The following is a 288358-nucleotide window of genomic DNA, read 5'->3' as shown; positions in this document are numbered from 1 at the left end:
AACCGGCATGCCCTAAAAAACTCCTAACTCCTCTAACATTGGTGGGATGTGGAAGTTTAGCAATTACATCTACTTTAGCTCTATCCACTTCAATTCCTTCTTTTGAAATTTTATGTCCAAGAACGATGCCTTCTTTAACCATGAAATGGCATTTCTCCCAATTAAGTACTAGATTTGATTTTTCGCATCTAATTAGCATTCGTTCCAGATTAACTAGACATGATTTAAATGTATCACCGAAGACTGAAAAGTCATCCATGAATACTTCCATGCATTCTTCTATCATGTCGTGAAAAATCGCCATCATACACCTTTGAAAGGTTGCAGGGGCGTTACAGAGTCCAAATGGCATGCGTTTGTAAGCAAAAGTACCATAAGGGCACGTGAATGTGGTTTTCTCTTGATCTTCGGGTGCTATTGGAATTTGAAAATATCCGGAAAATCCATCTAGAAAACAATAGTAACTATTTCCGGCTAATCTTTCCAACATTTGATCTATGAAAGGTAAGGGAAAGTGATCTTTTCTGGTGGCGTCATTTAATTTTCTATAATCAATACATACACGCCATCCTGTTATAGTCCTAGTAGGAATAAGCTCATTTTTCTCATTTGTAATGACAGTCATGCCACCCTTCTTAGGTACGCATTGAACTGGGCTTACCCATGGACTATCAGAGATTGGATATATCAAACCTGCATCTAGCAGTTTAATAATCTCCTTCTTAACTACATCTTGCATATTAGGATTTAGTCTTCGTTGGCGTTGCACATACGTTTTATGACCTTCTTCCATAAGGATTTTATGTGTGCAATACGAAGGACTTATTCCTTTAATATCATGAATCTTCCATGCAATGGCTGGTTTATGAGCTTTCAACACAGAAATGAGTTGTGATTTCTCATTTTCAGTAAGAGAAGACGATATTATTACAGGTAATTCAGATTCACCATGTAAATAAGCGTATTCCAAATGGTTTGGAAGTGGCTTTAACTCTAAATTCGGAGGTTCTTCTATCGATGATTTATATCGATATCTGTCTTCTTCTTTTAGCATTTGAATTTCTTCTGTTGTTGGTTCATATCCATTATCCATAAGTGTAGCTAACATTTCAGCTTCATCAATTGGTTCATTACCTTCTCCTAAAGAACATTCTCCTGTTCCTTGTAATTCTGGAAATTCTTCTAATAATTCTGCATGTGCATCTATAGTTTGAATATAATAACATGTATCATCTGCAGATTGTGGTTGTTGCATTGCTCTATCAACTGAAAAGGTAACACTCTCATCCTCTATACTTAGGGTCAATTTCTTACCGAACACGTCTATCATTGCTTTAGCCGTGTTTAAGAATGGTCTTCCTAATATGAGAGGAACTTGAGAATCTTCTTCCATGTCCAAAACAACAAAATCTACTGGAAATACTAAAGTACCAACTTTAACTAGCATGTTCTCCATTATCCCTCTAGGATATTTTATTGATCTATCGGCTAGTTGTATGCTTATTCTGGTTGGTTTCAATTCTCCAAGGTCTAGTTTAGCGTATAGTGAATACGGCATTAGATTTATACTAGCACCTAAGTCTGCCAATGCTTCTATTGAACTAAGACTACCCAGAAAACATGGAATTGTGAAACTTCCTGGATCAGATAATTTTTCTGGTATCTTATTCAACAGCACTGCTGAACAATTAGCATTCATAGTAACAGCCGAGAGTTCTTCCATTTTCTTTCTGTTTGAGATTAGATCTTTCAAGAATTTAGCATATCTTGGCATTCCTGAAATCACATCAATGAAAGGAAGATTTACATTTATCTGTTTAAACATATCCAAGAATTTGGATTGCTCGGCTTCAAGTTTCTCTTTCTTCATTTTACTCGGGTAAGGAAGTGGTGGTTGGTATGGTTTAACATAAGGTTTATCCTTAACTGTGTTATCTTCATTAACCTTTTCAACTACCAGTTCTTTTTCCTTATCTTGATCAGGTTGTGGTTCTTGTGGAGTAGGAATAGTTTCATCAGAAGTTACAGGTATTTCAGGTGGTTTAAGTGTTGTACCACTTCTTGTGGTTATAGCTTTAGCTGTTTCATTCCTGGGGTTAGCATTTGTATCACTAGGTAGACTTCCCGGTTTTCTTTCACCTATTAACCTTGCTAGGTTACTTACTTCTTGTTTCAGATTTTGAATAGAAGCTTGTTGATTTCTAAATGCTTGAGCATTTTGTTCATTGGTTTGTTTCTGAGATGTGAAAAACTGTGTTTGAGTTTCAACTAGTTTCATCATCATATCTTCTAAATTTGGTTTTTTTTTATCGGTTTGTTGTGGTGGTTTGTTTTGAAAATTCGGTCTTTGCTGATTGTAAGTATTATTGGATACTTGTTGATTGCTAGGACCTTGTTGGTTGTTGTATGGAATATTTCGGTTATAATTCTGGTTTTGATTGTAAATCGGTCTTGGCGGTTGATAATTATTCTGATAATTATTTCCAGGCCTTTGGTTTATGTATGAAATATTCTCTCTTTGTTCCATTGTTAATTCAATACTGAGACAATCTTTTGTCAAATGTGGTCCTCCACACTGCTCACAACTAATTCGTATTGAGTGAATATCTTTAGTCATCTTTTCCATTCGTCTCTCCACAGCATCTATCTTTGCGGAAATGGAATCTAAGTCATGACTAGAATCGGCTCTAGCTGCTTTAGATGATCTAATGATATCTTTTTCTTGGTGCCACTCATGTGAGTGGGAAGCAGTATTATCAATAATTTTGTAAGCATCAGTTTCGGTTTTCTTCATAATAGAACCACCAGCTGCTATATCTATGTCTTTTCTTGTAGTGATGTCGCATCCTTGGTAGAATATTTGTACTATTTGACAGGTGTCTAAACCATGTTGCGGACATCCTCTTAATAACTTTCCATATCTTGTCCACGCCTCATATAGAGTTTCATTTGGTTTCTGTGTGAACGTAACAATTTCTGCTTGAAGTCTTACGGCTTTAGATGCAGGAAAGAATTGTTTAAGAAATTTGTCAACTAAAACGTCCCATGTATCGATCGCCCTTCAGGTAACGATTCCAACCAATCTTTGGCTTCTCCCTTTAAAGTCCAGGGAAATAACATGAGATATATCTGTTCATCCTCCACTTCTCGGATTTTAAATAGTGTGCAGATCCTATTAAAGGTACGTAGATGTTCATTTGGATCTTCCTTCGGCGCACCACTAAATTGGCATTGATTAGTCACCATGTGTAGAATTTGTCCTTTGATTTCATAATCTGGCGCATTAATGTCTGGATGAGTAATTGCGTGACCTTGGCCAGTGCGTTTAGCTCTCATTCGGTCTTCCATACTTAAAGGTTCCAGATTCTCCATAATTGAATTTGTTGAATCGGTATCACTAGATGATTCTGATTTAATGGTTCGTTCCTCAACAATCTCTGTTTGAATGATTGGTGGTTCCGGAGGAAAGTTTAATGGTTCAGGATCTACGAACCGTTCCTGAATATTCTCTGGATTCTCAATTGTGAGGTTGGGTTCAAAAAATGGATTATCGGAAATTTGAACTGAAGTACTTGGTTGACTGGATGACGATTCTAAAGAAAAATCAACGGCGGTTATATTTGCTAAATGTCTTGATCTAGTTACAGGTGGTGAACGTACAAAAGGTGGTGAACGTCTTGCTCGGTGCATTCACTGAATATCCTATTAGTTTTTAAAAGGAAAGAAAAATTATAATAATTTATCCAATTAATAGACTTTTCTGATTTTGCCCACGTTTTGAATAGCCAAAAGATGCAGCAGAGGGGCAGGATTCGTTTGGTCTCAATATAATTGAGGACTGTTTGGCTCCAATAACCCGGTCCACGTACAAATCCAACTATTACTACGAACCAGAAAATTTTGATGTCTATCAATTTAACCACTCAAAATAAATTTTCGTAATTTTAAGAAATTTAGATAAGAAGTAGAAAAAATTCTAAGTCCTAAAAACTAGAATAGCGAGAAATAAGAGAGAAAAAGAGTTCGTCGCAAAAGGTCGAAAAAGAAAAAATGGTTGAAAAATAAAAGGTGACGGAAAAATAAAAGAAACTTATCAAAACTTAAAAATAGTTGACTAACCTAACCTTATTATTACAACTAACTTAAAATTATAATCGCAAATTGATATTACTAATTGGAATGATAATTGATACATAGTAAAAGGTGTCTAAAAATATTAAAGCTTACAGGAAAAACTAAATCCCAAATGGAAATAACTTAAAAAGAAACTAAAACTTAAAAAGGCGTCGCAAAATTCTAAAGCACCTAAATCTTAGTCTAAAGAAAAAAGCACTAAAGGAATTCTACGGCAAAGCCTAAAAATCTAGGAGTAAAAATGACTATAGCAAAAACTAAGTTTAAAATTAAATATGAGCTAAAAATACAAATATTATGCTACAACGATTAAAAAGGGACAAAATATAAAAATATATAAAAAGTTGTAAAAAGTACAATTTTTATAAAAATATTATTTTTATATTATTTATTTAATAAAACTACTAATTTTACAATTTAATTAAACTAATTAATACTAAATACAAATTAATTAAAAAGTAAAAGTTAAAATAAAACTAATAATAATAATAATAATTATTAGGGTTTAATAATAATAATTAATAAATACTCCGTAATTAATACAGATTTAGGGTTCTGTTGGTGGTGTCAGAGTCACTCCGCGACTTGCGGTAATTAATGCTTCAAACCCCGCGACTCGCGGGGTTCAGAAATTCAGTTGACAGATTTAAATTCGACGCGTTTTCTTTATTTATTTTTTTCTTTTTTTTTCTGTTTTTAATTTTTTTCTATAAATAAAAGATAGTTAATAAAACTTATATTTTTATAAACTAAAATAAAAATAAAGAAACTTATAAAACTTAAATATTTAACAAAATCTTAGAAATGCTTATATTTTTGTTTTTTCTTTTTATAATTTTTTTTATTTAAAACGTATTTTTACAAAAGCGAATTTTTAATAGAAGTAAGCTAAAAATCTTTTTTTTTTATTATTAGCGTTGCGCTTCCGGCGTTTAAGAGTGTTCCCCGGCAGCGGCGCCAAAAATTTGATGTGGTAGCGTGGGGGTACGAAATAGTATTATATTTTTGATACGAAAAGCGATACAGATTACACAAGTTTTTATTTATTTATAGAATGGATATACTTAAACCTTGCTACAACACTTATAGGCAGTGTACCTAATCGTACAGTAGTGTAGTTTTTAGTAAGTCCGGTTCGTTCCACAGGGAAATCTTTAAACAAAGCTCAACGCTATATTAGTTTACTTTTATAAAAATACAAATATATATATAAGTAATATTATTATTATAAAGGGGGGTTTTTACCGTTTAATGACCGGTTTGTCGATTTTAAGACTTTAGTCGCAGTTAAAACCTAATGTAAAATATAAAATAAATACAAGACTTAAATTAAAGCGTAAAGTAAATAACGATAATGAAATTGCGAATAATAAAAGTGCGATAAAATAAAATTGCGATAATTAAAAAGTACGATAATTAAAAGTGCGATTAAATAACAATAAATAAAAGTGCGATAATTAGAAGTGCAATTAAATATAAAATAAAGGAAATTAAATATGAAATAAAAGAATTATGCTTATTTAAACTTCCGTAATCATGATGTTCGACGTGTTGATTTTAGTTTTATGCCCATGGGTTAATTGTCCTTTGTCCTGGATTATTTAATATGTCCGTCTGGTTTTTGTCCATAACAGTCCATCAGTCATAAATATAAAGTGCGAGTGTCCTCATCAAATTATTCTTATACCCGAAGTTAAATATTCCAACTAATTGGGGATTCGAATTGTAACAAGGTTTTAATACTTTGTTTAATGAATACACCAGGTTATCGACTGCGTGTAAACCAAGGTTTTACTACTTTGTTAACAATTACACCAATTACCCTTGAATGTAATTTCACCCCTGTTTTAATTATTCTAGTGGCTATTAATCCATTCCCGTGTCCGGTTAAATGAACGATTATTCGTACATATAAATACCCCGCCCATCGTGTCCGATTGAGTGTATATGGTAATTTATAAGGACGCCCAATTGTAAATCTTTATATTAACATTAACAAACTTTCCTTTAGTTAAACAAATATAAAGCCCATTAACAGCCCATAGTCTAATTTCCACAAGTGTCGTTCTTTTGTCCAAACCCCAATTATGGTACAAAGCCCAATTACCCAATTTTAGTAATTAGCCCAACATCATGATTACTTCGTTTTAAATAAGCATAATAATAACTTAGCTACGAGACATTAATGTAAAAAGGTTGAACATAACTTACAATGATTAAAAATAGCGTAGCGTTACACGGACAGAATTTCGACTTACACCCTTACAATATTCGCTAACATACCCTTATTATTAGAATTATAATTAAAATTAAAATATAAATTATATATATATATATAAATTTTACGTATGATAAGAGAAGAAAAAGATGATTGAATTTTTGATCAGAATTCGGTTTGCTTTATAGGCAGAGTTGATTTTTGGGGCTCCGCGACTCGCGGTGAATTTTGCCTTCAAACTCCGCAAGTCGCGGAGTTTGAAATTCCAGCTCATATCTTGGAGTCTTTCTCTGCGGACGGTTTTTATTTATAAATATAATATATATATAATTAATATAATTAATTATATATTATATTATATTTATATACCTAGTTAACTTGTAATTTTTAGTCCGTTGCGTCGAGCGTTAAGAGTTGACTCTAGTCCCGGTTCCGGATTTTCGAACGTCCTTGCGTACAATTTTATATTTTGTACTTTGCGTTTTGAATCTTGTACTCTTGTAATTTCGAGACGTTTCTTATCAATAATTGGAACCTTTTTTATTGTCTTTTGTACTTTTGAGCTTTTTGGTCATTTGCGTCTTCAATTCGTCGAATCTGTCTTTTGTCTTCACCTTTTATTATTTAAACGAATATCACTTGTAAATAGAACAATTGCAACTAAAAGCTTGTCTTTCTTGAGGAATAATGCTATGAAATATATGTTCGTTTTTAGCATTATCAATTACATAAAAGTATCACAATATTATATGTTTTAAACATAAGTAAATAACAATAATAAAAGATAAAAATCACCAACGGGAACTGTATCAATCTGGATAGCGGTTCCAGTTCATGTAGTCGGTCGGGTTCCATGGTTGGTTATAGGTGTGCTGATAGGCTTGGTTGGGGTCGTAGAGATTAAATGGTGGTCGCATATCGGGTTGGTGTGGCGGATAGTAAGCAGTTCGGGTCGGTACGTAGTTATTTGGTACCTGAGATGATAGCTGGCTCATGATCTGATACTGATGATAATGCCATCTATCATGCTGTCATTGCCTGGAATGCTCATACACATTCTCAGCGTGCCACTGCTCGTACTGACTATGTCTAGCCTCGTTTGTCATTTCTTCCTCATCTATACGCTGGTAAATGTTAGTAACAGCCTCCCTAATGACACCCCTAATGTCATCCGCTTCCTCCATTTCCTCATCTGAACCTCTCTCTACCTGTGGATGAGGGCCCTGATATGGTACTGCCTGATTGCGTCTGCTCTTTAATACCTTTGCACCTTTATAGACCCGCAATCCTAAAGTCTCATCTTGTTCCCTACACACCATCAGTGGACCCCCTTGATCCCTATCTACACCCAAATACTCTCCAATGAGAGTAACAAAAATACCTCCTCCTATTATTCCCCCGTCCTATATACCTTCCACCATTTTAGACAGATAAAAACCAACACAGTAGGGGATATTAACAAAGCTTCTAGTGTTTCGAATGCACTTAAGGTAAAATAAATCGTTTAGAGTCATTTTCTCCTTATTGTTACCTCTTTGTGTAATCGAATTTGCTAAGAATCTATGTATTTTATGAAGCTCGGCTTTATTAATATCTAAATAAGAGTGTCTTCCTCCCCGCGTAAACACATTAAAAATTGACATACGCCTCCAGACGACGTCAGCGTCAAAATTTCTATCAACCCTCTCACCATGATAAATCAAATTTGTACAATCAGGTAGTAGTAATTCAGCGGGAGTGTAAATCTGTAGAGCCCTGGCCATGTCCAGCATGGACATCCTGTACATCCTACGGCCAAGTAAAAATCTAAGAAAACTCTTATCATCTAACCTATCTACATCCTTATTGAAAGCTATAGTACTCATTAGCTCAACACACCACTCTTTATATATAGGCCTATGAGTGGTAAATAAACGTTCTCAATTGGAAAAAGAAGAGCTACCATACCTTTGGATTAGTAGCAGTCTAATTGGGTTAGCTAGTTGGACCCTTTCTAAAGGATCCCAATCGATTACCCTCGGTACTTCCACATTTTTCGTTACCAGTTTATATTTGTTACTTTGGTACATTGGGTAATCTCTCCAATTTCTATCAATCCTTAAATTGGGATGCAACTGTTCTTCATGAATTGTTGGGTGTTCTACTATATGGTGAGCGGGAAATACTACGTAGGCAATAAAAAATTGTGGGTCTGGTTCATAGTATGGTACGTGTTGATCATTATGATATTGTTGTTCTTGTTGTTCTTGTTGTTGTTCCTCTTCAGGTTCTGGTTCATATTGTGGCTCATATTGCATTTCTGGCTGTGGTTCGTTTTCAGGTTGTCTGGATGATGATGCACCGCCAGATTTGGTATATTTCTGCAAAACACATTAAACACAAAATTTGTGCATCCAAATATGCATCAGTGTTAGCAAAATAACAACTTGAAACAATTACAATGACATGTTTAATCCATATTAAACTCATGCTCATTTTCATATTTTTTATCAATTTTACACTTTTTCAAATAAGCATATATGAAAATGTTTACAAAGTTTATAAGCATTCTACTCAAATAACATGTCAAAATAATCATTACTAGCAATTAAACAAGTTTCAAATGGCATTTACATCGATTTAATCAAGTTCATGAATTTTAGACTTAAAAAGTCCACTTTAATTCTCAAAAATCATGTTTAGGATCAAAGTTTCGATCATTTAGCTACCTAAACATGTTACACTACTTAATTTAGCAATAATTCATGACAAAAATCGGCCATAACTTGTTTATATCAAAAAGCCCCAAATTGCTCAAGAACACAAACCCTAGATTTCTAAAATTTTTGAAGTTTTTGACTTCAAATCATGTTAAATAGCATCAATCTAGGTTATACATGCATAATATACTAACAATTTAACTCTAATTACACTAGAAATTAACAAAATCAAATTAGGACAAATATTTGTAATTATCACAAAAATTAGGAATTTTATGAGTTTAGGGGTAAAATTTTTACCTTTTTGCTTCCCCATCTGAGAAAAGGCATGATTATAGCTAATTGTAGAACGAAATTTGGTTGAATTTGGTGAAAAATTGACGATTTTAGGGGTGATTTTGGGAGATTATTCGTGTGTTTATGTGTGTGTAGAGTGAGGAGCAGAGTGCAGTTCGTGGCCTTTATGTTTCTATCCAGTTATCTGCCCTCATGCGATCGCATGAGGTTACAGGGTAAATCCCATGCGATCGCATGAGTCCCTGATTTTTTTTATATAAAAACCTTATACTTATTAAAACAAATAATAAAATTTTAAAAATATGTTTTCTTTTAGAATGAGGGCGTTTCGGATAGTTGTCCTAGTTCGTCTCTCGACAAAATTTTAAAATTTTTCATTTTTAAGCTTTGTTTTAAAAGCAAAGATTTTTGGGTTTTTTAAATGTTTTTGGCATACTTTAAATCAATAAGATTAAAAATAATGATAACAAAATTTCTCGTCCCGCCCTCGGGTAAAGCAATTTCGATTCAACGACCTAGTCTTCAACTCACGACGAATTTTAGAAATCATATTTTTAATTTAATGAAATAAAGTAAATTTTGTTTTTAAATTCACACCAAACTTAATTTTAAAATGCATAATAAAATTTCACACAAATATCATTAATATTTAATTTTACAAACTTATATTAAAAATATTAATTTTTAAAATATTTAAAAACTTAAATATATTGGTTTTAAAAATTTACAATAATAATTTAATATTAATTTAAAAACAAGGTAAAAATTAAAATTAAAAATCTTTTTGGTCTTTTATCTCACTTTAATCAATCAAATATTATCAAAAATATACGTCCCTCTTTTGGGTAAAGTAATTTCGGCTATTTTACCTAGTTTTACTCCTGACGAATTTTTAAAATATTTTTGGATTGATTGATTAAAGATATTTATACCTTAAGAATAAACGGTAAATTTCGCAGTGATGTATTAAATTTTTGTATGATATCAATAATTTCGGTTTCGCATACCTAATTTTATTGAATATCAATTTAATACTTTATAGCGAACGATTCAGCGTTTATTATCAATAGGTTAAAAGCAATAAAATAAAATAAAAACTGTACATACTTACCTATGAGAAAGAATTCTTAGAGACATGCTTTAGCTGACTCATAGGAGAGTCGTGTGATTTGGTTTTCCATAGCTACATAAGCGTAACCTTGATTCTTCAATAACTTTTCTTCTAAACATATGAACGGTCCTTCTCTGCATAGAGTAACAAATTCGGTATTTGAATATGTTTGATTGTTTGAACATTTACCTTCGTGTGACCATTTTTCGCATTTATGACATTTTTCAAGGTGTCGTGCTCTTCTTTTTGTTGCGGATTTTGATTTTCCTTTACCAAAATGTGTCTTATGATGATCTTTCCTGAGTTCTTTCCTTACTTCGTCCATTTTTCCTCTTATGAATTATACCAGTTCACTCGGGAAGATGTTATTATTATGCTTAGTAATCATAGCGTGTAGTAGTAGACCATGGTTCAGATCAAAGGAATTCTTCATCTCGTAAAACCTAAAAGAAATAAAAATTCAGAATGGAGAGAGAAGACTAGTTCTTTAGGGTCTGCTAGGGAAAGACCATTCGGATTCCATTCTCGAGAACTACACGAAAACAGAAAATCTAACTCTAACAGAAATATATATTATCCTTAAAAAGACTTGATTCTCCCCACACTTAGTTAGCTGTGGTGTCGAAATTGTGATTAACTTCGTTTTCAATTGGACTATCAACAACTTGTATATCTCTGACTTTTGCTTCAAACCAATTGTTGATTTCCTCTGTAACTTTCACAAATTCAACTAACATTGACTTTTCTTTAGGCGACAAATTGGATACTAATCGGTTACATAACTTAAAGTTCCCCTTAATCCTAGCATCTTGAATCCGTTTATAAAGTTTCTTCGTTGAACTGTTGAAAACGGGTTCATCTAATTTCGTATCAATAACGGGGTTCTTTGTTATCGGGTTATCATTAGGTGTTTCTTCATCTTCCCCACACATAGGCATTTTTATGGGTTCAACAGTTTTGGTTGGTGGAGATCTAAACTTTCAGTTCACAAAGGTAATCGATTTGTCACCATCCCTTAGTGTCATTCTACCTTCTCTTACATCAATGAACGCCTCAGTGGTTGCTAAAAATGGGCGACCTAAAATTAGAGGAATATCAAGGTCTTCCTCCATATTAATAACTATGAAGTTTGCAACAAAGGTCAAACTTCCCACTTTAATAAGTAAATTGTTTGCTATTCTAACCGGGTGTTTAATGGTTTGATCAAATAATTGAACACCTATTCTGGTTGGTCTTAATTTACCCACACCTAATCTTTTGTATAAGGAAAGAGGCATAACATTTGCACTTGCTCCTAAATCAGCGAGTCCATTATACATAGCACCATCGTTAAGCAAGCAAGAAATGATAAATTCACCTGGGTCTCCTACTTTAGTAAGTAGAGTTGGTTTGTTAACCTTTTCCAAGTGATCTTTTCTTAGTTCTTTCACTTCTACTTGAACTTCTTGTTCACATTTTTCTTCGTTTCTTGGAATGGGAGATTTGTATATGAATTCTTCTTCATCACTCCAATTTGAAGCTTCCCCTTCTTCCAATTTTGGTTTTTCATATGTTGTTGATAACATATTTATGTTTTCATTCTGAGGGTTTTCTTTAGTGGTGAAATTATTATTGACTTCATTGTCAACTTCCATTAGACCATGTATGTAATGTTTAACTCTGTGACCATTAACTTTAAATTCAATCCCATTTGAATTTGTTAACTCTATTGTTCCATATGGGAAAACTCTTTTGACTATGAATGGTCCAGACCATCTTGATTTCAATTTTTCAGGAAATAACTTGAATCGTGAATTGAAAAGAAGAACTCTGTCCCCTTCTTTAAATTCTTTTGAACTTCTGATTCTTTTATCATACCATTTCTTCGTTCTTTCTTTATAGATTAACGAATTTTCGTATGCTTCATGTCTCAATTCTTCTAATTCGTTTAGTTGACTTAACCGTAGACTTCCGGCTTTATGTAAATCAAGATTACATGTCTTCAAAGCCCAAAATGCTTTATGCTCAATTTCTACTAGAAGGTGACATGCTTTTCCGTAAACGAGTTTAAAAGGTGTGGTGCCAATTGGAGTTTTGTAGGCTGTTCTAAAAGCCCAGAGTGCATCCTCCAATTTCATGGACCATTCCTTCGGATTTGATCCTACGATTTTCTCTAGAATACGTTTTAATGCTCGGTTGGTATTTTCAACTTGTCCACTTGTTTGTGGATGATAAGCGGTTGAGATTTTATGAATTACTCCATATCCTTTGAGAACTTTCTCAAGTTGATTATTACAAAAATGAGTACCCCGATCACTTATTAAAGCTTTCGGTGTTCCGAACCTAGCAAAAAGACGTTTTAAGAAGTTGACTACAACTCGTGCATCGTTAGTCAGGAGAGCTTGTGCTTCCGCTCATTTAGATACATAATCAATAGCAACGAGAATGTAGAGATTATTATGAGATTTTGGAAATGGACCCATAAAATCAATACCCCACACGTCAAATACTTCACATACTTGAATGACATTTTGTGGCATTTCATCACGTTGACATATTTTTCCGGCCCTTTAACAAGCATCACATGATTTACAAAGAAGGTGTGCGTCTTTGAAAATTGTAGGCCAATAGAATCCAGCGTCGTAAACTTTTCTTGCTGTGAGTTGAGGCCCATAATGCCCTCCTGTTGGTCCTGTGTGACAATGGTTTAAGATTTGACTAGCTTCATCCCCGAATACACATCGGTGTATTATTCCATCGGGACAACTTTTAAACAAATGTGGATCTTCCCAGAAATAGTGTTTTATATCACTAAAGAATTTCTTTCGTTTTTGATACGACAACCCTTTTTCAAGGAATCCACATACTAAGTAGTTTGCATAGTCTACAAATCATGGAATTTCACTATAATCTATTTTCAATAGATATTCATCAGGAAAGTTGTCTTGTATAGCCGATTCATTTAGAACTTCTAATTCGGGATTTTCAAGACGAGAAAGATGATCAACGGCGAGATTTTCTGCTCCCTTTTTGTCCCGGATTTCAATATCGAACTCTTGTAAGAGTAAGATCCAACGGATTAATCGTGGTTTAGCATCTTGTTTTGAAAATAGGTATCTAAGAGTAGAATGGTCGGTATAGACCACCGTTTTAGCTAGAACGAGATAAGAACAAAATTTGACAAATGCAAAGACAATAGCAAGGAGTTCTTTTTTAGTAGTTATGTAATTCGTTTGTGCTCCTTGTAATGTCTTACTAGCGTAATAAATAGGTTGAAATCGTTTTTCAATCCTTTGTCCTAAAACGGCTCCCATTGCAAAATCACTTGCATCGCACACGAGTTCAAACAGTAGATTCCAATTTGGAGTTATCATGATCGGCGCATTAGTGAGTTTTTCTTTAAGATTATTAAAAGATTTGATGCATTCATCTGAAAAGATGAATGGAGCATCCTTTTCTAGGAGTTTATTCATAGGAGTGGCAATTTGAGAAAAGTCTTTTATGAAACGTCGGTAAAAACCGGCATGCCCTAGAAAACTCCTAACTCCTCTAACATTGGTGGGATGTGGAAGTTTAGCAATTACATCTACTTTAGCTCTATCCACTTCAATTCCTTCCTTTGAAATTTTATGACCAAGAACGATGCCTTCTCTAACCATGAAATGGCATTTTTCCCAATTAAGAACTAGATTTGATTGTTCGCATCTAATAAGCATTCGTTCAAGATTAACTAGACATGTTTCAAAAGTATCACCGAAGACTGAGAAGTTATCCATGAAAACTACCATGCATTCTTCTATCATGTCGTGAAAAATCGCCATCATGCACCTTTGAAAGGTTGCAGGGGCGTTGCAAAGTCCAAATGGCATGCGTTTGTAAGCAAAAGTACCATAAGGGCACGTGAAGGTATTTTTCTCTTGATCCTCGGGTGCTATTGGAATTTGAAAGTATCCGGAGAAACCGTCAAGAAAACAATAGTAACTATTTCCGGCTAATCTTTCCAACATTTGATCAATGAAAGGTAAGGGAAAGTGATCTTTTCTGGTGGCGTCATTTAATTTTCTATAATCAATACAAACACGCCATCCTGTTACAGTCCTAGTAGGAATAAGCTCATTTTTTTCATTTGTGATGACAGTCATGCCACCCTTCTTAGGTACGCATTGAACTGGACTTACCCATGGACTATCAGAGATTGGATAAATTAAACCTGCATCTAGCAGTTTAATAATTTCTTTCTTAACAACATTTTTCATATTGGGATTTAGTCTTCGTTGGCGTTGCACATACGTTTTATGACCTTCTTCCATAAGGATTTTATGTGTGCAATACGAAGGACTTATGCCTTTAATATCATGAATCTTCCATGCAATAGCTGGTTTATGAGCTTTTAGCACAGAAATGAGTTGAGATTTTTTATTTTCCGTAAGAGAAGACGATATTATTACAGGTAATTCTGATTCACCATATAAATAAGCGTATTCCAAATGGTTTGGAAGTAGCTTTAACTCTAATGTCGGTGGTGCTTCTATCGATGATTTGTATCGATATCTGTCTTCTTCTTTTAACATTTGAAGTTCTTCTGTTGTTAGTTCGTATTCATTAGCCATGAGTGCGGCTAACATTTCAGCTTCATCAATTGGTTCAGTTCCTTCTCCTAAAGAACATTCTCCTATTCTTTGTAATTCTGGAAATTCGTCTAACAATTCTGCATGTGAATCTATAGTTTGAATATAATAACATGTATCATCTGCAGATTGAGGTTGTTGTATGGCTCTATCAACAGAAAATGTAACACTCTCGTCCTCTATACTTAGGGTCAGTTTCTTACCGAACACGTCTATTATTGCTTTAGCCGTGTTTAAGAATGGTCTTCCTAATATAAGAGGAACTCGAGAATCTTCTTCCATGTCCAAAATAACAAAGTCTACTGAAAATACTAAAGTACCAACTTTAACTAGCATGTTCTCCATTATCCCTCTAGGATATTTTACTGATCGATCGGCTAGTTGTATACTTATTCGTGTTGGTTTCAATTCTCCAAGGTCTAGTTTAGTATTATTGAATACGGCATTAAATTTATACTAGAACCTAAGTCTGCCAATGCTTCTATTGAACTAAGACTACCCAGAAAATATGGAATTGTGAAACTTCCTGGATCAGAGAGTTTTTCTGGTATCTTATTCAACAACACTGCAGAACAATTAGCATTCATAGTAACAGCCAAGAGTTCTTCCATTTTCTTTCTATTTGTGATTAGATCTTTCAGGAATTTAGCATATCTTGGCATTCATGAAATTACATCAATGAAAGGAAGATTGACATTTATCTGTTTACACATATCCAAGAATTTGGATTGCTCGGCTTCAAGTCTTTCTTTTCTCATTTTACTCGGATAAGGAAGTGGTGGTTGGTATGGTTTAACATAAGGTTTAGCATTAACTGTATTCTCTTCATTAACCTTTTCAACTACTGGTTCTGTTTCCTTATCTTGTTCAGGTTGTGGTGCCTGTGGAGTGGGATTAGAGTCATCAGAAATTACAGGTATTTCAGGTGGTTTAAGTGTAACACCACTTCTTGTGGTAATGGCTTTAGCTGTTTCATTCTGGGGGTTAGCATTTGTATCGCTAGGTAGACTCCCTGGTTTTCTTTCACCTATCAATCTTGCTAGGTTGCTTACTTCTTGTTCCAGATTTTGGATAGAATCTTGTTGATTTCTAAATGCTTGAGCATTTTGTTCATTCATTTGTTTCTGAGATGTGAAAAATTGAGTTTGAGATTCAACTAGCTTCGACATCATATCTTCTAAATTTGGCTTTTTATCATAGGTCTTTGCTGATTGTAAGTATTGTTGGATACTTGTTGATTGCTAGGACCTTGTTGGTTGTTGTATGGATCATTTCGGTTATAATTATGGTTTTGATTGTAGTTTGGTCTTGGCGGTTGATAATTATTTTGATAATTATTTCCAGGCCTTTAGTTGATGTATGAAACATTCTCTCTTTGTTCCATTGTTTGTTCAATACTGAGACAATCTTTTGTCAAATGTGGTCCTCCACACTGCTCACAACTAATTCGTATTGAGTGAATATCTTTAGTCATCTTTTCCATTCGTCTCTCGAAAGCATCTATCTTTGCGGACATGGAATCAAAGTCATGGCTAGAATCGGATCTAGCTGCTTTAGATGATCTAACGATATCTTTTTCTTGGTTCCACTCATGTGAGTGGGAAGCAGTGTTATCAATAATTTTGTAAGCTTCAGTTGCGGTTTTCTTCATAATGGAACCACCAGCTGCTATTCAATGTCTTTTCGTGTAGTGATATCGCATTCTTGATAGAATATTTGCACTATTTGATAAGTCTCTAAACCATGTTGCGGACATCCTCTTAACAATTTTCCAAATCTTGTCCATGCCTCATATAGAGTTTCATTTGGCTTTTGTGTGAACGTAATAATTTCTCCTTGAAGTCTCACGGCTTTAGATGTCGGAAAGAATTGTTTAAGAAATTTTTCAACTAAAACATCCCATGTATCAATCGCCCCTTCAGGTAACGATTCTAACCAATCTTTGGCTTCTCCCTTTAAAGTCCAGGGAAATAACATGAGATAGATCTGTTCATCCTCAACTTCTCGGATTTTGAATAGTGTACAAATCCTATTAAACGTTCGAAGATGTTCGTTTGGATCTTCCTTCGGCGCACCACTAAATTGGCATTGATTTGTTACCATGTGTAGGATTTGTCCTTTGATTTCATAATCTAGCACATTAATGTCTGGTTGAGTAATTGCGTGACCTTGGCCAGTGCGTTTAGCTCGCATTCGGTCTTCCATACTTAAAGGTTCCAGATTTTCCATTATTGAATTTGTTGAATCTGAATCACTAGAAGATTTTGATTTAATGGTTTGTTCCTCGACAATCTCTGTTTGAGTGATTTGTGGTTCAGGAGGAATGATTATTGGTTCAGGATCTCTGAATTGTCCCTGAATATCCTCCAGATTCTCAATTGTAAGGTCGGGTTCAATAAATGGATTATCAGAAATTTGAATTGGAGTACTTGGTTGACTGGATGACGATTATAAAGAAAAATCAACGGCGACAATATTGGCTAGATGTCTTGATCGAGTTATAGAGTCCAGGGAAATAACATGAGATATATCTATTCATCCTCCACTTCTCGAATTTTAAATACAGTACAAATCCTATTAAAGGTACGAAGATGTTCGTTTGGATCTTCCTTCGGCGCACCACTAAATTGGCATTGATTAGTTACCATGTGTAGGATTTATCCTTTGATTTCATAATCTGGTGCATTAATGTCTGGTTGAGTAATTGCATGACCTTGGCCAGTGCGTTTAGCCCTCATTCGGTCTTCCATACTTAGAGGTTCCAGATTTTCCATGATTGAATTTGTTGAATCTGAATCACTAGAGGATTCTGATTTAATGGTTTCTTCCTCGATAATTTCTGGATGAGTGATTTGTGGTTCAGGAGGAATGATTAGTGGTTCAGGATCTCTGAATTGTCCCTGAATATCCTCCAGGTTCTCAATTGTGAGGTCGGATTCAAAAAATGGATTATCGGAAATTTGAATTGGAATACTTGGTCGACTAGATGACGATTCTAAAAAAAAATCAACGGTGACAATATTGGCTAAATGTCTTGATCGAGTTACAGGTGGTGAACGTATGAAAGGTGGTGAACGTTTTGCTCGGTGCATTCACTGAATATCCTATTAGTTATAAAAATAAAAATTATATAAGTTATCAAATTAATAGACTTTTCTGATTTTGCCCACGTTTCAAATAGCCAATAGATGCAGCAGGTAGCCAGGACCCTTTAAATCGGAAGCCCACAACTCGCCACTAACAAATCCAACTATTACTATGAACCAGAAAATTTTGGATGTCTATCAATTTGACGGCTTAAAATAATTTTTTCGTCGAAATTTTAAAGAAAATAAAGAAAATTCTATGTCCTAAAAACTAGAGCGTCGAGAAATTAGAAAGAAAAAGAGCGCGTCGAAAAACGTCGAAAAATAAGCGTCGAAAAATAATAAAATGCAGCGTCGAAACTTAAAAGCCTAAAAACTAAGAATTAAAAATTGCGTCTAAAGGGATTAAAACTTAAAGGAATTCTATATCCAAAACGGCAATAACTTAATTAGGCACTAAAATCTATTAAATACTAAAGCGATAAGCGACGTCGTAAAATTCTAAAGCACCTAAATCTTAATCTAAAGAAAAAGCACTTAAGGGATTTTACGGCAAAGCCTAAAAATCTAGAAATAAAAATAACTACGACAAATACTAAATTTAAAACTAAGTACGAACGATAAATATACAAATTATAAATTAAACGATTAAAAAGATACAAAATTTAAAAATAAAACTAAAGTTATAAAAATACAATTTTTTATAAAAATATTATTTTTATATTACTATTTTATAAAAGTATTAATTTTTATATATTAATAAAACTAATTAACACTTAAATTACAAATTAATTAAAAACTAAAACTAACTATTATTAAATTAAACCCTAATCTTAATTAATTAATAATAATAATAATTAAACTCTAACCCTAATTGACAGTCAAAGGTTTCAGACCTGTCACCTCACTCCATGCGATCGCATGGAGCGCAGGTTATATTATCATGCGATCGTATGACTCTGGCAACCAGGCCTGTTTAGATGGGCTGCTACAGTGTCGGTCCGAATTCTATTATATATTTTTTTTTTCTGTTTTTAACTTATAAAATATTTATATAAAATAAATAAAAACTTATACTTTAAAAACTAAAATAAAAAAAAATAGAAATACTTTATAATTTTATATATTTTAAACAAACTCTTAAAAATATTTATATTTTGTTTTTCTTTTTATATTTTTGTATTTTTAACAAAATATTTTTACAAAATGAGAAATATTATATTTTTACAAAAATATCTTAAAAACTAATATTTTTTTTATATATATAGCGTTTCGCTTCGGCGTTGTTGATTTTCCCCGGCAGCGGCGCCAAAAATACTTGATGTGTGCAGCAGCGTATACGAAATAGTTATATTTTTATTGCGAAATACTATTAAATACGATACAATTTTATACAAGTTATTTATTTATTATTAGAGTGGATATACCTAAACCTTGCTACAACACTATAGGCAGTGTACCTAATCGTACAGTAGTGTAGTTTTTAGTAACTCCGGTTCATTTCACAGGGAGCTAGCCAAGTTTAACGTTATAATTATTTTATCCTATAATTATATATATATATATATATATATATATATATATATATATATATATATATATATATATATATATATATATATATATATATATATATATATATATATATATATATATATATAAGTAGTAATAATTATTATAAAAGGGGGGTTTTACCGTTTAATGACCGGTTTGTCGATTTTATGTCTTATGTCGCAGTTAAAACCTAATGTAAAGTATTAAAAATAACTATAACTTAATTTAAAGCGTAAAGTAAATAACGATAATTAAAGTGCGATAATTTAAAGTGCAATAAATAAAATGACGATAAATAAAATTGCGATGAAATATGAAATAAAAGAATTATGCTTATTTAAACTTCCGTAATTATGATGTTCGACGTGTTAATTTTAGTTTATTACCATGAGTTAATTGTCCTTTGTCCTGGATTATTCGATATGTCCATATGGTTTTGTCCATAATAGTCCATCAGTCATAAATATAAAGTGCGAGAGTCTTCGTCAAATTATCCTTATACCCAAAGTCAAATATTCCAACTAATTGGGGATTCGAACTGTAACAAGGTCTTAATACTTTGTTTAATGAATACACCAGGTTATCGACTGCATGTAATCCAAGGTTTTACTACTTTGTTAACAATTACACCAATTACCCTTGAATGTAATCCACCCCTGTTTTAATGAGTCCATTAACTATTAATCCATCCCCGTGTCCGATAAAATGAACGATAATTTGTATTTATAGATATTCCGCCCACCGTACCCGATTAAGCGTATGTGGTTATATATAGATACGTCAAATTGTAACCTTTATATTAAATTAACGAGGTATCGTTTAGTTAATATAAAGCCCATTAATAGCCCATAGTCTAATTTCCACAAGTGTCGTTCTTTTGTCCAAACCCCAATTATGGTCCAAAACCCAATTACCCCGTCTTTAATATTTAGCCCAACATCACGATTATTTCGGCTTAAATAAGCATAATAATAACTTAGCTATGAGACATTAATTTAAAACGGTTGAACATAACTTACAATGAGTATTAATAGCGTAGCGTTACACGGACAGAATTTCGACTTACACACTAACAACATTCGCTAACATAACCTTATTATTATTAATCTTAAAATTAAAATGAAAATTATAATCAAAATATAAATATAAATATAAATTAAGAGTGTGAGATTGATTAGAAAAAGATGTATATTTTCGGCCAGAAAACGTTTCATTTATAGAACCTCAGCTGCTACAGTACTCCATGCGACCGCATGGAGTTTGTGCTTCCTGGCCATGCGGTCGCATGCCAGCCTTTCACTGGACACATATCCTTCCAAAAACGTGAGCTGCTCGATTAATATATTAATTATAATATATTATATATAATTTTAAATAATTATATATATATTATATTATATTCTTGTGCATAGTTGACTCGTAATTTTAGGTCCGTTGCGTCGCGCGTTGATAGTTGGCTCAGGTCCCGGTTTCGAATTTTCAAACGTCCTTTCATACTATTTAATATCTTGTACTTTGCGTTTTGCGGCTCGTACTCTTGTAATTTTTAGACGTTTCTCATCAATAATTTGAACCACTTTGATTGTACTTTGTACTTTTTAGCTTTTTGGTCGTTTGCGTCTTCAAATCATCGAATCTGTCTTTTGTCTTCACCTTTTATTATTTAAACGAATATCACTTGTAAATAGAACAATTGCAACCAAAAGCTTGTCTTTCTTGAAGGATAATGCTATGAAATATATGTTCGTTTTTAGCATTATCAAATATTCCCACACTTGAGCGTTGCTTGTCCTCAAGCAATCTTATCATACGAGCATAAAAATACAATTATCCAAAGTGTCTTTACATCACTTTTGGTCGGCCAATAAAGGGAAGTAGAAGCACTTTAGGAATAATAACCTTACTTTCACTTTGCTACAATATATATGGAGTAATCAACTAAGTTGTGTTTACCCCAAAAGACAACAAAACTTTTATATAAGTCTTGGTTGAGTGGATTTCAAATATTAGAAAATAGAAATCGTATAGCAGTCGTAGTGAAGGTTTTTATAGCAACACACAATCTGGTAGCAATTAGTTTGGAAGGTGAGGACGGCGTTTTTGTGGTGGTGGTGAACGTGACAATGATGATTTCTTGTGCCTATCGTGAGAAAGAAAAGAAAAGAAAAAGAAAAACAAGTATGCGAAGGTGACTTTAAGTGAAGGTGATGGAGATTAATGGTGGTCTCTGTGTTTTGGTTCGTCAATAGAAATAAGCCTGCAACCATAGCAGTATAATACAAAAGGAGATGGGTTGTTCGATGATCACCTGAGATGATGAAGGTGATATGTTAGTGGCGGCCGTTGGGTTTGGTGGAACAAGGAACCGAAGCTAAACAGTAGCAATAGCAGGTTATGGTGATCTTTCTCGTTCGTGACAGAAGGTAGGAACAAGGGTCGATTGTGGTGGTGATTGAACTCGAATAAGTAAAGGAACAAAATACAAGCAATTTGTGTGATTGGTGGTAATGGGTTTTAATGGTGGTTATCGAATTATTCGGAAAGCAGAAGATGATAACAACAAAGGACTAAGGTAACGAATATTGGTGATTGGTGTTTGATTGTTGGTTTGTCGAGTTGAAGCAATTATCAAAGGTGGTGGATATGGGTTGAGTGATTGATCAAGTGTAAGTAATATATGTATATGTATGTGTATCTTAATATTTCTCTCCTCTTTTGACACTTGCAGTAGTGGATATATATATATATATATATATATATATATATATATATATATATATATATATATATATATATATATATATATATATATATATATTGCATTTAAATGGTTTTCCTCGAACTCAAAGGTACGATCGATCGTTTTATATTCAAGAAGGTGTCGATATGATATTCCAGCAGAAGAAGTCAGGAAAGAAAAACAAAACAGATAGTGACATGTAACAAATTCGTACACTTATTTGAGATTTATTTCTGACAGATTTTGTTATATAACTTGGGAGCATTCGACCAGAAGAATCAATCAAGAAGAAAAGAATAGAAAGTAGAAAGTGATGGCTAATAGATTCGTACTCACAATTTTGTATCTGTTTATTTTGTAGTGTTTAATTGAGATCGACGAAGAATCTTGAACAGGAGAAGAAAATAAGAAAAACAGAAATAGATAGAGACCTGCAACGGATTCGTACGCTTTAACTGTTATTGACAGCTAAAAATCTTTGATCATGGTTCTTTTGCAGCGAAGAAGTGGTAGACAGAATTAATTTGTGTCAGAAGAAACAGAAGATCAAAACAAAAGAAGAAGAATAAAATAGATACAGATGGTTTAATTTCAATTAATTTGTACGATTTAAATGAATGTAATAAAGGATTTGATCAAACAGGAAATGTAATTCACTAAAGTTTGATTGTGAAAGGAAACAGATTTTAATTCTGTATAATTGAAGCTAATATTGTAATCTTGATTGATTAATCTAATTTAATAATTATATTGTTACTATAATGATACTGATTCATATAATATATCTGTATATATCAGTATATATATATATATATATATATATATATATATATATATATATATAGCTATTTCTATATCTCTGTATATATATCTGTATTTATATATCTGCATTACTACTAGTTTATAAATAAAATACTGTTAATAATTTAGTAATAATAATAATAGAAATAATAATATTAATATTTTAATATTAATGATAATAATAATATCAAAATAATGATAGTAGTGTGTATCTTAATAACAATTAATAATAACTTTAATAATTTTTATATAAACAATAATTTTATTATTAATGGTAATGATAAAAATAAAACAATAATAATAATGCTAATACTTAATAATAATAATTTTTAACATAACAAGATTATATTACCACATAACTATTTATATGGGATATAATATTATAAATTTATATATATATATATATATATATATATATATATATATATATATATATATATATATATATATATATATATATATATTATTTATATATTACTTATATTACAATATTTACATATGTATATAATTATGTATAGAACTTATATATTACATATATTATCCTACAATTTTTTTTATATAAGTAAATTTGTTATTAACTTCGTTAAGAACATTAAATGATTATTTCTAAATAGTGTATTCAAAGTTATCATGTTATAATATATATATGCACCTATATTCATATACACATATTTATTTATTTGTTCATGAATCGTCGGACACGGTCGAAGGTTAAATGAATATATGAAACAATTCAAAATTTTTGAGACTCGACCTAATAGACTTTTCTTATCGTGTCAAAAATATTAAATCGTATTGAGAGTTTGGTTTAAAATTAGTTAAAAATTTCCAGGTCATTACAATAGACTCACTGATTTGCGTTTTGATGAAAAATTTATTTGGAAACTTGAGAGTTTCAAAAATAGGTTTTTTTGAAAATTCAACAAATTAGTGTATGACTAAAAAAGCTTAATCCCACACTTAAAGTATTGACTGCCTTTAATTTTAAGACTTTTGAAATAATGTAGCAATTAATTCACTTAAACCCAAGACAAGTAGGAGAAGTGAATTCATCCTAAGAAACGTTGAAAATTTTATTTTAAGTTTTACTTTTCACTTATTCAATTAACCTAATTATCCTAATCTAACTACTACTAAAGCTATAGAAAAAATAAACACACGAGTTGCCTCCCGAGAAGCGCTTGTTTTTGTTCGAGTCACGAGCCTGACTCTAGCCTTATTTCTTAGGAAATCTAGGCAGCTCCTTTGCATCCATAAGTAGACACAAGAGGTAATATTGGAACATAACGATGAGATTGAAGCGGACATAGAATAAGGTTTGTCCAATGAGAGGAGAAGGTGGGGTGAAGTGAATGCTTTGTTTAACTTGACGTATCGCAAAGCTATCAACTTCTTCTACCTCCTTGATTTGTGTGGGTTGGTCAAACGGGTCCTCATCACTCCATTATGTGTATGTCATTATGTATTGGAGTAATGGTTTATAGGGTAGACCTGACACAAAACCCGTCTTTCTTCTTTGTGACTTCAGGTTGGTCGTAATGTTCTACTCTAGGCATGGAGGTGGGACGATGTCCATTGACGTCTCCAATATGGTAGCAACATTAATGTAACACCGTACCTTTTACATACACGTTTTTTTTTTTTTTTTAAAGATACTCATAGCGGAAGACTTATTAATTTACATATCATATATAAGTACATACTTATATGATTACATAAAATCGCAGGTGTTACGTTATTAATGTAAGCCATTTAACCATATTGTTTATTACAAAACACATCAGAGTGACACTGTGTCAAACATTTTTGTTGTCCTGTAAAACCCACCAAAAGCTGCTAATACACACCTGCAGGGCCAAAACTGTGGGGGAATTAGCATAATGCTAAGTGAATGGTAATATCTAGGTGGACATCACTACAAGCATCAAGCACAGCTTATAGGCACTGGTCACTAATCACTTAAAGCCATACACAAGAGGACCGGCAACCCATAGCTGATCAAGCTCAAATATAACGAAAGTCCACACTACTGAGTCACTGGTGTTAGAACCCTGAGAAAGGAGTAATTCGAGTTTCCCTAGCTTATGGAGGATCCTTTATACAAGGCTATATAAAGGATCCAAGGCTCCCTAGATTAGCTAAGCTTAGCCACTGTTATGTAGAGATTTTCAAGAGAGCCGTGGAAAGTCAATCTTGACTGACTGACTTTCTCTCTCAATCTTAATGGTTAATCTTCACATTCATGGTATTCATGAGATCTAGGATCCTACAACTGGTATAGTCTTCCAGACGTGACACACTCGTCATTCATACTATACCACTAATCAGTAACACTTGGACCCAATACTATTACCCTAAATACACAAGGTAAATAGCATTGACCTCTTACATTACACAAAACACCTCGACGTTCACTGGGTGCACACATAATCACATTAGTCACTACACTGGTCACAGACTCATTACATAGTCTAATTAAGCATTGCACGGATCACTATACTTGTCACTGTATAATCACATCCATAAGATAATCCCACTCACCTGGAAGCACAAGTACCCAGTTGTCTTATATCACTGAGCCTTCACCTTTCCGTTTATCACTTGAGAATATCAGTTCTCTAGTTAGTACACTTTTCAATCAAATTACTCATTAGCATAAATATCACAGCAACACAGTAAATGAGTCAGAATTGCACTTGACCCAAACATACAAACACTCTCACTCACACGGATGAGGTGTCACTCGTGCAACTGACTATGCTCACTCGCAAGACTAACCTGAAATGTCCCGTTCTTATTGATTAAAAACGTTCCATATTAATTGATTTCGTTGCGAGGTTTTGACCTCTAGATGAGACGTTTTTCAAAGACTGCATTCATTTTAAAACAAACCATAACCTTTATTTCATCAATAAAGGTTTAAAAAGCTTTACGTAGATTATCAAATAATGATAATCTAAAATATCCTGTTTACACACGACCATTACATAATGGTTTACAATACAAATATGTTACAACAAAATAAGTTTCTTGAATGCAGTTTTTACACAATATCATACAAGCATGGACTCCAAATCTCGTCCTTATTTAAGTATGCGACAGCGGAAGCTCTTAATAATCACCTGAGAATAAACATGCTTAAAACGTCAACAAAAATGTTGGTGAGTTATAGGTTTAACCTATATATATCAAATCATAATAATAGACCACAAGATTTCATATTTCAATACACATCCCATACATAGAGATAAAAATCATTCATATGGTGAACACCTGGTAACCGACATTAACAAGATGCATATATAAGAATATCCCCATCATTCCGGGACACCCTTCGGATATGATATAAATTTCGAAGTACTAAAGCATCCGGTACTTTGGATGGGGTTTGTTAGGCCCAATAGATCTATCTTTAGGATTCGCGTCAATTAGGGTGTCTGTTCCCTAATTCATAGATTACCAGACTTAATAAAAAGGGGCATATTCGATTTCGATAATTCAACCATAGAATGTAGTTTCACGTACTTGTGTCTATTTTGTAAATCATTTATAAAACCTGCATGTATTCTCATCCCAAAAATATTAGATTTTAAAAGTGGGACTATAACTCACTTTCACAGATTTTTACTTCGTCGGGAAGTAAGACTTGGCCACTGGTTGATTCACGAACCTATAACAATATATACATATATATCAAAGTATGTTCAAAATATATTTACAACACTTTTAATATATTTTGATGTTTTAAGTTTATTAAGTCAGCTGTCCTCGTTAGTAACCTACAACTAGTTGTCCACAGTTAGATGTACAGAAATAAATCGATAAATATTATCTTGAATCAATCCACGACCCAGTGTATACGTATCTCAGTATTGATCACAACTCAAACTATATATATTTTGGAATCAACCTCAACCCTGTATAGCTAACTCCAACATTCACATATAGAGTGTCTATGGTTGTTCCGAAATATATATAGATGTGTCGACATGATAGGTCGAAACATTGTATACGTGTCTATGGTATCTCAAGATTACATAATATACAATACAAGTTGATTAAGTTATGGTTGGAATAGATTTGTTACCAATTTTCACGTAGCTAAAATGAGAAAAATTATCCAATCTTGTTTTACCCATAACTTCTTCACTTTAAATCCGTTTTGAGTGAATCAAATTGTTATGGTTTCATATTGAACTCTATTTTATGAATCTAAACAGAAAAGTATAGGTTTATAGTCGGAAAAATAAGTTACAAGTCGTTTTTGTAAAGTTAGTCATTTCAGTCGAAAGAACGACGTCTAGATGACCATTTTAGAAAACATACTTCCACTTTGAGTTTAACCATAATTTTTGGATATAGTTTCATGTTCATAATAAAAATCATTTTCCCAGAATAACAACTTTTAAATCAAAGTTTATCATAGTTTTTAATTAACTAACCCAAAACAGCCCGCGGTGTTACTACGACGGCGTAAATCCGGTTTTACGGTGTTTTTCGTGTTTCCAGGTTTTAAATCATTAAGTTAGCATATCATATAGATATAGAACATGTGTTTAGTTGATTTTAAAAGTCAAGTTAGAAGGATTAACTTTTATTTGCGAACAAGTTTAGAATTAACTAAACTATGTTCTAGTGATTACAAGTTTAAACCTTCGAATAAGATAGCTTTATATGTATGAATCGAATGATGTTATGAACATCATTACTACCTTAAGTTCCTTGGATAAACCTACTGGAAAAGAGAAAAGTGGATCTAGCTTCAATGGATCCTTGGATGGCTCGAAGTTCTTGAAGCAGAATCATGACACGAAAACAAGTTCAAGTAAGATCATCACTTGAAATAAGATTGTTATAGTTATAGAAATTGAACCAAAGTTTGAATATGATTATTACCTTGTATTAGAATGATAACCTACTGTAAGAAACAAAGATTTCTTGAGGTTGGATGATCACCTTACAAGATTGGAAGTGAGCTAGCAAACTTGAAAGTATTCTTGATTTTATGAAACTAGAACTTTTGGAATTTATGAAGAACACTTAGAACTTGAAGATAGAACTTGAGAGAGATCAATTAGATGAAGAAAATTGGAGAATGAAAGTGTTTGTAGGTGTTTTTGGTCGTTGGTGTATGGATTAGATATAAAGGATATGTAATTTTGTTTTCATGTAAATAAGTCATGAATGATTACTCATATTTTTGTAATTTTATGAGATATTTCATGCTAGTTGCCAAATGATGGTTCCCACATGTGTTAGGTGACTCACATGGGCTACTAAGAGCTGATCATTGGAGTGTATATACCAATAGTACATACATCTAAAAGCTGTGTATTGTACGAGTACGAATACGGGTGCATACGAGTAGAATTGTTGATGAAACTGAACGAGGATGTAATTGTAAGCATTTTTGTTAAGTAGAAGTATTTTGATAAGTGTCTTGAAGTCTTTCAAAAGTGTATGAATACATATTAAAACACTACATGTATATACATTTTAACTGAGTCGTTAAGTCATCGTTAGTCGTTACATGTAAATATTGTTTTGAAACCTTTAGGTTAACGATCTTGTTGAATGTTGTTAACCCATTGTTTATTATAACAAATGAGATATTAAATTGTTATATTATCATGATATTATGATATATAATATATCTCAGTATGATGTATATACAGTTAAATGTCGTTACAACGATAATCGTTACATATATGTCTCGTTTCGAAATCATTAAGTTAGTAGTCTTATTTTTACATATGTATTTCATTGTTAATACACTTAATAATATATTTACTTATCATTTAACATAATTAACCAAGTGTATCAATATCTTAATATGATTCATATGTACCTAGTAAGACGTTGTTATAACGATAATCGTTATATATATCGTTTTCGAGTTTCTTAAATTAATAGTCTCATTTTTATGTATATAACTCATTGTTAAAATACCTAATGAGATACATACTTATAATAAAAACATGTTAACTATATATATAACCATATATATGTCATCGTATAGTTTTTACAAGTTTTAACGTTCGTGAATCACCGGTCAACTTGGGTGGTCAATTGTCTATATGAAACATATTTCAATTAATCAAGTCTTAAAAAGTTTGATTGCTTAACATGTTGGAAACATTTAATCATGTAAATATCAATCTCAATTAATATATATAAACATGGAAAAGTTCGGGTCACTACAGTACCTACCCGTTAAATAAATTTCGTCCCGAAATTTTTAAGCTGTTGAAGGTGTTGACGAATCTTCTGGAAATAGATGCGGGTATTTATTCTTCATCTGATCTTCACGCTCCCAGGTGAACTCGGGTCCTCTACGAGCATTCCATCGAACCTTAACAATTGGTATCTTGTTTTGCTTAAGTCTTTTAACCTCACGATCCATTATTTCGACGGGTTCTTCGATGAATTGAAGTTTTTCGTTGATTTGGATTTCATCTAACGGAATAGTGAGATCTTCTTTAGCAAAACATTTCTTCAAATTCGAGACGTGGAAAGTGTTATGTACAGCCGCGAGTTGTTGAGGTAACTCAAGTCGGTAAGCTACTGGTCCGACACGATCAATAATCTTGAATGGTCCAATATACCTTGGATTTAATTTCCCTCGTTTACCAAATCGAACAACGCCTTTCCAAGGTGCAACTTTAAGCATGACCATCTCTCCAATTTCAAATTCTATATCTTTTCTTTTAATGTCAGCGTAGCTCTTTTGTCGACTTTGGGCGGTTTTCAACCGTTGTTGAATTTGGATGATCTTCTCGGTAGTTTCTTGTATAATCTCCGGACCCGTAATCTGTCTATCCCCCACTTCACTCCAACAAATCGGAGACCTGCACTTTCTGCCATAAAGTGCTTCAAATGGCGGCATCTCAATGCTTGAATGGTAGCTGTTGTTGTAGGAAAATTCTGCTAATGGTAGATGTCGATCCCAACTGTTTCCGAAATCAATAACACATGCTCGTAGCATGTATTCAAGCGTTTGTATCGTCCTTTCACTCTGCCCATCAGTTTGTGGATGATAGGCAGTACTCATGTCTAGACGAGTTCCTAATGCTTGCTGTAATGTCTGCCAGAATCTTGAAATAAATCTGCCATCCCTATCAGAGATAATAGAGATTGGTATTCCATGTCTGGAGATGACTTCCTTCAAATACAGTCGTACTAACTTCTCCATCTTGTCATCTTCTCTTATTGGCAGGAAGTGTGCTGATTTGGTGAGACGATCAACTATTACTCAAATAGTATCAAAACCACTTGCAGTCCTTGGCAATTTAGTGATGAAATCCATGGTAATGTTTTCCCATTTCCATTCCGGGATTTCGGGTTGTTGAAGTAGACCTGATGGTTTCTGATGCTCAGCTTTGACCTTAGAACACGTCAAACATTCTCCTACGTATTTAGCAACATCGGCTTTCATACCCGGCCACCAAAAATGTTTCTTGAGATCCTTGTACATCTTCCCCGTTCCAGGATGTATTGAGTATCTGGTTTTATGAGCTTCTCTAAGTACCATTTCTCTCATATCTCCAAATTTTGGTACCCAAATCCTTTCAGCCCTATACCGGGTTCCGTCTTCCAGAATATTAAGATGCTTCTCCGATCCTTTGGGTATTTCATCCTTTAAATTTCCCTCTTTTAAAACTCCTTGTTGCGCCTCCTTTATTTGAGTAGTAAGGTTATTATGAATCATTATATTCATAGATTTTACTCGAATGGGTTCTCTGTCCTTCCTGCTCAAGGCATCGGCTACCACATTTGCCTTCCCCGGGTGGTAACGAATCTCAAAGTCGTAATCATTCAATAATTCAATCCACCTACGCTGCCTCATATTCAGTTGTTTCTGATTAAATATGTGTTGAAGACTTTTGTGGTCGGTATATATAATACTTTTGACCCCATATAAGTAGTGCCTCCAAGTCTTTAATGCAAAAACAACCGCGCCTAATTCCAAATCATGCGTCGTATAATTTTGTTCGTGAATCTTCAATTGTCTAGACGCATAAGCAATCACCTTCGTTCGTTGCATTAATACACAACCGAGACCTTGCTTTGATGCATCACAATAAATCACAAAATCATCATTCCCTTCAGGCAATGACAATATAGGTGCCGTAGTTAGCTTTTTCTTCAATAACTGAAACGCTTTCTCTTGTTCATCATTCCATTCAAATTTCTTCCCTTTATGCGTTAATGCAGTCAAGGGTTTTGCTATTCTGGAAAAGTCTTGGATGAACCTTCTGTAGTAACCAGCTAGTCCTAAAAACTGGCGTATGTGTTTCGGAGTTTTCGGGGTTTCCCACTTTTCAACAGTTTCTATCTTTGCCGGATCCACCTTAATACCTTCTTTGTTCACTATGTGACCGAGGAATTGAACTTCTTCCAACCAAAATGCACACTTTGAAAACTTAGCGTACAATTCTTCCTTCCTCAATACTTCTAACACCTTTCTCAAATGTTCACCGTGTTCTTGGTCATTCTTTGAGTAAATAAGTATGTCATCAATGAAAACAATGACAAACTTGTCAAGGTATGGTCCACACACTCGGTTCATAAGGTCCATGAACACAGCTGGTGCATTAGTTAAACCAAACGGCATGACCATAAACTCGTAATGACCGTAACGTGTTCTGAAAGCAGTCTTTGGAATATCATCTTCTTTCACCCGCATTTGATGATACCCGGAACGTAAGTCAATCTTTGAATAAACAGACGAGCCTTGTAGTTGATCAAATAAGTCATCGATTCTCGGTAGTGGGTAGCGGTTCTTGATGGTAAGTTTGTTCAACTCTCGGTAGTCGATACACAACCTGAATGTACCATCTTTCTTCTTGACAAACAAAACAGGAGCTCCCCACGGTGATGTGCTTGGTCGAATGAAACCACGCTCTAAAAGTTCTTGTAATTGGCTTTGCAGTTCTTTCATCTCGCTGGGTGCGAGTCTGTAAGGAGCACGAGCTATTGGTGCAGCTCCTGGTACAAGATCTATTTGAAATTCAACGGATCGATGTGGGGGTAATCCCGGTAATTCTTTCGGAAATACATCGGGAAATTCTTTTGCGACGGGAACATCATTGATGCTCTTTTCTTCAGTTTGTACTTTCTCGACGTGTGCTAGAACAGCATAGCAACCTTTTCTTATTAGTTTTTGTGCTTTCAAATTACTAATAAGATGTAGCTTCGTGTTGCCCTTTTCTCCGTACACCATTAAGGGTTTTCCTTTTTCTCGTATAATGCGAATTGCATTTTTGTAACAAACGATCTCCGCTTTCACTTCTTTCAACCAGTCCATACCGATTATCACATCAAAACTCCCTAACTCTACTGGTATCAAATCAATCTTAAATGTTTCGCTAACCAGTTTAATTTCTCGATTCCGACATATATTATCTGCTGAAATTAATTTACCATTTGCTAATTCGAGTAAAAATTTACTATCCAAAGGCGTCAATGGACAACTTAATTTAGCACAAAAATCTCTACTCATATAGCTTCTATCCGCACCCGAATCAAATAAAACATAAGCAGATTTATTGTCAATAAGAAACGTACCCGTAACAAGCTCCGGGTCTTCCTGTGCCTCTGCCGCATTAATATTGAAAACTCTTCCGCGGCCTTGTCCATTCGTGTTCTCCTGGTTCGGGCAATTTCTAATAATGTGGCCCAGTTTTCCACATTTATAACAAACTACATTGGCATAGCTTGCTCCGACACTACTTGCTCCGCCATTACTCGTTCCGACACCATTTGTTCCTTTCGTTTTATTAACCCCTGGTCCGTAGACCTCACACTTCGCCGCGCTATGACCATTTCTTTTACACTTGTTGCAAAATTTGGTGCAGAACCCCGAGTGATTCTTTTCACACCTTTGGCATAGCTGCTTCTGATTGTTGTTGTTGTTGCGGTTATTATTGTTGTTGGGATGATTGTTGTAGTTGCTGTTGTTGTTGTTGTTGTTGTTGTTGGGCCGTTTGTTGTAGTTGCGATTGATGTTGCGATTGTTGGGATAATTGTTGTGATTATTGTTGTAATTGCTGTTGCTGTTGTATTGGTGATTCTTATCACCGTTTTCCTCCCACTTTCTTTTGACTTGCTTCACATTGGCCTCTTCAGCAGTCTGTTCTTTAATTCTTTCTTCAATTTGGTTCACGAGTTTGTGAGCCATTCTACATGCCTGTTGTATGGAGGCGGGCTCGTGTGAACTTATATCTTCTTGGATTCTTTCCGGTAATCCTTTCACAAACGCGTCGATCTTCTCTTCCTCATCTTCGAATGCTCCCGGACACAATAGGCACAATTCTGTGAATCGTCTTTCGTACGTGGTAATATCAAATCCTTGGGTTCGTAACCCTCTAAGTTCTGTCTTGAGCTTATTGACCTCGGTTCTGGGACGGTACTTCTCGTTCATCAAGTGCTTGAATGCTGACCACGGTAGTGCGTACGCATCGTCTTGTCCCACTTGCTCTAGATAGGTATTCCACCATGTTAACGCAGAACCTGTGAAGGTATGCGTAGCGTACTTTACTTTGTCCTCTTCAGTACACTTACTTATGGCAAACACCGATTCGACCTTCTCGGTCCACCGTTTCAATCCGATCGGTCCTTCGGTTCCATCAAATTCCAAAGGTTTGCAGGCAGTGAATTCTTTGTAGGTGCATCCTACACGATTTCCTGTACTGCTAGATCCAAGGTTATTGTTGGTATGTAGCGCAGCCTGTACTGCGGCTATGTTTGAAGCTAGAAAAGTACGGAATTCCTCTTCATTCATATTCACGGTGTGTCGAGTAGTCGGTGCCATTTCCTTCAAAATAGTTAAATGGAACAAGTTAATCATACAGAATATTAAGAGTAGTTAATAGTATTTCGTAGCATAATATGAACTCATTTATAAAAGCTTTTTCTTCATATTAGCGTTTTATAAGTTTAAATTCGGGTAGTACCTACCCGTTAAGTTCATACTTAGTAGCTAATATACAATTCAACTACTACAATTCTATATGAAAAACTGATTATAATAATATTTCGCGTTCAAACTTTTATACAATATTTTACAAACTTACAATACCGCTTATTTTACATAAAGTATGAAATATAGCACACAATAACTTTGATACAAGATAGTTGTGAAGATAATTCTAGCTAGTACACAAGTCGTTCAGCAAAGGCAATAAAGACACGTAATTCATACGTCCAGAAACAAGTCATGCATTCTGGTTTTACTAGGACTACTTCCCATCCTTGGTCTTGTGCAACATAACCGTTATGGCCGTTGATAAGACAGCGTGTTGTAACGTCGTCAAAGGGACGAGGGTTACGTAATGTCCAACAGTCCCGTAATAATCTAAAAACCTCATTTCTTACCCCAATTACCGACTCCGTCACTTGTGGAAACGTTTTGTTTAATAGTTGTAGCCCGATGTTCTTGTTCTCACTTTGGTGAGAAGCGAACATTACTAATCCGTAAGCATAACATGCTTCTTTATGTTGCATGTTAGCCGCTTTTTCTAAATCACGAAGTCCAATATTCGGATATATTGAGTCAAAATAATTTCTTAACCCGTTGCGTAAAATAGCATTTGGGTTCCCCGCAATATATGCGTCAAAGTAAACACATCGTAACTTATGGGTTTCCCAATGTGATATCCCCCATCTTTCAAACGAAAGTCTCTTATAAACCAAGACATTCTTGGAACGTTCTTCGAATGTCTTACAAACTGATCTCGCCTTAAATAGTTGTGCCGAGGAATTCTGGCCGACTCTAGACAAGATTTCATCAATCATGTCTCCGGGTAGGTCTCTTAAAATATTGGGTTGTCTATCCATTTTGTGTTTTTAAACTGTAAAAATAGACAAGAGTTAGATTCATTAAAAAAAATACTTATTAATACAAGCAATTTTTACATATATCATAAAGCATACGAACACTATATTACATATATTACACCACACGAATACAACTATCTTATTCCGACTCGCTCGTTTCTTCTTCTTCGGTTTTGGTTCGTTTTGCCAAGTTTCTAGGGATATATGATGTTCCCCTAATACGAGCCGTCGTGATCCACATTGGTTTAGAAAAACCTGGTGGTTTAGAGGTTCCCGGGTCATTGTTACAACTTAAGGACTTCGGGGGTTGACGATACATATAAAGTTCATCGGGGTTGGAATTAGATTTCTCTATTTTTATGCCCTTTCCCTTATTATTTTCTTTTGCCTTTTTAAATTCAGTTGGGGTAATTTCTATAACATCATCGGAATTCTCATCGGAATCCGATTCATCGGAGAATTGGTAATCCTCCCAATATTTTGCTTCCTTGGCGGAAACACCATTGACCATAATTAACCTTGGTCGGTTGGTTGAGGATTTTCTTTTACTTAACCGTTTTATTATTTCCCCCACCGGTTCTATTTCTTCATCCGGTTCCGATTCTTCTTCCGGTTCCGATTCTTCTTCCGGTTCCGACTCTTCTTCCGGTTCCTCTTCGGGAACTTGTGAATCAGTCCACAAATCATTCCAATTTACATTTGACTCTTCATTATTATTAGGTGAGTCAATGGGACTTGTTCTAGAGGTAGACATCTATCACATAATATCAAACGCGTTAAGAGATTAATATATCACATAATATTCACATGTTAAAAATATATAGTTTCCAACAAAATTTGTTAAGCAATCATTTTTCAAGTAAACACGGTCGAAGTCCAGACTCACTAATGCATCCTAACAAACTCGATAAGACACACTAATGCAAAATTCTGGTTCTCTAAGACCAACGCTCGGATACCAACTGAAATGTCCCGTTCTTATTGATTAAAAACGTTCCATATTAATTGATTTCGTTGCGAGGTTTTGACCTCTAGATGAGACGTTTTTCAAAGACTGCATTCATTTTAAAACAAACCATAACCTTTATTTCATCAATAAAGGTTTAAAAAGCTTTACGTAGATTATCAAATAATGATAATCTAAAATATCCTGTTTACACACGACCATTACATAATGGTTTACAATACAAATATGTTACAACAAAATAAGTTTCTTGAATGCAGTTTTTACACAATATCATACAAGCATGGACTCCAAATCTCGTCCTTATTTAAGTATGCGACAGCGGAAGCTCTTAATAATCACCTGAGAATAAACATGCTTAAAACGTCAACAAAAATGTTGGTGAGTTATAGGTTTAACCTATATATATCAAATCATAATAATAGACCACAAGATTTCATATTTCAATACACATCCCATACATAGAGATAAAAATCATTCATATGGTGAACACCTGGTAACCGACATTAACAAGATGCATATATAAGAATATCCCCATCATTCCGGGACACCCTTCGGATATGATATAAATTTCGAAGTACTAAAGCATCCGGTACTTTGGATGGGGTTTGTTAGGCCCAATAGATCTATCTTTAGGATTCGCGTCAATTAGGGTGTCTGTTCCCTAATTCATAGATTACCAGACTTAATAAAAAGGGGCATATTCGATTTCGATAATTCAACCATAGAATGTAGTTTCACGTACTTGTGTCTATTTTGTAAATCATTTATAAAACCTGCATGTATTCTCATCCCAAAAATATTAGATTTTAAAAGTGGGACTATAACTCACTTTCACAGATTTTTACTTCGTCGGGAAGTAAGACTTGGCCACTGGTTGATTCACGAACCTATAACAATATATACATATATATCAAAGTATGTTCAAAATATATTTACAACACTTTTAATATATTTTGATGTTTTAAGTTTATTAAGTCAGCTGTCCTCGTTAGTAACCTACAACTAGTTGTCCACAGTTAGATGTACAGAAATAAATCGATAAATATTATCTTGAATCAATCCACGACCCAGTGTATACGTATCTCAGTATTGATCACAACTCAAACTATATATATTTTGGAATCAACCTCAACCCTGTATAGCTAACTCCAACATTCACATATAGAGTGTCTATGGTTGTTCCGAAATATATATAGATGTGTCGACATGATAGGTCGAAACATTGTATACGTGTCTATGGTATCTCAAGATTACATAATATACAATACAAGTTGATTAAGTTATGGTTGGAATAGATTTGTTACCAATTTTCACGTAGCTAAAATGAGAAAAATTATCCAATCTTGTTTTACCCATAACTTCTTCACTTTAAATCCGTTTTGAGTGAATCAAATTGTTATGGTTTCATATTGAACTCTATTTTATGAATCTAAACAGAAAAGTATAGGTTTATAGTCGGAAAAATAAGTTACAAGTCGTTTTTGTAAAGTTAGTCATTTCAGTCGAAAGAACGACGTCTAGATGACCATTTTAGAAAACATACTTCCACTTTGAGTTTAACCATAATTTTTGGATATAGTTTCATGTTCATAATAAAAATCATTTTCCCAGAATAACAACTTTTAAATCAAAGTTTATCATAGTTTTTAATTAACTAACCCAAAACAGCCCGCGGTGTTACTACGACGGCGTAAATCCGGTTTTACGGTGTTTTTCGTGTTTCCAGGTTTTAAATCATTAAGTTAGCATATCATATAGATATAGAACATGTGTTTAGTTGATTTTAAAAGTCAAGTTAGAAGGATTAACTTTTATTTGCGAACAAGTTTAGAATTAACTAAACTATGTTCTAGTGATTACAAGTTTAAACCTTCGAATAAGATAGCTTTATATGTATGAATCGAATGATGTTATGAACATCATTACTACCTTAAGTTCCTTGGATAAACCTACTGGAAAAGAGAAAAGTGGATCTAGCTTCAATGGATCCTTGGATGGCTCGAAGTTCTTGAAGCAGAATCATGACACGAAAACAAGTTCAAGTAAGATCATCACTTGAAATAAGATTGTTATAGTTATAGAAATTGAACCAAAGTTTGAATATGATTATTACCTTGTATTAGAATGATAACCTACTGTAAGAAACAAAGATTTCTTGAGGTTGGATGATCACCTTACAAGATTGGAAGTGAGCTAGCAAACTTGAAAGTATTCTTGATTTTATGAAACTAGAACTTTTGGAATTTATGAAGAACACTTAGAACTTGAAGATAGAACTTGAGAGAGATCAATTAGATGAAGAAAATTGGAGAATGAAAGTGTTTGTAGGTGTTTTTGGTCGTTGGTGTATGGATTAGATATAAAGGATATGTAATTTTGTTTTCATGTAAATAAGTCATGAATGATTACTCATATTTTTGTAATTTTATGAGATATTTCATGCTAGTTGCCAAATGATGGTTCCCACATGTGTTAGGTGACTCACATGGGCTACTAAGAGCTGATCATTGGAGTGTATATACCAATAGTACATACATCTAAAAGCTGTGTATTGTACGAGTACGAATACGGGTGCATACGAGTAGAATTGTTGATGAAACTGAACGAGGATGTAATTGTAAGCATTTTTGTTAAGTAGAAGTATTTTGATAAGTGTCTTGAAGTCTTTCAAAAGTGTATGAATACATATTAAAACACTACATGTATATACATTTTAACTGAGTCGTTAAGTCATCGTTAGTCGTTACATGTAAATATTGTTTTGAAACCTTTAGGTTAACGATCTTGTTGAATGTTGTTAACCCATTGTTTATTATAACAAATGAGATATTAAATTGTTATATTATCATGATATTATGATATATAATATATCTCAGTATGATGTATATACAGTTAAATGTCGTTACAACGATAATCGTTACATATATGTCTCGTTTCGAAATCATTAAGTTAGTAGTCTTATTTTTACATATGTATTTCATTGTTAATACACTTAATAATATATTTACTTATCATTTAACATAATTAACCAAGTGTATCAATATCTTAATATGATTCATATGTACCTAGTAAGACGTTGTTATAACGATAATCGTTATATATATCGTTTTCGAGTTTCTTAAATTAATAGTCTCATTTTTATGTATATAACTCATTGTTAAAATACCTAATGAGATACATACTTATAATAAAAACATGTTAACTATATATATAACCATATATATGTCATCGTATAGTTTTTACAAGTTTTAACGTTCGTGAATCACCGGTCAACTTGGGTGGTCAATTGTCTATATGAAACATATTTCAATTAATCAAGTCTTAAAAAGTTTGATTGCTTAACATGTTGGAAACATTTAATCATGTAAATATCAATCTCAATTAATATATATAAACATGGAAAAGTTCGGGTCACTACATAACCTATCACTTATAATATTGATTATAAAACCTACTCACACAGTTAAGTGTCTCACTCGTGCGAATGGACACTTCACTCGCACGAGTGAGTACCTCAGACGCACGGTTGAGCAAGTACAGCAGAACAATTGCATTTCGAGCCTTTTATACCCAAAATAAAGTTTGATTTAGTGTTTTAAAACCTTATAATTAGAAACTACACCTCAAGGCGATTCCAACGATAGTTTATTCGTAAAAAACGGAGTTACGGTTTGAAAGTTACAACCTTTTCAATTTTACCAAAAACTGGCCACTGCTCAACCGCGTGGTTGGGCCCTCAACCAGACGGTTGAGCCCTCAACCGCGTGGTTGAGACCTCAAAAGTGTGCCCAACTGCGTGGTTGAGCTGTCACTCGTGTGGGTGCTGAAGAACACCACCTGCTCGCTGTTTTTGAGTTTTTTACACCAAAAACTCGATTTCTGCTTGTTTTGATCAATCCAGTGACCCAAGAACACTATCTAACACATATAATCTATTTCTAGCCTCAAACAAGCATAACAAACACATTCAAAGCAAAATTTTATCATCAAAAGCTTACGTTTTCAAACCCACTTAAAACTCATTTCAATTCATCAAAATTGAAGATGTTTACCTTGTTTTGATTCTGAAATCACAGAGAATTTGATGCACGAACTTGCTAGCTTTGACTTACACTTGTTAATTTTAAGGATTTTGAAGCAATATGGTGTTTAGGGTTTATGTGTTGATAAAATAAGAAAGAAATGGAACGTACAGTGTATATATATCTATATTGGGTTTCTTCATGGTGAGGAAACCCTACTCCGTGTAACACACGGGTATTTACCAGTTATCTGAAACCCAAAATCTTTAATAACTTATTCGATCTAAGTCTAATTCATAAAAGAAAATATGTTTTGTGACCCTTGTCACAAAATGCACATTATCACATACCCTATAATTATAAAATACATAATTATTAAAATCACTTTAATAACACAGAAGGGTATATAGGTCATTACATACTAGGCCCAAAGTGAGATTGTTACAAATCTACCCCCCTTAAAGGAGATTTCATCCTCGAAATCTGGTCAAGGTTAAACAACTGAGGGTATCTAGAGGTCATCAACTCCTCGGTCTCCCATGTCAGATTGGTGCCTAAACTATGCTTCCATTCCACAAGCACCATTAGAATCTGCTGAAATGCCCCGTCCTAATCCATCCAGACGAATTCCATATTGATTATAAACGATTCATAATAGTTGATTACATCGCGAGGTACTTGACCTCTATATGATAAATTTTACAAACATTGCATTCATTTTTGAAAAGACAAACTTTCATTTCAACGATAGTTGACAGGTATGCATACCATTTCATAATATCCAACTATAAATGACCTAATCCATCATTTACTTAATAATCTCTAATGAACTTCAATGACTCGAATGCAACGTCTTTTGAAATATGTCATGAATGACTCCAAGTAATATCCTTAAAATGAGCTAATGCACAGCGGAAGATTTCTTTCAAACATGAGAATAAACATGCTTTCAAGTGTCAACCAAAAGGTTGGTGAGTTCATTAGTTTAACATAAATAATCATTTCATAATTTTTAATAGACCACAAGATTTTAAATATTATAAAACGTGCAGAAGTCCCATTCCAACTGCACAAAAAAAATATCTTTCATATGAAGAACACCTGGTGAGGATTCAAAATATAATAGTAACCATCTGTGCCGGTCTTTCACCCCACGGCTGAATATATGTGCCTTCAAAATATAGAACCTCTGTCCCGGTCTTTACACCCCACGGCTGAAAACATGTTTATAAAATATAGGCCAACCGGTGCTAAAATGTCATAAATAATATACCATCCACCCGGCTCGGGAGCTCATACGCTCTAACGAAAACCGGGGGCTAATGCGTGTCATAATAATCAACCTCAATCCCAGATAATTCTATCATAGAATGCAGTTAAGGTACTTGTGTCTATTACGTCAAACATTTATAAAAGCGCATGTATTCTCAGCCCCAAAAATGTAAAGAGTAAAAGGGGAAAAGACAAATGAAACTCACCTAATGTATTTTGTAGTAAAAATACATATGACTATATTGAACATTGCAGGGTTGACCTCGGATTCACGAACCTATATCGTTTGTATATATATTAACATATATAATGGTAATCGAAAAATTTATTAATTGTTAATTTAGTAAATTATATGTTTCATTAATAACTTATTTAACTATTTATTTTATATACTTTAGATAGATACTAGTATTTATTATAAAAATTTTAATATAGTTAAATCATATGTATTTAAGTATATTTTTTATATAATAAAAATTTATTTGGTAAAATAATATTAATAAAGAAAAATTGTATTTGATTAATAATGATTATACCAATAATAATAATAATAATAATAATAATAATAATAATAATAATAATAATAATAATAATAATAATAATAATAACAGTAATAATAATAATAATGATAAAAATGTCACTAAATATAATACTAATTATAATAATGATAATAATAATAATTCTTAATAATAATTATTAATCATAATGATTATAATGATAATGTTAATAATAATACTTATATTCCTACTAATGATATGATAATAATAATAATAATAATAGTAATAATATAATAATTATGTTAAAAATAATAATGTTAATGATAATTTAAATAATCTTAGTGATATTAAAATGATAATAATAATAATAGAAAACTACCTCAAAGAATAAGTTCCAAAAATAAGTGCCCTTGCCCGGGCTCGAACCCACGACCTCTCTTTAACCACACACGCTCCAAAACCATCGAGCTGCTTATTGTTTTCTGTTTTATTTCAGGTGTTACATCTATTTATGTACAGTTTCTGTTTTCATCTTCCTCATTAAACTTAGAACCAAATTATCATCTTATCTGTATCATAATCATCTTCATCATGATTATCTTCTTTTAACCTCATCACCATCATCATAATTTAATCCTAATCATTAATCTAACCATATTCATATCATAATCATTATCTTCATTTTCGTTCCATGTATCCTTTGTACTCCCCTCGTTATTAACTATCAGCCCAATCATGGAGACTATCTTATTCGGCCCATCACAAATAATAATACGGTTTAACAGAAAAAGAACATCGGTGGCCCAAGTGGTTGTAGATTACTGTCGACAGGAAGAAGAGAAAACAGAAAGGCTGAAGCATGACTCGTTTGGATTTTTGTTTTGATCGAAGTCAATAAACAGAATAATAACGATTATCATTATATCCAATCATAATCATTTTCGTTTATCATCAAACCTATGCTTCACTTAATCAATAAAAAAAACTCGTTGTTTCTTGGGCCCAGAATAGTCGGCCATCTCATTCCATCACCCATATCATGCGAATAAAAAGAATGAAATATGAACTTTCTTTGATGGTATCCCACTAACGAAAAAGCAAGTGGGGTATTCTCTTGTTTGGCAAATGTCGACAATAATTAAAAGCAAGGAATAATAATGTTATTAACTCATGGTTAGGTGAAAAGATAAGAAAAAGAAGGTGGTGATTGAATACAAACTAGAAAGCAACCTTCGATTAATATTGATTTTGAGTTTTGCATGGTAACGAATTGATCCCATAAGTCATGACTAAACACGTGGTGTTTGGTTGGATGTCGACAAGTAGGTAATATAGAATAGGTGTGAAATCTTGAAAAGAAGATCGTGGTCCATCATAATTTTGGCAAGTGGGCAACACAAAGCATAAAAGAATTTCGGTGGAGAATGATTGAGTTTAATTGAGCCAAATAAAGAAACAAAAACGGTAATATCCTTTCATCTTTATCGTTCTTTCAAGTTCCTCATTTCATCATCTTCTGTCTTCATTTCATTATCATTCTTCATAACATTCACCTATAATCGTATATTAATTTCTAACAGATAACAACAGGTATGTGGTAGCGGTAATATATCAGCGGTTATGGTTGATCTGAGGTGAAGTGGTGTTGGTTTGAGATGGTGATCTACTAAGATTGATGAGGTTGGTAAATGATGGTTTTTGGTTATGATTTCTTTATTGTAATAACATGATTAAAAGATGATGGCTTAATGTTGTTGATCATCGAATAGCTAAAACAACAAAGAGTGGTCCTTGGTGGTTCTAGTGGATGATCAAAGTGGTGGTGATATGGTTCAAGCATAGAAGAGTGGTAGTACATGGTGGCCGTAGGTGATCTTGTGGTGATTGTTGAATAAAAAAAATTCGAGAAAGAAGTTGGTGACAAGAGAAGGAGAATATGGATTTCTTGGTCATCGTTTTCATGGTTGGAAGTGGTGGTGAATGGATAGCGTAACCCTAGTAACAATTCGTGATAAGTAGTAGTTGCAGGAGAGTGTCGTTTACTCTAAATTTGATTGAGTCATATAGTCTTTAAAGATCGACATAATTTATTCTGTCAGGTACAAAAATAATAAAAAGAATAAAAGAGCAAATTGATGGCTAACTGATTTTGTTGGCTAATGGAACAAAGAGAATCGAATTGTACTGAATTGGGAGCAAAATCAAACCCTACTATAGCTTGATCACGATTGCAAACAGATTACATATTTTCTATATTTTTATTTTCATTTTTATATGTATTTAATGTATTTATATATGTATATATATGTATATATATAATCAGTATATATCCATATTTTATATCCGTATTTTGATCTGAATATGTGTATATCTGCTTATATCTGTATTTGTATATATAGTTATATATCAACTTTATTTATTTCTGTATTTAAATATGTAAAGAAAATATAATAATATTACTATACAACCTTAATATTTAATATTTATTTTAATAATAATAATGGAACTAATAATAATAAATAAATTAATAATAATGATAATATCAATAATTCTAATAAACATATTAATAATAATAATAAATAATAATGGTACTAATAATCATAAAAATGATAACAATAATATTATTAATAATGCTAATAATAATACCACTTATAATAACATTAATATTATTAATGATAATAAAAATGAAGGCAATGATCATAATACTAATATTTATACTTTATCTTATAATTACATATTATGTACAGTAATCATATATATACATTTAATTTACAAACATTTGTTTGTGAATCGTCGAGAGCAGTCAAAGGTCAATTGAATATATGAATATAGATTTCAAAACTTTCGAGACTCAACATTACAGATTTTGCTTATCGTGTCTGAAACATATAAAGATTAAAGTTTAAATTTGGTCAGAAATTCCTGGGTCATCACAGTACCTACCCGTTAAAGAAATTTCGTCCCGAAATTTGAGTGAGGTGGTCATGGCTAACAATAATAAATGTTTTCATGACGAATATGAGTTGATCAATAGAGTTTTATCATCATTGAGTAATATAGATAAAACAATTTGGTTACGCGAAGATTACAAGTGAAGCTATTGCAAAAGAGTGAAATGAGTAAATGTAAATTCATTTTAACCGATGACATAGTTATGATTAATTTCCAGATTTCATGGGATTTAAAGAAAATCTTCGTAGTAAGATTTGATTCTTCGGCGATTAAGGAAATCATAATCTTCTTTGATTAAATACAATAATCTGTTTTGATTGCTCTGTTGGATATTTCACTATAAATTCACCCCATTCGTTTCCTTAAAACTCACATCTTCTATTCTTTCTCCCTTGATTCATATTTTAAAGCATTCGTTAATATGCTTCATCCAGTTCTGATTGTTGATATACTCCTAACTTTCATATCTGTCATTCTTCTCTTTCATCTACCACCAGAAGAATCTATTCACTTCTACTATTACCTTGGGGTTATAGTGTTTTTCATTCTTTCGTGTCCTTATATTGCTATACGCATTGATATGCACGGTTTGAAATTTCGGGGTTGTTATCGGGCTTTATATTCTCCATTATATTTCGGAGATTCATGCTTTCGTTTTCTCTTCCCGACCTTAGGTCAAGCGGATATTGTTCAGAATTTATAGGTATGCAGTTTTGGATGAACATAATTAATGTTATAAGAAGGAAATTGTAATGGCACAATCTTGATTTAGTAAATTACCAGAATTCAATAGAAAAGATAGAACTTATCAAGAAAATATGTTCTTGATATGTTTAGAGATTGAGTAGAATGCAAGAGTCGTGTAAATGGCACATGATGACGGTATGTTCTGTGAATCATCATGTTCCATTAGAAACTCAGCATGAATTACTGTAATATAATCACGTTGATCAAGTGTCATTATATTATACTAACTCATGCATCAGTTTCCAACACTACTTCAAAAATATTCATATTTTAAATTCGAAGGTTCGCAGAATATAGAAACTAAAATAGTTTCCTTTCTGATATAACATTGATATCGCAAAGAGATAATTGATTGCAGGTAAGAATAGCTATGAAAATATCTTCAGAAATATCGAGGATGTTTATAATGAAAGATACGATGATATCTTAGGATTTTAGAATTAAATTGTGATGAAGAAATTCATTCACGATGATTTAGAGCGATTAAGGAGCAAGGTATTCGCTAAAAATTTCATCAGCACAAAATCATCAGGATTCTTTATGTACAAGTTTAGTCTTTGTAATTCGTTCAGAGTCTCCTTCATGGTCTGCTCAATCCGGTTTCCAGTTCCAACTTTTCTAAGCTTTGCCAAATATACTATTCTTTATCTTTATACGTTCGACGGTTAAGGTTGTGTACAGTTTTTGTTGCTTCATTCAATGTTTCAAAATTTAGAGTATTGATTCGTAGACTGAGTGCTTTTCAGAATTTCCGAATGTAAGATTATAATTCTAAGAGATAAATGTTATATGTGTACATATAACTATTGATGTAGAAATGCTGCGAGATTCAAAATACTGATTGCTGATTTCTCGGTAACTGGTATGTCAATTCTCGTTACAAGATGCGGATGTGTATATGATAGGGTTTTAATGAACTATTATAATGGTTCTTCGGAGAGACTTAAGTCAATGAGTAATGAAGTTGCTGGTAAGGTTACTGCTGATGTGGTGAGATATAAACGATTCCTCGGTAACGATGATGAAAGATGAACTTATATATCAAGGTTATAATAAGGTTAATCCGAGTAAAAATCGAAGTTGATTTGCTGAAGCTGTGACAAAATTGGCTACTTTGAAAAGGGATTGCAAAATTATTTTCGGTAATAACAATGCCAAAGGAGATAGCACAGATACATGTTAAACGTTTACTCAGGTTCCGAGTGTTTTCAGGTGCATAACTATATGCATCAATCTTTTCTTCCGTATATGAAGTGCAGTTGGTTCATTCTTTCGATTGAGGTGTTTTTAAGAATTAAGAAAGGTTTGAACGCAGATTGTAATCGTCAAGATACAAATGAGGTTTAAGATGAAAATCAAGTGGCAAACTTGAGGAAATATTTAACTGTAGTAAATGTAATTTATTTACAATATTTTAAGTCGAAATGTGTTGTATTTAATATTTCATATTCTTTTAATACTTTTTAATTGTCCAATGATAGTAATCCAATAGTCCAATAGTTCAACCAAGACTAGTATATTATAAGGAAATAGTCATAACGGATATAGGAACAGTCAGCTAGGAACAGTTAACTAGGATTTCTTTAGTATAGGTTTAAAGTTTTACGTAGTTAATTAATTGGTTACTAATAAATTTTAATTTGTTCATTATATTCTTCATTATGCCACTTGTTAAATCTTGATTTGGATTCTCATCGGTCAAAATCTGAATATGAAATTGAATTTGAATGAAAATAGTTGTTCTTCGGTGAACAGATACGTATACGTGCGGATTTGAGCAATATTGTTAATGACTGCTGAATCTGAATTGAAGAATGTACAGTGTGACATATTAATGTGAAATCTAAATATTCCTCGGGTATTACCTACCCGTTAAAATATTTTCACCATTAACAGTTTGTACGAAAGAATTTTTAATCACAATCTTTATGAAAACATATATACATATATATTTTCTTTGGATGTAATCATTTATTTAATGAGTTAATATGATATTAAACTCATTTGCTTTTTGGTTTGAGCTAGAATATGTAATCCTTAAAACTATTAGGAACCACATATTCTTCGCAGAATATTAATGAAGTTATGGTTCAATACTTCATCGTTATTTATTAGGATCCACATATTCTTCGCAGAATATTAATGAAGTTATGGTCCAATACTTCATCGTTAATTATTAGGATCCACATATTCTTCGCAGAATATTAATGAATTGCTGTTGATACTCCTTGGTATCTATGGTGCATATGATGTTGATGTTCATGGGTCATATTGTGATGTTGAGGTGTGGGATGCGGATGTTGCTGTTGGTGTTGGTGGTACTGTTGATGCCGGTAATGTTGCTGAAGCTGGTACATTTTGCACTATATTTTTTAATGCTACAACTCAGTTGCGAAGCTCGTTGACTTATTACTCCGGGATGATTGTCGGTAGTAACGGGCGAGTGAATAAGGTTTTGAATTTGAGATAGTATATAATCATGGTGAGGTATTCGGGAAATGAGGGTGAAAATGGTGTTTTGAACAGGTTCGCCGGTAAGTGCTTCAGGTTCTTCGCCAAGAGGGAAATTTGGTTGATGGAAGGTATCGCCTTCTTCCCGTCTCCATTGATTAAGTTGACTATGAACTCATCAGATGAATCGGGGATGGCTGATTGATTGATTCATTCTGATGACGCTGATTTCGGAGCTGGAGTGGGACTCCATATCAGAATCCGAGGGACTTGAACTAATGGTGAGTTCCATTGCGTACGATTAAATAAAGGGTTTTTCGATATGAAATGATTTTCGGATATCGGATGATATTCTAATTTCATAGAATACCTATATATAGAACAGGAGATTTCGTAGATTACGGAAGAATTTACGAAATATACCAGGTAAAGTTTATAGTAATAGATACGCTAAGGTATGAATTAGCAGATACGCTAAGATATGAATTTTTGTCTATACACTATTCATGCAATCAATGCAGTAAGATGTGTCTAGACTAAGAATGATAAGCAGGTAATTTTCGACAAGAAATGATAAACAAAATTTTTGACATGCAGAACAGGTTCAAGTCCAGACTCATTAATAAAACTTAACAACTACTAGGTCGAAGTCCAGACTTCACTAATGCATCCTAACAACTACCTGTTTGGCACAGGCTCATGAGATGGCGAAAATTACTGAAGGTGATATCATGGCAGCGAAAAGAGAAAGTTCGAAAAGTGGATCTTTTGGAGGTAAATCAAAAGGTCAATCGGGTGGACAGTCTGTTCAACAATCAAGTAAGCAATCAGGATTTCGTGGTAAGAAGTCAGGTGGGTTTAAACAGAAAAGTAAGTCTGTTATGAGTGGATCGGGTTCTAGTCAGTCTGGGTGGTGTAATGTTTGCAAGTTGACCCATGTCGGTCCGTGTTCTCCAATGACCAGAAGGTGTTTGAAATGTGGAGTGTTAGGTCATGAATCAACAGCTTGTTCTTTTAAGTCTAATGTTTGTTGGAGTTGCCATCAAGAGGGGCATAGATCTGCAAATTGTCCATCTGCGTCAAGAGCCGGTTCTGGGGCAGGGTCAGGGGCGAGGTCGGTAACTTCTAGGGGATCTTCTGCTTCTACTACCGGGCAGAAGAGAAAGAATCCTCCAACAGCAGAGGCAAGGGCGTTTCAGATGACGGTAGACGCTGCAACCGCTACCGATGATGTCATTACCGGTATGTTCTTGGTTAATTCCTTGCCAGCTCGTGTGTTATTAGATTCTGGAGCGAATCGATCTTTTATGTCCTTAGGCTTTTGTGATAAGTTGAAGTTTCCTGTTAGGATGTTAGATGAGCCTTTGGGAATAGAAGTAGCTGATGGTAAAATGGTTCCATGCACATCATCTGTGTCTGGAATTACCATCGAAATTGATGGCCATTCCTTCCCTTTAACCTGTTTGTTGATGCCTATACCTAGCTTTGATGTAGTCATAGGTATGAATTGGTTAAGAGCTAATATGGCTAATATTAAGTGTGATAAGAAGATGATTTATTTCCGTTTGGCCGACGGATCTCGAGTGATAGCTAGGGGAGAGCGCAGTGGACTTAACTTCCCTATGGTTTCCCTAATGAAAGTTCAGAAGGCAATATCGAAAGGGTGTGATTCATTCTTAGCCTACGTGATCGATGTTAAGAAAGAAAAGAAGCAGGTGACCGATATTCCTGTTGTGTCAGAATTTCCCGAAGTGTTTCGAGATGATCTACCAGGGTTACCTCCAGTACGTGAAGTAGAGTATAAAATTGATTTGGTTCCGGGTGCTACACCAGTTGCAAAAGCTCCTTACAGATTAGCTCCATCAGAAATCCGAGAAATGATGTCTCAGATTCAGGAATTGTTAGATAAGGGGTTTATTCAACCTAGTTCTTCACCATGGGGTGCTCCTGTGTTGTTTGTGAAAAAGAAAGATGGGTCGCTTAGAATGTGTATAGATTACCGCGATTTGAATAAGAGAACAATCAAAAATAAGTATCCGTTACCAAGAATAGATGATTTATTTGATCAGTTGCAGGGTGCTTCCTACTTTTCAAAGATTAATTTACGTTCAGGGTATCATCAAGTACGTGTTGCAGAGAACGATATACCGAAAACAGCGTTCAGAACTAGATATGGTCATTATGAATTTTTAGTTATGCCATTTGGGTTAACAAACGCACCAGCAGTGTTTATGGATTTAATGGACAGGGTGTGTCGTCAGTATCTTGACAAGTTTGTGATTGTCTTCATAGATGATATCTTGATATATTCGAAAACCAAGAAAGATCATGCTACACATTTGAGATTGGTATTAGAACTCCTGAAATAGGAACAGTTGTATGCTAAGTTTTCTAAGTGTGAATTTTGATTGCGGGAAGTACAGTTTCTGGGTCATGTGATTTGTGAACAGGGTATCAAAGTAGATCAGTCTAAGATAGAAGCTGTAATGAATTGGAACTCTCCGAAAACGCTGACAGAAATCAAGAGTTTTATGGGTTTAGCAGGTTATTACCGCAGATTTATTAAAGACTTTTCCAAAATAGCAGGCCCATTAAATAAGTTAACCAGAAAAGATGTAGCCTTTCGATGGACTGATGAACAAGAAAAGGCTTTTCAGACTCTCAAACAGTTGTTATGTCAAGCGCCAGTTTTAGCTTTACCAGAGGAAACAGAAGATTTTATGGTCTACTGCGATGCGTCACGTGTAGGTCTGGGTTGTGTTTTGATGCAGAGAAATAAAGTTATAGCGTATGCTTCACGACAGTTGAAGAATCATGAACGAAACTACCCTACTCACGATTTAGAGTTAACTGCAGTTGTGTTTGCTTTGAAGCTTTGGAGACATTATTTGTATGGTACACATTGTGAAATCTATACAGATCATAAGAGTCTTCAATATATCTTTTCGCAGAAAGAATTAAATATGCATCAACGTCGATGTTTAGAATTGATTAAAGACTATGATTGTGAGATTAAGTACCATTCGGGTAAAGCAAAGGTGGTCGCAGATGCTCTGAGTCGAAAGAAAACAGTTAAAAATGTCAGATTTATGAGAATTGAGATAGTTTCAGACTTGATTGATCGATTGAAAACCGTTCAGTTAGTAGCTTTGAATGACGAAAACCTAAAGACTGAACAAATGACTAAAAGAAAATTTGACCTATGCAATGATTCTAGAGGATTAAAGACCTATAAAGACCGAATTTGGGTGCCTATACTTGGAGATTTAAGAGATTTAATCCTTAACGAGGCGCATAAATCGAGATTGACAGTGCATCCAGGTAGTACTAAGATGTACTGAGACTTGAAAACATTGTATTGGTATCCGACAATGAAGACAGATGTTGCAGGTTTCGTTGAGAAATGTCATATTTGTGCGCAAGTTAAAGCAGAACATCAGAAACCGTATGGATCTCTAAGACAGTTAGAAATTCCTCAGTGGAAATGGGATCATATAATGATGGATTTTGTAACCAAGTTACCCCGAACCCAGAAAGGTCATGACATGATCTGGGTGATTGTGGATCGTTTGACAAAGAGTGCTCACTTTTTAGCTACTCGTGAAACCGCTTCGCTAAGTGATTTGGCAGATTTGTACTTAAAAGAGATCATTAGTCGACATGGTATACCGCTATCAATAGTTTCTGATAGAGATACTAGGTTTGTATCGAACTTCTGGAAAAGTTTACAACATAATCTGGGTACGCTTGTGAATTTAAGTATAGCTTATCATCCACAAACGGATGGTCAGAGTGAACGAACAATTCAAACGTTAGAAAACATGTTGAGAGCATGTGTCTTAGAGTATGGTGGTTCTTGGGATTCGCATCTTCCATTGATAGAGTTTGCTTACAATAATTCATATCATTCGAGTATCGGAATGCCACTGTATGAAATGTTGTATGGTTGGAAATGCAGAACTCCTACGTGTTGGTTAGAAGTAGGTGAGAAACAATTTGCAGGTCCCGAAATTGTTCAGTTAACTGCAGAAAAAGTCAAAATTGCACGTGAAAAGTTAAAAGCAGCTAGAGGTCGACAAAAGATGTATGCTGATCAACGCAGACGTTCAGTAATTTTTAATGTAGGTGATCGTGTATACTTGAAAATTTCGCCGTGGAAAGGGGTGATCAGATTTGGTAAACGTGGTAAACTAGCACCGAGGTTTATTGGGCCATTTCCGATCAAAAAAATTTTGATTGATCAGACTGTTATTTTAGATCTCCCATCGGAGTTAGCAGGAATTCACAACACATTCAGCTTGTGCTATCTGAGAAAGTGCAAAGTAGGCGATGAAAGTCAGATTCTTCCATTGAAAGATTTGAAAGTCGACTTGACTAAGAAACTAGTAGAAGAGCCGGTTAGAATAGTAGACAAGAAAGTCACCAAGTTAAGAAAGAAACAGATTCCTATGGTGTTAGTAGAATGGCGGCACAGTTTAGGTTCCAACCTGACGTGGGAAACCGAGGAGTTAATGAGAGTGCGCTATCCCCATTTGTTTGACCTTGACCAGATTCCGAGGACTGAATCTTCTTAAGGGGGTAGATTGGTAACATCCTCAATCGGGCCTAGATGTAAGATTACTAGATTGCCCTTAAGTTAGTGTTGAGATATTATATGCTTTTATTTTTATTTAATATTTATTATTAAATAATGATGTGGTTAGGACCAGTTTGTGACAAGGGTCACAGAACAGGTTTGTTTATTAAATTTGGACTTCGTTTGGGTTGCCAAATGATGTACGAAATATATCAGATAACTGATAAATACCCGTGTGTTGCACAGTGTAGGATTTAACCCACTTTAAGTGACTAGTGCTTCCATTTTCTTATTTTGGTTTCCAGAAATTTCTCACACACAAACACACCCGTACTTCATCTTCTCCAACTACCAAAACCCTAAATTCTAATCCTTGTTCTTGAGCTCAAATCTTTTACATTATCTTGTTCCTTTCGATTTACTGAGTCTATCAAGGTAAGATTTGTAGCATTTCATGCTTTAATCTTTGAGAAAATTGAGTTTTTGTGTTAGTTTTTATAAATTTGTATTTTGGGTCAAAGTGGTTAGATTTGATGTTGTTTGAGTCCAAATCTTGTGGGTTTATGTTTCTTAATGTATAGTGTCTTTGATTTGGTCAGTTTTGAGGTCATAATCGAGCTTTAGAGCAAGAATTGGGCGATTATGGTGAAACCCGTCACTTTGTCTTCAGCTTCTGCAGATGAACACGGTCGGCTGAGTGTCTCCTGACACTCGACCGACTGACTCGACCATCGACCGAGTGTGTAAGACCCACGGCCGAGTGTGTCTGTGAGAGACCATCGACCGAGTGACTAGACACTCGGCCGAGTGAGTGTAGACAGTCCGCCGACTGTCTCTGACAGTCGATCGAGAGTCTTGGGCAGTTAATATTTTACCAAGTGTCGATTTCTAGCCGTTATGCTGCCCGTTTGTATTTTGGTGTTTATGATGTAAATTTTGAAAGAATTTTGAAAGTGCGTAAGTGTTAAGCAAAAAATTTTTAGCGGATACTTTTTCTGACAAAAATTTCAGTATTGTGCTATTTTGTGCTATCGGATAGAAACTAACTTGTGTATATGTTTTTCTCAGGAGAAAAGGAGAAAGAGAAGGTTCAGTGATTAGATAGCTGAATACCTTCTCGTTTGCTGGTAATTGGTGAGTGGGACTAACTGGAGAATATAGTATATAGAAGCATGTTATATTATGATTGCCATGCTTGTTAGATATACTTATTGTTATGGTTAGTTAGTTCTTGTGATGACTGCATGTTAGTTGATGCTTGTCTGCTGGAGCCCAGTGCATCCCTATTGTGTGGTAGCCTCGGTAGGAGAGATCAACCTGCGGGTTGGGTTCCTCTATGGTAGCCTAGACAGCCGTGGTGTATATATATATGTGAATGACGCGTCCATAGCGTGTGGATTATATATATACACACGGTGGTGGAGGAACTTCTGGTAAGCCCCAGTCCGATCAGCTGGTGGTTAATGGTTTGGCCGAGCCGCCAGAGTCTCTGTAGACGGCACTTGGGTGATGTTTGTGTGTTAGACTATGTGACATGATTAGTATAACAGTTATGTATGCTATGGCCTGTAGTTAGTCGTACTCACTTAGCTTCGTGCTAACTCCCCTCCATCTCCTCCCTGCAGGTTGTAACTTGTAGATATTGCTTTTGGGAGAAGACAGGCATGGTGATGTTATGTTTGATAGGAGTCAACTCTGATGTTGTCTTGCTTTATGAAAATAATAATCTTTTGTAAACTGATTGTAACTACATCTTCTCTGTATAAACATGTGTTTTGTAATGACACGTGACACTGGTTGTCTTAGTAATAGTTAATGTTTATTTTGTAATTAATAAATAAATGCTTCCGCCACGTATTAAAAAAAAATTAGCGGTGTCACATTTATAGTCGAAAATACAGTTTAGGTGTCAAATACGAGAAGATAGTCATATCAGTCGTAAGAACGACATCTTGATGACTCTTTTGAAAAACATACTTCCAATTAGAGTTTAACCATGGATTTTGGATATATTTCATATCCATATAAAATAAGATTTTTCACCAAAGGAAATCTTTTAATTCAAAGTTTAAGATAGGTTTTTAAAATCAAACCCAAAACAGCCCCCGTTCGGCTAAGACGGCGTATATTCGATTTTAAGGTGTTCTTCGTGTTTACAAGTTTTATATCCTTATGTTAGCTTGACATACTGTCATAATACATGCGTTGAAGTGTTTTAAAATTCAAGTTAGAAGGATTAAGTTTATTTGCAAACAAGTTTAGAAATAATCTAAACTATGTTCTTGTTGTTATTAGTTATAACTCAAAATAAGATAGCTATATGAATACGAATCGAATAAGATTATGAATAAGGTTACTACCTCAAATAAAATGAGTAAAGTTGCTGGAGAAATAAGGAGAATATCTTGAGTTCAAAGATACCCTTGATGGCTTGGAATTCTTGAAGTGTTCTTGATCAAGCTTTGTTATGATGATTATAACTTGGATTATGAGACCAATACTTGCTGAATTGAATGGAGGTTTGAGAGATTGTTTGAGTATATGTTTAGAGAGTAAAATGATGTAGTTAATTGGAATGAAATGGATGGTTATTTATCCTACATGTTGGCATCAAAATGGGGGCAACAACATGACTCCATGGTTTGTAATTTTATGCATTTAGCCATACTAGTTTCCAAGCCATGGTTCCCACAAGTCTACATCATGTTTATACATGTCTCACAACTGATTGAGGGCTGATAAGATCAATGATTTAGTATGTATATACCCATAGTAAATACGTATAGAAGCTGGGTATGATACGGGTATAAATACCGTATGAATACGAATAGGATTCTTGATAAAATTGAATGAGAAAATGAGTATAGCTATCTTTATTGAGTATAAATATATTGATATATATTATTAAGTCTTTCAAAAGTGTATTAATACATATTAATACAATACATATACATACATTTTAATTTAGAAGTTATTACAACGTTAATCGTTATATATATGTATATAGTCTTGAAGTCTTTAAGTTAGTAATCTCATTTTATGTATATAACCAATTGTTATTATATATAATGAGATACTTAAATATCATTTTAACAAATCATAAGTATATATATATATATATATATATATATATATATATATATATATATATATATATATATATATCCATATATACATCATTATATAATTATTTCAATTTATGACGTTCGTGAATCGTCAGACAAACTGGGTGGCCAAACGTTTGTATAAAATTCATTGCAAATAACCAATTCTTAATGAGTTTGATTGCTTAATATGTTGGAAACATTAATTATGTAAATATTAATCTTCAATATATTAGCGAAAAAATCCGGGTCGTTACATTACACACCCGTTAAATTAAATTTCATCCCGAAATTTAGAATAGTACCTAGTTAACGTGCGATATCGGAAAACAAATGTGGGTACTTCAGCTTCATTTGGTCTTCTCATTCCCAAGTGAATTCAGGTCCTCTACGAGAATTCCATCGAACCTTAATGATTGGTATCTTACTTTGTTTGAGTCGTTTGACCTCACGATCCATAATTTCGACGGGTTCTTCGATGAAATTTAGTTTCTCGTCAATTTTAATCTCGTCTAAAGGAATAATTAGATCTTCGGTAGCTAGGCATTTCTTCAGGTTTGAAACATGGAAGGTGTTGTGAATCTTTTCTAATTGTGGAGGTAGCTCAAGTCGATAGGCCACCGGCCCAATGCGTTTTTCAATCTTGAATGGCCCAATGTATCTTGGGCTCAATTTCCCCCGCTTTCCAAAACGAATAACACCTTTCCAAGGTGATACCTTAAGCATAACCATATCACCTTCCTCAAACTCTAAAGGTTTTCTTCTAACATCCGCATAGCTCTTTTGTCGACTCCGGGCTGTTTTCAATCGTTGCTGGATCTGAATGATTTTATCGGTGGTTTCTTGGATAATTTCCGGACCTGTAATCTTTTTATCCCCCACATCACTCCAACAAATCGGAGACCTGCACTTCCTCCCATAAAGTGCCTCGAATGGTGCTGCCTCAATACTAGAATGATAGCTGTGGTTGTAGGAAAACTCAGCTAAAGGTAGATGCCGATCCCAACTGCTTCCAAAATCAATAACACATGCTCGTAGCATGTCTTCAAGTGTCTGAATCGTCCTTTCACTCTGCCCATCAGTTTGTGGGTGATAGGCAGTACTTAAATCTAGACGAGTTCCCAACGCTTCATGTAATGCCTACCAGAATCTAGAAGTAAATCTGCTATCACGATCAGAGATAATAGAGACTGGTATACCATGTCTAGAAACAACTTCTTTCAGGTATGATCGTGCTAATTTCTCTATACCATCCTCTTCTTTTATTGGCAAAAAGTGTGCTGACTTAGTAAGACGATCAACTATTACCCAAATCATATCATAACCACCTGCGGTTCTCGGTAACTTAGCAATGAAATCTATGGTAATGTTTTCCCATTTCCATTCTAGGATTTCAGGTTGTTGGAGTAGACCCGATAGTTTCTGATGTTCAGCTTTAACTTTAGAACAAGTCAAACATGCTCCTACATATGTGGTTATATCGGCCTTCATTCCTGGCCACCAAAAGTTTCTCTTGAGGTCTTGGTACATTTTCCCCGCTCCGGGATGTATTGAATATCTGGTTTTATATGCTTCATCTAGTACCACTTTCCTCAAATCCCCATTCTTTGGTACCCAAATTCTTTCAGCTAAATACCTGGTTCCGTCTTCCCGAATATTAAGCTGTTTTTCTAATCCTTTGGGTATTTCATTTCCAAAAATTCCTTCCTTCAAAACCTCCTGTTGTGCCTCTTTTATTCGAGTAGTAAGATTAGTATGAATAATCATGTTCATAGATTTTACTCGAATAGGTTCTCTTTTCTTTCGACTCAAGGCATCGGCTACCACATTCGCTTTCCCCGGGTGGTAACGGATTTCACAATCATAATCATTTAGCAGCTCAACCCATCTACGTTGCCTCATGTTTAGTTGCTTTTGATTTAAAATATGTTGGAGACTTTTGTGGTCAGTGTATACGATAAACTTGACCCCATACAGATTATGTCTCCACATCTTTAATGCAAAAACAACGGTGCCCAATTCCAGATCATGTGTGGTGTAGTTTTGTTCATGAATTTTGAGTTGTCGAGAAGCATATGCAATCACCTTCTTCCGTTGCATAAGAACACACCCAAAACCCATTCTTGATGCGTCGAAGTAAATAACAACATCTTCCATTCCATCAGGTAACGATAAAATAGGAGCCGTAGTCAACTTCTTTTTCAATAATTGGAAGGCACCCTCTTGTTCGGAAGTCCATTCATACTTCTTCCCCTTATGTGTCAAGGCAGTTAAAGGTTTGGCTACACGGGAGAAATCTTGAATAAATCTCCTATAATAACCGGCTAAACCTAAAAATTGACGTATTTGCGTTGGAGTTTTCGGGGTCTCCCAATTTTTGATGGCTTCAATCTTGGCGGGATCAACTTTGATTCCATTACTACTGACTACGTGGCCAAGAAATTGTACTTCATTTAACAAAAAAGCGCACTTAGAGAATTTTGCATAAAGTTGTTCTTTTCTTAACAACTCTAACACAAGTCTCAAGTGGTGTTCGTGTTCTTCGTTATTCTTCGAATAGATAAGAATGTCATCAATAAACACAATAACAAACTTATCTAAATATGGACTACATACTCGTTGCATGAGATCCATGAAAACTGCGGGTGCATTGGTTAAACTGAATGGCATAACCATGAATTCGTAGTGGCCATAACGAGTTCTGAAGGCTGTTTTTGGTATATCGGCTTCTTTAACCCTCAGTTGATGATAACCCGACCTTAAGTCGATTTTAGAGTATACGCTCGAACCTTGGAGTTGATCAAATAGGTCGTCGATTCGAGGTAAAGGGTATCGGTTTTGATGGTTACTTTGTTCGGCTCACGGTAATTGATACATATGCGAAAAGACCCATCTTTCTTTTTAACGAACAAAATTGGAGCTCCCCATGGTGACGTACTCGGTCGGATAAAACCACGTTCTAATAATTCTTGTAGCTGTCTTTGTAATTCTTTCATTTCGGTGGGTGCAAGTCTATATGGAGCACGAGCTATTGGAGCGGCTCCTGGTATAAGATCTATTTGGAATTCAACGGATCGGTGTGGAGGTAGTCCCGGTAATTCGTCCGGAAACACCTCAGGAAATTCTCTTGCAACAGGAACGTCATCAATTTTCTTTTCTTCGTTTTCAACTTTCTCGATGTGTGCTAGTATGGCATAGCAACCTTTTCTTATTAGTTTGCGCGCCTTCAAACTACTAATAAGATTTAATTTGGTATTGCCCTTTTCTCCATACACCATTAAGGGTAACCCAATTTCTCTCGGAATACGAATCGCCTTCTCATGACAAACAACTTCGGCTTTCACCTTGGACATCCAGTCCATTCCAATAATTACGTCGAAGCTTCCCAATTCCACCGGTATTAAATCAATTGCAAACATTTCGCTAACTAAACTAATTTTTCGATTTCGGCAAATTTTATCAACCTTAATTAGTTTACCGTTTGTTACTTCAACTATACACTTTTTATCCAAAGGCGTTAACGGGAAATTTAATTTGGCACAATATTCTCTACTCATATAACTTCTATCAGCACCTGAATCAAATAAAACATAAGCAGGTGTATTGTTGATAAGAAACGTACCCGTAACAAGTTCCGGGTCTTCCTGTGCTTTCTCCCCATTAATGTTGAAAGCTCTCCCACGGCATTGCCTATTTCCATTCCGGAACTGGTTTATGGTATGGCCCGGTTTTCCACATCCATAGCAAACAATGCCGTTATTATTTGTTCCGGCATTATTTGCTCCTCTGTTTCTATTTGTCCGTAGACTTCACACTTTGCCGCAATATGGCCATTCCTATTGCACTTGGTACATAATTCTCTACAAAACCATTCTGGATGAAACGTATCACACCTTGGGCATATAGTCCTTTGCTTTTTGTTGTCGTTGTTGTTGTTGTTAGGGTTATTGTTGTTGAGACGTTTGTTGTTGTTATTGTTGTGATTGGGATTGTTGTTGTTGTTATTATTATTGGGATGGTTGTTGCGGTTATTGTTGCGGTTGTTGTTGCGATTATTGTTGTTGTTGGGGTGGTTGCGATTGTTGTTGTAATTGTTGTTTTGATTGTTGTTGTTGTACTGGTGACCCTGATCACCGCTTTCCTCCCACTTTCTTTTCCCCTATTTCATTATGGCCTCCTCGGCCGCCTCTTTCTTTATCCTTCCTGTAATTTGGCCTATCAATTTGTGGGCAATACGACTCGCTTTCTGCATTGTTGCAGGGTTGTTAGCACCTACATGCTCTTGGATTCGTTCCGACAACCCTTTTATGAACGCTTCAATTTTTGCCTCTTCATCCTCAAATACTCCAGGACACATTAAAACCAGTTCGTTGAAAAGTCGCTCGTAGGTAATGACGTCTAACCCTTGGGTTGTCAGTGCTTTAAGCTCTTCCTTGAGCTTGTTAATTTTGGTTCTGGGGCGGTACTCTTCCATCATCATGTGCTTGAAAGCGGACCATGGAAGTGCGTTGGCAGTATTCTGTCCTACGTAATCCATGTAGGTATTCCACCATGTCAAAGCAGTACCCCTGAAAGTATGTGTGGCATAATTAACTTTATCCTCTTCTGCGCAGTTGCTGATTGCGAACATGGCTTCAACCTTCTCTGTCCACCGCTTTAGTCCAACGGGTCCTTCAGTTCCTTCAAACTCATTGGGTTTGCAGGCCATAAAAGCTTTGTAGGAACATCCTACCCGGTTGCCATTGTTTCCTCCACTGCTGGAACCCGATTGGTTATTGTTGTTCATTGCATTCACCACTGCAACTATATTTGCAGCGAAAGCTTGAAGTTCTTCTATGTTCAATTGTTGTTGTCTAGTAGCTGGAGGAGCCATTTCCTTCAAAAATAGCCGAATGAATTAATCATATAGAATTTTTAGAAGTAGCCAAAAAGTATTTTGTAGCTTAATATGAACTTATTATTATAAAAGCCTTTTCTTTATATTAGCGTTTTATAACTATAATAATGTTCATACTTAGCAGCTAACACACAAATTAACTACTAAAACTATAATATGAAAAACTATGGTAAATTATTACGTTACTACGTAATAATAAGTTGTAATAATAATAATAAACCTTCCATGCTTATTCTTATTATTATACAATCATAAGGAAAATTACATTGCGGATTTTCTTACAAACTTAAACACACAATATAATACATATTATACAATGCATGGAATACAGGATAGCTGCCGATGGTTCAAAAACGGCGAGATTTCTTAGATGTTGACGTTGTTTCTTTCTCGGCCAAACGTTTGGATTTTCGTTTGGATAGTTCTTTTTCCAATTCCTCCAATTGGTTCTTTCAGCTAATTGTTTGGGAGCAAAACCAACAGTCATTATACGAGCGGTCATTTTATAAACTGGTCTCTTAGGTGGTTCAGGTGGATGATCACAAACATTTTGGGTCATAATAGGTTCATCGGGTTTAGGATCGGGTATAACAGCCAAAGATTTTCCCAAATCACGTTGTGGTTCGGTAATTTCCACAACTTCTTCAGGATCCTTTTCTTCGGGTTCCTCCTCTGGATCTTCTTCCGGATCCTCTTCCTGAACCTCTTCTAGCAATTGTGAATCTTCCCAATTTTCCCAACAATTTTCCACTTTAATGGTAGCACCAAAAGTTAACTTTTCTGTTGGTTCATAAGTCGTATGCTTTGACTCAGCCTCCGAATCACTTGATAAGTAAATGAAATCTGAATCACTAGAGATGCTTATATGATTGGATAAAGTCGTCTATCACATAATAGCAGGCACGTTAAGAGAATGATATATCTTATAATATTTATATGTTAATAATCTTATGTTTCCAACAATTATATTAAGCAATCATTTTTAAAACAATTACGGTCGAAGTCCAGACTCACTATTGCATCAAAAATTAGTTAGACACACTAATGAAAAATTTTCTGATTCTCTAAGACCAACGCTCGGATACCAACTGAAATGCCCCGTTCATATTAATTATAAACGTTTCATATTAATTGGTTTCTTTGCGAGGTTTTGACCTCTATATGAGACGTTTTTCAAATCTTGCATTCGTTTTTAAAAAAAATAACCATAACCTTTATTATTGAATAAAGGTCTTAATGATATAATTTAGATTGTCCATCAAAGACAATCTCCTTAAATAAATAAGTTTTTACACAACCCATTACAATATGATCAAATATATTACAACAAATACTCCGAATGCAAGTTTAAACAATATAAACAATTATGCCGACTCCAAATCTTGACCTTGGGTTGGCATACGACAGCGGAAGCGTTTTTAATATTCACCTGAGAATAAACATGCTTAAAACGTCAATAAAATGTTGGTGAGTCATAGGTTTAATTTCTATATAATAATCATAGCATTTAATAAGCCACAAGATTTCATTTAATTAAATGCGCAGGATCATTACAACTGCAAAAATCATTCATACGATGAGTCGCCTGGTAACTGACCTTAACATAGAGCGCTTAAGATATCTGGCATCATACATTTCACTATTCAAACGTATGACAAGAACCCTTCGAAGTACTAAAGCATTTCCACTATTCGAAAATGGGGGTGGTTGGTGCCCGTAGATCTAACTTTAGGATTCGCGTCAATTAGTGTTTTTCACTAATTCTTAGGTTACCAAGCATAATAATAATAAGTACAGATATCCGGTATAACAAAATAATCATAGAATGTAGTTCCATGAACTTGTGCTTATTTTGTAAAACATTATAAATTTTGCATGTATTCTCATCCCAAAATAATTTAGATAGTAAAAATGGGACTATAACTCACTTGTGATGATTTCTGAATAGATGGTGATAAGACTTGGCCTTTTGACAAATTCACGAACCTAATAATAATATTCTTGTGTCAAGATATAGATATATATATATATATATATATATATATATATATATATATATATATATATATATATATATATATATAATTAATATTCCATACTTATGATACTTGTGATAATTTTAATTGTCCATTGTTAGTAGTCTAACATTCGTAGTCCAATAGTCCAACAGTATAAATATATATATAAATATAAATGCGTATATTGTGTTAGAATTCACTAACACTATAATATATTGTCTTAATATAATAAGACACATAATATGTATATTGTCTGAAGCAATCCGCGACTCATTGTATACATGTCTCAGGCTAGATCACAACTCAAAGTATATAATATTTTGGAATCCACTTCGACCCACAGCTAACTCGAGATTACTGCCAATGGTGTCTAATAGTTCGTTCCAATAATATATATATATATATATATATATATAGAAGAAGTCAAAATGATATGTCAAAACTTTGTATACGAATCCACGGTGATCAAGTCATATATATATATATATATATATATATATATATATATATATATATATATATATATATATATATATATATATATATATATATATATATATATATATATGGTGCCTTACGATCTTTATTAAGACTATAATATATTGTCGTAGAACTTAATCACGACTATTATAAATTGTATTTTCGTAAGTTCGGGAACAAGACATGTATAAATACATGTAGGATGCAAGGTAAGTTAGCTAGGATAAGGTTAGCATCCATTTTTATTAATCAAAACCGTAGCTAAAAACAAACAAAAATATCCAATTTTGTTTTGCCCATAATTTATTCGTTACAAATCCATTTTGAGTGATTCGACTTACCATGGTTTTGTATCGAACAATTATTTATTAATCTAAACAGAAAAAGTATATGTTTATAGTCAAAAATACAGCTTAGGTGTCAAATACGAGAAGATAGTCATATTCGTCGTAAGAACGACATCTTGATGACTCTTTTGAAAAACATACTTCCAATTAGAGTTTAACCATGGATTTTGGATATATTTCATATCCATATAAAATAAGATTTTTCACCAAAGGAAATCTTTTAATTCAAAGTTTAAGATAGGTTTTTAAAATCAAACCCAAAACAGCCCCCATTCGACTAAGACGGCGTATATTCGATTTTAAGGTGTTCTTCGTGTTTACAAGTTTTATATCCTTATGTTAGCTTGACATACTATCATAATACATGTTTTGAAGTGTTTTAAAAGTAAAGTTAGAAGGATTAAGTTTATTTGCAAACAAGTTTAGAAATAATCTAAACTATGTTCTTGTTGTTATTAGTTATAACTCAAAATAAGATAGCTATATGAATACGAATCGAATAAGATTATGAATAAGGTTACTACCTCAAATCAAATGAGTAAAGTTGCTGGATAAATAAGGAGAATATCTTGAGTTCAAAGATACCCTTGATGGCTTGGAATTCTTGAAGTGTTCTTGATCAAGCTTTGTTATGATGATTATAACTTGGATTATGAGACCAATACTTGCTGAATTGAATGGAGGTTTGAGAGAGTGTTTGAGTATGTGTTTAGAGAGTAAAATGATGTAGTTAATTGGAATGAAATGGATGGTTATTTATCCTACATGTTGGCATCAAAATGGGGGCAACAACATGACTCCATGATTTGTAATTTTATGCATTTAGTCATACTAGTTTCCAAGCCATGGTTCCCACAAGTCTACATCATGTTTATACATGTCTCACAACTGATTAAGGGTTACTAAGATCAATGATTTGGTATGTATATACCCATAGTAAAAATGTATAGAAGCTGGGTATGATACGGGTATAAATACCGTATGAATATGAATAGGATTCTTGATAAAATTGAATGAGAAAATGAGTATAGCTATCTTTATTGAGTAAAAATATATTGATATATATTATTAAGTCTTTCAAAAGTGTATTAATACATATTAATACAATACATATACAAACATTTTAATTTAGAAGTTATTACAACATTAATCGTTATATATATGTATATAGTCTTGAAGTCTTTAAGTTAGTAATCTCATTTTATGTATATAACCAATTGTTATTATATATAATGAGATACTTAAATATCATTTTAACAAATCATAAGTATATATATATATATATATATCCATATATACATCATTATATAATTATTTCAATTTATGACGTTCGTGAATCGTCAGACAAACTAGGTGGCCAAACGTTTGTATAAAATTCATTGTAAATAACCAATTCTTAATGAGTTTGATTGCTTAATATGTTGGAAACATTAATTATGTAAATATTAATCTTTAATATATTAGCGGAAAAATCCGGGTCGTTACAGAATGTTTCATACATGAACCAAAGGCCTGGAAATAATTATCAGAATAATTATCAACAGCCAAGACCAATCTACAATCAAAACCAGAATTATAACCGAAATGTTCCATACAACAATCAACAAGGTCCTAGCAATCAACAAGTATCTAACAATACTTACAATCAGCAAAGACCTATTTTTCAAAATAAACCACCACAAACCGATGATAAAAAGCCAAATTTAGAAGACATGATGTCGAAGCTAGTTGAATCTCAAACTCAGTTTTTAACATCTCAGAAACAAACCAATGAACAAAATGCTCAAGCATTTAGAAATCAACAAGCTTCTATTCAAAATCTGGAACAAGAAGTAAGCAACCTAGCAAGGTTAATAGGTAAAAGAAAACCGGAAAGTCTACCTAGCGATACAAATGCTAACCCCCGGAATGAAATAGCTAAAGCCATTACCACGAGAAGTGGTATTACACTTAAACCACCTGAAATGCCTGTAATTTCTGATGACGCTATTCCTACTCCACAAGAACCAAAATCTGATCAAGATAAGGAAACAGAACCGGTAGTTGAAAAGGTTAATGAAGATAACACAGTTAAGGCTAAACCTTATGTTAAAACATACCAACCACCACGTCCTTACCCGAGTAAAATGAGAAAAGAAAGACTTGAAGCCGAGCAATACAAATTCTTGGATATGTTTAAACAAATAAATGTAAATCTTCCTTTCATTGATGTGATTTCAGGAATGCCAAGATATGCTAAATTCTTGAAAGATCTAATTACAAATAGAAAGAAAATGGAAGAACTTTCGGCTGTTACTATGAATGCTAATTGTTCTGCAGTACTGTTGAATAAGATACCAGAAAAATTATCTGATCCAGGAAGTTTCACAATTCCATGTTTTCTGGGTAGTCTTAGTTCAATAGAAGCATTGGCAGACTTAGGTGCTAGTATAAATCTAATGCCGTATTCACTATACGCTAAACTAGACCTCAGAGAATTGAAACCAACACGAATAAGCATACAACTAGCCAATCGATCAGTAAAATATCCTAGAGGGATAATGGAAAATATGCTAGTTAAAGTTGGTACTTTAGTATTTCCAGTAGATTTTATTATTCTGGACATGGAAGAAGATTCTCGAGTTCCTCTCATATTAGGAAGACCATTCTTAAACACGGCTAAAGCAATAATAGACGTGTTCGGTAAGAAACTGACCCTAAGTATAGAGGACGAGAGTGTTACCTTTTCTGTTGATAGAGCCATGCATCAATCGCAATCTGCAGATGATATATGTTATTATATTTAAACTATAGATTCACATGCAGAATTGTTAGAAGAATTTCCAGAATTACAAGGAACAAGAGAATGTTCTTTCGGAGAAGGAACTGAACTAATTGATGAAACTGAAATGTTAGTCGCACTCATAGCTAAATAATATGAACCAACAACAGAAGAAATTCAAATGCTAAAAGAAGAAGACAGATATCGATACAAATCATCGATAGAAGAACCACCGACATTAGAGTTAAAGCCACTTCCAAACCATTTGGAATATGCTTATTTACATGGTGAATCTGAATTACCTATAATAATATCGTCTTCTCTTACTGAAAATGAAAAATCTCAACTCATTTCTGTGCTAAAAGCTCATAAACCAGCTATTGCATGGAAGATTCATGATATTAAAGGTATAAGTCCTTCGTATTGCACACATAAAATCCTTATGGAAGAAGGTCATAAAATGTAAGTGCAACGCCAACGAAGACTAAATCCTAATATGCAAGATGTTATTAAGAAATAAATTATTAAATTGCTCGATGCAGGTTTAATTTATCCAATCTCTGATAGTCCATGGATAAGCCCAGTTCAATGTGTACCTAAGAAGGGTGGCATGACTGTCATCAAAAATGAGAAAAATGAGCTTATTCCTACTAGGACTGTAACAGGATGGCGTGTTTGTATGGATTATAGAAAATTAAATGATGCCACCAGAAAAGATCACTTTCCCTTACCTTTCATTGATCAAATGTTAGAAAGATTAGCCGGAAATAGTTACTATTATTTTCTTGATGATTTCTCCAGATATTTTCAAATTCCAATAGCACCCGAGGATCAAGAGAAAACCACATTCACGTGCCCTTATGGTACTTTTGCTTACAAACGCATGCCATTTGGACTTTGCAACGCCCCTGAACCTTTCAAAGGTGTATGATGGCGTTTTTTCACAACATGATAGAAGAATGCATGGAAGTTTTCATGGATGACTTTTCAGTCTTCGGTGATACTTTTGAATCATGTCTAGTTAATCTTGAACGAATGCTTATTAGATGCGAACAATCAAATCTAGTACTTAATTGGGAGAAATGCCATTTCATGGTTAAAGAAGGCATCATTCTTGGACATAAAATTTCAAAGGAAGGAATTGAAGTGGATAGAGCTAAAGTAGATGTAATTGCTAAACTTCCATATCCCACCAATGTTAGAGGAGTTAGGAGTTTTCTAGGGCATGCCAGTTTTTACCGACGTTTCATAAAAGATTTTTCTAAAATTGCCACTCCTATGAATAAACTCCTAGAAAAGGATGCTCCATTCATCTTTTCAGATGAATGCATCAAATCTTTTAATATTCTTAAAGAAAAACTCACTAATGCGCCAATCCTGATAACTCCAAATTGGAATCTACCATTTGAACTCATGTGCGATGCAAGTGATTTTGCAATGGGAGCCGTTTTAGGACAAAGAATTGAAAAACGATTTCAACCTATTTATTACGCTAGTAAGACGTTACAAGGAGCACAAACAAATTACATAACTACTGAAAAAGAACTCCTTGCCATTGTCTTTGCTTTTGACAAATTTCGTTCATATCTCGTTCTAGCTAAAACGGTAGTCTATACCGACCATTCTGCTCTTAGATACCTATTTTCGAAACAAGATGCTAAACCAAGATTAATCCGTTGGATCTTACTCTTACAAGATTTCGATATTGAAATCCGAGACAAAAAGGGAGCAGAAAATCTTGCCGCTGATCATCTTGAAAATCCTGAATTAGAAGTTCTAAATGAATCAGCCATACAAGACAACTTTCCTGATGAATATCTATTGAAGATAGATTATAGTGAAATTCAATGGTTTGCAGACTATGCAAACTATTTAGTATGTGGATTCCTTGAAAAAGGGTTGTCGTACCAAAAACGAAAGAAATTCTGTAGTGATATAAAACACTATTTCTGGGAAGATCCACATTTGTTTAAAAATTATCCCGATGGAATAATACGCCAATGTGTATTCGGAGATGAAGCTAATCAAATCTTAAACCATTGTCACACAGGACCAACATGAGGGCATTATGGGCCTCAACTCACAGTAAGAAAATTTTACGATGCAGGATTCTATTGGCCTACAATTTTCAAAGACGCACACCTTCTTTGCAAATCCTGTGATGCATGTCAAAGGGCTGGAAAAATAAGTCAACATGATGAAATGCCACAAAATGTCATTCAAGTATGTGAAGTTTTTGACATTTGGGGTATTGACTTTATGGGTCCATTTCTAAAATCTCATAATAATCTCTACATTCTCGTTGCCATTGATTATGTATCTAAATGGGCGGAAGCACAAGCTCTCCCAACTAACGATGCACGAGTTGTAGTCAACTTCTTAAAACGTCTTTTTGCTAGGTTCGGAACACCGAAAGCTTTAATAAGTGATCGGGGTACTCATTTTTGTAATAATCAACTTGAGAAAGTTCTCAAAAGATATGGAGTAACTCATAAAATCTCCACTGCTTATCATCCACAAACAAGTGGACAAGTTGAAAATACCAACTGAGCTTTAAAACGTATTCTAGAGAAAACCGTAGGATCAAATCCGAAGGAATGGTCCATGAAATTGGAGGATGCACTCTGGGCTTTTAGAACAGCCTACAAAACTCTAATTGGAACCACACCTTTTAAACTCGTTTACGGAAAAGCATGTCACCTTCCAGTAGAAATTGAACACAAAGCATTTTGGGCTTTGAAGACATGTAATCTTGATTTACATGAAGCTGGACGTCTACGGTTAAGTCAGCTAAATGAATTAGAAGAATTAAGACATGAAGCATATGAAAATTCGTTAATCTATAAGGAAAGAACGAAGAAATGGCATGATAAAAGAATCAGAAGTTCAAAAGAATTTAAAGAAGGAGACAGAGTTCTTCTTTTCAATTCACGATTCAGGCTATTTCCTGGAAAATTGAAATCAAGATGGTCTGGACCATTCATAGTCAAAAGAGTTTTCCCGTACAGAACAGTAGAATTAATAAATTCAAATGGGATTGAATTTAAGGTTAATGGTCACAGAGTTAAACATTACATAGATAGTCCAATGGAAGTTGAAGATGAAGTTAATCACAATTTCGATACCACAGCTAACTAAGTGTGGGAAGATTCGAATCTTTTTAGGGTAATATGTATTTCTGTTAGAGTTAGATATTCTATTTTCGTATAGTTCTCGAGAATGAAATCCGAATGGTCTTTCCCTAGCAGACCCTAAAGAACTAGTCTCCTTCCTCCATTCTGAATTTTTAATTTTTTTAGGTTTTACGAGATGAAGAATTCCTTTGATCTGAACCATGGTCTACTACTACATGCTATGATTACTAAACGTAATAATGACACACTTCCGAGTGAACTGGTTTCATTCATAAGAGGCAAAATGGACGGAGTGAGGAAAGAACTCAGGAAAGATCATCATAAGATACATTTTGGTAAAGGCAAATCAAAGTCTGCAACAAAAAGAAGAGCACGACACCTTGAAAGATGTTATAAATGCGGAAAATGGTCACATAAAGGTAAATGTTCGAACAATCAAACATATTCAAATACTGAATTTGTTACTCTATGCAGAGAAGGACCGTTCATATGTCTAGAAGAAAAGATATTGAAGAATCGAGGTTACGCTTACGTAGCTATAGAAAATCAAATCACACGACTCTCCTATGAGTCGGCTAAAGCAGGTCTCTGAGAATTCTTTCTCATAGGTAAGTATGTACAATTTTTATTTTTATTTTTATTGCTTTTAACCTTTTGATAATAAACGCTGAATCGTTCGCTATAAAGTATTAAATTGGTATTCAATAAAATTAGGTATGCGTAACCGAAATTATTGATATCATACAAAAATTTATTACATCACTGCGAAATTTACCATTTCTTCTTAAGGTATAAATATCTTTAATCAATCAATCCAAAATATTTCAAAAATTCGTCAGGAGTAAAACTAGGTTATGGAACCGAAATTATTTTACCAAAAAGAGGGGCGTATATTTTTGATAATATTTGATTAATTAAAGTGGGATAAAAGACCAAAAAGATTTTTAAATTTAATTTTTACCTGATTTTTAAAATTAATATATAATGCAAATTTCTAAATCAATATATTTAAGTTTGTAAATATTTAAAAAATTAATATTTTTAATATAAGTTTGTATGTATAAAAATATTAATGATATGAATTTTTAATTTTATGCATTTTAAATTTAAGTTTGGTGTGAATTTAAAAAAGTGTACTTTATTTCATTAAGTTAAAAATGTGATTTCTAAAAATTCGTCGTAAGTTGAAAACTAGGTCGTTGAACCAAAATTGCTTTACCCAAGGAGGGACGAGAAATTTTATTATCATTATTTTTAATCTTATTGAATTAAAGTATGCCAAAAAAAACAAAAAAAACAAAACAAAACCCGAGACCCATGCGATCGCATGGGATTTACACTACACCTCCATGCGATCGCATGGAGGAAAAATACTGGACAGGATCAAAAGCTCAGCGAGCTCTCTGCTGCCTCTTACAAATACACACACATACACGAACAAACTCCCAATTCATCTCTAAAATTCGCCATTTTTCACCAAAATTCACCAAATCTCTTGCTATAATCCGCTCTAATCATGAATTATTGGAACGAACTATAAGACACCATTGGCAGTAATCTCGAGTTAGCTGTGGGTCGAAGTGGATTCCAACATAATATATATACTTTGAGTTGTGATCGAGCCTGAGACATGTATACAATGGGTCGCGAATTGCTTCAGACAATATACATATTATGTGTCTTATTATATTAAGACAATATATTATAGTGTTAGTAAATTCTAACACAATATACGCATTTATATATATATATTTATACTGTTGGACTATTGGACTATTGGACTACGAACATTGGACTACTAACAATGGACAATTAAAATTATCACAAGTATCATAAGTATGGAATATTAATTATATATATATCTTGACAAAAGAATATTATTATTAGGTTCGTGAATTTGTCAAAGGCCAAGTCTTATTACCATCTATTCGGAAATCATCACAAGTGAGTTATAGTCCCATTTTTACTATCTAAATTATTTTGGGATGAGAATACATGCAAATTTATAAATATTTTACAAAATAAGCACAAGTTCATGAAACTACATTCTACGATTGTTTTGTTATACCGGATATCTGTACTTATTATTATTATTAAGCTTGGTAACCTAAGAATTAGTGAAAAACACTAATTGACGCGAATCCTAAAGGTAGATCTACGGGCACCAACCACCCCCATTTTCGAATAGTGGAAATGCTTTAGTACTTCGAAGGGTTCTTGTCATACATTTGAATAGTGGAATGTATGATGCCAGATATCTTAAGCGCTCTATGTTAAGGTCGGTTACCAGGCGACTCATCATATGAATGATTTTTGCAGTTGTAATGATTCTGTGCATTTACTTAAATGAAATCTTGTGGCTTATTAAATGTTATGATTATTATATAGAAACTAAACCTATGACTCACCAACAATTTTGTTGACTTTTTAAGCATGTTTATTCTCAGGTGATTATTAGAAAGCTTCCGCTGTTGCATGTTTACTCAACGTCAAGATTTGGAGTCATCATGCTTTTCTAAATAAATAAACTTGCATTCGGGAATTGTATTTGTAATATATTGTTGACAAGTATGTAATGGTGTGTGTAAAATTCACGTATTTTGAGGAGATTGTCTTTGATCGACAATCAAAACTTATGCTTTTAAACCTTTATTCAATAATAAAGGTTATGGTTATTTTAAAATGAATGCAAGCTTTGAAAACGTCTCATATAGAGGTCAAAACCTCGCAAAGAAATCAATTAATATGAAACGTTTATAATTAATATGAACGGGGCATTTTAGTTGGTATCCGAGCGTTGGTCTTAGAGAATCAAAAAAAATTTCATTAGTGTGTCTAACTGATTTTTGATGCATTAGTGAGTCTGAACTTCGACCGTAATTGTTTTAAAAATGATTGCTTAATATAATTGTTGGAAACATAAGATTATTAACATATAAATATTATAAGATATATCATTCTCTTAACGTGCCTGCTATTATGTGATAGATGACTTCAGCTGATCATATAAGCATCTCTAGTGATTCAGATTTCATTTACTTATCAAGTGATTCGGATGTTGAGTCAAAGCATACGACTTATCAACCAACAGAAAAGTTAACTTTTGGTACTACTATTAAAGAGGAAAATTGTTGGGAAAATTGGGAAGATTCACAATTGCCAGAAGAGGTTCCGGAAGAGGATCCGGAAGAAGATCCAGAGGAGGAACCCGAAGAAGAGGATCCTGAAGAAGTTGTGGAAATTACCAAACCACAACGTGATTTGGGAAAATCTTTGGCTGTTATACCCAATCCCAAATCCGATGAACCTATTATGACCCAAAATGTTTGTGACCATCCACATGAACCATCTAAGAAAGCAGTTTACAAAATGACCGCTCGTATAACGACGGGTGGTTTTGTTCCTAAGCAATTAGCCGAAAGAACCAATTGGGAGGAATTGGAAAAAGAACTATCCAAACGAAGATCCAAACATTTGACTGAGAAAGAAACAACGTTAACATCTAAGAAACCTCGTCATTCTTAAACTATCGACGACTACCCTATATTCCATGCATTGTATATTATGTATTATATTGTGTGATTAAGTTTGTAAGAAAATCCGCAATGTAATTTTCCTTATGATTGTATAACAATAAGAATAAGCATGGAAGGTTTATTATTATTATTACAACTTATTATTACGTAGTAACGTAATAACTTACCATAGTTTTTCATATTAGAATTTTAGTAGTTAATTTGTGTGTTAGCTGCTAAGTATGAACATTATTATAGTTATAAAACGCTAATATGAAGAAAAGGCTTTTATAATAATAAGTCCATATTAAGCTACAAAATACTTTTTGGCTACTTCTAAAATTCTATATGATTAACTCAGTCGGCTATTTTGAAGGAAATGGCTCCTCCAGCTACTAGACAACAACAATTGAACACAGAAGAACTTCAAGCTTTCGCTGCAAAAATATGGCTGCAGTGGTGAATGCAATGAACAACAATAACCAATCGGGTTCCAACAGTGGAGGAAACAATGGCAACCGGGTAGGATGTTCCTATAAAACTTTTATGGCCTGCAAACCCAATGTGTTTGAAGGAACCGAAGGACCCGTTGGACTAAAGCGGTGGACAGAGAAGGTTGAAGCCGTGTTTGCAATCAGCAACTGCGCAGAAGAGGATAAAGTTAAGTATGCCACACATACTTTTAGGGGTACTGCTTTGACATGGTGGAATACCTACATGGATTACGTAGGACAGAATACCGCCTACGCACTTCCATGGTCCGCTTTCAAGCACATGATGAAGGAAGTGTACCGTCCCAGAACTGAAATCAACAAGCTCAAGGAAGAGCTTAAAGCACTGACAACCCAAGGGTTAGACGTCATTACCTACGAGCGACGTTTCAACGAACTGGTTTTAATGTGTCCTGGAGTATTTGAGGATGAAGAGGCAAAAATTGAAGCGTTCATAAAAGGGTTGTCGGAACGAATCCAAGAGCATGTAGGTGCTAACGACCCTGCAACAATGCAGAAAGCGAGTCGTATAGCCCACAAATTGATAGGCCAAATTACAGGAAGGATAAAGAAAGAGGCGGCCGAGGAGGCCATAATGAAACAGGGAAAGAGAAAGTGGGAGGAAAGCAGTGATCAGGGTCACCAGTCCAACAACAACAATCAAAACAACAACTACAACAACAATCGCAACCACCCCAACAACAACAATAATCGCAACAATAACCGCAACAACCATTCCAATAACAATTACAACATCAACACGCAACCAAAACTACAACAACAACAACCCCAATCCTAACAATAACAACAACAACCGTCTCAACAACAATAACCCTAACAACAACAACAACAACAACAACAACAACAACAACAACAACAAGAACAACAACAACAACAACAACAACAACAACAACAACAACAACAACAACAACAACAACAACAACAACAACAATAACAACAACAACAACAACAACAACAACAACAACAACAACAACGACAACAAAAAGCAAAGAACTATATGCCCAAGGTGTGATACGTTTCATCCGGAGTGGTTTTGTAGAGAGTTATGTACCAGGTGCAATAGGAATGGCCATATTGTGGCAAAGTGTGAAGTCTACGGACCAAATAGAAACAAAGGAGCAAATAATGCCGGAACAAATAATAACGGCGTTATTTTCTATAGATGTGGAAAACCGGGCCATACCATAAACCAGTGCCGGAATGGAAATAGGCAAGGCCGTGGGAGAGCCTTCAACATTAATGGGGAGAAAGCACAGGAAGACCCGGAGCTTGTTACGGGTACGTTTCTTATCAACAATACACCTGCTTATGTTTTATTTGATTCGGGTGCCAATAGAAGTTATATGAGTAGAGAATTTTGTGCCAAATTAAATTGCTCGTTAACGCCTTTGGATAAAAAGTGTATAGTTGAAGTAGCAAACGGTAAACTAATTAAGGTTGATAAAATTTGCCGAAATCGAAAAATTAGTTTAGTTAGCGAAACGTTTGCAATTGATTTAATACCGGTGGAATTGGGAAGCTTTGACGTAATTATTGGAATGGACTGAATGTCCAGGGTGAAAGCTGAAGTTGTTTGTCATGATAAGGCGATTCGCATTCCGAGGGAAGACGGGTTACCCTTAATGGTGTACGGAGAAAAGGGTAATGCCAAATTAAATCTTATCAGTAGTTTGAAGGTGCGCAAACAAATAAGAAAAGGTTGTTATGCCATACTAGCACACGTCGAGAAGGTTGAAAAAGAAGAAAAGAAAATCGATGACATTTCCGTTGCAAGAGAATTTCCTGAGGTGTTTCCGAACGAATTACCGGGACTACCTCCACACCGATCCGTTGAATTCCAAATAGATCTTATACCGGGAGCCACACCAATAGCTCGTGCTCCATATAGACTTGTGCCCACCGAAATGAAAGAATTACAAAGTCAGTTACAAGAATTATTAGAACGTGGTTTCATCCGACTGAGTACGTCACCATGGGGAGCTTCAATTTTGTTCGTTAAAAAGAAAGATGGGTCTTTTCGCATGTGTATAGATTACCGTGAGCTGAACAAAGTCACCATTAAAAACCGATACCCTTTACCCCGAATCGATGACCTATTCGATCAACTCCAAGGTTCGAGCGTATACTCCAAAATCGACCTAAGGTAGGGTTATCATCTACTAAGGGTTAAAGAAGCCGATATATTCAGAACTCGTTATGGCCACTACGAATTCATGGTTATGCCATTCGGTTTAACCAATGCACCCGCAGTTTTCATGGACTTCATGCACCGAGTATGTAGTCCATATTTAGATAAGTTTGTTATTGTCTTTATTGATGACATCCTTATCTATTCGAAGAATAACCAAGAACACGAACAACAATTGAGACTTGTGTTAGAGTTGTTAAGAAAAGAACAGCTTTATGCTAAGTTCTCTAAATGTGCTTTTTGGTTAAATGAAGTACAATTTCTTGGCCATGTAGTCAGTAGTAATGGAATCAAAGTTGATCCCGCCAAGATTGAACCCATCAAAAATTGGGAGACCCCGAAAACTCCAACGCAAATACGTCAATTTTTGGGTTTAGCCGGTTACTATAGGAGGTTTATTCAAGATTTCTCTCGAGTAGCCAAACCTTTAATCGCATTGACACATAAGGGGAAGAAGTATGAATGGACTTCCGAACAAGAGAGTGCCTTCTAATTGTTGAAAAAGAAGTTGACTACGGCACCTATTTTATCGTTACCTGACGGAATGGAAGATTTTGTTATCTACTGCGACGCATCAAGAATGGGTTTTGGGTGTGTTCTTATGCAACGGAAGAAGGTGATTGCATATGCTTCTCGACAACTCAAAATTCATGAATAAAACTACACCACACACGATCTGGAATTGGGCGCCGTTGTTTTTGCATTAAAGATGTGGAGACATTATCTATATGGGGTCAAGTTCATCATATACACTGACCACAAAAGTCTCCAACATATTTTAAATCAAAAGCAACTAAATATGAGGCAGCGTAGGTGGGTTGAGCTGCTAAATGATTATGATTGGGAAATCCGTTACCACCCGGGAAAAGCAAATGTGGTAGCCGATGCCTTGAGTCGAAAGGAAAGAGAACCTATTCGAGTAAAAGCTATGAACATGATTATTCATACTAATCTTACTACTCGAATAAAAGAGGCACAACAGGAGGTTTTGAAGGAAGGAATTTTTGGAAGGGAAATACCCAAAGGATTAGAAAAATAGCTTAATATTCGGGAAGACGGAACCAGGTATTTAGCTGAAAGAATTTGGGTACCAAGGAATGGGGATTTGAGGAAAGTGGTACTAGATGAAGCACATAAAACCAGATATTCAATACATCCCAGAGCGGGGAAAATGTACCAAGACCTCAAGAGAAACTTTTGGTGGCAAGGAATGAAGGCCGATATAGCCATATATGTAGGAGCATGTTTGACTTGTTCTATAGTCAAAGCTGAGCATCAGAAACCATCGGGTCTACTCCAACAACCTAAAATCCCAGAATGGAAATGGGAAAACATTACCATAGATTTCATTGCTAAGTTACCGAGAATCGCAGGTGGTTATGATATGATTTGGGTAATAGTCGATCATCTTACTAAGTCAGCACACTTTCTGCCAATAAAAGAAGAGGATGGTATAGAGAAATTAGCACGATTATATCTGAAAGAAGTTGTTTCTAGACATGGTATACTAATCTCTATTATCTCTGATCGTGATAGCAGATTTACTTCTAGATTCTGGCAGGCATTACATGAATCGTTGGGAACTCGTCTAGATTTAAGTATTGCCTATCATCTACAAACTGATGGGCAGAGTGAAAGGATGATTCAGACACTCGAAGACATGCTACGAGCATGTGTTATTGATTTTGGAAGCAGTTGGGATCGACATCTACCGTTAGCTAAGTTTTCCTACAACAACAGCTATCATTCTAGTATTGAGGCGGTACCATTCGAGGCACTTTATGGGAGAAAGTGCAGGTCTCCGATTTGTTGGAGTGATGTGGGGGAAAAATAGATTACAGGTCCGGAAATTATTCAGGAAACTACCGACATGGTCATTCAGATTTAGCAACGATTGAAAACAGTCCGGAGTCGGCAAAAGAGCTACGCGGATGTTCGAAGGAAACCTTTAGAGTTTGAGGAGGGTGATATGGTTATGCTTAAGGTATCACCTTGGAAAGGTTTTATTTGTTTTGGAAAGCGAGGGAAATTGATCCCAAGATACATTGAGCCATTCAAGATCGAAAAACGCATTGGGCCGGTGGCCTATCGACTTGAACTACCTCCACAATTAGAAAAGATTCACAACACCTTTCATGTTTCGAACCTGAAGAAATGCCTAGCTACTGAAGATCTCATTATCCCTTTAGACGAAACTAAGATTGACGAGAAACTATATTTCGTCGAAGAACCCGTCGAAATTATGGATCATGAGGTCAAACGACTCAAACAAAGCAAGATACCAATCGTTAAGGTTCGGTGGAATGCTCGTAGAGGACCTGAATTCACCTGGGAACGAGAAGACCAAATGAAGCTGAAGTACCCACATTTGTTTTCCGATATCGCACGTTAACTAGGTACTATTCTAAATTTCGGGACGAAATTTAATTTAACGGGTGTGTAATGTAACGACCCGGATTTTTCCGTTAATATTTACATAATTAATGTTTCCAACATGTTAAGCAATCAAACTCATTAAGACTTGGTTATTTGAAATGAATTTTATACAAACATTTGGCCACCCCGTCTGTCTGACGATTCACGAACGTCATAATTCGTAATAATTATTTAATGACGTATATATGAATATAAATATATACTAATGATTGTTAAACGATATTTAAGTATCTCATTACATATATTAACAATTGGTTATATACATAAAATGAGATTACTAACTTAAAGACTTCAAGACTATATACATATATATAACGATTAACGTTGTAATAACTTCTAAATTAAAATGTATGTATATGTATTGTATTAATATGTATTAATACACTTTTGAAGGACTTAAACATATATACTAACATACTTATACTCAACAAAGATAGCTATACTCATAATCTCATTCAATTCCATCAAGAATTCTATTCGTATTCATTCGGTATTTACACCCGTATCATACCCAGCTTCCATACTTAAATACTATGAGTATATACCAATATGAAATACCAATTATAGCCTCCTTAGCAGCCCTATGAGTGACAAGACAAGGATAAACATGATGGAGACTTGTGGGAACCAACATTTAACTTCTAGTTTGCATTATTATGCTATATTCCAAATTTTGATAAAGTCTCTTAACCATATACATGAACCACGACTTTTAACACTCTTTTTACTCATTCATATCAGCTATTTAACTTACCTTCACTCTCATAATACTCACACACAAGAACTCCAAGTATTCTCTCCATTTCTTACTCTTTAAACACTCTTTAAACACCTATCTTCATTCACATACGCCGTCATAGATCATCGGGGGCTTTTTTGGGTTTGATTTTAAAAATCTATCTTAAACTTTGAATTAAAAGATTTCCTTCAGTGAAAAATCTTATTTTATATGGATATTAAATATATCCAAAATCCATGGTTAAACTCTAATTGGAAGTATGTTTTTCAAAAGAGTCATCAAGATGTCGTTCTTACGACGGATATGACTATCTTCTTGTATTTAACACCTAAGCTATATTTTCGACTATAAGCATATACTTTTTCTATTTAGATTAATAAATAACGGTTCGATACAAAACTATGGCAAGTCGAATCACTCAAAACGGATTTGTAACGAAGAAATTATGGGTAAAACAAAATTGGATATTTTTGTTTGTTTTTAGCTACGGTTTTGATTAATAAAAATGGATGCTAACCTTATCCTAGCTAACTTACCTTGTATCCTACATGTATTGTTCCCGAACTTATGGAAATACAATTTATAATCATCGTGATTAAGTTCTACGACAATATATTATAGTCTTAATAAAGATCGTAAGGCACCATATATATATATATGACTTGATCACCGTGGATTCGTATACAAAGTTTTGACATATAATTTTGACTTCTTCTATATATATTATTGGAACGAACTATAAGACACCATTGGCAGTAATCTCGAGTTAGCTGTGGGTCGAAGTGGATTCCAACATAATATATATACTTTGAGTTGTGATCGAGCCTGAGACATGTATACAATGGGTCGCGGATTGCTTCAGACAATATACATATTATATGTCTTATTATATTAAGACAATATATTATAGTGTTAGTAAATTCTAACACAATATACGCATTTATATATATATATATATATTTATACTGTTGGACTATCAGACTATTGGACTACGAACATTGGACTACTAAAAATGGACAATTAAAATTATCACAAGTATCATAAGTATAGAATATTAATTATATATATATCTTGACGCAAGAATATTATTATTAGGTTCGTGAATTTGTCAAAGGCCAAGTCTTATTACCATCTATTCGGAAATCATCACAAGTGAGTTATAGTCCCATTTTTACTATCTAAATTATTTTGGGATGAGAATACATGCAAATTTATAAATGTTTTACAAAATAAGCACAAGTTCATGAAACTACATTCTACGATTATTTTGTTATACCGGATATCTGTACTTATTATTATTATTATTATTATGCTTGGTAACCTAAGAATTAGTGAAAAACACTAATTGACGTGAATCCTAAAGGTAGATCTTCAGGCACCAACCACCCCCATTTTCGAATAGTGGAAATGCTTTAGTACTTCGAAGGGTTCCTGTCATATATTTGAATAGTGGAATGTATGATGCCAGATATCTTAAGCGCTCTATGTTAAGGTCGGTTACCAGGCGACTCATCGTATGAATGATTTTTGCAGTTGTAATGATCCTGCGCATTTAATTAAATGAAATCTTGTGGCTTATTAAATGTTATGATTATTATATAGAAACTAAACCTATGACTCACCAACAATTTTGTTGACTTTTTAAGCATGTTTATTCTCAGGTGATTATTAGAAAGCTTCCGCTGTTGCATGTTTACTCAACGTCAAGAATTGGAGTCATCATGCTTTTCTAAATAAATTAACTTGCATTCGGGAATTGTATTTGTAATATATTGTTGACAAGTATGTAATGGTGTGTGTAAAATACATGTATTTTGAGGAGATTGTCTTTGATCGACAATCAAAACTTATGCTTTTAAACCTTTATTCAATAATAAAGCTTATGGTTATTTTAAAATGAATGCAAGCTTTGAAAACGTCTCATATAGAGGTCAAAACCTCGCAAAGAAATCAATTAATATGAAACGTTTATAATTAATATGAACGGGGCATTTCAAATTCTTAGCAGTCTAAGTAACTTAAACCATCCCAAAGGTTCACTAATAAGGAGGTCCATTTTAAACTTTTTAATTAATCTAAATTAAGTTAATATTATCTAACCTAACTACGGTAAACTAGTAACTTCTGACAAAGCTAGTCTTAGTCGAAAGGGTCTCTTAAAAACTAACTAATCTGAACATGCTCCAAATCGTACTACCGCTCCCCGGCAGTGGCGCCAAAAAAAATTAACTACTCCTATGATATGCCCGAATCGGATGATTTATTAATGCCGTGTCGTTAGGTCGCAAAACGTCAATTCAGGATATCAACAGAAGAAGCTGATTGTTTAATTTATATATGCTAGGCCTAAATCTATTATTCCTTCCTATGGGTTAGCAAGGGTAAATATGAACTAGGGTCGTTCCTTAAGCAGTCGAATTTGAAACAGAGCTTATTCAGATAATTTAGTGACTAAAATAGATTTATACACAATTTAGTATCTAAGACTAGTGGCCAGGTACACCTTGTGTGGAGAGGCAGGATCCTTTTGGTCCCAATAAATTGGCGACTGTTCAAAAAATCCAACAACCAAGTCCAATCAGTTTATTCTAGACACCACTTTATCTGGAATATCAAATTGTGTAAAGGCTATTGTTGGGTTGATTTGATTTATAATTGTATTTAAAATATTGAAGTAATATAATTAAAATAAGCTAGCTAGCATGCAACAACTAAGGACAGAGAAGACGTGGTTTACCATGATTTAAGATAACGTAGTGTCGGGATGATTGCGAGACACTCATTGGATAGGTATACCTTGGTGTAAACACTAGATTCCCTACTAATTGATTTCTTGATTAGCATGTCACGAGGAACTAGGCTATCGTGATTCTGATCGGATGGACTATGCTCAACTCCCGATGCTTTATCCGGTTTAAGGATATAAGCGGCCCATCTTGGATGCAATGCATACCTTGGGCGCACGAATAAAGTAGCATAGCCATATATATAATATCCAATCTTTCTTAACACCTTAGTGTATCACCTAAGTGAGTGGTTATGATTGTGTTTCGAATTCCTTTCTGTCAATGGTTTGGTAAAATCTAAGGGTTTGTAGACAAATTAGAACCTCTGATAGTTCTCAGTCATCCTTAAAGATTTATAATCTTAGTTTGTGTTGTAGTGCATTAAATTCCCATTTATGATTTAAACCATCCCTTACTTAAATCTACCCAATAAATCCCTTAGTTATCCACTATGTACTAGATTTATAGTGGTTCCATAGCTTCTACCCTTGACCATGCTCAAGTGGTCTTATAGTATATCAACACTGTACTCTACTGTTGCAACAGTATTTTCTTGAGTCTTATACTCTTGACCAATGTATTGATCTGGTCCTATGGTAATTCCCCATGTACTTTATAGTATTTCCGATGGGTTCATACCTTGACCAATGTATAACCACATATAATTAATTACCTTATAATTGTCGACTTTATAAAAGGTTTTAATCACGTTTATTGGTGGAAGGACGATAATAACGAGGTTTAATATCATAGACAGAAAGCGAGTACGAAACGATAATCATCCCTAACTAACATTATTAAATCATGGCAAACAATCAAGCAATTACTCACACATCATTGGCAACAAGCATTTCTAATATTAATAAATCATAAACATCAAACAAGAATATTATAATAAATTAATAAAAGAAAGGATAGATATTACCGAATAATGTCGGCAGAATAACACTTGTATTTCTTCATAGTATCCATAACGTTACAATGCTCGATAGCTTCTACTACTAACTACATACTAATCTCCTATTGATCACTAGAGAGCGACAATAGAGAGATAACTATTTTCTCAATCTATGTACTTTTCTCTCTCTAGAATCTAGAGAGAGAAAGTAGAGAGAACTAATCTCCTACTAATCACTAGAGAGCGACAATAGAGAGATATTTAGAGAGAGAAGTGAAGAATGGTGTGTGTTGAAATGGTGGGATGAAGCCCCCATTTATAGAAAATGTTTGGTGGCAAAGTTGTAAATAAGTTGCTGAAAAACCCCTGGCAGGCCGTTTGGCAAGCCGTTTTTCAAGGCCGTTTGCCAAAGCAAGTCGTTTTTTGTGCCTATTTGCTGGCAGGCCATTTTTCCTACTGGTAAGCCGTTTGGCAAGCCGTTTTTGCTGGATCGTAACTTGCCTTTTACCGTTTTCGCTCTAGAATCTACGTTTTAGCTCCGTTTATGACGATTCTTGTGCCCATATGTTCGTAATTGAATATCCTACAACATGAGATTAAGTAAATAAACTTTTCCAAAAATTATAAAATATGTTATTTAAACGCGGGTTAATCGTGTTAGCCAGTTTTGCTCCTTTTTCCTCGTTTTTCATCCATTTTTAGTGATTCTTGAAACATAGACTTCGTAATGACATAATCTACCAAATGAAGCAAATAAATGCTTATTTAGATGATAAAGTCAATTACTTTATCATAAATGGGGCTAATATCGGGGGTAAATGTGATGACCCGGGAATTTCCGACCAAATTTTAAACTTAATCTTTATTGATTTCGACACGTTAAGCAAAGTCTGTAATATTGAATCTCGAAAACTTTGGAACTATTTACATGGATACACTTCAACCTTTGATTATCTCCGACGATTCACGAACAATTAATTGTAAATAGATATGTTTATAAATAAATAAATATATATATAATTTGAAATATATTATGTGATGTAATTATTAGAATTAAAATTGTAATATAAAATAATATAACATATTATAATTATAATTATTTAAAAAGTATCTACATATATATAAATAAAGTATATAGAATATAGGGACTCGAATTTATTTAGTAAACGACGGCTAATAATTTACACATTTATAATTCTTTGATTATTACTATATTAATTATTATTATTAGTATTTGTTTACTATTAATAATATTATATGATTACCTTAAATTGTTGAATTAGCCATGATGTATGAATGATGAATATGTTATAGTGAGCTATCCATTCAATAATTCTATACTTATGCACGATATTATAATTAGGGTCACTGTGTTTAATTGATTCGTTTGATTAGTATTACTGTACCTAATTGACATTTGATTGTACTGTGCTTTCCTTTATCTCTCACACATTTTCTTTAATTTAAAATTTTTTATTGTAGTAGGTTGTTTATTCTTCTTCCCACTTACTAAACTGAACCATCAGTATATCTCGTTTACTGTTTCAGTTTTTGTTCTCTTTCTACAAACTTCAATGATACATACATCTACATAGAATTACACTGCATACACTTGATATTCTTCTCCCATCTTCAATTTCCACTCTCTTCAATCACCCTCTCCATGATCATCATCAAACAACACCACAATCACCTTAATACATGAATCCATTTAAATATTGATTATGATCCAATCACCTATATATTCTTCTTCGTTATTATTGCTATATCAATGTTACTTCAGTATTCTATCGAACTAATTATTGCTGGGTTCGTTCGAGGATCACACAAACCCACGAAATTTCATCTATAACCTCCTACTACAAAATTTTCTTTCTAATCCAACCTTCATAATCATCCTCAACGAACAATCAATAAACCAAATTACATCACGTACAACCATTGTTTCAGAGACCTTTATTGCTCCTATATATTTCTGTTTCGTCATTCGAAGTTAACAACCATGTAAACCCAATCATCACCACCGCCTAATCTATTTATATTTATATCCCCACTTGCATTTAAAGAATGTTGTGGACCAAGGTTGTCTCTTTTAAATTCACGCACCAAATATGATCTTTTATTATACGAAGCATTATTCTATGTTACAATGATTATTCTTGCGGATACAATGACAAAATGAGGTGACAAGATGATTAGGTGAGATTCCATGATGATGTTAAGATTGATATTAGGTGCAACTTGTTTCCTTTAGTCGTTTTCTTTGGAGTCTAGGTATGTACAACAACTCAAGTTGAATTAAGTTAATACGAATCCAAAGTTGATCAACTTGCATAATAAATATTAAGATATATGTTGTTGTACCGATTTTTGTGGGACAAACAGAATATTGGGTCGACCAAATAGGGTCACGTAAAGTGACATCCTGTTATTTTTACAAGAAATTTGTTATGATGATATATAATACGGTGAAGATAATGATTATGTACGATGATAAAATGACGATACAGTGATGTTATGATGATGATGGTCACGATGATGTTAGGATGATGATGGTCACGATGATGATTATGATGATGATGATTGATAAGGCTAAAAAGGAACATATATTTTATAGAAATATCCCTCCTAAATAATAGGTTTTCATATGTAATTGTATTATATTTTCATTGTAATTGTTTAAATAAATAAGTGCGAAGACAAAAGGCGAAAACGAAGATTTGAAGACACAAACGTCCAAAAAGCTCAAATGTTCAAGATACAATTCAAAAGGTTCAATTTATTGATGAAAAACGTCTAAAAATGACAAGAGTACAAGTTACAAAACGCAAAGTACAAGATATTAAATTGTACGCAAGGACGTTCGAAAATCCGGAACCGGGACATGAGTCAACTCTCAACGCCCGACGCAACGGACCAAAAATTACAAGTCAACTATGCACAAGAATATAATATAATATTTAAATAATTATATAAATTATTTATATATTATATATATTTAAAAATTATGTCGACAAGCTATGAGACAAATGATCCTGAGCTGGATTTTCAAACTCCGCGACTCGCGGAGTTTGAAGGCTAAAAACTCCACGACTCGCGGAGCTGTCAGAAATCAAAACTCCTATAAAAGGTCACGAATTCTGCGTGTAAAAATAACATAATAATAATAATACTCCCTAGTATAATATAAATAAATATAATATATATATATATATATATATATATATATATATACATATATAATATAGATTAGTGTTATATTAGATTAGTTCGGGTTATGTAAAGGTTATTTTACGGGTTTTTAAAGTCGGAGCTCTGTCCGTGTACTACTACGCGATAAATAATCAATGTAAGCTATGTTCTCCTTTTTAAATTAATGTCTCGTACTTAAGTTATTATTATGCTTATTTGAGCCGAAGTAATCATGATGTTGAGCTAAATATTAAAGACGGGGTAATTGGGTTTTGTACCATAATTGGGGTTTGGACAAAAGAACGACACTTGTGGAAATTAGACTATGGGCTATTAATGGGCTTTATATTAAATTAACGATACCTCGTTAATTTAATATAAAGGTTATGATTTGACGTATCTATGTATAACCACATACGCTTAATCGGACACGATGGGCGGGATATTTATAAGTACGAATTATTGTTCATTTGACCGGACACGGGGATGGATTAATAGTCAATGGACTCATTAAAACAGGGGTGGATTACATTCAAGGGTAATTGGTGTAATTGTTAACAAAGTATTAAAACCTTGGTTTACACACAGTCGATAACCTGGTGTATTCATTAAACAAAGTATTAAAACCTTGTTACAGTTTAAGTCCCCAGTTAGTTGGAATATTTGACTTCGGGTATAAGGTTAAATTTGCCGAGCAATTTATAATTATGACCGTGAACTATTATGGACAAAAACAGATAGGTTTCAAATACATCCAGGACAAAGGACAATTAACCCAGGACAATAAATTAAAATCAAAACGTCAAACATCATGGTTACGGAAGTTTAAATAAGCATAATATATTTTATTTCATATTTCCTCGTACTTTTATTTATTGTCATTTTAATTATTGTTATTTATTTTATATTGTTATTTAAATATCGTCATTTACTATACGCTTCGCTTAAAATATAAATCGACAAACCGGTCATTAAACGGTAAACCCCCTTTTATATATTATTATATATTAATATAATATATTTTGTACAAATATAGTTGTTTAAAAATATAGTGTGCAATAAGCCAGCTCCCTGTGGAACGAACCGGACTTACTAAAAACTACACTACTCTACGATTAGGTACACTGCCTATAGTGTTGTAGCAAGGTTTAGGTATATCCCATTTGTAAATAAATAATTAAAACTTGTGAAATTTGTAACGTATTTCGTAGTAAAATATAGTACTATCACGTACCCCCACGCTACGACATCAAGTTTTTGGCGCCGCTGCCGGGGAATCGGCAAAACTCTATATTTTTAATTCATTTTTGTATAAATATATATTATTTTTAGAAAAACAATATAAAATCCTAAAAAAAAAAAACGCGTCGAATTTTAAACTGTACCTGAGTTGAAAATTGGAACCCCGCGACTCGCGGAGTTTGCAGCCTCGAATACCGCGACTCGCGGAGCCGCCCTGTCTGACGCGCCTGAAACCCTAAACCAGCATTTATTACGGTATATTATTATTTATTATTATTAATAAACCCTAAATTAGTTAATTAATTTATTAATTAGTTTTAGTTTTATTATTATTTTGTTTATTTAGTTTAATTAGTTTTATTAAATAAATAATATAAAAATAATATTTTTATAAAAATTGTACTTTTTACGGATTTTAGTATATTTTTTATATTTTGTCCCTTTTTATTTGTTTTTAGCGTAATATTTGTATGTTTTTCGCTCGTATTTAGTTTTAAGACATAGTTTTTGCCGTAGCTTATTTTTATTTCTAGATTTTTAGGCTTTGCCGTAAAATCCCTTAAGTGCTTTTTCTTTAGATTAAGATTTAGGCGCTTTAGAATTTTGCGACGCCGTTTTTAGATTTTAGTACCTAATAAAGTTATTGCCGTTTTGGATATAGAATTCCTTTAAGCTTTAATACCTTTAGGCGTAACTTTTTAGATTTAATTTTTAAACTTTTAAGTTACGACGCGCTATTTTCTTATTTTTATTTTTCGACGTTTTTCGACACGCATTCTTTTTCTTTCTTATTTCTCGACGCTTTAGTTTTTAGGACTTAGAAATTTTCTCTATTTCTTATCTAATATCTCAAACGGAAAGAAAAATTATTTAAGTGGTTAAATTAATGGACGTTGACAATTTTTTGCTTCGTAGTAATAGTTGGATTTGTTAGTGGCTGAGTTGTGAGCTTCCGATTTAAAGGGTTCTGGCTCCCTGCTGCATCTTTTGGCTATTCGAAACGTGGGCAAAAGCAGAAAAGTCTATTAATTGGACAACTTATATAAGTTTTTCTATTTTTATAACTAATAGGATAATTAGTAAATGCACCACATTGTAGCTAAAATTTGGCCATCGCAATAAAATGGAAAATTTTGAAAACAAGGCTATGGAAACTCTTTTTGATATCCAAAATCAATTAAATCAATACTCTCAAACGAGTGTTGATGACAATTCGTTCGGTCAATCTTGGATCACGAATGACAAAACAATAACTGGTTGTGAAATCTGTGGAGATTATCACTCAACATGGGAATGTTATTATTACGTTCCTATGAAAAATTACGCACCCACGGAACCTGAATGGCATGATTATGAAGAATACAATTCAAATTGGGATTATTCCCAAGAATATATCCAAACTCAACAACCAGTAGACGAGGAAAATTACGTGTCTGAAAATTTATTTGACAATATGAAAATCAAACTCGAAGAACTCAATGTTCAAAATGAACAAATGAGAGAGTTTGTAAACCGGCAAGCTGAAACTCTATCAGACTACACACCTGTTGATCTGAGGAGTCGTGTGCAAGAAAATCTCATATCATCGAATTTTGATGAATTCGAGAGCTCCGAAATCACCAACTATCCCGAGGATACTTTTTATTCAGTCTTACCAATTTCACAACATATCGACACATTAGCCTCTACCGACGAAATCATCGATCCATCAATGGATAAAGAAGAAGTAAGGGTAACAAATTGGTACTCTTGGGAATACGATAACGTTGAAAATTTTACCCCCAAGGCCAAACCGAACTTCACCATTCCACAACCTTCCAACCCAATATTCTCAATAGACGAGTCATCCACCGGAAATGAACTACGGGCTGTAATAGATAATGACACCTCGAATTTCACCCAATTGGGTAATAGAGGTGAAAACTTTGACGTCGAGAATAAAAGGAAGGAAACGTTAGAAATTGTCCACCCTATAATATGTATGTCGGTGTATATCGATCCATTTGACCAAGAACCAGAAAAGAGACATATCCATTTACTAAAAGCTACACTTAAAAAAGAATTAAGTAGTGACAATCGGGCGAGTCTAAACTTTAAACCCATTGATATATTATACACCACCCGAGATGTAAATAACTGGCTCACTACTCTAATTCGTGGAACTTATTCTACCGACTTCACATGTCGTCAGCTAAGTGTGGAGAAGTTTAACCCCACTTAACGTTAAATTAGGGGTTCGGGTTAGTGCATAACTCGTTAATAAACATGCATAATAAATTAGGGTAAAAGACGCATTTTTAAAGATTAGCAAACAGTTCAGAAAAGCAACCGTTTTTGAAGAAAAATATGTGTGATAAAACAAGAAGGAATGAACGATGAGCCGCGCCATCTATCATTCGACGAGCTTTATAATTACAAACTGGGTATTTTCAATCACTTTTCTACACTAATCACCCTCATGAATTTATAATTAGAGTCCGATTTTATGCAAATGAGGGCATTGCATGATCTCAAGTGTGGGGATGTTGAGGGTTATAAATTCTCTCGGGTTTATACTTGGCTTATTTTCTAAATTTAATGAAAATTTGAAAAATTTTAAACTAAATGAATTTAAAATCATGTTTATATATATTTATGAACGGTGAAAACTAGGTGTTAATACCGAAATTATCGTTACCTCGGAAAGGACATAAATTGAGAAACATCCTAAAACGATTGAATTCATTTAAAATGGAATAAAGGAGAATAAAAAGGCAAAGAAAGAAACTAAGTGTGGAGAGAATGTGCCAAGTTATTCAATTAAAAACTATCTATCACATGTTTCTGTAAAGTTTATTGCAGGTGCTTTTGTTTTGGACTAAATTAACTATTTTACCCGATGAAAGAAAAGAAAAGATGGATCTACACGATGAATCAATTCCATCATTAAAAGGAAGTAAAGTCTTCCAAAAAAGACACGCGCTTCTTGATTTAGGTCAAGAAGTTGTCGTCCAGACCAGTTGTAGGTTGACGAAAAATCTAGAAAAGTCATCACTAAAATCAGCAGGAAATCCACGGACCTCAGCATCAAACAGGGTCGCCAAGTGGCCAGACTTATCCTAACCATGAGAGGGTCTGTCTCGTAAAATGGGGAGGGCACCGTGCAAATTAGCTTGATAAGACTAATGAATCAGATCCCCAGAAAGGATAATCTCCTTAAAGATTAAAAATCAGCTTTTAAGACTGATATTACTCAATCCTAGAGATTGACCTTAAAGATTGAGAATTACAAACTCATGGAATTCAATGATATCTAAACTCGAGCTTGAACGAGAAAATATTTTGATCAAAATTATAAACCGATTTGTTTTCTGAAAACCCATTTTCAATGCGTTCATTACCATTGAACGTAAAATCCTAGGAATTCACCTGGAATTCATTAGGTCACCTGAACCAAATCGGGTGTCAACCGTAAGAACGGTGGTTGCATAGCATGGTCGAAGACAGGACCTTGTGCCAGACCGAAAAATCATAGGATGATCTTTACTATTGCTCCTACAAAGGATAGTACTAGCATCCGACATGTTTATAGACCATAATCAAAAGCAAGTCACGGGACATTGCCTTAACAGTTGCTTGTTCATCGCTTTCCTTTACAACCGGACGGTAGTTTACCGAAAGGTAATATACGGGACAAGTGAACTGGACGTGTTGCTTTCCTAATACAAGGTTAGCAAGTGGGTGACACAAAACCATAAGTTTTGAGCTAAAATTTTCAAATCTGAAACCCACAAAACCCACAAAAATATTTTGTAACACCGGTGAAGGGTTATTCCGGAAAACTTATCTAGGGTAAAAGCTAGATTGAATTTTCAAAGATCAAATGTTTTCATAAAGATCCAATTTCCTTAAGGATCTACATTTTCATAGTCATGTGGGACTGTAAACCGCCTTTCAAATGTGCACTTTGCATTGGAAACCGAAAGTAAATCGGCTATTTGATTGCAAGTGTCGTTGACCTAAACCCGAGGCAACTGTGGATGACACACCCACCTTTAACCATGGTTCTATCGTTACTATCATTGTTTATACCACCATATCAAAATCACTGATGTACAAAGTGTGATGAATAAAAAAGTGATTCATGTATGTTTTTATTTCAAGTTCTGTATTGCTTGAGGACAAGCAACGCTCAAGTGTGGGGATGTTTGATAAGGCTAAAAAGGAACATATATTTTATAGCAATATCCCTCCTAAATAATAGGTTTTCATATGTAATTGTATTATATTTTCATTGTAATTGTTTAAATAAATAAGTGCGAAGACAAAAGGCGAAAACGAAGATTTGAAGACACAAACGTCCAAAAAGCTCAAATGTTCAAGATACAATTCAAAAGGTTCAATTTATTGATGAAAAACGTCTAAAAATGACAAGAGTACAAGTTACAAAACGCAAAGTACAAGATATTAAATTGTACGCAAGGACGTTCGAAAATCCGGAACCGGGACATGAGTCAACTATCAACGCCCGACGCAACGGACCAAAAATTACAAGTCAACTATGCACAAGAATATAATATAATATTTAAATAATTATATAAATTATTTATATATTATATATATTTAAAAATTATGTCGACAAGCTATGATACAAATGATCCTGAGCTGGATTTTCAAACTCCGCGACTCGCGGAGTTTGAAGGCTAAAAACTCCACGACTCGCGGAGCTGTCAGAAATCAAAACTCCTATAAAAGGTCACGAATTCTGCGTGTAAAAATAACATAATAATAATAATAATCCCTAGTATAATATAAATAAATATAATATATATATATATATACATATATAATATAGATTAGTGTTATATTAGATTAGTTCGGGTTATGTAAAGGTTATTTTACGGGTTTTTAAAGTCGGAGCTCTGTCCGTGTACTACTACGCGATAAATAATCAATGTAAGCTATGTTCTCCTTTTTAAATTAATGTCTCGTACTTAAGTTATTATTATGCTTATTTGAGCCGAAGTAATCATGATGTTGAGCTAAATATTAAAGACGGGGTAATTGGGTTTTGTACCATAATTGGGGTTTGGACAAAAGAACGACACTTGTGGAAATTAGACTATGGGCTATTAATGGGCTTTATATTAAATTAATGATACCTCGTTAATTTAATATAAAGGTTATGATTTGACGTATCTATGTATAACCACATACGCTTAATCGGACACGATGGGCGGGATATTTATAAGTACGAATTATTGTTCATTTGACCGGACACGGGGATGGATTAATAGTCAATGGACTCATTAAAACAGGGGTGGATTACATTCAAGGGTAATTGGTGTAATTGTTAACAAAGTATTAAAACCTTGGTTTACACACAGTCGATAACCTGGTGTATTCATTAAACAAAGTATTAAAACCTTGTTACAGTTTAAGTCCCCAGTTAGTTGGAATATTTGACTTCGGGTATAAGGTTAAATTTGCCGAGCAATTTATAATTATGACCGATGAACTATTATGGACAAAAACCAGATAGGTTTCAAATACATCCAGGACAAAGGACAATTAACCCAGGACAATAAATTAAAATCAAAACGTCAAACATCATGGTTACGGAAGTTTAAATAAGCATAATATATTTTATTTCATATTTCCTCGTACTTTTATTTATTGTCATTTTAATTATTGTTATTTATTTTATATTGTTATTTAAATATCGTCATTTACTATACGCTTCGCTTAAAATATAAATCGACAAACCGGTCATTAAACGGTAGACCCCCTTTTATATATTATTATATATTAATATAATATATTTTGTACAAATATAGTTGTTTAAAAATATAGTGTGCAATAAGCCAGCTCCCTGTGGAACGAACCGGACTTACTAAAAACTACACTACTCTACGATTAGGTACACTGCCTATAGTGTTGTAGCAAGGTTTAGGTATATCCCATTTGTAAATAAATAATTAAAACTTGTGAAATTTGTAACGTATTTCGTAGTAAAATATAGTACTATCACGTACCCCCACGCTACGACATCAATGATGTTAAGTATGATAGTTGATGTATGGTGAGAACGATGTATGAAATGGATTGATGTTGATGGTTTACATTGACTTGGTAATGAGATGATGGATGATGATATGGACCGATGATGTTAATGAAAAATTACTTAATTTCTATAGCCGATTATCGAACACTGCATTCTCTTTGTTATTGGACTTTTAATCTCCTCAATTGTGAACAATCCATTAAGCAAACTAGGCCCAACCTTCATAAGCCCACGAAAGTTGCTGTTGGATCAGACTGTGTTCTTGAACTCTTGATGCAACTTGGGCCATTCGAATGAGACTAATGGACATGCCTCATATTTAGGGCTACCGTACATATTAGGCTCGTTTGCTTACCTTATTTGACTGTCCACACACAATAAGCCGAACGTATTTTTTTTTCTCGATTTCTCCTTCGTTCTCTAATCTATGGTAACCACACTAAACTATAACTTATAAATACACATATTATTACATTACTAGTATGGATATTATGATTATGATTAGTTTTAACATGAATATATTGATGATTATAATTATATGTATATTATTAGTAATATAATCATAAGTATAAGATGGTTTATGATAATGATAATTATGATTTAAGTATGATCTTTGTATATATAAAGCTAATATTGATTATGATAAATGTATTTTTTAACATTATTATTATTTTTATCATTATTATTATTAGTATCATTAATATATCAAATAAAGACTTTTTATATAAAAATATACTTATTACATATATTATAATTATATTAATATTTACATAACTATATATATATATATATATATATATATATATATATATATATATATATATATATATATATATATATATATATATCAAACCTGTTAATATTATTTATATAAATACTTACATATAACAAACTATTGAGTTTTAAACTTAACACTAAGCAATTATATATATAAATATGGATATATTAATACAACTATATAAATCATTTTGAATATATACACAAATTAAATATATAAAATATATAAATTAGGAAATAATGAATAAATTTTGTTCGGTACGATTATATGTTTTAATATATATATACAAATGATATAGGTTCGTGAATCCAAGGCTAACCCTGCATTGTTCAATGTCGTCATATGTATTTTTACTACAAAATACAGTATTGTGAGTTTCATTTGCTCCCTTTTTAAATGCTTTTGCAATATATATTTTTGGGACTGAGAATACATGCGCTGCTTTTATAAATGTTTTACGAAATAGACACAAGTACTTAAAATTACATTCTATGGTTAGATTATTAACCGAATATCGCCCTTCAAGTCTGGTAACCTAAGAATTTTGGGAAATGGCCCCTGATTGACGCGAATCCTAAAGATAGATCTATGGACCTTGACAAGTCCCATTTGGGGTACGAATGCTTTAGTACTTCGAGATTATTATACAGACGAGAGGTTCTGTTTTGGGGATATTCTATGCATTAAGTTAACATCGGTTACCAGGTGTTCAATCCATATGAATGCTATTTTTGTCTCTATGTATGGGACGTATGTTTATGAGAAATGGAAATATGAAATCTTGTGGTCTATTAAAAATTATGAAATGATTATTTATGATAAACTAATGAACTCACCAACCTTTTGGTTGACACTTTAAAGCATGTTTATTCTCAGGTACGAAAGAAATCTTCCGCTGTGCATTTGCTCATTTTTAGAAATATTACTTGGAGTTATTCATGGCATATTCAAAAGACGTTGCATTCGAGTCGTCGAGTTCATCAAGATTATTATCAAGTCATTTATAGTTTAGATATATTATGAAATGGTATGCATGCCGTCAAGTTTCAATGTATTAAAAGTTTGTCTTTTTTAAAAACGAATCAAATGCTTGTAAAATGTATCATATAGAGGTCAAGTACCTCGCAATGAAATCAACTATTGTGAATCATTTATAATCGATATGGACTTCGTCCAGATGGATTAGGACGGGTCGTTAGAGTTGGTATCAGAGCGGTGGTCTTAGCGAACCAGGTCTGCATTAGTGTGTCTAACTGATAAGTCGATAGGATGCATTAGTGAGTCTAGACTTCGACCGTGTCTGCATGTCAAAAGTTTTGCTTATCATTTCGTGTCAAAAATTATTTGCTTATCATCCTTAAAGTCTAGACATGTCTTACTGCCTCTATTGCATAGACAGTGTATAGATAAATTCATATCTTAGTGTATCTGTTATTGTTACCTTTGCCTGATAGCTTCCGTATATTCCTCTGTAACTTATGAGATTTTAGTATTATATATGCATATGTAAATTATGTATTGCAGGGTACTAATCTACATCCTATAATCTATTTCTTATCAAAAATCCTTCATCTGATCGTACGAGATGAATCCCTTAACCAGTTCGAATTCCTCGGATTCCGACAGCCATTCCGATATGGAGTTTCACCTATCAGCGTCACCAGACTGAATTAACCAATCAGTCATCCCCAATTCATCTGATGGGTTCGTAGTCGACTTCATCAATAGAGACGCGAAGAAGGCAATCCCTTCCACCAACCGAATTTACCTCTTGACGATGAACCTGAAGCACTTACCGGCGAACCAGTCTGAAACACCATTTTCACCCTCATTTCCCGAATATCTCAACACGATTATATTCTATCCACAATTCTAAACCTTATTCAGCCGCTCGTTCCTACCGATAATCATTCCGGAATAATGGAAGAAGCCAACAAGCTTCGCGCTCGAGTAATCAATTTGCAGAATATGGTGCAAAACTTACAAGCTTCAGCAACAACATCAATACCATTACCACCAACAACCCAAGTTTCAAGGTCACACGCCTCAACGTCTCATTCGGTACCTCGAATATAATCATCGTTCTACGAATCGTTCTACATAAACTATCTTCGTCCTTCATGGCAATTATGTAATCTTTAATGTTTTAGAGATTATGTACTCTAGTTTTAGCCGTAAATCTGATGAGTTTAATATCACATTGACTCATTAAATCCATGATTACGTCTGAAGAAAATATATATATATATATATGTTTTCATAAAGATTGTAAATAAAAATTCTTTTGTACAAACTGTTAATGGTGAAAATATTTTAACGGGTAGGTAATACCCGAGGAATATTTAGATTTCATATTAATAAGTTACATTGTACATTCTTCGAATCTGATTCAACAGTCATTTACTATCCTATTTACAACCACCGATATACGTATCCGTTCACCGCAGAATAACTATTTTCATTCAATTTCATATTTAGATTTTAATCTATCAGAATCCAACAAGTGGCATAATGAAGAAAATATTTGGCAAAATAAAATTTGTTAGAAATAAACGAATTAACCATGAGAAAAATTTTGTTAAGAATCCACGCTAACTGTTTCCAGCTAACTGTTCCTAGCTAACTGTTCCTAGCTAACTGATTACATTTTATTTATCGCAGTTTATTTATCGCAATTTTATTTATCGTCATTTAATTTCTGTTATTTACTTTTCGCATTTAATTTATCGTCATTTAATTTCTGTTATTTATTTTACGCACTTTAAATATCAGGACACGTACACAAGGTTTTGACATATCATATCGACGCATCTATATATATTATTTTGAATCACCATAGACAATCTATATGAAGTAATGATCGAGTTCTCTATACAGGGTTGAGGTTGATTCTATAATAATATATATACTTTGAGTTGTGATCGAGTCTGAGACATGTACACGGGTCACGATACGTAGTAATTAATTCGAATATTATATATTAAACTATATATGAATTATTGGACTGTTAACTGTGGACTATCAACATTGGACAATTAAAATGAATTAAAATATTGATTATAACATATTAAACTAAACAATTCTTCAAGTTTGCCGCTTGATTTCATCTTTACCTCATTTGTATCTTGACAATTACAATTTGCGTTCAAACCTTTCACGAATCTTAGGAACACCTAAATCGAGAGGATGAACCAACCGCATTTCATCTACGGAAAGAAAGATTTATGCATATAGTTATATACCTGAAAAACTCTCGAAAACTGAGTAAACATTTAACACATAGCTGTGTTAATTCCTTTAGTGTTATTATTACCCAACATAACTTTGCAATCCCTTTCCAAATTAGCCAATTTTGTCACAGCTCCAACAAGTCAACTTCGACTTTTCACTCGGATTAGCTTATTATAACCCTGACATATAAGTTGCCTTTCGTCATCAATATCGAAAAACCGTTTATATCTCACTACATTAGCAGTAAACTTACCAGCAACATCATTGATCTTTGACTTTATGAAAAGTTATTATATTCATTGAAATCCTATTATCTACTCATCTGCATCTGATAACGAGAATTGTCGTACCAAACACCGAGAATCAGCAATCAATATTTTGAAATCTCGCAGCATGTCTACATCAACAGTTATATGTAAACATATAACATTTATCTCTTAGAATTATGACCTTCCATTCTGAAATTCTAAAAAGCACCCAGTCTACAAATCAATACCACAAATTCTGAAAAAGCTGAATATAGCGGCAAAAACTGTACACGACCTTAACCATCGAAAGTTTGATGATAAAGAATGAAATATTGGAAACATTCAATTAAAAATTTAGTACCGAAAAGCGGATTATGCGAAACTATGAAAGAAGCCGTGGACAAATCACAAAGAATAAGTTTGACTTCAAAGAATCCAAATGATTCAATGCCTACTAAATTCTTTAGCGAATATCTTGCTCTTTACTCTAAACCCTTGCGGACAATAGTTTGTATCATCCTCTGATCTTAGATATTCCAAGATATTATTGTATCTTTCATTATAAATATCCTCGATATTTCTGAAGATATTTTCATAACTATTCTTATCTGAAATCATTAATCTCTTCGTGTTATCAGTGTTACATCATATAGAAACTATTAGTTTCTATATTTTGTAAACTTTCGAGCTTAAATTATGAATGTTATTGAAGTAATGTTGGGAACTGATGCATGAGTTAGTATAATATAATGACACTTGATCAACGTGATTATATTACAGTAAGTTATGCTGAGTTTCTATTGGAACGTGATGATTCACAGATCATAACGTTATCATGTGTCATGTTACACGACTCTTACATTCTATCTAACTTATGAACATATCAAGAATATATTTTCTTGATAGTTCTATCTTTTCCGTAAATTCTGATAATCTGACAAATCAAGTCGTGATATTACATTCTTGCTTGTTTAGAATATTAAGTTCATTCGAGACTTCATACCTATAAATTCTGGACCATTACTTGCTGAGAGAAAACAAAAGAATGGAACTCTGAAATAGAAATGGAGTCTAAATCGCAGCAAATAAAAGAGAGCATTAACTGAGGATGACAATGATTATAGAAGACAGAAGATGGAACTTTGAAATATAAGGGAGAATATAAAGCCGATAACATCACATAAATTACAAACCAATGTTTATCGCAACATAAAGACATGGTATAATTAAGAATAGTATCACCCCAAGGTAATAGTAGAAGTAAACAGATTCTTCTGGTGGAAGATTGAAAAGAAGGATGACAGAAATAATAATTAGAAAAATATCAGGGATTAGAACTGGATTAAGCATTTTCACAATCTTTTAGATGTATGAACTAAGAAAGAAAGTATATGAATGGTGAGAATAATGGAACGGAAGAGCTTAATTTATAATGAAAATATCGGACAGAGTAATCGAGGCAGATCACCGTATTTAATTATAGAGATCTTAATTTCCTTACTCGCCGAAGAATCAAATCTTTTAGATTTCGAAGATTTTCTTTAAATCTCTTGAATTCTGGAATTCAACCATGACTCTGTCATAAGTTAAGATGAATCTTTGCTTTTCTATTTCACTCTTTGGTAATAGCTTCATTCGTACTCTTCGAATAATCGAATTATTTTTATCCATATTACTCAATGGTGATAAAACTCAATTTATCAACTCATATTCGTCATGAAAACATTTTTTATTGTTAGCCATGACCACCTCACTCAAATTTCGGGACGAAATTTCTTTAACGGGTAGGTACTGTGATGACCCCGAAATTTCCGACCAAATTTTAAACTTAATCTTTATTGATTTTGACACGTTAAGCAAAGTCTGTAATATTGAATCTCGAAAACTTTGGAACTATTTACATGGATACACTTCAACCTTTGACTATCCCCGACGATTCACGAACAATTAATTGTAAATAGATATGTTTATAAATAAATAAATATATATATAATTTGAAATATATTATATGATGTAATTATTAGAATTAAAATTGTAAAATAAAATAATATAACATATTATAATTATTATTATTTAAAAAGTATCTACATATATATAAATAAAGTATATAGAATATAGGGACTCGAATTTATTTAGTAAACGACGGCTAATAATTTATACATTTATAATTCTTTGATTATTACTATATTAATTATTATTATTAGTATTTATTTACTATTAATAATATTATATGATTACCTTAAATTGTTGAATTAGCCATGATGTATGAATGATGAATTTGTTATAGTGAGCTATCCATTCAATAATTCTATACTTATGCACGATATTATAATTAGGGTTACTGTGTTTAATTGATTTGTTTGATTAGTATTACTGTACCTAATTGACATTTGATTGTACTGTGCTTTCCTTTATCTCTCACACGTTTTCATTAATTTAAAATTTTTTATTGTAGTAGGTTGTTTATTCTTCTTCCCACTTACTAAACTGAACCATCAGTATATCTCATTTACTGTTTCAGTTTTTGTTCTCTTTCTACAAACTTCAATGACACATACATCTACATAGAATTACACTGCATACACTTGATATTCTTCTCCCATCTTCAATTTCCACTCTCTTCAATCACCCTCTCCATGATCATCATCAAACAACACCACAATCACCTTAATACATGAATCCATTTAAATATTGATTATGATCCAATCACCTATATATTCTTCTTCGTAATTACTGCTATATCACCGTTACTTCAGTATTCTATCGAACTAATTATTGCTGGGTTCGTTCGAGGATCACACAAACCCATGAACTTTCATCTATAACCTCCTGCTACAAAATTTTCTTTCTAATCAAACCTTCATAATCATCCTCAACGAACAATCAATAAACCAAATTACATCACGTACAACCATTGTTTCAGACACCTTTATTGCTCCTATATATTTCTGTTTCGTCATTCGAAGTTAACAACCATGTAAACCCAATCATCACCACCGCCTAATCTATTTATATTTATATCCCCACTTGCGTTTAAAGAATGTTGTGGACCAAGGTTGTCTCTTTTAAATTCAAGCACCAAATATGATCTTTTATTATACGAAGCATTATTCTATGTTACAATGATTATTCTTGCGGATACAATGACAAAAGGAGGTGACAAGATGATTAGGTGAGATTCCATGATGATGTTGAGATTGATATTAGGTGCAACTTGTTTCCTTTAGTCGTTTTCCTTGGAGTCTAGGTATGTACAACAACTCAAGTTGAATTAAGTTAATACGAATCCAAAGTTGATCAACTTGCATAATAAATATTAAGATATATGTTGTTGTACCGATTTTTGTGGGACAAACAGAATATTGGGTCGACCAAATAGGGTCACGTAAAGTGACATCCTGTTATTTTTACGAGAAATTTGTTATGATGATATATAATACGGTGAAGATAATGATTATGTACGATGATAAAATGACGATGCAGTGATGTTATGATGATGATGGTCACGATGATGATTATGATGATGATGATGTTAAATATGATAGTTGATGTATGGTGAGAATGATGTATGAAATGGATTGATGTTGATGATTTACAGTGACTTGGTAATGAGATGATGGATGAAGATATGGACCGATGATGTTAACGAAAAATTGCTTAATTTCTATAGCCGATTATCGAACACTGCATTCTCTTTGTTATTGGACTTTTAATCTCCTCAATTGTGAACAATCCATTAAGCAAACTAGGCCCAACCTTCATAAGCCCACGAAAGTTGCTGTTGGATCAGACTGTGTTCTTGAACTCTTGATGCAACTTGGGCCATTCGAATGAGACTAATGGACATGCCTCATATTTTGGGCTACTGTACATATTAGGCTCGTTTGCATACCTTATTGGACTGTCCACACACAATAAGCCGAACGTATTTTTTTTCTCGATTTCTCCTTCGTTCTCTAATCTATGGTAACCACACTAAACTATAACTTATAAATACACATATTATTACATTACTAGTATGGATATTATGATTATGATTAGTTTTAACATGAATATATTGATGATTATAATTATATGTATATTATTAGTAATATAATCATAAGTATAAGATGGTTTATGATAATGATAATTATGATTTAAATATGATCTTTGTATATATAAAGCTAATATTGATTATGATAAATGTATTTTTTAACATTATTATTATTTTTATCATTATTATTATTATTATTAGTATCATTAATATATCAAATAAAGACTTTTTATATAAAAATATACTTATTACATATATTATAATTATATTAATATTTACATAACTATATATATATATATATATATATATATATATATATATATATATATATATATCAAACCTGTTAATATTATTTATATAAATACTTACATATAACAAACTATTGACTTTTAAACTTAACACTAAGCAATTATATATATAAATATGGATATATTAATACAACTATATAAATCATTTTGAATATATACACAAATTAAATATATAAAATATATAAATTAGGAAATAATGAATAAATTTTGTTCGGTACGATTATATGTTTTAATATATATATATATATATATATATATATATATATATATATATATATATATATATATATATATATATATATATATACATACAAATGATATAGGTTCGTGAATCCAAGGCCAACCCTGCATTGTTCAATGTCGTCATATGTATTTTTACTACAAAATACAGTATTGTAAGTTTCATTTGCTCCCTTTTTAAATGCTTTTGCAATATATATTTTTGGGACTGAGAATACATGCGCTGCTTTTATAAATATTTTACGATATAGACACAAGTACTTAAAATTACATTCTATGGTTGGATTATTAACCGAATATCGCCCTTCAAGTCTGGTAACCTAAGAATTTAGGGAAATGGCCCCTGATTGACGAGAATCCTAAAGATAGATCTATGGACCTTGACAAGTCCCATTCGGGGTACGAATGCTTTAGTACTTCGAGATTATTATACATACGAGAGGTTCTGTTTTGGGGATATTCTATGCATTAAGTTAACGTCGGTTACCAGGTGTTCAATCCATATGAATGATATTTTTGTCTCTATGTATGGGACGTATGTTTATGAGAAATGGAAATATGAAATCTTGTGGTCTATTAAAAATTATGAAATGATTATTTATGATAAACTAATGAACTCATCAACCTTTTGGTTGACACTTTAAAGAATGTTTATTCTCAGGTACGAAAGAAATCTTCCGCTGTGCATTTGCTCATTTTTAGAAATAATACTTGGAGTTATTCATGGCATATTCAAAAGACGTTGCATTCGAGTCGTCGAGTTCATCAAGATTATTATCAAGTCATTTATAGTTTAGATATATTATGAAATGGTATGCATGCCGTCAAGTTTCAATGTATTAAAAGTTTATCTTTTTAAAAACGAATGCAATGTTTGTAAAATGTATCATATAGAGGTCAAGTACCTCGAAATGAAATCAACTATTGTGAATCGTTTATAATCAATATGGACTTCGTCCAGATGGATTAGGATGGGTCGTTAGAGTAAAAACGTGACTTTTTGGCCGATATCAATGATGTGATGAGACATATGAACTTTTCTCCTAAATGGGAAAATTGGATTCGTGGTTACTTGGTCCTAGGTGTAGTGACCCGAACTTTTCCATGATTATATATTAATTGAAAACTATATTTGCATGATTAAATGTTTCCAACATGTTAAGCAATCAAACTTATTAAGACTTGATTATTTGAAATGAGTTTCATGTAGACAATTGACCACCCAAGTTGACCGGTGATTCACGAACGTTAAAACTTGTAAAAACTATATGATGACATATATATGATTATATATATAGTTAACATGATATTATGATAAGTAAGTATCTCATTAGGTATTTTAACAATGAGTTATATACATAAAATTGAGTTTATTGAATTAAGAAACTCGAAACGATATATATAACGATTTTCGTTATAACAACGTCTTACTAAATACATATGAATCATATTAAGATATTGATACACTATGTTTAATCATGATAAATGATAAGTAAACATGTCATTAAGTGTATTAACAATGAACTACATATGTAAAAACAAGACTACTAACTTAATGATTTCGAAACGAGACATATATGTAACGATTATCGTAGTAACAACATTTAACTGTATATATATCATACTAAGATATATTAATATATCATAATATCATGATAATGTAATAATTTAACATATCTTTAGATATAATAAACAATGGGTTAACAACATTTAACAAGATCGTTAACCTAAAGGTTTCAAAACAACATTTACATGTAACGACTAACGATGATTTAACGACTCAGTTAAAATGTATATACATGTAGTGTTTTAATATGTATTCATACACTTTTGAAAGACTTCAAGACACTTATCAAAATACTTCTACTTAACAAAAATGCTTACAATTACATCCTCGTTCAGTTTCATCAACAATTCTACTCGTATGCACCCGTATTCGTACTCGTACAATACACAGCTTTTAGATGTATGTACTATTGATACATACACACCAATGATCAGCTCTTAGCAGCCCATGTGAGTCACCTAACACATGTGGGAACCATTATTTGGCAACTAGCATGAAATATCTCATAAAATTACAAAAACATTAGTAATCATTCATGACTTATTTACATGTAAACAAAATTACACATCCTTTATATCTAATCCATATACCAATGACCAAAAACACCTACAAACACTTTAATTCTTCAATTTTCTTCATCTAATTGATCTCTCTTAAGTTCTATCTTCAAGTTCTAAGTGTTCTTCATAAATTCTATAAGTTCTAGTTTCATAAAATCAAGAATACTTCCAAGTTTGCTAGCTTACTTCCAATCTTGTAAAGTGATCATCCAACCTCAAGATATCTTTCTTATTTACAGTAAGATATCTTTCTAATACAAGGTAATACTCATATTCAAATTTTGATTCAATTTCTATAACTATAACAATCTTATTTCGAGTGGAAATCTTACTTGAACTTGTTTTCGTGTCATGATTCTGCTTCAAGAACTTTCAAGCCATCCAAGGATCCTTTGAAGCTAGATCTATTTTTCTCATTTCCAGTAGGTTTATCCACAAAACCTAAGGTAGTAATGATGTTCATAACATCATTCGATTCATATATATAAAACTACCTTATTCAAAGGTTTAAACTTGAAATCACTTGAACATAGTTTAGTTAATTCTAAACTTGTTCGCAAACAAAAGTTAATCCTTCTAACTTGACTTTTAAAATCAACTAAACACATGTTCTATATCTATATGATATGCTAACTTAATGATTTAAAACCTGAAAACACGAAAAACACCGTAAAACCGGACATACGCCGTCGTAGTAACACCGCTGGCTATTTTGGGTTAGTTAATTAAAAACTATGATAAACTTTGATTTAAAATTTGTTCTTCTGGGAAAATGATTTTTCTTATGAACATGAAACTATATCCAAAAATCATGGTTAAACTCAAAGTGGAATTATGTTTTCCAAAATGGTCATCTAGACGTCGTTCTTTCGACTGAAATGACTACCTTTACAAAAACAACTTGTAACCTGTATTTCTGACTATAAACTTATACTTTTTATGTTTAGATTCATAAACTTAAGTTCAATATGAAACCATAGCAACTTGAGTCACTCAAAACGGATTTAAAACGAAGAAGTTATGGGTAAAACAAGATTGGATATTTTTACTTGTTGTAACTACGTAAAAATTGGTAACAAATCTATATTAATCATATCCTAGCTAACTCATATTGTATTATACATGTATTCTAATATATTATGTAATCTTGGGATACCATAGACACGTATGCAAATGTTTTAACATATCATATCGACCCATGTATATATATTATTTGGAACAACCATAGACATTCTATATGAAGTAATGTTGGAGTTAGCTATACAGGGTTGAGGTTGATTCCAAAAATATATATACTTTGAGTTGTGATCTAGCCTGAGACGTGTATACACTGGGTCGTGGATTGATTCAAGATAATATATATATATCGATTTATTTCTGTACATCTAACTGTGGACAACTAGTTGTAGGTTACTAACGAGGACAGCTGACTTAATAAACTTAAAACAGTAAAACGTATTAAAAATGTTGTAAATATATTTTGAACATACTTTGATATATATGTACATATTTGTTATAGGTTCGTGAATCGACCAGTGGTCAAGTCTTACTTCCCGACGAAGTAAAAATCTGTGAAAGTGAGTTATAGTCCCACTTTTAAAATCTAATATTTTGGGATGAGAATACATGCAGCTTTATAAATGTTTTACAAAATAGACACAAGTACGCAAAACTACATTCTATGGTTGGATTATTAAACCGAATATCGCCCTTCAAGTCTGGTAGCCTAAGAATTAGGGAAATGGCCTCTAATTGACGCGAATCCTAAAGATATATCTATTGGGCTTAACAACCCCCATTCAGGTTATGGATGGTTTAGTACTTCGAGATTATTATACAGACGAGAGGTTCTGTTTTGGGGATATTCTATGCATTAAGTTAACGTCGTTTACCAGGTGTTCAACATATGAATGATTTTTTATCTCTATGCAGTTTGCGAAATGCCTGATAAGAGATGTGTTATAAAAATGAAATCTTGTGGTCTATTATTATGATTTGATAATATGTAGGTTAAACCTATAACTCACCAACAATTTTGTTGACGTTTTAAGCATGTTTATTCTCAGGTGATTATTAAGAGCTTCCGCTGTTGCATACTAAATTAAGGACAATATTTGGAGTCCACGCTTGTATAATATTGTTTAAAAACTGCATTCGAAGACTTATGTTGATGTGTAATATTATTGTAAACCATTATGTAATGGTCGTGTGAAAAACACTATATTTTAGATTATCATTATTTGATAATCATCGTAATATTTTAAAGGTTATGGTTTGTTTTAAAATCGATTGCAGTCTTTGAAAAACGTCTCATATAGAGGTCAAAACCTCGCGACTAAATCAATTAATATGGAACGTTTATAATCAATATGAACGGAACATTTCACTAGGGAGAGCATCAGTCCTTGTAAGGGGTAGTCATATATGATAATTTTCAACTGAAAAAGGATTTAGACAAGATGACCCCTCTCCCCATTCTTATTCATCATAATTAGGAAGCATTAAGTGTAGCTTTAAATGATGCATCAAGGCTTGAAATGTTCAAAGGTGTTTCAGTTGGTTCAATAGAAGTTTACTTGTCGCACTTACAATATGTCGACGATGCCCTAATCTTTTGATCCGAGACGATCTACTTGCCGAATCCGAGAAACAAGGAATACGAGTTGGATTCAAATTTGTGTTGGGTTCAACTTCAAACAATGAATATTACTTCTTGGAAAAGTAATAATAATAAAAAGGAATAAAACACTTCTATTTGTTTTAGGAGTCTAACCTTTAAAAAGTACTAGTCATGTTAGGATTAGGATTAGTGGTTATATAAATATTCATGAATGTAACCAAAAGAGAGAGGCCTCTACTTTTATATTTTCGTTATATGTAATAGTAGAGAGAAAAAGATCAAGGGATCTGTCTTTACGATTATTTAATTGTGAAGAGAATTATAAAGATATCTTGTTCCCATATTTGTTAATCAATTACGTGCAAACTCAAACCCCTATATTATTATTTCTATTCTTCTACGGAGTATTATTAACTCTTGTTTACGTTGTTTATTACGTTATATCCTTATGAAGAGCGTCGTGTTCATCTTCTTTTCGTAACGGTTCATCTTTAGTGAATGGTCAATCACAAACATATTTAATCTCATAATGATAGTTTCGTGCTTTGGGAATGCATGAGTTTAATCATTGTTCACCTCAAGATCATGAATAAATTACCTTATTATCCGCCTAATTTTTCTGTGAAGTAATTTATCATCATCCAAAGTCATGCAATACATTAAAAGTCTATAGCAACTTTCTCGGTAATATTTGTTTTGCTTGTACTCGTGCCTGTATTCAGGGTCGGTCTTGAACTTTTTGATGCCCGGTGCGAAATATGATTGAAAATGCCCCTCGATTTTTGTAGAGTAACATACTACTACTTTTTAAAGTTAAAAAATACGGTCATGTTTTAAGACTTCTTTTGTACGAATTTTTCACACTTATTATTGAATAAAGAAATTTTACAATGTAAAGGAGTTATACCATGAATTATTAATATTGTTAAGCTAAGATAAATGTATATAGAGTATCTTGGGTTAAACACGTCAACTATTATATGTACGTAAGTACGAAAGACTTGCGGAGTATTTTTTTTTTATGAAAAGCAACGAGAATTAATTAAGAGAACACGAAAAAGACGATACAAATAAGATCAGCCTTTGAGACAAAGGCGACGACATCACGGAGCCGCATACCTCAAACGGCAAGAAAGGAAACAATAAAAGTTGAGTAAATACTTTCATTCAAATTCGCAACCTAACCAGGATCATCAATCAAGCTTGGATTTGATATCCACTCAAACCACTCAACTTGTAGAGTATTTAATATTAATATTGTTTGAATATGGATTATTAAAATTCTAATGTTAAACTACATTTATAGGTTACGGTTAAAGTTAATACGAAGAATAACGTAATTTCATAAGGATAATACAATCGATTTAGAATAAATATATGTAACGATCTATATTATTAAATAAAAAATTTAAGTAACCTTTTTTTATACAAGTATAGAACTTATAAGTAAAAAGAACAAGGGGCAGTTTGGAAATAGTTAAAAGTTTAATTTCTGAAAATAGCAAAACTTTATAACAACTGGATATAGCAAAACTCAAAATTGGAATTAGCAAAAACATATTATCTGGAAATAGAAAAAACAAAAAATAGATCTGGAACCAAAATATTTATCTTCCTCGCGATGCCTCCTGATTTTTTCTGCCATTATCAATTTAAACGAAACTCAATTGAAGGTTATGTCTTATAAATACCTTATACCTACTTACTTTTATATCTCTACTCACACTTTGTACCATCGAAACTAACCCAAAACTTACAAAAAAAACCCAGATTCAACTTCTTTGCCCCTGGTCACTATAATGCCCAGTGCGGTTGAACCGCCTGCCCAGCCCCAGGTCCGGCCCTGCCTGTATTTTGCTCAATATGTTATAATTGAGCAAAATATGTTACAATCGTAAATAAGTATATGTTTTAACTAATAATGTATTTAAGTTTTATGATTACCAGGTACTCTCGTATGCTTTGAGATACTTTTGTTTGTGATTTATAGTTGACCAAGATTCTGGTATATGATTTGGAGTAAAATATAGCTTACCTGATTGATATATGCATTTTGATTTGCTATGATTCGATAATAAAAAAGAAATAATAACTCAAATAAAATAAAATGTTAAATATTCAATATATATGAACTTAATATTGTTCACTTACGTGTATCTTTTACAAACTTTATTTTAGATAACAATTTTATAGTGTATATGAATATTACCATATACTGTAATGTATATGAATACATTCGAATAAATATGTATGTATGAGTATATGTATTTATGGCTATAAAAGACGAATATTTGGAGATAAAATGTTATTTATATCCGTTCACAAATTATTTAGGTTATTCCTATTCATATTTATATCCATCTTAATGAATTAGTAAATATCTGTTGGATTAGACAGTCTATCATCCTTAATTGTCGCCTCATCGAATATTATTAATTATTATAAACTTTCTTCAAAAGACAATGCTCCACTATTCATCCCTATTCTTACAAATTCAAAGACGTATAAAAATGTACAACTTTTTACCATTAAATGTACAACTTTCTTATTCTCATTTCTTATATTCATGCTGTATCCTTTTTTTTTTAAGCGAAAAAACTCTCCTATAAACAAACATATTGGCTTCTTCGTAAAAGGTTAAACTTCAGTTAATCAAGCTCATTATGTGCACTCTCTAGTCACACACAAATTTTTAAACAATTTTGAAATAGGCAAGAATTAGATTCAAATGACGTGCTTCATTGGTTAACTCAATGACCACTCTGCTTGGTTTTCATGCTACATCTTCTACACGCGCGCACACACACACACACACACACACACACACACACACACATATATATATATATATATATATATATATATATATATATATGTGTGTGTGTGTGTGTGTGTGTATAAACCAAAAGTTTTTTGTAAATTGTGGTTTGAAAGTTATTTTAGAATATATATATATATATATATATATATATATATATATATATATATATATATATATATATATATATATATATATATATGGGTCATAATCAAGAGGGAAGCACTTTTTTGGAAGAAGGGGGAAGCAAATTTTTTTGTTTTTTCGTTTTTTGAAAAAACTTTGTTCACGAACATTATAAATTAGATGAAAATATGAAAATTTAAAAAAGACACTTTGTGATGAATGTCATTATTTTGGCGAGAAAACGCTCGAGGGAAAAAAATAAAAACATTCAATGCATTGAATGTTTTGCTGCTGAGTTTATTTGCATCGTTTTGTTTTCATCTTGTGTGAAGTGTTTTTTTCGAATTTAGCCTGATTTAGAGTTTAGGGTTTAAGGTTTTAGGTTTTCGAGTTTACTCCGTAAACTCTAAACTGTTCGTGTTAGATTATTCAATCTAAACCCTAATTTCTAAATCCTAAACCCTAATTTCTAAACCCAAAACCCTAATTTCTAAACCCTAATAGCTAAACCCTAATTTATAACCCCCTAATTTCTAAACCCTAATTTCTAAACCCTAATTTCTAACCCCTAAAAAAAACTCAGCAGCAAAATATTCAATGCATTGAATGTTTTTATTTTTTTCTTCGAGCGTTTTTCCGCCAAAATAATGACATTCATCACAAAGTGTCTTTTTTAAATGTTCATATTTTCATCTAATCTATAATGTTCGTGAACAAAGTTTTTTCAAAAAATGAAAAAAAATTACTTCCCCCCAATTTAGTGCTTCCCTCTTGATTAAATCTATATATATATATATATATATATATATATATATATATATATATATATATATATATATATATATATATATATATATATATATATATATATATATATATATATGAAATGTCCCGTTCTTATTGATTAAAAACGTTGCATATTAATTGATTTCGTTGCGAGGTTTTGACCTCTATATGAGACGTTTTTCAAAGACTGCATTCATTTTAAAACAAACCATAACCTTTATTTCATCAATAAAGGTTTAAAAAGCTTTACGTAGATTATCAAATAATGATAATCTAAAATATCCTGTTTACACACGACCATTACATAATGGTTTACAATACAAATATGTTACAACAAAATAAGTTTCTTGAATGCAGTTTTTACACAATATCATACAAGCATGGACTCCAAATCTCGTCCTTATTTAAGTATGCGACAGCGGAAGCTCTTAATAATCACCTGAGAATAAACATGCTTAAAACGTCAACAAAAATGTTGGTGAGTTATAGGTTTAACCTATATATATCAAATCATAATAATAGACCACAAGATTTCATATTTCAATACACATCCCATACATAGAGATAAAAATCATTCATATGGTGAACACCTGGTAACCGACATTAACAAAATGCATATATAAGAATATCCCCATCATTCCGGGACACCCTTCGGATATGATATAAATTTCGAAGTACTAAAGCATCCGGTACTTTGGATGGGGCTTGTTGGGCCCGATAGATCTATCTTTAGGATTCGCGTCAATTAGGGTGTCTGTTCCCTAATTCTTAGATTACCAGACTTAATAAAAAGGGGCATATTCGATTTCGATAATTCAACCATAGAATGTAGTTTCACGTACTTGTGTCTATTTTGTAAATCATTTATAAAACCTGCATGTATTCTCATCCCAAAAATATTAGATTTTAAAAGTGAGACTATAACTCACTTTCACAGATTTTTACTTCGTCGGGAAGTAAGACTTGGCCACTGGTTGATTCACGAACCTATAACAATATATACATATATATCAAAGTATGTTCAAAATATATTTACAACACTTTTAATATATTTTGATGTTTTAAGTTTATTAAGTTAGCTGTCCTCGTTAGTAACCTACAACTAGTTGTCCACAGTTAGATGTACAGAAATAAATCGATAAATATTATCTTGAATCAATCCACGACCCAGTGTATACGTATCTCAGTATTGATCACAACTCAAACTATATATATTTTGGAATCAACCTCAACCCTGTATAGCTAACTCCAACATTCACATATAGAGTGTCTATGGTTGTTCCGAAATATATATAGATGTGTCGACATGATAGGTCGAAACATTGTATACGTGTCTATGGTATCTCAAGATTACATAATATACAATACAAGTTGATTAAGTTATGATTGGAATAGATTTGTTACCAATTTTCACGTAGCTAAAATGAGAAAAATTATCCAATCTTGTTTTACCCATAACTTCTTCATTTTAAATCCGTTTTGAGTGAATCAAATTGATATGGTTTCATATTGAACTCTATTTTATGAATCTAAACAGAAAAAGTATAGGTTTATAGTCGGAAAAATAAGTTACAAGTCGTTTTTGTAACGGTAGTCATTTCAGTCGAAAGAACGACGTCTAGATGACCATTTTAGAAAACATACTTCCACTTTGAGTTTAACCATAATTTTTGGATATAGTTTCATGTTCATAATAAAAATCATTTTCTCAGAATAACAACTTTTAAATCAAAGTTTATCATAGTTTTTAATTAACTAACCCAAAACAGCCCGCGGTGTTACTACGACGGCGTAAATCCGGTTTTACGGTGTTTTTCGTGTTTCCAGGTTTTAAATCATTAAGTTAGCATATCATATAGATATAGAACATGTGTTTAGTTGATTTTAAAAGTCAAGTTATAAGGATTAACTTTTGTTTGCGAACAAGTTTAGAATTAACTAAACTATGTTCTAGTGATTACAAGTTTAAACCTTCGAATAAGATAGCTTTATATGTATGAATCGAATGATGTTATGAACATCATTACTAACTTAAGTTCCTTGGATGAACCTACTGGAAAAGTGAAAAATGGATCTAGCTTCAATGGATCCTTGGATGGCTCAAAGTTCTTGAAGCAAAATCATGACACGAAAACAAGTTCAAGTAAGATCATCACTTGAAATAAGATTGTTATAGTTATAGAAATTGAACCAAAGTTTGAATATGATTATTACCTTGTATTAGAATGATAACCTACTGTAAGAAACAAAGATTTCTTGAGGTTGGATGATCACCTTACAAGATTGGAAGTGAGCTAGCAATCTTGAAAGTATTCTTGATTTTATGAAACTAGAACTTTTGGAATTTATGAAGAACACTTAGAAATTGAAGATAGAACTTGAGAGAGATCAATTAGATGAAGAAAATTGAAGAATGAAAGTGTTTGTAGGTGTTTTTGGTCGTTGGTGTATGGATTAGATATAAAGGATATGTAATTTTGTTTTCATGTAAATAAGTCATGAATGATTACTCATATTTTTGTAATTTTATGAGATATTTCATGCTAGTTGCCAAATGATGGTTCCCACATGTGTTAGGTGACTCACATGGGCTGCTAAGAGCTGATCATTGGAGTGTATATACCAATAGTACATACATCTAAAAGCTGTGTATTGTACGAGTACGAATACGGGTGCATACGAGTAGAATTGTTGATGAAACTGAACGAGGATGTAATTGTAAGCATTTTTGTTAAGTAGAAGTATTTTGATAAGTGTCTTGAAGTCTTTCAAAAGTGTATGAATACATATTAAAACACTACATGTATATACATTTTAACTGAGTCGTTAAGTCATCGTTAGTCGTTACATGTAAATGTTGTTTTGAAACCTTTAGGTTAACGATCTTGTTAAATGTTGTTAACCCAATGTTTATAATATCAAAAGAGATTTTAAATTATTATATTATCATGATATTATGATGTACGAATATCTCTTAATATGATATATATACATTAAATGTCGTTACAACGATAATCGTTACATATATGTCTCGTTTCAAAATCATTAAGTTAGTAGTCTTGTTTTTACATATGTAGTTCATTGTTAATATACTTAATGATATGTTTACATATCATAATATCATGTTAACTATATATATAACCATATATATGTCATCATATAGTTTTTACAAGTTTTAACGTTCGTGAATCACCGGTCAACTTGGGTGGTCAATTGTCTATATGAAACCTATTTCAATTAATCAAGTCTTAACAAGTTTGATTGCTTAACATGTTGGAAACATTTAATCATGTAAATATCAATCTCAATTAATATATATAAACATGGAAAAGTTCGGGTCACTACAGTACCTACCCGTTAAATAAATTTCGTCCCGAAATTTTAAGCTGTTGAAGGTGTTGACGAATCTTCTGGAAATAGATGCGGGTATTTCTTCTTCATCTGATCTTCACGCTCCCAGGTGAACTCGGGTCCTCTACGAGCATTCCATCGAACCTTAACAATTGGTATCTTGTTTTGCTTAAGTCTTTTAACCTCACGATCCATTATTTCGACGGGTTCTTCGATGAATTGAAGTTTTTCGTTGATTTGGATTTCATCTAACGGAATAGTGAGATCTTCTTTAGCAAAACATTTCTTCAAATTTGAGACGTGGAAAGTGTTATGTACAGCCGCGAGTTGTTGAGGTAACTCAAGTCGGTAAGCTACTGATCCGACACGATTAATAATCTTGAATGGTCCAATATACCTTGGATTTAATTTCCCTCGTTTACCAAATCGAACAACGCCTTTCCAAGGTGCAACTTTAAGCATGACCATCTCTCCAATTTCAAATTCTATATCTTTTCTTTTAATGTCAGCGTAGCTCTTTTGTTGACTTTGGGCGGTTTTCAACCGTTGTTGAATTTGGATGATCTTCTCGGTAGTTTCTTGTATAATCTCCGGACCCGTAATCTGTCTATCCCCCACTTCACTCCAACAAATCGGAGACCTGCACTTTCTACCATAAAGTGCTTCAAACGGCGCCATCTCAATGCTTGAATGGTAGCTGTTGTTGTAGGAAAATTCTGCTAATGGTAGATGTCGATCCCAACTGTTTCCGAAATCAATAACACATGCTCGTAGCATGTCTTCAAGCGTTTGTATCATCCTTTCGCTCTGCCCATCAGTTTGTGGATGATAGGCAGTACTCATGTCTAGACGAGTTCCTAATGCTTGCTGTAATGTCTGCCAGAATCTTAAAATAAATCTGCCATCCCTATCAGAGATAATAGAGATTGGTATTCCATGTCTGGAGATGACTTCCTTCAAATACAGTCGTGCTAACTTCTCCATCTTGTCATCTTCTCTTATTGGCAAGAAGTGTGCTGATTTGGTGAGACGATCAACTATTACCCAAATAGTATCAAAACCACTTGCAGTCCTTGGCAATTTAGTGATGAAATCCATGGTAATGTTTTCCCATTTCCATTCCGGGATTTTAGGTTGTTGAAGTAGACCTGATGGTTTCTGATGCTCAGCTTTGACCTTAGAACACGTCAAACATTCTCCTACGTATTTAGCAACATCGGCTTTCATACCCGGCCACCAAAAATGTTTCTTGAGATCCTTGTACATCTTCCCCGTTCCAGGATGTATTGAGTATCTGGTTTTATGAGCTTCTCTAAGTACCATTTCTCTCATATCTCCAAATTTTGGTACCCAAATCCTTTCAGCCCTATACCGGGTTCCGTCTTCCCGAATATTAAGATGTTTCTCCGATCCTTTGGGTATTTCATCCTTTAAATTTCCCTCTTTTAAAACTCCTTGTTGCGCCTCCTTTATTTGAGTAGTAAGGTTATTATGAATCATTATATTCATAGATTTTACTCGAATGGGTTCTCTGTCCTTCCTGCTCAAGGCATCGGCTACCACATTTGCCTTCCCCGGGTGGTAACGAATCTCAAAGTCGTAATCATTCAATAATTCAATCCACCTACGCTGCCTCATATTCAGTTGTTTCTGATTAAATATGTGTTGAAGACTTTTGTGGTCGGTATATATAATACTTTTGACCCCATATAAGTAGTGCCTCCAAGTCTTTAATGCAAAAACAACCGCGCCTAATTCCAAATCATGCGTCGTATAATTTTGTTCGTGAATCTTCAATTGTCTAGACGCATAAGCAATCACCTTCGTTCGTTGCATTAATACACAACCGAGACCTTGCTTTGATGCGTCACAATAAATCACAAAATCATCATTCCCTTCAGGCAATGACAATATAGGTGTCGTAGTTAGCTTTTTCTTCAATAACTGAAACGCTTTCTCTTGTTCATCATTCCATTCAAATTTCTTCCCTTTATGCGTTAATGCAGTCAAGGGTTTTGCTATTCTGGAAAAGTCTTGGATGAACCTTCTGTAGTAACCAGCTAGTCCTAAAAACTGGCGTATGTGTTTCGGAGTTTTCGGGGTTTCCCACTTTTCAACAGTTTCTATCTTTGTCGGATCCACCTTAATACCTTCTTTGTTCACTATGTGACCGAGGAATTGAACTTCTTCCAACCAAAATGCACACTTTGAAAACTTAGCATACAATTCTTCCTTCCTCAATACTTCTAACACCTTTCTCAAATGTTCACCGTGTTCTTGGTCATTCTTTGAGTAAATAAGTATGTCATCAATGAAAACAATGACAAACTTGTCAAGGTATGGTCCACACACTCGGTTCATAAGGTCCATGAACACAGCTGGTGCATTAGTTAAACCAAACGGCATGACCATAAACTCGTAATGACCGTAACATGTTCTGAAAGCAGTCTTTGGAATATCATCTTCTTTCACCCGCATTTGATGATACCCGGAACGTAAGTCAATCTTTGAATAAACAGACGAGCCTTGTAGTTGATCAAATAAGTCGTCGATTCTCGGTAGTGGGTAGCGGTTCTTGATGGTAAGTTTGTTCAACTCTCGGTAGTCGATACACAACCTGAATGTACCATCTTTCTTCTTGACAAACAAAACAGGAGCTCCCCACGGTGATGTGCTTGGTCGAATGAAACCACGCTCTAAAAGTTCTTGTAATTGGCTTTGTAGTTCTTTCATCTCGCTGGGTGCGAGTCTGTAAGGAGCACGAGCTATTGGTGCAGCTCCTGGTACAAGATCTATTTGAAATTCAACGGATCGATGTGGGGGTAATCCCGGTAATTCTTTCAGAAATACATCGGGAAATTCTTTTGCAATGGGAACATCATTGATGCTCTTTTCTTCAGTTTGTACTTTCTCGACGTGTGCTAGAACAGCATAACAACCTTTTCTTATTAGTTTTTGTGCCTTCAAATTACTAATAAGATGTAGCTTCGTGTTGCCCTTTTCTCCGTACACCATTAAGGGTTTTCCTTTTTCTCGTATAATGCGAATTGCATTTTTGTAACAAACGATCTCTGCTTTCACTTCTTTCAACCAGTCCATACCGATTATCACATCAAAACTCCCTAACTCTACTGGTATCAAATCAATCTTAAATGTTTCGCTAACCAGTTTAATTTCTCGATTCCGACATATATTATCTGCTGAAATTAATTTACCATTTGCTAATTCGAGTAAAAATTTACTATCCAAAGGCGTCAATGGACAACTTAATTTAGCACAAAAATCTCTACTCATATAGCTTCTATCCGCACCCGAATCAAATAAAACGTAAGCAGATTTATTGTCAATAAGAAACGTACCCGTAACAAGCTCCGGGTCTTCCTGTGCCTCTACCGCATTAATATTGAAAACTCTTCCACGGCCTTGTCCATTCGTGTTCTCCTGGTTCGGGCAATTTCTAATAATGTGGCCTGGTTTTCCACATTTATAACAAACTACATTGGCATAACTTGCTCCGACACTACTTGCTCCGCCATTACTCGTTCCGACACCATTTGTTCCTTTCGTTCTATTAACCCCTGGTCCGTAGACCTCACACTTCGCCGCGCTATGACCATTTCTTTTACACTTGTTGCAAAATTTGGTGCAGAACCCCGAGTGATACTTTTCACACCTTTGGCATAGCTGCTTCTGATTGTTGTGGTTGTTGCGGTTATTATTGTTGTTGGGATGATTGTTGTAGTTGCTGTTGTTGTTGTTGTTGTTGTTGTTGGGCCGTTTGTTGTAGTTGCGATTGATGTTGCGATTGTTGGGATAATTGTTGCGATTATTGTTGTAATTGCTGTTGTTGTTGTTGTATTGGTGATTCTTATCACCGTTTTCCTCCCACTTTCTTTTGACTTGCTTCACATTGGCCTCTTCAGCAGTCTGTTCTTTAATTCTTTCTTCAATCTGGTTCACTAGTTTGTGAGCCATTCTACATGCCTGTTGTATGGAGGCGGGCTCGTGTGAACTTATATCTTCTTGGATTCTTTCCGGTAATCCTTTCACAAACGCGTCGATCTTCTCTTCCTCATCTTCGAATGCTCCCGGACACAATAGGCACAATTCTGTGAATCGTCTTTCGTACGTGGTAATATCAAATCCTTGGGTTCGTAACCCTCTAAGTTCTGTCTTGAGCTTATTGACCTCGGTTCTGGGACGGTACTTCTCGTTCATCAAGTGCTTGAATGCTGACCACGGTAGTGCGTACGCATCATCTTGTCCAACTTGCTCTAGATAGGTATTCCACCATGTTAACGCAGAACCTGTGAAGGTATGCGTAGTGTACTTCACTTTGTCCTCTTCAGTACACTTACTTATGGCAAACACCGATTCAACCTTCTCGGTCCACCGTTTCAATCCGATCGGTCCTTCGGTTCCATCAAATTCCAAAGGTTTGCAGGCAGTGAATTCTTTGTAGGTGCATCCTACACGATTTCCTGTACTGCTAGATCCAAGGTTATTGTTGGTATGTAGCGCAGCCTGTACTGCGGCTATGTTTGAAGCTAGAAAAGTACGGAATTCCTCTTCATTCATATTCACGGTGTGTCGAGTAGTCGGTGCCATTTCCTTCAAAATAGTCAAATGGAACAAGTTAATCATACAGAATATTAAGAGTAGTTAATAGTATTTCGTAGCATAATATGAACTCATTTATAAAAGCTTTTTCTTCATATTAGCGTTTTATAAGTTTAAATTCGGGTAGTACCTACCCGTTAAGTTCATACTTAGTAGCTAATATACAATTCAACTACTACAATTCTATATGAAAAACTGATTATAATAATATTTCGCGTTCAAACTTTTATACAATATTTTACAAACTTACAATACCGCTTATTTTACATAAAGCATGAAATATAGCACACAATAACTTTGATACAAGATAGTTGTGAAGATAATTCTAGCTAGTACACAAGTCGTTCAGCAAAGGCAATAAAGACACGTAATTCATACGTCCAGAAACAAGTCATGCATTCTGGTTTTACTAGGACTACTTCCCATCCTTGGTCTTGTGGAACATAACCGTTATGGCCGTTGATAAGACAGCGTGTTGTAACGTCGTCAAAGGGACGAGGGTTACGTAATGTCCAACAGTCCCGTAACAATCTAAAAACCTCATTTCTTACCCCAATTACCGACTCCGTCACTTGTGGAAATGTTTTGTTTAATAGTTGTAGCCCGATGTTCTTGTTCTCACTTTGGTTAGAAGCGAACATTACTAATCCGTAAGCATAACATGCTTCTTTATGTTGCATGTTAGCCGCTTTTTCTAAATCACGAAGTCCAATATTCGGATATATTGAGTCAAAATAATTTCTTAACCCGTTGCGTAAAATAGCATTTGGGTTCCCCGCAATATATGCGTCAAAGTAAACACATCGTAACTTATGGGTTTCCCAATGTGATATCCCCCATCTTTCAAACGAAAGTCTCTTATAAACCAAGACATTCTTGGAACGTTCTTCGAATGTTTTACAAACTGATCTCGCCTTAAATAGTTGTGCCGAGGAATTCTGACCGACTCTAGACAAGATTTCATCAATCATGTCTCCGGGTAGGTCTCTTAAAATATTGGGTTGTCTATCCATTTTGTGTTTTTAAACTGTAAAATAGACAAGAGTTAGATTCATAAAAAAAATACTTATTAATACAAGCAATTTTTACATATATCATAAAGCCTAAGCACACTATATTACATATATTACACCACACGAATACAACTATCTTATTCCGACTCGCTCGTTTCTTCTTCTTCTTCGGTTTTTGTTCGTTTTGCCAAGTTTCTAGGGATATATGATGTTCCCCTAATACGAGCCGTCGTTATCCACATTGGTTTATAAAAACCTGGTGGTTTAGAGGTTCCCGGGTCATTGTTACAACTTAAGGACTTCGGGGGTTGACGATACATATAAAGTTCATCGGGGTTGGAATTAGATTTCTCTATTTTTATGCCCTTTCCCTTATTATTTTCTTTTGCCTTTTTAAATTTAGTTGGGGTAATTTCTATAACATCATCGGAATTCTCGTCGGAATCCGATTCATCGGAGAATTGGTAATCCTCCCAATATTTTGCTTCCTTGGCGGAAACACCATTGACCATAATTAACCTTGGTCGGTTGGTTGAGGATTCTCTTTTACTTAACCGTTTTATTATTTCCCCCACCGGTTCCGATTCTTCTTCCGGTTCCGATTCTTCTTCCGGTTCCGACTCTTCTTCCGGTTCCTCTTCGGGAACTTGTGAATCAGTCCACGAATCATTCCAATTTACATTTGACTCTTCATTATTATTAGGTGAGTCAATGGGACTTGTTCTAGAGGTAGACATCTATCACATAATATCAAACACATTAAGAGATTAATATATCACATAATATTCATATGTTAAAAATATATAGTTTCCAACAAAAATGTTAAGCAATCATTTTTAAAGAAAACACGGTCGAAGTCCAGAATCACTAATGCATCCTAACAAACTCGATAAGACACACTAATGCAAATTTTCTGGTTCTCTAAGAACCTGGCTCTGATACCAACTGAAATGTCCCGTTCTTATTGATTAAAAACGTTGCATATTAATTGATTTCGTTGCGAGGTTTTGACCTCTATATGAGACGCTTTTCAAAGACTGCATTCATTTTAAAACAAACCATAACCTTTATTTCATCAATAAAGGTTTAAAAAGCTTTACGTAGATTATCAAATAATGATAATCTAAAATATCCTGTTTACACACGACCATTACATAATGGTTTACAATACAAATATGTTACAACAAAATAAGTTTCTTGAATGCAGTTTTTACACAATATCATACAAGCATGGACTCCAAATCTCGTCCTTATTTAAGTATGCGACAGCGGAAGCTCTTAATAATCACCTGAGAATAAACATGCTTAAAACGTCAACAAAAATGTTGGTGAGTTATAGGTTTAACCTATATATATCAAATCATAATAATAGACCACAAGATTTCATATTTCAATACACATCCCATACATAGAGATAAAAATCATTCATATGGTGAACACCTGGTAACCGACATTAACAAAATGCATATATAAGAATATCCCCATCATTCCGGGACACCCTTCGGATATGATATAAATTTCGAAGTACTAAAGCATCCGGTACTTTGGATGGGGCTTGTTGGGCCCGATAGATCTATCTTTAGGATTCGCGTCAATTAGGGTGTCTGTTCCCTAATTCTTAGATTACCAGACTTAATAAAAAGGGGCATATTCGATTTCGATAATTCAACCATAGAATGTAGTTTCACGTACTTGTGTCTATTTTGTAAATCATTTATAAAACCTGCATGTATTCTCATCCCAAAAATATTAGATTTTAAAAGTGAGACTATAACTCACTTTCACAGATTTTTACTTCGTCGGGAAGTAAGACTTGGCCACTGGTTGATTCACGAACCTATAACAATATATACATATATATCAAAGTATGTTCAAAATATATTTACAACACTTTTAATATATTTTGATGTTTTAAGTTTATTAAGTTAGCTGTCCTCGTTAGTAACCTACAACTAGTTGTCCACAGTTAGATGTACAGAAATAAATCGATAAATATTATCTTGAATCAATCCACGACCCAGTGTATACGTATCTCAGTATTGATCACAACTCAAACTATATATATTTTGGAATCAACCTCAACCCTGTATAGCTAACTCCAACATTCACATATAGAGTGTCTATGGTTGTTCCGAAATATATATAGATGTGTCGACATGATAGGTCGAAACATTGTATACGTGTCTATGGTATCTCAAGATTACATAATATACAATACAAGTTGATTAAGTTATGATTGGAATAGATTTGTTACCAATTTTCACGTAGCTAAAATGAGAAAAATTATCCAATCTTGTTTTACCCATAACTTCTTCATTTTAAATCCGTTTTGAGTGAATCAAATTGATATGGTTTCATATTGAACTCTATTTTATGAATCTAAACAGAAAAAGTATAGGTTTATAGTCGGAAAAATAAGTTACAAGTCGTTTTTGTAACGGTAGTCATTTCAGTCGAAAGAACGACGTCTAGATGACCATTTTAGAAAACATACTTCCACTTTGAGTTTAACCATAATTTTTGGATATAGTTTCATGTTCATAATAAAAATCATTTTCTCAGAATAACAACTTTTAAATCAAAGTTTATCATAGTTTTTAATTAACTAACCCAAAACAGCCCGCGGTGTTACTACGACGGCGTAAATCCGGTTTTACGGTGTTTTTCGTGTTTCCAGGTTTTAAATCATTAAGTTAGCATATCATATAGATATAGAACATGTGTTTAGTTGATTTTAAAAGTCAAGTTATAAGGATTAACTTTTGTTTGCGAACAAGTTTAGAATTAACTAAACTATGTTCTAGTGATTACAAGTTTAAACCTTCGAATAAGATAGCTTTATATGTATGAATCGAATGATGTTATGAACATCATTACTAACTTAAGTTCCTTGGATGAACCTACTGGAAAAGTGAAAAATGGATCTAGCTTCAATGGATCCTTGGATGGCTCAAAGTTCTTGAAGCAAAATCATGACACGAAAACAAGTTCAAGTAAGATCATCACTTGAAATAAGATTGTTATAGTTATAGAAATTGAACCAAAGTTTGAATATGATTATTACCTTGTATTAGAATGATAACCTACTGTAAGAAACAAAGATTTCTTGAGGTTGGATGATCACCTTACAAGATTGGAAGTGAGCTAGCAATCTTGAAAGTATTCTTGATTTTATGAAACTAGAACTTTTGGAATTTATGAAGAACACTTAGAAATTGAAGATAGAACTTGAGAGAGATCAATTAGATGAAGAAAATTGAAGAATGAAAGTGTTTGTAGGTGTTTTTGGTCGTTGGTGTATGGATTAGATATAAAGGATATGTAATTTTGTTTTCATGTAAATAAGTCATGAATGATTACTCATATTTTTGTAATTTTATGAGATATTTCATGCTAGTTGCCAAATGATGGTTCCCACATGTGTTAGGTGACTCACATGGGCTGCTAAGAGCTGATCATTGGAGTGTATATACCAATAGTACATACATCTAAAAGCTGTGTATTGTACGAGTACGAATACGGGTGCATACGAGTAGAATTGTTGATGAAACTGAACGAGGATGTAATTGTAAGCATTTTTGTTAAGTAGAAGTATTTTGATAAGTGTCTTGAAGTCTTTCAAAAGTGTATGAATACATATTAAAACACTACATGTATATACATTTTAACTGAGTCGTTAAGTCATCGTTAGTCGTTACATGTAAATGTTGTTTTGAAACCTTTAGGTTAACGATCTTGTTAAATGTTGTTAACCCAATGTTTATAATATCAAAAGAGATTTTAAATTATTATATTATCATGATATTATGATGTACGAATATCTCTTAATATGATATATATACATTAAATGTCGTTACAACGATAATCGTTACATATATGTCTCGTTTCAAAATCATTAAGTTAGTAGTCTTGTTTTTACATATGTAGTTCATTGTTAATATACTTAATGATATGTTTACATATCATAATATCATGTTAACTATATATATAACCATATATATGTCATCATATAGTTTTTACAAGTTTTAACGTTCGTGAATCACCGGTCAACTTGGGTGGTCAATTGTCTATATGAAACCTATTTCAATTAATCAAGTCTTAACAAGTTTGATTGCTTAACATGTTGGAAACATTTAATCATGTAAATATCAATCTCAATTAATATATATAAACATGGAAAAGTTCGGGTCACTACAATATATATATAGTGAAAGGATCCTGAGAGAACTTGACTAGGGAGAGAACCCATAGCACCATGTTATTTCACTCAAATACTCATCGTTCATCCTCAAGCCTAAATTTCATAATCATCAATTGATGATTATAACCACAAATTGAGAACAAAACTGTGATCCTTACATGATTCCTAACACTCTTTCATCAACAGATTATATCAACAACAACAGATTCAATGATTTTCGATCCATGCTCTTCGTTCTTCATAAATTTGAGCTGAGTAGGTCTCTGGATCAAATTGGCACGAGTTGAGGAAATGTAAAAGTGTAGATATGATCTAATTCTTATCGTGACACTATCTGCAACATTACAGATCCAAACATGAAGATTTACTTTCGAATTCGAAAAGTCAACGTTGATGTTCTTCTGGTCAACAAATTAATTGGCGAGATTCTGTTGAATTTAGATGTTATCAACAGATGTCGAGTGTTTTTTGGATGATTTGGAGCACATTTCATGAAGAAATCATACGCTGAAAACATCTAGATCATAAAATTCGATTTTATGTTCATGAGAAGCAACAGCGACTGTTCAATCTGCGTGCAGATTGAATCAATCTGCGTACAGATTGGGTTCAATCTGTACGAAGATCGAGTTGTTGAACACACAGACTGAATTTTTTTTATTAAAAAAAAAAGTTTCAATCTGCATACAGATTGACGAAAGTCTGAAGGTCAGTTCGATGGTTCTCTTGGTTCTCTACCATCTTTGGTTCTATGTGGATCCTCACCCTATATATATATATATATATATATATATATATATATATATATATATATATATATATATATATATATATATATATATATATATATTATAAACCCCGTCAATATACCCCAACGCTCACACTATTCGGGGGAGGAAAGGACATTATTAATTAATAATTACTCCTAATTATTTATATTGAACATGTTATTACTCGTATTATAGAGTATTATCTAATAGAATGTGATTATCACACACCACTTTTTAAGCCATGTACATCTAATTACATATTATACCCTTAATTATGCTTATAATAATAATATAAATTCAACTCCATAGATTTTTTTTTACGGCAAGCTTTCATCAGTGTATCATTTATTTTAACGACACACATCATTTGCACACACACACGCGTTCGGGAGGAAACCCGAATCGCATTACAAGAACCCGATCCACTCACTAAATTGATAGATCCACACAAAATATCTAATATGCCCTTAATGATGGGTTATACAATTTTTATGTTTGAATTTATACAAGGGTAATACTGGAAAATAGTGTAAAACAAGTGTGGATTTATCATAAGAGAATTTCAAAATATCACTAGCTATTAATCTAAGGACATAATTGTAAATTTATGAAGCAAAAGTATATATGAATTAAAAAGTAGTGTGTGAGATTAACTTATCTAAAATATAATAAAATAACACTACTACTAGAAAACAAATACGAGTAGAACCGTAAATGTACACGTCGACTCAGATTCATTTCAACAAAATCTCGTCGTCTTACTTCACCGGAATCCATGGCTTCCATCATCGAATCTGGTTGGGAGGTATCGTCACATTCTCTTTATTTGTTTGCTAAATGTTTCTCTCTGTTTTTGCCCTAGATTCTAAATTTTACTCTCATTTGTTGATAATTTCTCGTACTAATTTCTGAATTTACTCGCTTTGAATACATTAATGTGTGTAACTGTTGTATTTAATTAGTTTCTAGACATACCAGAAATGAGCAGCGGAAACGATGAGTAGGATCGACGTTTAGATCACCGGTCGAGAAAGCAATCACAAATGGAAAGCTTTCACAGTTTCACAGCCTAAGTTCCTTCGACGGTTTGCAATGTTCCATTTGAACAAGTATACTCACAATCTCTCAAATCAATATGTGTATCTCTGTATGTTCTTCGAATACCTTTTGTTACATGCAGAAGATGATAATATATAATGGGTTAACAACTCCCAAACATGTACAATGTGCCAAATGAGATAGCAATTGGTTCAACTACTCCAACACTTCTTTTGAACCACTCCCACTTTCATTGTTTGTGGGTGATAAACAATCAATTTCTAACATCTCCCACTCACACACAAACAATTTTGATATACTCATATATCTTGAAAAACATACCGTGTAGTACGCAAACCATTCATACTGGGAACTAGGCTGTGCGACCAGCATACTTTGAGAGCTCAATTGCTATACATCTGTTAGGAATATATAGCATCTCAATAAAACTTGGAAAGAGTAGATTTAGTATGCAATGTCCTAGACCATTAATCACATTAGTAACTCGCATGATCTCAGTTTTACTCATAAAACCCTTTTGTATTCACAATTATCATTTATCACTAAGACTTGTCACTAAGACAAAAGATAACTGGTCGACCGGTGAATACAAGTTAATGTGAACTTCAAATGATCTTCCCTTCTCTTAGAATCCATTGCCCTTAGCTCAACTTGCTTTTCTAAGAACGTCCAGCCAGGTTGAATCACTCATAACCCTTAAGCAACGCCTTAAGATAGCAAACATTAAACTAAGCTTCAAGAGACAAGAAAAGGTCATAAGGATATTAATTGAGGTTACTAATACCTCAAGGGACTTACATAACATAGAAGTAGAGATCATTTCTTCTATTTCCCTTTTTGGTCGTCTTGATCACATGTGGTATGAATCACATGCTGCAACATTTCTCCTTCACAATGGAGGTATGTCTTTAAATCAATGTTGCACAGATGATAGTTCAAACATACTCAATGTTCAAAACTCGAGTTCACTTATCTACTCATAAAACTCTGAAGAGCTCTCATCTGGATACTCATGACAGATAGGGTAAATTCTGAATATTCACATAATATTTGTACACTTACAAATGTGGCGTCTAATTATCTCAATCTTGAACTCTCAATTGTCACTAAAACAATATACTTAATATACACCACTTTTCCATTTGTCACATGAAATGGAATTGATTACCCATGTGAGTGGGCTAATCTTGTATCTGTTCGACATACTTTTCTCGATTCGCAACACAAAGAGCGAACAATAAAACAAGGATTTAAAAGGAAACTTAATGCATTGGATATAAAATTAAATTTGTAAGTACATTTATTAAAATAGTACATTCATCACAATCTACACAATCCTTGGGACCTAACATGCTTAACAAATGCATCTCTAGGTATGGGTTTTGTCAAAGGATATGCTACCATATCATGCGTAGATATGTACTCCATACTTATTTCCTTTCTTGCAATCTTGTCCTTCGAATAATTGTACTTTATGTCAATGTGCTTTGTTTTACAATGGAACTTGGGGTCTTTTGAATGTGCAATGGCAGCCTCATTATCAGAGTATATCAATGCTCGATCAATGGTATTGCCAACAACCCCCAAACTACTCAAAAATCGATTAAGCCACACAGCTTCTTGTACATCAGCTGAAAATGCCACAAATTCAGCTTCCATTGTAGACAATGCTATACATGATTGTTTCTTGCTACTCCAAGATATAGCACCTTTGTTTAACAGAAAAATAAAGCCAGAGGTGGATTTTCTTTCATCCATATCTCTTCCTCAATCAGCATCAGTATAGCCTCTCATTTGCAGATTATTTCCTTCGTAGCACAAAGAGTAATGACTAGTACTATTAAGATACCTAAGTATCCTTTTCACGGCTTTCCAATGGGTTAAACCTGGATTGGATTAGTATCAGCTTACCATGCCAACAGCAAAGCAGATATCCAGTCTCGTACACATCATATCATACATGAGACTTCCAACCGCACTAGCATAAGGATCATTTTTCATTTTATGTTTCTCTTGTGGAGTTTGTGGACACTCTCTAATGCTCAACGTATCACCAATCGCCATAGGAGTGTCTATGGGGTTACATTTATGCATGTTAAGACGTTCAAGAATCTTGTTGATATAAGTCTCTTGCGAAAGAGCCAATAACTTCCTTGAGCGATCCCTTGAAATCTTAACTCCAAGGATATATTCAGCTTCACCCATATCCTTCATTTCAAAGTTAGATGATAACCATCTTTTAACCTCGAAAACATACTCCTTGTCATTTCCAGCAATCAATATATCATCAATATATAATGACAATATGACTAGTTTTCCTTTAGACCTTTTGGTATAAACACAATTATCTTCATTGACCGCATTGAAGCCATGTGACGTGATCACATTGTGAAAATGTATATACCATTGTCTTGATGACTGCTTGAGGCATATTGATTTAAGTAATCTACAAACCTTATGTTCGTGGCCTTCTTTAATGAAACCGGTCGGTTGTTCCATATAGATTTCTTCATCTAAATTTCTATTGAGGAAAGCAGTCTTTACATCCATTTGATGTAATTCAAGGTTCATACTTGCCACTATTGCTAGAATCAAACGAATTGATGTGAGTCTTAGAACAAGTGAAAACGTTTCCTCATAGTCAATCCCTTCTTGTTGATTGTAACCTTTTGCCACTAGTCGAGCTTTGTATCTTTCAATACTACCATCAGCTTTACGCTTTATTTTGAGAATCCACTTACTTCCTATGGCTTTTCTTCCTTTCGGAAGATAAACCAATTCCCAAACATTGTTGGATCTCATAGACTCCATCTCTTCTTCCATTGCTTTAAACCATTCATCCTTTGCAGGACAAGTGAGAGCTTCATTTATATTTCTTGGTTCATCCTCTTCTAGTTGAACCATAAAAGTATAACCATCTTCGATCTCATACTGAAGTGGAGGTTTACTTTGACGACTACTTCGTCGTGGTTGGTTATCCATTAAAACAGATTCTTGATTTGCCAAATTGCTCCCACTTGGATCAGAATTATGCTCAGTAGCAACGGGTTGAGATTCTTCGGAAACATGTTTTTGGTTTGCTATATTGCTCCCACTCGGATCAAAATTATCTTCATTCGCAATAAGTTGAGGAGTTATATCCAAAGAAACAAATTCTTCATCTTCACTCCTAAAGACCAATCTTTATCAAGATCCCCTTGTTTTGGAAACTCGTTTTCCAAGAATGTAACATCTCGAGATTCAAATTCAGTTATGCTCCCACTTTCGTGTTCACCCAAAAACACATAACCTTTTGATTGTTCAGAGTATCTAATGAAAACACATTTCTTTCCTCTTTGACCTAATTTTCCATATTTGTGTGAGGAATCCAATGTATACGCTGCACAACCCCAAGGTCTTAACACATTCAAGTCGGGTTTGCGACCTGTCCATAACTCATATGGTGTGGAAGTTACTGATTTTGAAGGCGCACGATTAAGTACAAATGTGGCAGTTAACAAAGCATCACCCCAAAAGGTGATAGGTAAATTTGCTTGTGCCATCATTGACCTAACCATTTCAAGAAGCATTCTATTCTGCCTTTCTGTAACACCATTTTGTTGCGGAGTCCTAGGAGTAGTTAATTGACGTTGAATACCTTTAGCATCACATAAAGCTTTGAACGAATCAGATAGGTATTCACGTCCTCGATTGGTTCTTAATGCTTTAATCTTACGTTCTAATTGATTCTCAACAAAATTCATATAACTTTGAAAACAATCCAACGCTTCGGATTTGTGAGAGATCAAGTAGACGTAACCAAATCGAGAATAATCATCAATGAATGTGATGAAATAATATGCTTCATGCCTTGCTCGAACATTCATAAGACCACATATATCCGAATGTATTAATTGCAATGGATAATCAGCACGAGTTCCTTTTCCAAATGGTTTTCTTGCAGTTTTTCCTGCCAGACAATGCTCACAAGTGGACAATTCCACTTTATCAATATTAGCCAGTAAACCATCTCTAGCTAATCTATTCATTCTTTGTTGGCCGATATGACCAAGTCTAGCATGCCAATTGTTTACATCATTATCAAACTTATTAAAAGATGCAACTAAGGAAAAACATGGTTTATTATTAAGATAATCAACATCCATTCCGTTAAGGACATAACCAAAACCATAAGAGTTTGTTCCCAAAGACAACTCAACAACATTATCATGAAAGTACAAATGAAAACCAAGTCTTAATAAAACCAAAACAGAAATCAAATTTCGACGAATTTGAGGAGCATATAAAACATCATGTAGGATTAGGGTTCGTCCTTCACGCATGACTAACTTGCATGATCCGATCCCTTCAACTGGAACTCTTGAGTTGTTTCCCACATAAATCCACATATCTCCATGAGAAACTCGCCGAAATTCTACAAATGTGTCTTTGTCCTTAGCTACATGGTCTGTTGCTCCTGAGTCTACAATCCACAAAGGTTGAGATTCAGTTAAGAAAACAGAACTAGCAACAAAAAGTTTTCTAACATAAGCATCGTAAGAATATACCTTTTTAGGCTCAGGACAATCACGAGAAAAATGCCCTTTGTTGCTACAATTGTAGCATTTCACCTTTGCAATGTTTACTTTCTTGGAGGGACGTGTTCCCTTGCCACGATGATTGGTGTTTGGCCTTTTGTTGGACTTATAAGTTTCTTTACCCTTATGGTAATGAAACTTGCGCTTTTGCCCAAAAGTATTTTTAGAGCTTGTCGCCATATTCACCTCAGTGATTGACTTACATGCCTCAATCCGATCTTCTTCTAGCTCTAAATGGCGCGCACAGTCCTCAAAAGTCTTGATGTTCTTATTATGTGTGAGATGCATTTTCATTTGCTCCCAACTTTGAGGCAAGGAACGGATCATAGCTTAAACCTGTTGTTCATCAGTAAGAACATGACCTGCATTTCTCAATTCACTTATCATGTTTGACATTTGTCTGACATGCTTTTTCATGGTTTGATCAGACTTCTTTTTATATTGGTCAAACTTGATAGTGAGAGATCTTAGTTTGGTCACCGAGGTTGCACCAAACTTTTCAGCCAATGCTTTTCACATATCTTTTGCTAGTTCATACTTGCAAAAATCACGCATGATGTCATCATCCATGCTGCTCAGCAACGTAATGCGAGCAATGGTGTTCTTACGTTTCCAAGTGATGTACACTTTAGCATCCCTTTTATGTTGTTCCGTATCACCCACTTCAGGTACTTCCATTGATTGAGTAAGAGCAACAAGAGCCTCTTGCTCTTCCAACACATATTCGAGTTTCATGCTCCATATTTCATAGTTATCACCATTCAACTTAACACCCTTGTTAAGTTCAGCAACAATGTTCTTTGATGCGGAAGCCATGATTGAACACAAATGTTCCATATTTAAGACAATTACACAATGTTAGTTATATCCATCCAAATATGCAATCATCTTGTAACTATATTATTTTATTAAAGAATAGTTTATCATAAGCTATAGAGAAAAAGGGCACTATGTTTCTAATTATCATCCATAAAACCTATTATGAAACTATTATTAACACAATAATATACAAGATTATAATTCCTATAAATCCAAATTGGCTCGACTTTTCGGTACCATATTACAAACTATGAAAACATATCAATTCATATTAATTTTCTCATAAACTGATCTATGCAATAAATAATACATACTCCTTCACATTAATAATTTTATGCACATATAAAAGTATAGTATAAGATACTCTAAACATGCTTATTTACGAAAGCATAAACAATATCATTTGGAATACAAACTTCTATGCATGCGCAAAAAAAATATATCCAATGATCAATCACTAAAATGTAAAGTTGTATAAACTATACGGAGTATTAATTACGAATGAAATTAAAAAGATATTTGAGTATGTCAATTTTTTTTTAATTAATATGCTATGCAAATGTTCATAGGAATAAACAAAAAACTGACTACATAGCATTTCATGATAGACATATAGTATTAGATATGATAGACCCATATCTAACCAAATATATCAAATATCTATATTAAATACGAATACAAAAACTAGCATATGTGTATTTAAATTTATAATTTTCTAAGCAGTAATTACAAACGTTTTTCAAGTAAACTAATTTAAATCATGCATATGAATATACAAGATTAATTTCACTTAATGTAATGGTTTATCTTTTGATACTTGATCAACAAATTTATATGTACATAAAATTTGTTGAGCACTAATCATAATCAATTTTCAAATGAAATAATCAAATCATGCATTCTTTAATATAACAATTTCTGAAAATATTATGCATCGCAAACCATATAAAAGCCATAGAGTTTACTTATTAGTTATTATATTATATTTAAAACTAAAACACACATGCTGACTTTGTGTGTATATTAGCACGGTAAGGCCTCTATTACACATGGACCCTCATTTAAAAATATGTATGTACATCAGATTAACAGAAAATATAATTTATGCAACATCAAGTACCATGAAAGGAAATTAGCATGTTAACCGGAAAATAAACTTCAATGCTCTTGATACCAATGTTGTATTTAATTAGTTTCTAGACATACCAGAAACGAGCAGCGGAAACGATGAGTAGGATCGACGTTTAGATCACCGGTCGGGAAAGCAATCACAAATGGAAAGCTTTCACAATTTCACAGCCTAAGTTCCTTCGACGGTTTGCAATGTTCCATTTGAACAAGTATACTCACAATCTCTCAAATCAATATGTGTATCTCTGTATGTTCTTCGAATACCTTTTGTTACATGTAGAAGATGATAATATATAATGGGTTAACAACTCCCAAACATGTACAATGTGCCAAATGAGATAGCAATTGGTTTAACTACTCCAACACTTCTTTTGAACCACTCCCACTTTCATTGTTTGTGGGTGATAAACAATCAATTTCTAACAGTAACCATTGATCTTTTATTAAGTTATTCATATTTATATTATACTAGTGAAATGGCCCGTGGAATCACGAGTTTGTTTAAACGAAACAGTTTAATGATATGTTTTAGGTATTAAGTGAACGTAAATGCTAAAGTTAACTCGTCAGCTAAACATTTCATCAAACACCTAAAATGCATATCAAACAATCCACATTCAATCATAAAAGATAATATTGGTTGTTATTTTATTTAAACATGTAAATTAAAATATAAATGTAGAATTGATTTCCTTCTTCCCAACTTTTATACCTTCTTGTACTCAATTCAAAATAATTAATTAAAATTATTTAAAATTATCTAATTTTAATAATTAAAATAATTATTATTATTAATAAGATTTAATAATAATAATCAATTAATAAGATATAATTTTAATTCAAAATTGTTTAGATTAATAACATCACCCACCATGCTTAGATTTTTTTCTTTTTCTTATTGATTTTTTCTTAACAAAGGAATTAGCCTAATTATGACATCATTATTTTAGCAATATAATAGAAACTATAGATAGATTGTTTAGTGTATTGTGACTGATTCGCGAGTAATATAGCTTAAATGCTGAATATGATAATTGATTTTGTAAAATTACTATTCATAAATTTTCGTTAGTTATTGTCATCCTATCATCCTATTTAGAACATGGAATATATATATATATATATATATATATATATATATATATATATATATATATATATATATATATATATAAAATCAAGAGCGAAGCACTTTTTTGGAGAGAAGTAAAATTTTTTATAATTTTTTTCATGCATCAAGATTACATGAAAATATGAATATTTAAAAAGGGCACTTTGTGATGAATGTTATTATTTTAACGGAAAACACTCGAAGAAAAAAATGAAAACATGCATCATGTGTAATTTTTTTTTAGAGTTTAAAAATTAGGGTTTTAGAAATTAGGGTTCGAAAATTAGAGTTTAGCTATTAGGGTTTAGAAATTAGGGTTTAGGGTTTAGAAATTAGGGTTTAGGGTTTAGAAATTAGGTTTTAGATTGAATTTTTAACACGAACGGTTTAGAGTTTAAGGTTTAGAGTTTAGGGTTTTAGAATTTTAGGGTTTAGTGTTTTGGGTTTAGTCTTTAAACCCTAAACTCTAAATCGGGCTAAATTTTGGGAAAAAAAACTTCATATAAGATGAAAGAAAACAACGTTCCAAAAATATTATTAGGAATAACATTACTCATGATGAATGTTATCAATTATTTCTTCGATCGTTTTCCCGTCTAAATAATAACATTAATCACAAAGTGTCTTTTCTAAATGTTCATATTTTCACCTAAACTTGATGTCTGAAATTTTTTTTTGAAAAAAAAGAAATAAAATTTATTTCCCCTCACTTCCCCAAAAAAGTGCTTCCCTCTTGATTATGAGCATATATATATATATATATATATATATATATAGTGGTAGGATCAAGAGGGAAGTAACCAATCGGGGGGAAGCGGAGGGAAGCCAAAACTTTTTTTTCTTCGTTTTTTGAAAAAACTTTTTCACGAACATTATAGATGAGATGAAAATATGAACATTTAGTAGAGACACTTTGTGATAAATGTTTTTATTTTGGCGGGAAAACGCTCGAAGAAGTAATATATAATAATTATCGTGTTTTTCGAGCGTATGTTGAGGTTTTAGCTATTGGGGTTTAGATATTAGGGTTTATAGGGTTTAAATATTAGGGTTTAGAAATTTAGGGTTTAGGGTTTAGATTTAGTGTTTAGATTTAGGATTTAGATTGAGTTTTTAACACGAACGATTTAGAGTTTAGGGTTTAATAAACCCAAAACACCAAACCCTAAACCCTAAACTCTAAATCGGGCTAAATTTTACTTCACAAAACATGGAAAAAAAAACGTTCATATTCTTCACGAACAATATTATCTTGAATGTTATTTTTGTCGATCGTTTTCCCGCCTAAATAATAACATTCATCACGAAGTGTCTCTTTTAAATGTTCATATTTTCGTGTGATCTTGATGCCGGAAAAAAAAATCCAAAAAAAATGAAAAAATTTTTTTTTGCTTCCCCCCACTTCTCCCCGATTTGTTACTTCCCCATATATATATATATATATATATATATATATATATATATATATATATATATATATATATATATATATATATATATATATATATATATATAAGGGTTTAATAAGAACTCAAATATTGATACAATGGTAAAACCTAATCATTACAATCAAAATATGAATCATTTTTCAGTTGACAAATTCATAAATTCGAAAACCATATCTCTATTTAAGTGTTTGATAGTGTTTTGTAACAATTTACATTGAACTTTTCAATATAAATGTATGAACATTGAGATTTAGTTCATTTGATCCTTTAAAGTTATATTAAACACTTCAAGATATGTGATTGTCAACGTGTGAATTTATTAAACTTATATGATACAAATTGTGAGTTTTGAGTACTTGTTACGATTCTTACGAATATATAAGCTGTTAATGGAACTGTCAAGTGTGTCTGTTAAGCTCTAGACGTATATATATATATATATATATATATATATATATATATATATATATATATATATATATATATATATATATATATATATATATATATATATATATATATATATATTATATATATATTTGGTATTGATTGTTTGTTTGTGATCGATTGTATGGTTAATAAATGAAATGGCATTAGACTGAAAGCTCTCTGGCCTGTAATAGTGTCGGTATGTTGATTGACTCCTAAGTTATGATCATTGTAGGTCTAAATCATTTTTCTTGATTTCTATTTAACCAGATGAAATTAATGTAAGAACTTGCTGAAGTTCTGGAAAGAAACTTTATTCCGCGAGAAGCTTTGTGGTTTTATAAAAAGTCAACTTCGGTTGAGCATTTAGAAACATGCTTATGTTTTCTATGTATAGCAGTTACCATCTTGTTTCTCGTAACTCTTCCATGCCTTTTCTAGTAAGGATAATTAATAGAGGAATAGCGGTTAGAAGTGAAATGGGGATTGTTGGGGTCCAAACCAAAGTCCCACATCAGATCGAATATGGGAAGAAACAAATTTATGCATATAAGTCTAGGGGGACCTCCATCTACTACCAATTGGTTTTAGAGTACTATGGGAATCCTAAGCTTATGTGTATGTGTTGGACATGTTGTTTAGACTATTTGATCCAACAAGTGGTATCAGAGCTAGGCCACAACCTGGATGTGGTGGACGGCGCATATGGCACACCCGTCAGCGCATGCGTGCGCACCCTCGTCTTTGCCAACGATGAGTGTACCCATCTATCGTTATAGGGGAGGCCCACATGGACTTGGGTCTGAGGGGAGGTTTGCTGGGTGCAAATCAAAGTCTCACATATCGAATATGAGAAGAAACAAATGTATGCATATAAGTTTTGGGGAACCTCCTTCTACTACCAATTAATTTTAGAGTACTAAGGGACTCTTGAACTTATGTGTAGTACATATTGTTTGGATATATGTGGAATCAAAACTAACGACTTTTGTAGAGGGTCTAGGTGATAATGGCCTTTTACCACCATCAGCAATTACACCAACAATACCTAATCTCATTGATGTGGATGGGGAAGGTAAGATTTAGACAATCATGCCTCCACCCTGCCTCTACCCTTAGGAAGTCGTTTCTCCACCTAAGGGTGAAAAAAGTACTAACCTCCCTCTACCCGAGGGCGGTGAGATTATGGTCTTTTACTGCCGATTCATTTATACGAAATATTGAAAATTTTCTATTCAAGCATACGGAATATGTGGTTGCTCATTTTGAAAATCCTTATGATCCTTTTCATGCAATATGGTATGTGTTTCAGAAAATATGATCATTAAGTCAAGGCAAACAAGGAATGCAAACAAACTTGGAACCTGAAACTAAGTAGAGAAACTTAATTAATTGCAAAATATCTATATCTATATTTATATAACATAAGAGTGTTTGTCAGACTTACAGGACTAGAATTATTGGGAGGCTATATCCACATAACTCATGAAACTTGTTGGGCGAACCTTTGATCACTACGCCTCAAAATATGTAGGTTGTCACCCAACAGCTTAAAATTTGTGGTTATGTAGTTTTTAAATAGGTATAATTGGTAGTTTTTCTTACTAGGAACTTTATTTGTTGTTTATGGGGCAGAACTCTGACCTTTTTTCTTATCTTCTCTGTATCTTTTTGCAGTATTTAATCACTAATTTCAGCGACTTCTAACTCGCATGCCTTGGAAGTTTTTTGCGCTTCATGAATCTGTCTTCTTTTTATCTGGACTTCCTTTTATTTTCTTGGAAAGGGCAGGATGGCTATTGGCTCAGCAAGTACAAAATTCAGGTTTAACGTTATTATGCACCCAACCCTTTATTTCGCTGTACTTTACTGCAGGATCTTCGATAAGTATCTCTATTTAGTAGATGAACTTATTAAATCCATTACCTTTAACTGTGTATTATTCACTTATCTCAATGAAGAAGAAAGATTATACACACACTTGAATACTATTTTCTTTTCTAATGGCTTGAGATTATCGTAAGTGAAAATGAATTGATTACCTGAACTCGTTTTGTTAATTAAGTGGTGTTCATTTCTAGAACCTTGTGTTATACAGTATCTGATAATCAATGGCGAATCTACATGCTTGTCTATGGGGTCCTATGACCCCACTAGCTAGGATTTTTTTTTTTACTATCTACGCTTCAAATTGTACAGGACACCACCAAATTTAGCTATAGGACCCCATATATTATTAGAATTTATGGTTTTTTTAAAGGTAAACGACCACAAAAATATCATTCAAATATGATTAGCTTTGAAAAAAAAATTGGGACACCAATGAGATCTCATTCTAAATTCGCCACCGCTGATAATGCTTAACAAGGAGGATTGAGTTTTTGTACTATGCATCTGGCCGAAGAAAATATTGAGCACATGACCACTTATGAATATACTGTTACTGTATTTCGAGTCAGATGATAATACTTGTTATTTTTTGTAAACTAAATTATGCAAGCATTAACAATTCTAATATTCGCTATATGCTCTTACAAACATTTGAACCGGCGAGGGAGGGGTGGTTTCAAACTCGGGCATTGCCTTTGAAAAAAAAAAAGACAACGAAATTTTACAAGGGCCTTTAGTTATGTAAAGAAGAAAGTAATAAATCTATGTATACTGACATGTTTACACAGTGCATGTATATCCTTACTTGGAGATGTATTAAACGTGCTTAAAAACATCCGATCAACTTGCTTTTTTAATTGTTACTAATTCATCAAATTTGTTTACTTATGCAGACAAAGACCAACTCTACTGAAGCTCAAGATAAATGCATTACTCGTTTACTGTTGTATCATTTTTGCGTCAATCTGCCTGTAATGATTGCATCCTATCCCGTCTTTCGATTTATGGGAATGCGAAGTAGTCTTCCATTATCATCCTGGTATTTTCAGGTTCTTTATGTACTACCTCTAAACTTGTAGATTGTTGTTTGGCACTCAAGTTGCACTGCCATGATAACATACTTTTTTTTTTTTTTTAAATATATATGTTTTTGATGTATATTTTGATCTATTAAGAAACTATGTTCGTTGCGTTACACTCATTTTGGCGTGAATCTTTTACCGTTGCAGGAAAGTAATGTCAACACAGATACTATTTAACTTCATTGTTGAAGATTTCATATTTTACTGGGGACACAGAATTTTGCATACCAAATGGCTGTACAAGCATGTACATAGCGTCCATCATGAGTAAGCTGTAACATCCCGCCTTTTTCCGTTTACTTTTTGTTTAACTATTTTAAAGTCCATTATATAATTATAACATCATCCGTTAATACGCGTTTTAAAATATTTCGTTTAGGCAATCCACGCACCCGATTCAAACTTGAGGGACTAAACTTGCCAAAATGCCAAAATGGTGACTAGGTCAAAAGAGTCAACCTTATCTCATCCATTCATTTTCACCTCCTCTTTCAATACTTCCTCCATTTTCTCTCAAACTCCAAATCCAAAGAATCATCATCTATTTCAAATCGAGCAAGCATAAATCCAAACAAATTACATATTCCGAATCCTTGCATCGTCCTCTTCGATTCCATACCGATTTCATCAAGTTTGGGTAACTTTCTAAAATCACTAGATTTTGTGTTCTTGATGTTTTTAACTTATAAAAGTGTTAATTAGTGTCTATGGCTCAAGTCTAACATGAATATATGATTTGTATGCTCGATCTTGTTGTTTTGAAGTAACTAGCATGAACTTGAATTTTGGTGTGTTATTCTTGAGATTTAGTTGCTTAAAAGTTGTTAGATGTTAAAAGTTCATGTTTTAATTGGGTTACTAGTATCACTAGCTTCAATTTGATGTGTAGGTTGCTTTAGAAAACTTCATAAACTTGATTATTGATTTTGGTGAGGTTGGTTAGGGTTTGGTAGAACTAAATGTGAACATTTGATGCATTGAATGCCATGAATTGTTGTTGGTAAGTGTTTAGTTGGATTGTATGCTTGATTACCTACAAAACGACGTATTGTATGTAGGTAGTAAGTTCCCGAATCACCAAACCGCATTTATGAACTTGAATGTAGTAAATGTTGAGCTTTCAATGTGATTTTAGTTGTTGTAAGTGTCAAAGTAATTGATGAAATGCATTTAGTCATTTTTCTCGTCAAAATACCTTTCCGATGATATAAGATACATGTTTTGGTTGTTTGCGGGTCATAAATTGGGATTGTTTGAGTTTTGGTTCGTGCATTTGTTTGTTGCAGCAAAACAGGGTTTGCATACAGATCTAGACGCCATCCAGATTATTGGACGCCGTCCAGGCCTTCAATGCTGGACGCCGTCCAGCAAATCTGTACGCCATCCAGTTGCACTGCCAGTGACTGTTTTTGTTTTGCCATTTTACGAAAAATGTTTGCTATGCTACGCATCTCCGATTCACATGTAACTTGTTCTAACATACCCATATATGATTAAAAACCTCAGAAAAATAGTTCGAGACCCGACCCGAACGTGTTGACTTTTTCGTTGACTTTGACCCGACTAAAGTTGACTTTTAATTAAACTTAACCAAATGTTTGTGCAATCGTTCTAACATGCTTATATACTTGTATCTTGCATGAAACGTGACAATTTGACTCACATGCTATAGTAATCGAGTCGTAACGAGCCATAGGACTAATTGAACACTTTGACCGACCGTGTTTACCGATATTGATACAAACCTATTTGTTTAGGTCAAGACTAGCATTCATTCTTACACACGTTCACTTGTTGAAGTACTTTTACATACGTGCACTCAAGGTGAGATCATAGTCCCACCTTTTCAAATACTTTTATACTTTTAAATCGTGGGCTGAGAAACATATACATTACTTACTTATATACATTTCACATGTATATGTATACTTTCATACTTTTATACTTTAAATACAAATACAAAAGCAAAGATACATACGAGTTAGAACATAAATCCTCAAGTCCAATTATCATTAGTTACACTTGTAGGGTGTAAGCGAGAACTTATGTTGTGTGGCCATACGGGTTTGACGAACCCTCATTCGGAGGAATGAAATGTATTTTCAAAATATAGTGTAGGTTCTAACACTATTATGCAGAGGTAAGATTCAGTTAAGCTTGATAATTGGGTGCTCGTGATATAAACACATCTTTTGAGATGTATACGCTTGATAAACGATTCATACTAAAACTTGTGGTGCAAACACACTTTATACATACAACTATGATTTCACCAACGTTTTCGTTGACAGATTCTTCTATGCTTTCTCAGGTCCTTGAATGCTTATGGATATATGCTTCCGCTTACTTTTTGATACTTGCTTGGATGTCGAGTATACATGCATACGTGGAGCGTCTTTTGATAATCGAATTGTGTCGCATAGATTTCATTTGTACTTTAAACTTTGTAATATAATTCGTCAATGAACTACTTTTGTAAACCTTGAAACATCCTCACTTTTCAAATGAATGTGACATGTGTTTTGGTCAAACGTTGTTTTAAGGACTTATGACCACGTAACGGGACCTAAGTAGACGGCGCCGTCAATGACGATTTTGTCGGGTCGCTACAGATGGTATCAGAGCGTTGGTTGTAGGGATTTAGAGTTCATTGGTGTCAACCCCGAGTCATAGGGTACATTAGTGAGTCTAGACTACAACCGGCATATAGACTTGAAGTAGGAATTACTTGACTACTTGTGCATTTATACTCGAACTCTCTATTCATATCTAACTCTTAATTCATCTTAATCGTGCGTAGCTTAATTTGATTGACACGCCACCTTGACTATATGAAATAATGTCGAATGTACATATGAATTAGGGTAATATAATTGCCGGGATTATATTACGGTGACTCATATGAACGTTCCAACATTATGACATAAAGAATTTAAGGTGAGTCAAGGAAAATTTTCTCTCTATCCTTATTCCATATCATGATTAGTATTATTGAAAATACTAATCAACAGTATTCTTGTGTTTTGAAGGAACAATGCCTCCTCGTCGTGTGCCACGCCATGAGACTCCCGAACAAGCCCTTCAACGAATGATAGCCACCGCCGTGGATGCGGCCATGGCCGGTCACTCCTCCAACAACAATAACAACAACCACAACAACAACAACAATCAAGGAGCCGGTAACTCAAGCGAAGGGTGCTCCTACAAATCCTTCATGGGGTGCAAACCTCACACTTTTAAGGGAACCGGGGGACCGGTAGTGCTCACCCGATGGTTTGAGCAAACGGAAGCCGTCTTTAGCATAAGCAGTTGTCGGGACCAAGACAAGGTCGCCCACACTTTCGCCGGTGTCGCTCTCACATGGTGGAACACCTATGTACAATCGGTGGGTAGCGATGAAGCTCACGCCCTCTCTTGGGCCGATTTGAGGGAAAAGATGATCACCAAATACTTTCCTCGTGAAGAAACCCGAAAGCTCGAACAAGAGCTAAGAACTTTAAAGGCGGTCGAAAATGATCTCAAGGCTTATAATCAACGATTCTCCGAGCTAGCCTTAATGTGCCCGGCTCTCGTGACTCCCGAATCCCTCCGAATCGAACTTTACATGGATGGCCTCCCAAAGAGCATCAAACATGGAGTAATGTCATCCAAACCCGCTAATCATCAAGAAGCTTTAAAGATGGCCCGCCAATTTATAGAAACGGTGGATGAAATCGTAGTACCGGTACCAAAGGCCGAGGACAAATCGGGTGGCAACAAAAGAAAATGGGAAGCCACTCCATCAAGCAACTACAACAACAACACTTCCACCAAAAATCCTTTCACTTCTGACGGCAAGAAAGGTTATGCCGGAGCTTTGCCATATTGCAATAAGTGCCACAAACATCATTTGGGTAAATGTGGGAGGCTGTTTTGTATCAAGTGTCAAAAGAGTAGCCATATGGCCCACGAATGCAGAAACACCGCTCCCGTTGCTCAAAAGGGATCCAATGCACCAAGACCGGGTATTTGTTATGAATGTGGCCAACCGGGTCATTTTAGAAATGCGTACCCAAAGAAGAAATCTAACCCAAATACGCTCGGCCGAGCTTTCAACATTAACACCGAGGAAGCCCGAGATGACAATGAATTAGTCACGGGTACGTTTCTTCTCAACAACACTTATGTTACTTGTTTATTCGATTCAGGTGCTGATAAGAGTTTTGTATCCAAGACTTTGACTCATTCTTTTAGCACTCCACCACTTCCACTAGATACAACTTATACCATTGAAGTGGCCAACGGGAAACTATTGAGTGCCGACACATATTACCGGGGGTGTACGTTAAACATTTTGGGTAATGAGTTTGAAATTGACTTGATACCCATGGAACTAGGAAGCTTCGATGTAATAATCGGTATGAATTGGTTAGCCAAAATGAAATCTCACATCCTTTGTGATCTTAACGTAATTCGAATTCCTATCGAGAATGGTGAACCCTTGATTGTTTATGGCGATAAGAGTTGCACCAGACTCAATCTCGTTTCGTGCCTTAAAGCTAGAAAACTACTCCGTAAGGATTGTTTTGCGATCCTTGCCCATGTTAAGAAAGTCGAGTCCGATGAGAAGCATATCGATGATGTGCCAATTGTTAGTGACTTTTCCGATGTATTTCCCGACGAATTGCCTGGTCTTCCACCTCATCTACCGGTTGAAATCCAAATCGATCTTATTCCGGGAGCCGCACCCGTAGCACGTGCGCCGTATAGACTTGCTCCATCCGAAATGCAAGAATTGCAAAGTCAAATCCAAGAACTACTTGACTGTGGTTTCATCCAACCTAGCCATTCACCATGGGGCGCTCCGATTTTGTTTGTTAAAAAGAAAGATGGATCCCTATGAATGTGCATCGATTATCGTGAACTAAATAAATTGACGGTTAAGAACCGATATCCTCTTCCTCGCATCGATGACCTCTTTGATCAACTACAAGGATCTCATGTATATTCAAAAATCGATCTCCGCTCGGATTATCATCAATTAAGGGTTAAGGGGGAAGATGTCTCCAAAACCGCTTTCCGGACTCGTTATGGTAGTTATGAATTTCTTGTAATGCCATTTGGTCTCACTAACGCACCGGCGGTGTTCATGGATCTTATGAACCGCGTGTGCAAAACATACCTCGACAAATTCGTTATCATGTTCATCGATGATATTTTGGTCTATTCTAAAAGTGAAGAAGAGCACGAACAACATCTCCGACTTGTGCTTGAACTCTTGAGACAAGAACGACTCTATGCCAAATTCTCCAAGTGTGAATTTTGGTTGAAGGAAGTTCAATTTCTTGGTCATGTTGTAAGTGATCAAGGTATTAAAGTCGATCCATCAAAAATCGAAGCCATTAGTAAATGGGAGACTCCTACTACTCCTACTCACATTCGTCAATTTTTGAGTCTCGCCAGATACTATCGTAGATTCATCAAGGATTTCTCTTTGGTTGCCCGTCCTCTAACCGCGTTAACTCACAAGGGAAAGAAATTCATTTGGGCGACCGAACAAGAATCCGCATTTCAAATCTTGAAGACAAAGCTAACCACTGCTCCTATCTTGTCACTTCCCGAAGGCAATGATGATTTTGTTGTATATTGCGATGCCTCGAAACATGATTTTGGGTGTGTATTGATGCAACGAAAGAAAGTCATTGCTTATGCCTCTAGATAATTGAAAATTCATGAACGGAACTACACGACACATGATCTCAAACTCGGAGCCGTTGTATTTGCACTTAAAATGTGGAGACACTATCTTTATGGTACCAAAAGTACTATCTTCACCAATCACAAAAGCCTTCAACACATCTTCGACCAAAAGCAACTAAACATGAGACAACGAAGGTGGATCGAAACTTTAAACGATTATGATTTCGAGATTCGTTACCATCCCGGAAAGGCAAATGTAGTAGCCGATGCCTTAAGTCGAAAAGAAATAGCGGTGCCTCTTCGTGTCCGAGCCTTAAACATCACTATCCACACCAACCTCAATAACCAAATTCGTGTAGCCCAAGACGAGGCTCTCAAGGATGAAAATATTCCCCATGAACATTTGAACATTCTCGTCTCTCGATTCGAAGTTAAAGAGACCGGACTCCGATATTTCACCGGAAGAATTTGGGTACCTAGTTATGGGGACTTGCGGAGCCTTATTTTAGACGAAGCCCATAAGTCAAGATAATCGATTCATCCCGGTGCCAATAAGATGTACCACGACCTCAAAGAACAATATTGGTGGCCGAACATTAAAAGGGACGTCGCTACTTACGTTGGAAAATGCCTAACTTGCTCCAAAGTCAAAGCTGAACATCAAAGACCGTCCGGGCTACTTCAACAACCCGAAATCCTGTAATGGAAGTGGGAAAGGATAACGATGGATTTTATCACCAAACTATCAAAGACGTTGGGCGGTTACGATACTATTTGGGTCATTGTCGACCGACTCACCAAATCCGCGCACTTCCTAGCCATGAAGGAAACCGACAACATGGAGAAACTCGCACAACTTTACATTAAAGAAATCGTAGCCCGACACGGTGTACCGTTATCGATTATCTCCGACCAAGATGGCCGATTTGTTTCTAGATTTTGGCTTACTTTACAAGAAGTGTTGGGAACGCGTTTAGACATGAGCACCGCATATCATCCACAAATGGACGGACAAAGCGAACGCACAATCCAAACCTTGGAAGACATGCTACGAGCTTGCATTATCGACTTCGGAAAATCTTGGGACAAGCACTTGCCTCTCGCCGAATTCTCCTACAACAATAGTTATCACGCGAGTATTAACGTCGCACCATTCGAAGCATTATATGGCTGAAAATGTCGTTCACCTCTTTATTGGGCCGAAGTAGGCGACACACAAATCACCAGACTCGAACTCATTCATGAAACAACCAAGAAGATCGTTCAAATCCGAGATAGGCTTAGGACGTCCCGAAGTCGTCAAAAGTGCTATACCGACAAAAGACGCAACGACCTCGAATTTCAAGTCGATGACCGCGTGATGTTAAAAGTCGCGCCTTGGAAAGGTGTAATCCGTTTTGGGAAATGCGGGAAGCTAAATCCGCGGTATATCGGTCCTTTCGAAATCTTGGAGCGTGTTGGAACCGTTGCTTATCGTTTAGATCTTTCGCCTCAATTGAGCTCCGTTCATCCTACTTTCCATGTATCCAACTTGAAAAAATGCCTTGCCGAACCCGATATCGTCATCCCTCTCGAGGAGCTTACCATTGATAACAAACTTCATTTCGTTGAAGAACCAGTTGAAATTGTGGACACCTCCGTCAAAACGTTAAAACAAAGCCGAATTCCAATTGTCAAGGTCCGTTGGAACGCCAAAAGGGGACCCAAGTTTACTTGGGAAAGACAAGATCAAATGCAAAGGAAGTATCCTCATCTATTCGTGAATTCGGAAACGCAAGATCTCGAGGAAGAAACAACGACTACTACGCCTACTTAAATTTCGGGACGAAATTTTTTTTTAAGGATTAGGTAATGTAACATCTCGCCTTTTTCCGTTTACTTTCCGTTTAACTATTTTAAAGTCCGTTATATAATTATAACATCATCCGTTAATACGCGTTTTAAAATATTTCATTTAGGCAATCCACGCACCCAATTCAAACTTGAGGGACTAAACTTGTCAAAATGCCAAAATGGTGACTAGGTCAAAGGAATCAACCTTATCTCATCCATTCATTTTCACCTCCTCTTTCAATACTTCCTCCATTTTCTCTCAAACTCCAAATCCAAATAATCATCATCTATTTCAAATCTAGCAAGCATAAATCCAAACAAATTACATATTCGGAATCCTTGCATTGTCCTCTTCGATTCCATACCGATTTCATCAAGTTTGGGTAACTTTCTAAAATCACTAGATTTTATGTTCTTGATGTTTTTAACTTATAAAAGTGTTAATTAGTGTCTATGGCTCAAGTCTAACATGAATATATGATTTGTATGCTCGATCTTGTTTTTTTGAAGTAACTAGCATGAACTTGAATTTTGGTGTGTTGTTCTTGAGATTTAGTTGTTTAAAAGTTGTTAGATGTTAAAAGTTCATGTTTTAATTGTGTTACTAGTATCACTAGCTTCAATTTGATGTGTAGGTTGCTTTAGAAAACTTCATAAACTTAATTATAGATTTTGGTGAGGTTGGTTAGGGTTTGGTAGAACTAAATGCGAACATTTGATGCATTGAATACCATAAATTGTTATTGGTAAGTGTTTAGTTAGATTGTATGCTTGATTACCTACAAAACGACGTATTGTATGTAGGTAGTAAGTTTCCGAATCACCAAACCGCATTTATGAACTTGAATGTAGTAAATGTTGAGCTTTCAATGTGATTTTAGTTGTTGTAACTGTAAAAGTGATTGACGAAATGCGTTTAGTCGTTTTCCTCGTCAAAATACCTTTCCGATGATATAAGATACATGTTTTGGTTGTTTGCGGGTCATAAATTGGGATTGTTTGAGTTTTGGTTTGTGCATTTGTTTGTTGCAGCAAAACAGGGTCTGCATACAGATCTGGATGTCGTCCAGATTATTGGACGCCGTCCAGGCCTTCAATGCTGGACGTCGTCCAGCAAATCTGGACGCCGTCCAGTTGCACTGCCAGTGACTGTTTTGTTTTGCCATTTTACGAACAATGTTTGCTATGCTACGCACCTCCGATTCACATGTAACTTGTTCTAACATGCCCATATATGATTAAAAACCTCAGAAAAATAGTTCGAGACCCGACCCGAACGTGTTGACTTTTTCGTTGACTTTGACCCGACCAAAGTTGACTTTTAATCAAACTTAACCAAATGTTTGTGCAATTGTTCTAACATGCTTATATACTTGTATCTTGCATGAAACGTGACAATTTGACTCACATGCTATAGTAATCGAGTCGTAACGAGCCATAGGACTAATTGAACACTTTGACCGACCGTGTTTACCGATATTGATACAAACCTATTTGTTTAGGTCAAGACTAGCATTCATTCTTACACATGTTCACTTGTTGAAGTACTTTTACATACGTGCACTCAAGGTGAGATCATAGTCCCACCTTTTCAAATACTTTTATACTTTTAAATCGTGGGCTGAGAAACATATACATTACTTACTTATATACATTTCACATTTATATGTATACTTTCATACTTTTATACTTTGAATACAAATACGAAAGCAAAGATACATACGAGTTAGAACATAAATCCTCAAGTCCAATTATCATTAGTTACACTTGTAGGGTGTAAGCGAGAACTTATGTTGTGTGGCCATACGGGTTTGACGAACCCTCATTCGGAGGAATGAAATGTATTTTCGAAATTTAGTGTAGGTTCTAACACTATTATGCAGAGGTAAGATTCAGTTAAGCTTGATAATTGGGTGCTCGTGATACAAACACATCTTTTGAGATGTATACGCTTGATAAACGATTCATACTAAAACTTGTGGTGCAAACACACTTTATACATACAACTATGATTTCACCAACATTTTCGTTGACAGATTCTTCTATGCTTTCTCAGGTCCTTGAATGCTTATGGATATATGCTTCCGCTTACTTTTTGATACTTGCTTGGATGTCGAGTATACATGCATACGTGGAGCGTCTTTTGATAATCGAATTGTGTCGCATAGATTTCATTTGTACTTTAAACTTTGTAATGTAATTCGTCAATGAACTACTTTTGTAAACCTTGAAACATCCTCACTTTTGAAATGAATGCGACATGTGTTTTGGTCAAACGTTGTTTTAAGGACTTATGACCATATAACGGGACCTAAGTAGACGGCGCCGTCAATGAAGATTTTGTCGGGTCGCTACATAAGCAACACCTGCCATAGGAAGATTGAGTAATTTGTATTTTATATATATGTTAGATTTGGAAAAGTAGGTGGATTGGTTTGGAAAAAAGGTCAAAAATGGTAACTTTTGGTACCGATTGAAACAAATTCGGTGTGAGGTTGATACACAATTTGTCCAAATATTCCAACTTGTTAAATATTTTGTGCTAAATATGATATGCAAATTATAATTATATTATATTAGAATTTATTTAATCTACTTTCTGCTATAAAATGCTTTACTGTTTTTTTTTTCATTAAAATTCACTTTAGTATGCCTTTCGACCCGTCAGACATCCTTTTACGTAGTGTTGTAAAAATCTGTCTATTACTCCCCAATTCAATTCTTCAAGAAATCTTGGCATTTTCTTGAAGATAATATCATGGATATGTTCGATCAATTTCACCCGAATCCTTCATTCCCTAAAGGTTTCAACTCGTCTTTCGTCGTCCTTATTCCGAAATCTAATTCTTCAAAAAGCATAGAGCAATTACGCCCTATTAGCCTCATCAACGCCCCTTATAAAATTATCGCCAAAGTTCTCGCTAATAGATTAAAAAACTCATACCCTCTATTATTAGCGAGTCTCAAAACGGGTTTGTTCTATCCCGTTTGTTAATGGATGGTGTTATGGTGGTTAGTGAAGTTGTACACTTCGCTAAAAAGAAAAAGAAACCGATTCTTCTCTTGAAGATTGCTTTTTCGAAAGCATACGATTGGGTATCTCACGAATTCCTTTTCATGGTTCTTGATAAAATGGGGTTTGGGCACAAATTCATCTCGTAGGTCAAAACGTGCATCTCCAATGTTCACTTCTCGGTTCTTATTAATGGTTCTCCTTCACGAGAGGGTGTTATGCATCGTGGGTTGCATCAAGGGGGCCCGCTTTCATCCTTCCTCTTCATCATTGTTGCGGAAGTGCTTAGCAACCTTCTTAACAAAGGTCTTACTAGTGGTGTTCTAGGAGGATGTTGTATCAAAAATGGCTTGAAACTCAATCACTCTCAATTTGCCGACGACACCATCATTTTTGCACAACCTAATCTTATTGAGCTAAACCGTATCAAATACATCTTGCACGTTTTCTTCAAGCATTCCGAGTTATAAATGAATGCTATAGAAACTACTCTCTATGGTATTCATGTGTCTAGAGAGGATATGTGTACTTTTTCTCAAGTCTTTAATTGCAAAGTCGGTTGCTTTCCTTTTGATTATCTTGGTATTCCGATTGGTTTATCTAGAAACCGGACCTCCATGTGGCTCCCGATTATTAATAAGTTCAAGTCCAAACTTGTCAGGTGGAAAGGTAGATGTCAATCATACAAGGCCCCGGTTTCCGTCCTTAAACTTCTTGAACGTTACCGACGTAATTTCCTATGGGGTGGAGATTGTCTCAAAAAGAAAGTTAGCTTGGTAAAATGGGACTCGGTTTGCCTCCCTAAAGATTTAGGCGGTTTAGGCGTTACTCCTCTTCATTTGAAAAATTATGCAATGTTGGCTAAGTGGTGGGTTAGACTTAATTCTAACAATCATAGCCTTTGGAAATCTATCGTCGTTGCTTCTTTCGGCCCCTCATTTTGAGTTAAGATCATTAATAACGTCTCTTCTTTACGTACCTCTCATATCTCTTCAATTTGGAAAGACTTTTTAAGTCTTCATAGCAACGATTCACTCAAAGATATTATGGGACCTAACGTTTGGAAGTGGAAATTAGGTGATGGTTCTAAGATTTTATTTTGGTACGATCCTTGGGCCGACGGGCGTATTTTGAAAAATGACTTCCCTTCATTATTTTTTCTATGCCAACATCACCTTCAAGTCGTTAATTTTTTTCGTTATCCTGCTGATGTTACTCGACCTCAGCTTGGGTGGAATCTCCACCTCACTGGTCATTTATCGCCATTTAATCTTGGCAAGGCCCAAGAACTATCCTAACTGTTGGCCCACTTTTCGCTTAATGAGGCCCATGAAGATCATGTTATTTGGGCAGTAGGTTCTCCTAACGATTTTTCTGTTTCGGATGCTATTCGCTTGGTTATACGCTCGGGATTATCTCAGACCCCTTCGTGGCCCAAAATAGTATGGAGCAATTGTGTTCCATCCAAAATTATGCTTTTCCATTGGCTCGTTTTGAGAAAGAGCATCCCCGTTAGAGATGTTCTTGCTAAAAGACGTATTTTACCCGCTTTTCAATCAACTATGTATGTATGGTGTATGGTTGAAGATGAAACCATCGACCATTTGTTACTTCATTGCAAATGGTCGTCGAGTATTTGGAAGGATTTGTTTCGTTGGTGGAGTATCCGGTGGGTTGTTCCGAGGACGGTTACCGAGTTCTCTTATGATTGGTACTTCGGGATGGGCGTCAAGGCTTCCAAGTTTTGGAAAATGATTGGTCCTGCAACAATTTGGGCCATATGGATGGATAGAAACGATATTGTGTTCAATGGTAAATTTCTATGCCGGTCGATCATCGTTCAAAACATCAAGTTAAAGGTTTTTCTATGGGCGTGCAACCTCAAATTCGTCCATGGTGTCCAATCGCATGTTTGGGAGATTAATCCTTTACTTCTTTGTCAATAAGCTTGTAGTGTTAAAGCTTTTTTGTAATTTTTATTAGTGACCGATTGCGATCCGTCATTGTATTGTTGTGCATTTTCTTTCATCATTTTGATGAAGCTAACGGTTATTCTAATATAATTCTCCTTTTTTGCCAAAAAAAAAATATTACTCCACAATTACTTCTTTTTACGAAACGGACGATCCAATTTTTCAAAATGCGAGTAATTAATTGGTCAACATCATTCAATGGGTCAAAATCGAATTTAGTCAGTCAAAATAAGTCCAGGTTAATATCGGTTGTCCAGGTTAATATCGGTTGGCATTTTAATATGAAATTAAATTAGAATTAGAATGTTAGAGTTCTCGAAGATTATGTTATGTTTCTAGATAATTATAATAACGTTTACGTTTATGGATTTCTTGTATATTTACACATATACTTTTGAACTTTATTATATAAATGTATAAAAAGTACAATCCGATTACTCTCCACTTTTTGCAAACTTGTTTTTAGGCTAGCGTTTCTTTTTCCTGATATTACCAGCTTGACCACTTACATATAAAAACATAACCTGATCAAGTCGTCATTAATACGTGGGTGGTAATTGTCACATTTACCAGTTATCTATGTACAACAACAACAACAAAACTCAATCCCGCACATGCGAGGTATGGTGGAGGTGAGATGTAGACAATCATTCCCCTATCCTAGAATAAAGACAAGTCATTTCTCCACCCGAAGTGAAACACTCCTAAGAGTAGAGAAAGTCATCCCTCTCAATGTTCTATGGATAGAGAGATTGCTTCCAAAAGGACCTCCGGCCTATGGATAGAGAGATTTCTACCAGTTATCTATGTCTATATAGTTATTTGGTATGTGACAGGTAAACCCCTTTCGGATTGATTCAGAATATGCTCACCCTGCTGAAATATTATTCCTCGATTTTTGATGATGTGTGCATAACAATACATCATTACCCTCTAAATTTATACAAGAATCAAACACTACAAATAAGCACACACAACTAACGAGCAATTATAACCCGGTTATTATAGCACTTCAATGTAAGTATTCTTTTCAAGTTCGTCCCAAGAGAACGGTGTAAGTAGAATAATTGAAACTATTAATGGTCCTATGGTTTGTTTGATTGGGGGGGGGGGGGGGGTTGATTGATTTTAATTAACAACTAAACGTGCACAAGTAAATAAATTGATTTTAATTAACAACTAAACGTGCACAAGTAAATAAACTTAAACTTAACAATTTAAACTAGTAACAAGTAACAAAATATTGAGAACTTGAATCAATTAACTAAGTAGTATTCACTTACCTAATCCTCTCTATGCTTAGATGGCCCCGTTTTACTCAAATTACTATCGCACTAGTTGTTGAACTATTAAATATTTAACATTACTAACAAATCTTAATCAAATAATACTTTGCGAACTCACATAAGCATTGCATTCCAAGATCAAGTTAAGTATGAATGGTTATTGAGATTACGCTTAGGTTGAAATCACTTAAAACCCTTCAACTATCGAAATCACTTAAGATAATCAAACACCACTATGTTGACTAAAGGCCAATTGAAAACCAACTTAGATCAAAAACACAATCACTTGAAATCCCTAATCTAGTTGTCTAGATCACTCAAGGTGTTGAAGCGCAAATTAATTCACTTCCCAAATCACTAAGAGAGCTACTCAATCTATATAATCAAAGTAAAGCCTAAAACAAATGCATAGTAATGGATCTATAGCTAACACAATAACACTTGATCATGTATTTCATTCAAACAACATCATTCAATTGATTTAGGGGCAAATCATTGCATTAGAGATTCATAGATAAGCAAACACAAGAGATTTAGCCAATCATGGCTAAGATTACACTAACAATAAGCATAGAAACACAAATAATCATCATCTTAGAGTTATTACAAGCAATAGATTCAAAGTAGATAAAGAAAAGTTGAGATTACAACCCAAATACAAAGAGATGAAGATCTAGAGCTAAAACTATGAGGAATCTTGAGCTAGCTTCCTTCAATCCACCTTCAAACACCAATGGATGATGAAATTAAGGTTTTGTAGGTGAAAAACGGACTTAGAATTCCAGCTCTCTTGAAAATGGCCTCATCTCTCTCCTTTTATAGTGCTGAAAATTCTGGGCTGAATCAGCGACAGGAGCACCGCTTTTGTAGCAGGAGCGGCACTTTTGGCATCCTTTAGGAGCGGTGCTTTTTTTGAAAGGACCCGTTCATATACATTATAAATGATTTACAATAGTTTATTACATCACGAGGTATTTGACCTCTGTATGATACATTTTACAAACATTGCATTCGTTTTTAAAAGACAAACTTTCTTTACATCAAAAATTGACAGGCATGCATACCATTTCATAATATCCATTATCCAACAATAATTTGACTTAATAATAATCTTTGATGAACTAAATGACTCGAATGCAACGTTCTTCTAAATATGCCATGAAAGACTCCAAGTAATATCTTGAAAATGAGCAAACGCACAGCGGAAGATTTCTTTCAATCCTGAGAATAAACATGCTTTAAAGTGTCAACCAAAAGATTGGTGAGTTCATTATTTTATCAAAATCATTCATTTCCATCATTTTAATAGACCACAAGAATTTCATTTCCATTTCTCATAAATATACGTCCCATGCATAGAGACAAAAATCATTCATATGGATTGAACACCTGGTAATCGACATTAACAAGATGCATATAAGAATATCCCCTATCATTCCGGGAAATCCTTCGGACATGATAAAAACGAATTCGAAGTACTAAAGCATCCGGTACTTTGGATGGGGTTCGTTAGGCCCAATAGATCTATCTTTAGGATTCGCGTCAATTAGGTGTGCACTAATTCTCAAAATTAGTGATGTTCCCTAATTCTTAGGCTACCAAGCAAAAAGGGGCATATTCGGCTTCGATCATTCAACCATATAATGTAGTTTCGATTACTTGTGTCTATTTCGTAAAACATTTATAAAAATTTCGCATGTATTCTCAGCCCAAAAATATAAAGGGTAAAAAGGCAAATGAAACTCACCATACTGTATTTCGTAGTAAAAATACATATAACATCATTGAACAAGTGTAAGGTTGGTCTTGGATTCACGAACCTATATTAATTATATATTTTTATATGTTGGTCAATATTTGTATAACAATTTAGATTAAATCATAGTATACCACAATCCTAATGCTCGAGACTAATATGCAAAAGTCAACAAAAGTCAACTTGACTCAGAATAATTTCCAAAAATCTATATATAGTTTAAATATCGTCGTGTTATATTTTTAAAAGATTTATTAGAGTAAATAATAGAATTCATTTATTAATAAATAAAATTTTATATTAAAATTTATATAAAAATATACTTTTATATATTTTAAGTAATAATATTTATAGAGTTCATTTAATATTATAAAGATAATATGATAGGTATTATTAAAGTAATTTTATTACACGTAGTAAAATATGTTTGTATCACATATTTATTTGATAAAATAATATCTATAATAATAGTAAGTAAAAGTTGTATTATTTTGTAATAACAATTATTATTATTCTATTAATAGAAAAATATCAATATTTATAATTACTAAGATGACATTATGATAAAATGATAATTCTAATTATGATAACTTTAATATTTACGATACTTTTTAATATAATAATTCTATTTAAAATGATAATAATAATGATATTTTATAATAATAATGACATTTCTATTAAAATGATAATTTTTGTTAAAATGGTAGTTTTAATACTAACGATACTTTTAATAATAATGATAATGATAAAAATAATAAGAACGATAATTTTATCTAAATCAATATCTTATAATATTTTAGTTTCATCATGATACTCAAACTCATTATTTCCTAATTGATTCATTTAATAGTTTTTAATCGTCTTTTATGTCGCGTTCATTTTATTGATAATAATAATAATCATAATAATTAATTGTTACTTATATTAGTTTTAATTATAATCATACTAATAATATAAATATTATGATAATATTCATACTAATAACTATTTTAATGATAATAATAATAATAATAATACTAATTATAACTTTAATGATAATAACGATAGTAATAATAATGAAATAACAATTTTTAATGATAATACTTTTTATGGATAATGATAATAATAATCATAATAATAATAATAATAATAATAATAATAATAATAATAATATAATAATAATAATTATTATTATTATATAAAAACTAGAACGATGATATTAACGACGATAATAATAATCATTTTTAATAATAATACCAAATTTTAATTGACTATAACTTCTAATTCGTTCATCGAAACCATTCGATATCTAAATGAAAAGTTCTTAATTTTTCGCTAGCTTTCCAACGACATGCATAACTTATACCTTATCTCAATCGCATATGTAACTAATTCAAGATTCAACATAACCTATCTAACTACAATATCAAAAGTACAAGCATGCATAATCCTATATTCTCGAGCACTAGTTAGGGATACACTATTAATATGTAAAAATTAAATTATAAGTGCTTACGTATCAATATTGAGATTCAATATTGTAGGAAAGGTACATAGACGCAACGGAGATGATAAACACTAAATTGACCTCACCAGCATACCCATGAACCATACCCATCACCTCCATAGCTATAACCCATAATTTCCTTAGTCATATCCCACTCGTAAAACTCATTTTTAAATTAATATATCAATACTCCGTCGTAGTATTTTATGTATAAATACTAATAATATCACTCCTAATACTACTAATAATAATCATATGATTAATAATAATAATAATAATAATAATAATAATAATAATAATAATAATAATAATAATAATAATAATAATAATAATAATAATTAAAATATATATATATATATATATATATATATATATATATATATATATATATATATATATATATATATATATATATATATATATTTGAGAGAGATCGAGAGATTTTGTGAATGTACACTGAACCGAACTCGACTGATTTATAGCATCTTTGCCCACCAACTACACCATGCGATCGCATGGGTTTAGTGTGGTTAGGCCATGCGATCGCATGGCACACCCATCCAGCTCATATCCAGCTTGCTAAGGCTGCCGACACACGAATTATAAATATAATTATATAATATATATTTAATCTATAATTATTTATATAATATATTATATTTACGAGCATGGTAAAAATGTAATTTTTGTTCCAAAGTCTCGTACGTTGTCACTCGACTCATGTCCCACTTTCGGTTTTTCGAATGACGTTTCGTACGCTGAGAAAACTAGCCTTTTACGTTTAGTGACTCGTACCCTTATCAAAATATAGTCTTAAATCATTAACAAACAATATTACACGAAGTATAACTTATGCATTTGAGTGTTGTGGTCATTTGCTTCTATAAATCAAAGTCTCGTTTGTTTATTAAAATACGTTTAATAATATTGAAACGTTTTAAATTATACATTAACGCGTTTGTAATATATATATATATATATATATATATATATATATATATATATATATATATATATATATATATATATATATATATATATATATATATATATATATATATATATATATATATTCTTACTTAAGAATATAATTTTGTATATCTTATATATAATTGAAGTATCTATCTAATGATATTTCTAAGTTCAAAATATTTAAGTAATAGAAAATATTATATCGTATCACGTTTTACGTTTTTGAAACTATATATATATATATATATATATATATATATATATATATATATATATATATATATATATATATATATATATATATATATATATATATATATATATATATATATAATTTATGATACAAAGCTTTAATTAAGTTTCTTAAAACTTATGAACAATTTATTTTATAAAACGTTTCACTAATAAAGTTCTTTAAAAAAATTTTTGTACGTTTGAAACAATATTAAATAAATATGAAAACTTTGTTTTCCAAACTAAGTATATTTAAGAATCATTTTACTAAAAAGATTATATTAGAAGAAGTTGTTATATCGTAAAACATTTTAGAGAAGTAAGATTAAATATACTTTTCATAGGTTTCAAGTTTTTAACGTTTGTTGGTGCAACGTGATATAAAGTCCAAAGGTTAGACAAACGTACGAAATCACCTTAATGTAAAATGTCGATACCCAATGTCTAAGTTATTTACATTCCACATTCCAACTTTAAAATGATAGTCATAATAGTTATCTTATTAACATCACGAGGAAAATGTTGTAAGGTATGAATTAAAAATCAAATAGGAATCTTCACTAACTCTTGTCTAGTTCTAGTTAGTTGACACTTTGTTCTTATTTATAAAACCACTTTACCATTTTCCGAATATGGTTAAAAAGGAAAAATTTCCTAAATCAAAGTGGACCTCCTAATAGGGACTCGTAATCATAATTCAATGTATCTGATAATTCAATCATTTGATATTATCTTTTAATTCCGTCGATAATTATTTTAAATATATTTTAAAACAACAACGTTCATGTAAAGTATTATACGTCTAATACTTGTTAACGTTTTCAAGTTATAATATAGACATATATACATATATAATCATATCCGTTCCTATAATGGTTCGTGAATCTTTGGAATTTGGTCGAGGTTAAATGAATGTATGAACACAGTTTAAAATTCTTGTGATTCAACTTACAAACTTTGCTTATCGTGTCGGGAATATATAAAGATTAAAGTTTAAATTTGGTCAGAAATTTTCGGGTTGTCACAGTACCTACCCGTTAAAGAAATTTTGTCCCGAAATTTGATTGGGATGGTCATCGCTGACAATAAGTATGTTTTCATAATGCATATAAGCTGAAGATTAGGGTTTTATCATCATTGAGTAATATGGATAAAACCATTTGATTTTTGTGAAGAGTACGAGTGAAGCTATTACCAAAAGAGTGAAATGAGTAGGTATAGATTCGTCATATCTTTTGACGTAGATAGGATTGATTTCCAAGTTCAAGAGATTTGGAGAAAATCTTCGTAATAGGATTTGATTCTTCGATAATCAAGGGAATTAGGATCTTCTTTAAATGCGATCATCTGTTTTGATTTCTTTGTCGGATATTTTACTATAAATCCACCTCCTTCGTTTCCTTTTAACTCACACCTTCCATTATTTCTAACTCATACTTTAAAGCATTCATCAATATGCTCCATCCAGTTCTGCTTCTTGATATATTCCTAACCTTCATATCGGTCATTCTTCTTTTTCATCTACCACCGAAAGAATCTATTTACTTCTACTATACACTTGGTTTTATAGTATTTTTAGTTCTCCCGTGTCTTTATATTGCTGTAAGTATTGATATATACGGTTTATAATTTATGGGTGGTTGTTGGGTTTTATATCTTTTCTTATATTTCGATGTCCCTGCTTCTGACTCCCATAATCATTGTCATCTCCAGTTAATGTTTTCTTTTATTTGCTGCGATTTATACCCCAATTTCTATTTCGGAGCTTTGTCCTTTCGTTTCTTCTTCTTGCGAGTAAGTACCACTTATAATGTTCCATAATTTGCAGATATAAATTTCGGAATGAACATTGTTAATGTTCTAAGAAGGAAATGGTAATGGCACAATCTTGTTTTGTCAAATTACCAGAATATCCTGGAAAAGCCCGAATCATCAAGAAAATATTTTCTTGATACTTTAGAGGTTAAATAGAATACAAAAGTCGTGTAGCATGGCACATAATGACGTTATGATCTGTGAATCATCACGTTCCATTTAGAAACTCAACATGAATTACTGTAATATAATCACGTTGATCAAGTGTCATTATATTATACTAACTCATGCTTCAGTTCCTAACACTACTTCAAAAACATTCATATTTTAAACTCAAAGGTTTACAGAGTATAGGAACTAAACAGTTTCCTTTTTGATGTAATACAGATAGCGCAAAGAGATAAATGATTCCAGATAAGAATAGGTATGAAAATATCTTCAGAAATATGGAGGATATTTATAATGAAAGATACGATGATATCTTAGAATTTCTAAAATCAGAGGATGATGAAGAATATTGTCTGTAGGGGTTTAGTGTCAGGAGCAAGATATTCGTTAATGACTTCAGCAGACACTGAATCATTTGGATTCTTTGAAGGCAGGTTCAGTCTTTGTGATTTGTCCACAGCCTCCTTCATACTTTGCTCAATCCGTTTTCCAGTTCCAAAACTTCTCTTTTTCTGAGCTTTGCTAATACACTAATCATTATCATCAAACTTTTTACTACTAAGGTCGCTTACAGTTTTTGTTGCTTCATCAGCATTTCGAGAACTAGTTCGCGGTTCAGAGTGTTTTTCAGAAACTTCACATTCGAAGTATGTAAGCCTTGGAAATAGACGTTATATGTATAACTGTTGGCATCAACATGCTGTGAGATTTCAAAATACTGATTGCTAATTCCCAATGATTCGTATCGCAATTCTCATTACAAGAGGTAGATGAGTAAATGATGGGGTTTTGATAAATATAATGACTTTTCGGAAAATCTCAGATCATTACGGTTGCTGATAGGTTTACTGCTAATGTGGCGAGATATGAAAGGTTCCCCGGTAACAATGGCTAAAGGGCAACATATATATCAAGATTATGATAAGGCTACTCCGAATGAAAAATCGAAGTTGTCTTGCTGGAGCTGTGATAGAATTTGCTACTTTGAAAAGAAATTGCAAAGTTATTTTGCTAATAAATGCCAAAGGATCTGACACAGATATGTGTTGAACTATGACTTTGGTTTTGAGAGCTTTTTAAGTACATAACTGTGGGTAATATGTGGTTGGATCATCATCTCAATTGCTCATTAATTGAAGTGTCTTCAGAAATTTTCGAAGGGTTTGAACACATATTGTAATCGTTAATATACATTTGATGTTCTAACACAGTTTTGAAGTCAAAGTATAGCTTCGAAAGATGTAAGAATCTAAAAGTGATGGTACCGGTTATATCTCGAATTGAATTCTGAGGTTTCAAAATTAGAATATGTAATTGAGTTTGAATGAGTATTGTGACGACCCCGTCAAAACACTTAACGGATCCGTCAGTTGGTCCCATAGCTTGATCGGACTTAAATGAATTAAATAAACAAAGTTGCATTCTTTTATTTCAAAATGTTCCCCAAAAAGGAAACAAACCAAATTAAGTAGTTTGAAAACCAACCAACCATAATATGAAACCAAAAGTTGACACAAAGCATTGCCAACAATCCCACAATTTAAATTATCCAAAATAGAATGCAAACTTAAGTTTCATAAATTGTTTCATAAAATCTGCCCAAATGCATGCAGACTCTTCTAACGACAGCGGAAGCATCAAATAACTCAAGTACCTGTGAAAACATGCAAGTAAACTGTCAACACAAAGGTTGAGTGAATTATAGGTTTAAATAAATAAGTAAACTTTAGACCACAAGATTTAAAAATGTTAGAAAACATTAAACATTATTCCATTATCAATGAGCCACCTGGTAACCACTTAACCCTTTATTTACCCTTGCCAAACACAATAAAAATATACACTTGGACAGTGTATCTACAACAAATTACGAAGTACTAAACATTCCGATTATAAATTGCTAGCGCGACTAGCTCGAAATGGGGTTGTCAAACCCGATAGATCTATCCGTAGGATTCGCGTTCACCGGTAGAAACCAATGATTACAGTTACCAGACTAGGGAATATTTTTGTCCAACTCACAATGAATAATTAAATTTAACTGTTACTTGTGTCTAACCGTGAATAAAAATCTGCATGTAATCACATCCCAAAAATATACTTTGAAAAGTATGTAAAAACGGGACTATAACTCACCTTAAATAGCAACTGAAGAAATCTCACAAACAAGCGAACAGCAAGTAAAGTAATGTGATCAAGAAAGATCACAACGCCGACCTATAAATAAAGCAGGTCGAAATAAATAACTAACTTAGGCCAAGTCTTAGTATGATAGCTATTGTACATGTTGCAAGTAGGCATAGAACATTACTCAGCAAGCATCGGTTTGATTGGAACAGCATAAGGACACACACTTTCTATTTTTAGAAAGTTTCTATTTTTAGCAGGTTTCCATTTTTGAAAAGTTTTCTATTTTAGGAAAGTTTCTATTTTTGGAAAGTTTCTATTTTTGGAAAGTTTCTATTTTTGGAAAGTTTCCAAATTTAGAAAGTTCTATTTTTAGAAAGTTTTGAAGTTAGGAAAGTTTCCTTATTTAGAAAGTCAACAGAAGTCAACTGAAAGTCAAAGTCAACCGAAAGTCAACTCAAAAGTCAACCTTGGTCAAACATAGTCAACATTAATTTTAAAAGTGTAAGTTACAATAATAACATAGGTTATAATGTTATTTAAAGTCAAAAGTGTATAATAATGTCTTAACATAAGTTTAATTAAATAAAATGAATTATTAAAGTTAATATAAGTTGAAATGTTATAATTAGTATAACATAAGTATTTAATTAATTATTTAAATATCCATCATAATATAAATATTATTAATTTATAATAAATTTTAAATCATATCATAAGTATTATTAATTAATAATGAATTATTAATCATATCATAAGTTTCTAATTAAAATTATTAAATCATAAGTATTTAATAATTAAGTCATAATTAAATAATAATTAAGTCTTATAATAATTAAATAATTATTCAATATTTATTATAAGTCTTTTAATAATTTCTCAAAAACAAATTTAATACTTATCATAAGTATTTTCTTTTAATAATAAAAGTATTATTAATCATAAGTCTAATTAAAATGTTAATGAAATTATAATTAATAATTAAATGATATAATAAATATTTATATCATAAGTTTTAAATAATAATAATTACTTCTTTTATCATAAGTAATTAATTAATAATGAATTCCATAAATTTTATCATAAGTTTAATCATTAACCATAAGTTTTAAGTTTAAAAGTTCGCCGGGTCGTATCTTGAGCCCCGGGCGTCGGTTTCGGGCAAGCCACATATGTAACTTCACCTACTCAAACCACCCGACACATTTATGAACTCAAGAACACTCCAAGAACAGTCCCTAGGTCGTGGATATCAGCCATGACATCAATTGGGAAAATCATTTACTCAAAACAGTAATTCGGGCAAAACGGGTGAACCGTGGCTCGGATTTAGGTGACCCGAACATGAATATTCGTCTCACCATCAGTCCTAACCAAATGAGGCACCCTAAAGACACCAAGGATGGTCACAAAGTCGGACCCAACCTTGTTCATGCCAAGAACACCTTTCAATCTTTAACAAAAACCAAATTAAGCATATCTAGGGCTCCGGGAATCGAAACGACATGAATCCGGAGTCTAAAATTAATGTCTTGATGAGAGGAACTCATTTATGTACTTTATTTTAACATTCATATCAGTTATATAGTCAGAATATACGAATCAAACTGCTGTCCAAAATTTACAAACCGAAATCATACGCAAACGAGTAATTCTACGCATTCAAACAACAATACAATAACTTATACATATCATACTAATCATATAACATATAAAATCAGTAATATATATGAAAAATCAAAAAGCTAGGGTTAGGGTTTATACCCTAATCGAGAAACAAAGTAGATGATCGCGTAGAGAACGAAACAAGGAACGCGTTGGTACTAATTACTCCTTGATCCAAGTTACAATTTTAGATGATGATGGTGATGTTGGTGGTGGATGGTGACGGCACAAGGGAGAGGGGGAAGAGAGAAAAAGATAAAGTTTAGGTTTTAGGTTTAGATAATGTTTTTACAAAATAATAAAATTAGAATAAATCTAATTATGGAAAAACAAGGAAAGGCTCCCCCCTCCCCATGGGGTTCGGCCGAAAATTGCATGGGGGTGGGCCCCATGGGTCCAATTTTGCTAAATGGTGAAATCCTTGTGGCCCGAGATCCCGTACGAAGCCCGAAACGCGAAAACACGCTTACGCGATTAAAAATCCGGAAAGATAACGAACGCGCGACGAAAAATAAATATAAATACACCTACTAATAATATGACCTTAAAATATCATATTTAAAATATTTAGGATTTAAAAATCCAGAAAACTCGACCGTTGGTTTAAAAACCGAAAAGATTCGCCGGATGGAAATCCGCGGAACGTAGAAACGTATAATTTAAAATATGAATACATATATCCACATAACACATAATAATTATTATATATATATTATTATTACAAAAAAAAAAAATAATATAGGTCATGGAAATGACGTGGCACACTAACAGTTAACGGTCGTTAAATAGTTAACGAAAGAAAATAACGGAAAAAGTAGGGTCGTGACAGTACCTCCCCGTTATGGAAATTTCGTCCCGAAATTTAAGTAGGCGCATTGGTTGACTCGGCATCTGAGAACAAATGCGGATACTTCTGCTTCATTTGGTCTTCACGCTCCCAAGTGAACTCGGGACCGCGTCTAGCGTTCCATCGAACCCGAACAATAGGAATTCTGCTCTGTTTAAGAGTCTTAACCTCTCGGTCCATGATCTCAACTGGCTCCTCAATAAAATGCAATTGCTTGTCAACCTGAAGTTCCTCCAAAGGAATAGTCTGATCAAATTCAGCCAAACACTTCTTTAAGTTCGAAATATGGAAAACATCGTGAACAGCACTGAGTTCTTGTGGCAACTTCAAACGATAAGCCACCGGTCCAACTCTTTCAATGATCTCAAACGGTCCCACGAAACGAGGACTTAACTTCCCTCTTTTACCAAAACGAATAACACCCTTCCAAGGCGAAACTTTTAACATAACACGATCACCAACTTGAAATTCAACATCTTTCCTTCCTTTGTCGGCATAACTCTTTTGCCGACTTCTAGCAGTTCTCAACCTTTCTTTAATTTGAACAATCTTCTCAGTAGTCTCGTGAATAATCTCTGGACCTGTAAGTTGAGCATCCCCAACCTCATTCCAACAAATAGGAGATCTACATTTCCTACCGTACAAAGCTTCAAACGGTGCGGCTTTAATACTTGCGTGGTAGCTGTTGTTATAAGAAAACTCAGCTAACGGCAAATACCTATCCCACCCATTTCCAAAATCAATCACACAAGCTCGCAACATATCTTCTAATGTCTGAATGGTCCTCTCACTTTGACCATCCGTTTGAGGATGATAAGCGGTGCTCATATCCAATCTAGTGCCCAAGGCTTCTTGCAACGATTGCCAAAATCTCGATACAAATCGACTATCTCTGTCGGAAATTATAGAAACGGGAACACCATGCCTCGAAACAATCTCTTTCAAATACAAACGGGTGAGTTTCTCCATGGAATCGGTTTCCCTAATCGGCAAAAAGTGAGCCGACTTAGTGAGTCGATCTACAATCACCCAAATCGCATCGTAGCCACCCGAAACTCTTGGTAACTTAGTGATAAAATCCATAGTGATACCTTCCCACTTCCACTCGGGAATTTCTGGTTGCACCAACAATCCGGACGGTTTTTGATGTTCAGCTTTGACCTTAGAACAGGTCAAACACTTAGCCACATACGTAGCCACATCACCTTTCAAATTTGGCCACCAATACAGCTCCTTAAGATCATGGTACATCTTCCCTGAACCAGGATGAATAGAGTACCTAGACTTGTGAGCCTCATCCAAAACAAGTTGTCGCAGTTCACCAAACTTCGGAACCCAAAGACGTCCTACAAAGTACCTAGTACCATCTGCTCGAATCTCAAATTTCTTAGCCATACCTCTTACGTTTTCTTTCACAAAATTCTCTTCCTTTAAGGCTTCTTGTTGTGCCTCAAGAATCTGCCTTGCGAGGTTTGATCTAACTGTCATATTCAAGGCCCTAACCCTGCGAGGTTCAGTCCTTTCCTTACGACTCAATGCATCAGCCACAACATTGGCCTTACCCGGGTGATACAAAAGGTCACAATCGTAATCATTCAACGTCTCAATCCATCTTCGTTGTCTCATGTTCAACTGTTTCTGATCGAGGATATGTTGAAGACTTTTGTGATCTGTGTACACAGTACTCTTGACCCCATACAAATAATGTCTCCAAATCTTAAGTGCAAAAACAACGGCCCCCAACTCTAAATCATGAGTTGTATAGTTCTGCTCGTGAATCTTCAACTGACGTGATGCGTACGCAATAACCTTCTTTCGTTGCATCAAAACGCAACCATAGCCTTGTCGTGATGCGTCACAATAAACAACAAAATCATCATTACCCTCCGGTAGAGACAATATCGGAGCGGTAGTCAGTTTCTTCTTCAAAATCTGAAAAGCATTCTCCTGTTCATCCTTCCACTCATACTTTTTCCCTTTATGCGTTAAAGCAGTCAGAGGTTTCGCTATACGAGAGAAATCCTGGATGAACCTTCGATAGTAACCTGCCAATCCTAAGAACTGACGAATTTGAGTAGGAGTTTTCGGGGTTTCCCACTTTTCAATCGCCTCAATTTTAGCAGGATCAACTTGTATTCCTTGTTTGCTAACAATGTGACCAAGGAACTGAACTTCTCTTAACCAAAAAGCACACTTAGAGAACTTAGCGTACAGCTCTTCTTTCTTTAACAAATCAAGCACTAACCTCAAATGTTCTTCGTGCTCTTCATCACTCTTAGAATAGATAAGGATGTCGTCGATGAAAACAATAACGAACTTGTCCAGATAGGGTCTACACACACGGTTCATGAGGTCCATGAACACAGCAGGTGCATTTGTCAATCCGAACGGCATAACAAGAAATTCAAAGTGACCGTAACGGGTGCGAAAAGCAGTTTTTGAAACATCAGATTCTTTAACACGCAACTGATGATAGCCAGAACGAAGATCAATTTTTGAATAAACAGAAGAACCCTGAAGCTGATCGAACAGATCATCAATTCTCGGAAGAGGATAACGATTTTTAACAGTGAGCTTATTCAGTTCACGATAATCAATGCATAAACGAAAAGAACCATCCTTCTTCTTAACAAACAGAACAGGAGCTCCCCAAGGGGACGAACTAGGACGAATAAAACCTTTGTCTATCAACTCACGGAGTTGACTTGACAATTCTTGAAGTTCAGAAGGCGCAAGACGATAAGGAGCACGTGCTACAGGAGCAGCACCGGGAACAAGATCAATTTGAAATTCTACCGCGCGTTGCGGCGGAAGGCCAGGTAAGTCATCGGGAAACACCTCGGGAAAATCCCTAACAATATGAACGTCATCAACGCTCTTTACTTCCTTACTAGGATCAACAACATGAGCAAGAATAGCATGACAGCCTTTGCGAAGATGTTTTCGAACTTTCATACAGCTAATAAGGTTTAACTGTGTGCATTTCTTATCTCCAAAGACCATCAGTGGCTCTCCAATCACATCAGTAATACGAATAGCCTTATCATAACAGACGATCTCGGCACGGTTCGCGGACAACCAATCCATACCAATAACAATATCAAAACTACCAAGTTCAATCGGTATCAAATCTATCTCGAAATCCCTACCACCCAGATTAATGTTACACTTACGATGTACAGTCTTAGCAGTAAGTTCCTTACCATTAGCTACTTCAATAACATAAGTATTGTCTAAGAGAGTTAACGGCGTTTTGATTCTCGGACTTAATTTACTCGACACGAAACTTAAATCAGCCCCTGAATCAAATAGAACATAAACTGATAAATCGTTGACTGAGAACGTACCAGTAACAAGCTTAGGATCTGAAATGTCCCGTTCTTATTGATTAAAAACGTTCCATATTAATTGATTTCGTTGCGAGGTTTTGACCTCTATATGAGACGTTTTTCAAAGACTGCATTCATTTTTAAACAAACCATAACCTTTATTTCATCAATAAAGGTTTAAAAAGCTTTACGTAGATTATCAAATAATGATAATCTAATATATCCTGTTTACACACGACCATTACATAATGGTTTACAATACAAATATGTTACAACAAAATAAGTTTCTTGAATGCAGTTTTTACACAATATCATACAAGCATGGACTCCAAATCTTGTCCTTATTTAAGTATGCGACAGCGGAAGCTCTTAATAATCACCTGAGAATAAACATGCTTAAAACGTCAACAAAAATGTTGGTGAGTTATAGGTTTAACCTATATATATCAAATCGTAACAATAGACCACAAGATTTCATATTTCAATACACATCCCATACATAGAGATAAAAATCATTCATATGGTGAACACCTGGTAACCGACAATAACAAGATGCATATATAAGAATATCCCCATCATTCCGGGACACCCTTCGGATATGATATAAATTTCGAAGTACTAAAGCATCCGGTACTTTGGATGGGGTTTGTTAGGCCCAATAGATCTATCTTTAGGATTCGCGTCAATTAGGGTGTCTGTTCCCTAATTCTTAGATTACCAGACTTAATAAAAAGGGGCATATTCGATTTCGATAATTCAACCATAGAATGTAGTTTCACGTACTTGTGTCTATTTTGTAAATCATTTATAAAACCTGCATGTATTCTCATCCCAAAAATATTAGATTTTAAAAGTGGGACTATAACTCACTTTCACAGATTTTTACTTCGTCGGGAAGTAAGACTTGGCCACTGGTTGATTCACGAACCTATAACAATATATACATATATATCAAAGTATGTTCAAAATATATTTACAACACTTTTAATATATTTTGATGTTTTAAGTTTATTAAGTCAGCTGTCCTCGTTAGTAACCTACAACTAGTTGTCCACAGTTAGATGTACAGAAATAAATCGATAAATATTATCTTGAATCAATCCACGACCCAGTGAATACGTATCTCAGTATTGATCACAACTCAAACTATATATATTTTGGAATCAACCTCAACCCTGTATAGCTAACTCCAACATTCACATATAGAGTGTCTATGGTTGTTCCGAAATATATATAGATGTGTCGACATGATAGGTCGAAACATTGTATACGTGTCTATGGTATCTCAAGATTACATAATATATAATACAAGTTGATTAAGTTATGGTTGGAATAGATTTGTTACCAATTTTCACGTAGCTAAAATGAGAAAAATTATCCAATCTTGTTTTACCCATAACTTCTTCATTTTAAATCCGTTTTGAGTGAATCAAATTGCTATGGTTTCATATTGAACTCTATTTTATGAATCTAAACAAAAAAAGTATAGGTTTCTAGTCGGAAAAATAAGTTACAAGTCATTTTTGTAAAGGTAGTCATTTCAGTCGAAAGAACGACGTCTAGATGACCATTTTAGAAAACATACTTCCACTTTGAGTTTAACCATAATTTTTGGATATAGTTTCATGTTCATAATAAAAATCATTTTCTCAGAATAACAACTTTTAAATCAAAGTTTATCATAGTTTTTAATTAACTAACCCAAAACAGCCCGCGGTGTTACTACGACGGCGTAAATCCGGTTTTACGGTGTTTTTCGTGTTTCCAGGTTTTAAATCATTAAGTTAGCATATCATATAGATATAGAACATGTGTTTAGTTGATTTTAAAAGTCAAGTTAGAAGGATTAACTTTTGTTTGCGAACAAGTTTAGAATTAACTAAACTATGTTCTAGTGATTACAAGTTTAAACCTTCGAATAAGATAGCTTTATATGTATGAATCGAATGATGTTATGAACATCATTACTACCTTAAGTTCCTTGGATGAACCTACTGGAAAAGAGAAAAATGGATCTAGCTTCAATGGATCCTTGGATGGCTCAAAGTTCTTGAAGCAAAATCATAACACGAAAACAAGTTCAAGTAAGATCATCACTTGAAATAAGATTGTTATAGTTATAGAAATTGAACCAAAGTTTGAATATGATTATTACCTTGTATTAGAATGATAACCTACTGTAAGAAACAAAGATTTCTTGAGGTTGGATGATCACCTTACAAGATTGGAAGTGAGCTAGCAAACTTGAAAGTATTCTTGATTTTATGAAACTAGAACTTTTGGAATTTATGAAGAACACTTAGAACTTGAAGATAGAACTTGAGAGAGTTCAATTAGATGAAGAAAATTGAAGAATGAAAGTGTTTGTAGGTGTTTTTGGTCGTTGGTGTATGGATTAGATATAAAGGATATGTAATTTTGTTTTCATGTAAATAAGTCATGAATGATTACTCATATTTTTGTAATCTTATGAGATATTTCATGCTAGTTGCCAAATGATGGTTCCCACATGTGTTAGGTGACTCACATGGGCTGCTAAGAGCTGATCATTGGAGTGTATATACCAATAGTACATACATCTAAAAGCTGTGTATTGTACGAGTACGAATACGGGTGCATACGAGTAGAATTGTTGATGAAACTGAACGAGAATGTAATTGTAAGCATTTTTGTTAAGTAGAAGTATTTTGATAAGTGTATTGAAGTCTTTCAAAAGTGTATAAATACATATTAAAACACTACATGTATATACATTTTAACTGAGTCGGTAAGTCATCGTTAGTCGTTACATGTAAGTGTTGTTTTGAAACCTTTAGGTTAACGATCTTGTTAAATGTTGTTAACCCAATGTTTATAATAACAAAAGAGATTTTAAATTATTATATTATCATGATATTATGATGTACGAATATCTCTTAATATGATATATATACATTAAATGTCGTTACAACGATAAACGTTACATATATGTCTCGTTTCAAAATCATTAAGTTAGTAGTCTTGTTTTTACATATGTAGTTCATTGTTAATATAATTAATGATATGTTTACTTATCATAATATCATGTTAACTATATATATAACCATATATATGTCATCATATAGTTTTTTTACAAGTTTTAACGTTCGTGAATCACCGGTCAACTTGGGTGGTCAATTGTCTATATGAAACCTATTTCAATTAATCAAGTCTTAACAAGTTTGATTGCTTAACATGTTGGAAACATTTAATCATGTAAACATCAATCTCAATTAATATATATAAACATGGAAAAGTTCGGGTCACTACAGTACCTACCCGTTAAATAAATTTCGTCCCGAAATTTTAAGCTGTTGAAGGTGTTGACGAATCTTCTGGAAATAGATGCGGGTATTTCTTCTTCATCTGATCTTCACGCTCCCAGGTGAACTCGGGTCCTCTACGAGCATTCCATCGAACCTTAACAATTGGTATCTTGTTTTGCTTAAGTCTTTTAACCTCACGATCTATTATTTCGACGGGTTCTTCGATGAATTGGAGTTTTTCGTTGATTTGGATTTCATCTAACGGAATAGTGAGATCTTCTTTAGCAAAACATTTCTTCAAATTCGAGACGTGGAAAGTGTTATGTACAGCCGCGAGTTGTTGAGGTAACTCAAGTCGGTAAGCTACTGGTCCGACACGATCAATAATCTTGAATGGTCCAATATACCTTGGATTTAATTTCCCTCGTTTACCAAATCGAACAACGCCTTTCCAAGGTGAAACTTTAAGCATGACCATCTCTCCAATTTCAAATTCTATATCTTTTCTTTTAATGTCAGCGTAGCTCTTTTGTCGACTTTGGGCGGTTTTCAACCGTTGTTGAATTTGGATGATCTTCTCGGTAGTTTCTTGTATAATCTCCGGACCCGTAATCTGTCTATCCCCCACCTCACTCCAACAAATCGGAGACCTGCACTTTCTACCATAAAGTGCTTCAAACGGCGCCATCTCAATGCTTGAATGGTAGCTGTTGTTGTAGGAAAATTCTGCTAACGGTAGATGTCGATCCCAACTGTTTCCGAAATCAAGAACACATGCTCGTAGCATGTCTTCAAGCGTTTGTATCGTCCTTTCGCTCTGCCCATCAGTTTGTGGATGATAGGCAGTACTCATGTCTAGACGAGTTCCTAATGCTTGTTGTAATGTCTGCCAGAATCTTGAAATAAATCTGCCATCCCTATCAGAGATAATAGAGATTGGTATTCCATGTCTGGAGACGACTTCCTTCAAATACAGTCGTGCTAACTTCTCCATCTTGTCATCTTCTCTTATTGGTAGGAAGTGTGCTGATTTGGTGAGACGATCAACTATTACCCAAATAGTATCAAAACCACTTGCAGTCCTTGGCAATTTAGTGATGAAATCCATGGTAATGTTTTCCCATTTCCATTCCGGGATTTCGGGTTGTTGAAGTAGACCTGATGGTTTCTGATGCTCAGCTTTGACCTTAGAACACGTCAAACATTCTCCTACGTATTTAGCAACATCGGCTTTCATACCCGGCCACCAAAAATGTTTCTTGAGATCCTTGTACATCTTCCCCGTTCCAGGATGTATTGAGTATCTGGTTTTATGAGCTTCTCTAAGTACCATTTCTCTCATATCTCCAAATTTTGGTACCCAAATCCTTTCAGCCCTATACCGGGTTCCGTCTTCCCGAATATTAAGATGTTTCTCTGATCCTTTGGGTATTTCATCCTTTAAATTTCCCTCTTTTAAAACTCCTTGTTGCGCCTCCTTTATTTGAGTAGTAATGTTATTATGAATCATTATATTCATAGATTTTACTCGAATGGGTTCTCTATCCTTCCTGCTCAAGGCATCGGCTACCACATTTGCCTTCCCCGGGTGGTAACGAATCTCAAAATCGTAATCATTCAATAATTCAATCCACCTACGCTGCCTCATATTCAGTTGTTTCTGATTAAATATGTGTTGAAGACTTTTGTGGTCGGTATATATAATACTTTTGACCCCATATAAGTAGTGCCTCCAAGTCTTTAATGCAAAAACAACCGCGCCTAATTCCAAATCATGCGTCGTATAATTTTGTTCGTGAATCTTCAATTGTCTAGACGCATAAGCAATCACCTTCGTTCGTTGCATTAATACACAACCGAGACCTTGCTTTGATGCGTCACAATAAATCACAAAATCATCATTCCCTTCAGGCAATGACAATATAGGTGCCGTAGTTAGCTTTTTCTTCAATAACTGAAACGCTTTCTCTTGTTCATCATTCCATTCAAATTTCTTCCCTTTATGCGTTAATGCAGTCAAGGGTTTTGCTATTCTGGAAAAGTCTTGGATGAACCTTCTGTAGTAACCAGCTAGTCCTAAAAACTGGCGTATGTGTTTCGGAGTTTTCGGGGTTTCCCACTTTTCAACAGTTTCTATCTTTGCCGGATCCACCTTAATACCTTCTTTGTTCACTATGTGACCGAGGAATTGAACTTCTTCCAACCAAAATGCACACTTTGAAAACTTAGCGTACAATTCTTCCTTCCTCAATACTTCTAACACTTTTCTCAAATGTTCACCGTGTTCTTGGTCATTCTTTGAGTAAATAAGTATGTCATCAATGAAAACAATGACAAACTTGTCAAGGTATGGTCCACACACTCGGTTCATAAGGTCCATGAACACAGCTGGTGCATTAGTTAAACCAAACGGCATGACCATAAACTCGTAATGACCGTAACGTGTTCTGAAAGCAGTCTTTGGAATATCATCTTCTTTCACCCGCATTTGATGATACCCGGAACGTAAGTCAATCTTTGAATAAACAGACGAGCCTTGTAGTTGATCAAATAAGTCGTCGATTCTCGGTAGTGGGTAGCGGTTCTTGATGGTAAGTTTGTTCAACTCTCGGTAGTCGATACACAACCTGAATGTACCATCTTTCTTCTTGACAAACAAAACAGGAGCTCCCCACGGTGATGTGCTTGGTCGAATGAAACCACGCTCTAAAAGTTCTTGTAATTGGCTTTGCAGTTCTTTCATCTCGCTGGGTGCGAGTCTGTAAGGAGCACGAGCTATTGGTGCAGCTCCTGGTACAAGATCTATTTGAAATTCAACGGATCGATGTGGGGGTAATCCCGGTAATTCTTTCGGAAATACATCGGGAAATTCTTTTGCAATGGGAACATCATTGATGCTCTTTTCTTCAGTTTGTACTTTCTCGACGTGTGCTAGAACAGCATAGCAACCTTTTCTTATTAGTTTTTGTGCCTTCAAATTACTAATAAGATGTAGCTTCGTGTTGCCCTTTTCTCCGTACACCATTAAGGGTTTTCCTTTTTCTCGTATAATGCGAATTGCATTTTTGTAACAAATGATCTCCGCTTTCACTTCTTTCAACCAGTCCATACCGATTATCACATCAAAACTCCCTAACTCTACTGGTATCAAATCAATCTTAAATGTTTCGCTAACCAGTTTAATTTCTCGATTCCGACATATATTATCTGCTGAAATTAATTTACCATTTGCTAATTCGAGTAAAAATTTACTATCCAAAGGCGTCAATGGACAACTTAATTTAGCACAAAAATCTCTACTCATATAGCTTCTATCCGCACCCGAATCAAATAAAACGTAAGCAGATTTATTGTCAATAAGAAACGTACCCGTAACAAGCTCCGGGTCTTCCTGTGCCTCTACCGCATTAATATTGAAAACTCTTCCACGGCCTTGTCCATTCGTGTTCTCCTGGTTCGGGCAATTTCTAATAATGTGGCCTGGTTTTCCACATTTATAACAAACTACATTGGCATAACTTGCTCCGACACTACTTGCTCCGCCATTACTCGTTCCGACACCATTTGTTCCTTTCGTTCTATTAACCCCTGGTCCGTAGACCTCACACTTCGCCGCGCTATGACCATTTCTTTTACACTTGTTGCAAAATTTGGTGCAGAACCCCGAGTGATTCTTTTCACACCTTTGGCATAGTTGCTTCTGATTGTTGTTGTTGTTGCGGTTATTATTGTTGTTGGGATGATTGTTGTAGTTGCTGTTGTTGTTGTTGTTGTTGTTGTTGTTGTTGTTGGGCTGTTTGTTGTAGTTGCGATTGATGTTGCGATTGTTGGGATAATTGTTGCGATTATTGTTGTAATTGCTGTTGTTGTTGTATTGGTGATTCTTATCACCGTTTTCCTCCCACTTTCTTTTGACTTGCTTCACATTGGCCTCTTCAGCAGTCTGTTCTTTAATTCTTTCTTCAATCTGGTTCACTAGTTTGTGAGCCATTCTACATGCCTGTTGTATGGAGGCGGGCTCGTGTGAACTTATATCTTCTTGGATTCTTTCCGGTAATCCTTTCACAAACGCGTCGATCTTCTCTTCCTCATCTTCGAATGCTCCCGGACACAATAGGCACAATTATGTGAATCGTCTTTCGTACGTGGTAATATCAAATCCTTGGGTTCGTAACCCTCTAAGTTCTGTCTTGAGCTTATTGACCTCGGTTCTGGGACGGTACTTCTCGTTCATCAAGTGCTTGAATGCTGACCACGGTAGTGCGTACGCATCATCTTGTCCCACTTGCTCTAGATAGGTATTCCACCATGTTAACGCAGAACCTGTGAAGGTATGCGTAGCGTACTTCACTTTGTCCTCTTCAGTACACTTACTTATGGCAAACACCGATTCAACCTTCTCGGTCCACCGTTTCAATCCGATCGGTCCTTCGGTTCCATCAAATTCCAAAGGTTTGCAGGCAGTGAATTCTTTGTAGGTGCATCCTACACGATTTCCTGTACTGCTAGATCCAAGGTTATTGTTGGTATGTAGCGCAGCCTGTACTGCGGCTATGTTTGAAGCTAGAAAAGTACGGAATTCCTCTTCATTCATATTCACGGTGTGTCGAGTAGTCGGTGCCATTTCCTTCAAAATAGTTAAATGGAACAAGTTAATCATACAGAATATTAAGAGTAGTTAATAGTATTTCGTAGCATAATATGAACTCATTTATAAAAGCTTTTTCTTCATATTAGCGTTTTATAAGTTTAAATTCGGGTAGTACCTACCCGTTAAGTTCATACTTAGTAGCTAATATACAATTCAACTACTACAATTCTATATGAAAAACTGATTATAATAATATTTCGCGTTCAAACTTTTATACAATATTTTACAAACTTACAATACCGCTTATTTTACATAAAGCATGAAATATAGCACACAATAACTTTGATACAAGATAGTTGTGAAGACAATTCTAGCTAGTACACAAGTCGTTCAGCAAAGGCAATAAATACACGTAATTCATACGTCCAGAAACAAGTCATGCATTCTGGTTTTACTAGGACTACTTCCCATCCTTGGTCTTGTGCAACATAACCGTTATGGCCGTTGATAAGACAGCGTGTTGTAACGTCATCAAAGGGACGAGGGTTACGTAATGTCCAACAGTCCCGTAATAATCTAAAAACCTCATTTCTTACCCCAATTACCGACTCCGTCACTTGTGGAAACGTTTTGTTTAATAGTTGTAGCCCGATGTTCTTGTTCTCACTTTGGTGAGAAGCGAACATTACTAATCCGTAAGCATAACATGCTTCTTTATGTTGCATGTTAGCCGCTTTTTCTAAATCACGAAGTCCAATATTCGGATATATTGAGTCAAAATAATTTCTTAACCCGTTGCGTAAAATAGCATTTGGGTTCCCCGCAATATATGCGTCAAAGTAAACACATCATAACTTATGGGTTTCCCAATGTGATATCCCCCATCTTTCAAACGAAAGTCTCTTATAAACCAAGACATTCTTGGAACGTTCTTCGAATGTCTTACAAACTGATCTCGCCTTAAATAGTTGTGCCGAAGAATTCTGGCCGACTCTAGACAAGATTTCATCAATCATGTCTCCGGGTAGGTCTCTTAAAATATTGGGTTGTCTATCCATTTTGTATTTTTAAACTGTAAAATAGACAAGAGTTAGATTCATAAAAAAAAATACTTATTAATACAAGCAATTTTTACATATATCATAAAGCATAAGAACACTATATTCCATATATTACACCACACGAATACAACTATCTTATTCCGACTCGCTCGTTTCTTCTTCTTCGGTTTTGGTTCGTTTTGCCAAGTTTCTAGGGATATATGATGTTCCCCTAATACGAACCGTCGTTGTCCACATTGGTTTAGAAAAACCTGGTGGTTTAGAGGTTCCCGGGTCATTGTTACAACTTAAGGACTTCGGGGGTTGACGATACATATAAAGTTCATCGGGGTTGGAATTAGATTTCTCTATTTTTATGCCCTTTCCCTTATTATTTTCTTTTGCCTTTTTAAATTCAGTTGGGGTAATTTCTATAACATCATCGGAATTCTCGTCGGAATCCGATTCATCGGAGAATTGGTAATCCTCCCAATATTTTGCTTCCTTGGCGGAAACACCATTGACCATAATTAACTTTGGTCGGTTGGTTGAGGATTTTCTTTTACTTAACCGTTTTATTATTTCCCCCACCGGTTCTATTTCTTCATCCGGTTCCGATTCTTCTTCCGGTTCCGATTCTTCTTCCGGTTCCGACTCTTCTTCCGGTTCCTCTTCGGGAACTTGTGAATCAGTCCACAAATTATTCCAATTTACATTTGACTCTTCATTATTATTAGGTGAGTCAACGGGACTTGTTCTAGAGGTAGACATCTATCACATAATATCAAACACGTTAAGAGATTAATATATCACATAATATTCATATGTTAAAAATATATAGTTTCCAACAAAAATGTTAAGCAATCATTTTTAAAGAAAACACGGTCGAAGTCCAGACTCACTAATGCATCCTAACAAACTCGATAAGACACACTAATGCAAATTTTCTGGTTCTCTAAGACCAACGCTCTGATACCAACTGAAATGTCCCGTTCTTATTGATTAAAAACGTTCCATATTAATTGATTTCGTTGCGAGGTTTTGACCTCTATATGAGACGTTTTTCAAAGACTGCATTCATTTTTAAACAAACCATAACCTTTATTTCATCAATAAAGGTTTAAAAAGCTTTACGTAGATTATCAAATAATGATAATCTAATATATCCTGTTTACACACGACCATTACATAATGGTTTACAATACAAATATGTTACAACAAAATAAGTTTCTTGAATGCAGTTTTTACACAATATCATACAAGCATGGACTCCAAATCTTGTCCTTATTTAAGTATGCGACAGCGGAAGCTCTTAATAATCACCTGAGAATAAACATGCTTAAAACGTCAACAAAAATGTTGGTGAGTTATAGGTTTAACCTATATATATCAAATCGTAACAATAGACCACAAGATTTCATATTTCAATACACATCCCATACATAGAGATAAAAATCATTCATATGGTGAACACCTGGTAACCGACAATAACAAGATGCATATATAAGAATATCCCCATCATTCCGGGACACCCTTCGGATATGATATAAATTTCGAAGTACTAAAGCATCCGGTACTTTGGATGGGGTTTGTTAGGCCCAATAGATCTATCTTTAGGATTCGCGTCAATTAGGGTGTCTGTTCCCTAATTCTTAGATTACCAGACTTAATAAAAAGGGGCATATTCGATTTCGATAATTCAACCATAGAATGTAGTTTCACGTACTTGTGTCTATTTTGTAAATCATTTATAAAACCTGCATGTATTCTCATCCCAAAAATATTAGATTTTAAAAGTGGGACTATAACTCACTTTCACAGATTTTTACTTCGTCGGGAAGTAAGACTTGGCCACTGGTTGATTCACGAACCTATAACAATATATACATATATATCAAAGTATGTTCAAAATATATTTACAACACTTTTAATATATTTTGATGTTTTAAGTTTATTAAGTCAGCTGTCCTCGTTAGTAACCTACAACTAGTTGTCCACAGTTAGATGTACAGAAATAAATCGATAAATATTATCTTGAATCAATCCACGACCCAGTGAATACGTATCTCAGTATTGATCACAACTCAAACTATATATATTTTGGAATCAACCTCAACCCTGTATAGCTAACTCCAACATTCACATATAGAGTGTCTATGGTTGTTCCGAAATATATATAGATGTGTCGACATGATAGGTCGAAACATTGTATACGTGTCTATGGTATCTCAAGATTACATAATATATAATACAAGTTGATTAAGTTATGGTTGGAATAGATTTGTTACCAATTTTCACGTAGCTAAAATGAGAAAAATTATCCAATCTTGTTTTACCCATAACTTCTTCATTTTAAATCCGTTTTGAGTGAATCAAATTGCTATGGTTTCATATTGAACTCTATTTTATGAATCTAAACAAAAAAAGTATAGGTTTCTAGTCGGAAAAATAAGTTACAAGTCATTTTTGTAAAGGTAGTCATTTCAGTCGAAAGAACGACGTCTAGATGACCATTTTAGAAAACATACTTCCACTTTGAGTTTAACCATAATTTTTGGATATAGTTTCATGTTCATAATAAAAATCATTTTCTCAGAATAACAACTTTTAAATCAAAGTTTATCATAGTTTTTAATTAACTAACCCAAAACAGCCCGCGGTGTTACTACGACGGCGTAAATCCGGTTTTACGGTGTTTTTCGTGTTTCCAGGTTTTAAATCATTAAGTTAGCATATCATATAGATATAGAACATGTGTTTAGTTGATTTTAAAAGTCAAGTTAGAAGGATTAACTTTTGTTTGCGAACAAGTTTAGAATTAACTAAACTATGTTCTAGTGATTACAAGTTTAAACCTTCGAATAAGATAGCTTTATATGTATGAATCGAATGATGTTATGAACATCATTACTACCTTAAGTTCCTTGGATGAACCTACTGGAAAAGAGAAAAATGGATCTAGCTTCAATGGATCCTTGGATGGCTCAAAGTTCTTGAAGCAAAATCATAACACGAAAACAAGTTCAAGTAAGATCATCACTTGAAATAAGATTGTTATAGTTATAGAAATTGAACCAAAGTTTGAATATGATTATTACCTTGTATTAGAATGATAACCTACTGTAAGAAACAAAGATTTCTTGAGGTTGGATGATCACCTTACAAGATTGGAAGTGAGCTAGCAAACTTGAAAGTATTCTTGATTTTATGAAACTAGAACTTTTGGAATTTATGAAGAACACTTAGAACTTGAAGATAGAACTTGAGAGAGTTCAATTAGATGAAGAAAATTGAAGAATGAAAGTGTTTGTAGGTGTTTTTGGTCGTTGGTGTATGGATTAGATATAAAGGATATGTAATTTTGTTTTCATGTAAATAAGTCATGAATGATTACTCATATTTTTGTAATCTTATGAGATATTTCATGCTAGTTGCCAAATGATGGTTCCCACATGTGTTAGGTGACTCACATGGGCTGCTAAGAGCTGATCATTGGAGTGTATATACCAATAGTACATACATCTAAAAGCTGTGTATTGTACGAGTACGAATACGGGTGCATACGAGTAGAATTGTTGATGAAACTGAACGAGAATGTAATTGTAAGCATTTTTGTTAAGTAGAAGTATTTTGATAAGTGTATTGAAGTCTTTCAAAAGTGTATAAATACATATTAAAACACTACATGTATATACATTTTAACTGAGTCGGTAAGTCATCGTTAGTCGTTACATGTAAGTGTTGTTTTGAAACCTTTAGGTTAACGATCTTGTTAAATGTTGTTAACCCAATGTTTATAATAACAAAAGAGATTTTAAATTATTATATTATCATGATATTATGATGTACGAATATCTCTTAATATGATATATATACATTAAATGTCGTTACAACGATAAACGTTACATATATGTCTCGTTTCAAAATCATTAAGTTAGTAGTCTTGTTTTTACATATGTAGTTCATTGTTAATATAATTAATGATATGTTTACTTATCATAATATCATGTTAACTATATATATAACCATATATATGTCATCATATAGTTTTTTTACAAGTTTTAACGTTCGTGAATCACCGGTCAACTTGGGTGGTCAATTGTCTATATGAAACCTATTTCAATTAATCAAGTCTTAACAAGTTTGATTGCTTAACATGTTGGAAACATTTAATCATGTAAACATCAATCTCAATTAATATATATAAACATGGAAAAGTTCGGGTCACTACAGGATCTTCCTCCGCATCCTTAGCATTAATGTTGAACGCTCGGCCGCGTGCAGTCTCTGCAGTCTTCTTGTTGGGACAAGCATCTCGGAAATGCCCCGGCTTCCCACACTCATAACAATCCCTCGGATTACCTCCATTATTCGATTTCCCATTACCGTTACCGTTACCACCTCTATTACCAACATTATTATTATTACCACCAGTCGCGGGAGTAGCAGACCCCGGCAAAAGCACTGTACAATCTTTAGCAATGTGCCCTTGCTTAGAGCACCTCTTACAAGTAACTGTGCAGTAACCATCATGAACTTTATAGCAACGAGGACACACACGCTGATTTCTGTTGTTAGCACCTGAGGTATCCTGTTTCTTCTGCTGATTTTGGTTTTGATTGCGGTTGTTATCCCACTTTCGTTTCCCATTATCAGCCTTCTTGACAACCTCCTCACTGCTTTCAACAACTGTAGTCTTGCTTCTTCTCAACACCTTGTTATTAAGTTTGTGGGCCATAGTCATAGCTGCCTCAATAGTCTGGGGTTCACTGGACTCAACCCCGTGTTCAATCTTCTCGGACAAACCATCAATGTAAGCCTCAATTTTGCGGTCCTCATCCGCATAAACCCTAGGACACAGCAAAGTTAACTCGAAAAACCTTCGTTCGTAGGCATCTAACTCGGTGCCATGCATTTTCAAATTCTTGAGCTCAACCTCTAGCTTCTTAAGCTCACCCCGAGGTCTATAGCGGGTGATCAATCTTTCCTTAAAATCATTCCAGGCCAAACCATAAGCTACATCGCTTCCCAAACTACTAACCAGATTGTTCCACCATGTCAAGGCACTATCCTTGAGAGTGCAACTAGCGAAACTAACTTTGTCCTCTTCACGAACTCGACTGACCCTGAAAATAGATTCGATTTTCTCGAACCAACGAGTAAGCCCTATTGGTCCATCCGTACCACTGAATTCTTGAGGTCGACCAGCCATAAAAGTTTTGTGGGAGCATCCCACGTTGTTGTTCGCATTGGCGTTAACATTAGCATTTGCTGCCATAGCAGCAGCAATTCCTTCATTGATCAGGCGTTGCATACGCGCTTCAGTGGACTCTCTTGGAGGCATGATCTTCAAAATAGAATAACACATCCGTTAGTACCAAGAATAATACTAGTGTCATAAAGGAATAGATCAAAACACGAAAAGACTAACCATTAAGATATTAGTCAACTAACACTATGAGTAATAACATGACAGTTATGATTGTTATAGAAATAACCATCACATGCATACATATTTTATGATAACATCATACAACATACATAGCACCTAACATACATGAACATATATTACGCATAATATAACATGCCAAGAGCCACAACATCAGAAATAAAACATGATGATGATAATAGATGTCATAAAAATAACCATCCATACATAATGAAAAATATCCCATAACAAAATCTTAATAAAATCCTCGGCAAAACGCCGTACATAACCCAAAATGTATGTATAAAAAGGACATTAAGTCTGATGAAATAGATAATCAATATGAATAATCACATCACATTCGCTTAGAGCGGGTGTGATAAGCTGGTCCAGCATGAGTCTCAGCAGGATCCTCATACTTACGCAACTTCCCTTTCACAACATCCAACTCTTCCTTCAACACACGAACAGTGCTCTCGAGAGCCTCGAACTTAGCATTAACTTCTCGATCACGCTTGCGGTTCGCATCCTCAACCCTATGCTTGAAAGTGATAAAGTTACCCATGTCGGCACGGATCTCGTCCATAACTTCATTATGTGGCAAGGTGCGCAAACAATCACTAAGGGCGTTAATACGTGTCACCTCATTATAAGCCCGGTTCATATGAGTAATGGTAGAAAAATAGTAATGAACAGGATCATCGATCTCCGGTTGATTAGCACGACGTCTAGCAGGAGACGGTGGAGCAGGAGCAGCAACAGAGTTATCGCTCGAAGTCGACATCTGCAAACAGCAAAACCGCAAACCATATACCAAAAGATATGAAAGCTAATAATATAACTTATACGAAATGAAATGCATAATAATGCTATAGCAAAATGGTCGGGCTGTAGACTAGACTCTAATGCACCCTAATAACCACGGGTTGACCACATTAAGACCGCCTAGTTCCCTACAACCAGCGCTCTGATACCACATGTGACGACCCCGTCAAAACACTTAACGGATCCGTCAGTTGGTCCCATAGCTTGATCGGACTTAAATGAATTAAATAAACAAAGTTGCATTCTTTTATTTCAAAATGTTCCCCAAAAAGGAAACAAACCAAATTAAGTAGTTTGAAAACCAACCAACCATAATATGAAACCAAAAGTTGACACAAAGCATTGCCAACAATCCCACAATTTAAATTATCCAAAATAGAATGCAAACTTAAGTTTCATAAATTGTTTCATAAAATCTGCCCAAATGCATGCAGACTCTTCTAACGACAGCGGAAGCATCAAATAACTCAAGTACCTGTGAAAACATGCAAGTAAACTGTCAACACAAAGGTTGAGTGAATTATAGGTTTAAATAAATAAGTAAACTTTAGACCACAAGATTTAAAAATGTTAGAAAACATTAAACATTATTCCATTATCAATGAGCCACCTGGTAACCACTTAACCCTTTATTTACCCTTGCCAAACACAATAAAAATATACACTTGGACAGTGTATCTACAACAAATTACGAAGTACTAAACATTCCGATTATAAATTGCTAGCGCGACTAGCTCGAAATGGGGTTGTCAAACCCGATAGATCTATCCGTAGGATTCGCGTTCACCGGTAGAAACCAATGATTACAGTTACCAGACTAGGGAATATTTTTGTCCAACTCACAATGAATAATTAAATTTAACTGTTACTTGTGTCTAACCGTGAATAAAAATCTGCATGTAATCACATCCCAAAAATATACTTTGAAAAGTATGTAAAAACGGGACTATAACTCACCTTAAATAGCAACTGAAGAAATCTCACAAACAAGCGAACAGCAAGTAAAGTAATGTGATCAAGAAAGATCACAACGCCGACCTATAAATAAAGCAGGTCGAAATAAATAACTAACTTAGGCCAAGTCTTAGTATGATAGCTATTGTACATGTTGCAAGTAGGCATAGAACATTACTCAGCAAGCATCGGTTTGATTGGAACAGCATAAGGACACACACTTTCTATTTTTAGAAAGTTTCTATTTTTAGCAGGTTTCCATTTTTGGAAAGTTTTCTATTTTAGGAAAGTTTCTATTTTTGGAAAGTTTCTATTTTTGGAAAGTTTCTATTTTTGGAAAGTTTCCAAATTTAGAAAGTTCTATTTTTAGAAAGTTTTGAAGTTAGGAAAGTTTCCTTATTTAGAAAGTCAACAGAAGTCAACTGAAAGTCAAAGTCAACCGAAAGTCAACTCAAAAGTCAACCTTGGTCAAACATAGTCAACATTAATTTTAAAAGTGTAAGTTACAATAATAACATAGGTTATAATGTTATTTAAAGTCAAAAGTGTATAATAATGTCTTAACATAAGTTTAATTAAATAAAATGAATTATTAAAGTTAATATAAGTTGAAATGTTATAATTAGTATAACATAAGTATTTAATTAATTATTTAAATATCCATCATAATATAAATATTATTAATTTATAATAAATTTTAAATCATATCATAAGTATTATTAATTAATAATGAATTATTAATCATATCATAAGTTTCTAATTAAAATTATTAAATCATAAGTATTTAATAATTAAGTCATAATTAAATAATAATTAAGTCTTATAATAATTAAATAATTATTCAATATTTATTATAAGTCTTTTAATAATTTCTCAAAAACAAATTTAATACTTATCATAAGTATTTTCTTTTAATAATAAAAGTATTATTAATCATAAGTCTAATTAAAATGTTAATGAAATTATAATTAATAATTAAATGATATAATAAATATTTATATCATAAGTTTTAAATAATAATAATTACTTCTTTTATCATAAGTAATTAATTAATAATGAATTCCATAAATTTTATCATAAGTTTAATCATTAACCATAAGTTTTAAGTTTAAAAGTTCGCCGGGTCGTATCTTGAGCCCCGGGCGTCGGTTTCGGGCAAGCCACATATGTAACTTCACCTACTCAAACCACCCGACACATTTATGAACTCAAGAACACTCCAAGAACAGTCCCTAGGTCGTGGATATCAGCCATGACATCAATTGGGAAAATCATTTACTCAAAACAGTAATTCGGGCAAAACGGGTGAACCGTGGCTCGGATTTAGGTGACCCGAACATGAATATTCGTCTCACCATCAGTCCTAACCAAATGAGGCACCCTAAAGACACCAAGGATGGTCACAAAGTCGGACCCAACCTTGTTCATGCCAAGAACACCTTTCAATCTTTAACAAAAACCAAATTAAGCATATCTAGGGCTCCGGGAATCGAAACGACATGAATCCGGAGTCTAAAATTAATGTCTTGATGAGAGGAACTCATTTATGTACTTTATTTTAACATTCATATCAGTTATATAGTCAGAATATACGAATCAAACTGCTGTCCAAAATTTACAAACCGAAATCATACGCAAACGAGTAATTCTACGCATTCAAACAACAATACAATAACTTATACATATCATACTAATCATATAACATATAAAATCAGTAATATATATGAAAAATCAAAAAAGCTAGGGTTAGGGTTTATACCCTAATCGAGAAACAAAGTAGATGATCGCGTAGAGAACGAAACAAGGAACGCGTTGGTACTAATTACTCCTTGATCCAAGTTACAATTTTAGATGATGATGGTGATGTTGGTGGTGGATGGTGACGGCACAAGGGAGAGGGGGAAGAGAGAAAAAGATAAAGTTTAGGTTTTAGGTTTAGATAATGTTTTTACAAAATAATAAAATTAGAATAAATCTAATTATGGAAAAACAAGGAAAGGCTCCCCCCTCCCCATGGGGTTCGGCCGAAAATTGCATGGGGGTGGGCCCCATGGGTCCAATTTTGCTAAATGGTGAAATCCTTGTGGCCCGAGATCCCGTACGAAGCCCGAAACGCGAAAACACGCTTACGCGATTAAAAATCCGGAAAGATAACGAACGCGCGACGAAAAATAAATATAAATACACCTACTAATAATATGACCTTAAAATATCATATTTAAAATATTTAGGATTTAAAAATCCAGAAAACTCGACCGTTGGTTTAAAAACCGAAAAGATTCGCCGGATGGAAATCCGCGGAACGTAGAAACGTATAATTTAAAATATGAATACATATATCCACATAACACATAATAATTATTATATATATATTATTATTACAAAAAAAAAAATAATAATATAGGTCATGGAAATGACGTGGCACACTAACAGTTAACGGTCGTTAAATAGTTAACGAAAGAAAATAACGGAAAAAGTAGGGTCGTGACAAGTATGGTTGTTTTGATTTCTATGAAAGAATGTATATTATTGTGAAAGTAGGGAGTATAGTTGATAATTTTCTTAATCAGATTCGAAGAATGTAACATATTAATTGTGAATATATATATATATATATATATATATATATATATATATATATATATATATATATATATATATATATATCGGGTATTACCTACCCGTTAAAAAAAAATTTCACAATTAATATTTTGTACAAAAGAATTTTATTACAGTCTTTATGAAGATATATATGTATATATTCTCTTCAGATGTAACATCAATTTTAATGAGTTAATACTAAATTAAACTCATTCGATTTACGGTTGGAACTAGAATTGAATAATCCCTTGAAGGCTTTAGAGATTACATAAGTATTTCTTCAATAATATTGAAATTATAAATCAATACTTCGTTATTTGTTGAGGCGTGATGTTGGTTTTCGTTAAATTCTTGTGAACTTCGCAAAGTACGAATGATGTTATCTAAAAAGTTTCGGGTACATCGATGATGAAAGTGTAAAATCAAATATATACTTGATTTATTATGAATTGAAATTTGTTGAATTGAGACAGAGATTGTAGTTAACGATGGTTAAGTTGCGGGTGAAGGATGTACATTATTGCATATTTGTAATATGAATTAACTAAGTAGTTAAGATTCACACACAATAGCTTAGCACGGAAAGATTTATTTTTATTTCAAAATATATATATATATATATAAAATATACATATAATTTCTTCAGAGGGAATGAGTTAATTCTTCATAACTCGTTGATACAATATACGCATTATTGATTCGTAATGATGTCCACAGTGATTCTTGAACTGATGGTGTTTTTGATGTTAGAGGTGCTGCTGATTCTGATGATGATGACGGTACTAATTGTGCTGGTGATGCTACGGTACTATTGATGCTGTTGGTAAAACAAGTCTAGCTTGTAAATCACACACCATTCTTGTCAGGGTTTCTACTCTTCCTTCTGTCACTTTGGTTTACACAACTGATTTATGGTTAGGGCTAGAACAGATTATCTCTAAGTCTTTAGAGACTACATAATCGTTGCAGAATGTTTCTCCAATAAAGTTATGAATCAACACTTCATCGTTTATTGTTGTTGGTATTCCTTGGTATCTACAGAGCGTATGACATTGGTGCTCGTGGGACAGATTGTAAAGTTGAGGTTTACGACGCGGTTGTGGTTGTGGGTGGTAATGGTGTAAGACCTGGATTCTGATTCTGCCCAGTCGCGCGCCGTGCGGGGTTATGGCGCGCCGCGCCATATGTCGCTGGCAGACCCACTTTGTTATTTTAGAGTTTTTAAAAGGGCATTTTGGTCTTTTCATGTTTGAGCCAGATTTGTGGACTTAACCTCATCCACCCATTTCATTTATTCATTTCTTTTTCCTTTTCTTTTCATTTTCTCTCTAAAACTCAAACACCCCAGTTGGTTCTAAGGGATTTTTGGAAAGGAAGAAGCGGGTTTTGATCTTTGGCGTAGTAGACAAGTTTGTTCTCCTCGTTCTTAGCTACACGGTGATACTAGTGGTAAGCTCTAACTCTGAATTTTGTTTTCGTGTTCATCATTCAATTTTGGGGCTTTTGATTGTATGATTCATAGATGGAACCCATTTAGTTGTTAATTGGAAATTAACACCAAGATTCGGGTTTATAAGTGTTAAAGGCGGGTTTTAGGTTGGTTAATGATTTAACCATGTTTAAGACTTGTAAATGGTGTATAATCACTAATGTTAGTGATTATTGGTGTTTTGGAAACCATTAGGGTTCTTATGGTTGACTAATTTTGACTAGAGTCAAAATTAGGGTTTGTTGATGATTATGACTCAATTGCTGATTTAATAAGGTTTATAAACTTAAAATGGATTAAGTTCAAGCATAGAACCGAGTTAAATATGTTTTGGTGTCAAAGCTTGCTAATGGCGTGATATTGCCTTCTTATGGGTCAAACTAGGGATTAAGTGTCATTTTAGGCAAGATAGGTGTTTAACACCTATGATTGGGTTTGATTGGCATATTAGGACCATTCTCACTTGTGTTAGTGATTATTGGTTAGTTTGGGCGCGGTTTGTGCTCGGAAGTGCATTTGGGTCGAAATTGCACTAGTTATCAACTTGGGTTGATTTGTATATCCACCCTAATTGTGTTACTTGTTATGTGATAAATGGATTAGGTACATTCCATCGGCGATTGCGGATTATTCAGTAGCATTCTTCAAGACGACAAGGTGAGTGTTAATATCATATATGCATATGTATGTGTAGGATGGGTGCGGGTCGGGAGAAGGGGTTCTCTCTTGTAGAGCTCGCTTCTCGTATAGGTGGAATTGTTGGACTTGTGTATAGGTCCAATTGGCACGGTTGTGCATTTTGGTTGACCACTTTGGCGAGGCGCACACTTTTTGTGTACGTTATCACATGGGCGTGTGATGTGGACTTATATAACCCCAATGACGAAGGGTTAATATAGTGAGTGGATCAATTATATGCGTAGGTATATAATGTATTTATTTGTTGTAGCGTGAGATGTGAAGTGTGGATGTGCTAAGACACCACATTTCATGTGACGAGTGAAGTGTCGATGTGCTAAGACACCACTCAAAGTAATGTGACGGGTGAAGTGTCGATGTGTTAAGATGCCACTCGGGGTGAAGTGTCGATGTGTTAAGACACCACCCGGAGTGAAGTATCGATGTGCTAAGATGCCACTCCAAGAGAATAACTGGTGAAGTGCCGATGTGTTAAGGCGCCACTCGAGGTGAAGTATCGACGTGTTAAGATGCCACCTCAAGTAAAATGAAGAGTGAAGTGTCGAAGTGTTAAGACACCACTCGGGGTGAAGTGTCGATGTGTTAAGACGCCACCCGGGGTGAAGTATCAAAGTGTTAAGATGCCACCCGTGGGGTTAGTGTATGAAGTGTTAAGTGCACTAATGGTTGTTATGAACATCGATAGCTTGTTTCGCGAAGTCATTCCCTTGCGAAGATTTGGTTAACCATGGTTATTGTGTTGTAAGCGTAAGGAAATTATGTTATTCGAGATAGATATATATATATATATATATATATATATATATATATATATATATATATATATATATATATATATATATATATATATATATATATATATATATATATATATTGTATACATATAATGTTGTATTGTCGTGATGTAGCTAACCCTCTGGGTGTAGCTTATTGGCATTGTTCACATCGTTGTTTGTGAACTTATATTTTGTTGATGTATCTTTAGCTCGTTGCTTAGTGATCTTACGGTATGCTTAGACTAGCTTGCCTTTATGCTTGGATGCTCCGGTATGTGGTATTTGGTTTTGTGTGGCGTGTCCATTTTATGCATATATATGTATGTAGTATATTCTCACTCACTAAGCGTTAGCTTACCCTCTCGTTGTTTACCTTTTTATAGATTTGCATGGATGCGGTGGCTCGGGTAAGCGTGGGACTAGTGGACTCGCGTAGTTGCTTTAGAAGGCTTGCTTTTGGATTGATTAGGATTGGGTAGCGTATCCCCAATTGCCATGCTCGGCTTTATTTGGTGTTACAAATCATGTGATTGAAAACTTGTATTTTCGTATGAAAGTCGTAAAACGGCCGATGTGGGCCAGGCCTCGTAAAACTTATTTTATGAATGTAACGTGTTAGTTTTTCATATATGAATAGGTTGTGAAAAGTGTTTTGTCTAAATACGTCGGGAAGTGGTCAAACATTTTCGCATTTCATGACTTTTTGGACAGGCCAGATTGGCGCGCCGCGCGGCCATATGGCGCACCGCGCCATATGCTGTTCCAGCAAAAAAAAATTATTTGATATTTCCGCGTGATCGTTTGTATTACGGGTTGGGTTGTTACAAGTGGTACTGTTGGCGTTGATGATGGTGGTACTGGTTATGCTGCTGATGCTGCTCCAGGTGTTTGTAACCTTTGCACCATGTTCTCCAAAGCCACTACCCGAGCGCGAAGCTCGTTGACTTCTTCTATTACACCGGGGTGATTGTCGGTTCGGACGAGCGGATAAATAAAGTCTAAAATCTGATGTAATATATAATCATGACGAGATACTCTGGAAATGAGAGAGAAAATGGTGTTTCAGACAGGTTCGCAGGTAAGTGGTTCAGATTCTTCGTCAAGAGGGCAATGTGGTGGATGGAAGGGATCACCTTCTTCTTGTCTTCAATGATAGAGGAGGCTACGAATCTATCCCCAATTCATCCAGAATAGATGATGGCTGATTGGTTGATCCATTCCGATCACACTGCTTTCAAAGCTGAAGTGGGATTCCATTTCGGAATCCGAGGAACTTGAATTAATGACGAATTCCATTTCGTACGATTGAATAAAGGATTTTTCGATATAAAAATGATTTTCCAGCTATCGGGTGGTATTCTATTTACATAGGATATCTGTATATATATATATATATATATATATATATATATATATATATATATATATATATATATATATATATATATATATATATATATATATATATATGACAACTCGGAAATTTCTGACAAAATATAAACAAAATCTTTGAGACGATTCATTTAAACTTCAACAGATTTCCGACGATTCACGAACAAATAATTTTAAATACCTAAATAAATATACATATATAAATATATATATATATATATATATATATATTTATATATATATATATATATAATAACTTGAAATATAATTCAAAATACGATTTAATTATAATCAAATATGAAATAATATAGTTGTTATTGCTATTATTAATATTAAATATTAATATCAAGTATTAGTTATATTTTTATTTGCAATATAATGAAATGTGATACATTTAAATTGTTATGTTATTATTACTAGTATTATTATTATTATAATTAGTCATAAAAATTATGATTTCTTTTATTAAAGTTAAAATTATTTAATCATTATCATTACTAAAATAAGTATTACTATAAAAATGTCATTTATTATTAATGATATTATGAGTATTATTATTAATATTATTATCAAAATATTATTATTAATATAATTAGTAATATATATATATATATATATATATATATATATATATTAATTATTAATAATAATTATATAAAAATAATCGAAAGAAAAAGCAGATACCTAATTTAGGTCGTGTAATTTTTTATATTTTTTTTCTTCTTGCTGTAATCCTATCTGTTTTTATATTTTTATTTGTTTTAATCTGTTTTATATTTTAATTAATCGTGATTGCTTTTAAATTTTTTATATATTTCTGTTTGAGTGTGAATCTGTTGTATCGACACTATATCAATTATAATCGAACATCTAAGTGTAAACTAGTCATTCTCCATCTTCCTTATCAGCAACTTGTGTTCCTTGAATTTAAAAACCAGAAAAATATAAGTATAAAAGGCTCGTACCTCTGTTTTAGAACTCAAAATACAATGGCACGAATTTGAATTTAATTTCAAAATCCATAAATGTAGTTGTGTTAGGAATCGTTCACTCATACTATCTTCAAAATTTCAAATTCCAATTCTTTCTATCAATCTCTAATTTTCGAGTCAAAGTTTAGATTTTAAAAAGTCAAACAATTGTTCTTGGTAAAATTCGAATTCGTTTTAAAGATTTTTTATCAATTAATGATTCCAATAGATTCTAGGCATGATTTAGAAACCTTTTCGTGTTGTAATCTTTAGCTAAAACAGTCTCAAATCCAAAATCACAATTTACATATATATTTATTTTTCGCGAGCTGTGCAAACAGCAATTTTTTTTTTTGTTCTATTAAACCATACAATTGATACCAAACGTTTATGTTTCTAATAAGGAATTTAAATTACTAAATTATTTGAGTAATTGGTGTCTGGTCGATTGAAATTCAAAGGAAGAAGATGAAACTGTAATACGGGTTATAGGAATATTAACAGATAAATAGAAATGGAAGAATGGTTTAAGGGATGTTTAGGCTAGCGTGAGGTCGCGGGTTCGAGCCCCGTCTTGGGCATATTCTTTTTAGAAAAACTTCAAAGGTAGTTTTCAACTCTATTTTCATTATTATAATTACTAATTATTATTATTATTATTATTATTATTATTATTATTATTATTATTATTATTATTATTATTATTATTATTATTATTATTATTATTAAAGGAATCACTATTTTTAAACTCATCATTTTTATTATAATTATTATCATTAACATGATTACACTACAATTGTTATTAAAGTTATTAATATGAATACTAATATTATTATCTTCAAGATTATTATTAGTAATACTAAGATATTTTAATTTAAACACATTAACATTGATAATTTACCTTTTTAAATTACTATTAAGTAATTATTTCAAATATTGAAAATAAATATATTTAAATTATGATGAGTTATTAATCATTATTATTATCACTGCTATTAGTATTGGTACAAATATATATTTCAATTATATATATATATATATATATATATATATATATATATATATATATATATATATATATATATATATATATATATATATATACACACACACACACACATATATATTAAGTTTTAATACATGATATAAAATTCCTAAACATCAATATATGATGTTGACATATCATATACTTTAAATCTAATAGATATATAAACATTAAATATTTATATATAAAATGAATATAGCTAAATACTTAATTATTTATTCAAGAAGTATATTAATAATATTAAAATATATAAACTGATTAATTGTTATTATATGTTTTAATATATACATAACTGATATAGGTTTGTGAATTCGAGGACAACTCTGCACTTGTTCAGTACCGCTCATAAGCTTAATTATTACGAAATACGAAATACAGTATCGTGAGTTTTCATAGCTCCCTTTTTATCTATATTTTTGGGCTGAGAATACATGCGCAACTTTTATAACTGTTTTATACCTTAGACATAAGTACCAACTATTAAACTGTGATATGTTGGGCTATGACCAGCAAGTCCCCAACCAACAAGTATAAACGATAACTTGTTACGGGGTAAACTTGAAAGTCTAGTCTAAATATCAGTACCAACTATTAAACTATGCTATACCCGGCTATGTCCGACTAAGTCCCTACAGTGATATTTTTAATTGCTGCGGCATTCTTAATTATTTGGGATAGGCCTATCGGGAGTAACGTCCCCGATACATTTGACTAAGTCTTTGTATTACTTGATAATGAAATTAAACGACAAGGACAGAACAACTTGTCACGGGACAAACAACGTTTATTCTAAATATCACGCACTGGCATAACTTTTTTGATCATGCGGGAGATCAACTTGACTGGATCTGAGTGATCTACTTATGAAAACTAAATCTTGTGGTCTAACCTTATTAATGTAATCACTATTTATGACAAACCTATGAACTCACTCAACCTCGTGTTGACTTTTTAAGCATGTTTATTCTCAGGTACTTAAAAATTGCTTCCGCTGTATATCTACTGCTTTGATGATGATTGCTTGCTATGCTTGGAATCTTCATTACATATCATATCAATTAAAGACATATTTATCTTCCGCTGCAAAACTCAACAAAACGTCTCATATAAATGTCGTTCTCGTTTATACAGCTGTGATTTGATATATTTAGTGACATCATTCTCCAAGGCCCTATCTGGAGGATGTCACATATTGGTATCAGAGCAGGTTGTTGTAGAGAACAAGGATTGCATTTTATGTGTGCCTTATACAATTAGGTACCTTAGCAATGTAGGACTACAACTATCCTTGACCATAGTGCCTTTAATTGTTGCCTTAAACTGTTAAATGCTATACTATACTTTAGAAACCTTACTTATCTTAGAATGCTGTGCCAATCTAAGAACTCTGCTCATTCTCCTAAGTACTATCCAATTCCGCCACCATATTTAAATGCGACACCAAGATTTTTGAAATTCTCGACATTCCTATGTAATCTATCATGGTTTTGTGTATTACATATATATTACATGAAATATTATCCTTGATTTTTGAAACTCCTATATTTGTTACTATTCATACTCAAACGTATATAACTCTCTGTTAAATCATGTACTTATGTACCTTATGCCTTTATGCATCAGTTTGCGAACCGAAAAATGTCATTGAGTTATCGAGAATCTCAAAGACATTATAATGTCATCACTATTCATATTCATTACTTTAAAAAATCTTTGCTTTCTCGTTATTTTTGATCATTGAATTTTCTTGACAAGTGGCGTCTACGAAACTCTAGAATGTAAGGGTTTGGATTACCGATTTAAAGGATCCTATAGCTCAAGCCCCTAGACATGAATAGGCCATTACGAATTAAAAGTCTTCAATCGAAAGATTATCTGATTACATACTTATCTCGACACGTCATACCGCCATTATTACATAAATGGAGGACACATCATATCTTATCATATCTTATCATATCTATTCCAGTAAACTTTGTCTACCACTTTTCCTAAATTTCCTCCAAAAATCACGGAAATCTTTTTGCTATAAATACGTATTCAAAGAGACGAATATATCATTCAGTATTCAATACCCATTTCATATCAAACCCTATTCCAAACACATAATATGAATTTCTCGAACTCCTCGAGCTCCAATGGCAGCGTAACCAGAACAAACGAACCAATCAACCATCATCTATTCTGGATGAATTAGGGATGGGTTCGTAGCCGACTCAATCAATGGAGGCAAGAAGAAGGTGATCCCTTCCACCAACCGAATTCACCTCTTGGCGAAGAACCTGAAGCGCTTACCAGCGAACCAGTCCGAAACACCATTTTCTCTCTTCTTTCCAGGGTATCCCGTCACAAATATATAATATCGAATATTCTAGATCTTATTCACCCCCTTGTTCCAACCGCCAATCATCCCAGAATAGTAGAAGAAGTCAATGAGCTTCGCGCTCGAGTGGTGGCTCTGGAGAACATGGTGCAAATTCTACAAGCATCAGCAGCACCAGCATCATAACCAGCATCACCACCAGTACCAACAGTACCATCAACATCACCACCAACACCATCAGCTTCATCAACAACAACACCCGCATCCCACACCTCAACATGACACTTGGTACCTCAGATATCAACATCATATGCCCCAAAGATACCAAGGAATATTAGCAATAATGAGTTAAGATGTATTGACTCATTCTTCGTGAAGAATTATATATGTATACTATATATATATATATATATATATATATGATTCGGAACAATAATAAATCTTTTCGTACAAAGCTATTACGTGTGAATCTTAACTAGTATGTACTACTTGGTTAATTCATATCACTAATATGCTATGATGTACATCCTTTGTTAATGACATTTCAATCGTTAATCACTGCTTCAACACAATAAACTCCATTTCATAATAAATCAAGTGTAATGATGAATGTATTGATTCATAACTTCATTAGCGAAATATTTCGCGACAATTATGAAATCTCTAAGGTTTTGGAGATTATTCATTATCGTTTCAACCGTAAATCAAATGAGTTTAATATTATACTAACTCATTAAATCCATGATTACATCTGAAGGAAAATATATATGTATGTATATTTTCATAAAGACTGTAATTAAAACTCTTTTGTACAAACTGTTAATTGTGAAAATATTTTAACGGGTAGGTAATACCCTAGAAATATTTATATCTCACATTAATATGTTACATTGTACATTCGTCAATTCTGATTCTCATGATTTGTATTCATTCATATTCTATGATGAATTATCATATCAAACCACCGAAATTATCATTCATTACTTTTAAAATCAATAACGCCTATTCGTTAACCATTAGATCCGTTGACGATTACAATCAGCGTTTAATCATCTAAAAATAAAATTTCTTGAAACCATCTCGGATTAATAACCAATGATTCAGATATGGTAGCATTAAATGCAGAGGAAACAGAAGAATTTTCCTCGTCATTGGATCTTAGAAATTCTAAGATATCGCCGTATCTTTCGTTATAAATATCCTCTATATTTCTGAAGATATCTTCATAACGATTCTTGACCGCAATTAACTGTCTCCTTGCGATATCTTTATCACATCATAAAGGAAACTGTTTTAGTTTCTATATTCTGTAAAATTCAAGTTTAAATTATGAATGATTTGAAGTAGTGTTGGGAATTGAAGCATGAGTTAGTATAATATAATGACGTCAGGCCAACGTGATTATATTACAGTAAGTCATGCTAAATTTTTAATGGAAGATGATGATTTATAGACTTTATAATCATCATTTGCCATGTTACACGACTCTTACATTTTACTTAATCTCTGAACATATCAAGAAAATATATTCTTGATAGTTCTATCCTCAATAATTCTGATAATTTAACAAATCAAATTGTGATATTACTGCTTAGAACAATAGGTTCATTTGAAACTTCATACCTACGAATTCTGCTTTACAAAAGCATGAAGCTTCGACATATAAGGGAAAATATAAAGCCCGATAGCAACACTAAAATTACAAACCGTGTATATCAATGCGTATAGCAATATAAAGACACGGGAGAACTAAAAACACAATAAATCCTAGAGCATAGTAGAAGTAAACAGACTCCTCTGGTGGGAGTTGGAAAAGAAGGATGATTGTGGCGATAACCAACATAAGGTCAAGAACAAGAACTGGATTGAGCATATTAACAAATCTTTTGGAAGTATGAATTGAGAAAGAAATTATAGAAGTGGTGAAGATAATGAAATGGAAGAAGCTAATTTATAGCAAAATTCCAGATATAGCAATCGAGGCAATTCACCGCATTTAATTAAAGAAAATTCTAATTTCCTTAATTATCGGAGAATCAAATTTTATAAAGATTTCGAAGATTTCTTTAATTCCTTGAAATCCGGAAATCAATTGTAACTACGTCAAAAGTTAAGACGAGCATTTAATTTCCTCATTTCACTCTTTTATGATTATTTCGTTTATACTCTTCCTATAATCGAATAGTTTCATCCATATTACCCAATGTTGATAAAACTCTATTTTTCAACTCATATTCATCATTCTTGTTGTAAACAATGACGATCTCTATCAAATTTCATGACTATGATTTTCATGAACTCTTCTCTATTTTGTCTACTCTAATATTGTGGCATAAACGCTCAAGGTTTAAATAAGCTCACTATTATTTATAATACATTTCATGTGTATTGAAATGCTTGTATAACGTCATCATCTCTTTCTGAGAAAACCTAATCAATGACACTCTTGTTAAATCCTTTAGATAACCTCCGCATTAATAATAAAATGCACTTCGTAAAATTTATGGATTCGTATGATTTAAACTCTTGAAACAAAATAATATTCTATCCGTTGGAATTCACGAAAGGCCCCGAGCATACCTGGGAACGTGAAGACCAAATAAAATGTAAATATCCTCGTCTATGTACGAACAACGCCGATTGATGGCAACAACTAAATTTTGGGACGAAATTTCTTTTAACGGGTAGGTACTATGACAACCCGAAAATTTCTGACAAAATATAAACAAAATCTTTGAGACGATTCATTTAAACTTCAACAGATTTCGGACGATTCATGAACAAATAATTTTAAATACCTATATATATATATATATATATATATATATATATATATATATATATATATATATATATATATATACCTTGAAATATAATTCAAAATACGATTTAATTATAATCAAATATGAAATAATATAGTTGTTATTGCTATTATTAATATTAAATATTAATATCAAGTATTAGTTATATTATTATTTGCAATATAATGAAATGTGATACATTTAAATTGTTATGTTATTATTACTAGTATTATTGTTATTATAATTAGTCATAAAAATTATGATTTCTTTTATTAACATTAATATTATTTATTCATTATCATTACTAAAATAAGTATTACTATAAAAATGTCATTTATTATTAATGATATTATGAGTATTATTATTAATATTATTATCAAAATATTATTATTAATATAATTAGTAATATATATATATATATATATATATATATATATATATATATATATATATATATATATATATATATATATATATATATATATATATATATGTATATATTAATTATTAATAATAATTATATAAAAATAATCGAAAGAAAAAGAAGATACCTAATTTAGGTCATGTAATTTTTTATATTTTTTTTCTTCTTGCTGTAATCCTATCTGTTTTTTATATTTTTATTTGTTTTAATCTGTTTTATATTTTAATTAATCGTGATTGCTTTTAAATTTTTTATATATTTCTATTTCAGTGTGAATCTATTGTATCAACACTATATCAATTATAATCGAACATCTAAGTGTAAACTAGTCATTCTCCATCTTCCTTATCAGCAACTTGTGTTCCTTGAATTTAAAAACCAGAAAAATATAAGTATAAAAGGCTTGTACCTCTGTTTTAGAACTCAAAATACAATGGCACGAATTTAAATTTAATTTCAAAATCCATAAATGTAGTTGTGTTAGGAATCGTTCACTCATACTATCTTCAAAATTTTAGATTCCAATTCTTTCTATCAATCTCTAATTTTCGAGTCAAAGTTTAGATTTTAAAAAGTCAAACGATTGTTCTTGGTAAAATTCGAATTCGTTTTAAAGATTTTTGATCAATTGATGATTCCAATAGATTCTAGGCATGATTTAGAAACCTTTTCGTGTTGTAATCTTTAGCTAAAACAGTCTCAAATCCAAAATCACAATTTATATATATATTTTTTTCGCGAGCTGTGCAAACATCAAATTTTTTTTTTTTTGTTCTGTTCTGTTAAACCAAACAATTGATACCAAACGTTTCTGTTTCTAATGTAGTGACCCGAACTTTTCCATGTTTATATATATTAATTGAGATTGATATTTACATGATTAAATGTTTTCAACATGTTAAGCAATCAAACTTGTTAAGACTTGATTAATTGAAATATGTTTCATATAGACAATTGACCACCCAAGTTGACCGGTGATTCACGAACGTTAAAACTTGTAAAAACTATATGATGACATATATATGGATATATATATAGTTAACATGATACTATGATAAGTAAACATATCATTAAGTATATTAACAATGAACTACATATGTAAAAACAAGACTACTAACTTAATGATTTTTAAACGAGACATATATGTAACGATTATCGTTGTAAAGACATTTAATGTATATATATCATATTAAGAGATATTCATACATGATAATATCATGATAATATAATAATTTAAAATCTCATTTGATATTATAAACATTGGGTTAACAACATTTAACAAGATCGTTAACCTAAAGGTTTCAAAACAACACTTACATGTAACGACTAACGATGACTTAACGACTCAGTTAAAATGTATATACATGTAGTGTTTTAATATGTATTTATACACTTTTGAAAGACTTCAATACACTTATCAAAATACTTCTACAAAACAAAAATGCTTACAATTACATCCTCGTTCAGTTTCATCAACAATTCTACTCGTATGCACCCGTATTCGTACTCGTATAATACACAGCTTTTAGATGTATGTACTATTGGTATATACACTCCAATGATCAGCTCTTAGCAGCCCATGTGAGTCACCTAACACATGTGGGAACCATCATTTGGCAACTAGCATGAAATATCTCATAAAATTACAAAAATATGAGTAATCATTCATGACTTATTTACATGAAAACAAAATTACATATCCTTTATATCTAATCCATACACCAACGACAAAAAACACCTACAAGCACTTTCATTCTTCAATTTTCTTCATCTAATTGATCTCTCTCAAGTTCTATCTTCAAGTTCTAATTGTTCTTCATAAATTCCAAAAGTTCTAGTTTCATAAAATCAAGAATACTTTCAAGTTTGCTAGCTCACTTCCAATCTTGTAAGGTGATCATCCAACCTCAAGAAATCTTTGTTTCTTACAGTAGGTTATCATTCTAATACAAGGTAATAATCATATTCAAACTTTGGTTCAATTTCTATAACTATAACAATCTTATTTCAAGTGATGATCATACTTGAACTTGTTTTCGTGTCATGATTCTGCTTCAAGAACTTCGAGCCATCCAAGGATCCATTGAAGCTAGATCCATTTTTTCTCTTTTCCAGTAGGTTTATCCAAGGAAATTAAGGTAGTAATGATGTTCATAACATCATTCGATTCATACATATAAAGCTATCTTATTCGAAGGTTTAAACTTGTAATCACTAGAACATAGTTTAGTTAATTCTAAACTTGTTCGCAAACAAAAGTTAATCCTTCTAACTTGACTTTTAAAATAAACTAAACACATGTTCTATATCTATATGATAGGCTAACTTAATGATTTAAAACCTGGAAACACGAAAAACACCGTAAAACTGGATTTACGCCGTCGTAGTAACACCGCGGGCTGTTTTGGGTTAGTTAATTAAAAACTATGATAAACTTTGATTTAAAAGTTGTTATTCTGAGAAAATGATTTTTATTATGAACATGAAACTATATCCAAAAATTATGGCTAAACTCAAAGTGGCAGTATGTTTTCTAAAATTGTCATCTAGACGTCGTTCTTTCGACTGAAATGACTACCTTTACAAAAACGACTTGTAACTTATTTTTCTGACTATAAACCTTTACTTTTTCTGTTTAGATTCATAAAATATAGTTCAATATGAAACCATAGCAATTTGATTCACTCAAAACGGATTTAAAATGAAGAAGTTATGGGTAAAACAAGATTGGATAATTTTTCTCATTTTAGCTACGTGAAAATTGGTAACAAATCTATTCCAACCATAACTTAATCAACTTGTATTGTATATTATGTAATCTTGAGATACCATAGACACGTATACAATGTTTCGACCTATCATGTCGACACATCTATATATATTTCGGAACAACCATAGACACTCTATATGTGAATGTTGGAGTTAGCTATACAGGGTTGAGGTTGATTCCAAAATATATATAGTTTGAGTTGTGATCAATACTGAGATACGTATACACTGGGTCGTGGATTGATTCAAGATAATATTTATCGATTTATTTCTGTACATCTAACTGTGGACAACTAGTTGTAGGTTACTAACGAGGACAGCTGACTTAATAAACTTAAAACATCAAAATATATTAAAAGTGTTGTAAATATATTTTGAACATACTTTGATATATATGTATATATTGTTATAGGTTCGTGAATCAACCAGTGGCCTAGTCTTACTTCCCGACGAAGTAAAAATCTGTGAAAGTGAGTTATAGTCCCACTTTTAAAATCTAATATTTTTGGGATGAGAATACATGCAGGTTTTATAAATGATTTACAAAATAGACACAAGTACGTGAAACTACATTCTATGGTTGAATTATCGAAATCGAATATGCCCCTTTTTATTAAGTCTGGTAATCTAAGAATTAGGGAACAGACACCCTAATTGACGCGAATCCTAAAGATAGATCTATTGGGCCTAACAAACCCCATCCAAAGTACCGGATGCTTTAGTACTTCGAAATTTATATCATATCCGAAGGGTGTCCCGGAGTGATGGGGATATTCTTATATATGCATCTTGTTAATGTCGGTTACCAGGTGTTCACCATATGAATGATTTTTATCTCTATGTATGGGATGTATATTGAAATATGAAATCTTGTGGTCTATTATTATGATTTGATATATATAGGTTAAACCTATAACTCACCAACATTTTTGTTGACGTTTTAAGCATGTTTATTCTCAGGTGATTATTAAGAGCTTCCGCTGTCGCATACTTAAATAAGGACGAGATTTGGAGTCCATGCTTGTATGATATTGTGTAAAAACTGCATTCAAGAAACTTATTTTGTTGTAACATATTTGTATTGTAAACCATTATGTAATGGTCGTGTGTAAACAGGATATTTTAGATTATCATTCTTTGATAATCTACGTAAAGTTTTTTTTTTAAAACCTTTATTGATGAAATAAAGGTTATGGTTTGTTTTAAAATGAATGCAGTCTTTGAAAAATGTCTCATATAGAGGTCAAAACCTCGCAACGAAATCAATTAATATGGAACGTTTTTAATCAATAAGAACGGGACATTTCAGTTGGTATCCGAGCGTTGGTCTTAGAGAACCAGAAAATTTGCATTAGTGTGTCTTATCGAGTTTGTTAGGATGCATTAGTGATTCTGGACTTCGACCGTGTTTTCTTTAAAAATGATTGCTTAACATTTTTGTTGGAAACTATATATTTTTAACATATGAATATTATGTGATATATTAATCTCTTAACGTGTTTGATATTATGTGATAGATGTCTACCTCTAGAACAAGTCCCATTGACTCACCTAATAATAATGAAGAGTCAAATGTAAATTGGAATGATTCATGGACTGATTCACAAGTTCCCGAAGAGGAACCGGAAGAAGAGTCGGAACCGAAAGAAGAATCGGAACCGGACGAAGAATCGGAACAGGAAGAAGAATCGGAGCCGGTGGGGGAAATAATAAAACGGTTAAGTAAAAGAGAATCCTCAACCAACCGACCAAGGTTAATTATGGTCAATGGTGTTTCCGCCAAGGAAGCAAAATATTGGGAGGATTACCAATTCTCCGATGAATTGGATTCCGACGAGAATTCCGATGATGTTATAGAAATTACCCCAACTGAATTTAAAAAGGCAAAAGAAAATAATAAGGGAAAGGGCATAAAAATAGAGAAATATAATTCCAACCCCGATGAACTTTATATGTATCGTCAACCCCCGAAGTTCTTAAGTTGTAACAATGACCCGGGAACCTCTAAACCACCAGGTTTTTCTAAACCAATGTGGACAACGACGGCTCGTATTAGGGGAACATCATATATCCCTAGAAACTTGGCAAAACGAACCAAAACCGAAGAAGAAGAAACGAGCGAGTCGGAATAAGATAGTTGTATTCGTGTGGTGTAATATATGTAATATAGTGTTCTTATGCTTTATGATATATGTAAAAATTGCTTGTATTAATAAGTATTTTTTTATGAATCTAACTCTTGTCTATTTTACAGTTTAAAAACACAAAATGGATAGACAACCCAATATTTTAAGAGACCTACCCGGAGACATGATTGATGAAATCTTGTCTAGAGTCGGCCAGAATTCCTCGGCACAACTATTTAAGGCGAGATCAGTTTGTAAGACATTCGAAGAACGTTCCAAGAATGTCTTGGTTTATAAGAGACTTTCGTTTGAAAGATGGGGGATATCACATTGGGAAACCCATAAGTTACGATGTGTTTACTTTGACGCATATATTGCGGGGAACCCAAATGCTATTTTACGCAACGGGTTAAGAAATTATTTTGACTCAATATATCCGAATATTGGACTTCGTGATTTAGAAAAAGCGGCTAGCATGCAACATAAAGAAGCATGTTATGCTTACGGATTAGTAATGTTCACTTCTCACCAAAGTGAGAACAAGAACATCGGGCTACAACTATTAAACAAAACGTTTCCACAAGTGACGGAGTCGGTAATTGGGGTAAGAAATGAGGTTTTTAGATTATTACGGGACTGTTGGACATTACATAACCCTCGTCCCTTTGACGACGTTACAACACGCTGTCTTATCAACGGCCATAACGGTTATGTTCCACAAGACCAAGGATGGGAAGTAATCCTAGTAAAACCAGAATGCATGACTTGTTTCTGGACGTATGAATTACGTGTCTTTATTGCCTTTGCTGAACGACTTGTGTACTAGCTAGAATTATCTTTACAACCATCTTGTATCAAATTTATTGTGTGCTATATTTCATGCTATATGTAAAATAAGCAGTATTGTAAGTTTGTAAAATATTGTGTAAAAGTTTGAACGCGAAATATTATTATAATCAGTTTTTCATATAGAATTGTAGTGGTTGAATTGTATATTAGCTACTAAGTATGAACTTAACGGGTAGGTGATGTGGTAGCGTGAGGGTACGAAATAGTATTATTTTTACTAGGAAATACTACAAAATATGACACAAGTTTTATTAATTTACGGATGGGATATACCTAAACCTTGCTACAACACTATAGGCAGTGTACCTAATCGTAGAGTAGTGTAGTTTTTAGTAAGTCCGGTTCGTTCCACAGGGAGCTGGTGAAGTTAACGCTATATTATTAAGTTTATTTGTAAAAATATATATATAAATAAGTAGTAGTATTATTATAAAATGGGGGTTTTACCGTTTAATGACCGGTTTGTCGATTTTAAGCGTAAAAATAAATGACAAAAATTAAAGTGCGTAAAATAAATTGCGATAAATAAAATGACAGAAAATAAAATTGCGAGTAATAAAATGACAGTAAATAAAGATACGATGAGAAATATAATAAAAGAATTATGCTTATTTAAACTTCCGTAATCATGATGTTTGACGTGTTGATTTTAATTTATTACCATGGGTTAATTGTCCTTTGTCCTGGTTTATTTGATACATCTATCTGGTTTTTGTCCATAATAGTCCATCGGTCATAAATATAAAGTGCGAGTATCCTCGTCAAATTACCCTTATACCCGAAGTCAAATATTCCAACTGATTAAGGATTTAAACTGTGACGCAGTTATCACTTCTGTCAACAATTACACCAGTTATCACTGTATGTAATCCACCCCTGTTTTAATTAGTTTATGAATATTAATTCATCCACTTGATCAGAATGAATAATCAATTACCCAACCCAATTGATTAATTAAATGATTATAACAGATTCCATATGAACGTCACTAAATAGGACAACCATAATCATTATTAATTATTAGGTTAATTAATTTGAAGATAGGTTCGACAGACTCCAATGAGTTGTCACTCAATTAGACAATACCCCCCATCTATTAATAGTCAATAATCCAATTTCCACAAGTGTCGGTCTTTTGCCCAAACCTTAATTATGGTCCAAAGTTCAATAACCCAATTTTAGTAATTAGCCCAACATCATGAGTACTTCATTTTAAATAAGCATAATAAAGACTTAGCTACGAGACATTAATGTAAAAAGGTTGAACATAACTTACAATGATTAAAAATAGCGTAGCGTTACACGGACAGAATTTCGACTTACATACTCAAAAGATCTCTATCATAAATCTTATTATTATCATAATTTAAATTTAAAATTAAGATTATTGTTATATCTTATTACATTAACATTATGATAGAGATATAGAATATAGATATTGATATTTGATATAGAAAAATAAGAAAAAGATAGAAAGAAAGAAAAAGATCGTAAAAAATCTCTCCCTAATTCATCGAACATATCGTTCGTTTTATAGGCAAATTAGAATTCAAATTTTCATTTACGACCCCTGAACTATGCTCAATTAACAACTTTTTATTATTTAATATTATTCTTATTATGAATTATTTAAATATTATATTTTATTCTTGTGCATAGTTGACTTGTAATTTTTACACCGTTGCGTCGAGCGTTGAGAGTTGGTTCATGTCCTGGTTTCGGATTTTCGAACGTCCTTTCGTACAATTTTATATCTTGTACTTTGCGTTTTGTAACTTGTACTCTTGTCATTTTTAGACGTTCTTCATCAATAAATTGAACCTTTTGAATTGTATCTTGTACATTTGAGCTTTTTGGACGTTTTGGTCTTTCAAATCTTCGTTTTTGTCTTTAAATATTCATTTTCGAGCGATTTGCGTCTTTCGTCTTCGCACTTATTTATTTAACTATTACAACTAAAAATAAGGAAATTACATTTAAAAACATTACATATTGGAACGATATTGCTACTAAATATATGTTCATTTGGAACACTATCAAATATCCCCACACTTGAGCGTTGCTTGTCCTCAAGCAATACAGAACTTGAAATAAAAACATACATGAATCACTTTTTTATTCATCACATTTTGTACATCAGTGATTTTGATATAGCGGTATAAACAATGACAGTAATGATGGTTAAAGGTGGGTGTGTCATCCACAGTTGCCTCGGGTTTAGGTCAACGACACTTGCAATCAAATAGCCGATTTACTTTCGGTTTCCAAAGCAAAGTGCACATTTGAAAGGCGGTTTACAGTCCCACATGACTATAAAAATTTAGATCCTTTAAGGAAATTGGATCTTTATGAAAACATTTGATCTTTTGAAAATTCAAGCTAGATTTTACCCTAGACAAGTTTTCTGATTTGATCCATCATCGGTGTTGCAAAATATATTTGTGGATCAATATTTTGGCTAAAACTTTTAGGTTCGTGTAATCCACTGCTATCCCGGTATCGGAAAGCACACATCCAGTTTACTTGTTCCGTATATTACCTTTCGGCAAACTACCGTCCGGTTGTAAAGGAAAGCGATGAACAAGAAACTGTTAAGGCAATGTCCCGTGACATGCAGATGATTATGGTCTTATTAACGTGTCGGATGCTAGAACTATCCTTGGTAGGAGCGATAGTAAAGATCATCCTATGATTTTTCGGTCTGGCACAAGGTCATGTCTCCGACCATGCTATGCAACCACCGTTCTTACGGTTGACACCCGATTTGGTTCAGGTGACCTAATGAATTCCAGGTGAATTCCTAGGATTTTACGTTCAATGGTAATGAACGCATTGAAAATGGGTTTTCAGAAAACAAATCGGTTTGTATTTTTGATCAAAATATTTTCTCGTTCAAGCTCGAGTTTAGATATCATTGAATTCCATGAGTTTGAATTCTCAATCTTTAAGGTCAATCTCTAGGATTGAGTAATATCAGTCTTAAAAGCTGATTTTTAATCTTTAAGGAGATTATCCTTTCTGGGGATCTGATTCATTAGTCTTATCAAGCTAATTTGCACGGTGCCCTCCCCATTTTACAAGACAGACCCTCTCATGGTTAGGATAAGTCTGACCACTTGGCGACCCTGTTTGATGCTGAGGTCCGTGGATTTCCTGCTGATTTTAGTGATGACTTTTCTAGGTTTTTCGTCAACCTACAGCTGGTCTGGACGACAACTTCATGACCTAAATCAAGAAGCGCGTTTCTTTTTCGGAAGACTTTACTTCCTTCAAATGATGGAATTGATTCATCGTGTAGATCCATCTTTCTTTCAAAAGTATTATAGTAAATCGGGTAAAACTGATTAGTATCATCCAAAACAAAAGTACCTGCAATAATCTTGTACAAAAATATGTGATATATGTTTTAAATTGAATAACTTGGTACATTCTTCCCACACTTAGTTTCTTTCTTTGCCTTTTTATTTTCTTTTATTTCATTTTAAATGAATTCAAGCGTTTTAGGGTGTTTCTCAATTTATGTCCTTTCCGAGGTAACGATAATTTCGGTATTATCACCTAGTTTTCACCGTTCATAAATATGTATAAACATGATTTTAAATTCATTTAGTTGAAAATTTTTCAAATTTTCACAAAATTTGGCAAATAAACTAAGTGCAAACCCGAGAGAATTTATAACCCTTCCCCACACTTGAGATCATGCAATGCCCTCATTTGCATGAAATCAGACTATAATTATAAATTCATGAGGGTGATTAGTGTAGAAAAGTGATTAAAAATACCCAGTTTGTAAACATATTGTTATTTCACATTTGATATTTTGCTTCTTGTCGTCAAAATCAGTAGCTATTGCTGAACTTAATGTTAGTCTTTGAAAGTGCTTTGTTCTACCCTGTTTTGTACATAATATAAAATACAAACATATATATACATATTTTTGAAGTTGGGTATATTACCCCACGTTCAAAAATTTATAAAGTCTAATATCTTTTTGGCATACTTTAGATCAATAAAATTAAAAATAATGATAACAAAATTTGCCGTCCCACCCTCGGGTAAAGCAATTTCGGCTTAATGACCTAGTCTTCAACTCACGACGAATTTTAGAAATCATTTTTTTCAACTTAATGAATTAAAGTAAATTTTGTTTTTTTTTTTTTAAATCACAATAAAACATAAATTAAAATGCATATTAATTTCAAATAAAACCTAAAAAAATAAAAATTCAGAATGGAGGGAGAAAACTAGTTCTTTAGTGTCTGCTAGTGGAAAAGACCACTCGGATTCCATTCTCAGAACTACATGAGAACAGAACAACTAACTCTAGATAGCATTTTCTTTTTAGAACACTTGAATCTCCCCACACTTAGGTAGCTGTGGTGTCAAAATTGTGATTAACTTCATCGTTAATTTCTCTTGGTCCATAATCAACTTGCATATCCGTGACTTTTTCTTTAAGCCATTGGTCGGATTCCTGTGTAATATCCACAATTTCAACTAGTTTCTCCTTTTCTTTAGGTGATAGATTGGATACTAACCGGTTACATAACTTAAAGTTCCCCTTGGTTCTAGCATCGCGAATCCGTTTAATAAGTTTCTTCATTGAACTATTAATAACGGGATTATTTAATTTCGTATCAACAACGGGGTTCTTTGTTATCATGTCATCATTAGGTGTTACTTCATTTTCCCCACACTTAGGCGTTTCATTATTGCTAAGTATTACCGTTGGAGTTGGTAAAACCACATGGTTCTTACCAATTGTTTTTACTGGTTCAACGGTTTTGGCTGGTGGAGATTTAGACTTTCGAATCATAAAGGTGATCGATTTGTCACCACTACTAAGTGTCATTCTTCCATTTCCTACATCAAATAACGCCCCGGTGGACGCTAAGAATGGTCGTCCTAAAATTAGAGGAATGTTTGAGTCCTCTTCTATGTCAATGACAATGAATTCGACTAGAAAGGTTAAATTACCTACTTGAATGGGTAGGTTGTCAGCAATTCCAACTGGGTGCTTAATGGTTTGATCAAAGAGTCGAACACTCATATCCGTTGGACTTAACTCACCTACCCCTAATCTCTTATATAATGAAAGAGACATAACACTCACACTTGCACCTAAATCTGCTAGTGCATCATACATGACACAATCACTAAGTAGACAAGGAACAATAAATTCACCCGGATCACCTACCCTAGGTGGAGGTTTTGGTGGAACTGTATTCACCGGGTTTATATTTACGGCTTTTGTTTCTTGCACTTTCTTATTCTTTTTCTTCTTCTTCTTTCCAGAGGTATCACAATCTTTATTACCTATCACTTGCTCATACTCAACTCCTTTTCTTGGAAACGGGATGGGTGGTTTGTATGGTGCCACCACTGGCTTTACATACTCGGGTGGTGGTGGTGTAACTTCTTCATTGTTACTCTCATCTAAAACATTCCCATCTTCTGATGCTGGTTTTTCAGAATTCGTTGACACCATATTAACATTCTCATTCCGAGGATTTACTTCAGTATTACTCGGTAGCTTTCCTTGTTCCCTCTCACTCATCATGCTAGCAAGAGTACCTACGTGTTTTTCTAGATTCAAAATGGAAGCTTGTTGAGTTCTTAATGACTGATCAAACCTCTCGTTCGTTTGGGTTTGAGATGTAATGAATTGTGTTTGAGATTCAATCAGCTTAAATACCACTTCTTCCAGATTTGACTTCTTCTCGTCGGTTTGTTGTGGTGGTTTATACAAGCCAGGTCTTTGTTGATTGAAAGTGTTGTTTTGAGTTGGTTGGTTATTAGGACCTTGTTGGTTATACGAGTTATTGTCGGGTCCTTTTGGATTGTAAAGAATGTTTTGATTTCGATTGAAGTTTGGCCTTGGCGGTTGATAATTATTCTGATAACTATTTTCCAGCCTTTGGTTCATGTAGACAACATTCTCACGTTGTTCCATCGTTTGTTCAATGTGACAATCTTTCAATAAGTGTGGTCCACCGCATTGCTCACAACTGATTCGTATTGCGTGAATATCTTTATTCATCTTTTCCATTCGTCTTTCGAAAGCATCTATTTTTGCGGAAACGGAATCAAAGTCATGGCTAGAATCGGCTCTAGCCACTTTAGATGATCGAAAGATATCTTTTTCTTGATGCCACTCATGTGAGTGGGAGGCTGTGCTATCAATGATCTTGTAAGCTTCAGTTGCGGTTTTCTTCATAATGGATCCACCAGCGGTTATGTCGATGTCTTTTCGTGAGGCGATGTCTACGCCTTTATAGAAGATTTGTACTATTTGAAAAGTATCTAATCCGTGTTGAGGACATCCTCTCAACATCCTTCCGAATCTTGTCCACGCCTCATATAATGTTTCATTTGGATTTTGCGCGAACGTAACAATTTCTCCTTGAAGTCTCACGGCTTTGGATGCCGGAAAGAATCGTTTAAGAAATTTTTCAACTAAAACATCCCATGTGTCAATCGCCCCTTCAGGTAACGATTCTAACCAATCTTTGGCTTCTCCCTTTAAAGTCCAGGGAAACAACATGAGATAGATCTGCTCATCTTCCACTTCTCGGATTTTGAATAGTGTACAAATTCTTTTAAACGTACGAAGGTGTTCGTTAGGATCTTCATTCGGTGCACCACTGAATTGGCATTGGTTAGTTACCATGTGTAGAATTTGTCCTTTGATTTCATAATCTGGCGCATTAACTTCTGGCTTAATAATGGCGTGACCTTGGCCCGTGCGTGTGGCTCTCATTCGATCTTCCATACTTAGAGGTTCCGTTACTTCCATAATTGAATTTGTTGAATACGAATCACTAGAGGATTCTGATTTAACGGTTTGTGGTTCAGGAGGAATAATTAGTGGTTCAGGATCTTGGAATTGTCCTTGAATATGCTCCGGGTTCTTAATTGTGAAGTCGGGTTCAAAAGATGGATTATCGGAAATTTGAGTTGGAGTTCTTGTTCGACTAGATGACGATTCTAAAGAAAAATCAACGGCGACAATATTTGCTAGATGTCTTGATCGAGTTACAGGTGGTGAACGTATGAAAGGTGGTGAACGTTTTGCTCGGTGCATTCACTGAATATCCTATTAGTTTTTAAAAAGGAAAGAAAAATTATAATAAGTTGTCCAATTAATAGACTTTTCTGATTTTGCCCACGTTTCGAATAGCCAAAAGATGCAGCAGAGGGGCAGGATTCGTTTGGTCTCAATATAATTGAGGACTGTTTGGCTCCAATAACCCGGTCCACGTACAAATCCAACTATTACTACGAACCAGAAAATTTTGATGTCTATCAATTTAACAACTTAAAATAAATTTTCGTAATTTTAAGAAATTTAGAGAAGAAGTAGAAAAAATTCTAAGTCCTAAAAACTAGAATGGCGAGAAATAAGAGAGAAATAGATTGCGCGTCGAAAAATGTCGAAAAATAAAAGGTCGAAAAATAGGCGTCGAAAAATAAAAATAAGAAAGTAGTGCGAAATACGGCGTCGTAAAATTCTAAAGCACCTAAAACTTAGTCTAAGGAATAAACACTTAAGGGATTTTACGGCAAAGCCTAAAAATTCTAGAAGTAAAAATAACTATGGCAAAACTAAACTTAATACTAAAAGTTGCGACTATAGTCTAAAAATCTAAAGGTAATAAAACTAAAAAAAACATTTTTTTTTTTATAGACAAAATTTTAAAAATATATATATTTTTTTTTATATTTTTCTTATTTATCAATATCAATTATCAATATCTATATTCTATATCTCTATCATAATGTTAACTTAATAAGATATAACAATAATCTTAATTTTAATTTTAAATTATGATAATAATAAGATTTATGATAGAGATCGTTTGAGTGTGTAAGTCGAAATTCTGTCCGTGTAACGCTACGCTATTTTTAATCATTGTAAGTTATGTTCAACCTTTTTATATTAATGTATCGTAACTAAGTTATTATTATGCTTATTTGAGCCGAAGTAATCGTGATGTTGGGCTAAAATATTAAGAAGGGGTTATTAAACTTTGGACCATAATTAAGGTTTGGGCAAAAGACCGACACTTGTGGAAATTGAACTATTGACTATTAATAGATGGGGGGTATTGTCTAATTGAGTGACAACTCATTGATGTGTGCAGCGGGGTGTACTAAATAGTATTATTTTTAATACAAAATACTACAAAATATGACACAAGTTTTATTAATTTACGGATGAGATATACCTAAACCTTGCTACAACACTATAGGCAGTGTACCTAATCGTAGAGTAGTGTAGTTTTTAGTAAGTCCGGTTCGTTCCACAGGGAGCTGGTGATACTTACTATATTTTTAACTATATTTATACAAAATATATATAATTATATAAGTAGTAATATTATTATAAAAGGGGGGTTTTACCGTTTAATGACCGGTTTGTCGATTCTATATTTTAAGCGTAAAGATAAATGACGATAATTAAAGTGCGTAAAATAATGACAATAAATAAAATGACAGTAAATAAAATTGCGAGTAATAAAATGACAGTAAATAAAGATACGATGAGAAATATAATAAAAGAATTATGCTTATTTAAACTTCCGTAATCATGATGTTTGACGTGTTGATTTTAATTTATTACCATGGGTTAATTGTCCTTTGTCCTGGTTTATTTGATACATCTATCTGGTTTTTGTCCATAATAGTCCATCGGTCATAAATATAAAGTGCGAGTATCCTCGTCAAATTACCCTTATACCCGAAGTCAAATATTCCAACTGATTAAGGATTTAAACTGTGACGCAGTTATCACTTCTGTCAACAATTACACCAGTTATCACTGTATGTAATCCACCCCTGTTTTAATTAGTTTATGAATATTAATTCATCCACTTGATCAGAATGAATAATCAATTACCCAACCCAATTGATTAATTAAATGATTATAACAGATTCCATATGAACATCACTAAATAGGACAACCATAATCATTATTAATTATTAGGTTAATTAATTTGAAGATAGGTTCGACAGACTCCAATGAGTTGTCACTCAATTAGACAATACCCCCCATCTATTAATAGTCAATAGTTCAATTTCCACAAGTGTCGGTCTTTTGCCCAAACCTTAATTATGGTCCAAAGTTTAATAACCCCTTCTTAATATTTTAGCCCAACATCACGATTACTTCGGCTCAAATAAGCATAATAATAACTTAGTTACGATACATTAATATAAAAAGGTTGAACATAACTTACAATGATTAAAAATAGCGTAGCGTTACACGGACAGAATTTCGACTTACACACTCAAACGATCTCTATCATAAATCTTATTATTATCATAATTTAAAATTAAAATTAAGATTATTGTTATATCTTATTAAGTTAACATTATGATAGAGATATAGAATATAGATATTGATAATTGATATTGATAAATAAGAAAAAGATAGAAAAAGGTATGTTTTTACATTACGATTACAAAGCCTTTTATAGGCGAATTTAGAAATTGAATTTTCACTTATGACCCCTGAACTATGCTCAATTAACAACTTTTTATTATTTAATATTATTCTTATTATGAATTATTTAAATATTATATTTTATTCTTGTGCATAGTTGACTCGTAATTTTTACACCGTTGCGTCGAGCGTTGAGAGTTGACTCTGGTCCCAGTTCCGGATTTTCGAACGTCCTTGCGTACAATTTTATATTTTGTACTTTGCGTTTTGTAACTTATACTCTTGTCATTTTTAGACGTTCCTCATCAATAATTTGAACCTTTTTGATTGTATCTTGTACTTTTGAGCTTTTTGGATGTTTTGGTCTTTCAAATCTTCGTTTTTGTCTTTAAATCTTCATTTTCGAGCGATTTGCGTCTTTCGTCTTCGCACTTATTTATTTAACTATTACAACTAAAAATAAGGAAATTACATTTAAAAACTTTACATATTGGAACGATATTGCTACAAAATATATGTTCATTTGGAGCACTATCAAATATCCCCACACTTGAGCGTTGCTTGTCCTCAAGCAATACAGAACTTGAAATAAAAACATACATGAATCACTTTTTTATTCATCACATTTTGTACATCAGTGATTTTGATATAGCGGTATAAACAATGACAGTAATGATGGTTAAAGGTGGGTGTGTCATCCACAGTTGCCTCGGGTTTAGGTCAACGACACTTGCAATCAAATAGCCGATTTACTTTCGGTTTCCAAAGCAAAGTGCACATTTGAAAGGTGGTTTACAGTCCCACATGACTATTAAAATGTAGATCCTTAAGGAAATTGGATCTTTATGAAAACATTTGATCTTTTTGAAAATTTAATCTAGCTTTTACCCTAGATAAGTTTTCCGGAATAACCCTTCACCGGTGTTTGCAAAATATTTTTGTGGGTTGTGTGGGTTTCAGATTTGAAAATTTTAGCTCAACACTTGTGGTTTTGTGTTACCCACTTGCTAACCTTGTATTAGGAAAGCAACACGTCCAGTTTACTTGTCCCGTATATTACCTTTCGGCAAACTACCGTCCGGTTGTAAAGGAAAGCGATGAACAAGAAACTGTTAAGGCAATGTCCCGTGACATGCAGATGATTATGGTCTTATTAACGTGTCGGATGCTAGAACTATCCTTGGTAGGAGCGATAGTAAAGATCATCCTATAATTTTTCGGTCTGGCACAAGGTCCTGTCTCCGACCATGCTATGCAACCACCGTTCTTACGGTTGACACCCGATTTGGTTCAGGTGACCTAATGAATTCTGATGAATTCTCAGGATTTTACGTTCAATGGTAATGAACGCATTGAAAATGGGTTTTCAGAAAACAAATCGGTTTGTATTTTTGATCAAAATATTTTCTCGTTCAAGCTCGAGTTTAGATATCATTGAATTCCATGAGTTTGAATTCTCAATCTTTAAGGTCAATCTCTAGGATTGAGTAATATCAGTCTTAAAAGCTGATTTTTAATCTTTAAGGAGATTATCCTTTTCTGGGGATCTGATTCATTAGTCTTATCAAGCTAATTTGCACGGTGCCTCCCCATTGTACGAGATAAATCCTTCTCATGGTTAGGATAAATCTGACCACTTGGCGACCCTGTTTGATGCTGAGGTCCGTGGATTTCCTGCTGATTTTAGAGATGACTTTTCTAGATTTTTCGTCAACCTACAGCTGGTCTGGACGACAACTTCTTGACCTAAATCAAGAAGCGCGTGTCTTTTTCGGAAGACTTTACTTCCTTTTAATGATGGAATTGATTCATCGTGTAGATCCATCTTTTCTTTTCTTTCATCGGGTAAAACAGTTAATTTAGTCCAAAACAAAAGCACCTGCAATAACTTTACGGAAACATGTGATAGATAATTTTTTTTTTTTTTATTGAATAACTTGGTATATTCTCCCCACACTTAGCTTTTATTTATTATGTTCTTTGCCTTTTTATTCTCTTATATTCCATTTTAAATGAATTCAAGCGTTTTGGGTTGTTTCTCAATTTATGTCCTTTCCGAGGTAACGATAATTTCGGCATTAACACCTAGTTTTATCGTTCATAAATATGTATAAACATGATTTTGAATTCATTTAGTTTAAAATTTTTTAAATTTTCATAAAATTTGGCAAATAAGCCAAGTATAAACCCGAGAGAATTTATAACCCTTCCCCACACTTGAGATCATGCAATGCCCTCATTTGCATGAAATCAGACTACAATTATAAATTCATGAGGGTGATTAGCGTTGAAAAGTTATTAAAAATACCGAGTTTGCAAACATATTGTTGTTATCTCACATTTGATATTGTCGTCAAAATTATTAGCTTTTGCTGAACTTAATGCTAGTCTTTGAAAGTGCGCTGTTTTACCCTGTTTTGTACATAACATAAAATACAAACATATATACATATTTTTGAAGTTTGGTATATAACCCCACGTTCAAAAATTTATAAAACATAGTATTTTTTTTTTGCATACTTTAAATCAATAAAATTAAAAAAATAATGATAACAAAATTTATCGCCCCGTCCTTGGGTAAAGCAATTTCGGTTCAACGACCTAGTCTTCAACTTACGACGAATTTTAGAAATCAATTTTTTAAACTTAATGAAATAAAGTAAATTTTGTTTTTAAAAACTTAAATTAAAATGCATATTAATTTCATAAAAAAAACCTATAAAACAAAAATTCAGAATGGAGGGAGAAAACTAGTTCTTTAGTGTCTGCTAGCGGAAAAGACCAATCGGGTTCCATTCTCGGAACTACACGAGAACAGAACAACTAACTCTAGATAGCATTTTCTTTTTAGAACATTTGAATCTCCCCACACTTAGGTAGCCGTGGTGTCAAAATTGTGATTAACTTCATCGTTAATTTCTCTTGGTCCATAATCAACTTGCATATCCGTGACTTTTTCTTTAAGCCATTGGTCGGATTCCTGTGTAATACCCACAATTTCAACTAGTTTCTCCTTTTCTTTAGGTGATAGATTGGATACTAACTGGTTACATAACTTAAAGTTCCCCTTGGTTCTACCATCGCGAATCCGTTTAATAAGTTTCTTCATTGAACTATTAATAACGGGATCATTTAATTTCGTATCAACAACGGGGTTCTTTGTTATCATGTCATCATTAGGTGTTACTTCATTTTCCCCACACTTAGGCGTTTCATTATTGCTAAGTATTACCGTTGGAGTTGGTAAAAGCACATGGTTCTTACCAATCGTTTTTGCTGGTTCAACGGTTTTGGTTGGTGGAGATTTAGTCTTTCGAATAATAAAGGTGATCGATTTGTCACCACTTTTAAGTGTCATTCTTCCATTTCCTACATCAAATAACGCCTTGGTGGACGCTAAGAATGGCCGACCTAAAATTAGAGGAATGTTTGGGTCCTCTTCTATGTCAATGACAATAAATTCGACTAGAAAGGTTAAATTGCCTACTTGAACGGGTAGGTTGTCAGCAATTCCAACTGGGTGCTTAATGGTTTGATCAAAGAGTCGAACACTCATATCCGTTGGACTTAACTCACCTACCCCTAATCTCTTATATAATGAAAGAGGCATAACACTCACACTTGCACCTAAATCTGCTAGTGCATCATACATGACACAATCACTAAGTAGACAAGGAACAATAAATTCACCCGGATCACCTACCCTAGGTGGAGGTTTTGGTGGAACTGTATTCACCGGGTTTACTTCTACGGCTTTTGTTTCTTGCACTTTTTTATTCTTCTTCTTCTTCTTTCCAGAGGTATCACAAACTTTATTACCTATTACTTGCTCATACTCAACTCCTTTTCTTGGAAACGGGATGGGTGGTTTGTATGGTGTCACCACTGGCTTTACATACTCGGGTGGTGGTGTTGGTGTAACTTCTTCATTGTTACTCACATCTAAAACCTTCCCATCTTCTGGAGCTGGTTTTTCAGAATTTGTTGACACCATATTAACATTCTCTTTCCGAGGATTTACTTCAGTATTACTCGGTAGCTTTCCTTGTTCCCTCTCACTCATCGTGCTAGCAAGAGTACCTACGTGTTTTTCAAGATTCAAAATGGAAGCTTGTTGAGTTCTTAATGACTGATCAAACCTCTCGTTCGTTTGGGTTTGAGATGTAATGAATTGTGTTTGAGATTCAATCAGCTTTGCCATCATTTCTTCTAGATTTGGCTTTTTCTCTTCGGTTTGTTGTGGTGGTTTATACAAGCTAGGTCTTTGTTGATTGAAAGTGTTGTTTTGAGTTGGTTGGTTATTCGGACCTTGTTGGTTATACCAGTTATTTTCGGGTCCTTTTGGATTGTAAAGAATGTTTTGATTTCGATTTAAGTTTAGCCTTGGCGGTTGATAATTATTTTGATAATTATTTCCCGGCCTTTGGTTCATATAGGAAACATTCTCTCGTTGTTCCATCGTTGGTTCAATGTGACAATCTTTCAATAAGTGTGGTCCACCGCATTGCTCACAACTGATTCGTATTGCGTGAATATCTTTATTCATCTTTTCCATTCGTCTTTCGAAAGCATCTATTTTTGCGGAAACGGAATCAAAGTCAGGGCTAGAATCGGCTCTAGCCGCTTTAGATGATCGAAAGATATCTTTTTCTTGGTGCCACTCATGCGAGTGGGAGGCTGTGTTATCAATAATTTTGTAAGCTTCAGTTGCGGTTTTCTTCATGATGGAACCACCAGCTGTTATGTCGATGTCTTTTCGTGTAGCAACGTTGACACCTTGGTAGAATATTTGTACTATTTGATAAGTATCTAAACCGTGTTGAGGACATCCTCTCAACATCCTTCCGAATCTTGTCCACGCCTCATATAATGTTTCATTTGGCTTTTGTTTGAACGTAACAATTTCTCCTTGAAGTCTCACGGCTTTGGATGCCGGAAAGAATTGTTTAAGAAATTTTTCAACTAAAACATCCCATGTGTCAATCGCCCCTTCAGGTAACGATTCTACCTAAACCTTGCTACAACACTATAGGCAGTGTACCTAATCGTAGAGTAGTGTAGTTTTTAGTAAGTCCGGTTCGTTCCACAGGGAGCTGGTGAAGTTAACGCTATATTATTAAGTTTATTTGTAAAAATATATATATAAATAAGTAGTAGTATTATTATAAAATGGGGGTTTTACCGTTTAATGACCGGTTTGTCGATTTTAAGCGTAAAAATAAATGACAAAAATTAAAGTGCGTAAAATAAATTGCGATAAATAAAATGACAGAAAATAAAATTGCGAGTAATAAAATGACAGTAAATAAAGATACGATGAGAAATATAATAAAAGAATTATGCTTATTTAAACTTCCGTAATCATGATGTTTGACGTGTTGATTTTAATTTATTACCATGGGTTAATTGTCCTTTGTCCTGGTTTATTTGATACATCTATCTGGTTTTTGTCCATAATAGTCCATCGGTCATAAATATAAAGTGCGAGTATCCTCGTCAAATTACCCTTATACCCGAAGTCAAATATTCCAACTGATTAAGGATTTAAACTGTGACGCAGTTATCACTTCTGTCAACAATTACACCAGTTATCACTGTATGTAATCCACCCCTGTTTTAATTAGTTTATGAATATTAATTCATCCACTTGATCAGAATGAATAATCAATTACCCAACCCAATTGATTAATTAAATGATTATAACAGATTCCATATGAACGTCACTAAATAGGACAACCATAATCATTATTAATTATTAGGTTAATTAATTTGAAGATAGGTTCGACAGACTCCAATGAGTTGTCACTCAATTAGACAATACCCCCCATCTATTAATAGTCAATAATCCAATTTCCACAAGTGTCGGTCTTTTGCCCAAACCTTAATTATGGTCCAAAGTTCAATAACCCAATTTTAGTAATTAGCCCAACATCATGAGTACTTCATTTTAAATAAGCATAATAAAGACTTAGCTACGAGACATTAATGTAAAAAGGTTGAACATAACTTACAATGATTAAAAATAGCGTAGCGTTACACGGACAGAATTTCGACTTACATACTCAAAAGATCTCTATCATAAATCTTATTATTATCATAATTTAAATTTAAAATTAAGATTATTGTTATATCTTATTACATTAACATTATGATAGAGATATAGAATATAGATATTGATATTTGATATAGAAAAATAAGAAAAAGATAGAAAGAAAGAAAAAGATCGTAAAAAATCTCTCCCTAATTCATCGAACATATCGTTCGTTTTATAGGCAAATTAGAATTCAAATTTTCATTTACGACCCCTGAACTATGCTCAATTAACAACTTTTTATTATTTAATATTATTCTTATTATGAATTATTTAAATATTATATTTTATTCTTGTGCATAGTTGACTTGTAATTTTTACACCGTTGCGTCGAGCGTTGAGAGTTGGTTCATGTCCTGGTTTCGGATTTTCGAACGTCCTTTCGTACAATTTTATATCTTGTACTTTGCGTTTTGTAACTTGTACTCTTGTCATTTTTAGACGTTCTTCATCAATAAATTGAACCTTTTGAATTGTATCTTGTACATTTGAGCTTTTTGGACGTTTTGGTCTTTCAAATCTTCGTTTTTGTCTTTAAATCTTCATTTTCGAGCGATTTGCGTCTTTCGTCTTCGCACTTATTTATTTAACTATTACAACTAAAAATAAGGAAATTACATTTAAAAACATTACATATTGGAACGATATTGCTACTAAATATATGTTCATTTGGAACACTATCAGTAGGTACTACCCGAATTTAAACTTATAAAACGCTAATATGAAGAAAAAGCTTTTATAAATGAGTTCATATTATGCTACGAAATACTATTAACTACTCTTAATATTCTGTATGATTAACTTGTTCCATTTAACTATTTTTGAAGGAAATGGCACCGACTACTCGACACACCGTGAATATGAATGAAGAGGATTTCCGTACTTTTCTAGCTTCAAACATAGCCGCAGTACAGGCTGCCCTACATACCAACAATAACCTTGGATCTAGCAGTACAGGAAATCGTGTAGGATGCACCTACAAAGAATTCACTGCCTGCAAACCTTTGGAATTTGATGGAATCGAAGGACCGATCGGATTGAAACGGTGGACCGAGAAGGTCGAATCGGTGTTTGCCATAAGTAAGTGTACTGAAGAGGACAAAGTAAAGTACGCTACGCATACCTTCATAGGTTCTGCGTTAACATGGTGGAATACCTATCTAGAGCAAGTGGGACAAGACGATGCATACGCACTACCGTGGTCAGCATTCAAGCACTTGATGAACGAGAAGTACCGTCCCAGAACCGAGGTCAATAAGCTCAAGACAGAACTTAGAGGGTTACGAACCCAAGGATTTGATATTACCACGTACGAAAGATGATTCACAGAATTGTGCCTATTGTGTCCGGGAGCATTCGAAAATGAGGAAGAGAAGATCGACGCATTTGTGAAAGGATTACCGGAAAGAATCCAAGAAGATATAAGTTCACACGAGCCCGCCTCCATACAACAGGCATGTAGAATGGCTCACAAACTAGTGAACCAGATTGAAGAAAGAATTAAAGAACAGACTGCTGAAGAGGCCAATGTGAAGCAAGTCAAAAGAAAGTGGGAGGAAAACGGTGATAAGAATCACCAATACAACAACAACAGCAATTATAACAATAATCGCAACAACTATCCTAACAATCGCAACATCAATCGCAACTACAACAAACGGCCCAACAACAACAACAACAACAACAACAACAGCAACTACAACAATCATCCCAACAACAATAATAACCGCAACAACAACAACAATCAGAAGCAGCTATGCCAAAGGTGTGAAAAGAATCACTCGGGGTTCTGCACCAAATTTTGCAACAAGTGTAAAAGAAATGGTCATAGCGCGGCGAAGTGTGAGGTCTACGGACCAGGGGTTAATAGAACGAAAGGAACAAATGGTGTCGGAACGAGTAATGGCGGAGCAAGTAGTGTCGGAGCAAGTTATGCCAATGTAGTTTGTTATAAATGTGGAAAACCGGGCCACATTATTAGAAATTGCCCGAACCAGGAGAACACGAATGGACAAGGCCGCGGAAGAGTTTTCAATATTAATGCGGCAGAGGCACAAGAAGACCCGGAGCTTGTTACAGTACGTTTCTTATTGACAATAAATCTGCTTACATTTTATTTGATTCGGGTGCGGATAGAAGCTATATGAGTAGAGATTTTTGTGCTAAATTAAGTTGTCCATTGACGCCTTTGGATAGTAAATTTTAACTCGAATTAGCAAATGGTAAATTAATTTCAGCAGATAATATATGTCGGAATCGAGAAATTAAACTGGTTAGCGAAACATTTAAGATTGATTTGATACCAGTAGAGTTAGGGAGTTTTGATGTGATAATCGGTATGGACTGGTTGAAAGAAGTGAAAGCAGAGATCGTTTGTTACAAAAATGCAATTCGCATTATACGAGAAAAAGGAAAACCCTTAATGGTGTACGGAGAAAAGGGCAACACGAAGCTACATCTTATTAGTAATTTGAAGGCACAAAAACTAATAAGAAAAGGTTGCTATGCTGTTCTAGCACACGTCGAGAAAGTACAAACTGAAGAAAAGAGCATCAATGATGTTCCCATTGCAAAAGAATTTCCCGATGTATTTCCGAAAGAATTACCGGGATTACCCCCACATCGATCCGTTGAATTTCAAATAGATCTTGTACCAGGAGCTGCACCAATAGCTCGTGCTCCTTACAGACTCGCACCCAGCGAGATGAAAGAACTGCAAAGCCAATTACAAGAACTTTTAGAGCGTGGTTTCATTCGACCAAGCACATCACCATGGGGAGCTCCTGTTTTGTTTGTCAAGTAGAAAGATGGTACATTCAGGTTGTGTATCGACTACCGAGAGTTGAACAAACTTACCATCAAGAACCGATACCCACTACCGAGAATCGACGACTTATTTGATCAACTACAAGGCTCGTCTGTTTATTCAAAGATTGACTTACGTTCCGGGTATCATCAAATGCGGGTGAAAGAAGATGATATTCCAAAGACTGCTTTCAGAACACGTTACGGTCATTACGAGTTTATGGTCATGCCGTTTGGTTTAACTAATGCACCAGCTGTGTTCATGGACCTTATGAACCGAGTGTGTGGACCATACCTTGACAAGTTTGTCATTGTTTTCATTGATGACATACTTATTTACTCAAAGAATGACCAAGAACACGGTGAACATTTGAGAAAGGTGTTAGAAGTATTGAGGAAGGAAGAATTGTACGCTAAGTTTTCAAAGTGTGCATTTTGGTTGGAAGAAGTTCAATTCCTCGGTCACATAGTGAACAAAGAAGGTATTAAGGTGGATCCGGCAAAGATAGAAACTGTTGAAAAGTGGGAAACCCCGAAAACTCCGAAACACATACGCCAGTTTTTAGGACTAGCTGGTTACTACAGAAGGTTCATCCAAGACTTTTCTAGAATAGCAAAACCCTTGACTGCATTAACGCATAAAGGGAAGAAATTTGAATGGAATGATGAACAAGAGAAAGCGTTTCAGTTATTGAAGAAAAAGCTAACTACGGCACCTATATTGTCATTGCCTGAAGGGAATGATAATTTTGTGATTTATTGTGATGCATCAAAGCAAGGTCTCGGTTGTGTATTAATGCAACGAACGAAGGTGATTGCTTATGCGTCTAGACAATTGAAGATTCACGAACAAAATTATATGACGCATGATTTGGAATTAGGCGCGGTTGTTTTTGCATTAAAGACTTGGAGGCACTACTTATATGGGGTCAAAAGTATTATATATACCGACCACAAAAGTCTTCAACACATATTTAATCAGAAACAACTGAATATGAGGCAGCGTAGGTGGATTGAATTGTTGAATGATTATGACTTTGAGATTCGTTACCACACGGGGAAGGCAAATGTGGTAGCCGATGCCTTGAGTAGGAAGGACAGAGAACCCATTCGAGTAAAATCTATGAATATAATGATTCATAATAACCTTACTACTCAAATAAAGGAGGCGCAACAAGGAGTTTTAAAAGAGGGAAATTTAAAGGATGAAATACCCAAAGGATCGGAGAAGCATCTTAATATTCGGGAAGACGGAACCCGGTATAGGGCTGAAAGGATTTGGGTACCAAAATTTGGAGATATGAGAGAAATGGTACTTAGAGAAGCTCATAAAACCAGATACTCAATACATCCTGGAACGGGGAAGATGTACAAGGATCTCAGGAAATATTTTTGGTGGCCGGGTATGAAAGCCGATGTTGCTAAATACGTAGGAGAATGTTTGACGTGTTCTAAGGTCAAAGCTGAGCATCAGAAACCATCAGGTCTACTTCAACAACCCGAAATCCCAGAATGGAAATGGGAAAACATTACCATGGATTTCATCACTAAATTGCCAAGGACTGCAAGTGGTTTTGATACTATTTGGGTAATAGTTGATCGTCTCACCAAATCAGCACACTTCCTGCCAATAAGAGAAGATGACAAGATGGAGAAGTTAGCACGACTGTATTTGAAGGAAGTCGTCTCCAGACATGGAATACCAATCTCTATTATCTCTGATAGGGATGGTAGATTTATTTCAAGATTCTGGCAGACATTACAGCAAGCATTAGGAACTCGTCTAGACATGAGTACTGCCTATCATCCACAAACTGATGGGCAGAGCGAAAGGACGATACAAACGCTTGAAGACATGCTACGAGCATGTGTTATTGATTTTGGAAACAGTTGGGATCGACATCTACCGTTAGCAGAATTTTCCTACAACAACAGCTACCATTCAAGCATTGAGATGGCGCCGTTTGAAGCACTTTATGGTAGAAAGTGCAGGTCTCTGATTTGTTGGAGTGAAGTGGGGGATAGACAGATTACAGGTCCAGAGATTATACAAGAAACTACCGAGAAGATCATCCAAATTCAACAACGGTTGAAAACCGCCCAAAGTCGACAAAAGAGCTACGCTGACATTAAAAGAAAAGATATAGAATTTGAAATTGGAGAGATGGTCATGCTTAAAGTTGCACCTTGGAAAGGCGTTGTTCGATTTGGTAAACGAGGGAAATTAAATCCAAGGTATATTGGACCATTCAAGATTATTGATCGTGTCGGACCAGTAGCTTACCGACTTGAGTTACCTCAACAACTCGCGGCTGTACATAACACTTTCCACGTCTCGAATTTGAAGAAATGTTTTGCTAAAGAAGATCTCACTATTCCGTTAGATGAAATCCAAATCAACGAAAAACTTCAATTCATCGAAGAACCCGTCGAAATAATGGATCGTGAGGTTAAAAGACTTAAGCAAAACAAGATACCAACTGTTAAGGTTCGATGGAATGCTCGTAGAGGACCCGAGTTCACCTGGGAACGTGAAGATTAGATGAAGAAGAAATACCCGCATCTATTTCCAGAAGATTCGTCAACACCTTCAACAGCTTAAAATTTCGGGACGAAATTTATTTAACGGGTAGGTACTGTAGTGACCCGAACTTTTCCATGTTTATATATATTAATTGAGATTGATATTTACATGATTAAATGTTTCCAACATGTTAAGCAATCAAACTTGTTAAGACTTGATTAATTGAAATATGTTTCATATAGACAATTGACCACCCAAGTTGACCGGTGATTCACGAACGTTAAAACTTGTAAAAACTATATGATGACATATATATGGATATATATATAGTTAACATGATACTATGATAAGTAAACATATCATTAAGTATATTAACAATGAACAACATATGTAAAAACAAGACTACTAACTTAATAATTTTTAAACGAGACATATATGTAACGATTATCGTTGTAAAGACATTTAATGTATATATATCATATTAAGAGATATTCATACATGATAATATCATGATAATATAATAATTTAAAATCTCATTTGATATTATAAACATTGGGTTAACAACATTTAACAAGATCGTTAACCTAAAGGTTTCAAAACAACACTTACATGTAACGACTAACGATGACTTAACGACTCAGTTAAAATGTATATACATGTAGTGTTTTAATATGTATTTATACACTTTTGAAAGACTTCAATACACTTATCAAAATACTTCTACTTAACAAAAATGCTTACAATTACATCCTCGTTCAGTTTCATCAACAATTCTACTCGTATGCACCCGTATTCGTACTCGTACAATACACAGCTTTTAGATGTATGTACTATTGGTATATACACTCCAATGATCAGCTCTTAGCAGCCCATGTGAGTCACCTAACACATATGGGAACCATCATTTGGCAACTAGCATGAAATATCTCATAAAATTACAAAAATATGAGTAATCATTCATGACTTATTTACATGAAAACAAAATTACATATCCTTTATATCTAATCCATACACCAACGACCAAAAACACCTACAAACACTTTAATTCTTCAATTTTCTTCATCTAATTGATCTCTCCCAAGTTCTATCTTCAAGTTCTAATTGTTCTTCATAAATTCCAAAAGTTCTAGTTTCATAAAATCAAGAATACTTTCAAGTTTGCTAGCTCACTTCCAATCTTGTAAGGTGATCATCCAACCTCAAGAAATCTTTGTTTCTTACAGTAGGTTATTATTCTAATACAAGGTAATAATCATATTCAAACTTTGGTTCAATTTCTATAACTATAACAATCTTATTTCAAGTGATGATCATACTTGAACTTGTTTTCGTGTCATGATTCTGCTTCAAGAACTTCGAGCCATCCAAGGATCCATTGAAGCTAGATCCATTTTTTCTCTTTTCCAGTAGGTTTATCCAAGGAAATTAAGGTAGTAATGATGTTCATAACATCATTCGATTCATACATATAAAGCTATCTTATTCGAAGGTTTAAACTTGTAATCACTAGAACATAGTTTAGTTAATTCTAAACTTGTTCGCAAACAAAAGTTAATCCTTCTAACTTGACTTTTAAAATCAACTAAACACATGTTCTATATCTATATGATAGGCTAACTTAATGATTTAAAACCTGGAAACACGAAAAACACCGTAAAACTGGAATTACGCCGTCGTAGTAACACCGCGGGCTGTTTTGGGTTAGTTAATTAAAAACTATGATAAACTTTGATTTAAAAGTTGTTATTCTGAGAAAATGATTTTTATTATGAACATGAAACTATATCCAAAAATTATGGTTAAACTCAAAGTGGCAGTATGTTTTCTAAAATGGTCATCTAGACGTCGTTCTTTCGACTGAAATGACTACCTTTACAAAAACGACTTGTAACTTATTTTTCCGACTATAAACCTATACTTTTTATGTTTAGATTCATAAAATATAGTTCAATATGAAACCATAGCAATTTGATTCACTCAAAACGGATTTAAAATGAAGAAGTTATGGGTAAAACAAGATTGGATAATTTTTCTCATTTTAGCTACGTGAAAATTGGTAACAAATCTATTCCAACCATAACTTAATCAACTTGTATTGTATATTATGTAATCTTGAGATACCATAGACACGTATACAATGTTTCAACCTATCATGTCGACACATCTATATATATTTCGGAACAACCATAGACACTCTATATGTGAATGTTGGAGTTAGCTATACAGGGTTGAGGTTGATTCCAAAATATATATACTTTGAGTTGTGATCAATACTGAGATACGTATACACTGGGTCGTGGATTGATTCAAGATAATATTTATCGATTTATTTCTGTACATCTAACTGTGGACAACTAGTTGTAGGTTACTAACGAGGACAGCTGACTTAATAAACTTAAAATATCAAAATATATTAAAAGTGTTGTAAATATATTTTGAACATACTTTGATATATATGTATATATTGTTATAGGTTCGTGAATCAACCAGTGGCCTAGTCTTACTTCCCGACGAAGTAAAAATCTGTGAAAGTGAGTTATAGTCCCACTTTTAAAATCTAATATTTTTGGGATGAGAATACATGCAGGTTTTATAAATGATTTACAAAATAGACACAAGTACGTGAAACTACATTCTATGGTTGAATTATCGAAATCGAATATGCCCCTTTTTATTAAGTCTGGTAATCTAAGAATTAGGGAACAGACACCCTAATTGACGCGAATCCTAAAGATAGATCTATTGGGCCTAACAAACCCCATCCAAAGTACCGGATGCTTTAGTACTTCGAAATTTATATCATATCCGAAGGGTGTCCCGGAATGATGGGGATATTCTTATATATGCATCTTGTTAATGTCGGTTACCAGGTGTTCACCATATGAATGATTTTTATCTCTATGTATGGGATGTATATTGAAATATGAAATCTTGTGGTCTATTATTATGATTTGATATATATAGGTTAAACCTATAACTCACCAACATTTTTGTTGACGTTTTAAGCATGTTTATTCTCAGGTGATTATTAAGAGCTTCCGCTGTCGCATACTTAAATAAGGACGAGATTTGGAGTCCATGCTTGTATGATATTGTGTAAAAACTGCATTCAAGAAACTTATTTTGTTGTAACATATTTGTATTGTAAACCATTATGTAATGGTCGTGTGTAAACAGGATATATTAGATTATCATTCTTTGATAATCTACGTAAAGTTTTTTTTTAAAACCTTTATTGATGAAATAAAGGTTATGGTTTGTTTTAAAATGAATGCAGTCTTTGAAAAACGTCTCATATAGAGGTCAAAACCTCGCAACGAAATCAATTAATATGGAACGTTTTTAATCAATAAGAACGGGACATTTCATCTAATAAGGAATTTAAATTACTAAATTATTTGAGTAATTGGTGTCTGGTCGATTGAAATTCAAAGGAAGATGATGAAACTGTAATACGGGCTATATATTTTAGGATAGGAATATTAACAGATAAATAGAAATGGAAGAATGGTTTAAGGGATGTTTAGGCTAGCGTGAGGTCGCAGGTTCGAGCTCCGTCTTGGGCATATTCTTTTAGAAAAACTTCAAAGGTAGTTTTCAACTCTATTTTCATTATTATAATTACTAATTATTGTTATTAGTATTATTATTATTATTATTATTATTATTATTATTATTATTATTATTATTATTATTATTATTATTATTAAAGGAATCACTATTTTTTTTAAGCTCATCATTTTTATTATAATTATTATTATTATCATTAACATGATTACACTATAATTGTTATTAAAGTTATTAATATGAATACTAATATTATTATCTTCAAGATTATTATTAGTAATACTAAGATATTTTAAATTAAACACATTAACATTGATAATTTACCTTTTTAAATTACTATTGAGTAATTATTTCAAATATTGAAAATAAATATATTTAAATTATGATGAGTTATTAATCATTATTATTATCACTGTTATTAGTATTAGTACAAATAAATATTTCAATTATATATATATATATATATATATATATATATATATATATATATATTAAGTTTTAATACATGATATAAAATTCCTAAACATCAATATATGATATTGACATATCATATACTTTAAATCTAATAGATATATAAACATTAAATATTTATATATAAAATGAATATAGCTAAATAATTAATTATTTATTCAAGAAGTATATTAATAATATTAAAATATATAAACTGATTAATTGTTATTATATGTTATAATATATACATAACTGATATAGGTTCGTGAATCCGAGGACAACTCTGCACTTGTTCAGTACCGCTCATAAGCTTAATTATTACGAAATACGAAATACAGTATCGTGAGTTTTCATAGCTCCCTTTTTATCTATATTTTTGGGCTGAGAATACATGCGCAACTTTTATAACTGTTTTATAAGTTAGACACAAGTACCAACTATTAAACTGTGATATGTTGGGCTATGACCAGCAAGTCCCCAATCGACAAGTATAAACGATAACTTGTTACGGGGTAAACTTGAAAGTCTAGTCTAAATATCAGTACCAACTATTAAACTATGCTATACCCGACTATGTCCGACTATGTCCCTACAGTGATATTTTTAATTGCTGCGGCATTCTTAATTATTGGGGATAGGCCTATCGGGAGTAACTGAAATGTCCCGTTCTTATTGATTAAAAACGTTCCATATTAATTGATTTCGTTGCGAGGTTTTGACCTCTATATGAGACGTTTTTCAAAGACTGCATTCATTTTAAAACAAACCATAACCTTTATTTCATCAATAAAGGTTTAAAAAGCTTTACGTAGATTATCAAATAATGATAATCTAAAATATCCTGTTTACACACGACCATTACATAATGGTTTACAATACAAATATGTTACAACAAAATAAGTTTCTTGAATGCAGTTTTTACACAATATCATACAAGCATGGACTCCAAATCTCGTCCTTATTTAAGTATGCGACAGCGGAAGCTCTTAGTAATCACCTGAGAATAAACATGCTTAAAACGTCAACAAAAATGTTGGTGAGTTATAGGTTTAACCTATATATATCAAATCATAATAATAGACCACAAGATTTCATATTTCAATACACATCCCATACATAGAGATAAAAATCATTCATATGGTGAACACCTGGTAACCGACATTAACAAGATGCATATATAAGAATATCCCCATCATTCCGGGACACCCTTCGGATATGATATAAATTTCGAAGTACTAAAGCATCCAGTACTTTGGATGGAGTTTGTTAGGCCCAATAGATCTATCTTTAGGATTCGCGTCAATTAGGGTGTCTGTTCCCTAATTCTTAGATTACCAGACTTAATAAAAAGGGGCATATTCGATTTCGATAGTTCAACCATAGAATGTAGTTTCACGTACTTGTGTCTATTTTGTAAATCATTTATAAAACCTGCATGTATTCTCATCCCAAAAATATTAGATTTTAAAAGTGGGACTATAACTCACTTTCACAGATTTTTACTTCGTCGGGAAGTAAGACTTGGCCACTGGTTGATTCACGAACCTATAACAATATATACATATATATCAAAGTATGTTCAAAATATATTTACAACACTTTTAATATATTTTGATGTTTTAAGTTTATTAAGTCAGCTGTCCTCGTTAGTAACCTACAACTAGTTGTCCACAGTTAGATGTACAGAAATAAATCGATAAATATTATCTTGAATCAATCCACGACCCAGTGTATACGTATCTCAGTATTGATCACAACTCAAACTATATATATTTTGGAATCAACCTCAACCCTGTATAGCTAACTCCAACATTCACATATAGAGTGTCTATGGTTGTTCCGAAATATATATAGATGTGTCGAAATGATAGGTCGAAACATTGTATACGTGTCTATGGTATCTCAAGATTACATAATATACAATACAAGTTGATTAAGTTATGGTTGGAATAGATTTGTTACCAATTTTCACGTAGCTAAAATGAGAAAAATTATCCAATCTTGTTTTACCCATAACTTCTTCATTTTAAATCCGTTTTGAGTGAATCAAATTGCTATGGTTTCATATTGAACTCTATTTTATGAATATAAACAGAAAAGTATAGGTTTATAGTCGGAAAAATAAGTTACAAGTCATTTTTGTAAAGGTAGTCATTTCAGTCGAAAGAACGACGTCTAGATGACCATTTTAGAAAACATACTTCCACTTTGAGTTTAACCATAATTTTTGGATATAGTTTCATGTTCATAATAAAAATCATTTTCTCAGAATAACAACTTTTAAATCAAAGTTTATCATAGTTTTTAATTAACTAACCCAAAACAGCCCGTGGTGTTACTACGACGGCGTAAATCCGGTTTTACGGTGTTTTTCGTGTTTCCAGGTTTTAAATCATTAAGTTAGCATATAATATAGATATAGAACATGTGTTTAGTTTATTTTAAAATTCAAGTTAGAAGGATTAACTTTTGTTTGCAAACAAGTTTAGAATTAACTAAACTATGTTCTAGTGATTACAAGTTTAAACCTTCGAATAAGATAGCTTTATATGTATGAATCGAATGATTTTATGAACATCATTACTACCTTAAGTTCCTTGGATAAACCTACTGGAAAAGAGAAAAATGGATCTAGCTTCAATGGATCCTTGGATGGCTCGAAGTTCTTGAAGCAGAATCATGACACGAAAACAAGTTCAAGTAAGATCATCACTTGAAATAAGATTGTTATAGTTATAGAAATTGAACCAAAGTTTGAATATGATTATTACCTTGTATTAGAATGATAACCTACTGTAAGAAACAAAGATTTCTTGAGGTTGGATGATCACCTTACAAGATTGGAAGTGAGCTAGCAAACTTGAAAGTATTCTTGATTTTATGAAACTAGAACTTTTGGAATTTATGAAGAACACTTAGAACTTGAAGATAGAAGTTGAGAGAGATCAATTAGATGAAGAAAATTGAAGAATGAAAGTGTTTGTAGGTGTTTTTGGTCGTTGGTGTATGGATTAGATATAAAGGATATGTTATTTTGTTTTCATGTAAATAAGTCATGAATGAGTACTCATATTTTTGTAATTTTATGAGATATTTCATGCTAGTTGCCAAATGATGGTTCCCACATATGTTAGGTGACTCACATGGGCTGCTAAGAGCTGATCATTGGAGTGTATATACCAATAGTACATACATCTAAAAGCTGTGTATTGTACGAGTACGAATACGGGTGCATACGAGTAGAATTGTTGATGAAACTGAACGAGGATGTAATTGTAATCATTTTTGTTAAGTAGAAGTATTTTGATAAGTGTATTGAAGTCTTTCAAAAGTGTATAAATACATATTAAAACACTACATGTATATACATTTTAACTGAGTCGTTAAGTCATCGTTAGTCGTTACATGTAAGTGTTGTTTTAAAACCTTTAGGTTAACGATCTTGTTAATTGTTGTTAACCCAATGTTTATAATATCAAATGAGATTTTAAATTATTATATTATCATGATATTATCATGTATGAATATCTCTTAATATGTTATATATACATTAAATGTCTGTACAACGATAATCGTTACATATATGTCTCGTTTAAAAATCATTAAGTTAGTAGTCTTGTTTTTACATATGTAGTTCATTGTTAATAAACTTAATGATATGTTTACTTATCATAGTATCATGTTAACTATATATATCCATATATATGTCATCATATAATTTTTACAAGTTTTAACGTTCGTGAATCACCTGTCAACTTGGGTGGTCAATTGTCTATATGAAACATATTTCAATTAATCAAGTCTTAACAAGTTTGATTGCTTAATATGTTGGAAACATTTAATCATGTAAATATCAATCTCAATTAATATATATAAACATGGAAAAGTTCGGGTCACTACAGTACCTACCCGTTAAATAAATTTCGTCCCGAAATTTTAAGCTGTTGAAGGTGTTGACGAATCTTTCTGGAAATAGATGCGGGTATTTCTTCTTCATCTGATCTTCATGCTCCCAGGTGAACTCGGGTCCTCTACGAGCATTCCATCAAACCTTAACAATTGGTATCTTGTTTTGCTTAAGTCTTTTAACCTCACGATCCATTATTTCGACGGGTTCTTCGATGAATTGAAGTTTTTCGTTGATTTGGATTTCATCTAACGGAATAGTGAGATCTTCTTTAGCAAAACATTTCTTCAAATTCGAGACGTGGAAAGTGTTATGTACAGCCGCGAGTTGTTGAGGTAACTCAAGTCGGTAAGCTACTGGTCCGACACGATCAATTATCTTGAATGGTCCAATATACCTTGGATTTAATTTCCCTCGTTTACCAAATCGAACAACGCCTTTCCAAGGTGCAACTTTAAGCATGACCATCTCTCCAATTTCAAATTCTATATCTTTTCTTTTAATGTCAGCGTAGCTCTTTTGTCGACTTTGGGTGGTTTTCAACCGTTATTGAATTTGGATGATCTTCTCGGTAGTTTCTTGTATAATCTCTGGACCCGTAATCTTTCTATCCCCCACTTCACTCCAACAAATCGGAGACCTGCACTTTCTACCATAAAGTGCTTCAAACGGCGCCATCTCAATGCTTGAATGATAGCTGTTGTTGTAGGAAAATTCTACTAACGGTAGATGTCGATCCCAACTGTTTCCGAAATCAATAACACATGCTCGTAGCATGTCTTCAAGTGTTTGTATCGTCCTTTCGCTCTGCCCATCAGTTTGTGGATGATAGGCAGTACTCATGTCTAGACGAGTTCCTAATGCTTGCTGTAATGTCTGCCAGAATCTTGAAATAAATCTGCCATCCCTATCAGAGATAATAGAGATTGGTATTCCATGTCTGGAGATGACTTCCTTCAAATATAGTCGTGCTAACTTCTCCATCTTGTCATCTTCTCTTATTGGCAGGAAGTGTGCTGATTTGGTGAGACGATCAACTATTACCCAAATAGTATCAAAACCACTTGCAGTCCTTGGCAATTTAGTGATGAAATCCATGGTAATGTTTTCCCATTTCCATTCTGGGATTTCGGGTTGATGAAGTAGACCTGATGGTTTCTGATGCTCAACTTTGACCTTAGAACACGTCAAACATTCTCCTACGTATTTAGCAACATCGGCTTTCATACCCGGCCACCAAAAATGTTTCTTGAGATCCTTGTACATCTTCCCCGTTCCAGGATGTATTGAGTATCTGGTTTTATGAGCTTCTCTAAGTACCATTTCTCTCATATCTCCAAATTTTGGTACCCAAATCCTTTCAGCCCTATACCGGGTTCCGTCTTCCCGAATATTAAGATGCTTCTCCGATCCTTTGGGTATTTCATCCTTTAAATTTCCTTTTTTTAAAACTCCTTGTTGCGCCTCCTTTATTTGAGTAGTAAGGTTATTATGAATCATTATATTCATAGATTTTACTCGAATGGGTTCTCTGTCCTTCCTGCTCAAGGCATCGGCTACCACATTTGACTTCCCCGGGTGGTAACGAATCTCAAAGTCGTAATCATTCAATAATTCAATCCACCTACGCTGCCTCATATTCAGTTGTTTCTGATTAAATATGTGTTGAAGACTTTTGTGGTCGGTATATATAATACTTTTAACCCCATATAAGTAGTGCCTCCAAGTCTTTAATGCAAAAACAACCGCGCCTAATTCCAAATCATGCGTCGTATAATTTTGTTCGTGAATCTTCAATTGTCTAGACGCATAAGCAATCACCTTCGTTCGTTGCATTAATACACAACCGAGACCTTGCTTTGATGTGTCACAATAAATCACAAAATCATCATTCCCTTCAGGCAATGACAATATAGGTGTCGTAGTTAGCTTTTTCTTCAATAACTGAAACGCTTTCTCTTGTTCATCATTCCATTCAAATTTCTTCCCTTTATGCGTTAATGCAGTCAAGGGTTTTGCTATTCTGGAAAAGTCTTGGATGAACCTTCTGTAGTAACCAGCTAGTCCTAAAAACTGGCGTATGTGTTTCGGAGTTTTCGGGGTTTCCCACTTTTCAACAGTTTCTATCTTTGCCGGATCCACCTTAATACCTTCTTTGTTCACTATGTGACCGAGGAATTGAACTTCTTCCAACCAAAATGCACACTTTGAAAACTTAGCGTACAATTCTTCCTTCCTCAATACTTCTAACACCTTTCTCAAATGTTCACCGTGTTCTTGGTCATTCTTTGAGTAAATAAGTATGTCATCAATGAAAACAATGACAAACTTGTCAAGGTATGGTCCACACACTCGGTTCATAAGGTCCATGAACACAGCTGGTGCATTAGTTAAACCAAATGGCATGACCATAAACTCGTAATGACCGTAACGTGTTCTGAAAGCAGTCTTTGGAATATCATCTTCTTTCACCCGCATTTGATGATACCTGGAACGTAAGTCAATCTTTGAATAAACAAACGAGCCTTGTAGTTGATCAAATAAGTCGTCGATTCTCAGTAGTGGGTAGCGGTTCTTGATGGTAAGTTTGTTCAACTCTCGGTAGTCGATACACAACCTGAATGTACCATCTTTCTTCTTGACAAACAAAACAGGAGCTCCCCACGGTGATGTGCTTGGTCGAATGAAACCACGCTCTAAAAGTTCTTGTAATTGGCTTTGCAGTTCTTTCATCTCGCTGGGTGTGAGTCTGTAAGGAGCACGAGCTATTGGTGCAGCTCTTGGTACAAGATCTATTTGAAATTCAACGGATCGATGTGGGGGTAATCCCGGTAATTCTTTCGGAAATACATCGGGAAATTCTTTTGCAATGGGAACATCATTGATGCTCTTTTCTTCAGTTTGTACTTTTTCGACGTGTGCTAGAACAGCATAGCAACCTTTTCTTATTAGTTTTTGTGCCTTCAAATTACTAATAAGATGTAGCTTCGTGTTGCCCTTTTCTCCGTACACCATTAAGGGTTTTCCTTTTTCTCGTATAATGCGAATTGCATTTTTGTAACAAATGATCTCTGCTTTCACTTCTTTCAACCAGTCCATACCGATTATCACATCAAAACTCCCTAACTCTACAGGTATCAAATCAATCTTAAATGTTTCGCTAACCAGTTTAATTTCTCGATTCCGACATATATTATCTGCTGAAATTAATTTACCATTTGCTAATTCGAGTAAAAATTTACTATCCAAAGGCGTCAATGGACAACTTAATTTAGCACAAAAATCTCTACTCATATAGCTTCTATCCGCACCCGAATCAAATAAAACGTAAGCAGATTTATTGTCAATAAGAAACGTACCCGTAACAAGCTCCGGGTCTTCTTGTGCCTCTGCCGCATTAATATTGAAAACTCTTCCGTGGCCTTGTCCATTCGTGTTCTCCTGGTTCGGGCAATTTCTAATAATGTGGCCCAGTTTTCCACATTTATAACAAACTACATTGGCATAACTTGCTCCGACACTACTTGCTCTGCCATTACTCATTCCGACACCATTTGTTCCTTTCGTTCTATTAACCCCTGGTCCATAGACCTCACACTTCACCGCGCTATGACCATTTCTTTTACACTTGTTGCAAAATTTGGTGCAGAACCTCGAGTGATACTTTTCACACCTTTGGCATAGCTGCTTCTGATTGTTGTTGTTGTTGCGGTTATTATTATTGTTGGGATGATTGTTGTAGTTGCTGTTGTTGTTGTTGTTGTTGTTGTTGGGCCGTTTGTTGTAGTTGCGATTGATGTTGCGATTGTTGGGATAATTGTTGTAATTGCTGTTGTTGTTGTATTGGTGATTCTTATCACCGTTTTCCTCCCACTTTCTTTTGACTTGCTTCACATTGGCCTCTTCAGCAGTCTGTTCTTTAATTCTTTCTTCAATCTGGTTCACTAGTTTGTGAGCCATTCTACATGCCTGTTGTATGGAGGCGGGCTCGTGTGAACTTATATCTTCTTGGATTCTTTCCGGTAATCCTTTCACAAATGCGTCGATCTTCTCTTCCTCATCTTCGAATGCTCCCGGACACAATAGGCACAATTCTGTGAATCGTCTTTCGTACGTGGTAATATCAAATCCTTGGGTTCGTAACCCTCTAAGTTCTGTCTTGAGCTTATTGACCTCGGTTCTGGGACGGTACTTCTCGTTCATCAAGTGCTTGAATGCTGACCACGGTAGTGCGTACGCATCGTCTTGTCCCACTTGCTCTAGATAGGTATTCCACCATGTTAACGCAGAACCTGTAAAGGTATGCGTAGCGTACTTTACTTTGTCCTCTTCAGTACACTTACTTATGGCAAACACCGATTCGACCTTCTCGGTCCACCGTTTCAATCCGATCGGTCCTTCGGTTCCATCAAATTCTAAAGGTTTGCAGGCAGTAAATTCTTTGTAGGTGCATCCTACACGATTTCCTGTACTGCTAGATCCAAGGTTATTGTTGGTATGTAGCGCAGCTTGTACTGCGGCTATGTTTGAAGCTAGAAAAGTACGGAATTCCTCTTCATTCATATTCACGGTGTGTCGAGTAGTCGGTGCCATCTCCTTCAAAATAGTCAAATGGAACAAGTTAATCATACAGAATATTAAGAGTAGTTAATAGTATTTCGTAGCATAATATAAACTCATTTATAAAAGCTTTTTCTTCATATTAGCGTTTTATAAGTTTAAATTCGGGTAGTACCTACCCGTTAAGTTCATACTTAGTAGCTAATATACAATTCAACTACTACAATTCTATATGAAAAACTGATTATAATAATATTTCGCGTTCAAACTTTTACACAATATTTTACAAACTTACAATACCGCTTATTTTACATATAGCATGAAATATAGCACACAATAAATTTGATACAAGATGGTTGTGAAGATAATTCTAGCTAGTACACAAGTCGTTCAGCAAAGGCAATAAAGACACGTAATTCATACGTCCAGAAACAAGTCATGCATTCTAGTTTTACTAGGATTACTTCCCATCCTTGGTCTTGTGGAACATAACAGTTATGGCCGTTGATAAGACAGCGTGTTGTAACGTCGTCAAAGGGGCGAGGGTTACGTAATGTCCAACAGTCCCGTAACAATCTAAAAACCTCATTTCTTACCCCAATTACCGACTCCGTCACTTGTGGGAACATTTTGTTTAATAGTTGTAGCCCGATGTTCTTGTTCTCACTTTGGTGAGAAGCGAACATTACTAATCCGTAAGCATAACATGCTTCTTTATGTTGCATGTTAGCCGCTTTTTCTAAATCACGAAGTCCAATATTCGGATATATTGAGTCAAAATAATTTCTTAACCCATTGCGTAAAATAGCATTTGGGTTCCCCGCAATATATGCGTCAAAGTAAACACATCGTAACTTATGGATTTCCCAATGTGATATCCCCCATCTTTCGAACGAAAGCCTTTTATAAACCAAGGCATTCTTGGAACGTTCTTCGAATGTCTTACAAACTGATCTCACCTTAAATAGTTGTGCCGAAGAATTCTGACCGACTCTAGACAAGATTTCATCAATCATGTCTCCGGTAGGTCTCTTAAAATATTGGGTTGTCTATCCATTTTGTGTTTTTATACTGTAAAATAGACAAGAGTTAGATTCATAAAAAAAAAATACTTATTAATACAAGCAATTTTTACATATATCATAAAGCATAAGCACACTATATTACATATATTACACCACACGAATACAACTATCTTATTCCGACTCGCTTGTTTCTTCTTCTTCGGTTTTGGTTCGTTTTGCCAAGTTTCTAGGGATATATGATGTTCCCCTAATACGAGCCGTCGTTATCCACATTGGTTTAGAAAAACCTGGTGGTTTAGAGGTTCCCGGGTCATTGTTACAACTTAAGGACTTCGGGGGTGGACGATACATATAAAGTTCATCGGGGTTGGAATTAGATTTATCTATTTTTATGCCCTTTCCCTTATTATTTTCTTTTGCCTTTTTAAATTCAGTTGGGGTAATTTCTATAACATCATCGGAATTCTCGTCGGAATCCGATTCATCGGAGAATTGGTAATCCTCCCAATATTTTGCTTCCTTGGCGGAAACACCATTGACCATAATTAACCTTGGTCGGTTGGTTGAGGATTTTCTTTTACTTAACCGTTTTATTATTTCCCCCACCGGTTCTATTTCTTCATCCGGTTCCGATTCTTCTTCCGGTTCCGATTCTTCTTCCGGTTCCGACTCTTCTTCCGGTTCCTCTTCGGGAACTTGTGAATCAGTCCACGAATCATTCCAATTTACATTTGACTCTTCATTATTATTAGGTGAGTCAATGGGACTTGTTCTAGAGGTAGACATCTATCACATAATATCAAACGCGTTAAGAGATTAATATATCACATAATATTCACATGTTAAAAATATATAGTTTCCAACAAAATTTGTTAAGCAATCATTTTTCAAGTAAACACGGTCGAAGTCCAGACTCACTAATGCGTCCTAACAAACTTGATAAGACACACTAATGCAAAATTCTGGTTCTCTAAGACCAACGCTCGGATACCAACTGAAATGTCCCGTTCTTATTGATTAAAAACGTTCCATATTAATTGATTTCGTTGCGAGGTTTTGACCTCTATATGAGACGTTTTTCAAAGACTGCATTCATTTTAAAACAAATCATAACCTTTATTTCATCAATAAAGGTTTAAAAAGCTTTACGTAGATTATCAAATAATGATAATCTAAAATATCCTGTTTACACACGACCATTACATAATGGTTTACAATACAAATATGTTACAACAAAATAAGTTTCTTGAATGCAGTTTTTACACAATATCATACAAGCATGGACTCCAAATCTCGTCCTTATTTAAGTATGCGACAGCGGAAGCTCTTAATAATCACCTGAGAATAAACATGCTTAAAACGTCAACAAAAATGTTGGTGAGTTATAGGTTTAACCTATATATATCAAATCATAATAATAGACCACAAGATTTCATATTTCAATACACATCCCATACATAGAGATAAAAATCATTCATATGGTGAACACCTGGTAACCGATATTAACAAGATGCATATATAAGAATATCCCCATCATTCCGGGACACCCTTCGGATATGATATAAATTTTGAAGTACTAAAGCATCCGGTACTTTGGATGGGGTTTGTTAGGCCCAATAGATCTATCTTTAGGATTTGCGTCAATTAGGGTGTCTGTTCCCTAATTCTTAGATTACCAGACTTAATAAAAAGGGGCATATTCGATTTCGATAGTTCAACCATAGAATGTAGTTTCATGTACTTGTGTCTATTTTGTAAATCATTTATAAAACCTGCATGTATTCTCATCCCAAAAATATTAGATTTTAAAAGTGGGACTATAACTCACTTTCACAGATTTTTACTTCGTCAGGAAGTAAGACTTGGCCACTGGTTGATTCACGAACCTATAATAATATATACATATATATCAAAGTATGTTCAAAATATATTTACAACACTTTTAATATATTTTGATGTTTTAAGTTTATTAAGTCAGCTGTCCTCGTTAGTAACCTACAACTAGTTGTCCACAGTTAGATGTACAGAAATAAATCGATAAATATTATCTTGAATCAATCCACGACCCAGTGTATACATATCTCAGTATTGATCACAACTCAAACTATATATATTTTGGAATCAACCTCAACCCTGTATAGCTAACTCCAACATTCACATATAGAGTGTCTATGGTTGTTCCGAAATATATATAGATGTGTCAACATGATAGGTCGAAACATTGTATACGTGTCTATGGTATCTCAAGATTATATAATATACAATACAAGTTGATTAAGTTATGGTTGGAATAGATTTGTTACCAATTTTCACGTAGCTAAAATGAGAAAAATTATCCAATCTTGTTTTACCCATAACTTCTTCATTTTAAATCCGTTTTGAGTGAATCAAATTGCTATGGTTTCATATTGAACTCTATTTTATGAATCTAAACATAAAAGTATAGGTTTATAGTCGGAAAAATAAGTTACAAGTCATTTTTGTAAAGGTGGTCATTTCAGTCGAAAGAACGACGTCTAGATGACCATTTTAGAAAACATACTTTCACTTCGAGTTTAACCATAATTTTTGGATATAGTTTCATGTTCATAATAAAAATCATTTTCTCAGAATAACAACTTTTAAATCAAAGTTTATCATAGTTTTTAATTAACTAACCCAAAACAGCCCGTGGTGTTACTACGACGGCGTAAATCCGGTTTTACGGTGTTTTTCGTGTTCCCAGGTTTTAAATCATTAAGTTAGCATATCATATAGATATAGAACATGTGTTTAGTTTATTTTAAAATTCAAGTTAGAAGGATTAACTTTTGTTTGCGAACAAGTTTAGAATTAACTAAACTATGTTCTAGTGATTACAAGTTTAAACCTTCGAATAAGATAGCTTTATATGTATGAATCGAATGATTTTATGAACATCATTACTACCTTAAGTTCCTTGGATAAACCTACTGGAAAATAGAAAAATGGATCTAGCTTCAATGGATCCTTGGATGGCTCGAAGTTCTTGAAGCAGAATCATGACAAAACAAGTTCAAGTAAGATCATCATTTGAAATAAGATTGTTATAGTTATAGAAATTGAACCAAAGTTTGAATATGATTATTACCTTGTATTAGAATGATAACCTACTGTAATAAATAAAGATTTCTTGAGGTTGGATGATCACCTTACAAGATTGGAAGTGAGCTAGCAAACTTGAAAGTATTCTTGATTTTATGAAACTAGAACTTTTGGAATTTATGAAGAACACTTAGAACTTGAAGATAGAACTTGAGAGATATCAATTAGATGAAGAAAATTGAAGAATGAAAGTGTTTGTAGGTGTTTTTGGTCGTTGGTGTATGGATTAGATATAAAGGATATGTTATTTTGTTTTCATGTAAATAAGTCATGAATGATTACTCATATTTTTGTAATTTTATGAGATATTTCATGCTAGTTGCCAAATGATGGTTCCCACATGTGTTAGGTGACTCACATGGGCTGCTAAGAGCTGATCATTGGAGTGTATATACCAATAGTACATACATCTAAAAGCTGTGTATTGTACGAGTACGAATACGGGTGCATACGAGTAGAATTGTTGATGAAACTGAACGAGGATGTAATTGTAAGCATTTTTGTTAAGTAGAAGTATTTTGATAAGTGTATTGAAGTCATTCAAAAGTGTATAAATACATATTAAAACACTACATGTATATACATTTTAACTGAGTCGTTAAGTCATCGTTAGTCGTTACATGTAAGTGTTGTTTTGAAACCTTTAGGTTAACGATCTTGTTAATTGTTGTTAACCCAATGTTTATAATATCAAATGAGATTTTAAATTATTATATTATCATGATATTATCATGTATGAATATCTCTTAATATGTTATATATACATTAAATGTCTGTACAACGATAATCGTTACATATATGTCTCGTTTAAAAATCATTAAGTTAGTAGTCTTGTTTTTACATATGTAGTTCATTGTTAATATACTTAATGATATGTTTACTTATCATAGTATCATGTTAACTATATATATATATCCATATATATGTCATCATATAATTTTTACAAGTTTTAACGTTCGTGAATCACCTGTCAACTTGGGTGATCAATTGTCTATATGAAACATATTTCAATTAATCAAGTCTTAACAAGTTTGATTGCTTAACATGTTGGAAACATTTAATCATGTAAATATCAATCTCAGTTAATATATATAAACATGGAAAAGTTCGGGTCACTACAGTAACGTCCCCGATACATTTGACCTAGTCTTTGTATTACTTGATAATGAAATTAAACGACAAGGACAGAACAACTTGTCACGGGGCAAACAACGTTTAATCTAAATATCACGCACTGGCATAACTTTTTTGATCCTGTGGGAGATCAACTTGACTGGATCTGAGTGATCTACTTATGAAAACTAAATCTTGTGGTCTAACATTATTACTGTAATCATTATTTATGACAAACCTATGAACTCACTCAACCTCGTGTTGACTTTTTAAGCATGTTTATTTTTAGGTACTTAAATATTGCTTCCGCTGTATATCTACTGCTTTGATGATGATTTCTTGCTATGCTTGGAGTCTTCATTACATATCATATCGATTAAAGACATATTTATCTTCTGCTGCAAAACTCAACAAAACGTCTCATATAGAAGTCGTTCTCGTTTATACAACTGTGATTTGATATATTTAGTGACGTCATTCTCACAGGCCCTATCTGGAGGATGTCACAATATAGATCAAAAGATTTCGTAGATTACAGAGGAATTTACGGAATATATCAGGCAAAGTTTAAAGTAACCGATACGATAAGATATGATTTAGCAGATACGCTAAGATATGAATTTTGTCTATACACTACTCATGCAATTAATGTAGCAAGATGTGTCTAGACTAATAATAATAAGTAGGTAATTTCCTAAGGATGATAAGCAGATGATTTACGACTAGAAATGATAAGCAAAACTTTTGACATGCAGACACGGTCGAAGTCCAGACTCACTAATGCATCCTAACGACTTATCAGTTAGACACACTAATACAGACCTGGTTCGCTAAGACCACCGCTCTGATACCAACTGAAAGGACCCATTCATATACATTATAAATGATTCACAATAGTTGATTACATCTCGAGGTATTTGACCTCTATATGATACATTTTACAAACATTGCATTCGTTTTTAAAAGACAAACTTTCTTTACATCAAAAATTGACAGGCATGCATACCATTTCATAATATCCATTATCCAACTATAAATTGACTTAATAATAATCTTTGATGAACTAAATGACTCGAATGCAACGTTCTTCTAAATATGCCATGAAAGACTCCACGTAATATCTTGAAAATGAGCAAACACACAGCGGAAGATTTCTTTCAATCCTGAGAATAAACATGCTTTAAAGTGTCAACCAAAAGGTTGGTGAGTTCATTAGTTTATCAAAATCATTTATTTACATCATTTTAATAGACCACAAGAATTTTATTTCCATTTCTCATAAATATACGTCCCATGCATAGAGACAAAAACCATTCATATGGATTGAACACCTGGTAACCGACATTAACAAGATGCATATAAGAATATCCCCTATCATTCCGGGAAATTCTTCAGACATGATAAAAATGAATTCGAAGTACTAAAGCATCCGTTACTTTGGATGGGGTTCGTTAGGCCCAATAGATCTATCTTTAGAATTCGCGTCAATTAGGCGTGCACTAATTCTCAAAATTAGTGATGTTCCCTAATTCTTAGGCTACCAAGCAAAAAGGGGCATATTCGGCTTCGATCATTCAACCATATAATGTAGTTTCGATTACTTATGTCTATTTCGTAAAACATTTATAAAAATTTCGCATGTATTCTCAACCCAAAAATATAAAGGGTAAAAAGGCAAATGAAACTCACCATACTATATTTCGTAGTAAAAATACATATAACATCATTAAACAAGTGTAAGGTTGGTCTTGGATTCATGAACCTATATTAATTATATATTTTTATATGTTGGTCAATATTTGTATAACAATTTAGATTAAATCATAGTGTACCACAATCCTAATGCTCGAGACTAATATGCAAAAGTCAACAAAAGTCAATTTGACTCAAAATAATTTCCAAAAATCTATATATATTTTAAATATCGTCATTTTATATTTTTAAATATTTTTAAAAGATTTATTAGAGTAAATAATATAATTCATTTATTAATAAATAAAATTTTATATTAAAATTTATATAAAAATATACTTTTATATATTTTAAGTAATAAAATTTATAGAGTTCATTTAATATTATAAAGATAATATGATAGGTATTATTAAAGTAATTTTATTATACGTAGTAAAATATGTTTGTATCACATATTTATTTGCTAAAATAATATCTATAATAATAGTAAGTAAAAGTTGTATTATTTTGTAATAATAATTATTATTATTCTATTAATAGAAAAATATCAATATTTATAATTACTAAGATGACATTATGATAAAATGATAATTCTAATTATGATAACTTTAATATTTACGATACTTTTTAATATATTAATTCTATTTAAAATGATAATAATAATGATATTTTATAATAATAATGATATTTCTATTAAAATAATAATTTTTGTTAAAATGATAGTTTTAATACTAACGATACTCTTAATAATAATAATAATGATAAAAATAATAAGAACGATAATTTTATCTAAATCAATATCTTATAATATTTTAATTTCATCATGATACTCATACTCATTATTTCCTAATTGATTCATTTAATAGTTTTTAATCGTCTTTTATGTCGCGTTCATTTTAATGATAATAATAGTAATCATAATAATTAAGTGTTACTTATATTAGTTTTAATTATAATAATACTAATAATAATAAATATTATGATAATATTAATACTAATAACTATTTTAATGATAATAATAATACTAATTATAACTTTAATGATAATAACGATAGTAATAATAATGAAATAACAATTTTTAATGATAACACTTTTTATGGATAATGATAATAATAATAATAATAATAATCATAATAATAATAATAATAATAATAATAATAATAATAATAATAATAATAATAATAATAATAATAATAATAATAATAATAATAATAATAATAATAATAATAATAATAATAATAATAATAATAATTATTATTATATAAAAACTAGAACAATCATATTAACGACGATAATAATAATCATTTTTAATAATAATACCAAATTTTAATTGACTATAACTTCTAATTCGTTCATCGAAACCATTCGATATCTAAATGAAAAGTTCTTAATTTTTCGCTAGCTTTCCAACGACATGCATAACTTATACCTTATCTCAATCGCATATGTAACTAATTCAAGATTCAACATAATCAAAAGTACAAGCATGCATAATCCTATATTCTCGAGCACTAGTTAGGGATACACTATTAATATGTAAAAATTAAATTATAAGTGCTTACGTATCAATATTGAGATTCAATATTGCAGGAAAGGTACGTAGACGCAACGGAGATGATAAACACTAAATTGACCTCACGAGCATACCCATGAACCATACCCATCACCTCCATAGCTATAACCCATAATTTCCTTAGTCATATCCCACTCGTAAAACTCATTTTTAAATTAACCAATCAACACTCCGTCGTAGTATTTTATGTATAAATACTAATAATATCACTCCTAATACTACTAATAATAATCATATGATTAATAATAATAATAATAATAATAATAATAATAATAATAATAATAATAATAATAATAATAATAATAATTAATATATATATATATATATATATATATATATATATATATATATATATATATATATATATATATATATATATATATATATATATATATATATTTTTGAGAGATCGAGAGATTTTGTGAATGTACACTGAACCGAACTCGACTAATTTATATCATCTTTGCCCACCAACTACACCATGCGATCGCATGGGTTTAGTGTGGTTAGGCCATGCGATCGCATGGCACACCCATCCAGCTCATATCCAGCTTGCTAAGGCTGCAAACACACGAATTATAAATATAATTATATAATATATATTTAATCTATAATTATTTATATAATATATCATATTTACGAGCATGGTAAAAATGTAATTTTTGTTCCAAAGTCTCGTACGTTGTCACTCGACTCATGTCCCGCTTTCGATTTTTTGAATGACGTTTCGTACACTGAGAAAACTAGCCTTTTACGTTTAGTGACTCGTACCCTTATCAAATATATTCTTCAATCATTAACAAACAATATTACACGAAGTATAACTTATGCATTTGAGTGTTGTGGTCATTTGCTTCTATAAATCAAAGTCTCGTTTGCTTATTAAAATACGTTTAATAATATTGAAACGTTTTAAATTATACATTAACGCGTTTGTAAAATCTATATATATTCTTACTTAAGAATATAATTTTGTATATCTTATAAATAATTGAAATATCTATCTAATTATATTTCAAGGTTCAAAACGTTTAAGTAATAGAAAATATTATATCGTATCACGTTTTACGTTTTTGAAACAATATATATATATATATATATATATATATATATATATATATATATATATATATATATATGTAATTTATGATACAAAGCTTTAATTAAGTTTCTTAAAACTTATGAATAATTTATTTTATAAAATGTTTCACTAATAAAGTTCTTTAAAAATTGTTTTTGTACGTTTGAAACAATATTAAATAAATATGAAAACTTTGTTTTCCAAACTAAGTATATTTAAGAATCATTTTACTAAAAATATTATATTAGAAGAAGTTGTTATATCGTAAAACATTTTAGAGAAGTAAGATTAAATATACTTTTCATAGGTTTCAAGTTTTTAACGTTTGTTGGTGCAACGTGATATAAAGTCCAAAGGTTAGACAAACGTACGAAATCACCTTAATGTAAAATGTCGATACCCAATGTCTAAGTTATTTACATTCCACATTCCAACTTTAAAATGATAGTCATAATAGTTATCTTATTAACATCACGAGGAAAATGTTGTAAGGTATGAATTGAAAATCAAATAGGAATCTTCACTAACTCTTGCCTAGTTCTCGTTAGTTGACACTTTGTTCTTATTTGTAAAATCACTTTACCATTTTCGGAATATGGTTAAAAAGGAAAAGTTTCCTAAATCAAAGTGGACCTCTGATAATGCTAAAAATAAACATATATTTCATAGCATTATCCCTCAAGAAAGACAAGCTTTTAGTTGCAACTGTTCTATTTACAAGTGATATTCGTTTAAATAATAAAAGGTGAAGACAAAAGACAGATTCGACAAATTGAAGACGCAAACGACCAAAAATCTCAAAAGTACAAAATACAATCAAAGAGGTTCCAATTATTGATAAGAAACGTCTCAAAATTACAAGAGTACAAGATTCAAAACGCAAAGTACAAGATATTAAATTGTACGCAAGGACGTTCGAAAATCCGGAACCGGGACCAGAGTCAACTCTCAACGCTCGACGCAACGGACTAAAAATTACAAGTTGACTATGCACATAAATATAATATAATATTTAAATAATTCTTATAATTATTTATATATTATATTTATTTAATTAAAATGTCGACAAACAAGAAAACAAGGATTTTGAGCTGTCACCTACCACCATGCGATCGCATGGCCTGGAGGCAAAAAAGCCATGCGATTGCATGGCCAACTTTTTCAGCTCACAAGGCCTATAAAACACGAGCTCTGGTGTACCATATATCCATATATCTTTCTCTCTATCTCGTAATCATATATATATATATATATATATATATATATATATATATATATATATATATATATATATATTATAATTTTAATTTTAATTCTAATAATAAGGGTATGTTAGCGAATGTTGAAAGGGTGTAAGTCAAAATTCTGTCCGTGTAACGCTACGCTATTTTTAATCATTGTAAGTTATGTTCAACCTTTTTAATTTAATGTCTCGTAGCTAAGTTATTATTATGCTTATTTAATCCGAAGTAATCATGATGTTGGGCTAAAAATATTAAAATTGGGTAATTGGGCTTTGTACCATAATTGGGGTTTGGACAAAAAGAACGACACTTGTGGAAATTAGACTATGGCCTATTAATGGGATTTATACTTGTTTAACTAAATGATAATTTGTTAATTTTAATATAAAGATTTACAATTGGACGTCCCTATAAATAACCATATACACTCGATCGGACACGATGGGCGGGATATTTATATGTACAAATAATCGTTCATTTAACCGGACACGGGAATGGATTAATAGTCACTAGAATTATTAAAATAGGGGTGAAATTATGTACAAGGACACTTGGCATAATTGATAACAAAGTATTAAAACCTTGGGTTACACGCAGTCGATAACCTGGTGTAATTATTAAACAAAGTATTAAAATCTTGCTACAGTTTAAGTCCCCAATTAGTTGGAATATTTAACTTCGGGTATAAGGATAATTTGACGAGGATACTCGCACTTTATATTTATGACTGATGGACTGTTATGGACAAAAACCAGACGGACATATTAAACAATCCAGGACAAAGGACAATTAACCTATGGGCATAAAACTAAAATCAACACGTCAAACATCATGATTACGGAAGTTTAAATAAGCATAATTCTTTTATTTCATATTTAATTTCCTTTATTTTATATTTAATTGCACTTCTAATTGTCGCACTTTAATTTATTATTATTGTATTTAATTGCACTTTTAATTATCGTACTTTTTAATTATTGTATTTTATTTCATCGCACTTTTATTTATCGCAATTTCATTATTGTTATTTACTTTACGCTTTAAATTAAGTTATATTTATTTTTATTATTTTACATTAGGTTTTAACTGCGACTAAAGGTGTAAAATCGACAAACCGGTCATTAAACGGTAAAAACCCCCTTTATAATAATAATATTACTTATATATATTTGTATTTTTATAAAATAAAACTAATATAGCGTTAAGCTTTGTTTAAAGATTTTTCCATGTGGAACGAACCGGACTTACTAAAAACTACACTATTGTACGATTAGGTACACTGCCTATAAGTGTTGTAGCAAGGTTTAACTATATCCATTCTATAAATAAATAAATATCTTGTGTAAAATTGTATCATATTTAATAGTTTTTCCTGTAAAAATATAAGCTATTTTATATACACCTCGCATAACATCAAGTATTTTTGGCGCCGCTGCCGGGGACAGCCGAAGCGAAACGCTATATATAAAAAAATATTTTTATTTTTCAGTTTACTTTTATAAAAAAAATACGCTTTTGTAAAAATACGTTTTAAATATTCGAAAATATAAAAAGAAAAACAAAAATATAAATATTTTTAAGAGTTTGTAAGTTCTATAAAAGTTTCTTTATCTTTATTTTATAAAAATATAAGTTTTATTTAATTTATATAAATATATTTTTAAAACAGAAAAAATAAACACAAAAAAAAAGAAAAAAAAATATATAAAAACAATCGAGTCCACGTACTGTAGCAGCCCAGTGTCTGGCCCGAAACCCTAGCCCATGCGATCGCATGGCCGGGTAACTAAGAACTCATGCGATCGCATGAGCTCTGCAGACACGCCAGAATTGATGGAAATTAGCATTTATTACGGATAATAATTATTATTATTTAACTTAAAACCCTAATTAGGGTTGTATTTTTTATTATTTAGTTTTAGTTTTTATATTTAATTTGTATTATTTAGTTTAATTAGTTTAATTAATTTATAAAATTAATAGTTTTATAAAATAAATAATATAAAAATAATATTTTTATAAAAATTATAATTTTTTTACAACTTTTAATATATTTTTATATTTTGTATCTTTTTAATTGTTTTAGCGTAATTTTTGTATTTTTCGCTCGTATTTAGTTTTAAGATATAATTTTTTCCATAGTTATTTTTATATCTAGAATTTTAGGCTTTGCTGTAAAATCCCTTAAGTGCTTTTTCTTTAGACTAAGATCTAGGTGCTTTAGAATTTTGCGACGCCTTTTTAAGTTTTAGTTCCTTTTTAAGATATTGCCATTTGGGATATAGTTTTACTTGTAAGCTTTAATATTTTTAGACGCAACTTTTAGTTTTTAGTTTTTAATTAATTTTTAAGTTTCAACGCGCTACTTTCTTATTTTTATTTTTCGACGCCTTTTACCTATGTATCAATTATCACTCCAATTAGTAATCTCAATTTGCAATTTTAATTTTAAGTTAGTGATAGTAATAAGGTTGGGTTAGTCGAGTGTTTTTAAAATTTTATAAGTCGCTCTTTTTCTTTTCTTTTTCGACCTTTTTCGACGCGCTCTTTTTCTTTCTTATTTCTCGCTATTCTAGTTTTAGGACATAGATTTTTATTCTACTTCTTATCTAAATTTCTTAAAATTACGAAAATTTATTTTAAGTGGTTAAATTGATAGACATCAAAATTTTCTGGTTCGTAGTAATAGTTGGATTTGTACGTGGACCGGGTTATTGGAGCCAAATAGTACTCAATTATATTGAGACCAAACGAATCCTGCCCCTCTGCTGCATCTTTTGGCTATTCGAAACGTGGGCAAAATCAGAAAAGTCTATTAATTGGATAACTTATATAATTTTTCTTTCCTTTTAAAAACTAATAGGATATTCAGTGAATGCACCGAGCAAGACGTTCACCACCTTTTGTACGTTCACCACCTGTAACTAGATCAAGACATTTAGCAAATATTACCGCCGTTGATTTTTCTTTAGAATCGTTATCCAGTCGACCAAGTACTCCAATTCAAATTTCCGATAATCCATTTTTTGAACCCGACCTCACAATTGAGAATCCGGAAAATATTCAGGGACGATTCATAGATCCTGAACCATTAATTTTTCCTCCGGAACCACCAATCATTCAAACATAGATTGTTGAGGAACGAACCATTAAATCAGAATCCTTTAGTGATTCAGATTCAACAAATTCAATCATGGAAAATCTAGAACCTTTAAGTATGGAAGACCGAATGAAAGCTAAACGCACTGGCCAAGGTCACGTAATTACTCATCCAGACATTAATGCGCCAGATTATTAAATCAAAGGACAAATTCTACACATGGTGACTAATCAATGCCAATTTAGTGGTGCACCGAAGGAAGAACCAAATGAACATCTTCGTACCTTTAATAGGATCTGCACACTATTTAAAATAAGAGAAGTAGAGGATGAACAGATATATCTCATGTTATTTCCCTGGACTTTAAAGGGAGAAGCCAAAGATTGGTTGGAATCGTTACCTGAAGGGGCGATTGACACATGGGACGTTTTAGTTGAAAAATTTCTTAAACAATTCTTTCCGGTATCTAAAGCCGTAAGACTTCAAGGAGAAATTGTTACGTTCATAGAGAAACCAAATGAAACTCTATATGAGGCTTGGACCAGATTTGGAAAGTTATTGAGGGGATGTCCGCAACATGGTTTAGACACCTGTCAAGTAGTACAAATATTCTACCAAGGATGCGACATCACTACAAGGAAAGACATAAATATAGCAGCTGGTGGTTCTATTATGAAGAAAACCGAAACTGATGCTTATAAAATTATTGATAACACTGCTTCCCACTCACATGAGTGGCATCAAGAAAAAGATATCGTTAGATCATCTAAAGCAGCTAGAGCCGATTCTAGCCATGACTTAGATTCCATTTCTGCAAAGATAGATGCTGTCGAGAGACGAATGGAAAAGATGACTAAAGATATCCACTCAATACGAATTAGTTGTGAGCAGTGTGGAGGACCACATTTGACAAAAGATTGTCTCAGTATTGAATTAACAATGGAACAAAGAGAGAATATTTCATACATAAACCAAAGGCCTGGAAATAATTATCAGAATAATTATCAACCGCCAAGACCGATTTACAATCAAAAACCAGAATTATAACCGAAATGTTCCATACAACAACCAACAAGGTCCTAGCAATCAACAAGTATCCAATAATACTTACAACCAGCAAAGTCCTAATTTTCAAAACAAACCACCACAAACCGATGATAAAAAGCCAAATTTAGAAGATATGATGACGAAGCTAGTTGAAACTCAAACGCAGTTTTTCATATCTCAGAAACAAACTAATGAACAAAATGCTCAAGCATTTAGAAATCAACAAGCTTCTATTCAAAATTTGGAACAAGAAGTAAGTAACCTAGCAAGGTTAATAGGTGAAAGAAAACCGGGAAGTTTACCTAGTGATACAAATGCAAACCCCCGGAATGAAACAGCTAAAGCCATTACCACAAGAAGTGGTACAACACTTAAACCACCTGAAATACCTGGAACTTCTGATGAAACTATTCCTAATCCACAAGAACCACAACCTGATCAAGATAAGGAAAAAGAACCGGTAGTTGAAAAGGTTAATGAAGATAACACAGTTAAGGCTAAACCTTATGTTAAACCATACCAACCACCACTTCCTTACCCGAGTAAAATGAAAAAAGAGAAACTTGAAGCTGAGCAATCCAAATTCTTGGATATGTTTAAACAGATAAATGTAAATCTTCCTTTCATTGATGTGATTTCAGGAATGCCTAGATATGCTAAATTTCTGAAAGATCTAATCTCAAATAGAAAGAAAATGGAAGAACTCTCGGCTGTTACTATGAATGCTAATTGTTCAGCAGTGCTGTTGAATAAGATACCAGAAAAATTATCTGATCCAGGAAGTTTCACAATTCCATATTTTCTGGGTAGTCTTAGTTCAATAGAAGCATTGGCAGACTTAGGTGCTAGTATAAATTTAATGCCGTATTCACTATACGCTAAACTAGACCTTGGAGAATTGAAACCAACAAGAATAAGCATACAACTAGCCGATCGATCAATAAAATATTCTAGAGGGATAATGGAGAACATGCTAGTTAAAGTTGGTACTTTAGTATTTCCAGTAGATTTTGTTGTTCTGGACATGGAAGAAGATTCTCAAGTTCCTCTCATATAAGGAACACCATTCTTAAACACGGCTAAAGCAATGATAGACGTGTTTAGTAAGAAATTGACCCTAAGTATAGAGGACGAGAGTGTTACCTTTTCAGTTGATAGAGCAATGCAACAACCGCAATCTGCAGATGATACATGTTATTATATTCAAACTATAGATTCACATGCAGAATTGTTAGAAGAATTTCTAGAATTACAAGGAACAGGAGAATGTTCTTTAGGAGAAGGAACTAAGCCAATTGATGAAACTGAAATGTTAGCTACACTTATGGCTAATGGATATGAACCAACAACAGAAGAAATTCAAATGCTAAAAGAAGAAGACAGATATCGATATAAATCATCGATAGAAGAACCTCCGACATTAGAGTTAAAGCCACTTCCAAACCATTTGGAATACGCTTATTTACATGGTGAATCTGAATTACCTGTAATAATATCGTCTTCTCTTACTAAAAATGAGAAATCACAACTCATTTCTGTGTTGAAAGCTCGTAAACCAGCCATTGCATGGAAGATTCATGATATTAAAGGAATAAGTCCTTCGTATTGCACACATAAAATCCTTATGGAAGAAGGTCATAAAACGTATGTGCAACGCCAATGAAGACTAAATCCTAATATGCAAGATGTTGTTAAAAAAGAAATAATTAAATTGCTAGATGCAGGTTTAATTTATCCAATTTCTGATAGTTCATGGGTAAGCTCAGTTCAATGCGTGCCTAAGAAGGGTGGCATGACTGTCATTACAAATGAGAAAAATAAGCTTATTCCTACTAGGACTGTAATGAAATGTCCCGTTCTTATTGATTAAAAACGTTCCATATTAATTGATTTCGTTGCGAGGTTTTGACCTCTATATGAGACGTTTTTCAAAGACTGCATTCCTTTTTAAAACAAACCATAACCTTTATTTCATAAATAAAGGTTTAAAAAGCTTTACGTAGATTATCAAATAATGATAATCTAAAATATCCTGTTTACACACGACCATTACATAATGGTTTACAATACAAATATGTTACATCGAAATCAGTTTCTTGAATGCAGTTTTTACACAATATCATACAAACATGGACTCCAAATCTTGTCCTTATTTTAGTATGCAACAGCGGAAGCTCTTAATATTCACCTGAGAATAAACATGCTTTAAACGTCAACAAAAATGTTGGTGAGTTATAGGTTTAACCTATATATATCAAATCGTAACAATAGACCACAAGATTTCATATTTCAATACACATCCCATACATAGAGATAAAAATCATTCATATGGTGAACACCTGGTAACCGACAATAACAAGATGCATATATAAGAATATCCCCATCATTCCGGGACACCCTTCGGATATGATATAAATTTCGAAGTACTAAAGCATCCGGTACTTTGGATGGGGTTTGTTAGGCCCAATAGATCTATCTTTAGGATTCGCGTCAATTAGGGTGTCTGTTCCCTAATTCTTAGATTACCAGACTTAATAAAAAAGGGCATATTCGATTTCGATAATTCAACCATAGAATGTAGTTTCACGTACTTGTGTCTATTTTGTAAATCATTTATAAAACCTGCATGTATTCTCATCCCAAAAATATTAGATTTTAAAAGTGGGACTATAACTCACTTTCACATATTTTTACTTCGTCGGGAAGTAAGACTTGGCCACTGTTGATTCACGAACCTATAACAATATATACATATATATTAAAGTATGTTCAAAATATATTTACAACACTTTTAATATATTTTGATGTTTTAAGTTTATTAAGTCAGCTGTCCTCGTTAGTAACCTATAACTAGTTGTCCACAGTTAGATGTACAGAAATAAATCGATAAATATTATCTTGAATCAATCCACGACCCAGTGTATACGTATCTCAGTATTGATCACAACTCAAACTATATATATTTTGGAATCAACCTCAACCCTGTATAGCTAACTCCAACATTCACATATAGAGTGTCTATGGTTGTTCCGAAATATATATAGATGTGTCGACATGATAGGTCGAAACATTGTATACGTGTCTATGGTATCTCAAGATTACATAATATACAATACAAGTTGATTAAGTTATGGTTGGAATAGATTTGTTACCAATTTTCACGTAGCTAAAATGAGAAAAATTATCCAATCTTGTTTTACCCATAACTTCTTCATTTTAAATCCGTTTTGAGTGAATCAAATTGCTATGGTTTCATATTGAACTCTATTTTATGAATCTAAACAGAAAAAGTATAGGTTTATAGTCGGAAAAATAAGTTACAAGTCATTTTTGTAAAGGTAGTCATTTCAGTCGAAGGAACGACGTCTAGATGACCATTTTAGAAAACATACTTCCACTTTGAGTTTAACCATAATTTTTGGATATAGTTTCATGTTCATAATAAAAATCATTTTCTCAGAATAACAACTTTTAAATCAAAGTTTATCATAGTTTTTAATTAACTAACCCAAAACAGCCCGCGGTGTTACTACGACGGCGTAAATCCGGTTTTACGGTGTTTTTCGTGTTTCCAGGTTTTAAATCATTAAGTTAGCATATCATATAGATATAGAACATGTGTTTAGTTGATTTTAAAAGTCAAGTTAGAAGGATTAACTTTTTTTTGCGAACAAGTTTAGAATTAACTAAACTATGTTCTAGTGATTACAAGTTTAAACCTTCGAATAAGATAGCTTTATATGTATGAATCGAATGATGTTATGAACATCATTACTACCTTAATTTCCTTGGATAAACCTACTGGAAAAGAGAAAAATGGATCTAGCTTCAATGGATCCTTGGATGGCTCGAAGTTCTTGAAGCAGAATCATGACACGAAAACAAGTTCAAGTAAGATCATCACTTGAAATAAGATTGTTATAGTTATAGAAATTGAACCAAAGTTTGAATATGATTATTACCTTGTATTAGAATGATAACCTACTGTAAGAAACAAAGATTTCTTGAGGTTGGATGATCACCTTACAAGATTGGAAGTGAGCTAGCAAACTTGAAAGTATTCTTGATTTTATGAAACTAGAACTTTTGGAATTTATGAAGAACACTTAGAACTTGAAGATAGAACTTGAGAGAGATCAATTAGATGAAGAAAATTGAAGAATGAAAGTGTTTGTAGGTGTTTTTGGTCGTTGGTGTATGGATTAGATATAAAGGATATGTAATTTTGTTTTCATGTAAATAAGTCATGAATGATTACTCATATTTTTGTAATTTTATGAGATATTTCATGCTAGTTGCCAAATGATGGTTCCCACATGTGTTAGGTGACTCACATGGGCTGCTAAGAGCTGATCATTGGAGTGTATATACCAATAGTACATACATCTAAAAGCTGTGTATTGTACGAGTACGAATACGGGTGCATACGAGTAGAATTGTTGATGAAACTGAACGAGGATGTAATTGTAAGCATTTTTGTTAAGTAGAAGTATTTTGATAAGTGTATTGAAGTCTTTCAAAAGTGTATAAATACATATTAAAACAATACATGTATATACATTTTAACTGAGTCGTTAAGTCATCGTTAGTCGTTACATGTAAGTGTTGTTTTGAAACCTTTAGGTTAACGATCTTGTTAAATGTTGTTAACCCAATGTTTATAATATCAAATGAGATTTTAAATTATTATATTATCATGATATTATCATGTATGAATATCTCTTAATATGATATATATACATTAAATGTCTTTACAACGATAATCGTTACATATATGTCTCGTTTAAAAATCATTAAGTTAGTAGTCTTGTTTTTACATATGTAGTTCATTGTTAATATACTTTATGATATGTTTTCTTATCATAGTATCATGTTAACTATATATATATATATATATCCATATATATGTCATCATATAGTTTTTACAAGTTTTAACGTTCGTGAATCACCGATCAACTTGGGTGGTCAATTGTCTATATGAAACATATTTCAATTAATCAAGTCTTAACAAGTTTGATTGCTTAACATGTTGGAAACATTTAATCATGTAAATATCAATCTCAATTAATATATATAAACATGGAAAAGTTCGGGTCACTACAGTACCTACCCGTTAAATAAATTTCGTCCCGAAATTTTAAGCTGTTGAAGGTGTTGACGAATCTTCTGGAAATAGATGCGGGTATTTCTTCTTCATCTGATCTTCACGCTCCCAGGTGAACTCAGGTCCTCTACGAGCATTCCATCGAACCTTAACAATTGGTATCTTGTTTTGCTTAAGTCTTTTAACCTCACGATCCATTATTTCGGCGGGTTCTTCGATGAATTGAAGTTTTTCGTTGATTTGGATTTCATCTAACGGAATAGTGAGATCTTCTTTAGCAAAACATTTCTTTAAATTCGAGACGTGGAAAGTGTTATGTACAGCCGCGAGTTGTTGAGGTAACTCTAGTCGGTAAGCTACTGGTCCGACACGATCAATAATCTTGAATGGTCCAATATACCTTGGATTTAATTTCCCTCGTTTACCAAATCGAACAACGCCTTTCCAAGGTGCAACTTTAAGCATGACCATCTCTCCAATTTCAAATTCTATATCTTTTCTTTTAATGTCAGCGTAGCTCTTTTCTCGACTTTGGGCGGTTTTCAACCGTTGTTGAATTTGGATGATCTTCTCGGTAGTTTCTTGTATAATCTCCGGACCCGTAATCTGTCTATCCCCCACTTCACTCCAAAAAATCGGAGACCTGCACTTTCTACCATAAAGTGCTTCAAACGGCGCCATCTCAATGCTTGAATGGTAGCTGTTGTTGTAGGAAAATTCTGCTAACGGTAGATGTCGATCCCAACTGTTTCCGAAATCAATAACACATGCTCGTAGCATGTCTTCAAGCGTTTGTATCGTCCTTTCGCTCTGCCCATCATTTTGTGGATGATAGGCAGTACTCATGTCTAGACGAGTTCCTAATGCTTGCTGTAATGTCTGCCAGAATCTTGAAATAAATCTGCCATCCCTATCAGAGATAATAGAGATTGGTATTCCATGTCTGGAGACGACTTCCTTCAAATACAGTCGTGCTAACTTCTCCATCTTGTCATCTTCTCTTATTGGTAGGAAGTGTGCTGATTTGGTGAGACGATCAACTATTACCCAAATAGTATCAAAACCACTTGCAGTCCTTGGCAATTTAGTGATGAAATCCATGGTAATGTTTTTCCATTTCCATTCCGGGATTTCGGGTTGTTGAAGTAGACCTGATGGTTTCTGATGCTCAGCTTTGACCTTAGAACACGTCAAACATTCTCCTACGTATTTAGCAACATCGGCTTTCATACCCGGCCACCAAAAATGTTTCTTGAGATCCTTGTACATCTTCCCCGTTCCAGGATGTATTGAGTATCTGGTTTTATGAGCTTCTCTAAGTACCATTTCTCTCATATCTCCAAATTTTGGTACCCAAATCCTTTCAGCCCTATACCGGGTTCCGTCTTCCCGAATATTAAGATGCTTCTCCGATCATTTGGGTATTTCATCCTTTAAATTTCCCTCTTTTAAAACTCCTTGTTGCGCCTCCTTTATTTGAGTAGTAATGTTATTATGAATCATTATATTCATAGATTTTACTCGAATGGGTTCTCTGTCCTTCCTGCTCAAGGCATCGGCTACCACATTTGCCTTCCCCGGGTGGTAACGAATCTCAAAGTCGTAATCATTCAATAATTCAATCCACCTACGCTGCCTCATATTCAGTTGTTTCTGATTAAATATGTGTTGAAGACTTTTGTGGTCGGTATATATAATACTTTTGACCCCATATAAGTAGTGCCTCCAAGTCTTTAATGCAAAAACAACCGCGCCTAATTCCAAATCATGCGTCGTATAATTTTGTTCGTGAATCTTCAATTGTCTAGACGCATAAGCAATCACCTTCGTTCGTTGCATTAATACACAACCGAGACCTTGCTTTGATGCATCACAATAAATCACAAAATCATCATTCCCTTCAGGCAATGACAATATAGGTGCCGTAGTTAGCTTTTTCTTCAATAACTGAAACGCTTTCTCTTGTTCATCATTCCATTCAAATTTCTTCCCTTTATGCGTTAATGCAGTCAAGGGTTTTGCTATTCTGGAAAAGTCTTGGATGAACCTTCTGTAGTAACCAGCTAGTCCTAAAAACTGGCGTATGTGTTTCGGAGTTTTCGGGGTTTCCCACTTTTCAACAGTTTCTATCTTTGCCGGATCCACCTTAATACCTTCTTTGTTCACTATGTGACCGAGGAATTGAACTTCTTCCAACCAAAATGCACACTTTGAAAACTTAGCGTACAATTCTTCCTTCCTCAATACTTCTAACACCTTTCTCAAATGTTCACCGTGTTCTTGGTCATTCTTTGAGTAAATAAGTATGTCATCAATGAAAACAATGACAAACTTGTCAAGGTATGGTCCACACACTCGGTTCATAAGGTCCATGAACACAGCTGGTGCATTAGTTAAACCAAACGGCATGACCATAAACTCGTAATGACCGTAACGTGTTCTGAAAGCAGTCTTTGGAATATCATCTTCTTTCACCCGCATTTGATGATACCCGGAATGTAAGTCAATCTTTGAATAAACAGACGAGCCTTGTAGTTGATCAAATAAGTCGTCGATTCTCGGTAGTGGGTAGCGGTTCTTGATGGTAAGTTTGTTCAACTCTCGGTAGTCGATACACAACCTGAATGTACCATCTTTCTTCTTGACAAACAAAACAGGAGCTCCCCACGGTGATGTGCTTGGTCGAATGAAACCACGCTCTAAAAGTTCTTGTAATTGGCTTTGCAGTTCTTCCATCTCGCTGGGTGCGAGTCTGTAAGGAGCACGAGCTATTGGTGCAGCTCCTGGTACAAGATCTATTTGAAATTCAACGGATCGATGTGGGGGTAATCCCGGTAATTCTTTCGGAAATACATCGGGAAATTCTTTTGCAATGGGAACATCATTGATGCTCTTTTCTTCAGTTTGTACTTTCTCGACGTGTGCTAGAACAGCATAGCAACCTTTTCTTATTAGTTTTTGTGCCTTCAAATTACTAATAAGATGTAGCTTCGTGTTGCCCTTTTCTCCGTACACCATTAAGGGTTTTCCTTTTTCTCGTATAATGCGAATTGCATTTTTGTAACAAACGATCTCCGCTTTCACTTCTTTCAACCAGTCCATACCGATTATCACATCAAAACTCCCTAACTCTACTGGTATCAAATCAATCTTAAATGTTTCGCTAACCAGTTTAATTTCTCGATTCCGACATATATTATCTGCTGAAATTAATTTACCATTTGCTAATTCGAGTAAAAATTTACTATCCAAAGGCGTCAATGGAAAACTTAATTTAGCACAAAAATCTCTACTCATATAGCTTCTATCCGCACCCGAATCAAATAAAACGTAAGCAGATTTATTGTCAATAAGAAACGTACCCGTAACAAGCTCCGGGTCTTCCTGTGCCTCTACCGCATTAATATTGAAAACTCTTCCACGGCCTTGTCCATTCGTGTTCTCCTGGTTCGGGCAATTTCTAATAATGTGGCCTGGTTTTCCACATTTATAACAAACTACATTGGCATAACTTGCTCCGACACTACTTGCTCCGCCATTACTCGTTTCGACACCATTTGTTCCTTTCGTTCTATTAACCCCTGGTCCGTAGACCTCACACTTCGCCGCGCTATGACCATTTCTTTTACACTTGTTGCAAAATTTGGTGCAGAACCCCGAGTGATTCTTTTCACACCTTTAGCATAGCTGCTTCTGATTGTTGTTGTTGTTGCGGTTATTATTGTTGTTGGGATGATTGTTGTAGTTGCTGTTGTTGTTGTTGTTGTTGTTGGGCCGTTTGTTGTAGTTGCGATTGATGTTGCGATTGTTGGGATAATTGTTGCGATTATTGTTGTAATTGCTGTTGTTGTTGTATTGGTGATTCTTATCACCGTTTTCCTCCCACTTTCTTTTGACTTGCTTCACATTGGCCTCTTCAGCAGTCTGTTCTTTAATTCTTTCTTCAATCTGGTTCACTAGTTTGTGAGCCATTCTACATGCCTGTTGTATGGAGGCGGGCTCGTGTGAACTTATATCTTCTTGGATTCTTTCCGGTAATCCTTTCACAAACGCGTCGATCTTCTCTTCCTCATCTTCGAATGCTCCCGGACACAATAGGCACAATTCTGTGAATCGTCTTTCGTACGTGGTAATATCAAATCCTTGGGTTCGTAACCCTCTAAGTTCTGTCTTGAGCTTATTGACCTCGGTTCTGGGACGGTACTTCTCGTTCATCAAGTGCTTGAATGCTGACCACGGTAGTGCGTACGCATCATCTTGTCCCACTTGCTCTAGATAGGTATTCCACCATGTTAACGCAGAACCTGTGAAGGTATGCGTAGCGTACTTCACTTTGTCCTCTTCAGTACACTTACTTATGGCAAACACCGATTCAACCTTCTCGGTCCACCGTTTCAATCCGATTGGTCCTTCGGTTCCATCAAATTCCAAAGGTTTGCAGGCAGTGAATTCTTTGTAGGTGCATCCTACACGATTTCCTGTACTGCTAGATCCAAGGTTATTGTTGGTATGTAGCGCAGCCTGTACTGCGGCTATGTTTGAAGCTAGAAAAGTACGGAATTCCTCTTCATTCATATTCACGGTGTGTCGAGTAGTCGGTGCCATTTCCTTCAAAATAGTTAAATGGAACAAGTTAATCATACAGAATATTAAGAGTAGTTAATAGTATTTCGTAGCATAATATGAACTCATTTATAAAAGTTTTTTCTTCATATTAGCGTTTTATAAGTTTAAATTCGGGTAGTACCTGCCCGTTAAGTTCATACTTAGTAGCTAATATACAATTCAACTACTACAATTCTATATGAAAAACTGATTATAATAATATTTCGCGTTCAAACTTTTATACAATATTTTACAAACTTACAATACCGCTTATTTTACATAAAGCATGAAATATAGCACACAATAACTTTGATACAAGATAGTTGTGAAGACAATTCTAGCTAGTACACAAGTCGTTCAGCAAAGGCAATAAAGACACGTAATTCATACGTCCAGAAACAAGTCATGCATTCTGGTTTTACTAGGACTACTTCCCATCCTTGGTCTTGTGCAACATAACCGTTATGGCCGTTGATAAGACAGTGTGTTGTAACGTCATCAAAGGGACGAGGGTTACGTAATGTCCAACAGTCCCGTAATAATCTAAAAACCTCATTTCTTACCCCAATTACCGACTCCGTCACTTGTGGAAACGTTTTGTTTAATAGTTGTAGCCCGATGTTCTTGTTCTCACTTTGGTGAGAAGCGAACATTACTAATCCGTAAGCATAACATGCTTCTTTATGTTGCATGTTAGCCACTTTTTCTAAATCACGAAGTCCAATATTCGGATATATTGAGTCAAAATAATTTCTTAACCCGTTGCGTAAAATAGCATTTGGGTTCCCCGCAATATATGCGTCAAAGTAAACACATCGTAACTTATGGGTTTCCCAATGTGATATCCCCCATCTTTCAAACGAAAGTCTCTTATAAACCAAGACATTCTTGGAACGTTCTTCGAATGTCTTACAAACTGATCTCGCCTTAAATAGTTGTGCCGAAGAATTCTGGCCGACTCTAGACAATATTTCATCAATCATGTCTCTGGGTAGGTCTCTTAAAATATTGGGTTGTCTATCCATTTTGTGTTTTTAAACTGTAAAATAGACAAGAGTTAGATTCATAAAAAAAATACTTATTAATACAAGCAATTTTTACATATATCATAAAGCATAAGAACACTATATTACATATTTTACACCACACGAATACAACTATCTTATTCCAACTCGCTCGTTTCTTCTTCTTCGGTTTTGGTTCGTTTTGCCAAGTTTCTAGGGATATATGATGTTCCCCTAATACGAGCCGTCGTTGTCCACATTGGTTTAGAAAAACCTGGTGGTTTAGAGGTTCCCGGGTCATTGTTACAACTTAAGGACTTCGGGGGTTGACGATACATATAAAGTTCATCGGGGTTGGAATTAGATTTCTCTATTTTTATGCCCTTTCCGTTATTATTTTCTTTTGCCTTTTTAAATTCGGTTGGGGTAATTTCTATAACATCATCGGAATTCTCGTCGGAATCCGATTCATCGGAGAATTGGTAATCCTCCCAATATTTTGCTTCCTTGGTGGAAACACCATTGACCATAATTAACTTTGGTCGGTTGGTTGAGGATTTTCTTTTACTTAACCGTTTTATTATTTCCCCCACCGGTTCTATTTCTTCATCCGGTTCCGATTCTTCTTCCGGTTTCGATTCTTCTTCCGGTTCCGACTCTTCTTCCGGTTCTTCTTCGGGAACTTGTGAATCAGTCCACAAATCATTCCAATTTACATTTGACTCTTCATTATTATTAGGTGAGTCAATGGAACTTGTTCTAGAGGTAGACATCTATCACATAATATCAAACACGTTAAGAGATTAATATATCACATAATATTCATATGTTAAAAATATATAGTTTCCAACAAAAATGTTAAGCAATCATTTTTAAAGAAAACACGGTCGAAGTCCAGACTCACTAATGCATCCTAACAAACTCGATAAGACACACTAATGCAAATTTTCTGGTTCTCTAAGACCAACGCTCGGATACCAACTGAAATGTCCCGTTCTTATTGATTAAAAACGTTCCATATTAATTGATTTCGTTGCGAGGTTTTGACCTCTATATGAGACGTTTTTCAAAGACTGCATTCCTTTTTAAAACAAACCATAACCTTTATTTCATAAATAAAGGTTTAAAAAGCTTTACGTAGATTATCAAATAATGATAATCTAAAATATCCTGTTTACACACGACCATTACATAATGGTTTACAATACAAATATGTTACATCGAAATCAGTTTCTTGAATGCAGTTTTTACACAATATCATACAAACATGGACTCCAAATCTTGTCCTTATTTTAGTATGCAACAGCGGAAGCTCTTAATATTCACCTGAGAATAAACATGCTTTAAACGTCAACAAAAATGTTGGTGAGTTATAGGTTTAACCTATATATATCAAATCGTAACAATAGACCACAAGATTTCATATTTCAATACACATCCCATACATAGAGATAAAAATCATTCATATGGTGAACACCTGGTAACCGACAATAACAAGATGCATATATAAGAATATCCCCATCATTCCGGGACACCCTTCGGATATGATATAAATTTCGAAGTACTAAAGCATCCGGTACTTTGGATGGGGTTTGTTAGGCCCAATAGATCTATCTTTAGGATTCGCGTCAATTAGGGTGTCTGTTCCCTAATTCTTAGATTACCAGACTTAATAAAAAAGGGCATATTCGATTTCGATAATTCAACCATAGAATGTAGTTTCACGTACTTGTGTCTATTTTGTAAATCATTTATAAAACCTGCATGTATTCTCATCCCAAAAATATTAGATTTTAAAAGTGGGACTATAACTCACTTTCACAGATTTTTACTTCGTCGGGAAGTAAGACTTGGCCACTGTTGATTCACGAACCTATAACAATATATACATATATATTAAAGTATGTTCAAAATATATTTACAACACTTTTAATATATTTTGATGTTTTAAGTTTATTAAGTCAGCTGTCCTCGTTAGTAACCTATAACTAGTTGTCCACAGTTAGATGTACAGAAATAAATCGATAAATATTATCTTGAATCAATCCATGACCCAGTGTATACGTATCTCAGTATTGATCACAACTCAAACTATATATATTTTGGAATCAACCTCAACCCTGTATAGCTAACTCCAACATTCACATATAGAGTGTCTATGGTTGTTCCGAAATATATATAGATGTGTCGACATGATAGGTCGAAACATTGTATACGTGTCTATGGTATCTCAAGATTACATAATATACAATACAAGTTGATTAAGTTATGGTTGGAATAGATTTGTTACCAATTTTCACGTAGCTAAAATGAGAAAAATTATCCAATCTTGTTTTACCCATAACTTCTTCATTTTAAATCCGTTTTGAGTGAATCAAATTGCTATGGTTTCATATTGAACTCTATTTTATGAATCTAAACAGAAAAAGTATAGGTTTATAGTCGGAAAAATAAGTTACAAGTCGTTTTTGTAAAGGTAGTCATTTCAGTCGAAGGAACGACGTCTAGATGACCATTTTAGAAAACATACTTCCACTTTGAGTTTAACCATAATTTTTGGATATAGTTTCATGTTCATAATAAAAATCATTTTCTCAGAATAACAACTTTTAAATCAAAGTTTATCATAGTTTTTAATTAACTAACCCAAAACAGCCCGCGGTGTTACTACGACGGCGTAAATCCGGTTTTACAGTGTTTTTCGTGTTTCCAGGTTTTAAATCATTAAGTTAGCATATCATATAGATATAGAACATGTGTTTAGTTGATTTTAAAAGTCAAGTTAGAAGGATTAACTTTTTTTTGCGAACAAGTTTAGAATTAACTAAACTATGTTCTAGTGATTACAAGTTTAAACCTTCGAATAAGATAGCTTTATATGTATGAATCGAATGATGTTATGAACATCATTACTACCTTAATTTCCTTGGATAAACCTACTGGAAAAGAGAAAAATGGATCTAGCTTCAATGGATCCTTGGATGGCTCGAAGTTCTTGAAGCAGAATCATGACACGAAAACAAGTTCAAGTAAGATCATCACTTGAAATAAGATTGTTATAGTTATAGAAATTGAACCAAAGTTTGAATATGATTATTACCTTGTATTAGAATGATAACCTACTGTAAGAAACAAAGATTTCTTGAGGTTGGATGATCACCTTACAAGATTGGAAGTGAGCTAGCAAACTTGAAAGTATTCTTGATTTTATGAAACTAGAACTTTTGGAATTTATGAAGAACACTTAGAACTTGAAGATAGAACTTGAGAGAGATCAATTAGATGAAGAAAATTGAAGAATGAAAGTGTTTGTAGGTGTTTTTGGTCGTTGGTGTATGGATTAGATATAAAGGATATGTAATTTTGTTTTCATGTAAATAAGTCATGAATGATTACTCATATTTTTGTAATTTTATGAGATATTTCATGCTAGTTGCCAAATGATGGTTCCCACATGTGTTAGGTGACTCATATGGGCTGCTAAGAGCTGATCATTGGAGTGTATATACCAATAGTACATACATCTAAAAGCTGTGTATTGTACGAGTACAAATACGGGTGCATACGAGTAGAATTGTTGATGAAACTGAACGAGGATGTAATTGTAAGCATTTTTGTTAAGTAGAAGTATTTTGATAAGTGTATTGAAGTCTTTCAAAAGTGTATAAATACATATTAAAACAATACATGTATATACATTTTAACTGAGTCGTTAAGTCATCGTTAGTCGTTACATGTAAGTGTTGTTTTGAAACCTTTAGGTTAACGATCTTGTTAAATGTTGTTAACCCAATGTTTATAATATCAAATGAGATTTTAAATTATTATATTATCATGATATTATCATGTATGAATATCTCTTAATATGATATATATACATTAAATGTCTTTACAACGATAATCGTTACATATATGTCTCGTTTAAAAATCATTAAGTTAGTAGTCTTGTTTTTACATATGTAGTTCATTGTTAATATACTTTATGATATGTTTTCTTATCATAGTATCATGTTAACTATATATATATCCATATATATGTCATCATATAGTTTTTACAAGTTTTAACGTTCGTGAATCACCGATCAACTTGGGTGGTCAATTGTCTATATGAAACATATTTCAATTAATCAAGTCTTAACAAGTTTGATTGCTTAACATGTTGGAAACATTTAATCATGTAAATATCAATCTCAATTAATATATATAAACATGGAAAAGTTCGGGTCACTACATGTAACAGGATGGCGTGTATTTATTGATTATAGAAAATTAAATGACGACACCAGAAAAGATCACTTTCTCTTACCTTTTATTGATCAAATGTTGGAAAGATTAGCCGGAAATAGTTACTATTGTTTTCTTGATGGATTTTCCGGATATTTTCAAATTCCAATAGCACCCGAGGACCAAGAAAAAACCACATTCACGTGCCCTTATGGTACTTTTCCTTACAAACGCATGCCATTTGAACTTTGCAATGCCCCTGCAACCTTTCAAAGGTGCATGATGGCGATTTTTCACGACATGATAGAAGAATGCATGGAAGTTTTCATGGATGACTTTTCAGTCTTCGGTGATACATTTGAAACATGTCTAGCTAATCTTGAACGAATGCTTATTAGATGCGAACAATCAAATCTAGTACTTAATTGGGAGAAATGCCATTTCATGGTTAAAGAAGGCATCGTTCTTGGACATAAAATTTCAAAGGAAGGAATTGAAGTGGATAGAGCTAAAGTAGATGTAATTGCTAAACTTCCACATCCCACCAATGTTAGAGGAGTTAGGAGTTTTCTAGGGCATGCCGGTTTTTACCGACGTTTCATAAAAGATTTTTCTAAAATTGCCACTCCTATGAATAAACTCCTAGAAAATGATGCTCCATTCATCTTTTCAGACGAATGCATCAAATCTTTTAATATTCTTAAAGAGAAACTCACTAATGCGTCGATCATGATAACACCAAATTGGAATCTACCGTTTGAACTTATGTGCGATGCAAGTGATTTTGCAATGGGAGCCGTTTTAGGACAAAGGATTGAAAAAATATTTCAACCTATATATTATGCTAGTAAGACGTTACAAGGAGCACAAACAAATTATACAACTACTGAAAAAGAACTCCTTGCTATTGTCTTTGCTTTTGACAAATTTCGTTCATATCTCGTTCTAGCGAAAACGGTGGTCTATACCAACCATTTTGCTCTTAGATACCTATTTTCGAAACAAGATGCCAAACCAAGATTAATCCGTTAGATCTTACTCTTACAAGAGTTCGATATTGAAATCCGAGATAAAAGAGGAGCAGAAAATCTCGCCGCTGATCATCTTTCTCGTCTTGAAAATCCCGAATTAGAAGTTCTAAATGAATCGGCCATACAAGACAACTTTCCTGATGAATATCTATTGAAGATAGATTATAATGAAATACCATGGTTTGCAGACTATGCAAACTACTTAGTATGTGGATTCCTTGAAAAAGGATTATCGTACCAAAAATGAAAGAAATTCTTCAGTGATATAAAACACTATTTCTGGGAAGATCCACATTTGTTTAGAAGTTGTCCAGATGGAATAATACGCCGATGTGTATTCGGAGATGAAGCTAGTAAAATCTTAAACCATTGTCACACAGGACCAACAGGAGGGCATTATGGGCCTCAACTCACAGCAAGAAAAGTTTATGATGCTGAATTTTATTGGCCTACAATTTACAAAGACGCACACCTTCTTTGCAAATCTTGTGATGCTTGTCAAAGGGCCGGAAAAATAAGTCAACGTGATGAAATGCCACAAAATGTCATTCAAGTATGTGAAGTATTTGACATTTGGGGTATTGACTTTATGGGTCCATTTCCAAAATCTCATAATAATCTCTACATTCTCGTAGCCATTGATTATGTATCTAAATGGGCGGAAGCACAAGCTCTCCCAACTAATGATGCACGAGTTGTAGTCAACTTTTTAAAACGTCTTTTTGCAAGGTTTGGAACACCGAAAGCTTTAATAAGTGATCGGGGCACTCATTTCTGTAATAATCAACTTGAGAAAGTTCTCAAAAGATATGGAGTAACTCATAAAATCTCCACTGCATATCATCCACAAACAAGTGGACAAGTTGAAAATACCAACCGAGCTTTAAAACGTATTCTAGAAAAAACCGTAGGATCAAATCCGAAGGAATGGTCCATAAAATTGGAGGATGCACTTTGGGCTTTTAGAACAGCCTACAAAACTCCAATTGGAACCACACCTTTTAGACTCGTTTATGGAAAAGCATGTCATCTTTCAGTAGAAATTGAACACAAAGCATTTTGGGCTTTGAAGACATGTAATCTTGATTTACATGAAGCTGGACGTCTACGGTTAAGTCAACTAAACGAATTAGAAGAATTAAGACATGAAGCATACGAAAATTCGTTAATCTATAAAAAAAGAACGAAGAAATGGCATGATAAAAGAATCAGAAGTTCAAAAGAATTTAAAGAAGGAGATAGAGTTCTTCTTTTCAATTCACGATTCAAGCTATTTCCTGGAAAATTGAAATCAAGATGGTCTGGACCATTCATAGTCAAAAGAGTTTTCCCATACGGAACAGTAGAATTAATAAATTCAAATGGGATTGAATTTAAATTTAATGGTCACATAGTTAAACATTACATAGATAGTCCAATGGAAGTTGACAACGAAGTTAATCACAATTTCGATACCACAGCTAACTAAGTGTGGGGAGAATCAAGTCTTTAAAGGATAATATGTATTTCTGTTAGAGTTAGATTTTCTGTTTTCGTGTAGTTCTCGAAAATGGAACCCGAATGGTCTTTCCCTAGCAGACCCTAAAGAACTAGTCTTCTCCCCCCATTCTGAATTTTTATTTTTTTTTTTGGTTTTTACGAAATGAAGACTTCCTGTGAACTAAACCATGGTCTAATGCTACACGCTTTGATCACTAAACGTAATAATGACACACTTCCAAGTGAAATAGTATCATTAATCAGAGGTAAATTGGACGGAGTAAGAAAAGAATCCAGATGCGAAGATAATAAGTCACAATTTGGTAAAGGAAAATCAAAATCCGCAGCGAAAAGAAGAGCACGACACCTTGAAAAATGTCACAAATGCGGAAAATGGTCACACGAAGGTAAATGTTCAAATAATCAAACCTATTCAAATACCGAATTTGTTACTTTATGCAGAGACGGACCGTTCATATGTTTAGAAGAAAAAACACTGAATGCTCGAGGTTACGCCTATGTAGCTATGGAAAACCAATTAAACCGACTATCTTATGAGTGGGATAGATCGTATCACTAAGAATACTATCTCACAGGTAAGTCTGTACAGTTTTTATTTTTTTTATTTTTATTTTTAACCTTTTGATAATAAACGCTAATTTGTTCGCTATAAAGTATTAAATTGGTATTCGATGAAATTAGGTCTTGCGACCGAAATTATTGATATCATACAAAAATTTATTACATCACTGCGAAATTTAATGTTTATTCTTAAGGTATAAATATCTTTAATCAATCAAAATAAAATATTTCAAAAATTCGTCATGAGTTAAATTAGGTCATGGAACCGAAATTACTTTACCGAAAAGAGGGGCGTATATTTTTGATAATATTTGATTGATTAAAGTGGGATAAAAGCCAAAAAGATTTTTAATTTTTACCATATTTTTATAAATTAATATTAATTTAATATTGTAAAACTTATTTAAAATTGTAAATATTTGAAAAAAATTAATCTTTTTAATATAAGTTTGTATGTATAAAAACAAAAATATAATTTAAGTTTGGTGTGAATTTATAATATGAATTTTTAATTAAGTTTGGTGTGATTTTTTTTTATGCATTTTAAATTTAAGTTTGGTGTGAATTTAAAAACAAAATTTTACTTTATTTCGCTAAGTTAAAAATATGATTTTTAAAATTCGTCGTAAGTTGAAGACTAGGTCTTTGAACCGAAATTGCTTTACCCGAGGAAGGGACGAGAACTTTTATTATCATTATTTTTAATCTTATTGAATTAAAGTATGCCAAAAACATTAAAAAACTCAAAAATCTTTACTTTTAAAACCGCGCTTTGATTTGAAAAATTTTAAAATTTTGTCGAGGGACAGACTAGGACAACGATCCGAAACGCCATCGCTCCTAAAGGAAAACAAAATTTTTAGAATTTTATTAATTATATGTTTTATAAAGTATAAGGTTTTACATATTAAAAAAAAAAGCTGAAAGTACTGTAGCCGGCACCCCATGCGATCGCATGGGGTTTGCACTTGGAACCCATGCGATCGCATGGGGACCAAATGCAGGTCAGAATGATAACAGCCAGCGAGCTGCTCTTCTCTTTTCACAAAACACACACACAAACACGAAACTCTCTCAAATCTTCACCAAATTTCATCATTTTTCCACCGTAATTCGTCATTTTTCTTGCTCTAATCATGCCTAGATTATCATTCTTCAGCAAAATGGTAAAAATTACACCCCTAAACTCATAAATTTGCTAGTTTTTGTGATAATTACCAATATTTTACCTAATGCACTTTTGTTAATTTCTAGTGTAATTAGTGTTAAATTATTAGTATTTGATGCATGTATAACCTAGATTGATGCTATTTAACATGATTTGAAGCCAAAAACTTCAAAATTTTTAGAAATCTAGGATTTGTGTTCTTGAGCAATTTGGGGTTTTTTGATATAAACAGGTTATGGCCGATTTTTGTCGTGAATTATTGCTAAATTGAGTAGTGTAACATGTTTAGGTAGTTAAATGATCCAAACATTGATCCTAAACATGATTTTTGGAGATTAAAGTGGACTTTTTAAGTTCAAAATTCATGAACTTGATTAATTTGATGTAATTGTCATTTGAGACTTGTTTAATTATTAGTAATGACTATTTTGACATGTTATTTGAGTTAAATGCTTATGAACTTTGTATACATTTTCATATGTGCTTATTTGAAAAGTGTAGAATTGTGAAAAATTGTGAAAATGTGTATAAGTTTAATTTTGATTTAACATGTTATAGTGATTGTTTTAAGTTGTTATTTTGCTAACACTAATGCATATTTGGATGCACAAATTTTGTGTTTAATGTGTTTTGTAGAAAGCCGATACGGGAGGTTCAGGAGCATCATCATCTAGACGACCATCACCAGCACCAGAACCAGAACCAGAACCAGAAATGCAACACGAACAAGAACCACAACAAGAACCACAACAACAGCCTGATCAGCATATACCTTATTATGATCCGGTACAGTTTTTTGATGAATTCATAGTATTCTCAATGAGGCCACCAGTAGAATTTTCAACGATTCCTGAGCACACTCTGCATCCTATTCTGAGATTTGATAGGAGATGGAGAGATTACGAGACATATCAAAGGAACAAATTCAAATTGGTAACAAAAAATGTAGAGGTACCAAGGGTAATCGATTGGGTTCCTTTGGAAACGGTCCATCTAGCTGACCGTGTTAGACAGCTTTTAGTTCAAAGGTATGGCAGTTCTTCTTTTACAGATTGGGAACATCTTTTCACCATTCATAGACCTGTATATAAGGAATGGTGTGTTGAGTTGATGAGTACTGTATCACTTGATACAAATATAGTTAGAATAGATGATAGAAGATTTCTTAGGTTTATCCTTGGCGGTAGGATGTACAGAATGTCCATGCTGGACATGGCCAGGGCTTTACAGATATATACTCCTGGTGAGTTGCTACTACCCGGTTGTACAAAATTGATTCATTATGGTGAAAGGGTAGATATCAACTTTGACGCTGACGCCATTTGGAGGCTTATGTCACATTTTGATGTTTTTACACGAGTAGGAGGACACTCCTATACATATATTGACAGAGCCGAGCTTCGTATTATTCATAGATTTTTGGCTAACTCGATTACACAGAGAGGTCACAATAAAGAAAAAATTACCTTACATGATTTATTCTACCTAAAGTGTATTCGGGATCCTAGAAGCTTTGTCAATATCCCTTACTGTGTTGCTTTTTATTTATCTAAAATGGTAGAGGGAATGCAGGACGGGAGTATAATAGGAGGAGGTATTTTTGTTACTCTCATTGGAGAGTATTTAGGTGTTGATAGGAACCAAGGGGGTCCATTACAGCTTTGTAGAGAACAGGTTGAGCCCTTAGGATTGAAAGTTTATGTGGGTGCTAAGGTATTGAAAAGTAGACGTAACCAGGCAGTACCCTATGAGGGACCTCATCCACAGGTAGAAAGGGGCTCAGACGAGGAAATGGAGGAAGTGGAAGACATTAGGGATGTCTTTCGAGATGCTATTCTTGACGTCCACGTTCGCATAGATGAGGAATCAATGACGAATGTGGCCAGACATAGTATGTATGAGCAGTGGAACTCCGAGCGAGTATACGAGGATTATAGGCGACGCCAACACGATAGCTGGTTAGTTCATCAGCACCAAATCATGAGCTAGCTATCATATCAGGTACCAAATAACTATGTACCTACTCGACCTGCTTATTTTTCGCCACACAGCCCCGAGATCCGACCACCCTTTAGCCGGTATGACTATAACCAAGCCTATCAGAACACTTATAACCAACAATGGAACCCACCTGACGAGATGAACTGGAACCCATATCCAGACTGATTTAGTTCCATTTGGTTATTTTTATGTTTTTATCTTTTTAATTATTCATGTTTAAACTTATGTTATTAGATATATTTGTGTAATTTTTATCATTTTTATTATTATTGTGTACTAATATTTTACATTTAGGATTTGAAAGTGGGATATTAAGTCCCATTTCAAATTGCCATGCATGTTTATATTTGTATGTATGTATATTATCGATTGTACAAAACAGGGTAAAACAGCGCATTTTCAAAGACTGGCATTAAGTTCAGCAAAAGCTAGTTTTGACGACAAAACGAAAAACAAATGTGATGTAACAATAAGAAGGAATGAACAAATGATGTGCACCATTTATCATTCAGTAAACAAACGCCAATATGTTTGGAAACTTTGGTAAAATTTAATCATTTTTCTACGCTAATCACCCTCAATAATTTAAATTGTTACCGATTTCTTGCAAATGAGAGCATTGCAAGATCTTAAGTGTGGGAAGGGGTTAAATTCTTTCGGATTTTTAAATTTTTTACTTTAAACACTTGGTTACCATTAAAAATACTAGTAACGTAGTAGTTTTATTAGAATCTAGTGCGCTCTGATAATAAAGAACAGCCCTAGTCTTATATACTGACTACCCAATTCTAGTAAAAAATTTTAAAAATTTTCAATTAAATGAACTCAAAATCATGTTTATACATATTTATGAACGATAAAACTAGGTGTTAACACCGAAATTATTGTTACCTCGGAAAGGACATAAATTGAGAAACAAACCAAAATTTTAAAATTCATTTAAATGGAATAGAGGACAATAAAAAGGAAAATAAAAGCCAAGTGTGGGAAAAATTACCAAGTTATCTTAAACATATGTCACATATTTCTGTAACAAATAATTGAAGATACTTTTGCTTTGGACTAAACTAAACAGTTTTACCCGATTTACTGTAATATATTTGAAAGAAAGATGGATCTACACGATGAATAAATTCCATCGTTAAAAGGAAGTAAAGTCTTCCGTAAAAGAAACGCGCTTCTTGATTTAGGTCATGAAGTTGTCGTCCAGACCAGCTGTAGGTTGACGAAAAATCTAGAAAAGTCATCTCTAAAATCAGCAGGAAATCCACGGACCTCAGCATTATACAGGGTCGCCAAGTGGTCAGACTTATCCTATCCATGAGAGGATCTGTCTCGTAAAATGGGGAGGGCGCCGTGCAAATTAGCTTGATAAGACTAATGAATCAGACCCCCGGAAAGGATAATCTCCTTAAAGATTAAAAATCAGCTTTTAAGCCTGATATTACTCAATCCTTGAGATTGACTTTAAAGATTGAGAATTACAAACTCATGGAATTCGATGATATCTAAACTCGAGCTTGAACGAGAAAATATTTTGATCAAAATTAAAATCGATTTGTTTTCTGAAAACCCATTTTTTAATGTGTTCATTACCATTGAACGTAAAATCCTAGGAATTCACCTGGAATTCATTAGGTCACCTGAACCAAATCGGGTGTCAACCGTAAGAACGGTGGTTGCATAGCATGGTCAAAGACAGGACCTTGTGCCAGACCGAAAAATTATAAGGGTGAGCTTTACTATTGCTCCTACCAAGGGAAGTAATTGCGTCCGACACGTTATAGACCATAATTAAAAGCATGTCAGGGGACATTGCCTTAACAGTTACTTGTTCAACGCTTTCCTTTACAACCGGACGGTAGTTTACCGAAAGGTAATATTCGGAGCAAGTATACTGGACGTGTTGCTTTCCCAATACAAGGATAGCAAGTGGGTGACACAAAACCGTAAGTTTTGAGCTAAAATTTTCAAATATGAAACCCACCAAACCCACAAAAAGAATTTGCAAACACCGGTGAAGGGTTATTCCGGAAAACTTATCTAGGGTAAAAGCTACATTGAATTTTCAAAAAGATCAAATGTTTTCATAAAGATCCAATTTCTTAAAGGATCTAAATTTTTATAGTCATATGGGACTGTAAACCACATCGTTACTACCATTATTTATACCGCCGTAAAGAAATCACCGATGTACAAAGTGTGAAGAAAAAAGAAGTGATTCTAGTATTTCAAGACGATATTGCTTGAGGACAAGCAACGCTCAAGTGTGGGAATATTTGATAATGCTAAAAATGAATATATATTTCATAGCATTATCCCTCAAGAAAGACAAGCTTTTAGTTGCAACTGTTCTATTTACAAGTGATATTCGTTTAAATAATAAAAGGTGAAGACAAAAGACAGATTCGACAAATTGAAGACGCAAACGACCAAAAAGCTCAAAAGTACAAAATACAATCAAAGAGGTTCCAATTATTGATAAGAAACGTCTCAAAATTACAAGAGTACAAGATTCAAAACGCAAAGTACAAGATATTAAATTGTACGCAAGGACGTTCGAAAATCCGGAACCAAGACCAGAGTCAACTCTCAACGCTCGACGCAACGGACTAAAAATTATAAGTCGACTATGCACATAAATATAATATAATATTTAAATAATTCTTATAATTATTTATATATTATATTTATTTAATTAAAACGTCGACAAAACAAGAAAACAAGGATTTTGAGCTGTCACCTACCACCATGCGATCGCATGGCCTGGAGGCACAAAAGCCATGCGATCGCATGGCCAACTTTTTCAGCTCACAAGGCCTATAAAACACGAGCTCTGGTATACCATATATCCATATATCTTTCTCTCTATCTCGTAAACATATATATATATATATTATAATTTTAATTTTAATTTTAATTTTAATTCTAATAATAAGGGTATGTTAGCAAATGTTGTAAGGGTGTAAGTCGAAATTCTGTCCGTGTAACGCTACGCTATTTTTAATCATTGTAAGTTATGTTCAAACTTTTTAATTTAATGTCTCGTAGCTAAGTTATTATTATACTTATTTAATCCGAAGTAATCATGATGTTGGGCTAAAAATATTAAAATTGGGTAATTGGGCTTTGTACCATAATTGGTGTTTGGACAAAAAGAACGACACTTGTGGAAATTAGACTATGGCCTATTAATGGGCTTTATATTTGTTTAACTAAATGATAATTTGTTAATTTTAATATAAAGATTTACAATTAGACGTCCCTATAAATAACCATATACACTCGATCGGACAGGATGGGCGGGGTATTTATATGTACGAATAATCGTTCATTTAACCGGACACGGGAATGGATTAATAGTCACTAGAATTATTAAAGCAGGGGTGAAATTATGTACAAGGACACTTGGCATAATTGATAACAAAGTATTAAAACCTTGGGTTACACGCAGTCGATAACCTGGTGTAATTATTAAACAAAGTATTAAAATCTTGCTACAGTTTAAGTCCCCAATTAGTTGGAATATTTAACTTCGGGTATAAGGATAATTTGACGAGGATACTCGCACTTTATATTTATGACTGATGGACTGTTATGGACAAAAACCAGACGGACATATTAAATAATCCAGGACAAAGGACAATTAACCCATGGGCATAAAACTAAAATCAACAAGTCAAACATCATGATTACGGAAGTTTAAATAAGCATAATTCTTTTATTTCATATTTAATTTCCTTTATTTTATATTTAATTGCACTTCTAATTATCGCACTTTAATTTATTGTTATTGTATTTTATTGCACTTTTAATTATCGTACTTTTTAATTATTGTATTTTATTTCATTGCACTTTTATTTATCGCAATTTCATTATTGTTATTTACTTTACGCTTTAAATTAAGTTATATTTATTTTTATTATTTTACATTAGGTTTTAACTGCGACTAAAGTTTTAAAATCGACAAACCGGTCATTAAACGGTAAAAACCCCCCTTTATAATAATAATATTACTTATATATATTTGTATTTTTATAAAATAAAACTAATATAACGTTAAGCTTTGTTTAAAGATTTTTCCCTGTGGAACGAACCGGACTTACTAAAAACTACACTACTGTACGATTAGGTACACTGCCTACAAGTGTTGTAGCAAGGTTTAAGTATATCCATTCTATAAATAAATAAATATCTTGTGTAAAATTGTATCATATTTAATAGTTTTTCTTGTAAAAATATAAGCTATTTTATATACACCTCGCATAACATCAACATCCTAATAGGGACTCGTAATCATAATTCAATGTATCTGATAATTCAATCATTTGATATTATCTTTTAATTCTGTCGATAATTATTTTAAATATATTTTAAAACAACAACGTTCATGTAAAGTATTATACGTCTAATACTTGTTAACGTTTTCAAGTTATAATATATACATATATACATATATAATCATATCCGTTCCTATAATGGTTCGTGAATCTTTGGAATTTGGTCGAGGTTAAATGAATGTATGAACACAGTTTAAAATTCTTGAGATTCAACTTACGAACTTTGCTTATCGTGTCGGGAATATATAAAGATTAAAGTTTAAATTTGGTCGGAAATTTTCGGGTTGTCACATTGTTCAGGAGCGCCGCTTTTGGCTTAATTCAGGGGTGACAATTTGTGTCTAGGAGCGGCGCTTTTTCTGACCAGGAGTGGCGCTTTTGACAATGAGGAAGGCACTTATGGCCATTGGTGGAAAATGGTGCACAAACGTGTACAATAACGTCGCTTTTAAATGAGGTGCATCGCTTTTGTCCATCAGGAGCGGCGCTCTTGTCTTAGGAGCGGTGCTTTTAGAGCTGATTCCTGCACTTTTCATTTTCTTTGCCACTTTTGATCAAGACTTGGTCAATTTTACACCAAATCAGGCTTTTAGCCCCCAAATTGCCATTTAGCTCATTAGCATACCAAATAGGCTGCATAAAAGTGAGGAATATATCGCGAGATAAAACATGTATAATTAGAGCTTTATCAGTTTTGCTACAATTTTTGGTCCCGCCATCACGGGACCTCATCTGATAACACTTTGGTTATGGTTGGTAGTTCGAGTTCTTGAAACAGTCGAGTCACATTGTGGTTATCATTTCCCATGTAGCCCCTCAAACTTCCTTCCTTTATACGGGGGGTGAGTCTTTATTCATAAACTTATAATCTGTGTTAAATTTTCTGTACGTTTACATCACCCATTTATTTTCTTTCTCACCAACATTATGTGATTACGTCGCCTATTTGTTATGAAATTTTTAGTTCTGACTTTCATGACTATCATCACCAAATTATCTACACCAACTTATCTACACCAAGTCCGGCAACTACTCCTCAACCTTTGTCTACATGGACTGGTAAGACTTCAATATGCTTGTTAAACCTTGGACTATAAACTTTTTGCTTTCTGGCACCAACCATTGCAATAGAACAAACAAATATTCATCTTTGAGCCTGTAATCTCAATCAGTCCTGCCTACTTAGTGTATTCGGTAAGCTTGCAAATGATCCGTGCTTGAGCTTCACTCATTAACAGCTCAACTCGAGCCGAGTTTAGACAAACTTGAGCCCAAACTTGAACATAATGTAAGATCATTTAGTAAACGAGCTATAGCTTCTTATATTGAGCTCGAACAAGCAATCAAGTCTAAACGAGCATTTCATTTATTTATTTTTTTTATTATTTTTGAACAATAAAATATATAATTATATAATAATAACTATTAATTATATATACACAAGCCTCTCTAACGAGCTAAGTTCAAACTTAATATATTAAACTTGTAAAGAGCCAAGTTCTTTGAATTCTAAACGAGCCGAGTGATATCGGCTAATAAGTCACATTTTTACCTCGATATTAAGACCTAAAAATAATAAAATTCCAAGTTTTATCGCCAAAGTAATCGTTTTATCGGTTAATTTTGTAGATTTAGTAATTACAAAGGCGATGCAAAAAGAATCAAGAGAAACAGAGCTAAAACGAAGATTCTAGAGCGAAAACGGTGAAAGACAAGTTACGACCCCGAAAACCAAGTTACGATCCCGGGAACAAGCAATACGATCCAAGCAAGCAGCAGACCAGAAGCCAACACCGGCCACCAAGGCCGACTTTCCACACCGGCTTGTCACATAGGCGCCGGCCTGCTGTCTGACTCAGACACCGGGCATGGAAAACGGGCATATCAAACGGCTTGCCTGGCACCGGCCACCCACGGTGCCGACTTGCCAGGCCGGCCTGCCAGCCGTTTCCCAGCAAAAATCCCATTATTTAAACACCATTTGGCATACCATTTCACATACCTCTTCACACTCTCTCACTACAATACACTTCCTCTCACTAGAAGCTTTCAAGGCCTTCTCACCTCTGAGTGAGAAATTAAGTACCCGGAGGCGAACACCGAAGATTGTACTAGGAGAGGTCTAAAGGATGTCAGCACTTGTAATGTTTTAGATCTCGTCTATAAATGGTGAATGCCTTCCTTGATTTAATAAAGTTACTTTGTTACTTTAAGTTGCTTTCATCTTTGATGTGTGCGAGGTGTACTAGGAAATAGTATTATTTTTACAACGAAATACTATAAAATACGATATAATTTTACACAAGATATTTATTTATTTATAGAATGGATATACCTAAACCTTGCTACAACACTTATAGGCAGTGTAACTAATCGTACAGTAGTGTAGTTTTAGTAAGTCCGGTTCGTTCCACAGGGAGACTTTAAACAAGCTTAATGCTATATTAGTTTTAAATTTATAAAAATACAAATATATATATAAGTGATATTATTATTATAAAAGGGGGTTTTTACCGTTTAATGACCGGTTTGTCGATTTTTAAAACTTTAGTCGCAGTTAAAACCTAATGTAAAATATTAAAAATAAATATAACTTAATTTAAAGTGTAAAGTAAATAACGATAATGAAATTGCGATAAATAAAAGTGCGATAAAATAAAATTGCGATAATTAAAGAGTACGATAATTAAAAGTGCAATTAAATACAATGACAATAAATAAAAGTGCGATAATTAAAAGTGCAATTAAATATGAAATAAAAGAATTATGCTTATTTAAACTTCTATAATCATGATGTTTGACGTGTTGATTTTTAGTTTATTCCCATGGGTTAATTGTTCTTTGTCCTGGATTATTCAATATGTCCATACGGATTTGTCCATAATAGTCCATCAGTCATAATCATAAAATGCGGAAGTCTTCGCCAAATTATTCTTATTTCCGAAGTCAAATATTCCAACTAATTGGGGATTCGAATTGTAACAAGGTTTTAATACTTTGTTTGATGAATACACCAGGTTATCGACTGCGTGTAAACCAAGGTTTTACTACTTTGTTAACAATTACACCAATTACCCTTGAATGTAATCCACCCCTATTTTAACAAGTCTACTAACTATTAATCCAGTTCAGTGTCCGTTAAAATGAACAATTATTGGTATTTATAGATATCCCGCCCACCGTGCCCAGTCAAGCGTATGTGGTTATATATAAATACGTCAAATTATAAGTCTATATATTAAATTAACGAGGTATCATTTAGTTAATATAAAGCCCATTAATAGCCCATAGTCTAATTTTCACAAGTGTCGTTCTTTTGTCCAAACCCCAATTATGGTACAAAGCCCAATTACCCAATCTTAATATTTTTAGCCTAACATCATGATTACTTCGTCTTAAATAAGCATAATAATAATTTAGCTACGAGACATTAAATTAAAAATAACATTAACCATAACTTACAGTGATTAAAAATAGCGTAGCGTTACACGGACGGAATTTCGACTTACACCCTTACAACATTCGCTAACATACCCTTATTATTAGAATTAAAATTAAAATTAAAATTAAAATTATAATATATATATATATATATATCTTTACGTATGATGAAAAGAAAAAGAAGTGTAAAATATCGATCGAATGCGTTGCCTTTTATAGGCCCCATTTCAGTTTTGGTGTGCTCCGCGATCTCGAAGGGTTTCTCCTTCACATCTCCGCGATCGCGGAGTAGTGGATTACAGCTCATCCAAGTTTGGCTCCTAGCTTGCCGACGGATTTTTTAATAAATAAATATAATATATATAATTTTAAGAATTATTTATATATTATATTTATATGCATAGTTGACTTGTAATTTTCGCTCCGTTGCGTCGTGCATTGAAAGTTTACTTAGGTCCCGGTTCCGGATTTTCGAATGTCCTTGCGTACAATTTAATATCTTGTACTTTTCGTTTTGTAACTTGTACTTTTGTCATTTCTAGACGCTTCTCATCAATAAATTGAACCTCTTGAATCGTACTTTGTACTTTTGAGCTTTTTGGTCATTTGCGTCTTTAAATCGTCGAATCTGCCTTTTGTTTTCACCTTTTAATATTTAAACGAATATCACTTGTAAATAGAACAATTGCAACTAAAAGCTTGTCTTTCTTGAGGAATAATGCTATGAATTATGTGTTCGTTTTTAGCATTATCAAATATTCCCACACTTGAGCGTTGCTTGTCCTCAAGCAATATAGTCTTGAAATAAAAATACTAGAATCACTTCTTTATTCTTCACACTTTGTACATCAGTGATTTCTACACGGCGGTATGAACAATGATAGTAACGTTGTGGTTTACAGTCCCGCATGACTATGAAAATTTAGATCCTTAAGTAAATTGGATCTTTATGAAAACATTTGATCTTTTTGAAAATTCAATCTAGCTTTTATCCTAGATAAGTTTTCCCTAATAACCCTTCACCGGTGTTTGCAAATTGTTTTTGTGGGTTTGGTGGGTTTCAGATTTGAAAATTTTAGCTCAAAATTTGCGGTTTTGTGTCACCCACTTGCTAACCTTGTATTGGGAAAGCAACACGTCCAGTATACTTGCTCTGTATATTACCTTTCGGTAAACTACCATCCGGTTGTAAAGGAAAGCGTTGAACAAGCAACTGTTAAGGCAATGTCCCATGACATGCTTTTAATTATGGTCTATAACGTGTCGGATGCAATTACTATCCTTTGTAGGAGCAATAGTAAAGCTCACCCTTATTGTTTTTCGGTCTGGCACAAGGTCCTGTCTTTGACCATGCTATGCAACCACCGTTCTTACGGTTGACACCCAATTTGGTTCAGGTGACCTAATGAATTCCAGGTGAATTCCTAGGATTTTACGTTCAATGGTAATGAACGCATTAAAAATAGGTTTTCAGAAAACAAATCGGTTTGTAATTTTGATCAAAATATTTTCTCGTTCAAGCTCGAGTTTTAGATATCATTGAATTCCATGAGTTTGTAATTCTCAATATTTAAGGTCAATCTCAAGGATTGAGTAATATCAGTCTTAAAAGCTGATTTTTAATTTTTAAGGAGATTATCCTTTCTGGGGGTCTGATTCATTAGTCTTATCAAGATAATTTGCACGGTGCCCTCCCCATTTTACGAGACAGATCCACTCATGGTTAGGATAAGTCTGACCACTTGGTGACCCTGTTTGATGCTGAGGTCCGTGGATTTCATTGCTGATTTTAGAGATGACTTTTCTAGATTTTTCGTCAACCTACAGCTAGTCTGGACGACAAATTCTTTACCTAAATCAAGAAGCGCGTGTCTTTTTTGGAAGACTTTACTTTCTTTTAATGATGGAATTGATTCATCGTGTAGATCCATCTTTTCTTTTCTTTCATCGATAAAACAGTTAATTTAGTCCAAAACAAAAGCATCTTCAGTTATTTGTACAAAAATATGTGATATATGTTTTAAATAACTTGGAAAATTTTCCCACACTTGGCTTTTATTTTCATTTCTTTGTCTTTTTATTGTCCTATATTCCATTTTGAATGAATTCTAACATTTTGGTTTGTTTCTCAATTTATGTCCTTTCTGAGGTAACAATAATTTCGGTGTTAACACCTAGTTTTATCGTTCATAAATATGTATAAACATGATTTTGAGTTCATTTAATTGAAAATTTTGAAAATTTTTACTAGAATTGGGTAGTCAGTATATAAGACTAGGGCTGTTCTTTATTATCAGAGAGTACTAGATTCTAATACAACTACTGCGTTACTAGTATTTTTAATGGTAACCAAGTGTTTAAATTAAATTTTTTAAAATTTCGAAAGAATTTAACCTCTTCCCACACTTAAGATCTTGCAATGCCCTCATTTGCAAGAAATCAGTAACAATTTAAATTATTGAGGGTGATTAGCGTAGAAAAACGATTAAATTTTACCAAAGTTTCCAAACATATTGTTGTTTGTTTGTTTGTTTTTTTTTTAATGTTTTTGGCATACTTTAAATCAATAAGATTAAAAATAATGATAACAAAATTTCTCGTCCCGCCCTCGGGTAAAGCAATTTCGGTTCAACGACCTAGTTTTCAACTCACGACGAATTTTAAATATCAAATTTGTAACTTAATGAAATAAAGTAAATTTTTGTTTTTAAATTCACACCAAACTTAAATTTAAAATGCATAAAATTAAAAATTCATATAATTAAAATTAAAAATTCACACCAAACTTATATTATATTTTTGTTTTTATACATACAAACTTATATTAAAAATATTAATTTTTTAAATATTTACAAACTTAAATATATTGATTTTAAAAAGTTTACAATAATAATTTAATATGTATATATTAAATTTAAAAACATGGTAAAAATTAAAATTAAAAATCTTTTTGGTCTTTTATCCCACTTTAATCAATCAAATATTGTCAAAAATATACGCCGCTCTTTTCGATAAAGTAATTTCGGCTATATTACCTAGTTTTACTCCTGATGAATTTCTGAAATATTTTGGGTTGATTGATTAAAGATCTTTATACCTTAAGAATAAACGGTAAATTTCGCAGTGATGTAATAAATTTTTGTATGATATCAATAATTTCGGTTACGCATACCTAATTTTATTGAATACCAATTTAATACTTTATAGCGAACGATTTAGCATTTATTATCAAAAGGTTAAAAGCAATAAAATAAAAATAAAAACTGTACATACTTACCTGTGAGATAGAATTCTCAGTGACTTGCTTTAGCCCTCTCATAAGATAGTCGGACTAATTGGTTTTCCATAGCTACATAGGCGTAACCTCGAGCATTCAACGATTTTTCTTCGAAACATATGAACGGTCCTTCTCTGCATAAAGTAATGAACTCGGTATTGGAATATGTCTGATTCGTCGAGCATTTTCCTTCGTGTGACCATTTTCTGCATTTGTGACATCTTTTAAGGTGTCGTACTCTTCTTTTCGCTGCGGATTTTGATTTTCCTTTACCAAATTGTAACTTATTATTTTTGTTTCTGGATTCTTTTCTTAATCCGTCCAATTTACCTCTGATTAATGATACTATTTCACTTGGAAGGGTGTCATTATTACGTTTAGTGATCAAAGCGTGTAGCATTAGACCATGGTTTAGTTCACAGGAAGTCTTCATCTCGTAAAACCTAAAAAAAATAAAAATTCAGAATGGGGGGAGAAGACTAGTTCTTTAGGGTCTGCTAGGGAAAGACCATTCGGGTTCCATTCTCGAAAACTACACGAAAACAGAAAATCTAACTCTAACAGAAATACATATTACCCTAAAAAGATTCGATTCTCCACACACTTAGTTGAAATTGTGATTAACGTTATTTTCAATTGGATCATCAACAACTTGTATATCTCTGACTTTTACTTCAATCCATTTGTTGATTTCTTCCGTAACTTTCACAAATTCAACTAACATCGCCTTTTCTTTTGGCGATAAATTGGATATTAATCGGTTACATAACTTAAAGTTTCCCTTAATCTTAGCATCGTGAATCCGTTTATAAAGTTTCTTCGTTGAACTGTTAAAAACATCTTGCATATTAGGATTTAGTCTTGGTTGGCGTTGCACATACGTTTTATGACCTTCTTCCATAAGGATTTTATGTGTGCAATACGAAGGGCTTATTCCTTTAATATCATGAATTTTCCATGCAATAGCTGGTTTATGAGCTTTTAGCACAGAAATGAGTTGAGATTTTTCATTTTCAGTAAGAGAAGATAATATTATTACAGGTAATTCAGATTCACCATGTAAATAAGCATATTCCAAATGGTTTGGAAGTGGCTTTAACTCTAATGTCGGTGGTTCTTCTATCGATGATTTATATCGATATCTGTCTTCTTCTTTTAGCATTTGAATTTCTTCTGTTGTTAGTTCATATCCATTAGCCATAAGTGTAGCTAACATTTTAGTTTCATCAATTGGTTCAGTTCCTTCTCCTAAAGAACATTCTCCTATTCCTTGTAATTCTGGAAATTCTTCTAACAATTATGCATGTGATTCTATAGTTTGAATATAATAACATGTATCATCTGCAGATTGCGGTTGTTGCATGGCTCTATCAACTGAAAAAGTAACACTCTCGTCTTATATACTTAGGGTCAGTTTCTTACCAAACACGTCTATTATTGCTTTGGCCGTGTTTAAGAATGGTCTTCCTAATATGAGAGGAACTCGAGAATCTTCTTCCATGTCTAGAATAACAAAATCTACTGGAAATACTAAAGTACCAACTTTAACTAGCATGTTCTCCATTATCCCTCTAGGATATTTTACTGATCGATCGGCTAGTTGTATGCTTATTCGTGTTGGTTTCAATTCTCCAAGATCTAGTTTAGCGTATAATGAATATGGCATTAAATTTATACTAGCACCTAAGTCTGCCAATGCTTCTATTGAACTAAGACTACCCAGAAAACATGGAATTGTGAAACTTCCTGGATCTGATAATTTTTCTGGTATCTTATTCAACAGCACTGCAGAACAATTAGCATTCATAGTAACAGCCGAGAGTTCTTCCATTTTCTTTCTATTAGTGATTAGATCTTTCAAGAATTTAGCATATCTAGGCATTCCTGAAATCACATCAATGAAAGGAAGATTAACATTTATCTGTTTAAACATATCCAAGAATTTGGATTGCTCGGCTTCAAGTCTCTCTTTTCTCATTTTACTCGGGTAAGGAAGTGGTGGTTGGTATGGTTTAACATAAGGTTTAGCTTTAACTGTGTTATCTTCATTAACCTTTTCAACTACCGGTTCTGTTTCCTTTTCTTGCTCAGGTTGTGGTTCTTGTGGAGTAGGAATAGCATCATCAGAAATTACAGGTATTTCAGGTGGTTTAAGTGTAATTCCAGTTCTTGTGGTAATGGCTTTAGCTGTTTCATTCTGGGGGTTAGCATTTGTATCACTAGGTAGACTTCCCGGTTTTCTTTCACCTATTAACCTTGCTAGGTTACTTACTTCTTGTTCTAAATTTTGAATAGAAGCTTGTTGATTTCTAAATGCTTGAGCATTTTGTTCATTGGTTTGTTTCTGAGATGTGAAAAATTGAGTTTGAGATTCAACTAGCTTCGACATAATGTCTTCTAAATTTGGCTTTTTATCATCGGTTTGTGGTGGTTTGTTTTGAAAATTAGGTCTTTGCTGGTTGTAAGTATTATTGGATACTTGTTGATTACTTGGACCTTGTTGGTTGTTGTATTGAACATTTCAATTATAATTCTGATTTTGATTGTAGATTGGTCTTGGCGGTTGATAATTATTCTGATAATTATTTCCAGGCCTTTGGTTTATGTATGAAACATTCTCTCTTTGTTCCATTGTTAGTTCAATACTGAGACAATGTTTTGTCAAATGTGGTCCTCCACAATGCTCACAACTAATTCGTATTGAGTGGATATCTTTAGTCATCTTTTCCATTCGTCTCTCGACAGCATCTATCTTTGTAGAAATGGAATCTAAGTCATGGCTAGAATTGGCTCTAGCTGCTTTAGATAATCTAACGATATCTTTTTCTTGGTGCCACTCATGTGAGTGGGAAGCAGTGTTATCAATAATTTTATAAGCATCAGTTGCGATTTTCTTCATAATAGAACCACCAGCTGCTATATCGATGTCTTTTCTTGTAGTGATGTCGCATCCTTGGTAGAATATTTGTACTATTTGACAAGTGTCTAAACCATGTTGCGGACATCCTCTCAATAACTTTCCAAATCTTGTCCATGCCTCATATAGAGTTTCATTTGGCTTTTGTGTGAACGTAACAATTTCTCCCTGAAGTCTCACGGCTTTAGATGCCGGAAAGAATTGTTTGAGAAATTTTTCAAGTAAAACGTCCCATGTATCAATCGCTCCTTCAGGTAACGATTCCAACCAATCTTTGGCTTCTCCCTTTAAAGTGCAGGGAAATAACATGAGATATATCTGTTCATCTTCCACTTCTCTTATTTTAAATAGAGTACAGATCCTATTAAAAGTACGAAGATGTTCATTTGGATCTTCCTTCGGCGCACCACTAAATTGGCATTGATTTGTCACCATGTGTAGAATTTGTCCCTTGATTTCATAATCTGGCGCATTAATGTCTGGTTGAGTAATTGCGTGACCTTGGCCAGTGCGTTTAGCTCTCATTCGGTCTTCCATACTTAGAGGTTCCAGATTTTCCATAATTGAATTTGTTGAATCTGAATTACTAGAGGATTCTGATTTAATGGTTGGTTCCTCAACAATCTCTGTTTGAATGATTGGTGGTTCCGGAGGAAAGATTAATGGTTCAGGATCTCGAAATCGTCCCTTAATATTCTCCGGATTCTCAATTGTGAGGTCTAGGGGTGGTCAGTATTTGGTTTAAAATCGTGGAACCCGAAAACCAAACCGAAACCAAACCGGAAAAAAACCAAACCGAATTTTAAAAACGGTTTTCGGATCGAGTCAAACCGAAACCGAATTTGAATTCGGTTTTCGGTTCGGTTTTCGGTTTTGGAAATTCTGAATTCAGTTTAACCGAAAACCGAATTCAAAACCGAATTCCAAATTATTATATATTCAATTTGTATATTTATGTTTTAATGTCATTATAATTTGGGATCCAATCAATAAAATATGTTTCACCAATATGACGATTTGGTAACTCACATTATAATTATGTTACTCAAAATTTTATATTCTTCTTCTTAATAACAGAAGCGATACACGTCATAATTAAGCTGTAAATATTAATAAATCATCGAATTCTTGATAATTTAATAGTACGTCATTATTTTAGGATATAAATAACTAAGACATTAGTAACGCCACAATTAAACTACCATCGTTCTCAGTTTTTTCATAGTATTCGGTTTTAACCGAAAACCGAACCGAATCCGAATTTGAATTCGGTTTTCGGTTCGGTTTTAACTTTGAATTCGGTTTTCGGTTCGGTTTTCGATTTTGCCCAAAAAAAAAAATTCAAAACCGAATACACCGAACCGAATAAACTGAACAAACCGAAAACCGAACCGATGAACACCCCTAGTGAGGTCGGGTTCAAAAAATGGATTATCGAAAATTTGAATTGGAGTACTTGGTCGGCTGGATGACGATTCTAAAGAAAAATCAACAGCGACAATATTTGCTAGATGTCTTGATCGAGTTACAGGTGGTGAACAGACAAACGGTGGTGAACGTTTTGCTCGGTGCATTCACTGAATATCATATTAGTTTTTAAAAAGAAAGAAAAAAATTATATAAGTTATCCAATTAATAGACTTTTCTGATTTTGCCCACGTTTCGAATAGCCAAAAGATGCAGCAGAGGGGCAGGATTCGTTTGGTCTCAATATAATTGAGTACTGTTTAGCTCCAATAACCCGGTCCACGTACAAATCCAACTATTACTACGAACCAGAAAATGGATGTCTATCAATTTAACCACTTAAAATAATTTTTCGTAATCTAAAGAAATTTTAGAGAAGAAATAGAAAAAATCTAAGTCCTAAAACTAGAATGTCGAGAAAAAAAAGAAAAAGAGCGCGTCGAAAAACGTCGAAAAATAAAAGGTCGAAAAATAATAGGCGTCGAAAAAAAAAAGTAGCGCGTCGAAACTTAAAAAGGAACTAAAAACTAAGAATTAAAAGTTGCGTCTAAAAATATTAAAACTTAAAAGAAATACTATATCCCAAAAAAGCAATAACTTAAAAAGGTACTAAAATATAAAAACGGCGTCGCAAAATTCTAGAGCACCTAAATCTTAGTCTAAAGAAAAAGTACTTAAGGGATTTTACGGCAAAGCCTAAAAATCTAGAAGTAAAAATACTATGGCAAAAACTATGACTTAAAACTAAAAACGAGCGAAAAATACAAATATTACGCTAAAATAAATTAAAAAGGAACAAAATATAAAAATATACTTAAAGTTGCAAAAAGTACAATTATTATAAATATATTATTTTTATATTATTTATTTATTAAAACTATTAATTTTATAATTTAATTAAACTAATTAAACTAAATATATAAATTAAATACTAAAACTAACTTAATTAATTAAATAACAAAACCCTAATTAGGGTTTTATAATAATAATAATTAAATATACTCCGTAATTAATGCGAAACTAGGTCAAATGTGGCGTGTCTGACAGGGCCATGCGATCGCATGGTCCTCACGTTAAAAATCCATGCGATCGCATGGAGTAGATTTTCGGGCCTGAAATTGGGC

General features: G+C 33.5%; 1 non-coding gene and 1 pseudogene across 1 annotated transcript; both read left to right on the top strand.

Moving 5' to 3' along the window:
• Positions 1 to 135184: 135184 nt before the first annotated feature.
• LOC139870514 (methylsterol monooxygenase 2-2-like) lies at positions 135185 to 277195 on the top strand (annotated as a pseudogene).
• LOC139874119 (small nucleolar RNA R71) lies at positions 216504 to 216610 on the top strand. Its single transcript, XR_011767823.1, has one exon. It is a non-coding gene; the product is annotated as a small nucleolar RNA R71 (small nucleolar RNA).
• Positions 277196 to 288358: the final 11163 nt, after the last annotated feature.

This window comes from Rutidosis leptorrhynchoides, chromosome 10, assembly GCF_046630445.1.
Source record: "Rutidosis leptorrhynchoides isolate AG116_Rl617_1_P2 chromosome 10, CSIRO_AGI_Rlap_v1, whole genome shotgun sequence".
Taxonomy (NCBI): domain Eukaryota; kingdom Viridiplantae; phylum Streptophyta; class Magnoliopsida; order Asterales; family Asteraceae; genus Rutidosis; species Rutidosis leptorrhynchoides.
The sequence above is the reverse complement of the archived record's forward strand: the minus strand, read 5'-3'. Positions and strand labels throughout refer to the sequence as shown.